The 286,628-nt window shown below is 40.0% G+C and overlaps 19 protein-coding genes and 1 long non-coding RNA gene across 42 annotated transcripts in view; 14 read left to right on the forward strand and 6 right to left on the reverse strand.

Annotated features, from left to right (window-relative positions):
• Window positions 1-2,992: 2,992 nt before the first annotated feature.
• slc23a2 (solute carrier family 23 member 2) lies at window positions 2,993-43,501 on the forward strand. Of its 7 annotated transcripts, none has more exons than XM_034237668.1 (16): window positions 2,993-3,314; window positions 20,958-21,006; window positions 22,920-23,128; window positions 24,840-24,938; window positions 25,968-26,084; window positions 28,936-29,093; window positions 30,908-30,999; window positions 31,440-31,507; window positions 32,690-32,871; window positions 33,704-33,824; window positions 34,871-35,027; window positions 35,350-35,497; window positions 35,597-35,702; window positions 37,322-37,589; window positions 38,509-38,604; window positions 38,989-43,501. In XM_034237668.1, exons 2-16 carry the CDS (start codon window positions 20,958-20,960, stop codon window positions 39,255-39,257), a joined length of 2,139 nt encoding a protein of 712 aa, XP_034093559.1. In that variant the 5' UTR covers window positions 2,993-3,314; the 3' UTR covers window positions 39,258-43,501. The 7 variants fall into 7 exon arrangements, with proteins under 7 accessions (XP_034093559.1, XP_034093566.1, XP_034093551.1 ...); XM_034237675.1 differs by having other exon boundaries at window positions 22,923-23,128; window positions 38,989-39,257; XM_034237660.1 differs by having other exon boundaries at window positions 2,993-3,310; window positions 38,989-39,257.
• Window positions 43,502-45,684: 2,183 nt separating this feature from the next.
• On the forward strand, window positions 45,685-59,253 carry rassf2b (Ras association domain family member 2b). Of its 2 annotated transcripts, none has more exons than XM_034238612.1 (11): window positions 45,685-45,888; window positions 49,959-50,004; window positions 51,311-51,384; window positions 51,904-51,979; window positions 52,432-52,583; window positions 53,340-53,458; window positions 55,669-55,811; window positions 55,969-56,122; window positions 56,259-56,380; window positions 56,509-56,606; window positions 58,307-59,253. In XM_034238612.1, the coding sequence occupies exons 3-11, from the start codon at window positions 51,332-51,334 to the stop codon at window positions 58,374-58,376; spliced, it is 987 nt and encodes a 328-aa protein (XP_034094503.1). In that variant the 5' UTR covers window positions 45,685-45,888; window positions 49,959-50,004; window positions 51,311-51,331; the 3' UTR covers window positions 58,377-59,253. The 2 variants fall into 2 exon arrangements, with proteins under 2 accessions (XP_034094503.1, XP_034094512.1); XM_034238621.1 differs by lacking the exon at window positions 45,685-45,888 and adding an exon at window positions 47,631-47,773.
• Window positions 59,254-73,827: 14,574 nt separating this feature from the next.
• Window positions 73,828-76,095, forward strand: LOC117561032. The gene is made up of 2 exons (XR_004571277.1): window positions 73,828-74,343; window positions 74,695-76,095. It is a non-coding gene; the product is annotated as an uncharacterized LOC117561032 (long non-coding RNA).
• Window positions 76,096-76,100: 5 nt separating this feature from the next.
• Window positions 76,101-81,340, reverse strand: LOC117561028. The gene is made up of 2 exons (XM_034238220.1): window positions 81,153-81,340; window positions 76,101-80,115 (listed from the first exon to the last, which is right to left on the reverse strand). The coding sequence occupies exons 1-2, from the start codon at window positions 81,272-81,274 to the stop codon at window positions 78,954-78,956; spliced, it is 1,284 nt and encodes a 427-aa protein (XP_034094111.1). The 5' UTR covers window positions 81,275-81,340; the 3' UTR covers window positions 76,101-78,953.
• Window positions 81,341-83,180: 1,840 nt separating this feature from the next.
• Window positions 83,181-88,054, reverse strand: LOC117560745. Its single transcript, XM_034237740.1, is given in 3 exon segments — window positions 83,181-84,395; window positions 84,397-85,587; window positions 87,945-88,054. Coding segments are annotated over 2 exon segments (1,224 nt in total). The 5' UTR covers window positions 85,581-85,587; window positions 87,945-88,054; the 3' UTR covers window positions 83,181-84,355.
• A 1,150-nt stretch (window positions 88,055-89,204) lies between these two features.
• Window positions 89,205-95,211, reverse strand: LOC117560740. Its single transcript, XM_034237727.1, has 2 exons — window positions 95,126-95,211; window positions 89,205-91,768 (listed from the first exon to the last, which is right to left on the reverse strand). The coding sequence occupies exon 2, from the start codon at window positions 91,759-91,761 to the stop codon at window positions 90,379-90,381; it is 1,383 nt and encodes a 460-aa protein (XP_034093618.1). The 5' UTR covers window positions 91,762-91,768; window positions 95,126-95,211; the 3' UTR covers window positions 89,205-90,378.
• Window positions 95,212-97,045: 1,834 nt separating this feature from the next.
• On the reverse strand, window positions 97,046-115,432 carry letm2 (leucine zipper-EF-hand containing transmembrane protein 2). Of its 2 annotated transcripts, none has more exons than XM_034237762.1 (11): window positions 115,164-115,432; window positions 114,391-114,459; window positions 111,657-112,173; window positions 105,244-105,387; window positions 102,112-102,255; window positions 101,770-101,973; window positions 101,549-101,668; window positions 101,257-101,376; window positions 100,549-100,647; window positions 100,003-100,071; window positions 97,046-99,512 (listed from the first exon to the last, which is right to left on the reverse strand). In XM_034237762.1, the coding sequence occupies exons 2-11, from the start codon at window positions 114,435-114,437 to the stop codon at window positions 99,456-99,458; spliced, it is 1,521 nt and encodes a 506-aa protein (XP_034093653.1). In that variant the 5' UTR covers window positions 114,438-114,459; window positions 115,164-115,432; the 3' UTR covers window positions 97,046-99,455. The 2 variants fall into 2 exon arrangements, with proteins under 2 accessions (XP_034093653.1, XP_034093644.1); XM_034237753.1 differs by having other exon boundaries at window positions 114,970-115,427.
• Window positions 107,157-108,064, forward strand: LOC117560774. The gene is made up of 2 exons (XM_034237791.1): window positions 107,157-107,726; window positions 107,875-108,064. The coding sequence occupies exons 1-2, from the start codon at window positions 107,296-107,298 to the stop codon at window positions 108,047-108,049; spliced, it is 606 nt and encodes a 201-aa protein (XP_034093682.1). The 5' UTR covers window positions 107,157-107,295; the 3' UTR covers window positions 108,050-108,064.
• On the forward strand, window positions 108,056-110,073 carry LOC117560765. Of its 2 annotated transcripts, XM_034237771.1 has the most exons (3): window positions 108,056-108,573; window positions 108,651-109,047; window positions 109,273-110,073. In XM_034237771.1, exons 2-3 carry the CDS (start codon window positions 108,771-108,773, stop codon window positions 110,055-110,057), a joined length of 1,062 nt encoding a protein of 353 aa, XP_034093662.1. In that variant the 5' UTR covers window positions 108,056-108,573; window positions 108,651-108,770; the 3' UTR covers window positions 110,058-110,073. The 2 variants fall into 2 exon arrangements, with proteins under 2 accessions (XP_034093662.1, XP_034093670.1); XM_034237779.1 differs by having other exon boundaries at window positions 108,056-109,047.
• A 2,328-nt stretch (window positions 115,433-117,760) lies between the features above and the next one.
• nsd3 (nuclear receptor binding SET domain protein 3) lies at window positions 117,761-142,294 on the forward strand. 3 transcript variants are annotated; one of them, XM_034237804.1, is made up of 25 exons: window positions 117,761-118,163; window positions 120,574-121,442; window positions 122,207-122,461; window positions 122,584-122,746; window positions 122,832-122,986; window positions 123,717-124,415; window positions 124,497-124,662; window positions 124,754-124,854; window positions 125,232-125,277; window positions 125,380-125,510; window positions 126,479-126,604; window positions 126,684-126,810; window positions 126,891-127,091; window positions 128,439-128,618; window positions 129,721-129,867; window positions 131,962-132,118; window positions 133,009-133,211; window positions 133,322-133,434; window positions 133,523-133,669; window positions 133,772-133,894; window positions 135,481-135,597; window positions 135,692-135,833; window positions 136,535-136,641; window positions 136,726-136,930; window positions 137,694-142,294. In XM_034237804.1, the coding sequence occupies exons 2-25, from the start codon at window positions 120,618-120,620 to the stop codon at window positions 137,957-137,959; spliced, it is 4,902 nt and encodes a 1,633-aa protein (XP_034093695.1). In that variant the 5' UTR covers window positions 117,761-118,163; window positions 120,574-120,617; the 3' UTR covers window positions 137,960-142,294. The 3 variants fall into 3 exon arrangements, with proteins under 3 accessions (XP_034093695.1, XP_034093703.1, XP_034093713.1); XM_034237812.1 differs by having other exon boundaries at window positions 129,844-129,867; XM_034237822.1 differs by lacking the exon at window positions 129,721-129,867.
• Window positions 142,295-143,147: 853 nt separating this feature from the next.
• On the forward strand, window positions 143,148-152,008 carry plpp5 (phospholipid phosphatase 5). 4 transcript variants are annotated; one of them, XM_034238284.1, is made up of 10 exons: window positions 143,148-143,312; window positions 144,308-144,442; window positions 144,560-144,668; window positions 145,252-145,342; window positions 145,443-145,506; window positions 145,589-145,713; window positions 146,188-146,358; window positions 147,851-148,016; window positions 150,633-150,675; window positions 151,031-152,008. In XM_034238284.1, exons 2-9 carry the CDS (start codon window positions 144,372-144,374, stop codon window positions 150,670-150,672), a joined length of 837 nt encoding a protein of 278 aa, XP_034094175.1. In that variant the 5' UTR covers window positions 143,148-143,312; window positions 144,308-144,371; the 3' UTR covers window positions 150,673-150,675; window positions 151,031-152,008. The 4 variants fall into 4 exon arrangements, with proteins under 4 accessions (XP_034094175.1, XP_034094184.1, XP_034094166.1 ...); XM_034238293.1 differs by lacking the exon at window positions 150,633-150,675 and having other exon boundaries at window positions 147,851-148,063; XM_034238275.1 differs by having other exon boundaries at window positions 150,633-152,008.
• A 1,002-nt stretch (window positions 152,009-153,010) lies between these two features.
• cdc45 (CDC45 cell division cycle 45 homolog (S. cerevisiae)) lies at window positions 153,011-161,200 on the forward strand. Its single transcript, XM_034236505.1, has 18 exons — window positions 153,011-153,190; window positions 153,341-153,400; window positions 156,253-156,345; window positions 156,467-156,604; window positions 156,844-156,993; window positions 157,075-157,133; window positions 157,217-157,265; window positions 157,445-157,506; window positions 157,611-157,661; window positions 157,784-157,903; window positions 158,007-158,138; window positions 158,258-158,356; window positions 158,438-158,599; window positions 159,172-159,310; window positions 159,650-159,733; window positions 159,862-159,980; window positions 160,503-160,579; window positions 160,879-161,200. The coding sequence occupies exons 1-18, from the start codon at window positions 153,140-153,142 to the stop codon at window positions 160,941-160,943; spliced, it is 1,710 nt and encodes a 569-aa protein (XP_034092396.1). The 5' UTR covers window positions 153,011-153,139; the 3' UTR covers window positions 160,944-161,200.
• Window positions 161,201-170,081: 8,881 nt separating this feature from the next.
• On the reverse strand, window positions 170,082-171,848 carry cldn5a (claudin 5a). The gene has a single exon (XM_034238307.1). The coding sequence runs from the start codon at window positions 171,602-171,604 to the stop codon at window positions 170,951-170,953; it is 654 nt and encodes a 217-aa protein (XP_034094198.1). The 5' UTR covers window positions 171,605-171,848; the 3' UTR covers window positions 170,082-170,950.
• Window positions 171,849-172,980: 1,132 nt separating this feature from the next.
• zgc:63587 (uncharacterized protein LOC393431 homolog) lies at window positions 172,981-194,724 on the forward strand. Of its 2 annotated transcripts, none has more exons than XM_034237864.1 (12): window positions 172,981-173,087; window positions 178,293-178,345; window positions 178,797-178,896; window positions 178,984-179,070; window positions 179,481-179,604; window positions 180,165-180,299; window positions 180,766-180,883; window positions 189,676-189,777; window positions 189,967-190,112; window positions 190,300-190,383; window positions 190,471-190,528; window positions 193,387-194,724. In XM_034237864.1, exons 2-12 carry the CDS (start codon window positions 178,319-178,321, stop codon window positions 193,450-193,452), a joined length of 1,047 nt encoding a protein of 348 aa, XP_034093755.1. In that variant the 5' UTR covers window positions 172,981-173,087; window positions 178,293-178,318; the 3' UTR covers window positions 193,453-194,724. The 2 variants fall into 2 exon arrangements, with proteins under 2 accessions (XP_034093755.1, XP_034093765.1); XM_034237874.1 differs by having other exon boundaries at window positions 172,991-173,087; window positions 178,290-178,345.
• Window positions 194,725-195,776: 1,052 nt separating this feature from the next.
• On the forward strand, window positions 195,777-214,024 carry sept5a (septin 5a). Of its 3 annotated transcripts, XM_034237847.1 has the most exons (12): window positions 195,777-195,919; window positions 196,064-196,077; window positions 208,607-208,697; window positions 208,796-208,882; window positions 209,942-210,065; window positions 210,445-210,579; window positions 210,764-210,881; window positions 210,974-211,075; window positions 211,885-211,981; window positions 212,065-212,200; window positions 212,338-212,440; window positions 212,809-214,024. In XM_034237847.1, exons 1-12 carry the CDS (start codon window positions 195,871-195,873, stop codon window positions 212,869-212,871), a joined length of 1,119 nt encoding a protein of 372 aa, XP_034093738.1. In that variant the 5' UTR covers window positions 195,777-195,870; the 3' UTR covers window positions 212,872-214,024. The 3 variants fall into 3 exon arrangements, with proteins under 3 accessions (XP_034093738.1, XP_034093744.1, XP_034093729.1); XM_034237853.1 differs by lacking the exons at window positions 195,777-195,919; window positions 196,064-196,077 and adding an exon at window positions 203,234-203,384; XM_034237838.1 differs by lacking the exons at window positions 195,777-195,919; window positions 196,064-196,077 and adding an exon at window positions 206,878-207,233.
• A 770-nt stretch (window positions 214,025-214,794) lies between these two features.
• Window positions 214,795-222,504, forward strand: gp1bb (glycoprotein Ib platelet subunit beta). Of its 2 annotated transcripts, none has more exons than XM_034237917.1 (2): window positions 214,795-214,897; window positions 220,887-222,504. In XM_034237917.1, the coding sequence occupies exon 2, from the start codon at window positions 220,898-220,900 to the stop codon at window positions 221,519-221,521; it is 624 nt and encodes a 207-aa protein (XP_034093808.1). In that variant the 5' UTR covers window positions 214,795-214,897; window positions 220,887-220,897; the 3' UTR covers window positions 221,522-222,504. The 2 variants fall into 2 exon arrangements, with proteins under 2 accessions (XP_034093808.1, XP_034093816.1); XM_034237925.1 differs by lacking the exon at window positions 214,795-214,897 and adding an exon at window positions 216,713-216,803.
• Window positions 222,505-222,927: 423 nt separating this feature from the next.
• cep78 (centrosomal protein 78) lies at window positions 222,928-240,720 on the forward strand. Of its 2 annotated transcripts, none has more exons than XM_034237886.1 (16): window positions 222,928-223,122; window positions 224,291-224,559; window positions 224,715-224,890; window positions 225,186-225,258; window positions 225,361-225,464; window positions 225,620-225,794; window positions 225,908-226,021; window positions 226,394-226,458; window positions 226,968-227,070; window positions 227,576-227,693; window positions 227,887-227,929; window positions 228,053-228,208; window positions 228,343-228,420; window positions 228,989-229,170; window positions 238,169-238,301; window positions 238,780-240,720. In XM_034237886.1, the coding sequence occupies exons 2-16, from the start codon at window positions 224,298-224,300 to the stop codon at window positions 239,227-239,229; spliced, it is 2,232 nt and encodes a 743-aa protein (XP_034093777.1). In that variant the 5' UTR covers window positions 222,928-223,122; window positions 224,291-224,297; the 3' UTR covers window positions 239,230-240,720. The 2 variants fall into 2 exon arrangements, with proteins under 2 accessions (XP_034093777.1, XP_034093785.1); XM_034237894.1 differs by having other exon boundaries at window positions 222,950-223,109.
• Window positions 240,721-242,960: 2,240 nt separating this feature from the next.
• Window positions 242,961-251,384, reverse strand: cdo1 (cysteine dioxygenase, type I). Its single transcript, XM_034237904.1, has 7 exons — window positions 251,341-251,384; window positions 249,352-249,413; window positions 248,061-248,234; window positions 246,813-246,890; window positions 246,143-246,300; window positions 244,938-245,107; window positions 242,961-243,926 (listed from the first exon to the last, which is right to left on the reverse strand). Exons 2-7 carry the CDS (start codon window positions 249,366-249,368, stop codon window positions 243,897-243,899), a joined length of 627 nt encoding a protein of 208 aa, XP_034093795.1. The 5' UTR covers window positions 249,369-249,413; window positions 251,341-251,384; the 3' UTR covers window positions 242,961-243,896.
• Window positions 251,385-254,051: 2,667 nt separating this feature from the next.
• On the forward strand, window positions 254,052-263,317 carry ap3s1 (adaptor related protein complex 3 subunit sigma 1). 3 transcript variants are annotated; one of them, XM_034238458.1, is made up of 7 exons: window positions 254,052-254,364; window positions 257,591-257,682; window positions 258,415-258,526; window positions 258,637-258,708; window positions 258,943-259,050; window positions 260,380-260,421; window positions 262,480-263,317. In XM_034238458.1, exons 1-6 carry the CDS (start codon window positions 254,296-254,298, stop codon window positions 260,413-260,415), a joined length of 489 nt encoding a protein of 162 aa, XP_034094349.1. In that variant the 5' UTR covers window positions 254,052-254,295; the 3' UTR covers window positions 260,416-260,421; window positions 262,480-263,317. The 3 variants fall into 3 exon arrangements, with proteins under 3 accessions (XP_034094349.1, XP_034094334.1, XP_034094343.1); XM_034238443.1 differs by lacking the exon at window positions 260,380-260,421 and having other exon boundaries at window positions 254,055-254,364; XM_034238452.1 differs by lacking the exons at window positions 254,052-254,364; window positions 260,380-260,421 and adding an exon at window positions 254,788-254,911.
• Window positions 263,318-264,484: 1,167 nt separating this feature from the next.
• The window catches only part of commd10 (COMM domain containing 10), a 57,205-nt gene continuing 35,061 nt past the window's right edge, over window positions 264,485-286,628 (forward strand). Inside the window, exons 1-6 of one of the 2 annotated variants that reach the window (XM_034236494.1) lie at window positions 264,485-264,655; window positions 265,874-265,964; window positions 266,600-266,710; window positions 267,489-267,644; window positions 270,216-270,326; window positions 270,461-270,697. In XM_034236494.1, the coding sequence (XP_034092385.1) occupies window positions 264,627-264,655; window positions 265,874-265,964; window positions 266,600-266,710; window positions 267,489-267,644; window positions 270,216-270,326; window positions 270,461-270,499 (537 nt within the window). In that variant the 5' untranslated portion in view covers window positions 264,485-264,626 and the 3' untranslated portion in view covers window positions 270,500-270,697. Of the gene's footprint in view, window positions 264,656-265,873; window positions 265,965-266,599; window positions 266,711-267,488; window positions 267,645-270,215; window positions 270,327-270,460; window positions 270,698-286,628 lie in introns of those variants that run through there. The other variant, XM_034236489.1, reaches the window with a different exon arrangement.

The following is a 286,628-nucleotide window of genomic DNA, read 5'->3' on the forward strand; positions in this document are numbered from 1 at the left end:
ATATATACATCGCAAAATACATTTGTGAATCCTTCTGTGAGCATTTATTAATATTGAGACTGATCTGACTCCATACAGATGTTAAGTTCACCTAGGAATGGTATAATTGACTTGTTCAAATAAATGTTGCTCTTCTGTCTATATTGGTCATATGATGCCCCTTGACTGAAATGCTTCCTGTTCAATATCCCCACTGATTTCCTTAAAATTCTGGGATGAGAGTCCACATCACAATTTACTCTAAACTGTCATTTCCCTTTCATCACTCACCTCAGCAATGGACCTCTCTCCACTGTCCCTGTGTTCTGCCTCTGACTCACTCTCAAGCGCCTAGATGTCAAGAGAGGTGGTGAAGTGATCATTATTTATTGAGCAGTATACTCTTTCACATTGAATCATAACAAGTCATACTGAATGTAAATACAACTGACTCTAAAGTAAGTCCCAGTCTGTGACATTGGACATTTTGAAGACTCAAAGTCCCAAGCAGTAGGTAGAATATTAGCTAGTCTATGTAATGTGCACAGAAAATAAATAGTTAACTGAATACTGGGATGGAAATTGCCTATAAGCATTCAGTAAAACATAAACACACACAAAAAGCTTCTGAATGATAAGAAGTATAATTAAAACATAATGCACATTACCATTTTGAGAGAGAGTATCCTAAATTAAAGAACTCAGAAAATAATCTCTTATCGAACTGAGGCTCCAGTAAAACACACTGACTGCGTCTCTATGGACATCATGGTGTTTACATGAGCACAGAGAGATCGGGTTATTCATGTTCCCTGTTTACATGATAAATACTAGTAACCTGGCATTTCGATGCCTTTTCTCATCTAAACTATTCATTATTTGTATCTCTCTATCATGACATAAAGACGAAACTCCTCTCCAGAAGTGAGACGCCGCCGCCGCCATCACTGTTAACTGATTAACTGCTACCAGCTGAAGACTTACTTTCCTCTTCTTTGAATTTTTTTTTCTTATGTCCATGTTGTCTGGGGGAGAAAACATATCAAACCAAGAGATCGTCAGCTTTGATTTTCGCTGTATTAACCATTTCTTGAACATTTGGTGTGTGTGCCTTACCTCCGCTACCGGCATCGCTTCATACAACAGATCTGAGCTGTCCAACTATGACAACACTCCTTGAACATGAGAATCTGCCTTGGTACAAAGTAGCAGTGAAAACATGGTACAGAGTTTCATTGATTTGGGCATTCTCTCAATAAGCAAGTGGAATGGATTTGATAGTGAAGCACTGGCACAGCTCTCTACAATGTGCGGTGAGTGGACAGACCGATTCACGGACTTTCCACGTGGTAAAAGTGGGGGGGGGGTCTAAACTAATCATTTAAAAAAGTGGGGGGGACTTGTACAACCCTGATATAATGGATGCGACGCCCATGCTTGGTTATGATGAGTTCAGTAATCCCAACCCCTCACGTGTGTTTATTCCTCATGGCACATTTCTAATACCAAATGCCATGTTCTTAAAAAATGTCAACTCCTGTAACACTCAAATAATGGATAACCTTCACTTTTGAACCACTAAAAGATAATAGATGAGAGATACTTTTGTGTTATCATCCCTTTATATACAGTGCAGAGGAAAAACATGTTTCCCACGATTCTCAATAAAAGAATGAACATCAGGTGAAAACAACACAATACTAAAACAATTACAGAACAATATACAAGACAAGGTAAGCAAAAAAAGCGTTATGTTCCCCGAGGAAATTCGAACGAACATAGTACTACAACCTCACCCCGCCGAAAATGTGTTTCTTGTTGGTTTAATAACCGCTGTTATCCAACGTTGTGGCAAATGTATTATATCAGGGTTATGTGGGAGCCAATGGGAGCTAAGCTCCCATAAGGAGGGGTGGGTCTGAGCTCCCATGAAAGCAGTGAAATCATACATCTGTGGGGGTCGCATTACATACAAACATTATTTTAATCACAAATAATGCATGTGTCAATGTAATGAGTAGGCTATTATTTACGTTAACGATAATGGATCAGGATCTTATCGGCTTCGCTTTCCTTTTAACTGTACCAAAGGTCCGTACTGAACTTGGGAAAAGGGCGTTCAGTTACGCTGCCCCTCAAGCTTGGAACCTGCTTCAAACTGAGCTGAAACTCAGAGAGCTGGTCTCATTAAACACACTCAAAGCAACTTTAACTGACCTTGAAGCAGGCCGCTGTCTGTAAATGCTTTGGCTAAACTTGGTGTATGACTGTGTTGTGATTGTGTGTTTTTTAATTGTCTGTAACTGTAAAACTGTCTGAAACTGTGCTGTTCTTGGGCCAGGACTCTCTTGAGAAAGAGATTTTTAATCTCAATGAGACCTATCCTGGTTAAATAAAGGTAAAATAAAAAAATAAAAATAAAACGAGGTAAATAGGCTAAAAGAAAAACATGTTTTCCAAAAGAACTACGCATCGTATTCTCTCTTGAATGACAATATGCCTGCACTTCACCTCCTGTGAGCGTGCTGCGCGAGCCGAGATTATGTGTTATGTGCGTATTGAACCTTTCATATTTAAATTTGTAGCAAGTCTCTACTTGCTGCTGCTGCTGCTGCTGCTGCTGCTGTGTCTGTGTGTATGTGTGTGCTTGCACGCGTGCGCTCGAACCTTGTATATATGTATATCATACAAATATGCTGTGGAAATGCAAATGACATTACACACAACCATCAGGTGGCGGTGTGGTGGAATACATCAGCATATAGGCAGCACAGAGGATGGCACAAGCAGAAAGAGCCCATTTCAATGTTTAAGGAGGTGGGTGAACGTGCTGGTTAAGTAACTGCACAGAAAAAAAAGAAGCTTATGCAAGAAAGGTTAACAACATTACAAAAGCCGAGGAAGGCGCTGTCACTGACCATCCTCACAATGAAGGAGGGGGCGGTTGCGTCACCGCTGTGCCGCCTCTGATTGGCTGAGCCTAAATTCCAAGGCGGGGCGAGAGGAAGGCGCTTTACGTCACAAGTGGATGTGGGCATGCGTGAGGACGAACGTCAACCCCGTGTCTTTATGAAAGGCAAAATCCCTCTGTGAGCAGCAGCTATCTAAGGAACCGGTTGGTGTAGGATAAGAAGAAGCTCGTCTCGGAAGAACCGGGCTAGAAGACGGTCTGATCTGTTCACCGCAGTCCGCCCAGCGTTGGTTATCCTTCGGCTACAAGCTAGCTGCAGCCTCCGCCTCCTCACCGTGCAACAACACACACCACGGGGACGAGCCGACGGACGTAACGTTAGCCGAGAAGGGAAGTGGGCTCCGGCTTCTCTTTCATCAGGCAGGTGAGGGCAAAACGTGCCATATTTAATCCCATTAGACACTGATATCATACATGTGGAGGTGTTGGGAAGCCGCACATGTAGAAGCCCCGGCTCTATGCTAACCGGCGGGAGATAACGAGTAACGAGATGAGATGTTCGTTACCGGAGCGACGGGCTGTGTGACCGTGTGTCGGTCTGTCTGCTGACGTCGGAGTGTGACCGTGAAACACAAGGCCTCATTACTCCTCAGTCGTCACCTTTACCCTATCTAAAACGACAAAATGTGGAAAAGAAAATAGTAGTTTCAAAATACCTAAACAAAACATTGCTTATCTTTTTGTAGTGCGTAGCCCAACCGTCTCAGGGTTTACAACTCGACATGAGGGCTTTATTGTGACTGTATATATGTATTATGACCTAATATAGGAAGAATAATCGTGCATCACTTCAAATTCAAAGGTTTTATTGTCATATGCACAGTAGCTACAGTGTAGTTATGGCAATGAACATCTAACCAGATTCAATGCAGCATTAATATATAAGACATAGCCATTACAATAGTGACCAATGTGCAGGTAAATGCTTAAGCAGTAACCTGTATACATGTAAAATAAGATGAGCTAACAACAGAATGTAAATTGAATACTGTACACCTGAATAAAGAGTAAAATAACTCGCACCAAAAGAAGCCGAACCACCAGAACTACTACACATATCTGTCACTGTGTATAGTATGTATTATTCGAGAAAATGAAAATGTCAGGTGGGTGAAGAAGTGACAATGATTACTATGGACAATTGAAGATAAATATATGAACTAATGCAGATTGTACATAAGGCAACCATAGCCAGCAGAAGAAGAAAACTGGGACGCCAGTGCTTATTTGGCCATTAGTATTTATTGGCTCCTGATAATGGGGTCGTCCTGGAAACGTGTGTCTGTGCGTGTGTCTGTGTCATAGGCAAACACATTATTATTGGAAGGGTAAGTTGAAATGCAAAGTATAGAAGTAATTATGTCATGATGATGGATATAGACGGCGACGCTGTTTTCCAGTCCAGCTTCAATCAACTCATCGGAAGTCCAAGTAATTAAGAACACTGCTGCCAGGGGCTTGAAGAAAACTTGAAAATGTCGAGTCACTCCGAAATTCATTTCATAATCTTCTACTTGATCTTGCTCTATAAATCTCTCTCCTCTGACCTATTTTGTCATACTGGGCTGGCTTACTGGCTGCCCCAGGCGTTAGAACCAAAGCGGTTAACAGAGAATGTTGTAATCCTGCAACACAGACCTGTAACCAGCCCTGACTCCTTTTCCTATAAAGTAAAATCTAAAGAAGTTATGTTTTACAATAACTTCTCTATAACGGCTAAGAGCTTTTGTTTTTTAGCTTGGCTTTTAAATAACCTTTGTCTTATCTGGATGGTGAGGTTTTCTCCTTAACTTTTGTATATCTTGTCAGTACTTTTGTAACATTTCCAAGGTTTCTTGGAGAACAATAAACATATTGAAATGGACAATAAACTACTAAAACATATTCTATAACGACATACTTAAGTGTGACACCAATGCTTATTTTTATCCCAGTCATTAAAAACTACAGGCCTGAATAAGGCCATTATAATATTATTTCTTAAACTATTAATCTAGCTTTAGAGACCACAATTACCTTTTTTTTCTAACTTAATGGAGCCATTACAATGTTGTTTTTTTACACTAACATTTATCTTGAGTTTTGGTCTCAGAGTTGAGCAATTCTCCCACTGGCAGCTATAAAATGGGACATACTTTGATACTGGTGTGATGACCATCATTGCACAAACGGTTATCTTTCACTCTATCAGTTAAACTAATTAATTAACAGCCTTCTAATCTTGTAAGTGAGTTTTTAATTCATAAATCAAAATAAATGTTATCTTTACTGGGACAATAAAAGCAATGTGAAAATGTGAAAATATCTTCAGTGTATGAAAAAGGCCTGGAGTTGATGACTGCTTGAAGTGGTTGTAGTGGTTTGGCCTACAGGGCTCGACGGTTGCCAGGTTGCCATTGGCAACCATTCAGAAAAAATGTCAACCACTTCTTGGCCTTTGGTTTCCATCAGTGGCAACCAGCTTTTAACATAAAGAAATAAGGGCAGCAAACAGCTAAATGTGCACCCCAAAATAGATACATGTTAATTATGTGTTGTATTAAGAGTGATATTTAATTATTGTTGTGACCAGTCGGAACCTGATACTTAAATTGCACGTGCATTGTTGTGATTACGGAGCCAGAAAGCAATGCACGTTTACTCGCGTGCGCGGTGCGCTGTGTGTTTGTTTTACAAAAAATGGCGAAGCAAAGTTGTTTGACTGTGGGGTAAAAAGTTTGGCCAACCCGTCAACATCTCAAACGAATGTTCAAAGTGATTCAACTGATAAAGCGCAAGATGAACCCGAACGAAAAGCAAAGAGGAAATGTGTAAAGTCTTGGGAGGCGAAATATTATTTGTATGTTCTGCTTCGTTGTGCGTTCACTTCCGGTAAAAGTTCCTTCAAAATAAGAGTCCCGATCTTATTACTACCAAAATAAAAGTGCTAAACGAGACTTTACCATAGGAAAATATTGGCATACAAATATAATCACTTCTATAAAAAGGTAACACATTTTAAATATAGTTAGACATATTAAAGGTAATGCAGCATTAATATCTAATTCTTAACTGTGAATGGTTTTCATTTATTTAACATTAGAAATGTATTAGCCAATGACATAACCACAATCCAAGACTTCAATGCTGAAGGGCCAATGGATCTGTGGTGGGGGTGATGCCTGGTTGCCAGCCTGGCAACCACTTTTAAAAGTTAGCGTTGAGCCCTGACCCTATCAACAGATGGTCGCCTCGTATTGATTAATTTTCAAATTGTACCTTTGATCAAGATTTAGTAGGTTTCTTTTTCAATGCAGTTGAAAGGTTTTGATTGTTATTTGTGGCAAAACATCTATTTTCTTGCAGGGGTGTAACGGTTCACAGAATTCACGGTTCGGTACGTACCTTGGTTTGGGGGTAACGGTTCGGTACGGGTTCGGTACAACAAGAAAAAGCAAAAAAAAAGTGCAAATGCATAACTCATTTTTTAATTTTGAACAGTAGTGCAAGTTTCAGTTTAAAAATAAGGAACTCTAACATTTTGAATAATTAACTGTATTACACTGTTAAAAACAAACCACAAACAGTACCACACACTCGGATGCCCATTATTATTATCTATAATGGCTGATGTCAAACAAAAAGGTTCAATAAGCTGTAAAACTAAAAAGAATGTCTTGAAAATATTACAAAATAAATAATAAAGTGTTTCAAGGGCGCATAGCCGTTCAAATATATATGCCAATAGCTTCCGTTATTTATTTTGGTCTCTCGGCTTTCATGTTTATTGGCTTCTTAAAAACAGCATGGATAAGCTGTTGAACTGCTGTTGTCTTTTGCCGGGCTCCGGTGATTGGCAAATTTGGGTGATGCTGATATGATTTAGCATGTCCGATCCACCACTCGCACTCCATCGTTGTTGTAGCCCACAGGGAACCCGAAATGTTCCCACACAGCTGATTTAAAAGAAGCAAGTGGGTCTTCTAGCTCCTGTGTGTTATCTGAAATCGCCATACTGAGTTTTCTTCCTTTTGTATTTTGTTCGTTTTGTTGTGTTTTCTTCTTGTTCTTCATTTGTTGTTTAAGGGCGGCTGGCAAACAGCTTTTAGGCGCAGTACCGCCCCCTGGATTATATATAGTGTAATGGATACTGCCCTGAGTGACAGACTTTTTTCCCACTCATAAAAAAAAAAGGCATATTCGTCGTGTGACTGCATGTGCCAAACCTTGACATCCGAACCGTGACGGTTACCATTGCACCCCTAATGCAGATAGTTTCTGTTGCACCTGTGCCAGCTGTTTACAATGGACTCATGACTGGTAATCTTTATTGTGAAGCAAGACCAAAGTGTCTGCCAATCCCTATCCGCTTTATTTTAAATACACTGTCAGCTTGAATAAATGTTATTTCTGGATGTAAACCAAGTCAACCAGCAATATGTAATACCAGTATTCTGCACAACATTAAGCCTTAAATCTAAACAACTGTGAAAGAGCATTTCATTCGAACTCAATATTAAGACAAAATAATATAACTTCACTTTTCCTGACTCAAAGAGTTGCTTAGCAGTTTCAGTACAAAGTACTTTTTATTATCCCGCTGAATAACAGTTGGACCTAATCAAAGAACAATAATACGTTTTATTAGTTGAGTGTGCAGACAAGGACTTTTAAGTAGCTAACAATACAGTACAATTCCAAAACAAGCATTCAAATAAATGATGCCTGGTAATTGACTCGTCACTGTGTCCGATGTAGTATGATAAATATAGGATTTTGACCGGGCGGACCTCAGAGGTGCAGTTGTCATGTAGAACAATACATATGATCATATGAAAAGCCTTGTAGTCACAGCTGATAACTCTAGGTGGTGCCAGACTGATCAGCTGATGGTTGTAAGGGTTTGAACACAAGTTGACATTACAGCCAAATGTGGATATAAGCCATGTGTGACCACTAGTTATTTTACCAGCTATTAGGTACATTCAGACCTGTAGTGATTGTTTTATGTAAGCCAGTGTGATGGTTGAACATCCAAAACAGAAAGCAACGTCACCAGCTGTTTGGAGCAGGTGCTTTGATACTCTTTTATTGTTTGAAAGTGCTAGCGTGCATTAGGGCTGCACGGTATTGAAAAAAACTAACATCGCGATTTTCCCCCCCCCCCCCCCCCACACCCCTGCGGTATATATTGCGGTTTTTTTAACCTGTTAAACCCCAAAGTCCCGGCGGGTACTTTACTTTTTTTTTTCACGACAGTGTCTCAGGGGATCGTAATATTTAAGAACCTATTAATGTGTTATACCAGATTAACGGAAATAATCTCAGCTAACTGACGATACAAACCATTTTTACCAAAACAAAACACAAGTCTCATAAGAAGCATCTAAATTACCCCTGAGCGAAAAATGCTAACGCACTTTGGCACAGAACTCAAGATAAAAGTACCCTTATTATTACTTATCGTAGCTGCACTTACAAGATATCCGATTAAAGCTGAGGTTCCACAGATTATTTAGGTATATAGTATCATCACTGAGTGATCTGAACTCGGACAGGGGAAGCAAACACAGACATCACAACACGTACCTTTACGTAGCTTCTAGGGGAGATGTCTCACCGTAGCTGTCAATCTGATCAAAAGACGTGTTCAATGGCATTAAAACGAGAAAGAAAAAACGCGGCTGAATCGGTTGATCCATAGGTTTTTAACGTCTCTGTATAAAAAAAATGATTTAATTTATAATCCATAATTCCATTTGTATGTAAATATCGCAGAGCAAAAGTTAGCTGCTAATGGTAGCCACCATTTGATGAGCTGCAGCTGCTGCTTCCGGTCTTGGCTATGCGGCAGTCTAACACACACATTACCAAATAAGGAGTGAGAGTGACGCGTAGCCAAAACCGGAAGCTGTATACACTCTGGTGGCTACCATTAGCAGCTAACTGTTGTGCTCCGATTTTTACATAAAAATGGAATTATGGATTATAAACAATTGCTTCAAAGCCACAGATACATTATCAACCTATGGATCAACCGATTCAGCCGCATTTTTTCTTTCTCGTTTTAATGCCATTGAACACGTCTTTTGATCAGATTGACAGCTACGGTGAGACGATCTCCGGCGCAAACTGAAAACTCATCTCTTTCGACTCCACTTCGAGCGATAGAACTATTAACGAAGCACTTTTATACTAATAAAGGACTGGCTTATCTAAAGCCAGTTGAGTAGCACTTGAAATGTTTGGCTCTATGAAACCTGATGTACTTATATGATTCTGTTTTCTTCAAGGTTGTATTTTGTTGGTCGAACGCACTTATTGTAAGTCGCTTTGGATAAAAGCGTCAGCTAAATGCAATGTAATGTAATGTAATCTCCCGTAAAAGGTCCGTAAAAGGTACGTGTTGTGATGTCTGTGTTTGCTTCCCCTGTTGCGAGATCGGATCGCTTAGATACTATACTTAAATAATCTGTGGAGTCTCAGTTTTAATCGGATATATTGTATGTGCAGTTTCGATAAGTAATAAGGGTATCTTTATTTTGAATTCTGTGCTAAAGTGCGTTAGCATTTAAAAAAAATATGAATAAAACCGCACGTCCCTGCGGTGTGAATACCGCGCATGCGCATACCGCGGTTATCGCCATGACACGGTATATCGTTCAGCCCTAGCGTGCATCTTCTTTAGGAGTCCTAACTACAGGTTCAGTAGCGTGTGGGTTGGATGAGTCGGTTGGAGTCCTAAGGTTGCTCAAGAGGAAGAAGAAAATGGCTTGAAATTATATGGTTTGTTGGTTCCCCAAACCAAAAGACGGATATTAGACGGAAATAACTAACAGATGAAGACTATGTATTAAGAGATGGTAGTGTACCAGTACATTTGTTGAAAATCATATTTGTATCTGGCAGTGTTTAGGGTTGCACCTCACTATTTTCCACTGGTAATCCGATATTTATTGATAATTGATGAAAATGGCATTATAACTACATAGACCCAGTGGCAGTGTCTTTTACAAAAATAAATCTGTTTTATGATGTTGCAGCAAATCGCAACAGTTGGAAAGCTATAACCTATGAAGGTTGATCATTCTTGCCTGAAAAAACAATGAAGCAATTGTCAGATTTTTGATAGAAGTGACATATCATTTTTAAAGAAGCTACAACAAAACACTACATTTTCAAAGATGTATTTCACCAATACATTTAACTTAATTTTATATTTTGTATTGTTCTTGTTATTGAAATAGTTAAATTAAATACTGTTTGCATTGGGGTTTAAGGTGTGCCACTCATCTTTCCCTTGTCCTAATTTCCTTGTAAGTAATGGTTCTGCAGCCTTTTATTTTCTATATCAGCAAACACATAATGTACAGGGTGCATGGGTTCATCAGTGCCACTTTCTTAACTGGGCATCATGAAGGTAAAGCTACTGAGCTGTGGGTCTTGAGTCGCTGCCTTTACTGTAAATCAATCTGTAAACAGGCTGATGAATGCGTAATTCTACTTTTACTGGAAAGGTGCACTATCACAAAGGAAGAAGTTAATCAGCAGTTGAGTTTAGCTTGTACAGCAAAGCCAATTTAAGGGTTCTTGTTGAAATGACGTGTACAAAAAATGTGCTAGCAAGTGTGTCAATATATTTAAAAACAAGCTTTGCAGCCGTTCAGAGTAGCTCTCTCTGACTCTCAGTAGGCTAAATGGATACAGAGGATCACCTCACAGGATGTCGGCCAAGGAACAGGCACAGTGAGGTGAACTGGATCACCGTACTGGATTCTTGGCTCTTTCTGCTGCTGCCAGCATGTGACTAAGATTACACTGTAGTACGTGGTCATGCTGGTTCTTCCCACTGTTTCGGGTAAAGGTGTGTTTGGTTATTGGTTATTTTTTGACATGGTCTGCCCTGAAATAATATTTCCTTTTTTTCCTTTGCACATCGGTATATTATCTTTGCAGATATTGGTATAGGAATTTTGCTGCAGAATAAAGAGACTTCCACTGTTGGCGTCTACACACTGAGCCTTTTGTAATTGTCAATTTGTGCTGTGATGGAAGACATTAACTTAAAAGGACATTAAATGGCCAAAGCACACTATGGCCCAATCCCAAATCACCCCCTACACACTAGGGCTGCACGATTTTGGGAAAAAATCTAATTGCGATTTTACTGATAAATATTGCGATTTCGAATTGCGATATTTGTTTTTAAGCGACCCAACGAAAGTTTATTGTAAAATGCGGCTAGGAAGGTCGCATCAACGTGCTTCCGTCTCTAGCACCCGCGCGGCCCGAGCTACGAGTGAAAGAACTAAACTTACATGAAACTTCCGTTGGGTTGCTTTAAAGTCAAGCTTCAGTTTAAGATTCACCCTGTAATAGAAACATGTGATGGAGCATTACTGACCTGACTCGGATGGTTTGTTTCACCAAACCATCTAGGAAAGCTCCATTGGAAGCCATTTGGAAAGGGCAGGCACTTTCAAAAATACTTGGCAGGTGATTGGATCAATCTGTCTATCACCTATCATGGGCTACTTCTGATTGGTTAACAATGGCTGGTACATGTGGAGCACATCACTTCTGATTGGTGTGGATGGCTGACACACAAGAAAAAAAAAGGATAAAGAAATGTAAAAAAAGAATGTTGAAAAAAATTGCAGGCTTTGCGATTTGATAATCGCTTCATTTGATAATCGCATCATTTAAAATCGCGATTTCGATTTAAAATCGATTAATCGTTCAGCCCTACTACACACTCCCCCTCCGTTCGCGCGGAGGGTCCGCCATATTAAGTGCTGTTCCAAACCAACGAGGGTGGAGCGGTGTGGTGGGGGAGTGGGCTATCAAGCCCTCAAACAGCGAGTCTGCAGCGGTGCTGACTTGAGACCGGTCTCTACCTGACCGGAGTCAATGCTGTGTGTGTCCGTCAGGAAACACGCTGTTTACAAGTAGTTCCAGCAAACATCCACTGATAAGTTGCGATGTTAACAACCTCATGATCACCTCATATGTTTTTAACTTAGGATCGTACATGTGTTTAGTCTAGAAAAAGGTAAATGTGTGCATTTTATAAAGTTGTGTATATTTACAGACTGTTGCAAAAACTAAGAAGCTTATAAACATCAGGTTTAAAACCTAAAAGAGTTTTACAAAAAAGTAACACAATGAAAGATGTTTGGAGTTTTATTTGAGTTATTAATTTACATTTTTTGTCAAAGAGATGCTGATTTGAAACCGTTGTTACATACAGTTACGGCATTTCCTGTTTCTGCTGGAGAGAGGGGAGTTTGTCCCAAAGCTTGCCGCTGCATTTATACCCTTAACCCTTAATGGAGGGAACTTCATTCAGCTGCGAGTGTGGCTACAGACGGAGTTCACTCCGTCACGTCGAGGGGGTGATTGTGCCTATGTTTCCCCACCTTGAGTAACATCAACAGTAGAATCCCCATTAAATGTTCTCTCACTTTCTCCCGCTCATGCACACACCCTAAGTAATATTTACCACATTAGTTTTAACATTGGAAGCATTAAACATAATCTGCATTAATAAACAGTTGGGTTACATCAATCACTTAAACATAATAATGCAGAGGACAATATGTTTCTCCTCGGTGGCAGAGATGTTTGCTAGCTGTTACTTTAGGTCATGTTTTCAGGGATATCCGTTCTCTGTTGAGGATGTGACCCATGACAGATTCACAATAGCCCTTAGTCTGCCCCCAAACACAGGAATGTCCGTTTTGTCAGTGTAGCTGCTGCTATAGTTGCATTAAATAACTGTCTATGTGCAGTGCACTGTTTAAAAAAAACAAAAACATGGGTGCCTAGTTTTGCTGGGCCACATCTGCCCTTGTTTAATGAGTTAGTAAATACATGCACATTCAATAGATCTTTCTTTGTATTTTAAAGATTTACTGAATGTGAGGGAGGGCGTTTTGTAGAAAGAGACCAGTGGGGTCACTTATTGATTTATTGGAGATCACTAGTAATCAATATTTGGTGCAGATGCTAGTATTTGAGTTGTCCTGAAATATGCTCATCTTTTTGCTTTTAATACAAACAAAACAGAGCAGCTCAATAAAGGGAAATCGATTTGGTAAAATCCAAATAAAATAAATATACTGCTAGAAAGATGAAATAGATCAATGTAATGAATTTCAAGCAGTTGAATTAAGATGAAGATAATAATGTTCAACGGTCATATAAACATATTTACGTTGTTTGTGAATAGTGTTTAATGAGGGATCTGGCCTCTCGACCTTTTTTGGCTTATTATCAGTGTAGTTGAATAAATGCCAGGATCTAGAAATGACGTCCATCTTTCTCTATTTAAAACAAATCTAAACAGCCACATTGCCACAACCCAGATTTTGTGACTCACTTTTAGTCAGTTAAATGATTTAAGTATTTCCTTTCAGGGAATCAGTTTGGATTTGAAAGTACTGCAGCTGAGCAATGACCCACATTGTTTGTGTAATAATAAACATTTAATCAGCTGCATGACAGATGATGGATTGACATGTAGAAACAGACTAAAGAGCATTTATCATGGATTGATTTACCAACTGGTTCATTTCTACATCAACACAAAGTAGTTGTTTTGTTAGTCTAAAAAATGTAAGTAAATTGTGGCAAATGCCAATGACTACTTCCCCATTTTGTCTAATCATTATCTACAACCCAAAGACAAAACATTTAAATATTTATAAAACAGAGAAAGTGTTACTTGCTACTTCTGTCTGCTCATTAATCTGCCTGAGTGTTTTCAGCTGTGCGTGTAATATGTAAATAAGCTGCGCAGTAGCCCTGACGTCATTGGCTGCCCATCCTCTGGTCCGCCTCTGAAGATGGTGATTGGATTGACGTCATCCAATCGCAGCGCACAGCCGGCGCACACCTGCTGGGGAGGAGTACAAAGGCTGCAGACTATCACCACTCTGGAGGCTCTGTTGAGTGAACAGACGCCTCGCTATTTGCTCTTCGTTCTGGGGGTTAACTTGTGTGGACCGTGTTATTGTGATTAGCAGTATTGTTGTGATTAGATTAGTTTGATTAGATGTGCTTAGATTAGTTTAGTATTGTTTGACGGTTGTCCTAGCTGTGTTTTCTTACAGCCTTCCAGTTGTACCACTTTTACAGTGAGGTTTTGTTTCCTTCTTTATTTAGTGTGTGAGTATTTAGTTTCCCTGCATGCGTTTAGACTCACTTTTTAGAGTCCTCCCTTAGTTTGGTTGCCCATTTAAACTTGCGCCCTTGTGGCCTCTATTGTTTGTTATTTAAACCGGTGTTTGTGGCAATTTGTTTGTTTCAGGCTGCTTGCCTGCCATTTTGTTCACCTGTTGTGCATTAAAATAACTTTTACCAATCCCATTCTGGTTTTGTTGCTTCCCTTTGATTCCCCTTGCTCAGAAGGGAACGTAATAGAAAGGCAGAACATTTTCACATTTAGCTCACATGAATTGTTTGTCCTTGTACACTCAGCAAATGAATGAACTGCAGGGCATTCGTCTGTGTGATGGTCACAACAGTTAAGAGTGTAAACATTATAATAGCCTGCATTTAGTCCTTGCTGGTCACCTTCAGTGTATTCTGACTGTACATGTGGATCAATGTGAACTTTGAGTGCGACCAAGTCTGGTTCTGGGCCTTTACCATTGACTTCTGGTATCAGGTCTGCATGTGAGGAGCCTCTCCCAGGGTTGCACATATCTCCTTATCTCTCTCAGCCTTATGGGTTTGTTTGTTATATTATCTGTTATGCCACTACTCGTCACAAGAACCTTATCATATTCATCAAAATAATGAGTAATGAAAATAATTGTTAATTGCAACCCCTGCAGTGTCTTGTATGAGAAAATCAGCATGATCTGAATTGGCAGATCTCTACTACACACGTGAAGTATCTTAAGCCGCATTTACACTACAGGGTTTTAGCGCGGCTCGGCTTGCTCTTTTTCGCTTTTCCACTAGGGATAGTACCGGCTGACTGGTACTTTTTTAGAACCACTTCAGTCGAGGTTCCAAGCGAGCTGAAAATATGCTTAGCTAGTGACGTACAACACTGCCGACCGCTGATTTGTCAGAGAATCGTCACAATTATTGCGCGAGACAGTCCCCAAGCGTCGCATAAGCACCATTTTTTTTTTTTTTAAAACAGACGAGCTACCGTCAGCAAGTATTTCTATTTTCAACAAAGTATTTTTAATTTCAACAAATCCATAAAGAAATGGCAGCAAAGAAAGCACGCCGTGGTCATTGGACGAGGTACAGACGTTCCTCCATCTCGTTGCAGATGAAAAATACAGCGGGAGCTCGACGGTGAAACGAGAACGTTTATCAGGAGGTCTCTACACTGTTGGCCGCACACGTCTTCACAAGGACTTTCCAGCAGTGTAGAGAAAAACTACAAAAACTGAAGAGTGATTATAGAGCCGTCAAGGACCACAACAGCCGGAGTGGTTCCAGTAGGAAACCATGGAAGTGGTTTGACACTGTGTCGTTACTATAGTTACTACCCTCGTTACTAACTGTAATGGAAACACAGCTTAAAGTGAGCCGAACCGAGGAAAGGTGAACCGAGCCATGGCGAGCCGCGCTAAAGCCTGTAAAAAATGCAGCTTTACATCTGTAGTACCACAGTCTGTTAAACATATCTGAACTGCTAAACCACAAGAGTGTTTTTTAAACTGCTCTTAGCTAACCTCACACTTAGTAAATCCTCCACATCATTATGCAATTGTGGTGCTGAAGGAAGGTCATCCGTCTCCACAGTTACTGTATGAGCCCATGAAACTGGTTTCCCACTGGGAGCAACATCAGGAGTCTGGGTTGGCTCAGGTAGGCTTAAAAGATTTCATCAACTTAAAGCAGTAATGGATGCCTTTTTACTCTTAAATATCCCCGCTGGAGTTGATGGAAAAAGGCCTGAGGCTGGGTGGTGGATATAAGAAACCTTACATTACATGCATTTAAAGGTCCATCTTATCTTATTTGTTTCTGTCTAAGAAAAAAGGAAACTTTAGTGTTTTAATCTAACCTTTAACCGCTATTCACACGCTACTGACAGCATGCTGTGTGGGTGTTTTTGAGGGGGATGGAAATGCATTTAAAGGCTGAATCTCTATTCCACTGATCTAGATGTAACTGTCTTCCCCGTAGCTTTGGTTTCTTAAACTAAAGAATGTGTTTGTACCTCACAGCATGTAGTCCACCTGCTGTTAAACTGCTAAGAACCAGGGAAAGCAGGAATACTGGGGCTTTACATTGTCCCAAATTTTTAAAAAAAAGGCAGCAGCATAGGTCGAGTTTAATTGTACGTGTGATCTAGAGAAGACGACTCATTTTCATGTACTATAATAAAAACTCATTAGTCAGAATAACATCTCTAGTGGCGCTTTCTGTACAGTTTTCAAAGTACAGCCCCCTGCCACTGTATTTGCCAGCGTTCCTTCTGTTACTGCCTCATCAGACTTTTTGTCAAACATCCACCTTTGTCTTACAGGCAGACATGACAGATGGAATCATTTTAAATCAGTACATTTAAATAACAGGTTTTGACAACAATGGTCTCCTTTCAATATAACAATACTGAAGATCCCCACTACCCACTTTCAGCTGTTACTTTGCAAGTTTGTGTTTTTAATCCTTTTAAACCATTATATTTCCAAGATTTCTTCTCAAGTGGGACTAAAAAAATACTGAATTCATGACAAAAATGTATGAAGAACTTGAATACATACTTCAGATGTAACTGCTTACTAGAAGTTGGACTTACATGAATCATACACATCTCTGTCAATGAGGTTTGGATGCAGATAATGTCCAACTGTTGAAAAGCATATTAAAGTATTTTAAAGATGTTGTTGATGCTAGTTTGTTCTTCCAGTTTAAGCCTTACTGCAAGGCCAAGTGAAGAGAAAGAATATGTGAGAATTGAAGGTGTATGTAACCAAAGACTGAAGCAGTCAGTGTACCTGCCTCGCCCTAACTAGGACATGTTTCAGATTACTTACTCGAGTTACAAAAAACCAGGCTACTTTTTGCATGACTTGGGAAGTAAATTATAAACTATGCCGTCATTCCGGTAAGTTGTGAAAAAAGTGCTTGCTTTGGTCGTTCATTATTTTCACTGACACTTTTATTGTATAATAATATTCTTAAATTAAGCTTAACCCTCGTCTTACTAGTTTATGCTTTTCATCATACCATCAAAGGGGTTTTATTCTGTCATTTAAATGTACATTCCTCATTCAATATGGGCCTATTGACTCCATGAAACTTCTGTTTCAGACACAAGCACACATTTCTTTATGTGTGCTTTGTCTATTTTAGTTTTACACAATCTGCAAAATGACTGAGTTTCTTTGTGAACTTCCTTCCTTTTTTTTTCTGATGACAAAACATATTTATTCTCAAAGCAGTGTAAGTTTACAATTTGCTCTACTGTTGTTTTGTGACGGTGGTTTATTTCCATTTAGTAATCCTTATGTAATGAGGCTTATGTGTTTGATATAGAAATACAACACAATAAATCACATCCAAAGGGTTGGGAACACAAAGACGAGTGAAATACATGAAAAGAATGCATGAAAATTCAACTACTTAAACAAACAAGGCTTTAACCAAAACTGACCTTGAAAGCAAGGCCTCCGGTGTGTGGGAACATTTAGGGCAAAGCATTCAACTTCTGAACGGATGGGGTTAATCATTAAAAATGTAAAAAAGAGTTTATCGCCAGAAAATTATTTAAACATTATTTTAAATAGATTTTCAAGACACTTCTCAACTTCAAATGTTGTTTCTTGTTGTTGAGACTTGTATTAACAATAAATACAGAATGAAGACTTCCTCTTGGGTTCATGGAATTGTAAAGGGTATTTTAAGATGTGATAATAAAGATAAGATGTATTTATTGTAAAAAATACTGCGCTGGTAGAACATGGCTTCACACCCCTCGATTGAAACATGTATTTTGTTGGCCTGCTGCCTCTAACTGTTTAAGAGACACACTCTTATCTCCATTCACCTCCACTGCACTGACGGTATGTTGACTAATGTAAACATGCCCTTGCTTGCTTTTTACAATCCACCCTTTACCCCCTTCCTACACACACACACACGCGCACACACATGCGCACACACACACACACACACACACACACACACACACACACACACACACACACACACACACACACACACTGTACACACATCCTGATTTTAGCCAAGGTAAAGGTACTAAAATATGATATGTTCAAATTGTTTCGCAACAGTTGTCAAACAATTTGTGATTTATAGGATTTGTTAATCTGCTTACTAAACTTAACCGGAGGGAAACTGGCGCAGCTTTCCTCTGTTGGAATCTTTCAGCAGACACCACACGGCTGTATTGTTCGCCGTGAAACATTCCAGCGTATTACCCACAGCTTACAATGATAAGCGTTCTTCTGTTATTTCCTGTAGTAGCTTTCCATCACACCTGGTCCTATTCAGTCGGCTTTGATGGTAGTCGCACTTAAGGGATGATTTTGTCAGTTGTTAATGTGATGACTCAGAAGTTTACAATTGTTCTTCTTTGCTTGTTCAGTCAGTGGCAGTGGCTAAACATCTTTTAGCTGTAGCTTGAATTGAATTGGCCATTATTCTAATAATGGAAACATGTATCCTCTTTGCTGTTCAAGTGTGATGATTTTGGGCTACTTGTATTTTACGTCATTGTAAACGTAACATCTTTGATCCGCCAAAGTCAGCAACATGAAGACATCATAATAAATGTATCGTGGCCATGTTATCGGCATTTTTTTCACTGTCAGAACTTAGTCCTTTTCTATGTGCTGACTTTTTTTGTGAGATTGTAGAAATTCCACAAATTCTGACAACCCTCACATTACTCCAAACCAGGGGGGTCAGACTTAAATACACAGTGGGTCAAAATAAAAAAATGGGTACTAGTCGAGGGCCGGACTGGTTCAATGTTTATTGCAAAACGTATTGAAATGAACTTATTGCACATATTAAACCTGGAACTAACAAAGCTTAAATTATTGCCTATAAAAACAACATGAATCATTAAATAATCAGTTGCATTCATTTCTTATGGCTCTATCTGCAGCTTTTCCGGAGTCATTTCTTATGATTACATTTTTCCACAGGCCAACAACAGCTTCAACAAAATCAATTCCCCTCAAAGAAAAAAACAAACATGCTCTGTCGCAAGAAAGAAAGTGCAAAAGGGAACATCCATGTAAACTCAGTGTGCTGCTCGGTGATGCACACTAAGCCAGATACTTGGCATCTCGTCTCGGGTGCAAGTTCATCAACGTTTGGGCTCAGGCTCTGAGCTGAGGAAACCCTCAGGATGGAGTGAAGGTGTGCGTGCAATATACCGGCGGGACAGATCTAATAGTAATTAGAAATGTTCCTGCGGGCCGAAATTAAATCTTAAAGCACTTATGTAAGCACGCTCACACACACATTATTTATTAGAGATGAACCCGCCAACACTTGCGAGGTACAAGCCTGCACATGAGCCACAGATCAGGTTATCATAGTTATAGATCCGGCCTGCTTTTTCTGGGATGACTTCAAACTACCGTTGCCTTTGTTTCACCTCGCTCTAGTTTGTCTTCTGCGCTCTTCCTCTAAAACTCTTTTAAACACACACTTCTTGCTTTTTTCCTTTTAAATGTTGTCTTTAACATATTGTGAAAAGTTATTTATTGTTTATGAAACTGCAGAATTCCCCTCTGTTACATTGGTTCGCTTTCAGTTCTCTCTTCTCTCATAACAGTTTCTTGTTTTCTCCCTCGTGTGAATGTGTGTGTTTAGTCTCTTGGACAACTAGCAGAAAAGGGCTTTTGAGACAATGTCATGCTCATGGATGTATAAAGGGAACGGTCATGCTAAAGTAGCATGTCTCGCTGGTGTTAGCATATGCCTCATCTGAGTTTTTATCACACAGAGGTTGCTGGGATACTTTGTCACACTCCACATCTCACAACTAACTCAGTACTGACGCGAGGCAGCACTCGGTGTGTGAGTTCAATGCTGTGCAGTATGCAGAATGATCTGATAGGCTAACTTTGGGTTGATTTTCTAACCATGACATTGACCAAGGATTATTCTCCTTTGTTTAAGATTGGGCCATAATTTCTATCAAATACAACATTATGCTAGGGCTGCACTATATGTGGACAAAAGGTTGAATATAGCGAGAATTATAGTTATTGTGATAAAATATAAATGTGTACTCAGTTCTGCCTTTCTGCTGTGCAGTTTGCAGTATACCTGTAAATGTTATCATTTTGATTTGGAGACAGGACTTTAAGCTCTTTAAAATGTTTTAAATAGTGAATTAGATGGTCAACCTCAGATCTTTTTCATCACGGTTTAAAATCTTAAAAGATCATGTGATTTTTTTTCTTGCCTAGGGTATGTCTTAATTTAATTATTTTCTTTAAGTGTGCCAAATTCACAAGAAACAAAAGTCACATTCTTAAAAAGCTAAATGATCTTTTATGAATGAGCCCCTTTGCACATTCCTTTTTGTCTGTTTTTATAATATGAAAACACAGGAATATGTATACATTACTCTAAGTAAGTATTTGATCAACAGTTCTTCTTTAAATTAAACAGAACCTCTTAAATGGCATGTCTTTTTAAGTGTGAAGTTAAATTAAAGACCTATATTAGCGAGTCCATCATGACTTGGCAGTTTGCCTAGGCTTGCCTGGCTTCATGGTTTTCTTTCTGTCCTTTCTAAAAGTACAGGCGACCTTTATACTGTATGTGGAAGACCTAATTGGAACTCTTACCGTCTCCCTAAAGCCATATTTCACCTAAGAATCTGAGATTTAATGAACACATCAGTCATACGATACACACTAACTTTTGTTTGTGATTAAATGCTGTCTGTCAAATTAACTTATGTCTCGCCTCCTCCTCCTTCCTTTGCCTCCTCCCCCTTCTCTTCTTCTCTTTCCTTTCTTCTACCTCCTCCTTCCCCCTATCTCTTGCCCCTTCTACACAGATGCTCCCAGCCGCCCAGCTTGACAGGAGTGATGGGATGTGTCAGCTAGGTATTACACCTATCCCAACATTTTACAATTAAAACAAATTAAATTACTTTTGGAAAAAATAAATATAAGGCTAGGTATCATTGCCTTTTACATTATTTTGTGTCAAGTCTTTACGGGCCTTTTCTTTTACCATGAACAATCAATAATTAATTAACGGAGTCAACGGTCTCGGACTAAATGTTTTCTTGAAATGTTTACATCTTGTCAGATAGTAAATAATTAAGTTAAAGTAACAGTTACTCTTGCTGTTTGATTTTTGTTTTTTTTATCAAATGGTAAGACGTTTTTTTAATTTACAGTAGATTTGGTAATGTGGGTCTTATTTTGGCCAATATACCTAAAAGACGTAATTGGTTGTAGACACAAGCACTCTGCAAACACTTTTAAAAGTATGTTAAGCACAAATGATCAGAGTATGAAAAGCAATGGATGTCATACTCCTCTCCTACCATCTAAGCAGGCGTATAATGGTAAATGAGAAAATGATGATCTAACAAACAAGCACATGGTTACTTAGTTTGTGTTTTGTGAAGCGTTTGCTTAATTTCTTAGTATGATAGATATATTACCTTTCATGTAATAAACTCGCTTTGCTTTGGTGCCCAGGGGTATGAAGGAAACCGGATCCATAGGTCGCCTGTCAAAGAATATTTACGTAAAGGCCAAGGTCAACATCTGAAGGCCTCAGTGATCCTTTAGAACTTTATTTTCAGTTTCAGCACCTCTTCTCAATAGAACCCTGATGTTCTTGTGTCTTTGTGTCACTTTATATCAGCAATGCTCACTTAATCCAGTGTGTGGCAAAATATGTATTCCAACTTTCTCATATTTCTGGTTCTAATACGTTTGGTAACTGACAGTTAGTGATAGATTGAACAAGAGGCACTGACTGTTACAAAGAGATTGCCAGCGTCAGCCAAAGGTCAGGTGTCGGATAATGCTACATAACTTACGGTTTGTCTTACACAAAACACACACCATGAGGAACTAGACTATAGTGCTCCATCCCTTCTAGGACAAACGTACTCCTCTCCACCAAACAGCCGTCCATGGTTCACTCTTTTCCAACTCCTTGCATTATTTCATCTCTCTGTGAATTAGCTTTCTCCTCCGTTCTCAAACCTGTTGGGGACATTGATTAAAACATAAACCTTGACACTTTTATTTGAAAGAGAACAAATGATTTAGCAATCATCTTTTTTATTATTATTTAAGGATTGTTGTAGAGCGGCAACTAACAATTACTTTTAGGATGAATTATTCTGCAGATTCATTATTTGATCATTCTGCAAATAAAAGTCTGTAAAATGTCAGTTAATACAAACACTAAGACCATTATTAATATTTGTATGACATTAAAGCAAATCCATTAATCTTCACAATTGAGAAGCTAGAACTAAAACAACTTTTGGCAATTTTGGTTAAACATACATGATTAATCAATTCTCAAACTATTTGATAACATGTTTAAGTTCTACATTGATTCATTAACCACAGTAGTTAAGTTATGAGAGCTTAAACTTTTTTATAATCTACCCACCGACAAACAACCACCAAACCGACCAGGAAGTAGAAAATACCTCTCTACCACTTCTAAGACAAACTGACATCATCTTTCTTGCCTTTCAATCATCTTCATCTATAATCACTCTGTTCATCCTTTCCATCAAACATGTGTTCATCACTATTTGATGCGGCATATTGAGTTCTCTCTTTCCTTCATATATGGTCAATTGTTACCGTTAACATACTTTTGTCAATCAAAATAGACGTGACAAAAACAACGAGAGCTGACATAAGTTTCTAATCGGCAAGAAGTGCGGCCTGGCAGCCTCTCAGGATTAGAATATTAGAGCCCATAAAGAAATACATCGAGATATTAATCTCTGTTTGTATGTCTTTCCATTTCCAAGCAGATGAGGCAGTCCTCTGCGATGTAATCGGACTGAAGGATTCATCTACTGCATTCACACCGGAGCGAGACAAAAGAGGGACAGAGGAGGAGAAGGACACGAGGATGGGTGTGGGACAGAACACCACTTCTAAGTCCATGGACAGCAGCAGTGAGGGAGGAAAACTTGAAGAGGAGAGCAAGCATGGCACAGATTTCTACCCTATTCCGGTAATCAAACGTGTTATTTGGATGTTTATAATATTATAAAACACTAAGACAAAACCATGAACGGGTCTAGTGGCTGGACACATGCCGCGTTTTTGTGCTTAAATCCTTTGTTTCCAATGAAGATGTAGAGAAGGGCCAATGTCGCGCTGAGTTAACGCAGCAGAACACACCGCTTGTCGTGACGAGGAACAACCAATCGCAACTGCCGGATACATTTCCTTTCTTTAGTGAACGTGGAGATAAGGTTATTATATTAGTTCAGGGTGACTCAAGAGTTTCGGATAAATAAATGTTGGCACAATCCAGCGTGGGAATCCAACGTTTTGAACAGGTGTTAAAAGACAGGGAAAGGCAAGCTCTAATTAAACACGTTTTTAAGACGGGTGTTGGTACCTTTTTGTTTTGTGAAAATGATAAAACAAAACCAATCAAATAAATCCAGTGAATAGAAAAACCAAAGTATATATTTTTTACTTTTTTCTGGTCTTTAATGAAAAGGCAACTTTCTCCAGAAAGACTATTAATATTGATACATTAAGTTAATTGGCTAATATTCATTTTTTTATTCCTTAAAGCTTAAATATTTTTTTCCTATTAACAATGCCTAAAAACCAGTGTGACGCCCCCTCCCTTAGTTATATGTAGGCTCTTTGTGTCATTTAGCCGATTGATTACTTTTTCCCACTTTACCGTAACCCTAACCCACAAATATGACACCTGCAAAGAGGTCATGTCCTTTTGTATTGCAGGTTTGAGCAAAGACACACTGAGCACTGCTTGGACACTGAGGGCTGTCTAAATCACTCTAACAACGCAGTGAAGACAGGGTGCTGGCAGTTGATTTATTAGCGACTTTGCATTAGGGCTGTACCCGAATATTCGGTCGTTGGCCTACTATCCGGTTTTCAATTTCGTTATTCGGATAATCGTATTTGTTCTTTTTTTTAGGCATATATACAACTGCAACGAAAATAACAAACACAATGCAATATATATATATATCTTTTTTTAATCGTTTATTTGGCAGGGACCATGCACAGTAATGAACACTTAAAACATTCAAATGTATCAAGCGTAACAGTGCCAGATTTAGCTTTGAACTCATTTCCATCCGCAGTCCCTCAAAAAAATATCCCATTCAATTTCAAAGAACACAAATTGGGTTATTTACATTAACAAATAACTATAAAACAACAATACTGTAGAACAACAAAATTAATGCCTTGAATAAACCGAAATACATGCGTTGAAGCGCGCGCGCCGAATATTCGCTGCTGATTACTACCGAATATCCGGAGCCCGAAAAATGGTATTCGGGACAGCCCTACTTTCCATACCTGCATGTCTTCGCATCTTGTCTCTCAGGCATGAAGATATTCAAACCCATATAATGGTTATATATTCTCCGGAACGCTTTGAGTAATTCTTAGCTAATAATGACACATTCACACAAATGTCTGATATGATAAAATAATCATCTGATGATGTTTTTGACATACAAGGATTTAATCTCCAACTCTGACTGTTTTTTCTAGTTTCTTTGTTCATTAGACTTTAGAGTCGACAGCTTAGCACACAGTCGGACCCTGACACTCTTTATTTTGAATCTTTTGTTGTGGTTCTGCAGGTCTTGCAGCATTTTGTCTATACTGCCAGTATCTGCAGTCTTTCTTAATGCATTGTAATTATGCATGTCTGTTTATGTGTTAAGGTGGTGGTTAACGGCGTGGGCGGGGCCAGTGGAGACCAGGATACTGAGAACACAGAGCTGATGGCCATCTACACTAAAGATAATCAAGGAGCAGAGAAGGTAACTGGAGTTAGAAAATGAAGAAGTGAAACACACGATCCTCACATGTTTTTATTCATCCAAAGTGCTGTTTTACCCCAAAATAACCCTCTACAGATAGTCACATGGTTCCAAAGCTTACTTGCAATCGCACTTTCAATGGCTTTCCATTTCCTTCCTGATCTTTCCCCAACATTTTAAAGATGTAATCCCTCAGATTTCAGTCCTAGTGAGTTTATAACTTGTGGTTACTGTAGTAACATCAAGTGTGTTTTTCAGCCCACACAAACTTGAGCAGCTTTTCTTTAGAAAATGCAACAGAAAATCAGCTGGCGTGTCCGTTTACATTGCAACTAAACAAACGCACACTGTTATTAAGGGAGTCAGAGTAGCATCCCACCCAACAGCAGAGCACAACTCTCCAACAGCTCACTGTGGCTTCTCCTCCTTTATTCATGTTTTTGACGAATTATTGAAAGTGGTTAGTTTGTATAATAATATGTAATATCTCGGATGGTATATTTCACTATTTACCTCATTCTTAGTATTCAAAGCAGGGAAAGTGGAGGCTGTGGCTCAGTGGAAAGTGTGCTGGACTTCGAATCAGGTGATGGCATGTTCGAATCCCACTGCAGTCAGCATGTCGTTGTGTCCCTGGGCAAGACACTTCACCCCAAATTGCTCCTGTGGGGATTGTCCACAGAATGTATGTTAGTCGCTTTGGATAAAAGCGTCTAACAAATGACATGTAATGGAAACACAAACATCTGCAGGCACAGATTCTCAAACAGTCTCCGTGTGACGTTCCCTCTTTTCCCCTGTCACTGTGACTGTGCATTTTTCTTTTCTAATGGATTCATGTGTTGCATTTTCTTATTTTTTTCTGTCACTTTCCTGTTTAGTTTTACATTCATAAAAAAATCAGCTAAGATGTGCTTTTTTTCTCATAAACACTTGACATGAACAGTCTGAAGTGTTACAGGAAAAATTAAACATGTTAAAAACGTTTTGAATTGACATGACATCGATCTTATTTCTTTGTGTGTGTAGAGTTCAATGTCTGAGACGTTGGAAAGCACAGACAGTGTTGACGCACGGAGGATGGATATGATCTATACCATTGAAGACACCCCACCCTGGTACCTGTGTGTGTTCTTAGGCTTACAGGTAGATCTACTGTTTTAATTTATTTTTGTGTCATGGCTCATTTGCAGTGTCTAATGTCAGTCATCTACTGTAAAGGCGAAGGTGTCTCACGATATGAGAGCGAAAACATGCACTCACTCGTCCTGTACAGTAAAATCAGGCTTTGTCAAATCCTTCACTGTGGTCGTACTTGTCACCTCAATGCAGTATTTTTCATCTGACTGTCAACAATACTTATTACACAACCGGACGTCAGACACAAAAATAGTCATATGAACACAGTAATCGTCATGCTGGACGTTCAGTGTGGTAATGTTTTCACTGTGTGATCACAATGTCTAAGGGAAAGATTCACCAAGGCTAAGCCATCCTCCAAATTAGACAGTCGTACAAAACACTTAATACTGCTTTACCTGAAGACAGTTATCACATACATTAGAAGTGTACATCTGGACACAAATCCACTCATTGTAGAATATTTTGGCTTGATACTGCTCTGAATGTTCTGGCTCAAAATGCCAAAGAACATATATTTTCCTGTCTGTTGAGACAGATTAGCAAAGGGTGATGGGTATATATATCGCTGGTGGCGAAGTCGTTAGGGACTTGGCAACTGGAAAACCAGTTCAAGTCCCGGCAAGACCAAGTACTACCGAGGTGTCCCTGAGCAAGGCACCGTTCCCTAACTGCTCCCCGGGCGCCGTTCAGAATGGCAGCACACTGCTCCTAACACTAGGATGGGTCAAATGCAGAGAAACAATTTCCCCACGGGGATTAATAAAGTATATCAATATCAATACCAGTTCATTTAACACTGTTACTCACCTTCATTTTTCACAACTATATTAATTGGATATAAATGTAGATACAAATGTAGATATATCTTAATTTAAACACATTGCCCAAATATACTAATGATTCAGTGTTTTTTCAACTATGGAATATGTAACTTATACAGCCGATAACAAACAATAAATGCAAAATTGTTAAGGAGAGAAGCATACATGTGAATCTGCCTGCTTCTTTGTTCAGTTTTTTCTTAGTTGAGCAAGATTTCTTTAGATTCAGGGGTTTCACCTACACAAGGCAGTCAGGGTGGGTAAGGTGGATGAAGATTAGACCGGGAGCAGTATTATGGAGACATAGTAACAGTCATGCTGATGGCAATGAAAGAATGGTGATCAGAGGGCTATGTATTACAGGGAATTGTAAAAACAATGTAAGTGAGTCAGCCTGTTAATGCTGGTTTTCTCATAGTTAGGTTTTTTCAGGTGATTTCATCAAAAGGTGAAACTCCTTCATATTTCTCCTGATATACCAAATGAGCTGTTAAAGAACAAAATGGATGGACCTTTTCAGGACAAACCCCCTAAAAGATTCAAATCAAGCCAGAGGGTCACCATTGGTTCTATTAAAGTAATATGCAGGGGTGCACATAACTTTTTTGCCCTGGTTCTCAAAGGAGCACCTGGAGATGTTGCTTGGTACTCATCCTTAAAATGAAATAAATAAACCGGTCTTTATTTGTCAGACACACAGCACAGAACATGCAGAGGTGAACACAGAACACACATGCAGAGGCGAACACAAGACAACATTAGCACGACCAGTAATCCTACAAGCTGTCATCACTACCCTCCTGACTGTTCTCCTCACTGTCTTCCTCTCTGTCAGACATGGTAGCTGATGATGTAGGCCTACTACTTTCTCTCTGGTTGAGTCTGCGATTAGCTGCTTGCATCCACAAGTCAACAGCTGGGTTTGGGTCAAAAGTCCAGTTTTAAAGGATATTTGTGGTTGCTGTCCTATAGTATACATTGGAATGATTTCAAACCTGTTTATCCCAATAATTATAAAGGAGTGCCTTGGAAATATGTGTTTACATAAATTGTGACCAAACCGTTTGAACTTAGACTAAAGTGAACTATCTAAACACTCAGAGTACCTCACTGAGCTGTAGTTATCAGCCTCTCAGTCTGACTGGAGAGGACTCTCCCTCCACATTATTGTAGAAACATCTTCTTCTTCTTCCGTTAGAGCAGCTAGCACCAGATTCTAATAACAACAGCGCCGGTACCGGTGCACCCTCCCTCTCTCCCACGCTCACTCGCATTTTGGCTGTGAGCTGCGGGCGCCAGATAAGCCAACATCCCCCATTTTCATCACTTAACAGCGCCCATCGTACAGGGCAAATGAAACGTGTAACCGGGGTGAAAAGGGTGTTACATTTACTTAATTATGAATGTTGTTACATCAAGGCCGAAAATTAGGATGAGCCCCAACGGTCAAAAATGTTTTTTTCCCTCCCAGAACTACCAGCCACAGATCTGGCGCCCTAGGCGAAAATCAACGCCAGTGCGACGGGCCGGCCCTGAGTTCATATGCAACTCGCAAATATCTTTCTCTCTCTCCTCTCTTCTCTCTTTTCTCTTCTCCCTTCTCTCTCCCTCTCTCTCAATGTTGGTACGCAAATGCGCCTTTTTTCAAATGACCCGGTGCTCTTTTTTTGGCCGAGGTGCGCATGCGCACCAGTTATGTGCAGCCCTGGTAATAAGGCAACATGTGAAGTGGTTTAAACATAGCTACACTGTTCAAAAAACAAATCACTTGCTATTCTCCTGGCACAATATGTGTGGCATTAATATGTTTTTAACTAAAAGGGAATCATAAGGCTATTTACAAACGGGTAGGAGTTTTCTACATTTACCTATAAGATAAGGATCTTAAAGAAAAAAGGTTTATACTCATGATTGATGTATTTTTGGAACATGCTCTATATTAAACTATGGTGTTTTTGTGCTGAGGATACAATCAGTGTCCGTAAGTACTGACTGTCACACCCCCCCGCTGACTGTGGCTTCTTGTCTTGCAGCACTACCTGACATGTTTCAGTGGAACCATCGCCGTGCCGTTTCTCCTGGCTGATGCGATGTGCGTGGGCTTCGATCAGTGGGCCATCAGCCAGCTCATTGGGACCATCTTCTTCTGCGTGGGGATCACCACCCTGCTTCAGACTACACTGGGCTGCAGGTATACTCACATCACTGTCTCTAAATACTTAGGGAAAGGCTGTCCTAAATAACAAACACCCCCAGGCATACAGTTTGTATGTACAGGTTTTCTACAATTCGTACATTGTATTCTGTCTTTCACTTCCTCACCTCCACCCTTTCTATTCTCTCCCCTTTCATCTCCCTCTCATCTCTAAGAACCACTTAAAGATGAGGGTCATTGTCGACATGAAGTACCTCTTTCTCCATCCTCCCTCTACATGTCACTTTGGAGTGGGCTTAAGTGTGTTTGTGTGCACATATTTTAGTATATGCATACACGTCCTTTTATTAGTCAGATTGAATACATATTTGTATTGTAAATATCTCACATAAATAAAGCAGTGACAGTTCTCCTGTATGCATTAAATGACAATTGTAGTTCCTTGTTTTGTTCATATGACTGCAGTTGTAAAAGAGTAGAAAGTATATCTCCCAAGAAGTAGCTTTTTGTTTCATAATTGAGACAACAGAGAAAACTTGTAGGTCCTCCCTCTGGTCTGCGGTCAAATTCATTTTGACCGCAGACCAGAGGGAGGACCTACAAGTTCAATGATTGCGTGACTGGACAAGCTATAATCAATTAAACACACAGTCACATGTCTTTTTTGTTGCACCATATTAACCAAGAAGGAAGTAGCCTGCTTGAAGCCATACCAGGAACTCTTCATTTTACTCAGTTCTTCCAAGATTAATTACAATCGGTTGAATAAGCACCTGCCTGAAAATATTTCCCATAATATTCACCCCTCACATGTTCCTCCTCCCTTCTTCTGTCATGGTTCCCTCTCAGTACTTTTCCTACCTTTGATGTTTTTTGAGTCATTTTCACCCTACACAAACCCAAACAGACAGATACTCGCTGTTCTTTTTGACACCAACTCCATGTCCTCGACTGGTGCCTCCATAAATGATAAATGGTCTGCAAGCATTGTCTTATCTTGTTTTTGTGAAGTCGATGTGCAGCATGCTGTCATAGCAACAAACGGGACATTGTATGATCTCTGGCGGTCTTTCTCTTGGTCTTTTCCTTGCTTTCTGACACGAGTCAGACTCATTGGGAACAAGCAGCTTTACAAAAGGGTTATAATTACACGCACACAACAATAGGTCCATCCCAATGTGATTTTTATCATGTTTTATTTGAAAATACATAACATTTGGAAATCAGTTTGTAGTCGGCGGACAGGTTAAACTTCAAATAAGCAGGTGTACTAAATACTATATCTTCACTTCCTCTTTCTTAAGAACGTAAATGTTCTTGATCCCTTTTTTTCAACTTATTCACAGCCTTTATAGATGTTCATTGCATTTGAACTTCTATGACCTCATAGGAGTTTTTGTATTATTCTCTGTCGTTTGATCTTTTTTGATATCCCTATACTGCCACCACCGCTTATTACAGTTCATTAGAGGTCAGCCTTACTATAGAATGTTGCGGACTAGTTTCTGGATCTTTAAGACGGTTACAGCAAATATATCATGTACTTTAGTGTGTGGTGGGTGTGGGATGGTTTGAGTGAAAAGAGGAAGATAAAAAGGGAAGGAGAACATTCATTTTGTGATATCAATCATTATTCTTCCTACCGGATCATGTGATCTCACATGATCCAGACAAAAGGTCAGGGTTATTCTTACTTCACATAAGTTCATCAACTGTGTATCCCACAATGATGACTCACCTGAAATGATGTCGCCCAGTGACCCTGCTTTCTACACTTGATTTAAACACTCCTTTGTTATAAGTTTAAGTGAATATACATGTTTTTTTTAACAGTGCTTTCCTTTGTTTAGGTTGCCTTTGTTTCAGGCCAGTGCTTTTGCCTTCCTTGCACCAGCCAGAGCAATCCTGTCACTGGACAAATGGAAGTGTAATAACACAGGAGGTAACTAAAGAGTTTTGTCAATACAAATAACATTAAACGGATTGAAATTATTTTTAGATCTGTTTGTTGCTGGCAAAACGGATTATCGAGCTATCATTTAAAAATGTAAATAGACCAAATGGTTAGAAGAATTGTCTGCATGTATTTCCTTTTTTTTTTTTTAAAGTATGTTGTCCCTTTTGGTATACTGGGTCTGTTGATTACATTTTGAGAATAATGATGATAGGAACCGATGTATTTCATGTCTACCTCGGTCTGCTTTGTGAGGGTAGATATGATAAAAACATATTATACATGTTATTTGATCTTTGTTTACATTGATCCCAAATGTTGTCAGCATCAAAGCTTGCAGGGACTGTAGGGAATACATACGTATATAGTGAGCTAATGAAGTTCTCCCCTTTTCTAATTATTCATCTCCCTGTCTTTTCCATCATCAGAGGTTCCACTATTCAACAGCACAGAGCTTCTGAACACAGAGCACATCTGGCACCCCAGGATACGAGAGGTGAGCGAAAGACAAATTAAAGAATTTAAAATATGTTGTTGTTCATGAGTAAAGGAAACTGAAGTCAAGAAAATATGAGAGAAAGATGTCAGTCAGCTTAATAACTCCTTATGGACATTTTGACACAACTATGGGTAAACTAGGAGAGGGCACTCTGTACAGTTCAGGATGGACTGTGTGTACTGTGTGTATGCATGACAGTGGAAAGATAAGAGACAATATGCAGGTTACATTAACATCAACAGTAACTATAATAGGAGCCTGAGAAGATGTGTTCTGTTGTAGTCAGCGCTTGGTTAACTTCGTCATTTGCTAGTGATACATACGCAGATACAAATCTTCACTCATTCATAATAATCTACTACTTGTTTTTTTTTTACAAATAATGGTTTGGTCTATAAATTAGTGTAAAAAAACATCCCAGTTTCTCCAAGTCTTGAGATGTTTTGAAAAATCAAATACATTTGATTTAAAATGATATAAAACGCAGAAAAGCAGGTCCTCTGTGTTTTAAAGGTTGAAACAGTACTTTCTGCTACTTAAGCATGAATAATGACCAATTATTTTGTTATCATCAAAATAGACAACAATGGATGTTTTAAACAGGATATTTAAAAAAAATTCTCTTATAACTTATATATTGTTATGTATCTCATATGGCAGAGTTTAAATGTTTGTTTGTCTGTGAAGTCAAATCTCTACGTGAGCGGATGATAAAGCGGTCTATTCTAAATATCAGATCCCATTCTGTATGGCTTCAGGGTGTAGTTTCCGTGAAAGAAGCTGTTAATTTGTATTAACCTTTTTCCGTTAGCGTAAGCCATTTGAGCAATTGATTTTTATGTGACGCATGAATGAGACTTAACTCAATCCGGCCAAATACAATTGTTCAATGGTCTGAGGGCAGGATGTGATAAAAAGTGAGCGGAGTGAACACAAAGAAGGATTAAGACAGGACTAACAGGATTTTGATTCTGTAACCTCATCTCCTCCAACCAAGAAAACAATGGCTCCTTAAATGTGATTTCCCAGGATTTCTTTAAGGATTTCTTTTTTTGGGTTACACTTTAATAACAAATCCAACATGCTCATTCTGATTTATTTGCTGCTTTTTGTTTTTATTAATACATTTTGTTCATAATGATGTATACATCTGTCTCTATAATTTCAATGTTCTGCCAGATCCAAGGGGCTATCATCGTGTCATCTTTGATCGAGGTGTGTATCGGAGCGCTGGGTCTGCCTGGGCTCCTGCTGAGATTCATCGGACCTCTGACCATCACCCCGACCGTGACGCTCATCGGCCTGTCTGGGTTCCAGGCTGCGGGGGAGAGGGCCGGAAAACACTGGGGCATCGCTATGCTGTAGGTTCAGACTTTACACAAAGAAATGCACATTCAGGTGTCAAAAGACGTCCTAATAGTGACCCTCATCTGGGAATATTAGTGATCCCTTTATGTGTTCAGTACATACTGAGGATACAGATGGTAGTTAGTGGAAATATTCAGGAACACACTAAATATACCGACGATCTGCTATAGTAGACAATGCTGTAGGAATGCTAAGTGTCTATTAATACATGTTGTCACCATTGGAAACTCGGCACTCCTACATCCATTTTCCCAATTTCAGAACTTAACTGACAGCTTTTTACATCAAAATACTTTATGCTACATATTTTGAGTGTTGTCTTAAGCATTTGTACAAATATGAGTATTATATCTGCATGGTAGGCTGTAGCTCAGTGACTGATTTACAGTCAAATAAACTTTCGAGTGCTCTGCCTTTACAAAGAATATGTACAGTTAGAAATAGAGCTGATCAGGAGACATAAAGAAAGCGTTTGTTTTTCCTTAAGGATAGAACATACTGTATGATGTAAAGAAACAGAGGATTGATTCATGGGGGAAGATCCACTTCAAAGCTGTGATATTCACGTGTTGTGACATCAGTTCTTGCTGTTTTGCACTGTAGCCGGGGGCCTCCTCGTTTGGCTCCACAGGGAGAGGGGATATGTGCCTGTAATTGCCACTGATTTGCTTTTTCACCGGCAGTTAGGATAATGGATTGGCTTTGAAGCCTCTGGGGTCTGTGTTGGACGTAGATGTCTGGAACATGTTAGCACAGGATAAGCTTCCTCACAGGAGAATATTGTGTTGACTAGACAAAATAACAAGTTCATGTTTCTGTCTGCAGGACTATCTTCTTGGTGCTGCTCTTCTCTCAATATGCCAGAAATGTTCACTTCCCTCTGCCAGTCTACAAGCACAAGAAAGGCTGGACTTTCTACAGGCTGCAGGTCTTCAAAATGTTCCCTGTAAGTACATAACCCCTCCTACAGTTACATCAGGGCCGCCCCTGGCCAACTTGTGGCCCCACGCAAAATTGTGTGATGAGGCCCTCTGTGTCGCGAGCGTCGATGGGGGGGGGGTGCTAGTGGAGCACGTGCGTGAGCGCCGGAGCCTCTGAACTGTTGCGCTTCTGATGAGGCTCCCTCCGCAAGATGAGGCCCACGCCACGAGGTGAGGCCCCACGCAGTCTGTGTGATCTGCGTGTAGGGAGGGGTGGGCCTGAGTTACATGCATACTTTAGCTTGTTGCCTAATGCCTCTTGACTGGTAAATGTTCACGTTAGATGAGTTTATTTATTAGCATCTTCCCCCCTTGCCCTCACTAATAACTGAGTTCCCCTCTTAGTCAAGAATATTCAACAGAGCTAATTTAATTCTCCCTTGGAGCAGGTGCAAGTATTTCTGTCTGCATGCGTATGTGCAGTATATGAACCACCAGTCCTCTCCTGCCATCTGGTGACACATTTAAATATAAACTCTCTTAAATTCAGTTATCTATTAGTCTGATGTATGCACACAAACATACACATTTAATTTACCATAGTTGAAATGTGCTGGAAAAGCTTAAAAAGTGCTTAGTTTTTTTACTTTGGAAAAGCTGTAAATCTGCAAACAACTTAAATAAAAATGTTCTCGCTGTTATGAGTTAAATCAATTAAATTATTAAAGTTTTAAGTCATGGTAAAGTTAAAGATAGAGCATCTTTATTTTCAGTATTTTTAAACGTTATATTAGTCTTATATAGTTTGACATTAAACCAAACACTGTTCTAGATTGGAATACCATATTTTACCAATAGGTGTCGCACTTTTTTTACCCAGCAGCTGTTTTTACAGGAAGCGAAAAGTGCTTTTTTTAAATGTGTTCCTCAAAAATATGAATTGAGATATATATATATATATTGGTGTTGCATGTACACAAATTGGTGCAGGACTCAAATGAATAAATAGTTTTTATTTATTTAACTTTATCTGCAATATGAATATCTAATAAGCGTTGTTTCTTTGACCCAGATCATAATGGCCATCCTCGTGTCATGGCTGCTGTGTTTCATTTTCACTGTGACGGACGTTTTCCCGCCGGAAGTAGACAAATACGGTTACCAAGCCCGCACAGACGCGCGTCAAGGAATCGTCCAAGCCGCCCCGTGGTTTAAGATACCGTACCCATGTAAGTGTTTGTGAGGAGGAACAGATTGTTGGTGTTGTGCTGTGTTCGACAATTTTGAGAAGAAAATGGATTGAAAAAGAAATCTGGTAATCGATTTTCCAAGTCTTATCGAAATACTTTTCTCTCCTTAAGAACATGTGAAAATGCTTTAACTATGATATATATAAACAAGTATATATCACAGGACTCTACTGACAGAAACCAATAAATAGAACCAAATGTAAAATAGTTGGAGGGAAGGCCGATCATAGTGTTGTAAATCATACCATAATGAATGCAGCTGTTTCTCCTCTCTGACCCACTCTGTGTTTTACCTCCACAGTCCAGTGGGGCTTCCCGACAGTAACGGCTGCAGGTGTGATCGGCATGATGAGTGCTGTGGTGGCCAGCATCATCGAATCCATCGGAGATTACTACGCCTGCGCACGTCTCTCCTGTGCTCCTCCACCCCCCATCCACGCCATCAATAGGTGACCCTTCAATTCAAATAGTCTCTGTTCATCATTGTAACAATTGAGTTTGTTTGGAAATCAAGTGAAATTAAAATACTTTCATTGTTTTCTATGTAGGGGGATATTTGTGGAGGGGATCTCCTGTGTGCTGGATGGTGTTTTCGGGACAGGAAATGGCTCCACCTCCTCCAGTCCGAATATAGGTGTTCTTGGAATCACAAAGGTAACAGTGTTTGCTCACTGCAATTAATAATGTTATTTATTTACTGTGATGGTGTATTTGTGTAAAATAAATAAAAAGGAGCTGAGAGGGTAAGTGAAAAATATAAAGAAAGACAAATAATGTTCAACTGTTTTAACCCTAACCCTTTTCAACGGAAAAAATACCTGATTTGCTGATTCTCTTAAATGTGAAGATATTTTCCTTTTCCACTGTTAAAATGAAATATGATCGGGTTTTGGGTGTTGGTTTGACAAAATGTTTGCTCGGGCTCTAGGAAGTTGTCATGGGCATTTTTCACAATTCTCTCATTTATAGATTACATTTTAGTCACATGAATTCATAATGAGAACAGTCGTTATCGTTTCAGCCCTACATTGCAATAAAAAATCTCAAAGTTCCTCACACTGATCCTTACCCATTAGCCCTTCTTACAAAGTGTGATTCTGTTAAAGTAGAGGTACAAATACACTGATGCTTCAAAATCATGCCCTGGAAACATCCGTCACTTAAGGCCCTGTCACACTGTCCCGAAATTGACACCCGATGGACACACGAATATGGAATTGTGAATTTCGCACGAAGATGGCCCCGAACCACACACGAAGGCAACATTTACATTACATTTAAGACATACAACTGCAATGAAAGTGCCAAAAACAATTATGTTACAGTACTATGATACTGTAGTGATATCTTCAGACTTTGTTCTTTACTTTATCCGTCGTTATATGTAGAAAATATTACGTTTTCTCCGTAATGTTGTTTCCATAACAACAACTTCCTGTCAACTGTCCTTCAAAATAATATATTATATCCTTTTTAGTTTCACAGAACACAAATTGGGTTATTTACATAATATATTTACATGATTTTGTTGTGCAATAAAACAACCCGATGGACACACGATAAAGGAAATGTTCAAATTCGGCTGTGATCGTAGCAACATCGGGCCATTCGTGAGGGCATCTTAAACCATCGTATGACCGCCGGTGGAGTTTCTCAGGCTCCGGCAGCAACTTCGTGAGCGGTGGCAAAATCTTTGGCATGCCAAAAAATTGCCGAAGGACCTTGCGAAGGTTCATTTTCGTGTTGAATTCGTGTGTCAATTGTGCCCTTCGTAAGGCCATCGTGAGGGCATCTTGTTATCATCGGTGCCATCGGGCATTCGCCCCGATCAGAGTGAGGGTGAATGCACCGATGATAACACGAAGATGACACGATTTGACAAGATGCCCTCACGAGTGCCTTACGAAGTTGCCGCTCACGAAGTTGCTGCCGGAGCCTGAGAAACTCCACCGGCGGTCATACGATGGCTTAGATGCCCTCACGAATGGCCCGATGTTGCTACGATCACAGCCGAATTTGAACATTTCCTTTTATCGTGTGTCAATTTCGGGACAGTGTGACAGGGCCTTAATACTATACATACTGTAAGGATATTGAATATTTTCATTCAGCTATTTTATAATGTTCTATAAATAACATAATGTGTAGCATCACATTACCATGTGCCTATGAACTGGATGGTGGGAGCATTATTTGTTGAATTGATATTGTAGCCCGCCCTGGCTGACCTGTCTTTGCTCCCTCTGACCTCTGATTTCTGATTGGTCTCCCAGGTGGGCAGCAGACGTGTGATTCAGTATGGAGCTGCCATGATGGTGCTGCTGGGGCTCGTGGGTAAATTCAGCGCCCTGTTTGCCTCCCTGCCCGACCCCGTCCTGGGAGCTCTGTTCTGCACCCTGTTTGGGATGATCACAGCCGTGGGACTCTCCAACCTGCAGTTTGTTGACCTCAACTCCTCCAGGAACCTCTTTGTTCTCGGCTTCTCCATCTTCTTCGGCCTGACGCTTCCCAGCTACCTCAAAGAGAACCCATTGGTCACCGGTAAGTCGGGGGCAGATACACAAGAAACACAATGGCCGTGTACTTAGAATTATCATGAGGGATAATTGTGACTCACATTTAGCTCAGTACCGATTTAATGGAGCATTTCAAATATTGCTCTGCACAAGATTCTCTACCCTGGACCTCTTTTGAATTATTTGTGATTAACAGGAGTAACATACTGAGTTATGACTACTGAATTATGACTGAGTAACTTTGGTTTAACACATACAGTCAGTGATAAGTGGTCAGTGAGAGAGAAAGGAAATTAACACATGCCCAAAAGGAAATGATACCGTTTCCAAACCTAACTTTGCCATACAAATCATTGAAATGTCTGGGAGTTCCCCTCGTCAGAGATGTGTAAAGGCCGACGGGTAATACTTGATTTTGAAGGGAATGTTACGATCCTGTCCGTCAAAATCCGACAGCAGCGAAAAAATCTAGCGCAACCTCTGCTTTTGTGTCTGACATTTTCAGCCATGTTTTTTTGTTACTTCTCAGCCACACTCGCATTATTGATCAGTTTCTGCTGTAAGCATTTACATTTATCACATCGTTTTTTCCCAAGTCTTGCACATCTGGACCTCCAACTGCATTCTCTTAAACATTTTGAGACATTTTCTGTCACGGTTACATTCAAACTGCTAACACTTTGTAGACTGATCCATGAATGACTTGTGAATAAACAAACCCAATAGATGCAAATACACCCAGTGAGTAGTTTCTCTGGATAAATCACTGACTGTCTTAGGAGGGAATTTACTGAACTATAACTGGTATAGTTTAAGTTAAGTTTGAGTTTGTGAGGATATTCCAAAATGTGTGTTTCTGGAACTGAAATATGACTGAAACTGAGAGACATTTAATTGTTTTTTTGAAGAGTAACTAAGCCCCTGTCTTTTTTCATAATTTGCAGGAATAGTTGGCGTAGATCAAGTGTTGAACGTGCTCCTCACCACTGCCATGTTTGTCGGAGGCTCTGTAGCCTTCGTTTTGGACAATACCATACCTGGTAAGGGGTTTCGTACTCTCTTTTTCGTACATCTGTCCAACTCAGTATTTTTAAAAGAAATGCAGCCTGAAATGATCTTTGGGCTATAAATGCAATGGCTTGATCAACTTGACAATGTGTTCATTTGACAGTTTTTTTTGTATGTAGTGCAATTCTGTGTCAAATGTCCTTTTTCATTTATATCATAAAAAGTGAACCTTTTTTATACAGTTTTTATTTTTACACGTTGAGTGAAAAGCTGGGCGTTAAAGTATGGGCTGGCTGTTTCGTGTGAACGATGGAAAAAATGTCCAGTGATTAAAATGTTTAGTCATAGCTTTATTTCAGAGCAGTTATATCTCCACAGTAAAAACTATGATTAATCTGTCTTTCTTCTCTGCTCAGGCACCGCTGAAGAGCGAGGCATCAAGAAGTTGAAGCGTGGCACTGGTGTCAGCACAGCAGAGCTGGAAGGGATGAGATCGTATGATCTGCCAGTTGGGATGGACTTTCTCCGCAGACACCCGGTCTTCAAGTACTTCCCCATCAGCCCCACCTTCCAAGGCTACCAGTGGGGGAAGCTACAGGGAGCCTGCAGGCGCAGAAAGGGACATGGGGATGCAGTGAAGGGGGGAGGGGAGGGAGGCGCAGCTCCAGGGGAGAGTGGGGTATAGCCAACAGGCTGGGGCCACAACATCCAAAATGTGGCTGAAGTTGGGGAGCAAGGGATGGTACAATAAGGTAAATGGATGGGAGAGTACAGGACTGAACGATGCAGGATTCGGGACTGTGTGTGATGCACAATCCCCCCCCCCACCCCCAGTATGTGTTTTCTTTAGCTCGTGCCAGTCTTTTCCCACTTACCACTATGCTATTTAAAGCATGCTATAGCAAGTCACAGCATGCTATAAAATATGTCACCAATGCAGAGGTTAGTTGGTGTGTGTGCATGTGTGTTTGCATTAAGAGAAAAACTTCTTTGTGCATTATTTTAATTGCACTATAATCCAGGAGGAGACAGGTGGACATCAAACATTCATGCTGAATGTTTGGATCATTACTTGCTAATTTAACAACATTATAAAACATATTTTACCGAAAACTCAGTAGATTATGTCAATCGAGGATTATGCAAAATTCCTGGTATGGATCATCCGCCTCTTAACTTGTTATGCTGCCTCATTAGAGACACATACACACACATGTGCTCACACACCTTCAGCCTCAACAAAACTAGCTTGAGCGCTACAATGCACGTTGGGTCATACAGATTGATGGGAGTTGTTTGTCAGGTGCCCTTAGCCATGCAAAGTGATTGTGAGTTTTTTATTTTTGCACTATCTGCCTCCTGAGTTCAAAAGCAGAATGTCTCTCCGCAGCTCATGCCCCCGTTTCTTCAGCTAAACCGAAGAACCGGTTCTGAACCTAAAAAGCTCTAGCACGGAGCTTGAACCAGAGTTGCGTTGGTGTGAATGAGGTATCAGAGACCTGTTCAGCACACAAAACATCCACTCATCTCGCGGTAAAGAAACTCGCATCCCCCATTTCTCTGAAGCAGTAGACGCTTCAGTTTTATCTTCACAAAACCAGTTTACATCTCTTGACAATGTGTCAATATTATGCATCAGTAACTAAAATGACTTTTCACACTTACAAAACAAATCCTTTTTGTATTACAAAACTACAAAACAAGCTCTACCCTTAAATAGTACCCCACCGACACTTTCCAAACCCACTTTACATACAGTAAGCCTGTACATGATTGTACTAGGAAGTAAAGGTGGTGGTTTTGTCTGGATATGGAGTATTTTCAAATAACAGAGGGGTTTGGGAGAGTTTAATGTTATTGCAGTTTGATGATTATTAATTTCCCTACATTCCTCCTCTTCCTATCTGCGCTCCCTCGCATGCCTCCCACTTTTATCCCTCTTTAATTAACTGCTGATGTTTGTCTCTGTCTGTTGTAGTTCAGGTTGTGGCGGTACATTTAGCTGAGTAAAGTTTAATGAGTAAAGTTTCAGAGCATCAGCAGCCTGTTACTTATTAGGCCTGAAGAGCTTGTCTCTAATTCGACACTTTGTGCCTTTTGTGTTTTTAATTGGAAAAACAGCGATTTTAAAAATGCCATTAAATATTTTGCAGAGATATAATCTTGGTAAATGATGAAACAAGTATTTGAATGAGAAAAACGACAGCTAATACACTAAATATTTAGTTTTCTACTAAACCTAAAAGCTCTTTATTTTTTATTTCATCTGATTGCGTGTTTCCCACATAGCAACACTTCTTTTACAAGTATTGGCTTTTTATTGCTATTTAGAAACTTAAAAACATCTCTTCCCAAATGTCCTCACTTTTTTTATCTACGACGTTAAAGCTATTTATTTATTTATGAGCAGAAAGTGGATGTTTAGAGATTACCTGAAGCAGTTTTCTGTTACAAAATGTTGAAAGTATATTTATTAATCTACTTGTTCATGCCCCCTAAAGATCGGTGTGATGGCGATGGACCACCCTCAGCTACAGGCGTGTGTTTAGAAACTCACAGCTGGCGTCAGCATTTCTTTCTAAAAATGGTTCCTAATATAAGCTGCTTCTATTTCATTCCATTTATATCATGATGTTTTAAAAAATAGAAAAACACTTAAATGTTACAACTGGATAGCTTAGTCAAGCTTCATTATCAATGCCTTTTTGCTACAAGTACTGTTTGCACATGTAATGGTGCCAACAAGATCAGGGTGTCAGAGTGAGAAACGCTAAAATGTCAAAAGTATAAGTATGAACGTTGTTTTGTTTAATGACCTGAAATCAAGGGGCTGATTGTGATTGAACAGTTTTAGACCTTTGTCTAGAACAGCATGGTTAGCTGTGGCCCCAGTTATGACTTCGACACCTACAACAATACTATTCTTGTGATTCGATCGCAAAAAGAATCAAAACATTAAATTGGGTCTTTAAAGATATTTAGTGATCTTGTAAATGTCTTGTGCCGCTGGGTATAATTAAAATGTTTGCTCAGGACCAAGTTAAAATCTTATATTTCCACAGGCTGTGATGCTCCTCCTTGCTCTACTACTTTGCTAGATAACATTGAACTAGCCTGTAGAACTATGAAATCGAGGCTGTCAAAATGTGTTTGACTTTTAATCACATACATTGTTTTCAAATTTAAATATACTTTATAAAGAAATCTTGCAAATCTAGTGTACATTCAGGCCGTACCAACGTACACAAATTCAACATACTATGCAGTTGGAACGCCCTACATAGTCATTTTATGTAATACTTAGTGTGAATATATTAGAATATATATTTGTATGCATTTTGAACACAGCCTAAAGTCCAGACACTACAGGGGCACCATTTTTCAGGTGTATGTAGTTTAAGTTAGAAAATGGTGGTAATAATTGCTGAAATTCAGGTCACAAACTGATGGCTTGCAGTCTGTGGAAATGTTTGATTTAAATGTTGATCTCATGGCGGAGAAAGAAAAGACTCGTCAGGTCACAAAGTAGGCTTGACAACCCGCTACTGATGTGTGCAGAAACTGAAAATCTAAAACCTCACGGTCATCATCTTAATATGTGCTGTGGAGATGATGTTCACGTGAGAGGTCAGAGAGGAGACCCCTCATCCTAATGCTTCTTCTTTTACAGAGGAGAGCAATTGAGGTGATTTGACTTTTTCAGCACACCTTGCAGTGATTCTGTAGATCATGGCATGCACAGATAAAAATCACATGCACAATGTGTCACTTTGTTTTCTGGGTCAAATGTTCCTCTCCACACTCACATACAAACTCTGTTTAACTCCTCAGTCCTGCAGTGTACTGGTGTCCTCTTATGTTTACTGTACCTGGTTTTCTCCCAGGAACTCTTACTGTTAATGTTACTGGGTGCAGGACACCGGCTGGCCACCTTATTAAGACTCTGTTGGTTGTTGTGAGTGAACCTGCCTTATCACCTAACAGCAAAATGTATTTTTGCCCACAGGCAGCTTCCTCTTGTTTTTAGCTTTTACCCTCCAGTTTGTATTGTACTTTCTTATTGATCACATAGTTGTTACAGTTAGAGTGAAAACTCTTTGGATTTCACAAGCACATACTCTCTTGTCCTTGAATCACACACGAGTTAGAATAACCAGCAGCTCTTAGGATGGTGGCCATAAGGTGAAAAACACAAAGAAATCTATCCCTTTCAGTTATTTTGAAGGGGGTGCTACCTTAAGAATATACTTGTGTAAAAGTGTTTTGTCTTTTTCAATGTTTTTTTTTTTTTTTTTTAATGTCAAATATTTGTAAGAAACAAATCATACTTTTTTAATCTTAAATCATGCTGGAAAACGCACCATTATGTTGTACTTTTTATTTGAAAAGTAAATACATGTCGATCCTATTTTGAATCTGTGGTTTGGTGGAATCCTTTCTTGTGTTTTTGTTTGGACCTTTTCATAACGCATTTTTTACTCTTAACATTGCTTTCTGTTCATGTTAACACATTACCAGTGTATATATATATATATATATAAAATAACAAGATGAGACTTTAAATAGATGTAAAAACATGTATATTTAATGCAGTAAAGTTTGCTAAACCTTCTGGAAGAGAAATTGTGTAAACTAATTGTAACAACAAAATGTTTTATTCGTTGTTCCTAAATCTATTTAATAAGATGTTGCTGAATGAATGCAGTCTTTTGTCTTTTTTGCAATTAAACTCAAATATGTCAGTTCTGTGACGGTTAGAAATGCATTTTAAATACCAGTACAGCATTTCTATAGAATACAGTGTAACCCTGTTAAAGGACATGATTCAGGTAGCAAAGCCTTTTTTTATTTAGATACAAATATAGAAGAATGTACCCTTAAATAATACAAGTAATATTGTACAGTTGGAGATAAAAAATTATTGCAATTGGTGTGGTAATTTATTGTGATTTTTGTTTGGGAATATACACTTATAATTATGTACATTCAAGGTGGGGTAGGTAATTTTGGAGAAACCAGCTCGAGTGCGCTAAAATTTGAAAATACACAACCGGAACAAATCTGCCACTTCCTTACAGAGCCCCTCATCCAACACGCACGAACGCGCACATGACCAATGAGGGCACGAGATAAGTTTGTGCACAGATGCAAGGCTGACAGGCAGGTAGGCCATCCAGTTATTTTAGCCGGGCCGGCTAAAATGATTGGTGGTGCTTTCACTGATGACATTTTTTAATGGATTTTTTGTCAAAGCACTTAAGATATTCATTGCTATCGGGATGTTAAGAGCATTCCATGGAATATAACAAAAAGTGTATCTCGAGCCGGTTTCTCAAATGTACCTACCCCACCTTTAAAGGGAATTTTTCTTTAACAAATCTTGAGCTCCTCTCTTGTTAACGGCAGGCCCGGACTGGCCATCGGGAGGACCGGGAGGTTTCCCGATGGCCTGGCCTGTTAAGTGGCCTGCTGGCCTGAGGATTCTTTTTGTAATGTAGCCTATGTATAGTGAACGCAACGCTGCGCAAATGGGGGTCTTGCCTCACAGAGGGTGACTGGTTGTCTACATGATGTGGCCCGCCGACATGGCCACTTTCATACAGATCATACACTAAAGCCCTCGATTGGTCTCTGTGTGTCATTCAAGCTCGGGAGCGAGCGAGAGAGCGCGCGCACCGGTTACTGTATTGTTGCTGTTAGCATCTGGTGCTAGCTAGCTGCGCTAACCGATATAAGGAGCTGTTTCAACAACAAGGTGGAGGAGAGTCCTCTCCAGTCAGACTGAGAGACTGATAACTACAGCTCAGGTGAGGTAAAGGACTCTTGAGTGTTTAGATGGTTAACTTTGTCTAAGTTATCTCTGTGGGTCTCAAACGGTTTGGTCTCCATTTATGTAAACACATATTTCCATTTGAGGGGGGAGTGAGATTAGTTAAATAATATGCATGAATAATAAAAAAAAAAACGTTAACTAGGTGAAAAAAGGCAAGATAAACTTTTAAAACTTGTTGAGAGCTAAAACTAGTCTTTGCTGCTGCCTCAAAGAGGAGCAGGGGGAGAGGGGGGAGAGGGGGGAGACAGGAGAGGCTGATTCAGGAGCACAGACACACACAACTATAAATGACCAAAAACAAATAAATAAACAAGTTCAAATGTTTTTAAATATTGGATATGGTATGTTATTGGTTATGGCCATATTCTTATGATTATTTAAATGTATACAGTTCTGTTTCATATGGGTGTTTCCATATATCTAGTCTCTTTATTTCCCCCTCAAAATGCACCAGATTGATGCATTTAACTCCAACATTTAACACAAAAATCTTACCGGGGGAGCATGCCCCCGGATCCCCCTAGAGGATTTGAGGTCCACCCCCACTTAAAATATGTGCACATGGATAGGTTCCTAAATAGATTTGCACTTTTTTTTTAAATAGTGACCCATGTCCATATGTTTATTTTTGGGTAGTAGATTTAAACTATAGGGCTATCACTATGGGCAGCAACGCTGTAAATATTGACAAATAAATCCAGCAAAATGGCACAAAAACAATGGTTGGGTGTGGCTGGGTGTATAACTCCCGGCCTGATTTATTGTCCCAGTCCGGCCCTGGTTAACGGGGTGTTAAAACTAGTCCTTGGTCTGCAACTAAAGATTATTTATTGATGACTAAAGTCTATGAAACATGAAGCTGTGAAAATCACCCATCACAATTCCCCAGAAGCAAATTGAAGATAAAATGTTTTTTTTAACCATCACCATCATTGCTAATGGTCCAAGATCAAATATATTTGTATTTTATCAAAATGTTTGTCATTATTGTAGAAAACATGTATGGAATGTTAGCAATTACCAAAATATCGTCAGATGTTTAAAAAAACTCAAGCAAAAATGATGACTATCAAATTATGTTGAAACAAAATGTTGACTTACCTCAAAACTGAACATTTGTTTATTATTTTGAATAGGTCGCTTGAGTTTATCACGGGACATTTAAAATCAAATGTAAATGTCTCTACACTGCGCATGCTCGGTACTGCCATTGTTTTCATGTTCATTGATCTCCGCACGCTGCGCGAACAAAGGGGCGTCAGGGGCGCGATCTGATTGGCTCGTGGCCGGGCCCCACTAAGCTGCTGTGCGCGAGCTCCGCCACGGCAGATGGACCTCTCGCGCTCTCCTCCTGGATGCACGCGCCCCTGTGATTGTTTCCGACGACAGGAAAAGCGAACGAGTTAACCGAGGATTTCACCGCTAAAAGACAGGCCAGCCGTACCGAGTAGGAGAACCGGAGAACCTGCGTTTACGGAGTTAGGTAAGCCGAGATATGAGCTCTTAAAGTCGACAGGAATCACGCTGGAGCCTCGTTGTAGCGTGATGCAGTCTCTGCGTTGGTGTGTTTTTACAAGAAGAAGACTTTAAAATGTTTTCACGACATTAAATGAAAATTAGATAAATGTATTTATTGTATAAAATCACACTCGATAAATGTATGGAGTAAACAATCTCTAGTATGAGCTGTGTGGTGAATTGAAATCACATGCAGTAATGACAGGCATGCTCGGTAGCACTGATGTCTAAAATTAGGGCATAAAATGACAAAAAAACTCGGTTTTTGTTACATTTGGTTTCTAGCAGGGAGTGTGCATACAGCTGTGCGTTAGTAAAAACAGGTTACATAACAAGCAATAAGACTCCTCTCAGCACACATAAGGCTGGATAGACAGAAAGTGAATAATGTTCTGGCTTTATACAGCTTGTGAAACTATAACAGCCTTTCCATAAACAAAACCTCCATGAAGCTTGTAAGGCTCAGTGTTTGTTCAGACTGTTTCAGAGAGGTCTGCATTCAATCATACAGACAAGCTCCAGAATGACTGTTCAGTTGAATTAACAACCCTAAGTATTAAACAAGACTATAATTAGGATTCTTTGAAGCAGTGTGATACTAGACTGCATTAGTTTTAGGTAGGTGTTTGAAAAGGTAGTAACTGAGTGTTCTCTTAATCTTTAATGAAGTATCCAGTCAACAACGACTGCAATGGATAGCAAAAAGAGTCCATGGTGACATCTTACAGTGTCTTTTGTGTCCGACCAAACAGTACAAAACCTGAAGATATTTGATTTAGCATCATATAAGAATACAACACTATTACATTTTCACTAAAAGTTTGAACTATTCCTCATTAAAATGTCTAAAACCGTTAAATATATACTGTTAAGTTGCGTATTTACCAACCGTAATGTCCAATATCCCAAATGTTTCCAACAAATATCTAATTTTAAGCAAAATAACGTAGCATTTCATCTGTAATTGCCTGTAATGTCGACTTTTACCCTTTGTATACTTTACCTAACCAGGACAAGCTGACTGCAGTTGCAAACTCCCATGATCCCATGCTTCTTCAGAATGCCCCAAAACTGTCTTTCTTTATTGTTTGATCAAGAGACCCCTAGTTGCAGATAATTAAAGACTGAGTGTTAGAAATCTAGAACCAGTGAATATTTATCCATTTATGGCTTTGAAAAACACTGTAATAATGATTGATCAATCACCAAAACAGCTGCAGAAACACATCTTCTTCCAAATCGTTGCAGCTCTACAGTCAGCAAGGGGGCACAAATACTTTCTGCTTTATCGAGAAAATCTGGAAGCCATATTTAGATTCTTGCAGCGCTTTCTGACAACCTCAGTATTCCTAACGAGGAGCAGGAGACACACACACACACACACACACACTATTTTTGGCTCGATGCTGTGGACTAGTTTCTGGAGCTCAGATGTTTTTCGTGTTGCTATGACAATGCTGACAATAGTGAGGCAGAGCAATAGTAATGTGGAGGCTGGAGGCAGGGGAGGTGGTGGGTTTGAAAGCGGACAGGAGGAGGTTTAGAGCCATTCATTGTGCATTTCAGCCAGAGACTTTGACAGAGGAGGTTCAGAGGCAACAGGGCAAGAGGGCAGAAAACAAGCCTGCATGTGTGTCAATGAAAGAGAGAGGGAGAGAGTGGAGGGGGGGGGGCGGGGAAGTCAGGAAGTTGTGGTCATGAGTTTTAATAGCATGGTGGATGGCTTCTAGTCTTTCACAAGGAAATCACAAAGGACACGGAGCAGAGAACTGAATGGGAAAAACAGTCCAGACGACGGGAGAGGTCATCTTTCACAAATCTGGAAAAAATGGATAAATCAAGTGAGTGAGGTAAGGAACAACTGGACAGATGAAGGCAACAAGAGACGTAAAGATACGGAGAGAGGAGGAGATGGAGGCTGAGGATTGGCTGATGTTTTAATGAGGCACAGGGGGATTCAGGAAGTCAATGAGATCCACATTTGGAGAAGAAACAGGACTGGTTCAGCTGTCTGCGTCTGGCTGCATTTATTTAGCTGCTGTTGGTTTCTATCGAAAGGCAGAGATAGCGGTGGCTTTCTGCAGCCATTAAATGTCACACAGATCATCTCCACAGAGACCAGGTCCTCTGGTTATAACTTGAGAACAGCTATTACTGGTCTGAAACTGTTTTTTGTTATGCATCTAGGTAACCATACAAGTATTCAAAACAATTACATCTTCAGAAGACTCTAAACTTGAAGTAAAAATGTCAAGGCAGAACTTGCTTTTGCTGTTGCTTTATGAAAGCTGCATGCATTTTAAAATGTTTTTCTCTATTCAAGGGAATACATGGTATACATGTCTGCTATAGATGATATGACTTTTATTCTGCATCCTAACACCAACAGCAGATACTTAACATTATTTACGACAGGGAATGACACTCATCAGCTTTAAAGGTTAAATGTCTGATTTGATCTTTATATCCTGAGGTAACATCAGAGAGGGATCGCTGCTATCAGATGTCAGATAGTTCACTCTAAGTTCACGTTGGTCTTGTGACACAATTAAAACATTGTGTTGGTTTGACAGCCGGCCGCCCTTCTGTCTGACCGCTGGTTCAGACGCTACGAGCACAGCGCCCTTAACCACGGCGGCAGTATTAAAGACTAATGATTCCTTTGTGTCGCTGAACGGCGGAGCTTCTGAGCGCTTGACAGGGCTAATATAGGTGCTGAAATATTGATAGGCCTTGGCAGGGGGCTGGGCTGATTGGTGTTTAATAATTAATGAATCCACAATAACTGAACACATTTATTTCAGAGATTGACAGGCTCTTGATATCAGCACTGTGTGTTGAAAGCTGCTACATTACTCCACATGTCAGGTTTTAAATATCTTTGTTTACAATGTTTAGGCATGTGTGTGACCTAGATGAGGATATTGGCAGTTATGTCAATCAATCGATCGATTAATCAATCAATCAATGTTTATTTATATAGCCCAATATCACAAATGTTACATTTGTCTCAGTGGACTTTACAGTTTGTACAGAATATCAGTATGACAATACGACACCCTCTGTCCTTAGACCCTCACATCGTACAAGGAAAAACTTCCGGAGAAAACCCACAGTTTAAAGGGAAAAATGGGAGAAACCTCAAGGAGAGCAACAGAGGAGGGATCCCTCTCCCAGGACGGACAGACGTGCAATAGATGCCGTGTGTAAATTGAAAAGATAATACATTTGCAACATAGGTAGTCCAAATGTTTGGAAATGCATGTGTGTATAATAGGAAGATGAATCCACGAGGATGTCAACAATCCTCAGGAAGGACCGCAGAGACAGGTTCAGCCACGACTCGAAGTCCAGAACTCAGATCCAGGACTCAGGATCCAGGACTCAGAATGCAGGACTCAGGACCACAGCAACAGGATCAGCCACGACTCAGGATCCCGACATAGATATCAAAAATAAATGTGGGGGAAGCTGGGTTATTCGGAACATGAGAGTACACAGGTACAGACAGACAGAAGGAAGAAGCAAGATGTCCCCCGACAGTCTAAGCCTATAGCAGCAAAACTAGGGGCTGGATCTAATCAGCCCTAACTATAAGCTTTATCAAAAAGGAAGGTCTTAAGCGCACTCTTAAAAACGGATAGGGTGTCTTCCGCCCGAACACAAACAAGAAGCTCATTCCACAAATGTGGAGCTTGATAAGAACATAAAATGCTTATGTGTGTGTATTATACATTTTTCTACCTGTACTCCTGTGTGTGATAACTATTTGTTTGGCTGTGCATGATAAATCATCCGAGCTGCTTGAATTGAGGAAGTTTTGGGCCATGTCAGGGCGAGTGTCAGTTTCCTGTGTGACTGACTGAGCAAAGGAGGAAGCGATTTAACGGAAGGGGAGCACTTCCTTTAAACGCCCCCACTTCTTCCTCGTCTGATCACTGTCACAAGAAAAGACGTTTGAAGACAACACTAATCTGCTAATACCTGAGGATACGTAAAGAGACCACCTACCTAAACATTTCTCTCTCTCTCCAGCTCCCTCTCTCTGGTGAATCAACAACATCACACCGTCTTCACTACGGTAAGATCACTGTAGTCTTGTTACTGATATTTACACCACGTTTATTTGGCAGCATGTCTGGATATTTGATATGTTATAGAGGCACTCACTGTGTTCTGCACTTTAACTGTAACAACGATAATATTAAAACCAATGAGAACTTGATGTTCACTGCAATGGATTACACAGCATACACAAATGTCTCAAGACCCCTCATTTATTTGAATCCTATACCAGCATGAATGGAAACCATTGGTACCTTTGTACCAAAAGAACACAAATAATGCTGAATCAGGTCATGGTGATGTGGAAACAACATGGACGCTACAAAGCAGATGTGAAGCATTTCATTGCTCAGTGAGTCTAAACAACATCTTTTAGTCAATTATTTGCCAACACATTCTCCCTCTCATATTTCCTTATCTAGGAATATCTTGAATTTGAATAAACTCACTCAATGTTACTAATACTTTCAACACATTTAGTGTTTTATCTACATAAGCACTCATGTAAAGCCACTTTATAAAATATCTTAATATTAGATGTGATGATAAAGGCTTTGGGAGTGAGTCAAATGTTGCTTCAGGTACATTGTAAGTGCTTGAAGTGCTTTAAAAGACAGAGAGAAAACAATATTCGTTCCAGGAAAAAAGTCTAGACTCATTTTTTTGGGAGTTGGAGATGACTCCTCTTGGATGAGTCATGAAACAGCTTTTTTCATTCCTCCATTACTTTATGTCACAGATATACTGCACTTACTGTGTGCATGGAAACACATGTGATCGATAAATGCATATGATGGTTTGCTCTGGGATAAACGTTAAAGCAGCTGAAAGGATTTGGCGGCAGAGTGGCACAGCTGTCCTCCACCTGTTCCTCTCCTTCCGGTCCTGCCTCCTCAAAGACGGAAACACACTAAGACCAAGCAGAGAGGGAAGGGAAACTCTACAGGGCGATGGCTGAGTGCCATTTAAAACAGCTGCAAGTGTGCACAAGGAGAGAATCTCTTTCCTTTAGAACTGAAAGGAAAGAGAATATATATTGTAGGAAAGAGGAGGAAGAGAGCAGCTGTCTCCCTCCATCACACACCAAGTGTTTGGATTGTCTGCTGTTAACTATGAGTTGATCTGTCTCCTGAAGGAAATACGTTGACAGGAAACTAGATATGATCTGCTGTTATTGTTAATGTAAGGAGCTCCTCCTCCTCCTCCTCTGTGGGCTTCTTGTCTCTGTGTCTGTTGCTGGCTGCTGGTCATGAGGAGTCATGAGACTATCAGACGGATGAAAAAGTTTGAACTCATCTCTGTGTTGCTTCTTTGTCCCTCAGCTCCTCTCATGCTGGCTGACGATGGATAATACAGAGTGTGGGGTTCAGATCGGAGAGAACAAGTTCATCAGGAAGTAAGGATTAAATACCTTGTTGTTTCTGACCCTTGTATACAAACGCCTGCTTATAACAGTTTATTTTCCCCATTGTAAACCTATGTTAAAACATCCAATGTATGGTGTTGAATCCCATTGTGTGAAATAATGGTTTTACAGCCTGTTCATAATTTCATGTTAAAGCTAACTTGTGCATACTTTACTTTACACTTCTGACAATTTTTCGAACATGCATACATTTATTGGTTGATTTAAGGATGCAGTAAATACGTATTTGACCAGTAAGTACCAGCCCATATACTTTAGAATTACGAGACACCAACAAATATAATATTTTCAAGAAGATCAAAAAATAAAAACGTCTATGCGCATGTAAATCTATGTCTGTTTTTGTGAAGCACTTATATATTTACAGTTTGCTTGACATTTTAATTCAAATATACTTGACTTGTCAGTTAGAGTAAGTTTGCTTAAAAGACGCAGCATACTCCTTTAAACAGTATTTCCTCCTCAGTGATTCAACATCTCTGTCTCCAGGGCAACCGTCCTCTCACATCTGAAGACGTACAACCTCTACTATGAAGGACAAAATCTGCAGCTCAGACACAGAGAGGTGTGTGTGTGTGTGTGTGTGTGTGTGTGTGTGTGTGTGTGTGTGTGTGTGTGTGTGTGTGTGTGTGTGTGTGTGTGTGTGTGTGTGTGTGTGTGTGTGTGTGTGTGTGTGTGTGTGTGTGTGTGTGTGTGTGTGTGTGTGTGTGTGTGTGTGTGTGTGTGTGTGTGTGTGTGTGTGTGTGTGTGTGTGTGTGTGTGTGTGTGTGTGTGTGTGTGTGTGTGTGTGTTTTCATTCATTCTTATTTGAAGGTTTCATCATCTGCCTTTTCAACAGAGGCTCTCCTCACCGTCTGTCTCCCTCCTTCCTGTCTCCCTTTTTACTTGCTCTCTCTCATTCAGTGCAATTTAATATACCCTACCCATTATAGGCTGCATCCCAAAGGGGTAATAAACGTCCATTGTGTGTGTTTATTTATGTGTTTGCATTGACCACGGCTCCTCTCTCTTGAGCAGGAAGAGGGGGAGCTGATCGTCGAGGGCTTGCTGAATATCTTCTGGGGCCTGCGGCGACCAATCAGGCTTCAGATGCAGGATGACCACGAGCGGATCCGGCCCCCCCCCTCCTCCACGTCCTGGCACTCGGGTTGCAACCTGGACAGTCAGGGGTAAGAGGTCCAGACGGATCCCGTTACACCTCTCTGACCGGAAATGGTGATACACAGGGGGTCAGTGGGGCGGCAGATATAGATTATGTATCTGGTTTGTCTGATGGAAAATAAGGTTCAATAAGATGTATTGATTTCCTCAGTTTGCTAAATCCTCTTGGCAATGCTACAGAGACAAAGGTGAACCTTTTAACCCACGTCTCTGGCTCAGTTTTGGATTTTACCCTGAGCTTCCACAGATCAAGTTGTGTCATTAGACTTCAAGCCCCATTACTGCTCTGTAATCCCATTCATCTGAAGAAGCTATTCTTGTTGAGCTCACGGGCATGCAGCTGACATTTAAAATAACATCAACCCTTCATATGAAGGGACGTTAACCTTAAAGTAACTAAATCACAGTTAAATCAAAGCTGTTAAGTTGCTGTTTATTAGGGGCATTGATTACTGGCAACTAAAAGGTCCCACCATCAGGTTCAAGAAGAAACATACATACAAGCGCTTAAACAAAAAGTTTCATAGAGGCCAACAAACCCATACTTAATATGCTTGAACATAAATTCAAAAATAAATAAATATTACTTTTAATATCTAAGGAAATACCGTCACAAAATACTGTATCAACAAAGAGGAACAGCTGTCACAAGATGAAACTAAACGACAGGGATGTACCTTAACTGTGTTTAGGTAGTGTGTGTGTTTGTGAAAGACTGTGGAATTGGTGTTGACGTTATTGTCTCTCCCTTCTCCTTGTTGAAGTTCCCCCAACGGCACTGACAGTCAAGAGATGACGCAGCAGAGCCCCCCCACAGTGGAGGTGACAGCCCCCGACAGCCAACCAGAGAACGGCGGGGAGATGGAGGAAGAGGAGGCAGAAGGTGAGGGGCTTCATTTTATATCATTTCTATTTATATAACATTATAAATATGTAAACATATGGTATATCAATCTCATGTCTATGGGATACCGTGAACAAAATGAATCCCAGGCAAACTGTATTAATAAATCATTTTCATTTGTTTTATTTGGCTTGAAAGTCACGACAAAAAAAGACTGCATTACGCCATCAGAATAAATGAACTGAACCTTAACAAAGACACTGGACCAAATCTCTGATTAACCCTCAGCTGCTTTATTTAAACGTTGCTGTGGGGTGGAAACCTCTTGCATCTAAAATGGCATCTTTGCATGTGGAAGGAATTAAAGCCTATTTTCAGTCTGTCTAGTTGGATCAGAGGTTCTCAACACTTAAAGGAGTATACTGTATCATTTCATGGGAGTACAAGGTTTGCGTAAGACAGTGGTTCTCAAAGTGGCAAGAAGAACTGCAACCTTCGGGCTTGCCAGTTTAAGGTGCTCTGCAGTGATTCGGTCAGAGCCGCATGCTTTGTTATCAGCTAGCTGTGCAATTGCTCGATAAACCTCTTTAACTGTGATTCCCACTGTGTCACTTTTCACAACATTACCAACTTTGTAGGGGTCACTTTTAACACAATTAAGTATAGTAGAGTAATGTTGCCTCCACAACTCAGTTATGTTATCGGCTCCAGATACTCCCTCTATGGTACATGGTAACGATGTACTGGCCCTGTTCAGAGCTCTCACCTCCTTCCAGAAGCCAGTCACATCATTATGAAGGAGCTTTTCAGCCATAGAGTCCGCTCTCAATGTTTCTGTGTGTTTGTTGACATAACGAACTGCATATTTATGACAGTAAAAAATGAATAAAGTTTAAAAGGGGAGTGATTTGTAAAATATCCATAAAGAAATAGTAAATCTGTTTCCAGTTCTGTTTAATATGGGTGTTGAGAGAGGTATCCATAGATCTCTTCATTTTTGCAAGTGCACCAGATTGATGCTTTTAACTTCAATATTTAAAAATCTTCCCAGGGGAGCTTGCCCCCGGACCCCCCTATGTGAGGTCCACACACCACCTATAAAAATAGCACTTTACCCCTGCTTACACCTATATGTGGCCGTGAGCTGATTATCGAGCCTTCATTGTAACAGTCGCGGGTACACTGTGTATATGCGTGGGGATTGTTGCAGTAGAAAATTCCACGGTAGCGCCCGGTACATTAATGGGAAACCCTAAATGTTTGAGCACCCTCTATGAAACGTCAAGCTACCCCACAGCACCCCAAAATAAATCTCCGGCGCCGCCACTGAGCCTGACTATTTGTGTTGGGGGGGGCCCGACTTTTTTTTTTCTCCAAAGGGGGGGCCTGACAGAAACCACTGGCGTAAGACAATGGTGATACAAAATGTTACATTTCCCTCCAGTGAAGGTATTGTCCATTTATCATACATATTTTAGCAAGAACAAGTGTCTTCCAAACAGGAAAAGTCAGTGTAATAATGTCCTTATTCCAGTGGTAGACATAGAAGTACATTTACTCAAGTACTGTACCTAAGTGCAATAGTGAGGTACTTTCCTTTAGTTTTTCCATTTTATGCTAGTTTATTTCTAAATTGAATATTGTACTTTTAAATGTTATACATTTCATGCACATTATTAGTAACTAGTCTCTGTGCAGATTTAGATTATTAATTCTAACATAAATTCAAATACAAGCAGAATGAATTAAGTTGAATGAGTACTTTAAGTCAATTCTGATGTCCGTACTTTAGTTCCTTTAAGCAAATATTTCAATGAAGACTTTTTTATGTATTTATTTATAACAGTATGTTTACTTGTACTTATGTGAAATACATAAGTACTTTGCCCACCACTGCTTAATTTAACTGTAATTGAACTGTAATTGAACTGCGAGGGAGTGTGGTCGCCTTTCAATCGGGAGGTTGTGGGTTCGTTCCTAGCCATGTGGTCAACATGTCGATGTATCCTTGGGCACTTAACCCTCAGTTGCTCCCGAAGTGGCACGTTGCTCTGTGTGAAGGGGTGAATGATGACTTGTAGTAAGTAAGGCGCTTTGAGGGGTCGTAAAGACTGGATAAAGTGATTCAAAGGTTTTAATGTCATATGCTCATAAGTTACAGTGTAGAAATCTTGAAGTGCTCTATAAATACAGTCAATTTCCCATGAATTAGCACTGATTGACTGTAATACTGACTGTTGATTGGACAGAGGACAGTGAGAGCTCGGCTCAGCTCCTCAGGACGAAGAGCGACGCCGGCGTCTTGAGACGGGGTCAGCGGCGCTCGCCCAGCGACCAGAGGAAGATCAGACGCCATCGCTTCTCCATCAACGGACACTTCTACAACCATAAGGTGATCGAGCGGATCTCTATAGAGTCTGGGACATGTAGTAAACACTGGACAGATGTTTCAGGAAGTTTAAGCTGAGGCTGGGTTTGGCAAAATCTGTTCACAAATATACACACATGAAGTTATAAAGAAAGCTCAACATGTGTTGTTTTCTTTGCAGACATCGGTGTTCACTCCTTCTTTCGGCTCAGTGACTAATGTCCGGATCAACAGCTGCATGAGGACGCCTCAGGTGCTGCGAGTGCTCCTCAACAAGTTCAAAATTGAAAACAGCCCCGATGATTTTGCGCTCTACCTGGTCCATACAAGTGGAGGTGAGTGTCCATCATTCTGTTTATTTCTTGTTTGTCAAGGGAAAGAATTGTTAATGAGGAAAATACTTCAATGGTATTTGTTATGAGTAGTTGTTGTTGTTCTGTTGACTGATTTCTCTGTGTGTTGGTGTTTCAGAGCGTGCGAAGCTGAAGCGCACGGACCACCCTCTGGTGCTCAGAGTGATGCAGGGTCCCTGTGAGCAGGTCTGCAAGGTGTTCCTCATGGAGGCGGACCTCGGAGAAGAAGTCACATATGATGTAAATCCCAGCATTCATTGTAACAGAGATATGAACATGTCTTCCTCCTTTCCTCTGTGTTCCTGTTACCTCACATTAGTCTTCCTGTTTTTGTGCTTTGTCATTATCTTTCTGCTCCCATCCACCAGGTGGCGCAGTATATCAAATTTGAAATGCCGGTCCTGCAGAGTTTCATCACTAAACTGAAAGAGGAGGAGGACAGAGAAGTGCAGAAACTCAGGAGAAGGTACAAGAAAATATAATTTAGGTTTTTTCCTCTTAATCCAAATTACAACACGTGTATCGGATGTTATGAGCGAACTAAAAATGTAATCTACAGTTTCTCTCGATCACTGAGACACGCTTTAGGAAACTGGGATCCAGAAGACTTCTCTTGCAAATGTGTGAACACTTTTTCTTTGTTGTCACACATTTTCACGGCTTCTCTGTAACAGTAAACACAGATCTCTTAGAAATACCTACAACTCTATTGGTGTGTTGAACAAAAGCACAACAGCATTAAATCTGTTAACGGCTAATGAAGAAAGATTGCAGTACAAAAGCTATACCATAATTAATGTTACAAAGTTCAAATTCACCGGCATTAAAATACCTAAACACAAGAACAAAATGAAAAGAGCATCTAAAAACGGCAACAACAACAAAAAAACTGCATCTTTTGAGAAATAATACAATCATGTTGTAATTTGCTTGCTTGACTTTTTTGTCAAATACTATAACTATTTCTAAGTATCAACAAATGGCATTGACATAAAGCATAGGCGGCGCGTGAGGCTCAGGTTTGGGAAGGCTAAATAACTTTCTTTACCTGACGCTGCCCGCCTCCGCCGTCAATAGAAAATAGATCAACTCAGTGAAAGCACCGCCTGCTGACCAATCAAAGCTCAGTGTGCGGAGTTTAAATCTATCAAGTCATATTACAGGAAAAAGGAAATAAAATTTAAACTGCCGTATGCAGAGAAGACGCCGACGTGTCGCACTTATCATTCATATCACATCATCAATCAGATCATCGATCATATAATATCATCATATATCATATATTTCCTTATCTGAGTCAGCTTCTCGAGCCGTATCTGGCCGTGCAACACTTACATTGTCACATACTGTATGCAGAAGTATTATTTTAAGCAACACATTAGGTTGACGAAACACTCAACTCAAATGTAATAAAGTCAGATCCACTCGTGTTTTAGATGGGGCAGTATCATAAACCTGTTACGCTTTCAAACACTCGGTAGTTATTTTTTAACCAGTTGTTCTGTATTCTCCTTGCAGGTGCAACTCTGTGGCTTGTATCCTGGATTATATGTTTAAGTCATGGATATTTAAAGTTCATATTTGTCTAATATTAGTTTACTTTTCATTAATGAAGTATGATGTTGCGCTGTCAGTACACTTGTCCCTGTTTGTGATTGGTCAAATGTAGCTAACCCCGCCCCTTTCACGTGAACACGCTCTCAGCTGGAGAGAGAAACCCTGGCTTGATTTACCGAGTTGATAACCAGCGTCGTAGGACCGTTTAGCGAGATCGCGTTTGTTAGGGTTAGTTAAGATAACTCAAACATATCCAGGGTATGTTGAACTGGCTTCGTAGTACAGGGCACAGGTGGCTGCATAGCAGCGCTAATGTCAAAGACACAACATTATGCATTATATTTTTATTTTACCAGGATGCGACAAAAATATTTGGGAAGGCTTAGCCTTCCCTAGCCTACAGTACCCTGACATAAAGCATCAATTAAGATTAAACTGGTTCATATTGAAGGCTTTGGATGTCCATTGGGTTGTGGCTGATCTGAATAATATATTAATTTGAACACGTGTTGTTGTTTTTTGAGTCTAAGAACCTTTTGCTAATAATTGTGTCACACATCACCCTTATTTAATTATTCTCTCTCTTAATGTCTCTGCTTTTCCTTGCAGGTATACGTACCTGCGGTGTATTATTGAGAAGCAGCTGGGGTGTCTTCCAGAGGGCTCAACGTGTATGTGATCTCCTCTAACTGTCAGAGGACCACACCCCCCACCGTCTGTGACAACATGACAAGAAGTACGTGTTTCAGTGGTCACCCTGCTCCTCCTGAACTCCTGCCCTGCATGGAGTCCTGTTTTCTCTAAACCCTTCAATCAAATCAACCTACAGACAAAACTTTAACATGCTTTATTCATGTGCATGTTAAGTGGGACCATCTCAGCAATAGTCTTCTTTTATATTTGTCCTCACACACAGAAAGACATTCCTCTACTTCAGTGCTGTATTTTTCAAAATGAGACACCCATCTTCTGTTTACCCTTCAGATTGCAAGCTGATACCCACAATGTAAGCACAAACATCATGTAATTTGGCTCTAATAAGGGGCCTGTAAATGGTATTCTTAAAGCACAAATGTACAAACTAAATTAAACTGAAATAAAGTCCCTGTAGTGGTTTCAGCACAACGTCAGACCGCACAGTGTCTGTTGGTGTGAAACGACCAGCTGCGTGCCTTTCATGTTCCTCGCTCTTTGAGAACGTGGTAATGTTGTGATTGGAGGAATTGAACCGACCCTGAGCTGTGAAGTTCACTGCGGGGATTATTCAAGGTCGAGTCAACACGTAATCTGTTTATGTTGTGACCGTCAGTCTGTTGTTCTGCTGCAGACATTCAAACTGAAAGTTAAGGACATTTTATGATTGAGGTTAAAGAAAAAAAATAATAATTGAGATTGAAGTTTGGCTTTTTGTCAAATACTTTTTTGAATAGAGTTGAATGTTTCTTGTATATTTGTATAAAAACAGCTGGTTAGCTTAGCACACCACAAAGACTGGAAACAGCTTGCTCTGAAGGTAATAAAACCAGCACAGCTTGACAATTAACACCAGTGGGTAAATAATAAAAGTAGAAGAATAATTTGTTGATGCTGAAGCTGGGTAACCATTCTGTGTTGTTTGAGGCAAGGCAAGTTTATTTATATAGCACTTTTCAACACAAGGCAATTCAAAGTGCTTTACAAAAAACGAAAGACATTAAGAAAATGGCATTTAAAATCAGTCATTAAAAAGAAAAGATAATAAAATAAACATTAAAAGAAAAAATACATGGATAAAAGTTACAGTGCAGTTTAAGATGTGAATAGTTCAATTAAAAGCAGCGGCAAAAATAAAAGTCTTTAGTCTGGATTTAAAAGTAGTCAGAGTTGCAGCGGACCTGCAGTTTTCTGGGAGTTTGTTCCGGATATTTGGAGCATAATAACTGAATGCTGCTTTACCATGTTTAGTTCTGACTCTGGGGACAGAAAGCTGACCAGTCCCTGAAGACCTGAGAGATCTGGATGGTTCATAATTTAGCAGTAGGTCAGAAATGTAATTTGGGCCTAAACCATTCAGTGCTTTATAAACCAGCAGCAGTATTTTGAAATCTATTCTTTGACACACAGGAAGCCAGTGTAAAGACTTCAGAACTGGAGTGATGTGATCCACTTTCTTAGTGTTAGTGAGGACTCGAGCAGCAGCGTTCTGAATCAGCTGCAGCTTTCTAATAGATTTTTTAGTGAGACCTGTGAAGACACCATTGCAGTAGTCGAGTCTACTGAAGATAAAAGCATGGACAAGTTTTTCCAAATCCTGCTGTGACATTAGTCTTTTAATCCTAGATATGTTCTTTAGGTGATAGTAGGCTGATTTAGTAACTGTTTTAATGTAACTGTTGAAACTCAGGTCAGAGTCCATGACTACACCTAGATTTCTGGCTTTATCTGTTGTTTTGAACATTGCAGACTGAAGCTCAGCGCTAACTTTTATACGTTCTGCCTTGGCTCCAAAAACCATTACCTCAGTTTTATCTTTGTTTAATTGGAGAAAGTTCTGACACATCCAGTCATTGATTTGTTCAATGCACTTACTCAGTGTTTGAATTGGAGCATAGTCTCCTGGTGAAATTGTTACGTAAATGTGTGTGTCATCCGCATAGCTATGGTAACTTATTTTGTTGTTTTTCATTATCTGAGCCAGTGGTAGCATGTAGATGTTAAAGAGAAGAGGCCCCAAGATGGAGCCTTGAGGTACCCCACATGTCATATTTGTCAACTCAGATGTGTATTTACCTATAGAAACAAAGTTTTTTCTGTCCTTTAAGTAGGATTCAAACCAATTTAGAACTGTTTCCGAAAGTCCCACCCAGTTTTCCAGTCGGTCTAGTAATATGCTGTGGTCAACAGTGTCAAACGCAGCACTGAGATCTAATAATACTAACACTGAAGTTCTGCCACTGTCTGTGTTTAAGTGGATGTCATTAAAGACCTTTACAAGAGCAGTCTCAGTGCTGTGGTTTGGACGAAAGCCTGACTGGAATACATCGAAACAACTATTTAAATGCAAGAAATTACTCAACTGTTGAAAAACAACTTTTTCAATGATTTTACCTAGAAATGGCAGGTTTGATATGGGCCTGTAATTGTTCATTACTGAAGCATTTAGATTATTCTTTTTTAAGAGCGGTTTAATGACTGCAGTTTTCAGGGCCTGTGGAAAAATACCTGAGTGAAGAGATTTGTTTACTATATGAAGTAGATCTGAGGCCATGCAACGAAAAACATTTTTGAAAAATCCTGTTGGAATAATATCAAGGCAGCAGGAGGAGGATTTCTGAAGTTGAATAATGTCCTCTAGGTTTTTTTCATTAATCTAAGGGAATTGTGTCATGGTGTTTGAATTGATATTAGGTGGACATAGGGACAACACATTTGCTGTTCCTGATGCAGAGGCACTGACTGCTTGTCTGATTTTCTGAATTTTGTCAGTGAAAAAGGAGGCAAAATCATTGCACGCCCTGGTGGATAGAAATTCAGAGGCTACTGACACTGGGGGGTTAGTTAGTCTGTCAACGGTAGCAAACAAGGCACGTGTATTGTTTTTGTTTTTGGTAATGATGTCAGAGAAGAACGACTGTCGTGCGTTTTTCAATTCCAAATTATAAAGGCCAAGTCTCTCTTTATAGATTTCAAAGTGAACCTGGAGATTTGTTTTTCGCCACCTACGTTCAGCTTTTCGACACTCTCTTTTTTCTGCTCTCACGGTCATGGCCTTTCTCCATGGAGATATTTTCTTGCCAGACACTTCCTTTACCTTAGTTGGAGCAATGGCATCTATAACATTTTTAATTTTTGAATTAAAATGATCTACTAGCTCATTTACTGAGATGTTAGCAGGGGCAAGTGTGGAAGAAAAATTCTGAGTAAACATTTCCCTAGTATTTTCAGTTAAATATCGCTTTGTGGTTACCTCTTTTTGAACATTTTTGTGAACAGAAATAGAGCTCTCAAAGAACACACAGGAATGGTCAGAGAGTGCAACATCAGTCACCACAATCTTAGAGATATTCAGACCCTTTGAGATAATTAAGTCCAGAGTGTGCCCCTTATTGTGCGTGGGCTCCGTCACATGCTGAGTCAGTCCATAGCTATCAAGAACACAAAACAGTTCTTTTGCCCCTCTGTCCTGGGGGTTGTCAACATGGATGTTAAAATCACCAACAATGACTAGACGGTCAAAGTCAATACACACTATAGACAGCAGTTCAGTAAAGTCATCAAAAAAGCTTGCACAGTATTTGGGTGGTCTATAGATATTTACCAGTTTGAGAACCCACATTTAAAACAAAGGAGGATAATATTAATTATTTAGGGCTAGAAAAAACAATAAATCCTCTCGATCACTGAAGAGATATCGTGTGGTGAAAGTATGATCTCCTGTCAGCTCTGGGCCTTTCCGAGATAGAAATCCAGGCCACTATTCTGTAACACTCCTGGAGTATTCATACTGCTGTTTCCCCTCTAGATGCCACTAAAACTCACACACTGCCCCTTTAAAAGAAAAGTGGGGCCCCTGTTTGATTTCTGGACTGCAGTTCTCACTTGCAATCCTGCCTTATGAAAGATGACGAGAAGATGTCATGATGAGGTTTCAAAAAGCACAGGAACACACGTTTCAGCATCGCCTTCACACAATGACTCCTGGACAGGGTTGGACGGTCTGCACAAAATAATATTCATGGAGGTCATTTTCTTTCTTTTTTTTTGCATCCAACACAATGAAATCCCACAAGACTGTGAACTAGCCAATGATCATCTTTGTTGGAAGAATGTTTTTGCCTCCACATGTACAGCGCTTTGCTTCTGTCTGCCTGGTATCAGCATTGTTGAAAATCTTGCCGTACAATGCATTAAGTGTCATCAAGAGAGTGTGAGTGTCAGTGTGTGTGCGATTCTGAGAGCGTGCATGTTATATTTTTAGTGACTCTGAAGACTTGCCTGCTTTTGTATTGTCTTTTTACAAAACAATGATCTGTAAAATGAGAAGAACTCATGCCACTACTTGGAAAATGTAGTTTTGTTTCGTACAATGATTATTATTTAACAAATAAAGAGGTTTCCTTGAGAAAGCGTTTGTTGTGTGTATCAGTAATCTCTCCTCGTTCAGGTCTGTGGGTCTCCATATTAGGTTGAATAATTCAAACGAAAATTAATATAATCAAATATATTCTTGTATTATCCCACAATGAAAATGCATTATATTTCATGTTGTTCTATAATCACAGTATATTCAAAACACAATTGGTTTGTTAAATTGAGTTTAGAGAAGCCGATTATAGTTTCACTATATGGGTGTCACTGTTTAAAGAGGGGAGACGGTTGTCTTCACTCACAGTTGGATGTGCACAGGGGGGGGGGCCTGACGAGAGCTGCTTTCACACCAAGTACTTTGCCGTACTTAGTTCCCAGCACTTAGACCCCATTTACACGGGAACGTTTGCGTTTACGCACCGTATGCGTTATCAAAAAAGTCCGTTCACACGAGACTGCTGGAAACGCTGTAGTAAATATGCCGGGCCTGTAATTGGCGCTGCTGCCGCCACAAAATACAGCAGCGAAGAAGACCCTTGGGACCCGTTATCGTTTGCGGGGTCCGTTTCTATCGTTTTGTTACGGCCTCGTGTAAACGAAAGGGCTATACGCAAGAGAAACTATGCGGATACAACCCATCATCATTCCTAGCATTAGCATTTAGGTCCCCACCACATTATATCATATATTTTGTATTTAAAAGGTCTAATGCTTATTTTTTAAAAAGCTTGGTTTTAAATGTTTATACCCTCTACCATAAAACAACAATGTTATTTTGCCAGGATATTAAAAATTCTAAATAATTACTCTGATTTTTAGCACAAGTAGGCCAAATTGCTGTGTCCCCAATCATGTTTGCTCAACTTCTGTAACAGATACAAAAAGAAATCAAAGACATACAAACAAATTCTACATTTTTGTCAGTGTTGTATGACCCTTTTGCTAATATTCCTCACCAAATTGAAATTGTTGTTATTAATTCATTTGTATTGAAAATAAAGTATGTGTGTCCTGTTTGAATGTCCCCCCTGTTACTCTGATTTAAATCCCTCTGGACACGCCCCTTTACTATTCTACTATTTGTATGACTCAAGAAGAAGAAGGATACATTTTGAGTGGGAAATCATCTTCAAGAAGCAGAGTGAATGCGTTCTTCCTTCAACGTTTTTCTAATGTTTTAAAGAACTTAACTGTTGCGGTAAAGCATAAAATGTCCACCCTGTTATGCTCATTTTTTGTGGAACTGATCATTTGTTTTACATTTAGAAAATATGGTGAATATATCTATCAAATATATGTTTCTGTTGTCACCAAGTGCTAGCTAGCTTGATTATCATCACACATGTAGCAATAGCCACGTTTAGCATAAAATGTCCACCCTGTTACCGTCCACCCTGTTACTATTTTTCACAGTAACAGGGTGCACACACAGTAACTGGGGATGGTAAAGAAAATGTAAGCATAATATCCTGAGCTTGACCAAAATATTTTTCTTATACTTTAACAAGCCATCATTCAGATTAAATAAAAAAACAAACATGGGAAATTATGTTTTTTATTTTTAAATACCCTTGCTGAAATGGCACCAAATGCTAGGAATGACCTCCGTATCTTCCTCGTGTACACGGGGTCTAAGTTCCCCCATGGAACTAAAGAGCAGATCGCGTTCACACCGGAATAAGTCCCTGAGGAAAGATTACGCAAATGAAGCCGCTGACGTCACTTCTTCTTCTGCTTTGGGTTTACTGGCAGGCCGCAAACCACTTCACGGCGTATACTGCCACCCGAAGTCCCCGGCAGGAAGTCCCGGAGTTGGGGACTGGCTTCAGTAGAAGCTGAAGCCTTCCGAGTAAATCGCCAGAACGCCGACACCTCCTCATCTCCACCACTCCCATGTTTTTTTTTGTGTTGCCATAAGTTAGTCTCTCTCCGTTGGTGCACAGGGCTAATGCTAATGCGAGCAAATACAATGGCGGCTTCACAAAACTTTTCCGAGTTTTACGGGGCGTGGTTTGCAATTTGCCCAGCCAATCAGAAATTGGAACTTTTTTTCTCCCCAGGAAAGTACCTGCTCTCAAGCAGGGACTGAAAAGGGGGGACAAGTTCTCATGAACTAAATTCTCTTTTTGGTGTGAACGCAAAATCCCAGGAACTATCGGAACTAAAAGGGTAAAGTACTCCGGTGTGAAAGCGCCTGGAAAAGTACTGAAGCCCCAAAATGTGTTTAGGCCATAGAATATGTCTGGACATGTCCAGTCCTGCACACCAGAGGCCATGACCTTTTCCCACATATATGGGTATGAAGGAGGTGTCTTTGGTTTGCTGTCCCTGTGTGGATCATAAAAGCACTAGATGAGGGAGAAAAGCTCCAGAGCGGGGTTTTTCCCCTGGTAAGTTCTCTCACCTTGGTAAGTTCTCTCAAATTGACTTTGGTTTTGAGTGAATTGTTGAATGAAAGTTTGAATGTGTTAGATACCACTGACCATTTATGAGGAGATCCCTCTAAATGTTATCGGACTCGAGGCTTGAATGTGTTTTTAGCACCGGCGATTTATGAGGAGATTCCTCTGGATTCTGTCGAATTAGAATGTAAAGTTTGAATGAGTTTGATAGCACCGACCATTTATGAGGAGAGTCCTCTAAATTCTGTCGGAAGACTTTTTTACAACTGAAGTGGGCCAGTTGAAGTTAGAATTGAAATGTTACAACTGAAGTGGGCCAGTTGGAGTTAGAATTGAAATGTCACAACTGAAGTGGGCCAGTTGAAGTTAGACTTTAAATGTTACAACTGAAGTGGCCAGTTGAAGTTTAATGTCACAACTGAAGTGGGCCAGTTGAAGTTAGAATGTAAATGTCACAACTGATGTGAGCCAGTTGAAGTTAGAATTTAAATGTTACAACTGAAGTGGGCCAGTTGAAGTTAGAATTTAAATGTTACAACTGAAGTAGGCCAGTTGAAGTTAGAATGTAAACGTTACAACTGAAGTGGGCCAGTTGAAGTTAGAATTTAAATGTCACAACTGAAGTGGGCCAGTTGAAGTTAGAATGTAAACGTTACAACTGAAGTGGGCCAGTTGAAGTTAGAATTTAAATGTCACAACTGAAGTGGGCCAGTTGAAGTTAGAATTTAAATGTCACAACTGAAGTGGGCCAGTTGAAGTTAGAATTTAAATGTCACAACTGAAGTGGGACAGTTGAAGTTAGACTTTAAATGTCACAACTGAAGTGGGCCAGTTGAAGTTAGACTTGAAATGTTACAACTGAAGTGGCCAGTTGAAGTTTAATGTCACAACTGAAGTGGGCCAGTTGAAGTTAGAATTTAAATGTTACAACTGAAGTGGCCAGTTGAAGTTAGAATTGAAATGTCACAACTAAAGTGGGCCAGTTGAAGTTAGAATTGAAATGTCACAACTGAAGTGGGCCAGTTGAAGTTAGAATTGAAATGTTACAACTGAAGTAGGCCAGTTGAAGTTAGAATTTAAACGTTACAACTGAAGTGGGCCAGTTGAAGTTAGAATTTAAATGTCACAACTGAAGTGGGCCAGTTGAAGTTAGAATGTAAACGTTAGAACTGAAGTGGGCCAGTTGAAGTTAGAATTTAAATGTCACAACTGAAGTGGGCCAGTTGAAGTTAGAATTTAAATGTCACAACTGAAGTGGGACAGTTGAAGTTAAACTTTAAATGTCACAACTGAGGTGGGCCAGTTGAAGTTAGAATTGAAATGTCACAACTGAAGTGGGCCAGTTGAAGTTAGAATTTAAATGTCACAACTGAAGTGGGCCAGTTGAAGTTAGAATTTAAATGTCACAACTGTAGAGGGACAGTTGAAGAGATTCTAATGTATTTGATTTCACACCCGGTAATCCATGAGGATTTTCCTCTGAATACCACCGGAAGAGGTTTTTAATACAACAGAAGAGGGACAGTTGAAGAGAGAGTGACAAAATAAAATAAGAAATGTAAAACTGTGAATTGAGGTTTCATATTAGTAATTGACCACAGCATGATATGTTTTGTATGATTGTCATATTGTAACGAATGAAGATCAAAACCCTGTAAAAGTGTGGACCATTTTCTTCAAATAAAATCATCCTACCTTTTTGGATTGGGATAATTTAAAGAAATCTGTGCTCTCCTCTCCTGCTTAAAAGGTAAGATTGCACAACTGCCACACTCACACTTAGGTAGGGCCACACCTCATTACTGATACCAAAATCCTTCGGGATTGCTTAAACAGATTTAGCGTGTTGCCTGAATTGAAACAGCAGTTAATTCAACCTGGTTCTTCAGGAGTTAATAGAGGTGAGATCTTGCTGACCTTGGTGGATCTGAGCCGAGCTAGACTCAATAGCTTCTGTTAGGTCAATTAATAGGTCTGAGTAATTGCCAGAATAAATGACCAGGTCTCCCGACTCCAACAGAGGGAAAAGCCCAGCACGTTATATAGTGTCTAAATCTGGTATCATTTAAAATGGACAGACAAGTTGGTCGAAGCTTCGGGAGAGTTTGTTAAGTGGTCTGGTTAAATCATTGTGACGAAAATAAACACTCGAATGTACGCATGCACGCACACACAGGTATTTATGTGTGCTGTCAGTGGCTCAGCAGCCAATCAGCAGGTGATCCTCTGCACCTGATGGAGCTTGTAGTCTGGAGGATCCCACATCGACCCTGAGACACTGTCAGAAGCTTCGAAACACTTAGAAGAGTCTTCATTTCTGACACAAAGAAACGTTCGACAGGTGAGATGTTTATTCTTGTTGTTTTTTATGTAATGTGTTTATCAGGTTTGAACAATGTTTTCTGCTCATTTTAGTTAATTTACTGGACTATTGAACATTTGATCGTACTTGAGTCTTTCCATTTCATGCTTCTTTATACTTCTACTACATAACAGAGGGAAACAATGATCTTTTTACTCAACATCATTATATGTACTATACTACCAATCTAGCCAGTTGTATACCATGTATCAATAATTGGAACAACATTGTTTTTGTAAATATGTTTATTCTTTTAAATTTGTTTAAAGAACTTTAGATGCAACAACTACATAAAAAGGCCTAATGAGTATTTTACTTTCAAAACTTTGATTTCATTTAGCTATCAACAGGTTTGTGAGATGTTAAATTCAGCACTTTGACTTGAAGGGTTATTTTAAGGACATTTAAGGCATTTCTTCCAGGTTATTTTAAATTATTTGTATGACGTTCTCTTGTTATTTAATGTGTCCTATGTTGTGCATTTTAGGGTCGGTCTCTGGAAAGCAATAACACTTAGCTGGTGACCTCATCAGAGCTTCAGATTCATGATGAAATGTTTCATCCTCCTTGTCTATGAGTCAGAGTGGCTGTAGAGGGGGGGGGGGGGTCAGTGAATGGATTACTCTCAATCTAAGTGACCCAGTGTAAGAATAGCTCGACTCGAAGAGAACACAGATTAGACTACGTCATGTTTGTTTAACATAAATTACGTCATGCTGCTCACTAGTGGAAAATGTACTCCATACCACTATTATCAATAAAACATACATTACAATGGGTAAAAGTACTTGGGATGCAGAATAGTTTATCTCGGTTCTTTTATTATTATTATCATTATATTATTCGACCATTATTGTTATTAATTAATATATAGGCAGTACTTTTGTTTTGGATTTGGTCAACGTGGGGCCAATTTTAACTTCTTAATGTACAGTTGGTACTTTAATCCACAATAATACATCACATTTTTCAAATTGAACATATATGTTCAAATAATTAGCATATTTTGTATCTAAAAGTAACGAGTATCTACAGCTGTTGAATAAATGTAGTGGAGTCAAAAGGTTTATTTCCAATATTTCCCTCTTAAATGCATTGGACCAGAAGCATAAAGTAGCATAAAATGAAACTCAGGAAAGTACTTCAAAATTATACTAACTGAGTAACTTTCCACCTTTTCCTAGCAATATATTATAACTGAACTATGTGTATGTTAGATATTCTTAAAACTCTTAATTTATTTTATTTAACACTAAAGATTAATATCTTATAATGTATATTGTGTTGTATGTATATGTATTCTTGTACTATCAGCAGTACACACATGGCTGCCTGAGTTGGCTGTTTCTGGATTTCTTCACACATATTTAAGTGTAGTCCTCAGATCTGGAGCCAGACTCTTTCACAGTAGACCCGGATAAAAAGGCTCTTAGGGATTATGAATCTGATCTCGGGTCAGCTGAGTGTTAAACAGTGTGCAGCAGTGACGCTGCTTGTGTAAAATGTGAAGCTGGATTAAGAGCTGTGATCTGTACTGCTCTAAATTAACGTAAAAATAACACCCAGCAGGATGAAAGCTGCAACGAGAACATCTCATCAGTGTGTAAGACAGTCTTAGGAAAGCTATAATTACTCATTACATACTTTAAAATATATGATCAATTTAAAAAAATAAAAGGATTATTATTTAAAGACTCAACAGAGTATACGTTTGGTTAAAAGTATCTCCTCTAAAACAAGCACATTTTAAATGCTGATGGTGATATTGTATATAATAATAATAATAATAATAATAATAATAATAATAATGATACTAATGATAATAATAATTATAATAATATACTCCTGAATTTGTCATTTTGCAGTATGGAACAATTTTGCTTTTTATACTTTACATTTTTTAATTCTAATATTATATTGTTAAGCTTACTTGGCTGTAGTTGTTGGTTTACTTCCTAATATTCAAAACGTATTTTTTTTTAGCATACTTTCTTTGGTTTCATTTCTTAATTTTTCTTTGACAATTCACTTTTTTTGGTATATTTTGAGTATGTATGTATGTGTGTATATATATATATATATATATATATATAGAAATATTTGTTGCGTTCTTAATGAATAATGATATCTACATTATGCACCATTTGAATACTATTTATTTTCTGGGATTGTCTTTTAAATCTCTGGGTAAAGAGATTTGTGCTTCTTGCTTTTAAATACCCTTGTCTTGAAACACATTTCTGATGTACTATAACTACTTTAAAGTAATTATCTAAATAATACTTCCATCGTGTCAATAGCTGAACTGTCAAGAATCAGAGGATAACCTCTAACTAACTGACAAAGTACATTTCCTTTGTCTTATTCTTTACAGATTATAAAATGGCGTCTCTCCTGCCGCGCCCCCCCCTCTCAGCGGCCCTCTGCCTGCTGCTGCTGCTCGCCACCCTGCTGCCCAGCTGTGAGGCCCGGCGGGGGGGTGGAGGTTTTGGAGGTGGGTTCAGCCGAGGTGGAGGCCGGGGCTGGGGCCGTGGGGGGGGCCAGGCCTACAGACCGGTGCAGAGCAGCGGCCCCAGTGCAGGGAAAGTAGCAGGGGCCGCTGCAGCGGGGGCCATCGGGGGGGCCATGATCGGGTCTGCCCTCAGCCGCCCTGGGTATGGAGGAGGCTATGGTGGAGGCTATGGTGGAGGATATGGTGGAGGATATGGTGGAGGATATGGGGGGTATGGTAACCCAAGATACGGTGGGGGCGGCTATGGCCGCCGGCCCGGCTATGACCCAGAGGGCTCTGGAGACATGGAGTACTACGCCGGGGCCTCCAGCGGCCCCATCTACAACAGCATCATCGTTGTGATTGGCTCCCTGATGTCCCTGCTGTTAGGACACTGGGCAGCCGGCATATAGAGACAGAGCTGCGGCCCAAACACACACAGACTGAAACAACAACCCACAGCCGACAGGAAACAGAACTAGTCGGATTTGACCTAATGCAAGCCCTTGAATAATGAGGCCAATTTGTTTTCCCAACACTTCAGTGACCCTCGATAAGGACAGGAGGAGAAATGTAATGAGTTTAACCTCCACAACGTGTCCGTGTGACGCCAGCCTGCAGGTGTGCAGATCAACAAACCTCCCGTAGGAATATGTTCAGATAGTTTTCGATCAGATATTTCCCAAATTCATATTTCTCTTTCTAAGTGTCCAATCTTTTTATACTTTTGATGATTGCATTGATGATCAAAATGTTTTCTCCATAGGGAGTCTGTAAAGATAGCGCAAGTATAAATGACTTGTATAGTTAGGTTAAAACTACCTCAAGAAGTCATGTGAGTAACAGAGTTAAAGAGCAGATACACTTCATATGATAATTCCATTTATCAGTATATTATGTAACAAGTGTGTTTTTAGTTTGTTTTTTTGAATCTGTGAGTCTGTGAAATTCAGGCCCGGTTCTATGGGGGTGCATAAGGGTGCATTGCACCCTCAGTTGAGTCGTTATGCACCCTCATTTGAAAAATTAAAAGTGAAAAAAAAGAAGTGAAAAATAGTAGGCCTACATATATAATAACAATAATAGTAATAAGAATATAGTTTAAATTAAATGTAATTGTGATTAAATAACATTGTCTGCTGCATTTATTTGGTCAATTTAAACGGTAAGTAACATTATTATGTCAGGTGCGCGTGACCTGTGCGCTGCACGTTCGTCATCTGCAAGGTGCTTACACAGCAGTCAATGATGGACAACAGAAAATGGTTAAAACAACCAGCCCTTATTGCCAGCAGTAACACTGCATCAGTAATAACAGTTCAGATCATGGGGACATTACGTTACCCGCGGCCACTGTCGTGAACACTAACGTCCTCCCGCCCGACTCGCCGGCTTTGCCCGCCTCGCCCACGGAGACGGAGCAGCCACGGCCGTCTTTGTTGCCCCAAACACCGCCACCCCTCCAGAGGACCTCGGCAAAACAGAGCCTGCATGTATATTTAAAAAAGTACCCAACTCGCCTGTACAGTGGGGTAAGGCGCTCATTTTGCAGCTCATGGTTTCAAAACAGAGATTGGCTGGAATATTCATGTAAAAAAGATGCCATCTTCTGCTATGCATGTAGACATTTCGGTTCAAGTAAGTCAGATGCCTTCACCACAACTGGCTACAACAACTGGCGCCATGCTCTTGTACGTGATAAGGGACTGGGAAGGCATGAATCAAGCAAAGAGCACATAGATCCATAGATCTCTTCATTTTGCTCTCAAAGTGCACCAGATTGATGCTTTTAACTTCAATATTTCAAAAAAAATCTTCCCGGGGGAGCATGCCCGCGGGCCCCCCTAGAGGAGGTGAGGACCCCAGGGTATTAGGTCCACTCCCCACTTATAAAAATAGCACTTTACCACTGCACCCTCTCTAATCTCAGATGCACCCTGAGTCATTTTGTTCTGGAACCGGGCCTGGTGAAATTCTCTGAATATTGGGAGGGTTACATTTTCAGTACATTGCTTGTATATGTTTATTGTACCTAATTCAAGTTTTTATGTAAAATGTGCTTTCACGTTTATTATTGTTATTTAAATAAAAGAATATTAGAACAAAACTGTGTGTTGTATTTTATTTTTAAAAAGACACCATGACGTCTCTTTATCACAAAGTTAAACAGAATGTCAAGAGCTTCCAGGTCATGTGACCCAGTGACTCAAAATCAATGCAGCATTTTATTTCTACACTAGGCAAGTAAGACACATCTCTTTTTATGAGATTCAAGCACTTCTTCTATTTTAAATAATTATCCTTATGAAAAAATAAATAAGTAGAAGAAGCACTGAAATCCAGTGTGTCTTGTTTGTCCAGTGTACTTATATTATCTGGCACACACACACACACACACACACACACACACACACACACACACACACACACACACACACACACACACACACACACACACACACACACACACACACACACACACATGTATGACCATGACAGTCACACACAAATAATGTCGGCTTAATAACCCCATCTATCCATCTAGGCCTATCTATCTATTTATCTATAACAATAGTCTTCATTTACAATATAGACAATAGGCATCATTTTAAAACCACGTACATCTATTGCAGTTATGATGTCATAATAACATACAATTGTATAAAACACAATTTGCTTACATCTTCGTTCTCTTTTGAGAATCAAACAAAACAGATTTAAATAAAAAAAGAATGCAAACAAACAAGTGAAATGAACTAAACTGCTGAATTGCTTTTAATTCACTGGCAGGAGCGACAAGTGAGGAGGAGCAAAAAGTGAACAACGAGGGAGAGATTGAACAAAGAGAAAGAGTAGAGGACAGAGAGAGTAATGGACAGGAAGAAGACAGAGAGACTAAAGAATATGGAAGAGAGGCTGCAGGTTATGGAAAGGGGAGAGACATGGAAAATGAACGTTGACAATGTGTTGTGATCATTTTAGCCTCTTCTGCATGTCCAGATCATTAATAGTCACAATCAACTGATTCTTATGTATTACACTTTCAAAGATAATTTATGCTGCATCCACTGACATGGTTTGAAATCAATATATTATCCAATTTGTGACACAGGACTTAAAAAGCACCCAACTAGATCATGAAAATCCCAAAAATCTCGGGGGTATACCCCCGAACCCCCCTAGCATGTTTGGACCTCGGTATTTAGGAAATCCTGGATACGGCCCTGATTGCACAATCTATGCCTGTGAGCGTTCTGCGCGATCCGAAATGATGTGTGTGTGCGTAGTTGAACCTTTTCATATTTAAGTTTGTAGCAAGTAGAGGGGTGCTGGCAGGCCCGGACTGGCCATCGGGAGGACCGGGAGGTTTCCCGATGGCCTGGCGATTTTTTTTTTTTTTAATGTAGGCTATTGTGAACGCAACGCTGCGCAAATGTGGGTTTGCCTCACACAGGGTGACTGTCTACATGATGTGGCATCTGTTTCATACGGGTGTTTCCAAAGATAGTCTCTTTATTTTGTCCTCAAAATGCACCAGATTGATGCATTTAACTCCAAATTAAAAAAAATATCTTACCGGAGAGGATTTGATTTCCCACAGTTAAATGCAAATACATTTTGATCTTTCATATAATGTCAATTTCTGGATTTTCTTTTTGATATTCTTACTCTCACTGTTAAAATAAACCTACCATTGAAATGATAGACTCTTCATTTCTTTGTAGGTGCAAACTTACAACATCTGCAAGGGATCAAATACTTATTTCCTCCACTGTATTTTTCATCCCTGTATGATATAGTTTTTTATTTTTGTTGAAACTTTGCTTCTATTTTAAGGAAAATAAGAAGCAAACTGTAGAGTGTGTAGACCATGCACATTCCAGACAAAGAGTTATCTTTCTCTTCCGAAAGTTAGTTATGGAGTCAAATATACATTCTAAAACAGCTCGTAAGTCATAGCAGGTGATGTGTTGTCTGTCATAGTGTGTTTGCCTGAGGACCGTTAGCCTCAAGGATTTAGAAAATGTAACGTTGTCTGTTGCATGGAGATGTGAAGCACTGCACAGCAGAATACAGTGATCAACTAAAAGCAGCAAAGGCTGAAATATTCATGCATATAACATAAGGCTCTGGTTGTCAATGTGATTCTCATTTCAACACCAGGATGCCATGGAGAGCTCACAGTCTAGGCCTGCTGTTGACAGGCTGTTGGACTCCGCCGACCTGAGGAGTGGAGCTGGACTCCAGAGACCTCAGGAATCGGCCAGCCTCACATTCTCCTACCTTCAAGGCACCCACCCAGGGGAGCTTCCACCTATCTCAGGTACAATACATAACAGGGGAATGGGCGAAAGTCAGGGTTTTATAAAGACCCATGTACCTATTATCCTTGGGGCATTTTGACTGGATGTCAGCATTATGTATGAGCACACATTGATACAAGGACACTACCATTGCAATCTGGTCATCTTTGTTGGTTTTGGGCTTTGGCACAACTTCCCCTACAGGTAAAGTGCATGGAGAAGGCAGCCTTGAAGAGGGAAGTTATAGACCTCATCAAGATTGATTGTGTGACATTTCCAATGTAAACTACTTGAGAAGAAATGTTATCATTATAGCTTTTCAAGACACTTTTAAATAATAGGTCTGACACAAGCATCCAAAAACATTGTAGGTACTGCTTCCTGAATGCCATGATGGGGACAATGAAGATGATGACGATGGAGTAGATGAGCCCGATGATGCCAGGCATTCGTTGGGCTTAAGAGGAGGGCCTTGTGGGAATGCAAGTGTTGCAGAGGCCTCAGACGGTACCAGTGAGGATGACAACACTCCCCTTTCAACCTCCCTGGAACCCAAGTATTTCTCCCAGAGCATCCACCAGGACACAGAAGATTCAGATGATGGGTGGAATTATTGCCTAGACAACCTGGAGCAGGAATTTAAACAAGGTTGTCTTTATCAGTGATGTTAAGATCTTTACCGAGTTAATGCTCTGTTCTACAATCTCAATACATATTGAGGCTTGTTTCTTGGTGTAAGTGTATGTATATACGTGTTAACAGCATGGCTCTCCTCTTCAGGTGCACCTGCCACACAGTGTGGTTTACCAGAACGATGAAGGACAGTGGGTGACTGACCTGGCACTCACATAATGAATAAAACACTACATTTATAGCCATGAGGTGGACACACAAGATATGTATTTTAATGCTTGTTGCACCAGCCGTGGTGTCTTGTTAAAATACTATTTATTGTTGTTTATTTCTGCTTGATTGTCTATAGAGTTTTGTCTCTTTTCTGGTTAATTCTAGTAAAGCTATGATGAGGAAGTGTATTGATATCAGCTGTATGCACACACGCAGCACAGTGCCTTCTACAGCAGGAACTGTGTTTATTTTTTTATTTTTACTTGCACTTATTTCAGACATTATCTTAATAAGAAGTTTCTTAACCCCAAAGAAAAAATGTCATTTCTACTTGTAGTATATTTTAAATGACCTCAATTTTACTTAAGTAACATTTTTTATAAATAAAAGTTGTTTACTTAGTATAATACTCACAATTGAAAACAATATTAACCTCTTAGAGCAGGAAAGATGCAGTAAATGTAAAACTAAAGTCCATTAAAGTCCACTGTGTATTAAAGCATTACATTAGGCTTGTTATTTTATCCACATATAAGAGCCCGGAACAGCCGGCAGACTTCAGTCTCAGCTTCCTGCATCTGATCAAATCACACCTGGTGTTTGCTTTCTACTCTGTCCTTTAAAATCTGATGCAACATCCAGCAGTGTTCTCTGGAACTTTCCCATTCAATAATCATGCTTCCTTAAATGTGAAACACAGAAAAGAGTTGACCCAGCCTTCGTGTAGTTCCATAGAGTGAATATATATCAATTGCAGTTCTACATTTGACACTCATACTCTGATCATTAGTTTCCAGTAAACCTGAAAATCTAACTTCAGGTTGAACTGCTGCGTTTTGTCAAATTCTCAGGGTTTACCTATTGTAATCAGATCACCATATATCATCAAATTGATTCTGTTATAAAAAATAAAATATCACTCGTCACCGGCTTGGTCTTCAATATCAGGATACATGTATTTATTATCCTTGCAAGAATGGAAGTAATCATCACACACAGAGCTGCGTGGGAAGAATAATTCCCAGAACAGTGTCCTTCACATGCTTATATACAAGAGAGGATGTTACAGTCACAGGATGGAGGAATACCGGTTCAAAGCAGTATTCAATGTTTAGTTCAGATTAGCTAAGGCCTGCGTAAGAAATAAACATGACAGTCAGATGTTTATCTCCATAGAGGCTGAATCATCATGTTAATCGTTGTCACATAGCTATCATATGCCTAAAACAGTGTCCTGACGCTCTTCTATCATACATTCTGTTACGTACACAGCTACGTAGGGCCTTTGTTATCATGTGCTACTCTGATATTAGTATTTTCCCAACAGATTCCCATAAAAGCATTCAATATAATGCTTATTTTCAACATCACTACAGCCTTTTTCAGTGGAAAAACGATGATCCAAACATGTCCATGAGTAGCTTTATAGGGTTTATTTGACAAGCAAGAGATGTGAGTCGACCCTCAGTATTCAGTAAAGTTTCAGCTGCACATTAAATGTGATCCCTCACAGTAAAATGCATACTTTGCTTAAAATACATTACTGTGCATTTTCACGTACATTCAAAGCCAGACACAATTATAGGGTACATATAAAAACACATTACAAGGTACACCTTGGGGTTTTTCATGATATGGTTCTACAGTCCAAACAAGCTTTGGCTATTAGCTCAGTGATTGTCTCTGAAATGTGAGTTACCTGGTTTGGCGCTGGGATGTAACTAAATACATTCACTCAAATAAAACACTTCAAGGGCTTGTTCCTTACTTGAGCATCTCCATTTTACGCTAGCTTACTTGGTTTGTCCTTACTCTTGTTTTATCCAGAATTCAAAGAAATTCAGTTCACTGTCATAGAGGAAAGAACAAACTAGAAACTATTCACATTTAAGAAGCTTATCAGAGGAATATTTGTCAAAACAGTAAAGAAATGTAATAATGAACAACTTATAGATTCATATTAGCAGCTCTAACTTAGAGACACATCTTTACTTTCCTAAGGTTTTAAATTCAGCGCTTTCACTTAAGGTGGAGTATTTACAGTGTGGTGGTACTACAATACATATTTCATTTAAATGTTTCTTCCACCAATGAACAAAGTAATAAATGGAGAAATCAAGAGTGAAGGCTGAATTAGCAGAGAGGATTGTATACCAACAAGAAGGTGGCAATGTTTTTATTTAGCTCTAACAGCTTATTTTTTTATATGTTATGGACATTTTTAATTCAAACTGTCTGATGCATTTAAAACTCCAGAGAACATTTCGTTTTTTTTTTAATGCAATTCGCTTTTATATATTTGTAAAACAAAAAGTATTGTATAAGTCTAATGCACTTGTACATATCCATATGTGCAGGTTTAGCAACAATAAACTAATAAGTTTAAGGGTTAAACTTCAAGAGCACTTCTGCAATCACATCCTACCCAGGGCACAAGAAGAAAAACACATTGGATCAGAGAGAGGAAGGAGAAGTGTATACAACACACAGTTCAATCTCCGGACCCGACACATGGAAAAGGGTAAAAAACAACATACATAAATATGAAAGAAAAGCAGTTTTGCATTGATTCCAAAGTAAGTAATTTAAGAAGTGTAAGAGAACATCATGCATACTGTGCTTAGAGTCGGTTCATCCGAAGAAAACAAATACAGACAGATATTATAATCAGTGTTTGAGGTGAGTTTCTGTATTTCACTGGAACTTATATGATAAAAGTCCATTCATGTTTTAAGCTACAGTAGTAAGCTCAGTGTAAAACCTCTCTAAAGCACAGAAATGTGTCAAGGTAGAATAATAAATAAGTTAAAGTCCAGTATAAATTGATACTTTCCTTGAATCACACAGTCCTCCAACATCAATATCCCTTCAATTCATATAATAATATCACACTGAAAAAGCACATGTACATATTTCCAATGCAGCATCAGGTACAAACTAACCTACTAACCCTAACCCTCTCTTGTGCTTTTTCCTCCGAGACAAAAGAAAAACATCTACAAGGACTAGGTTTCTGAAAATCACATCACAAACCTGGAAGAATGAGTAACCTTTATACGTAGAGAGCGTTCTCTGCCTCTTATGTTGTCTCATGTTCAGTAGAATATAAATGGATATTAATGGGCCAAACTTCTCTACCATCAAAAGCTTATGGCCAGTAGCGTTAATGGCCACTCACTCAAGTGCAATTAGTTTCTCTCTGGCTTTCATGTCTAACCTTTTCCTCTCCTTTCCTTGAATCATATTTCAAAGATGCAATGCTGTGTGCAACGGATGCTTCAGTCAAGTGCATTCAATATTGAGCTTCTAAAAAGCTGCACAGTGCACACTCCAGGTACACACAGATTTAGTTTTAAACAACTGAGAATTGAATTGCTTTGCAAAGCATTAAGAAAATCAGTCCCTGCATCCGAAGCTATGACTAAGTGTTTTTTATTTTTTATGAAACAACAAATAATTAAAAAACAAATCCTCTGTTATCTGAAAGCTGCACGTTAGAAGCTGTGTGACAGCTGCAGAAAAAAGGAGGGTTGGATCATGCTCACTAGCTCAATACAGTCAAAGAAAGCCTAACTCAGCCCAGATCCCAATCTCTGAGATCAGGCCATCCCAAGCCAGCTGTGTGGTCAAGCACATGCATGAGGATCTAATGCCGGAATATTAAGGAAAGGTAAAAGTAGAAATCCACAAAAGAAAAGGAAGTCCTATAAAAGGAAGCAGGTTTCTTTCTCCCTTATCGTTTCCTGGACTCCACTTAACATTCTCGTCAGTGCTAACTAACGCCTCAGTGCAGCAGCATTAGCATGTTGGTATTCAGAAGCATTAGTGTGGCGCTAGTGAGCGCAGCTAAAAGCCGTCGCGAGCCCACTAGTCCCTGAACACCACTCATCTGTTTCTTTATGTACTTTTCAGAGAAGATCAAGTACAGCTCCAAGCATTTCCTGGCCTGCATCTGCTCCATCAGGGCGGGGTATCCGATCTCAACAATGCTGACTGTATCCTCGTCATCATCATCATCATCATCATCACTGTTGGGACCCTGTGATGCTGAGGGCACAGGATCAGCTTCAGGCTGGTTCAGAGGGCGTGGAGTAGAAGGTGCATGGGTTGAGGAGTTATCCGCTGCCGTGTTGTTCGTCTCCTTTGTGTTACTTCCTGTTCCAGGGGCGGGGGTTGAGGTGGTAGCAGCTGGGTTGTTGTTTGTTTTTGGATTCTCCGCCCGCAGAATGTCTGTTCTCTTCATGCAGGAGTCCATGTAGCTATCATAGGTTTCAGGAGGTTGGATGTATTTGTAGTCTCTGCTGTAGTCGTTGGCATCAGTGGACTTGGAACCGTATTTCCTGTACATATAGTTGTTGTAGTGCTGCTCCTCCTGGGAGTTGTGGAAGTTGTAGGGGGGACGGGGGAACCTCCCTAGCCCGTAGCCCAGAGCCATCCCCATCATAGCCCCTCCAGCTACTCCCATCACTGCACTGCGTCCAAACCCTCTGGACCTATCAGAGGGATACATGCCCATTGACTGAACTGAGTGGGAAAAGGGAGAGCCACCCCGAGCTCCATAGCCCCCGTGTCCAAAACTGCCACCATATTGTGGGCTCAGGACTTTGTTGTTTGGGTTTCTGTTCATGTATCCTCCTCCATAGGAGCCCCCTGCTTGGTTCTGGTAGCCTCCAGCCGGCTGCCGGGGGTAACTACCTGGATACCCCGGTCTGCCTGACTGCGGATGCTGATTGGTTTTCACAGGCTGTCTGGGGTATCCAGCCTGAGAGTTGGAGCCCTGATTATTTTTGTTGGTGTTAGTGTTGCCTCGGTTAGGTGTGGAGCCCTTCTTTTTTGAGCCGAAGCCGAAGCTTTTCCCAAAGCTGCCTCCTCTCTTGGCCATTGATAAATGAAACAAAAGAAGGGACAGACACAGCAGAGGTAATGGATGCAGCTTCATCTTCGCCCTGTAGAGAGGTCAGGGAGAGAAGGGGAAAATGAAGAAATACAATTTTGGAATTTTCTGGTTTTATAATATGATTATGATTGACATTGTTGTTGTCAATATCTCTTGTATCTATCACAATAAATCAATATGATCATATACAATTACAAATATTATGATACAGAATTTAATTCAGGGCTACAACAATTGTATTTTTTTCTTTTTTTATCAAAGAGAAAATAACTTCATCATGACATCATGATGTCTTTAAATTCCTTGTTTTATCTGACAGTTAAGGTCATAGTGTAATCTATTGTCAATCCACTCACTCCTGGATTATAATTGTACTGTTTCAAACAAAAGCTATAAATGCCTTTTGCAGTTTCCATTGGTCAATGTAAGCATAAGGTTATGTTTAAATTCAAATGTAAGGTACATGTGATGAATATTTTCTGTCATGCCACTTTCTCCTCCTAATCCACTACATAATGGCTATTATAGTGTTTTACTTCACTTCATTAATAGGCTTGGTTACTTTCCACATTTGGATTTTTTTCAAGACTAAACATTATATAAACATAATATATTTGGTTATTTTAGTATAGTAATACCCCGTCCTTCAATCTAACCAGTCAGTATGGCTAGGAACAGGTGTGGCAGCAGCAGGACACAATAACAGATGGGGGGAAGGTTGCATAGTGATGCCACAATAAGTAATATGCTGCGGAAACGTCAACAAAAAGACAGCTCTAGACTAAACCAACCAGGCACGGGTCTTATTATTTATAAAACACATTACATAGCCTACTCTAGACCTAGAAAGAGTATACTACTGACCTTGTGTTGACTGAGCAATCATGTTAGTGTGGCCTGCCTACTGCGACTGCATTTATCCCGTTAAAACATGGCGTCGCAAATGTAGAGTTATTAAGATAAACACACTGGGTTGAGCTACGGTTTTATTACAGTCGCATGAGGTAAATACAAGGTGCCTTTCAATCCCAAAAGCAGCGTTAAATGGATAGTGTGCGGTTAGTTTAAATAAAGGACTCGTCTTACCCGGACTGGTGACAGTTTTTCTGTTTTTCTGCGTGTTGTTCAGCCTCAGAGTCCCGCAGGTCGTGCCCAGCAGCGAAGTGTTGATGGACCTGAAACGTCTCTAGGATACTGGATGATTTCATATGACGTAAGATATATTGCTAGGGGCGGGGCTTCATTTGACACATTTCCCAGCATCCTTCAACGCCTTCAACCCATGGATGTATAATAAGCTTCAACCCAGAGGAAAATCCCCATGCCTAAGTAAATACAACGGACATACACGTGGAGGCAAACGCACTGAAGGTGGAACACTACAGGTAAAAACACCGTGTTTTTCATACACTGGTCCATTTGGGAATTTTGCTTCCTTAACATGTCTTCTTTCAAACTAGTGGATGGAAAATATTCAAGAATACATCTGAGGGTGTTTATTTTACTACACTTGGTATATTTGCGTTCTCACATTTCTTCTAAATTCACCAGATGTCAGGAAACTAATTATTTTTGTTTAATTATAAAAAAGAATAATTGTATCCATGATGATTTTTTTTTAAAACTACATTATCCTAATATAAGTAATCAACTGTGTAAGTTTCATGGGGATATCTATTGTTGAGTTGTACTGTTCCCCCTATAATTCACAATACATCTCTTTAATGGACGTTAATCGAAATTAGTTTTTGAGCCAGAAATGGTTATTTCCTTGCATTAAATATTCAAGTTTCCTTTCTTTTTTTTTCTAATGTAAAAAATGCCCAAGAACATAGGGCAGGGTATATGCAGGAATCCTGAAGTCAAATGTAATACCTTTTAAGACCTTTTTTAAGACCCTTTCCATACATTTTAAGACCTCATCGCAACTTCGAGTTCTAACCGGTTACATTGGCGACACACTTTACCTCACATTTACTATATTGATTGTAAGATAGCACAACTAAACAGAGTGCAGACAGACTACTGAAGCCTCCTCTCCACATGAACTTCAACCTCTCTGTGAAGGTCAGGTTTAATGCAGTATGCTGCTTTGTTGCTTCTGTAATCTGTGCTCTTTCATTCCAGTAAAACTCCTCAGAAACCATTAGAAACCAGTATTTGACCAATAAATAAAACAATTGACAAAACTTTGAACTATGAAATATATTAAACTTTGGTGAGCTTCAGCGGGGTAATGCCATATGGGAGCTCCCTCACAAATACCCAGGGGTTAAATTGGGCCGGGGCTAAGCCCGGCACTTAGGACGATGCTCTGACGTCATCACCCTCACACATTTGTCATATGTTTACAAAAAACGATATATATGTTAAGACTTTTCTCGTTCTTAATATAGACTATATTTAGGGTCGATATGTGTTGACCTTACTTTAAAATAGCAGATCTCTGTGACCGGATATAGTTTGGCTTAGACCCCGGCCCCACACAGTAAAACACATACGCAAACGCAAAAAAGTCTTCCGTTCACACGCATTCGATTCATTAACGTGTCCGTTCACACTAGACCGCTGGAAATGCTGGAAACGCTGTAGTACATATGCCAGGCCTGTAAGTGGCGCTGCTGCCGCCACAAAATACACCAAAAGCAGCGAAGAAGACCCCGGAGCATGGTTGCCCTTCTGTTTATTCTCCGCGGTGGACGGCGTGTTCTCCTGCTGTATATCTCTCAGGTAGTCCACCAGCAGATAACCAACCCCCCTCCCACAGAGCAAGGCAACGAAACTTAAAAGAAGAAGCAGCATTTTATGGCACGCTATGCATGGGGCCACCGTGAGGGGGTTTCCCGACATGTTGTTTCAGTAAATTAAAGGGTGTTTCATGTTGTCGTTGCTGTGGACCTTCTTAATACCTTGGAAAATGCCGTTTAATACTTTTTAATAGCCTTAATTTTCGCTAAATTGATTTATCAACTTTTAATACTTTTTAAGACCCCGCGGACACCCTGTAGGGGTTCAAAGATTTCAAATGTTTTACATTAATGCCAAATCCTTTGGATTAAAAAAAAAAAAAGGTTTATGTTTAACTAGATGACACAAATAGCCAGAACAGGGATCTCATTGCATTTCTTCCTTTAATGAATACAGTTGATGACACCACCTGCTGGCCCTTGTAAGTCCTGCAATACAAACTTGAAAACTGTATCACTATATGAACCTGAAATCAAGTTTCTATAAAATAGGAAGCAGTCATGACAGTAAAAAACAAAAACTTTATTTTAGTTGATACATCAGATCAAATACGTCGTAAATAATTAGTTGTATATTCTGATTATTGTGGCTTTCTGAAAGTAATACTACACTTTGTTATGAATATATTGTTTTACTACTCTTGCAACAAATAATGAATGAGAGATCTTGTAGAACTTCTGCAATCAGAAGCTACATAAGCACAATATGTGTGTGTGTCTGTGTAGGGCAGTTTTTTCCCCATTTAATGATGTTGGCATAAAGGGTGTTATGTCATGTACAACCATGTGAACCATTGACCAGATACTCTGTTAAACTTACAATGTAAAATTGAGTTAACTCAATTACTGTTTCCTACTTAAAGCACATCTCCATTCTCTCCAGCTATTTATTCACGCAGATCACCATGACAGAGTACGAGCCCCATGGTGCAAACTAATCCCCTCGGGACACTGACACTGGACAGGTGGCATAAATAAATTAAACGAGTCTGAGTCTACAGCAGCTCATGCTCTGTTAGGCCGTATTTAAGAACAGTGGTGCTTCTAGTTCAATGTCAGCCTGCTAACATGCTCACAATATTTACCATGTTCACCATCTCAGTTTAGGGTGGTACCATGATAAGTATGATTTATTATGACCATCTTTCAAAAACGTAATCCTCCACATATATCAGCACACATGATCATTTCAGTCTGGACAAACAAACAGCCGATTTCATTCAGAAATCTAAGCTGAAGGGATGGTTGAGTTTGAAGTTGGGTTGGACAAAGTACTTATACATAGTCATTATGTTATTTACAGTAGATGACAGTTAGCAGGTAAACATTTGGAGAAACCAATGCAGTCAATGAAACATTTTTTAGTACTCAAAAGGAAAGCTTAACTAAGAAATGAATATATATGAGTATACTCTACTTTTAGAATACTTGCAAATCTTTCCAAATTGGAACTGAAACTGTTACCTATACTCTCTTCCAAGCCAGACTCTACTAGACTCCAGAAAACTGAAGTTTCTACCAATATAACTGCTACTGAAGGCCTTAGTAGAGCAGCATATGCATGTTGCTATTGAGAAGCATCACTGGTGACAACAGCTAAAAGCCCTTGCAAGCCCATCTCCAGTCGCTGCACCCCACCGGCTGTGGTGCTGGGCTTATCCTTTTTCTTCAAGTACTTTTCAGAGTAGGCTATGTACAGCTCTACACACCTCCTGGCCTTCAGCTGCTCAATCAATGCCGGGTAACCGATCTCCACAATGCTGACTGTATCGTCATCATCATTATCATCATTGACATGTTTTCTGAGAACCTGTGCAGCTGTAGGCAGAGGATCGGCTCCTGACTCATTTAGAGGGTGTTGAGTTGAAGGTGCAGTGGTCAAGGGACTTTCTCCTGCAGTGCTGTTAGATTGTGTTGTGTTGCTGTCAATGCCAGAGTCTGGGACCGCAGTAGTTGTGATATTTACAGAAGTAGTCTTGGTAGTTGCAATAGCAGTTGTAGTTGTTGTTGAGGTGGTAGCAGCTGGATTATTGTTTGTTTTTGGATTCCCCGCAGGCAGAATGTCTGTTCTCTTCATGCAGGAGTCCATGTAGCTATCATAGGTTTCAGGAGGTTGGATGTATTTGTAGTCTCTGCTGTAGTCGTTGGCATCAGTGGACTTGGAACCATATTTCCTGTACATATAGTTGTTGTAGTACTGCTCCTCCTGGGAGTTGTGGAAGTTGAAGGGGGGACGGGGGAACCTCCCTAGCCCGTAGCCCAGAGCCATCCCCACCATAGCCCCTCCAGCTGCTGCCACCACTGCACTGCGTCCAAACCCTCTGGACCTATCAGAGGGATACATGCCCATTGACTGAACTGAGTGGGAAAAGGGAGAGCCACCCCCACCACCATAGCCCCCGTGTCCAAAACTGCCACCATATTGTGGGCTCAGGACTTTGTTGTTTGGGTTTCTGTTCATGTATCCTCCTCCATAGGAGCCCCCTGCTTGGTTCTGGTAGCCTCCAGCCGGCTGCCGGGGGTAACTACCTGGATACCCCGGTCTGCCTGACTGCGGATGCTGATTGGTTTTCACAGGCTGTCTGGGGTATCCAGCCTGAGAGTTGGAGCCCTGATTATTTGTGTTGGTGTTAGTGTTGCCTCGTTTAGGTGTGGAGCCCTTCTTTTTTGAGCCGAAGCTTTTCCCAAAGCTGCCTCCTCTCTTGGCCATTGATAAATGAAACAAAAGAAGGGACAGACACAGCAGAGGTAATGGATGCAGCTTCATCTTCGCCCTGTAGAGAGGGTCAGGGAGAGAAGGGAAAATGAAGAAATACAATTTTGGAATTTTCTGGTTTTATAATATGATTATGATTGACATTGTTGTTGTCAATATCTCTTGTATCTATCACAATAAATCAATATGATCATATACAATTACAAATATTATGATACAGAATTTAATTCAGGGCTACAACAATTGTATTTTTTTCTTTTTTTATCAAAGAGAAAATAACTTCATCATGACATCATGATGTCTTTAAATTCCTTGTTTTATCTGACAGTTAAGGTCATAGTGTAATCTATTGTCAATCCACTCACTCCTGGATTATAATTGTACTGTTTCAAACAAAAGCTATAAATGCCTTTTGCAGTTTCCATTGGTCAATGTAAGCATAAGGTTATGTTTAAATTCAAATGTAAGGTACATGTGATGAATATTTTCTGTCATGCCACTTTCTCCTCCTAATCCACTACATAATGGCTATTATAGTGTTTTACTTCACTTCATTAATAGGTTTGGTTACTTTCCACATTTGGATTTTTTTCAAGACTAAACATTATATAAACATAATATATTTGGTTATTTTAGTATAGTAATACCCCGTCCCTCAATCTAACCAGTCAGTATGGCTAGGAACAGGGGGGTATACTACGAAGCAGGATTTTCGCTTAGCGAGCTAAATTCAGGGGAAACTCCGGCTTTCCGGTCCTACTAAGCTGGTTCTCTTTATAGCAGGCTAGATCTCCATGGTAACTTATGCTTAGCGGCTAACCTGGTCGGGACCAGGTTAGGTCGCAGGCTAAGAGCTCAACTCAGTGAAAGCACTGCCTGCTGACCAATCAGAGCTCAATGTGCGGAGTTTAAAGCGATCAAGTCATATTACAGGAGAAAGGAAATACAGAAAAGCTGCCGTCGCAGGAAAGACGGCCGGCAAAAATCACCGACTGTGTGAACGTGAACATTAATAGAATATCACCTCCCATCTTCAGAGCAATCTGACTATTATAACATTAGCGTTAAGAAAGCTTACTTAAATATCTGCCACAACAAAAGTAACCGGATCAAAGTAACATTACGTACAGTCCGGGGCACTGAGTGCAGACGTCGATGTGTCCCATTATCATTCATATCACATCCTATCACATCTGTATCTTATATTTTCTTATCTGAGTCAGCTTCTTGAGCCGTATCTGGCCGTGCAACACTCACAGTGTCACATACTGTATGCAGAAGTATTATTTTAAGCAACACATTAAGTTGACGAAACACTCGAGACAAATGTAATTAAAGTCAGATCGTGTTTTAGACGGGGCAGTGATATCATAAACCTGTTAATGTACGCATTCAAACACTTTTATGTTACCAGCTGTATTCACCTTGCAGGTGCAACTATGTGGCGTTGATCCTGGATCAAGTGTTTAAGTCATGGATGTTTAAAGTTGAACTTCTTCATATGTCTAATATTATAGTTCACTTTTCATTCAGGAAGTATGACGCAGCGCTGTCAGTACGCTTCTCTATGTTTGTGATTGGTCGAATGCTCCAAATACCACCCCTTTCATGTGAACGCGCACCTAACTAGATAGGACATGGCTGGCTTGAGCGATTCACTTGATAACCAGCGTCGTAGTACAGTTTAGCGAGAGCGCGTATGTTTTGGATTAGGCCAACCGGCTAACTCAAACATATCCAGGTTAGGTTGAACCAGCTTCGTCGTATAGGCCCCAGGTGTGGCAGCAGCAGGACACAATAACAGATGGGGGGAAGGTTGCATAGTGATACCACAATAAGTAATATGCTGCGGAAACGTCAACAAAAAGACAGCTCTAGACTAAACCAACCAGGCACGGGTTTTATTATTTATAAAACACATTACATAGCCTACTCTAGACCTAGAAAGAGTATACTACTGATCTTGTGTTGACTGAGCAATCATGTTAGTGTGGCCTGCCTACTGCGACTGCATTTATCCCGTTAAAACATGGCGTCGCAAATGTAGAGTTATCAAGATAAACACACTGGGTTGAGCTACGGTTTTACTACAGTCGCATGAGGTAAATACAAGGTGCCTTTCAATCCCAAAAGCAGCGTTAAATGGATAGTGCGCGGTTACTTTAAATAAAGGACTCGTCTTACCCGGACTGGTGACAGTTTTTCTGTTTTTCTGCGTGTTGTTCAGCCTCAGCCCGTCTACACTACAGGCATAAACAAATCTTGAAGCTGGGCGTGTCTGAAGCTTGGCGATTTTTTGCGAGCAACGCGACCAACAACCAATCACATGAATCTCCCGCCGCCGACATACAAAGCAATAGCAATGTTAAAACAAAGTAAACTGGATATAAAATCCCCAAACAGGCGAAAACCTATCAGTTTCACCCACTGTCTCTGCCACCTCCCTCCGTGCTGGTTCCTCCGGTTTGTATCCGGTAAATAGTTCTGGTCGGAAAGAACTGGGTGATTTGCTACAGTAATTTCTCGTTTGGAATATGAGGAAATGAACTGCGGTCTGGCTCTCCCAGCTTGCACGCGGTTTGATTGGCTAGCGCTTGTACTGACGGGAATTGCAAAAACGGGATTTGATTGGCTGACGCCAGCTTCGAGCAAGCATCGAGCCTCAAAAGTTGAACATTGTCAACAAAGTTGAACATTGTTCAACTTTTGACGCCGATAGACGCTCGCGATGCTTGCAACGCCTTGCCATGCTACCCACAATGCAGTTCGGTGAAGTTTGAAAAATATCCTACGTCACCCCATTCAAATGAATGGGCGAAGCGTTGAAAGCATTTTTTGACGCCTGTAGTGTAGACGGGCCGTGAAGTCCCGCAGGTCGTGCCCAGCAGCGAAGTGTTGATGGACCTGAAACGTCTCTAGGATACTAGATGATTTCATATGACGTAAGACAAGAGGGTCGCTAGGGGCGGGGCTTCATTTGACACATTTCCCAGCATCCTTCAACGCCTTCAACCCATGGATGTATAATAAGCTTCAACCCAGAGGAAAATCCCCATGCCTAAGTAAATACAACGGACATACACGTGGAGGCAAACGCACTGAAGGTGGAACACTACAGGTAAAAACACCGTGTTTTTCATACACTGGTCCATTTGGGAATTTTGCTTCCTTAACATGTCTTCTTTCAAACTAGTGGATGGAAAATATTCAAGAATACATCTGAGGGTGTTTATTTTACTACACTTGGTATATTTGCGTTCTCACATTTCTTCTAAATTCACCAGATGTCAGGAAACTAATTATTTTTGTTTAATTATAAAAAAGAATAATTGTATCCATGATGATTTTTTTTTTAAACTACATTATCCTAATATAAGTAATCAACTGTGTAAGTTTCATGGGGATATCTATTGTTGAGTTGTACTGTTCCCCCTATAATTCACAATACATCTCTTTAATGGACGTTAATCGAAATTAGTTTTTGAGCCAGAAATGGTCATTTCCTTGCATTACATATTCAAGTTTCCTTTCTTTTTTTTTCTAATGTAAAAAATGCCCAAGAACATAGGGGTTCAAAGATTTCAAATGTTTTACATTAATGCCAAATCCTTTGGGTTAAAAAAAAAAAAGGTTTATGTTTAACTAGATGACACAAATAGCCAGAACAGGGAGCTCATTGCATTTCTTCCTTTAATGAATACAGTTGATGACACCACCTGCTGGCCCTTGTAAGTCCTGCAATACAAACTTGAAAACTGTATCACTATATGAACCTGAAATCAAGTTTCTATAAAATAGGAAGCAGTCATGACAGTAAAAAACAAAAACTTTATTTTAGTTGATACATCAGATCAAATACGTCGTAAATAATTAGTTGTATATTCTGATTATTGTGGCTTTCTGAAAGTAATACTACACTTTGTTATGAATATATTGTTTTACTACTCTTGCAATAAATAATGAATGAGAGATCTTGTAGAACTTCTGCAATCAGAAGCTACATAAGCACAATATGTGTGTGTGTCTGTGTAGGGCAGTTTTTTTTCCCATTTAATGATGTTGGCATAAAGGGTGTTATGTCATGTACAACCATGTGAACCATTGACCAGATACTCTGTTAAACTTACAATGTAAAATTGAGTTAACTCAATTACTGTTTCCTATTTAAAGCACATCTCCATTCTCTCCAGCTATTTATTCACGCAGATCACCATGACAGAGTACGAGCCCCATGGTGCAAACTAATCCCCTCGGGACACTGACACTGGACAGGTGGCATAAATAAATTAAACGAGTCTGAGTCTACAGCAGCTCATGCTCTGTTAGGCCGTATTTAAGAACAGTGGTGCTTCTAGTTCAATGTCAGCCTGCTAACATGCTCACAATATTTACCATGTTCACCATCTCAGTTTAGGGTGGTACCATGATAAGTATGATTTATTATGACCATCTTTCAAAAACGTAATCCTCCACATATATCAGCACACATGATCATTTCAGTCTGGACAAACAAACAGCCGATTTCATTCAGAAATCTAAGCTGAAGGGATGGTTGAGTTTGAAGTTGGGTTGGACAAAGTACTTATACATAGTCATTATGTTATTTACAGTAGATGACAGTTAGCAGGTAAACATTTGCAGAAACCAATGCAGTCAGTGAAACATTTTTTAGTACTCAAAAGGAAAGCTTAACTAAGAAATGAATAAATATGAGTATACTCTACTTTTAGAATACTTGCAAATCTTTCCAAATTGGAACTGAAACTGTTACCTATACTCTCTTCCAAGCCAGACTCTACTAGACTCCAGAAAACTGAAGTTTCTACCAATATAACTGTTACTGAAGGCCTTAGTAGAGCAGCATATGCATGTTGCTATTGAGAAGCATCATTGTTGTACTGGTGACAACAGCTAAAAGCCCTTGCAAGCCCATCTCCAGTCGCTGCACCCCACCGGCTGTGGTGCTGGGCTTATCCTTTTTCTTCAAGTACTTTTCAGAGTAGGCTATGTACAGCTCTACACACCTCCTGGCCTTCAGCTGCTCAATCAATGCCGGGTAACCGATCTCCACAATGCTGACTGTATCGTCATCATCATTATCATCATTGACATGTTTTCTGAAAACCTGTGCAGCTGTAGGCAGAGGATCGGCTCCTGACTCATTTAGAGGGTGTTGAGTTGAAGGTGCAGTGGTCAAGGGACTTTCTCCTGCAGTGCTGTTAGATTGTGTTGTGTTGCTGTCAATGCCAGAGTCTGGGACCGCAGTAGTTGTGATATTTACAGAAGTAGTCTTGGTAGTTGCAATAGCAGTTGTAGTTGTTGTTGAGGTGGTAGCAGCTGGATTATTGTTTGTTTTTGGATTCCCCGCAGGCAGAATGTCTGTTCTCTTCATGCAGGAGTCCATGTAGCTATCATAGGTTTCAGGAGGTTGGATGTATTTGTAGTCTCTGCTGTAGTCGTTGGCATCAGTGGACTTGGAACCATATTTCCTGTACATATAGTTGTTGTAGTACTGCTCCTCCTGGGAGTTGTGGAAGTTGAAGGGGGGACGGGGGAACCTCCCTAGCCCGTAGCCCAGAGCCATCCCCACCATAGCCCCTCCAGCTGCTGCCACCACTGCACTGCGTCCAAACCCTCTGGACCTATCAGAGGGATACATGCCCATTGACTGAACTGAGTGGGAAAAGGGAGAGCCACCCCCACCACCATAGCCCCCATATCCAAAACTGCCACCATATTGTGGGCTTAGGACTTTGTTGTTTGGGTTATAGTTCATGTATCCACCTGGAGGACCACCGTAACCGCCATAACCACCACCGTGTGCTGGGTAACCTCCAGCTGGATAGCTCCCAGCTGGGTATCCTGGCTGCTGGGCGAAACTTCCTTGATTAGGGTAACCCCCTGGTCGCTGGGGGTAACCACCTTGATTAGGGTAGCCTCCTTGATTAGGGTAACCACCTTGATTAGGGTAACCACCTGGTCGCCCTGGTTGCTGGGGGTAACCACCTTGATTAGGGTAGCCTCCTTGATTAGGGTAGCCTCCTTGATTAGGGTAGCCTCCTTGATTAGGGTAACGTCCTGGTCTGCTTGGTTGATTAGGTTGTTTCGGCTGGTTATTTGTTTTGGGGGTCTTCTTAAAAAGATTTATCTTACCAAGACTTACGGTTTTCTTGGCCAATGAAAAATGAATATGAACCAAAAAAAGGGACAGACACAACAGAGTCAGCTTCATCGTTGCACTGCAGACAGGTGCCAGGGAAAAAAACATAAATAGAGGAAGAGCAAATTAATTGGCAGTTTTTTTTAACATTTTAAATTATTTCTACTGGACCGCTGAACACACGGCAAACGTTTTATCCAAATCGGAAAGATTACCGCAAAACATTGCAACTTTAAAGTTCAAGCAAAGACAATGTTTGTTTTCTGAGCGAAAGTTTGAAAAGCATTGGAGACCATATATTTACCTATCTAACCTAAGTTTTAATGCCGCCTATCACAGCGCACTGATATTTGTCACAAATTGTAAAGCACTTACACATCACTGTATCCTGTATGCCAAGGCAGGTTTGCCATCACTTACTGTACGGAGTACATTAGTACACGTTTATTTATAAAGCTTTGTTGGGTAAACTCCCGTATTATATCTGCTCTCAGATAACACAGAGAGTTGCAAGCAGCTATTGTCTGAGATCGCATGATGTAGTATTGTTAGATGTGCCAAGAGCAAGGACTGTCTTAGGTAAGACAGCTTTTATGTGCGCAGCTCCACTTGCTTGGAACAATCTTCAGCAAGAATTGAAACTGAGCAATCTCATTCCTCTGCATGTTTTTAAAGCTAGGCTAAATGAAATGCTCGTTGATACTATGGGCACTTGTAAATGTCTATAACTATGTAAATGTATCCTGTAAATATAATGTATGATGTCCTTTATTGTTTTATGTTTCATGTGGAACCAATATGCTGCAGGTCTCCCTTGAAAAAGAGATCTATCTCAATAGCCGCGTTCACACCGGAGTACTTTTCCCCTTTAGTTCCTTATGTTGCGTTCACACCAAAAAGAGTACCTGGTGCCGGGAACTTTTACCCCGATTTTTAGTGCCTGCTAGAGGTGCAGCGCGCGCTGGAGAGGTGGTACTATCCTGGGGGGGAAAAGTGCACCAGTCCTGATTGGCTGGGCGAATTGTAAACCACGCCCCGTAAAACTCTGAAAAGTTTTGTCCATGGATGTATAATAAGAACTGGATACAGCGTGGGAGGCGGGGCCTCATTCATTCCTATGAGAGTTGCTCATTAGCGCCGATTAGCGCATGATGATAAAATGGCCCAACTTTTGAGAGAGTGAAACGTCACAGATTACCCGGCATGCCTGAGAAGTACCCGTATGTGCACTCATAGAGCATGCGCAACTTTAACCAAAATGCTCGTTCACATCAAGCACGTCAATTTGCGTACGAGTAACAGCACCGCGCGTTCATGACAGCATGGTAATGGCTGTTGTTGTCACCATAGATATATATAAATGTATATAATTTAACTTCTGTTAGACAGCTATCATACTGAATACATATTGACTGTGAATGTATGCAAACATGTATGGCATATGGCTGTCTAACAGAAGTCACATGTCATGCTTTTCCGGTTATTACCCGTCCCCTTGTGTGTTATGAAGGTTTTTATGCATGTAAACGGTGTGCAGAGTCAAAACCCTCAAAGTACACCATGTAGCGAGTAAACTCTAATACAGAAAATACCTCCCCAAAACGCCTCGTTGGTGAAACGTCATCATCCATTTGATTCTTCCGGGGACATCTGATGTCATGTCGTACCCGGAACGAAATGGACCAATCCGTGGAGCCGTTACGTTACGTCCGCGGAGCCGTTACGTTAAGCCCCCGCTGATTGGTCCAAATTGACCAATCCACGGACTTCCTCAATCCTCACACACTCAGTGCATGCAGCTCTGCTGATCTCTCCTCCCTGGCTGATAACAGACAGTTGGGATCGCGGCGAAATTCTCTCTGCAGACCCATTCTCACACCGTTTATCAGTCTTTTTCTTACTCGATATCAAGCCACACTTATTGTTTTTACTTCGGCTGTGACTTTGTGTGGGCTCAGGGTGAGTTTGGCTGTGTTTAGCTGTTATCGCTAAACAAAACAAGGAAATCACACCTCCACGGAGCTTAGCGCGATTTACAACGTCCCGACTGGTCCCGACCAGGGGGCAACGAGCTGTTTAGTGGAGAGAATGAATACACGTTTGGAAAATTGCACAGTATAAATCTATTCTAGTAGACCTCAACAATGGAATTATGATCAGTGGAAATGGCCATGACATGTCTCCTTTAACTTCTCACTTATTCTGACAATGTACTTAACCCCAAATAAAAGAACCCAATAAAAAGAGTTGTTAAATAATAGTGAAGTCACGTTGTAATAACAATAACTCATCTATCTCTCGTTTTATTTTTGAGCTTTGCTAAAAGCCACTGTGTCAAGTGTCCATCTTGGGATGCCGTCCGGAGTTGTCCAATATGGCGGACCATCTCGCACATGCGCAGTACCGATCGGGCAGGGGGACGGATCGGGTAGTGACAGTTGTTATCATGGATTTGATATTAACGAGGCGGCAGTTAGCAGCTAGCGGCTAGCTAGTAATTATGCTAATGTGACATCAATCGTTATGTACTTATATTACGCTGTAACAGGATCTAGTGATATCCAAGCAACAGAGCTTCATTTAGCATGAAAGAATGATTGCACTGTATATATATATATATATATACATATACTTATAATAATAAGTAATATTAACATTATTTAATACAACATTTACGGTACAAGATTTAATCATACAGCCCATGTAGTATGATAATGAATTACAGCAAACATGTGCAATATATCCATTATTACAGCTCCGTGGGATGGCAGTAAGACGATATGGGTCCGTTCTTATTGTGCATCCATGGGTAAAGATAAACGCAACTCACATTGGTTTCTCAAACAGCATCTGTATGTAAGTCAACTCTAAGCAACTCTCATAGGAATGAATGAGGCCCCGCCTCCCACGCTGTATCCAGTTCTTATTATACATCCATGCATGTAAGTCAATGGGAAAAAGTGTTTCCGGGCCTGGCAACCAAACGGAAGTGTAGTACCGCCGTTTGGCCAGCACGAATATTTTCATCTGAGTCCGGCGCACTTCCTGGGGGCTTGGTGTGAACGCGATTGGTAGCCTACTTAGTGCCCTTAGTGCCGGGGCACTAAGTACTGCAAAGTATGCGGTGTGAACGCGGCTAATGGGACCAATCTGGTTAAATAAAGGTTTTAAATTAAATTAAATAAATAAACAACAGCCAAGATGTTTTTGCAGCACTCAGCCGTCCCACCTGTTTATGGGTTTACCCCCTTCGTTCAACATGAAGCTATGGGTCCAACATAGCAGCCAGGCTAAAAATAGCACTAACGGTTCAGACCTTTGGTTTACTGCAGGGCAGGCAGACAAATGTTGCTCTTTACACGCCTGTTCCAAATGTCACAATTTGTTTTCACATGACTATCAGAGGAAATACAAAATAAAATATGCCAGTAGTTACCTGATGTATATTAGATAACATTAAAGTGACCTTGTAATGTCAGTCCACCGATGTTTCTCTCTTTAGATCCTGTAGCCCACTTCCCAAATATCACTTTTACCCCCGCCCCCCCCCCCCCCAGCACTATGGAAGCTCATTCACACTCACACCTAATAGTCCGTTTTCTGGTGCGCACCAGACGACAGTTTGTTACATTGTTTCATTTTTCAGAAGGTTCGGTTTGCGTTCACACCATAGGCTGTATATATAAAGGTTCACACGGGCAAAACTCAAACGGATTATACATTTTAAACACAAGTCATGTGCACGGAAATGCTGTTCAACCATTGGTCAGACATTAAGGGGGTAAAAACGCAAATCCCGGCAATTTCTACCGAAGCCTCCGCCATGGAGCATCGGCACTTTCGGCAGGTGGAGATCAACAGACACTAGCGGCCCGCACATATGATTATATAATCAGACAACGTCCGTTAAAAAACATTATAACATAATGAGAGACGTTCTGCAGCAAGGAAGAGGTTTCACAGACGACAGGTGTTCTTACTTTTATGTAGCTGACGGAGAATTTTTACTTTACACAACACTGTTCAACACTTAATTCTGCTTCACTCTTTAACTAAACAACCGTGGATGTCTTGAAAGACTCTTTCGCTGAAGATTTTTGAAGACATCCGCGTTCTTGTGACACGTAAATACTATACGCTTCGTATGTTTTGGTGCGGACTGCGTTCACACCAGCAATGAACCGCTCCAGAGTTCGCAAGCAAGCGTTCCGAGACCACCTATTTTAGCGGACCAGAGTCCGGTTGTTTAGTTCACTTAAGAGGTCTCGGACTGCGTTCACACCGACCCAAATGAACCGCACCAAGCGGCTAAACGCACCAGGGTTCGATTCAACCGGACTATACAAGGCAGGTGTGAACGCACAGAGGCAAGTGAAAAGAAAATCTGGTGATCTATTCTAGGTTAGTCTAAACCTAACCTAAATTATATATTGTATTTATGAATTGATAACAGGTGAAAAAATTGCTAGGAAAATGAATTTTCTGTCAATAATTGTTTTTAAATGTTTGATGCACCACTGCATTAGTTAATCCTTCATTTTTTATGAAAATTCAGCATTATTTTGTTGAAAAGTCTAATTTCTTTAAGTTTCTAATGTCATGACTTTTTCGGATCCCAATTAATCATTATTACTACACTGGAAAAGAAGGACACTTACTTTTAGTGAACTTTAGTCCACCTTCTACAATAAAAATGAAAAATAAATATTATGAATCATTAATTAATCAAATTCCTTTTAATAGCTTCCACTTTATGTGACTCATTTGATCCTAATCTATGACATGCATTATCACCACACTGGTCAAGTAGGCCACACTTCTTTTTGTTGGATTTTAGGACTTATTTTATTGAATTTAAATTCAACAGTTACTTTATTGAAGTCTTAATTTATTTTTCAATAGCTCAAATGTCAACAACCCAAAGCATTACTCCCCTGAATAAATAGGACACACCACTCTTTCATTGTTTCTAGTTTTTTTTCTTCTGTTATATGATATGAATATCGTTTCAAAACATGCTGCAGTTTTTTTATTGACATGATCATTTTCGTTTTATCAGCTTCCATATAATGTGACTTAATTACTCCAAATGTTCGCCGAAATCTTTTGGGGAGTGTGAAATGTATCTTCCTACAGGTCTTTTTAATTTGTAGGTATCAGGATCTTGGAATGTATGCAAATAGCATAAAATAATGCCCAATATAATTTAAACATGCATTTCAGAAAACTTGTGATACAAAAGCATACCGTCTTAATGTAATAAATCAGACATGGTATTATTATAAAATCCAGATACACCTTAATTGGATTTCCCAACCCAAGTACTGTCGACAAAGAAATATATGATACGGCTAGAAAGGGTTCAATTATTTTTATTTCTGTACATTTTGTCTTCCCAGACACTCACTTTCAATGGCAAAGTTGATGCACACATTTAACACAGGGTAAGAACTAACTGGACAGCAGTGCATTTCAAACTGAAAGAAACAATCCTTAAAGACAAGAGGACACATCATGGTAGCATTGATGAACCAAACCATCTGAGATAGCAGGAAGTTGTAAATACCAGACAGGCACACCGAGATGCTGATGAATGAACGATGTGAAACCAGGTAGACAATTAAGGATTCACCTGTGAATATATTGCAGATGCAGAGAAATGCATCCTGAAAATTCACAAAACTTTTTCATTTCAGTTCAAAGGCACAGCAGAATATGAACCCAGTCTAGTCACCCCCATTATTGAATGCTGTGCGATCCTTCTATCATGCAAGAGAAGGTGCCAGTCGCCAACATCAGAAAACCTCCTCGCAGATTAACTAAACACATCTAAGGAGCAGCTTATCAACATGACACAGCGCTCAGGTCAGTGACCGATGTTTTTGAGAGCATCGACCTTTTGTTTCACAACATTAATCAGTTTCATCTACTCAGAATGTCTTGGGATTCTTTTTTTTTTTATATGGCAGCAAAGCCCAAACAAGAGATCAGAAAGCAACTAATCAGATCCCATTTGTACCACAAATGCAGAGCTGATCGCTTTTTCCATTAGTATCAATACTGGGAAAGACTATTTTGGATCCAATGGGGAAGGGAAGAGGAGACATTCCACTTAAGAGAAATGGTGCAACTGGGCGCTTTAAACACAGCGCGATGAAGATCAAACCAAAAACTGTTGTACAATATAGAAAATCTGTTGTGATGAAAGGAGCAAACATAAAAACAATCGCCCTTTAACCTTAGGCACATATGTAAAACCAATAAAATAAATCTTCATTAGCAAACTATTTGCTTAAAAAATATCCTTTGATTTTGACATCCACTTCTCGGATATGCCTATGGATAAAATAGTAATGGGGAAGAATGTTTGGAGACAACACGTTACTCCAACAATGTCAAATGTATAAAGAGGGATGGAAAATCTTCAGCAATGTCAAACACACATTCAACTGTATTCATACAGTACACATGTATGTGGTAAACCTTCCAATTATAGCTTTAGGGTCATATTATGCCGTAGGATATTTGGGTGAATCAAACTGAATGCTTTATATTTATCTCTTTTGGAGCCACCATACCAAAACAAATCTCATTTGTGGCTTCAGAATTTAAGCTTATTCCCCATATTAATAATATGTCTTAATGAATAACATCAAGTATTTTCAGTTTAAAATAAATCTTAGTATCATAATGTTAAAACACAATACATACACTATACAGTGTATGCAAATAAAATCTGCACAATTTGCAGATAGTCTGTTCAGTGGTTTACCAGTGGAGGCAGACTGCAGCTTACCTCAGTCACCTCTGGATTTAAGGAGTGACCTTTCTCTGAATAATATACCATCTTCATGTTCTAATTGCAGCAGAAAGCAGCTACGTTACACCCTGTTCAGATGTAGGGCCAGAACAAATCTGCAGCTGGAGAAATGACACGATGACTTTTTGAACCTTTTTGCTTTTTATTTCATAAGCCGGTTCAGATGTGTCATTTGCTTCAGCACCTCAGAATGATCCAGCTTCCTGGAGATGGTACCACTACTACTAAACTAAAAAGTTCATTAACGTATTTCTGAAATAAATTACTTCTCTTATATCCTGAAGAGGAGCGAATAAGGAATCCAAATAAAAACAAATGAAATACTTGACATTTTTCAAGGGACTGTAGACTTTGCATAGCAAAATATACAAGCTGCTGCTGCTGCGATATAAGACGGACAAAAATATACAGAATATTTACAAATGTACAGGAGAAGGAGGGTGCCTGGACTGTAAGGAGACACCATCAAACAGACGGTTAACCCGGCTCTGCCGTGGGCAGTTTGGGCATCACTTCCAGGACATTAGGTCAAAGTATTCACACCATTAATGTTCTGCCAGTTCTCTGAAACGTCAGGCTGGTTTGTCCAGCTCGAATGGAGAGTGACAGAGAACGGAGTGCACAAATCAGAAGGTTTGAGGGGATAAAGAAGCAGAAGAGGCAGCAGACCTTTCCCTGGGTGTAAACGGAGAGCGAGAGAAAGAGGGAACAGGACTCCCAGGATCAACATACCAAACACAATGCTGAACGGAGCCAGTGATCCCCCAGTCCCTCTGGACTGAAGACAGAACGAGATATTTAAAAAGGAGGAGTTTAAAGGTCTGCCGAAATGCAGACCATCAAATGCCCCTTATCTGACCACTACAACCCTGTGGTCCCTCTCTTCCCCCCCGAGGACACAGAGCTCAGTCCATCCTCTCTTCAGTCCAGAGGCTCCAGCTCCGCTTTATACACCGTTGGCACTCATCTTGCTCTTCTGGGATACCTCTGTCGCTGCTTTAGCCTGCAGAAAAAGAAGAGCTTGGTTAGACTACCACATCATGTTTTTCCCCATTTAAAACCTATTCAAACATACTTTTATTTTTACTATTTATATCATCCTGCCTTTAATTGATAGCTCACAGCCATTAGGTGACATCATGGGATAGATAGTGAGAGAGGGTTAGCCGTCACAAAGGTCATCAGACAGACATGAATCGGGGTCACCAAGGTCATATTAGACTGCTGAGATACCCTGGCCGTGGTCTAATAATTACATCATGTGACTTTTCCTAACCACTTTTCCTTGTCATCAATGGAAAACATCATGTAGTCAAGGAAAGGGCTGAATAGCTGTTTTTCCAGAAAAGTAGCCCAGTCCCATTGTGAGAGATTAACATGCCATGGGACAAAGATCAAAGCCAGGAAGCACTAACAGGATTAAACCTGTGCTGCATAACATCTCAAACTGGTTTCTGTGGATTCCACAGCACCGGGCAACAATGTGATTTCACCTGAAGGACTTCAGCGGGGGTCAGGGGTTTGTCCGAGATCACGGGAGCCTTGTCTCTCAACTCCTCCACCTGCAGCACACAGGTAAACAAGTATAAGATGGAGGTTCCTGCACGACTTAATGGTTCATGTGAACTGCTCCCCAACACGCACGTGTAACAATCATTCTTACATTTATCAAACCAACCGCTGCAGTCATCTATCTACAAAAGGTCTAGGCACTTTTGGGTGGTATCTATCTTCTTGTCCCAGCAAATAGATTAGAATTAAGGCTGGGGTCATATGGCAGCATTACCGACATCACAGCGTTATGCATAAAGTTACTAGAATGACTGCGCTCGGTCAAAGCATGGATTTTCCTGGAGTAAACACTGCAGTCAAACTCCTTTAGTTTATTTTGAGCAGTCATGCCCTGATTCTGTAATGTGTACTAGTGAAAATGTTAGATTTTTGTCTTGATAATGAGCTACATAGTTTAATTAATTCATAATTGTTTTTCTTTCGTAATGTTACACCATTCTGCTGCTGTGTGTTATGAATCCACTGACCAATCTTTCTTTGATGATGAGAGCAGGGTCCGCCAACATGTCGGTGCTAACTGAGGTCACGTTTGCTCCTGCATTCTCCACTGGAGGAGGAGGAGCTTTCTGCAAAAACAACAACAAACATCTGATAAGAAGACATTACATTACATGTTAGACGCTTTTATCCAAAGCGACTTACATACATTCAGTACTGTAGACAATCCCCACAGGAGCAATTTGGGGTGAAGTGTCTTGCCCAGTGACACAACCACATGCTGACTGCAGTGGGGTTTGAACCTGTGCTCCCCTGATCCGGACGCCAACGCACTATTCCACTGCGCCACACGCCTCCCACGAAAGACAGGTCTGTTCCTTTTATTGGCCGGATTTAGATATCAATAAAAGGAAGATAGATCTTGTGCGCAGCAGTTAAAAATGTGAAATTATTAATGAATTTTAAATGTTTTTGCTGCTTTTATATATTTAATTTTAATATTACATTAAAATTCCACTACTTCATCAATGCAAATAACCACTAGTTGTAGCCTAAATAAATAGTTATTTCATAGTACATCAAGGTGCTTTCCGTAAGGAGAGCAAACGGTGAACGGTACCAAACGTCAGTGACCTGAATACCAGAAATTGAACTGTTTGAAACTCAAGCCGCAAAACTTGCCCTCTGATCTGTACACTCAAGGGGAAATGCAGTACAAGTCTAAGTAAAGGACGGACCTCTAGTTTGGCAACAGGCGGGATGACTGGAGGTTTTGGTTTGAGGTCGGTCAGATACATGGCTCTGGAGAGCAGCAGCAGCGATGGAGGAACGTTCTCCTTCAGGTGCAGGTCCAGCCACTAGACGGAGAACAACATTGATTTAGGGAACAATGACAAAATATAAATAGTTTCATTCTTTTATTAAACAAAAAACATTGAACTCCTCAGCCTCTGAGAATGTTGTGCGGAAACATAAATGTAGTGTCTTAGGGACCAATAAAAGCAACAAACTCATCATGTAGCCTCTCACCTGCTGCATCTGCTGATTTAGCTGTTCGGTTGTGAGACCCAGAGACCTCATCCCCCGACTACGACACGCTGCCTGAAGTTCAGACACACTCAACGCTGGCACACCCTCTGCTGCAATCATCTGTGAAGAAACAGAGAGGGGAGTCAAAACGTGTTGCACAAGAAAAGATGATAGCTGCACATCAGAGGGGACAACGATCACATCCTTGACCTCCATCTCACCTCGTCGTCTGACTTGATGGTTCTGAGCTGCATCATCAGCTGGAAACGCAGCAAGTTGTTTGTGCCGATGGGCTGCAGCTCCAACAGTTTACACAGAGCCACCAGCTGGGGTCGCTCCAGGTGCTCCAGCGTCAGCTCGTCCTCAAACAGCTTCGAAAACCGGACGATGTCCTTCGTGGTGGGCTGCTCTCCTGTGCCCCGGACCTGACGAGAAGACAAACTGTCACTAATGCTGCGCACATTTGGTCACAACGTTACTCTTAAAAAATGTTTCCCCTTGAGTTAAGCTAGTTAAATGTGTTTTAAGTCATATAATTGTCAATAATAATAAAAACAATGTACCTTCTGAACATATGTGGAGAAGCGCTGTGTCTCATCCTCAGTCTGAGCTTTTGCTTTATTCCTTTGAGCCATCTCAGCGATGGTCTCTTGCAAAAACTTAGCCAGCTCCAGCTTCGCTGCCAGACCTTTCTTCTGCTTCTCCTCCTGCATGAAGAAGAGTGAGACGCAGGTTAATTAAAACTAAATACTTTTGAAGACAGCTTTAGTTTAATGCATTTAAATACAGTTGTCGAATACAGAACATATTGCTAACATTCCGGTTAATTTTTAAGGTGGCATTAATGGCCGCGTAGTACAAAAACACGACTTCACAAACAATTTAAGACAGTTATGTTTTACATGTTTTGTTTATAATTGTAGGTATCGTGGAGCACGAGAGCATTTCTGTTATCCCTCAACAGAGCTCCACAACATCAGAGATGTCAGGTCAGCTGGACCAAGTACAAAAAGCTGCTGCATTTTATTCACAGCAGATGAGAAGTTAAAATTACCCAAACAATAGTTATATTAAGGATTTTTGGAAAGATAGTTTGAATCTGACAGGTTTGGAGAGCATGTGTACATCAGGCTACCGCTCCTAAAGTAAATAAAGATTAGATAAAGTCTGCTGCCTGGCATATCTGAGCAATTATATAAATCACAATTGACTCTGGTGTAGGGCTGAACGATTAATCGATTTTAAATCGAAATCGCGATTTTAAATGATGCGATTATGAAATCGCAACGCCTGCGATTTTTTTTAACAATTTGTTTTTTTTCTTCTTGTGTGTCAGTCATCATTATTACATGTCACTTGTTACACCAATCAGAAGTGCTGTGCTCCACATGTACCAACCATTGTTAACCAATCAGAAGTAGCCCATGATAGAAGGTGATAGACAGATTGATCCAATCACCTGCCAAGTATTTTTGAAAGTGCCTGCCCTTTCCAAATGGCTTCCAATGGAGCTTTCATAGATGGTTTGGTGAAACGAACCATCTGAGACAGGTTAGTAATGCTCCATCACATGTTTTACATCTATTACAGGGTGAATCTTAAACTGAAGCTTGACTTTAAAGTGGACCTATCATGCTATATTTAAAAAATATATTGTAGGGCCATACCTATATAAAACATTTCTGTGAAGTTTTTTTTTCAAAATACCAAACAGATCACCCATTGTAGCCATACCTCTTACTGCTCAAACCCCTCTTTTGCAGCCCTGTTAGGGAAGCGCAGATTTTGGGTCCTTAGCTTGAAAAAAAAGAAAGAATAGGAGGCGGAGCTAATGCCTGATCAGAATTCTACCAGAGATAAATTCGTTTGTGATAAAACGCCATCATGTTTAAACCACGTCAAGGATTATTTCTGAAATAGTATGGAGCTCAAATGCCTTTTCTCTTGCAGGTTTATTTCCTGCTTTTTAAAAACACATGTGCTCTACAGTACAGGTTAGCTCTGAGTGTTAGCGAGGCTTGCTAATGTAAACAAAGACGAGATTACGTCCAAAACATGTCAGGCATTGTTTCTGATAGCAATTTTCTGTGGGTCCGCTGCCGATTTGACGTCAGATCGGATGGACATGTCACAGCCAGGGGTAGACATTAAGGGTAACATTTTATTATCACTGGCCCCACCATTGTAACCACTGGCCCGGAGCATTCGTTCAAAAGAATCAACTAATCATGAAGAAAATGAACACATTTGTTGCAATAGTAATGTATGCACAAACTACATTACTACTTGTACTACAACATTTGAATCATCAGTTCTTCCTCATTTTCCTCAATTGTTCATATTTGGTTTATTAAAATAATTATATTGTGGTCATTGTTAAAAAATGTCTGCTATTATTATTATTATTATTAGTATAATGCGCTTTCTGCCTTCCTGTCATTATCAGGAGTTAGAAATGTAATGGCTATGTAATAGATTAGAACCTTCATTCTCCTAAACTGCTGGGACATTTCCCTATCGCGAATATACCTTTATATATATGTTCTTGTCAGCATAGGTCGGCATTGATGTACAGAGCCGACTAAAGACCTTGTTTATATTGGCATCATATTGAGAGGTGCAGCCAGTGACGCATCCTAAAACCAGGAAGTAAGCTGCTGGTTCCCTCGACAAAAAGCAATGGGATTTCTCCACAGGGTTTTGGAAAATAGCTGGAAATAAGGTCTGTGGAAAACAAACCTGTTTGATAAATGCACGTTTTGTTCAGCCGGATAATATCCACACCCTACTTTTATAATGTTCGAATCATAAATCTAATCGATAGATTATAAAAGGGTTTTAGGATGCGTCACTGCACCACTAGAAGCCAACTCCATCGATCAAGCTGGCTGAAACTTTCTCTCCCTCCCCGTCACTCTCCTTTAACTCCTCCGGTGACTTTCTTTTATTTGAAGATCGTTTTTGCCCGGCGCTTGGCCGGTTACCGCTGGTATTAAAAAAAATTTGGCGATAGGTGGCGCGAAAGTCTGTAGTGAACGAGCGCGCTCCCGCTCACGGGAGCCTGCTCGCGCTGCGCAGGAAACAGCGGTTTGCTTTTCACCCAACAACGACAACCGCCTCACGAAACGCTATGTTGTAGCGTTAATAAACGAAACAATTTAACAAAATGGCTTGTCAAAATACCTATAACACAGGACCATTTTTTTTTTTTTTAAACCAATATTTTTAGTGGCCCGAGCGGGCAAGTGGAAAGTACGTTATGCTGACCCGGGGGGTCTGAAAAGTGCTTTCGGGTTAGGGTTAGGGTTTGACGTCTAACAAACATATCTATGCATAAAAGACATCACAAAGTGCATTTTGCATGATAGGTCCCCTTTAAAGCAACCCAACGGAAGTTTCATGTAAGTTTAGTTCTTTCACTCGTAGCTCGGGCTGCGGGGGTGCTAGAGACGGGAGCATGTTGATGCGACCTTCCTAGCCAGAGATATGGCCGCATTTTACAATAAACTTCCGTTGGGTCGCTTAAAAACAAATATCGCAAATCGAATCGCAATATTTGTCAGAAAAATTGCAATTAGATGTTTTCCCAAAACCGTGCAGCCCTACTCTGGTGGGCCATTCATGCAACAGTGTGTGTGTGTGTGTGTGTGTGTGTGTGTGTGTGTGTGTGTGTGTGTGTGTGTGTGTACACATGCCTTTTTAGACTCTGTCTCGAAGGTGGAGGGCAACATCTCCGGGAAAAGTTTGAGGAAGACAGGAAGAAGGAACTCCATGAAAGGAACGATGATGAACACCGTGAAGGGCACCAGACGGAAAAGGTCAGCGCAGGTCCTCAATAGCTGTAAACAAAAAGAAAAAACAATGTTAAAGTGGAAAATAAATTAATCCATGCCAGAGCTCAGGTGTGTTTGCATGCTAGATCCATTTTGTGTCCATAGGGCGATCACAATAGAACCATAATATTGCAGGAGGGGATGTTCCTTCACCAAAGAATCCCCACATGTGGCTCTAACAGTCATCTTCTAAAATAAGCCTTAAAATAGTTTACTAGAGCATGTACACAATTTGGGTCAGTGAGAGTCATGGAGACATACAGAGACAGTATGTCCTGTTTCAATGATCTACCAGTGTCTTCTCTCAGTGAAGTGTATCTGAAATCTGCATAAATGAATTCCAGAGGGTATTAACCATTTCTAACATGCTTACGTTTTCTGAACACAAGCTCAGCTGACCACGTCATGTGATCTGCTGTTTCATATTTACTATCACATAAGAGAAAGAAAAGCTCAAAATATGAAACTAACGCCTATACTTTTGTTAAAGAAATTGTCAACAATTAATTTATGATCAAAATGTGTGGCTTTACATCATTGAATAACTTGCTACTAGCTCCAATGTCAACACTTAGTTACAGTCAAATATGAATGACAGTGCACCTAACAGTCCTTAACAAATACAGCAGACTACACAGACCAATACTAGAACTGAATTGCTCTCACAGCAGGACTAGTGATAAAACTGTGGATGATTTTTAACGGCTGTCACTACGGTACTACCCAACTGATCACTTGCTCTTCCTCCCATTTGCTACAACTTCGGGTACACATTCCTTATTGACATGCAAAGGTGTGAACCATTCAAAGTAACCCTTAAGCCATATAATACAGGGCTCGACATTAAGGATGGCCTGGGGCCATCTAGTATTTAGCTCGGGCAATGAAGCCTCACCTGCTGGTTGCCCGATCGGGCAATCTATTATGTCAGTATCATGCAGCTCGCGGATCCAGTAATGACTGACCCGACAGTAAAACTAAAACACATCTACTATAACTAGTTTAGGTAGTTTGAGAGGTCATTAAAATAGCTACGTGTGATATTCTAACCTGAAGTGTGTGTTTTGTCCGCTCACCGCTGCATGTGATTATGCAGAGCTGCATTTCGACTCGTCAGCCTGCTCAGCTGATCTCTCTCTCCCGTCAGATTAGACTTCACTCGCGTTTATGTCCATATCGATCAGATCCAGCTAGTTCTAGCTACTGATAGGACTACCTGCTTATTAAAAGACACCTAAACAATAAGTATCGCTATGCAACCGGGTGAGGCCACAAAGTATAGCGCAGCATTATGCATTTGTTTACATGCCCACCGGAACCCCGAGGCATTACCAACAGATCAACGCACAATCAACCCATACAGGACATCTCTTTCTCCACATTAAGTGTTAGACATTAGAGTTGACAATTCTTGTCTGTCACATAAGTGGCGCAACTGAATACTACCCGGACAATGAATCGAATGCAACCACATTTTCGCGGGAATTTCAGTTTGTTACGGATTCTGATGCTGAATACATAATGATCAAATAATTTAAAGTGAGAGTGTATTACAATGTTTCTTAGTCCACCAAAGCAAGGTGAACAACCTGGAAAGAAGAAGAGAAAGACTGAGCTGCAGCCCCCCCCCCCAAAAAAGAGAATCAAAAGAGAATCCCAGTCAGAAGAAGAGAGAATTCAGAAGGCCAGAGACTATGAGGGGAAGGAGAGGGCAAGGGCATTCATCCCAGCTTGGCTGGACCAGTTTCCATGGCTGAGATTTGACAAAGAGAAGAATGAAATGTTCTGTGAGCCTTGCAGACATTTCCCTTCCATCAGTGATAAGTATGTATGAACTTATTATTATATAATTATGCAATTTTGTATATGTACTTGACTTAGAAAAAATCCTATATTCTGGCCCCAAATTCCACTATGTACAGGGGGAGTTCTGGCCAATTTTTGTCCATGTCTCGACTTAGAAAAAATGTTGCCCCAAACCCCAAAAAATCACATTGCTTATTTAAATGTTTCCCTAATTTCAGGACATGCAGTCTGTACAAGGGCAACAGTACATTCCGCAAAACATTACTGGATTGTCATGATCCAAGCAAGAAGCATGAGCTGTGTGCTGCAGCTTCCCAAGCAAAGATTGATGGTGAGAATTCTGTGGTGGCCCCTATACTGCGTGGCCTCTCTAAGATGCAGGATGAACTTCGTGCTGGCATGAGCAACCTTTTCCATGTGGCCTACTTTGTGGTCAAGAGTGAGAGGCCCTTTACAGATTTTCCTGTCTTGGTGGACCTGAACAGGAGGACCGGTGCCAAGATGCCCCTGTGTTACCACCACGACAAAGCCTGCGCACGGTAAATATTTTCTTCAAAAGTAAATGTCTTTTCTTCACAACAAATTTTTAGAATTACTGGTACCAGTACTTCTTGCATTTATTTCACCTTAAAATGTTACAACTGCCACATGCAAATGTATTAAACTAATTGATATTTTTACTTTTAGATTTTTTGTGGACATCTACCAGTTCATTTATGACCCTATTCTGGCTGAGGTGAAGAGTGCCCGATTCTTCTCAGTCATGATAGATGGGGCAACGGACAAGGCGATCCTGGAACAAGAAATCGTGTACGTACGGTACCTAGACTCCACCAAGAGGCCAAAAAATGTGTTTTTTTAGCATTGAACACGTCAAGCGAGCCAATGCTAAAGGCTTATATGCACTCATTATGGGAGGTAAGATATTCTTTTCTGATGACATGTGATTATCTATTTAAAAAAATAATAATTGTTTGCTGATGACATTTAATAAATGTGCTATTTTAAATTAAAAAAACAGCATTTGCACGGGGTAGAGTGGACGACTGGAAGAAGAGGTTGGTGGGGTTCGGGGCAGATGGGGCTGCTGTTAACTTCGGGAAAGACAATGGTGTCCAGGCCCTCCTCAAACGGGATATCGCATATCTCATTGCCCTTCACTGTGTGGCCCACCGTGCTGAGAGGGGGCTCGTTGACAGCCTCAAGGAGCTTGACAAGCTCAAGGCACTTCATCAGAACCTTAAGTGGCTTTACAAGCACTATAAGTTCAGCCCAAAAGCCTTACATGAGCTGCGTTTGGTAGCGGAGGCCTTGGAGGAGAAAGTGCTGAAGCCAACCAACCTTGCTGGGGCGAGATTTCTCCCTTACATACACAAAGCCAACAAGGTAGGTCTAAACAAATATTTAATAGATAATTAAATCTCATCAGGATAGAAAATATAAAATTGCTATCTTTATTGCAGATTGTGTGCGAAAGCTACGCGGTATTCGTGACCTACTTCCAGGATCTCATAAGCACTGAGAGAAGACCGAAGCCAAGCCCAAAGGTGCGAGGAAGGGCGTACAGGATCCTCACCTTCCTCATGGACTATGACAATGTACTTTTCAGTTATTTCATGCGTGACACTTTTGAAGCCCTCTCTGAGTTGTCACTGAACTTCCAGAAGGACAGCCTGACTGTATGTGATGCTGTGGAAGCCCTGGAGACATGCTCACTGAAGTTAGTGGACCTGCAGTTCCAACCAACTGAGGGGATGCAGGAGGTCATTGATGCAGTCTCAAAAACCGGCCTCTTCCGAGGGACTAAACTCAAGTATGTCAACGAAGGGCAGATTCTCTTTCTCCGGAAGAAAGTCATAGGTATGTGCCCAATAATATTTTCTTCAAAGTAAATATTCAATATTTTTTCTTCAAAAGTAAATATTTTCTTCATAAGTAAATATGGGCATAACATGTTTTAATAGATAATTTTTTTATGGTGGTCCAAAGACAGGAATATAATTTCACATTTGTTATGATATAAATGATTTTTTATGGTGGTCCAGAGACAGGGATTATAATTTGACATTGTGTATGTGTTTGCAGATGTGCTCATCAAGCACCTGGAGAAAAGATTCCAAGATCTCCAGAAAGGGAGTGTCCCTTCAAAATTTTCCATCTTCAACCCCAGTCAGTGGCCCTCTGACAGACAGGAGCTGGCTGCCTATGGCAAACAAGACTTTGCTGATATCTGTGAGCATTATCAGCCCCTGATGGACGAGCACAGTGTTACAACTAAAATGCTGAAGTCTGAGTTCATCCTCTACAAGAGTTATGCAGCAGCCCGCACACTTCGAATGCCACAGATCTTCTCTGGCATCCTGTGTGACACTGAGAGATGCAAACAGTATAAGGGGCTGTCAATACTGTTTGAAATATACCTTGTTCTGGCAGTCAACACTGCAGTGTGTGAGCGGGGGTTCAGCTGCATGAAGAGGGTGAAGAACGACTGGCGTTCCTGTCTGGGTACTGAGCAGCTCAGCCGCCTGATGTTTTCCTCCATTGAGGGCCCCTCAATGGACAACTTTGATGCTGCCGGAGCCGTGGAGAAGTGGTGGACCTCAGGAAATAGGGCTCGTCGCCCTGGCTTCAACCCGTGGCAGAAGGAGCAGGAGCAGGAGATACGGGACGACCTCTATGAAGACCTGGTTCTTATGGATCAGGAAGCCGAGCAGGAGGAGAATGTGCGCCAGGAGGCCATATCTGACGAGCTCGGACTTGAGGCAGAGAATGTGGCTGCTGGCGAGAAGCGCTTGGCTGAAGCTCTTGACGACTCAGATGAGTCAGACATAGACGAGTCAGACATTGACACTTTCTTGAAAGACTATTAGTCGTTGAATCAGCAAACACAAACAAGAAGAAGTGAAATTAAGAATAAAATTGAACAATATAATATTGTGGTGGTTCATCTTATAATTCTAGAGAATGCACCAGACAGCATCTAAGACCTGCAGGTCCCCCAAACCTTTCGTGTGTCATTTCGTCCGTGCGCATTTTTCAGGGCCATCTCTATTGGACTCAGGGCCATCTGTAAATTAGCTTAGATGGCCCACAGGGCCATCTCCCAAAATCCTTAATGTCATGCCCTGTAATATATGCCTCACTAATGTTTTACTGACAACAACTTAGAGAAAGAGTAAAAACTACTTCCAGAGCCGTTAAGTGAAGACAAAAAAAGAGACCAGACTATTGTAAAGAATCCAGACAGACTTGCTGCTGTGACCGGAGGGCAACAGAAGAAGTTCAATGCTAAGACCACGGCAAAAAATAGAACACATTTGAAACCAATATGGCGCTTGTGGAATGTTTGCTGATGAATGAACCTAATTTTAAAAAAGTAAATTCGGAACTACAGCATGCTGAGCCTAAAGATCTCAATGTGCACAGTTTCTTTCACCCAAGTAAGTCAGGGCGACATTAATATATCAAAGTATTTTGGGGTAAATGTACAAAACAGAACTGTAGGGCTGCAACTTTCCATAATTCTTTGGGGATACTTTCATATGTAGATCATTTTTTGACTTGGTTTCAACAGTCCACATTCAGAATATGGTAAATGTTTAGCCATGCTTGTTACTTTCAGGTATAAATCACTCACTAATACACACAGGTAGGTTTAATGTATTCACCGAAATTCATTCATACAAAATATGATGATTTAAGGTTACAGGTTAGGGCTGAACGATTAATCGATTTTAAATCGAAAGCGCAATTTCAAATGATGCTATTATCAAATCGCAAAGCCTGCGATTTTTTTAAGTTTTTTTATTGTGTGTCAGTCATCCACACCAATCAGAAGTGCTGTGCTCCACATGTACCAGCCATTGTTAATCAATCAGAAGTAGCTCATGATAGAAGGTGACAGATTGATCCAATCACCTGCCAAGTGCTTCTGAAAGTGCCTGCCCTTTCCAAATGGCTTCCAATGGAGCTTTCCTAGATGGTTTCTGAGTCAGGTTAGTAATGCTCCATCACGTGTTTCTATTACAGGGTGAATCTTAAACTGAAGCTTGACTTTAAAGCAACCCAACGGAAGTTTCATGTAAGTTTAGTTTTTTCACTCGTAGCTCGGGCTGCGGGGCTGCTAGAGACGGGAGCATGTTGATACGACCTTCCTAGTCGGAGTTCTGGCCGCATTTTACAATAAACTTCCGTTGGGTAGCTTAAAAACAAATATTGCAAATCGCAATATTTGTCAGAAAAATCGCAGCCCTATTACAGGTTTAGCTTTATTTGCTTCTATATTGTTGATTATGCAAGCAGTGTTATTGTTTTACCAATGCAACAGTATTTGTGGTGTCTTGTGAGACTACTACATGCATAAAACAATAACTAACAGACTGTAAATTACCTATAGACCTGTGCCTGGGTTTTCAGTTACTGATTATAAATATTATAACATTTTACAGACTGAATAAAGCTTGTCTTACCCTTCTCCTCTCCCTGCGTGAGAGCAGTTGTCCATGCAACAGCCTCCACACCATCCTGCCTGCAATCTTGATATCGATGCCGAGCAACCGGAAGCCATTGTAGTAATGCTTCAACTCATCAACAATCTTCTGATACAGAGCCTTCTTCACGACTGCCTTCTCCTGCACCGGAGGGACAGCAGATGCGGTGGCGGCTGTGGGAGTCGTAGCGGGAGCAGGTGGAGGTTGAGCCTGAGCCTGGGGGGCAGCGGAGTCCTTTTTAGAAGCATCCTGAGCAGCGGCTGGTGAAGTTTTAGTGTCCTCTTGTTTTATTTCTTGCAGGAGGACACTAAAACTGGAGCTATGTAGAGAGCGGGCGAGTAGGGTGGAGTTGTGGTCACGGTAACAGTGTGGGGAGCCGAATCGGGAGTGCCTGAGGGTGACTGCGGAGGAGACCTGGCGGGGAGGGTCTATGTGGAGATAGGCTTTGGAAGACAGAGTGGAGCAGCTGTTCCTCTTGGATAACAAATATGATCCCCTGCAAACGCAACAAGAAAAACTGGTAAGTTATTTCATAATATTGTATTATTGATATGAACAAATAAAGAAAGTGTAATGCTTGTATTTGATGGCCAGATTATTTCATTAATAAAACACATTATGAATTTGAAAATAATTAATTTGTGAATATATATAACATAAAAAAGTTTGTGTTTCCAGCTTCAGTCGGCTCATATCATCATCGTAACTGAATTTAGGGACATTTCTTAAATCCTGCTTTTTATACCTTTATGTTAATTGGCTTTCAGTATTATTCTCCCCAGCCTTTCCTGGCACATGTATACGTTTTTCTGAGCTTTACTACCCCCTGTAGCTCAATGGAATAAAGTGAAATGTGTCGTTGTGCATCTGCAGAATACAAATAAAGTAAGTCTCAATACCCCAATACAGGTCATAATAAAACTAATCATAAAACTAGACAGACATTTGTGCTAAGGTTTGGTGTAGATAGATATAACTCTTTAACCACCTGTAGAGTTATGTATCAGCAGGGTTAAGACTTTCTTTCTTCCAGTCTTTATTTCGAACAGATTAAAAAATAACAAATGTGAAAAACAGAATACCGTATTGTTATAATACAGTATTTATCCACATTCATGGTAATAGTTGTATATTCAACAAAAAAACAAAAAATGTCTTCATATTAATAATAAATCATATGTGTCCGAAAGAGAGTAGGAGGAAGCAAATGCTTATTAATTCCCACCCCTTACTTGATCAATGATTGTCCTTTAAATCATTATGCAAGTTATTCCTACATACATTTATATTTATACACAATCATTTCTCATCTTCAATCACCTTTCTTCATTCTCATAGTTTTCCCAAAAAGTGTTTCTGTACATCCTTTTAAACTGAATTATGCTTGTGCTTTGTTTTAACTCCTGCTCCAAACCATTCCATAAAATCACACCACAGATTGTTAAACTCATACTTCTCAGAGTTGTTCTGACCTCGAGTTTCAAATGTAGATTTCCTCTCAAATTATCCCCACCCTCTCTGTCTACGAATAATGTTTTTAATTTCCTAGGAAGTAGATTATGTCTGGCTCTGTACATGATTTGTGCCGTTTTAAATTTAACCAGATCAATGAACTTCAATATGTGTGACTTCAAAAATAATGCATTAGTGTGTTCAAGATATCCAACATTATTGATAACTCTTATAGCCCTTTTTTGTAATGTGCATAACGGCTGTAGGTTGGTTTTGTACGTGTTTCCCCAAATCTCCACACAGTAAATCAGATATGGCAATATTAGTGTGTTATATAGAGTATGCAATGAGTTATAGTCCAGAATGTATCTGGCTTTTCCCAATATTGCGATAGTTTTAGCCAGTTTTGCTTTTACATGAGTGATATGAGGTTTCCAGCTGATTTTGTGGTCTAAAACCACACCAAGGAACTTCATTTCATATACTCTTTCTATGTGTATGTTAATATCTAGTATTAATTGTATCTGTGGATTTGTTTTATGTTTTCCAAATAACATAATCTTTGTTTTGCTTATATTTAATGATAATTTGTTTGTGTCAAACCAATGTTTTACTTTAATCATTTCTGCTGTTATCACTTCCATTAGCTCTTTCAAATTGTCACCGGAACGAAAAATATTAGTGTCATCTGCAAATAAAATACATTTCAATATATTTGATACTCTGCCAATGTCGTTGATGTATATTATGAACAGCTTTGGACTTAAAACATATTAACTACTAAAATTACTTGTTGCAAGAATCCTATTACTACAATTGTGATAATGGAATTGTGGCTCAATTAAAATAAATAAAATAAAGGTATAGCTAACATAGAATACATGTCAAAGTCTCTGACAGTTGGTATATTTTTGTCTCGCTGCATAAATTGACAAGTTGCTAACTTTGACATTTAACATTATGCAACAGACTGACTAGGCTCATGAGAAAATGGGATGAAAGTGAGGACAAAGCAGTGTCAGATCTTGCATCATCAGTAGAAACCAATGTAGTCCTGTGTTTACATCGTGTGTGTCATGAGACACATTGAGTAGGCCTCACTGTCTGCAGCATGCACTGTGTAAACAGACACCTTAAGCTCTAGTGACTTGAACACAGCACAGAGGATCCAAGAGTTGTAACTGCTGTCAATCCACTTTGTGAAATTAAACATTTCTGCATTTCATAAAGTTATTTAGTTACAGGATATTCATTTTCTTACCTTGATCTTGTGACTGCAAGAAGCACCTGGTGACTAAATACGGCCATTGCAGGGGCAGATTGCAATATTCTGTTAAAGGCACACATGGAGACAGGGAGAAAGAGAGAGGGCGTGTTGGTTTCATGTTACACCGGCATGGTCCGACAACAGGCTGACTGGAACAATACAACAAGCAGTACAACATGTCCTCTCACATACAGTCTGTTGCTAAAACAGGCTCATTACATAAAGTACGCTGTGCAAATTAGCTGTTAACCATGCAAAACATGATATGATATAAAACATTAGCATTCGCGCAGACGGTCAGCAGTTAAGCTAACATTATGTAACCACTCAACTGCAGCACAGTTCGCTACTAACCTGACAGATATTAACCCGGACAATGTAAGGCTCACCGGCTTAATTCAAAGTTAAAACAAACCAATAATCTAATTCATCTATACACATTTGGATATAACTCCACATACAATTGACATGTTGCCTAGCGTCAGGTTAAATCACACAGCCACTGTTGTGCTAGCTTTATAAATGGTAATGCTAAACTGAGGAGGAAATAATTGTTGATAAATTCCTACTCACGTTAGTTATGTGTCACCAGAAAATTATATATCTCCAATATCTTTGAATATCAAAATATTAGTTCTGTTCTCTTCCAGTACTTTAAGATTAAGATTAGCATCATGCTAGTGAATTCTCCATTGAAGCCTCCGCTAGCCTAGCCTGTTAGCTCCCTGCTGGTGAAATGGCAGTCTGCGGATGACGAGCCCACTAACCTCCAGCGTCAATGACGGAGCTATGGCTGCCGCTGCTGACTGGGCGTAGTAAGGCTTCTCGGTGAGACGGTTAATAAGATAATCCATCCACAACAATCGGTCGAGGTGAACGGGAGCGATGAAAGTAAGGGCTGGTGTGGTGATAAACCCATTTACGGAGGGTTAACACGGTAAAATTCGTCGTGTTTGAGCTCCAGGCCCGTTTACTCTTGTCGTGCAGCCTTCCCCAGGCAGCTGCACTGAAAGGTCACACTGTACACATGCGTGAATGTTGTGCGTACAAACCGAAGATCCTCTATGTGTGGAAATATGACTCACTACGTGGTTTACAAATAATAATTTAATTCATTTGAAATCTTTCCCACTTATTTATGGTCAGAGGTGGAAGAAGTACTCAGATCTTGTACTTACAAGTAAATGTCGTGCATTCAAAAGTGTTACTCAAATAAAAGTGTGGGCATCAAAATATACATAGACTACCAAAAGTAAAAGTACTCATGCAGATTGGTCCATTTCAGAATAATATATTGTATATGTTTTGATAATAATAATATTATAATTGATGCGTTAATATGTTAATCAAAGCGTATAAATGTGTTTAATTACTTTGTTTACTGCAGGTTAGCTTGTGAATGTACTAAACTAAAGTCTGATTTAAGTGTTGATTATATTTCACAAGATTAATTCTAATCTGCAAAATAAATAAAGGTATTTAATTACATTACATTATTACATGTTACTTGTTAGACGCTTTTATCCAAAGCGACTTGCATACTCAATACTGTGGACAATCCCCACAGGAGCAATTTGGGGTGAAGTGTCTTGCCCAGGGACACAACCACATGCTACTGCAGTGGGGTTTGAACCTGTGCTCCCCTGATCCCAACACCAATGCCACACGCCGCCCATTTTAATAAGTGTTGTAGAGTAAAAGTACACAATTTACCTCTGACATGTGGAGTAAGAGTACAGCAACAAATGTAAATACTACAGTAAAGACAAGTCCATCAAAAGTGTACTTAAGTACAGTACTTGAGCACATCTAGCTCCTTGCCACCACTGTTTTTGTTGAACTATTTTATCTATAGTCTGTACCAATATTGAAAATTAATAATTGGAGTTGAGGGTTATTTAAGTACTAAATATTCTCCATTCTCTACTCTGTTCTTATATTTTGTACATCAGTGCTGGAGATATGGAAAATGAATGCTACTTATGTTATACTTTTTACATGTGTAAGCATTTATCGTATATACTGTATATAATATATATATAATATATAATATATATTTTGTGTTTGAAGTTTATATTCTGTATAACATAACTACAAGACAATATATACAGTTTTTTGTTTAGAAAAAGCCATTCAGAATCTTTTTTCATTTTGCATTCATAGTTTCATTCATAGCCTAGTTTTAGTAGTTGTTCAGTATTCTTTTTTCTGCAACACATTAGGTAACAGTTTTTTCCAAGGGATAGCTGGATTTTTGTGTTGAGGTCACTGGCCACTTACACTAGAAATACCAGAAATACAATATGTCACCTGCAGTGTATGTTTTTTACCAGACATCCTCTGGTTTTCTAATCCTTTTTTTACAAGAAAAATTTGCTGAGAATCACTCATTTGATTCGAAGCCAATATGTCTTATACCTTTTGTATTTGTGTTCATCAAGCCAAATATCAGGATCAATTGTCACGTTCTCTATCTAGGTAAGTCCACAGAGCTTGCGATGGGCTTTAATGTGCTTGCATTGGATCAGAAAAGCTAAGATACTGTCTTTATTTGTATGGATATTGCAATTCACTCTTTTGCTGCAGTAGTTGAAAAGTAGTTTGAGCAGACTTTGTTTAAAAATGTTTTATGCATCAGTCCCCCTCTTTAATGAAGTTGTTTGTCTTCTTTGACCATGAACTGTTAAACTAAATAGTTAAAGATTGTGTCGTAGCTGCTCTGTATATAATAAAGTAAATAAACTTTGTCATAAACAAAAGTATAACAAATAAAGATAAACGGTTGTATTTTTGTCAATAATGTTGTCAAAGTGCTTTATTAGCTAATAATAATAGATACGTTTTTAAAGTGGTATATTTTTGTTTTATTAAAAGCCTGAAAGATTGTCCAAAAAGCTATGTGTTGCCCACAAATGAAGACTGTGGATCAACAAATGTGGAACCAGGAATACGAGTCAGAGTGAGACGTCTTTAATGTGGCCCTCCTCTCAGCTACTGATCAGGCGAGGAGGCGTATAACAGCCAATCAGAGACGCTGGTGCAAACGTAACCATAGCATCTGCACCGCGTTGTGTGATCAGGGTGCAATACAATAATCCCAACTATTATTGGTGCACTTCTGTTTGACAGCTTTTATTCTTAAATAATATGACACTATTGAAAATAAAACGTTCAAACAGTTTATTTTTTTATTATGTTTACATTGTTTTCCTCCCGACATGACACATGAAATCCCTGTTTAATATCAGTGTAGGTGTGACAAGTATGAAACATTTAACATATTTTTCCTTTGAAAGTAGCTGCCATCACAAGTGAACTACACATCCCGGAGTGCTCCTCGTAACCCCTCCGGTCCGTGAGATTTTGGCGCTGAGCTGCAGAAGAGACCGACCACCAGGCCTGGACTAAAAAATAAAAGCAGTGTGATTTTGTTAAACCAAAGGAAGAGGGAGCTAGAGATGATAATTAATATCATAACATTTAGAAGAAGAATGCACAGTGGAGGGGGAGATAATTAAACATATCTACGTGAAGCAGTGTCTCTACTAAATGCTCCTACATGAGGAAGAAGAGCCAGGCTTTGGGATTGGGCAGCGACCAGATAGCGTAACAACCCCTCCTCCTCTCTGTAGAGAATTGCGTTAAAACGAAAAGGAAAAGGCCTGCGCTTTATCTAAATTACAGGCTTTTTCCCCTTTTACTCCATATATATTAAACGAGGACCCGTTGCTGGCTGGTGTATGTGTTTAGAATGGGACTCGCTGAAGGTATTGAAATTTCTTTTTAAATTATATTATTCTCCTGCATCCCTCGACTCGGCATCAAAATCTATGCTGCTCATTTGCTCTCCTCTTTAGCGACATGTTTGCCATATTGTGGTTGTCCCCCCCACACTCTCTTGCAATGATTTTGAGGGTCGCAGCTATATTATTTTCAGGCACATTTATCTCCAAACCGACAGTTATGGAGGTATAATCACGCCAGACAATATGATTTAAAGGGGCAAAGGCAGCCATATTGGCAATGGAGCGTTAGCCTAGCCACCATTAGCTTCTCCTTTCATCTTCTTCCATGTGTTTAGAACATTAACGGATAACAAATAACGAATGGGGACGGTTAGTCGTGTGTGCACAATGACAACCGGTCGTGTCCCCCGGTTTCGTGTTTTTCTTCTCTCGGTTAAAATGGTCCACATCTTTTTGTTAACACAATCCCTTAGCTTTTGATGGCAGGTAGCTTCAGGCTAACATCGCAGAAAGCTATAAGATCATTCAGTGAAACATGTTTTGTCTGCGCAGTCGTTTTGAAGCAGGTATGTTTACCACTTCACACATGAACCCTAAAATAATAACACAAGTCGTTATAGACAGTTAGTGACTGTTAGTTGACACCTTTTTATGGGTGTTTACATCACCATTATCTACCTTTGCCACCGCTGGGCTGAGTGGTAACACATTAAAGCACAATCAGTGGATTAATTAATTCAGTCTGCAAGCTCCAACCGTTTTTAACCTGATTACAAAAGCCATAATATGTTAAGAGTGTCCAGTGTAAGATATTGAAGCAGGCACTGGTATTTGTACCATGTATTTGTGTTGATTAAATAAAAACACTCATAAAGGTTAATTAAATAGCTTGGAACAGATTCACTTCACTGGTGATTGGTTATTGGCTATAGAAGAGGAACATGTCTTTATCGTTAATACGAGCTGCTTGGAATTTGTTTTGTATTTTGTTGATGGCCTAAGTTTAACATGATTGATTGTGATTCTCAGATGAGGGATTTGTCCACTTTTTAGAAAGAGATTACATTCACCCTTTATTTAACCAGGTAAAGTGATTGAGTTTAAAAGCTTATTTTAAAGGGCCAAGAAAGCAGTCAAACAGTGTTACAACAATACACACAAACGAGACCAAGAGACAAAACAACTTTCTCACACTACACATGAGTAAGCACATCCAATCCAGTAACAAAAAACTGTTTTAATGCATAAAAGGTATAACTTCTAATGTGAATTCAGTGAAAAATTCAAGAGCAAGCAATGATCAACATTTCTAATTTCTCAATCATTAACATTTTGGCCTTCGTATATTCGGCTCCGATAGTTTCAGTTCTTCTGTACATTTTCCAGGAAGATGTGGCACTGTATACAGGCTTGTTTGCCTAGTTTTGTTCTTACCTTGGAATATATTACGGAGTATTATAAAATATGTGAAAAAAAATAGTTAGAGCTCTGAAATGGTAAAACTTTCAAAATTCCCCAGTCCCCTGGAAGGCAATTATTTACCACACATGCATATTTGGTCGTAAATAAGCACCATGTCATAGTGTTACATTATTTGTCAACTGAATTCTTTGGAAAAGTTTGCCTCCTATCAGATTATGTAACAGTTTAGATTCAGATAGGAAATATTAATAATGTCACACAGCAAAGGTCCTTGGCTTGAAGCAAACCGGAGATGTTGCATGTATTTGTTGTGCACACACATTTTTTAAATGCCTGCAGTTTCATCTTATATCAAGGCCCTGTCTTAGTTTTATATTCTCCCTTTTTTATCTCACCATACTATGCCTAAATGACACATTCTGAAATACATTTATGTTTAATTTAAGTGCCTAAAACACACTGACCCAGAGCAAATCAGGGTCAGCCGGAGGATCCCTGTCCATACAGAGTGCAGAGAGCAGATTTAATGTAGTAATGTCAAGCTGGTGCTTAATGTTATACATTAAGGCTTAGGGAAATCCTTTGAAAGTTTATCAAAATGAAAGGAAAATTAAAACCTTGTAAGTTAATAAAAATAGGGTTCTTGATTTTATAAATATTGTGCAATAATAGAAATGTAAGTTGCTTAGCTCTTCAATTAGTAAAATAGTCTCTCTTGCTATCTCTCACCTTGCACATTATATTGGTTTGATGTGTTACAGAAGGCAAGAGAGCACACAGTCTGCCTCTCTTTTTAATTGTTGCGTGTGCGCTTCTGTTCAGCCTGCTAGTTCTCATTATAAAAACTCAGTGTCACAAACGGTAACCTTGATCAGTGTCTCAAACGATGCCTTGCTGGGTTCTTGAAAGTAATGGTATGGAAACCCTGTAGTAAACGGTAATGATTTAATGATAGTCTACCTTTATCCGTTTTGCTTCACACCTGTGTCTGATTTCTATCTGTCAACAGGTCCAGTCAAAGAAAAAGACAGTTAAGGATGCAGGAGCCCAACAATGGATTTCTCCTTCTCTTTCATGCAAGGGATCATGGGAAATACAATTCAGCAACCCCCTCAGCTCATTGACTCCGCCAACATCAGACAGGAAGGCACCTGCGACACCGGCAGTGATCCAGGCGAGGATGGTGGTCCCTCCTACGATGCTGCCCTGGATGCAGAGTTCTCCTACCCGCCGTCCGCCTCGGAGGACATGTCGCAGGTCTCCAACGGCTACCCCCCTGGTCTGGGCATGTACGAGCCGCAGTCCAAGTTCTCCATGTACTCGCAGTTCCCCAACGGCTCGGCTAACGGCTACGGGGCCATACGGAGCTACGCAGACCACGGTCTCCTGCCGGGGGAGGGGACGGTCCTGAGAGGCCCAGGTCTTCAGGAGCGACCTTTGTCTCCTGTGTCCCCCCCTCTGCCCACACATCACCCACACCTCCATCACCACCACCACCACCATCACCATACCCCTCATCTCCAGCACCACGCGCACCTCTTTCACTCGAACCCGCCTCTTTTACAGAACCACCCCCACCCACAGAGTCCCCCGCCGCCCCCTCTGCCCTCCCAGCACCACATGCCCCATACGCCTCACATCATGACCCACACTCTCCCACCTCCTCCCCCATTAATCCTGCCTTCCTCCAGTCCGCCCCCCTCCCTTGTGGACAGTACCCCTTCTTCTCAGCCCTCCCTCACCCTGTCCAACACTCCTGGGGGCGTGCTGAAGAAGTCCAGCTCTCCAGAGATCAAGCTGAAGATCATTAAGACGTATCAGAATGGGAAAGAGCTGTTTGAGTCTGCGCTGTGTGGAGACCTGCTGCAAGAACTGCAGGTAATGTGTGCACCTCACAGCTCGAATCATCAAAGGTCTCACAACTGACCACGATCAAGATCATGAGCAAAAGCATGACATTTAGAGCATAAACCCTCAAATAAGTAGTACATTAATAAAAACCATTGGAGAGAATAACCTCTGCTATCCTACTGCGGCGCCTATTGAGAATTGTTGCATTTTATGTTTTGTAGTATATATAATAACCCTGTTCATAGATAACTACTTACAAGATACGTTAATTTATCAATCTGAAATTGCAATAACATTCCCAAACCTTGGACAGGTGGAACCAAAAGTTGAATTTACCTACAATTTGTGCTAAAAGTACCTAGTATTTAAATTATTTAACAAATACTTTGTCATCTTCTCAAGTCCGAGGTAAATATTAAAATGGCTCTCTTTGTCAAAATAGTTATTTACTAAAATATATTAATCTTACTCTTGTACAATAAAATGCACACATTTTAGAGGCTGGCACCAGCTTCATAGATTATTTATTTCAGCTCATTCAAACAACAGCAACCACAGAAGAATCATTTCACATAATAAATACAATTATAATCTGGCCCAATGAAATTCAAATGGAATTGTTACAGTGTGTGTTTTTTGGTTTACTTTTAATTCTCTAAAGAACTGGACATCTGAGGTGGTTTTGATTTCAGAAGACAGATGGATCAAGCTTTGAGTTACCGTTTATGTAGAAAAACTAAAATGTACTTGATTTCTTACTACTGTTTTTGTTTCTTCTATCTTCCCTTCAGAATGAGTCTCAGAAGAGCGAGGCCACTCAGATGCAGCGCAGACATGAGAGGAAGAAGGAGAAGAGGAAAAAGAGTGCGCGGCTGCAGCTGCAGGTCCAGGATCAGGAAGAGAACCTGGAACAGAGCCAAGCACAGTCAGGTACCACAGAGCAGACGGAGGACATCCACATGGAGCCCCCGCCCGCAGAAACACCCCCAGCCCAGACACAGAAGCCTCAGAAGACCGTCATCAAAACTGAACCAAAGATGCCCAAGGCAAGAGCATGACTGTTTGCTCTCCACAGCAGTTTGAATGCTTTGAACACCAATTACTGTAGATTGTAGAATATTTTAGACATTTTAAAGCACATCACTGACTTGTTCATGTTTCTCTTTAGGTTCCGAAGGTCCATCATCCATCAGTGATCCAAGAGACGGGCTTCTGTAAGGAGTTTGTGATCGGAGATCTGGTGTGGTCTAAGGTGGGCACATACCCTTGGTGGCCCTGCATGATCTCCTCTGACCCGCAGATGAAGGTCCACACCCGTATCAACACCAGAGGTACAGACCGCTTTTTCTTTCACAAGTGTTTGAATGCGTGAGGACAAAAGCCACAACCTGTTTCCCTCGCTCTGTTTGTGTGCAGGTCACAGAGAGTATCACGTCCAGTTCTTTGGCAGTGTCGCTGAGCGAGCATGGATCCACGAGAAGAGGATAGTCCTGTACCAGGGGAAGAAACAGTATGAAGACCTTCAGGCTGACACTCTGCGAAAAGCCACAAATCCTGTAGAGAAACACAAAGTATGTACAAATGATGTTGGATTAATCCCTTATAAAGACTCCATACTTTTTCAGAGGCTATGTAGGCATTGAAATCATCAAACTATGGTCTTTTAAAAAAAATTGACGTTAAGCGAGTCAAGTATCCTTGGATAAAAGTATATATAACATGTATAACACCATTTATTTTTAATACACAAAAAAATTGTTTTGTATATAATTGTATCATAAAAATAACTAGCAGCTCTTTATCATTTTTGTATTGCAGTCACAGAAAACCCTATTTACTGTATAATTGAATTTAATAATTGACTTTTATTTATATTACACCATCAAAATTATTATAATTAATATATATATAACAGCAATTTTGTTGTACAACAATTTGAAGATCCCTTTTCCGAACCACCATTTCCATTCACTGTGAGGCATTCACTGTGAGGCATTCCTATGAGTCGCTGCCACCATTTGCATATTTTATATCATAAGGTTCATTAAATGAAGCAATTCAATTCATCACATTTAATAAAAAAGTGGCAAGTAAATAGAATTTTAACACATAAATTATTCAAGCATATTTGGTTGAGGAAAATATTGTTAATAATGTCCATCATGTGTAAATTAAAAGAATAAAACGCATCCAGAAATGCAAACACATAATGTAAAATATAGGTTTCTGTACAGCGGTATGAGATGTGAAAAAATAGTAGTTTTTAACAATGTTGTTTCTTCTTGATGTTTCCTTCTCCAGCTTCTGAAGCCCATCCCTCAGCGGGAGCGTTCTCAGTGGGAGGTGGGTGTGGGCCACGCCGAGGACGCCCTCCTGATGTCTCGGCAGGAGCGAACTGACAACTACACCTTCATCTATGTTGACCCAGATCCTCATGAAGGCACGTCCAGCAGGAAACCCACCTACAGAGCTGAGAAACTAAACCGGCGCTCCAGCGGTTCAATCAGTAAGAAGGAAGAGGGAGCGGTAAAGTCACCAGAAAGAGAGCAGCCGACACGACGGCTGCTGCCACGCAGACAGTGTAGTGTTTCAAACACAGAAGACCACACAAAATCCCCGGCCTCAAATGAGGAGAAGAACCAGAGGGACGACCAGCGTAAGAGCAGCTCCCCGAAACAGAACGATGAGCGGCAGGAGTCGCCGCCACCAGTGAGGGCCTGGAAAACAGCCGCTGCCAGGAAGCTGCTGCCTCTCTCCATCACCATGAAGAGGCTGAACGTGGAGATCACAAAGTGCGATTGGCCTCTCCTGCAGAAAAAAGCAGCTCCATCTCCCAAAAAAGAGCAAGTCATCGTCGAAGAAGAAGAAGAGGAAGAGGAGGAAGAAGAAGAAGAAGAAGAAGAGGAGGAAGAGGAAGAAGAAGAAGAAGAAGAAGAAGAGAAGGAGGAGATAGTGGAGGGAGAGGCCCGGCAGCCTGACCTGGGTTACTGCTCACCGGAGGTTGGTGTTTGTCATGCAGATAGGAACATTTCATCCTGAGGTGTCCTGTAAGCAAATTAATCATTTTGATGGATTCAACAGGACAGCAGAGCTAAACCTGAGCCCAGTCCGGAGGAGGAGGAAGAAGGGGACGAAGGGGAGGAGGAGGGGGAAGAGGAGAGGAGAGAATCCCCCGCCAGTCGGAGGAGTGAGGAGGGAGGAACGCAGCAGACCTCCTCTCCTGGATCACACCACAGCAGTCCACATGGTGGGTAAAACACAGACCTGCAGTGTGTGTGTTTTCTTGCAGTTTGTAAAGTCAGTAACAGATACAGCTCAATACCTTCATGTGTTTTCAGGTTCTCAGGAGCGGAAGCTGCAGCGGCGGTCGGTCAGAAGCAGGTCCGAGTCGGAGAGATCCAACGATCCCGTCCCCAAGAAGAAAACCAAAAAAGAGCAGGTAAAGGTTCTCCGCAGATGACCTAGTGTTCAGACTAAAAACAGCTCTTCATTATAAAAACACAAGGGGATGTGGCTAATAGTTATGGTATATTTTTCATAAGCAATATATTTTATTATGTCAATGCTCATTTCTGTTTTGAATAAAATGATCTGAATGTACATTCACAGATATATATTAAACAGATTATATCGAAGATATAGGGTTTTGAGATTGAAACACTATTACATATTTAAAAATAGAAAATCAGAACATGACTCAGAAAAGTCAAACTGATTTATACCTTTTTTTAAACAGTTTAATTTTTATATAAAATAATTTGGTTTTTTACAATACTGTTGAGTCAGCACCACACTAACCTGCACTTCTTGTCTCAGGCTGAGATGGCTCCTGAGACGACACTGAGGACAGGTTCACAGAAAGGTAAGGAATCCTTCCTTCATGCTTCCTGTATAACCCCTGTGGTTGGAACTCTTTTTACTTTATAAAACCTTTTTTTATTGCTCATCTTTATGAATTTCTTAGGAGCCAGTGAGATCTCAGACGCCTGCAAACCTCTGAAAAAGCGAAGCAGAGCGTCGACAGATGTGGAGATGACTTCTTCTCAGTACAGAGACACCTCTGACTCTGACTCCAGAGGCCTCAACGACCCACAGGTAGGCCTAGAAATCAAGAAGACAATACTGTCTTTCTCTTGATAATTTGTGCATTTTCATCAATGTAACTTTTTTATAGTCATCATCACAACTAAGCAGACCCGGCGCCGTGGGAGGGCCAGGCATTTATTTTTTAAATTATAAATAAACTGTGAACTTTAATGCTACGATGTATTTGATGTTAGATAGTAATATAAGAGAATACATGAAAAACAGGTATGAAATACTATATGACAGTAAAACAAGAATACAGTTTAAAAGGGTGATTTGTAAAATATCCATAAAGAAATAATAAATCTGTTTACAGTTCTGTTTCATATGGGTGTTGAGAGATGTATCCATAGATCTCTTTATTTTTCTCTCAAAGTGCACCAGATTGATGCTTTTAACTTCAATATTAAAAAAAAATAAATCTTCACGGGGGAGCTTGCCCCCGGACCCCCCTAGCTTTAAAAAAAATAGCACTTTTCCCCTGCTTACACCTATATGCCGTGAGCTGATTATTGAGCCTTCATTGTAACAGTCGCGGGTACACTGTGTATAGGCGTGGGGATTGTAGCAGTAGAACATTCCACTGCAGCGCCCGCTACATTAATGGGAAACCCTACATGTTTGAGCACCCTCTATGAAACGTCAAGCTACCCCACAGCACCCCCCAAAAGAAAATCTCTGACGCCGCCACTGGCCGCGGCACATGACGGTTTTGTGTGCCCTTCCATGAAAATCCTATGCCCTCTCTGTAGATTTGTTCTGGCGCCGGGTCTGCAACTAAGACCCTTGATCTGTCGTGAATTCTTTTTCAAATGAAAAAATTGCACACAAAAATTGGTGTTCCCTGCTATTAAAATGTGAATATTTTCTGGTTTACTTGTATAATCAAAATATTTTGGGGTTCTGTACTATAGGTAGGAAAAAGGGCTGTTAAAAACATTGGCATGGCCTCTGATTGCTGTTTTCTCGCCTTTCAGGGTTTATTTGGGAAAAGTCTTGACAGTCCAGCAGCAGCAGATGCAGACGCCTCAGACACTCAGTCTGTGGACTCCGGCTTGTCCCGCCAGGACAGCAGCACCGGCAAGAGAGACACCGTCTGCCAGGTCAGCACATCACTCATCTGGTGTTCTCTCTAAAATCCTACAGGTGTTCAGTTATAGAACTTTTTCTGTGTGTGTGTAGATCTGCGAGGTGTACGGAGAGGGTTTGGTGGTGTGTGAAGGGGACTGTGGCCGACAGTTTCACCTGGACTGTCTCGGTCTGACGTCCCTACCTGAAGGCAGGTTCACCTGCTTGGAATGCAGAAATGGTGAGCGAACAGAATAATATTCACTGTGTCAGATCTGCTGTGTTTTGCTCCGTGCTAACATCCTCTCACTCTTTTTCTAGGCAATCATTCTTGTTTTAGCTGTAAAGCGGCGGGCCAGGAGGTGACGCGCTGCTCCGTGTCTGGCTGTGGTTGTTATTACCACGAGGATTGTGTGCGTAAACTCCCGGGCTCCACCATCAGAAGGGAAGGGGGCTTCTGCTGCCCTCAGCACAGCTGCTCTACCTGCTGCTTGGAGAGAGACCTGCAGCGGGCGAGTAAAGGTAAACAATGTCTGATTTCCTGTTTGAGTCTGCAGTGGAGTGTGAAGAAAATGACTAACAAAACAACATTTCCCATTACACGTTAGGCCACTTAGCTGATGTTTTTTAATAAAAGCAATGGGTAAAAAGCAAAAATAATGAGTGCAATGGTCAAGGCTTTACTTCCCTTTATATGTGAGGGAGAAGTGCAAAATAAATAAATTGTGAAAGAGATGATTTTGAGAAAGACGGGAAATAAAAGGGCTACTAAATCCTGCACTGCATATCCTGCAGAATATTTGGTGACAGTCCTGCTACAAACATCCGGTAAACATAAATTGCTCCATTTAGTTTGAGGCGAGAGGCATCTGGAGACTGAAGACAATTTGAGAAAAAAAGTAATTGACGTGTTCCTTGAAATGTCTTTAGATTATTGTGCCTTGTCTTGCTGGTAATGTTTGAAAAAGGGAAGTGATGCACTTGGTTTGCAACAGAGTTCCAGTATATTGTGGCTTAAAACAACCCTAAAATGGGGACATGCCAAAATGTTACTAGAGAAATGTGTCACACATCAACTAAATGCTTTGCCTTTGGCACAAGGCAGCATTGATGTTGTTATACTGACTGAACTATTACTTGGACTAACTACCTACGGATAATATACATGCGTATTTGCATCGTGATAAAGATAAACTAACTTGTAATTCAATCATTCAGAATATATCTAACCAAACTGTTTGGCCTTGTGACCCCTTATAAAATATATATGTTTATGTGTTGCCCCTTGTCCCATTTTAGATGTGAGTTACACCAAAGAGGTTAATGTAAGTGTTTAGGCCTACAAACGTGTCAAATATTTCACACAAAAATACTTGAGGTAAAAGAGTCCAATGATAAATATTTATTTGTGAATCTAGTGTTATCTTCTGTTCGGCCCCATTTGTCATCTCCCACCCCTTATAGATTTATCTTGTGACCTTTAGGACCCCTCGATAGGGAACCATTGTCCAAAACATCACAAGTGTGAATGTTCAATGTTGAACCATGTTATTCATTTTTAATGTAGAATGAAGCAAGGAGATAAAAAAACTATATTTAAACCACTTGAGTGTTGAATGTCTTGGGCAACAAAAAAGTATAACCTTTTCTTCTGGTTTCCTTAGATAACAGCTTGAAAAATGAAGAATCAGTCCTCCATTATTAAAACTCTGCAGTGACGGGATTGAATCTCTTCACAGATCTGTGCATGCTGCACAGTTTCACAGCTATGTGACGCAGTGACGGGTTCAAAATAACTTTCCACTTGTCGTGTGCAGACTCAGTGACAAGAAGCTGAACAAATGTCCCCGTCCTCTGCCTCCTTTCCAGGTCGTCTGATGCGCTGTATCCGCTGTCCGGTGGCCTATCACACGGGAGACGGCTGCGTGGCGGCAGGCAGCGTCGCCCTCACCCATCACATCATGATCTGCAGCAGCCACGGCAGCGCCAAGAAGAACGGCCTCCTCTCATCCCCTATCAACGTGGGCTGGTGCTTCCTGTGTGCCAGAGGTAAGCTCTCACTACCTCACACACTAACAGTGTTCCTCTCCTAGCAGTGGCCCTGAACAGACGAAGCTAACAAATGTTGAAGTTCTGAAATTGATAGTTTTTAGGTGTGGTTTGATGATGTACTTATGCATAGTGAGTGTATTACCTACACCTATGACCAGTTTCTGGAAGCAGACAGAAGTCACGGCACAAAAGGTAATCACCGTTCTGCTTTGAAAGCAAAACATATTTTAGTCATTTATAGAAAGGCGTTCAAATAACTAAAGCCGTTATCTATTCCCTCTTTCAAGCCACCAGACACCGTTTACAAAAACCTTTTTTTTTACCTCACAGAAAAACAAAAATGTAAAATCTACCATTGTGTTAATAGGTTAGTTTGTTTGTGTTACACCAAAGTCACTGATAACACAAACAAACTAACGGATCGAGGTAGAACAGCAACTCCTGTGGCCTTTAAGGTCAAATGACTGTTTATGTCAATGGAGTCTGGTGTCTTCGGAGAGGGAATAACTTGGGGTCAGCGGACTGTCATCTACTGTAGACTGACATAAGTACATCATGAACCCAACTTCAACAACATCTACATGATCCTTTTCACCACTCTCTTCTTGCTTGCACTTCACATTGGAGCAACAACAGGACCTGATCAACCTTAATGTTGTTTTTCAACCTTTTTGAAGGAATATTACCTTCTTTTCTTATAAAATCAGATCTATCTTTTTAATATGACATGTTGGCATAGTTGTTTATGAACAACAGAGTAATGAAATGTAACATTTGTTTTCCATCACAATACTAATACTATGAATGATCCAGGCTTCACACTGCACTCAACTGAAAGCTGTCCCTTTAGTCCTTGATGGTGATGAGGATTTACATTTTTTTTAAATGACTTTCGACCAAAATAGAGGTGATGTTTTGCCTGTCGGACAATCCGTTGAGTGCACTGTTTGGCCTCTTTGTGTCAGGACAGACTTTGTTTTACTTGTTTCTTCTGTGTGTGTGTGACTGTGAGTGTTTGTTCTTTCTCTTTTTGTGAATTTTGGGTAATTTGGAGTTTGACTGCGGCTCACCCCCGTCTCTTCCTGTGTGTCTTGTGTAGGGCTGTTAGTGCAAGACCTTACTGACACCATATTAAGTTCATATGCCTATAAGTCCCACTACCTTCTGACTGAGTCAAATCGTGCTGAGTTGAAATTACCTATGATTCCCTCTCCTTCGTCAGCTACCAAAAAGAATGTTGGGAAAGGTAACTGAACAGTTTTTCTCTTCCTCCTTTTCCCCCTGGTCTGTGTTTGTGTTGTGCCTGCTCCCCTTTGTGTACGCATCATTCATTTCAAAGCCTTGAGATGCCAAGAGAATTAACTGGTAAATATGCAGTTAATTTAATGCAGTGGCGCAAAGTAACCTCAGCCAAGTTCCCTAACACATTAACAGATAACAGTGGGCATCATGCAAGAACACTTTTATATTCCTCCTCAAAACCTCTCATTTCAGGATACACTAAAATAGGAACTGTTAATGTCATTAGTTATTTTTATAATGTTATTAACACCTGAGTCTTATCAACTCACCAAAACCTCTACGTTCCTTTCATTGATTTTGTGAATCATGTGAAAACTCATTAAATGTATGCGATCTTGCAAAGGAAGTTTGTGTATTCTAGGCCTCATGATTTCGCCCCCTTAAAAACCACATTAATAGAGAGATGTGTTTAAAAATACATTATATATATTTAAATAAAATAATATATATATGTATTTTTCTTATTAATTTCCCCAAGAGGGATTATTTCAATTTCCATGAAATTATGGGAAATAGAACAGTATTGGTATGCAGATATATACATTTTCTTTTTTATTACTACTAAATTGAACATAATTGTAATAATATCGTAAAATATAAATAGACCATTTTATTTATTCACCAATAGATATATTTAGTTGATTTCAAAGTCATATTAAAACTCCACGTTCGTTTAGATTAAGAATATGTTATTGTTATCATGATTTTAAAGGTCGGATAAGTCATTATTTCCTCTTGGGGAGAAAGAGCATGACTTTACAACACACTGTGAATTTAGTTTGTACGCTAGAAGGAAACCTGTGAATGCAATAAGTTCTCCAACATGACTTGAACGTGCCGCTGAAGAACAAATCTGTTCCGTATATCTGGTTCTTGCACGAGGCCCATTGTGAGATTTGTTTATGCTTTGCATTAACAATCAATCTGGGTTTATATATCTCTTCAATTAACAAGATAAATCAAAAGTCCTTTTAAGTCTTCAATGAGGACAATGTCTCTGCTGGGAATATATGATTGGCTGTCAAACCTCCAGTACTTAAACTACACGAATGAAGGATGCTGGAAGCTCTGGATTAGCTCAGTTAGCTCTGCCTGCGGTTGGTGAGCTTCTCGCTGTTGGGGGCGCACTGCTTCTCTGCTTCAGCACTCTGGGCTTGTTTTTGATTTGAAAGCCTCACATCTTTCTATGCTGACTGCAATAAGTTTTATTTTTGACTGAAATATTCAGATGAAATGAAATGTTGCTCACCTCATTTCCTTAAGCTTTGACCGGCCTTGGATGGAATATTATCTCAATCGGGACTAGATTTGATTTCAATTATTAAAGATGAGTGCAATAGTTAAATGACCACCTTTTTAAAAGTTGTGAAAATATAATATATTAAAAAAAACATGATTCCATGCAGGCTGGTCTGTGCAGGATGTGATGTGTGTCATGGGGAAAGTTTGCTTTACTGGCAGGACTGCATGCCTGCTTTTTGCCAATAATTCTGTTGTTTGAGTTTAACCCTGATTCATGTTAACTTGCTGGCTGATTTGACTCCTGTGCTGATGCATGTATTTCCCATAGACTGCTCTTGGTACAGTACTCTGAATCTGATTTCCAGACATGCTGTAATTGTTGCAATGAAAGGTGTAACGGACTGAGACTCCTTGCAGGGTTCAGTCTTTAGGAGCACAGCTCTCTTAGGAGCCTCCACTCAAGCAGGCTCCTAAAACCTGGCCTTGTTTTCAGAAAATCACCCAGATGCTAAGATTGTAGCTTTAGGTAAAACACTTTTCCCTACAAGGACACTATTTTAACACTAGATGTTGGAGAACCATTACCTTTTCAGCTTCTATACTTTTAGTAGGCCTGTCTGCAAATTAGATTCAGATGTTGTCCAGGTTTAAAGGTGCATCACCTAATCATACACTCCTCCTCTCTTTGCATACCCATTTCCCACAATGCATGCATATACACACACACATACACTCAAAACACACATTTACACACACACATTCACACACATACACGTTTACATCCATACAAATGTAGGAGGCAAGTTGCTGTGCTGCGACACATGCCCGGCTTCCTTCCACCCGGAGTGTCTGGAGATGGAGACGCCGGAGGGGGCGTGGTCCTGCAGTGATTGCAGGGCGGGGAAGAAGCCTCACTACAAACAGATTGTCTGGGTCAAACTGGGCAACTACAGGTATGCAGGAGCACTGGGGATTGACTGCTGAGGGTGGTGAAACTGTCCGTTTATGGTACAGTGAAATGTAAAGGATAAGTTGGTGAAATGCTATATTTTACTTGTAATCAAATGAAAGTACAAAATAACAATCACAGATTTTTTCTTTAGTAGCAACAAATGTGCTTTGGTGTGAGAACCATGAACAGTATAGGGACAGATTAGCTAGTTACAGCATTTAAAAAATATGTACAACAATATGTAACATCCATTCAGGGTATACACATAACAATTATATATGTTATATAGTATAGAACGTATGGTATTATGAATCATTGCTTTATTTAAAAAATCGTTTTAATATCAGTATTGCCTTCACATTATTTTGGTTTATTTATTTGTTATTGTTTTTTTAAACATTAATTTTCTTTATATTTATTATCAATTACTATCTCTGTGTATAGAATATCTACCCAAATACACTTAATCAAAAATAACGTACTAATTGGTGATTCATGTATTTGATGTTATAGATGAAAGGAAAAAATAAGGAAATACTGTGGTGGTGTTTTCCTGTCGCACACTACATGTTCAGCTCTGCTCAATAGTTTGATTATTCTCTGCTGGCATGGTATTACATTACAATGTGGTAATGGGACACACATTATGCATGTGCCAAAAAAACATATTTTTACCAGCCATGAGTGTAGATCTTATAGGTCAGAGATCTGTGACTTTGCAGGAGCTAGTGAAAGTTTTTTGTTTTTGTAAGTTCTTAATTTTCATTAGGTTTTTTAAAAGTGTAATGCTTACGTCAGGCTATAATAACTTTTAGATGGGCTTGTATGATTAGTTTTTTTTACCACACTGAGACACCAGTCTTACTTTTCACTGCCTCATTTTCCTTGCAGGTGGTGGCCCGCGGAGATTTGCAACCCTCGCCTGGTGCCATCAAACATTCAGAGCCTGCGTCACGATGTTGGAGACTTCCCCGTCTTCTTCTTTGGCTCCCACGACTACTACTGGATCAACCAGGGCCGCGTCTTCCCCTACGTGGAGAATGACAAGAACTTTGTCACGGGTCAGATCAACATCAACAAAACCTTCAAGAAAGGTAATTTCTTCCTCAGTGTTTTTGTTCTTTATGAGAAATCAGTTGTGAGTGCATATTTCTAAAGATGCAGGGAGGATGAGTCTCTTAGATGTTGTCGATGTGTGTTTTAGCTCTGGAAGAAGCTGCCCGGCGGTTCCAGGAGCTAAAGGCCCAGAGGGAGAGCAAGGAGGCTCTAGAGCAGGAACGCAACTCTCGCAAACCTCCCCCCTACAAACTCATCAAGGTATCCCACTTTGAAGAAAAACTAAAAAAGTTATTTTGAATGAATCTTCAGTGTCGTAACTGATTCTACCGTTGATTTCTTGCATCAGTCCAACAAACCAGTGGGGAAAGTGCAGGTGCACGTAGCTGATTTGTCAGAAATCCAACGATGCAACTGCAGACCGACAGACGAGCATCCGTGCAGCCTCCACTCTCAGTGTCTCAACCGCATGCTGCAGTACGAGTGTCATCCACAGGTCTGTGTGCATACTCGTTTTACAGTTTTTGAACAATATAACCAGCCATGACTAATTGCACCTCAACTTCTTACCTTTTCTTCATGTTGTTGTTGTTGCCAGGTGTGTCCTGCAGGTGAGAGCTGTGAGAACCAGTGTTTCTCCAAGCGGCTTTACGCAGAGACGGAGGTGATACAGACGGACGGCCGCGGCTGGGGCCTCAGCACCAACCAGGCTCTCAGGAAGGTCGGTGTTGAGCTCAATAATTTCACCAAAAACAGCATCAACATGTCCTGTAACAGCTTGACTATCAAGCTCTGAGGCCTGTCCTACGAAGCCGGATTTTCGCTTAGCGAGCTAACTTCAGGGAAAACTCTGGGTTTCCGGTCCTACGACGCTGGTTCTCTTCTTACCGAGCTTGATCTCCATGGTAACTTATGCTGAGCGGCTAACCTGCTCCGGAGCAGATTAGGTTCCAGGCTAAGAGCTCAACTCAGTGAAAGCACCGCCTGCTGACCAATCAGAGCTCAGTGTGCGGAGTTTAAAGCGATCAAGTCATATTACAGGAGAAAGGAAATACAGAAAAGCTGCCGTCGCAGGAAAGACGGCCGGCAAAAATCACCGACTGTGTGAACGTGAACATTAATAGAATATCAGCTCCATCTTCAGAGCAATCTGACTATTATAACATTAGCGTTAAGAAAGCTTACTTAAATATCTGCCACAACAAAAGTAACCGGATCAAAGTAACATTACGTACAGTCCGGGGCACTGAGTGCAGACGTCGATGTGTCCCATTATCATTCATATCACATCCTATCACATCTGTATCTTATATTTCCTTATCTGAGTCAGCTTCTTGAGCCGTATCTGGCCGTGCAACACTCACAGTGTCACATACTGTATGCAGAAGTATTATTTTAAGCAACACATTAAGTTGACGAAACACTCGAGTGAAATGTAATTAAAGTCAGATCGTGTCTTAGACGGGGCAGTGATATCATAAACCTGTTAATGTACGCATTCAAACACTTTTTCTTTAACCAGCTGTATTCACCTTGCAGGTGCAACTATGTGGCTTTTATCCTGGATAAAGTGTTTAAGTCATGGATGTTTAAAGTTTAACGTCTTCATATTTGTCTAATATTATAGTTTACTTTTCATTCAGGAAGTATGACGCTGCGCTGTCAGTACACTTGTCCATGTTTGTGATTGGTCAAATGTTGCTAGCCCCGCCCCTTTCATGTGAACGCGCACTCAGCCGTACAGAGAAACCCTGGCTTGAGTTACCGAGTTGATAACCAGCGTCGTAGGAGCGCTTAGCGAGAGCGCGTTTGTTTTGGGTTAGGTAAGCCAGCTAGCTCAAACATATCCAGGGTATGTTGAACTGGATTCGTAGTACAGGCCTCTGGTCTCAACCATTTTCCTATCATGTATTCAGATAAACAAAACAAACATTTAAGTCAAATTGTGTTTTGAAATCGAGTTAGACTATCTGTTCCTTCTCGTGAAGTGAAAGACATTTATTTTGTTTCTTTCCGTTAACTGTCGGGAACAAAGTATTTTTTTGTACGTTTTTGTGTTTCTCTTATTTTCCTACGATACTGTTATGATTGGCTGTGAATAAGAAATATGAAGGACAGACCATCTATTTCTATGTATTCATTTCTTTTGAGAAAGGGGCAGGTAATATAAGATGATTTTCTTCTCCCTGCTCCTTTTCGGGTATGGTGTGTTTATAGAGACATGTTTTGTATACCATGAACGGAACAAATACAATGAAATGAAATAAGGGTATCTGTATAAAATATGACTGTTGTTGTTTCCTCCAGGGTGACTTTGTGACGGAGTATGTAGGAGAGGTGATTGACTCAGAGGAGTGCCAGCAGCGAATCAAACGCGCCCATGAAAATCACGTGGCCGACTTTTACATGCTCACCCTCACCAAGGTAACATCAATGACACTGATCAACATTGTTCAGAGGATAGACCTTCAGAAGCATTTCTAAACCCCCTGTCTTTATGTTCAATCTGTCCTTGTAGGACCGTGTGATCGATGCCGGCCCGAAAGGGAACCCGGCTCGGTTTATGAACCACAGCTGCAGTCCAAACTGTGAGACACAGAAGTGGACGGTAAACGGAGATGTTCGCATAGGACTCTTCACCCTCTGTGACATCGAGGCCCGTAGGTTCCCATAGAAACACACATATATTCTGTTACATTCATACATTTACATTCAAACTTATAGAAAAACATTTTTCAACTTCTTTTTGGTTAAGCTTTAGATTTCAGAGTGTGTTTGCTATGTTTAGTATTTCAGTAGTTTAGTTTGTTTTTGTTAGGGACAGGTATAATGTCTCACAAGTACATGGCTACATATATATTAAGAACATGGCTTCAAGAAGTTTGTAGAAATGGCCTTATAGTTTAAATGGTTTGATTTGGGTAACAACTACCACACTCAGTACAACTCAGTAAACTCCCCTAGTTAATCATGATCACTATCAGACCTCTGTGTTTTATCTGAAATATCTAAATCATGTTTGCACTTTGTGTACCAGGAAAAGCGCTATAAAAAAAAAGATGTATTATTATGTTCTTATAATTTAGTTCTACAAGACAAATTGCTTGTGAAAAACAAAAGGGATTAATTGGGAAGCAATTGAATATCAAGTCAAATTCAAAGTTATAAGGCTTTCTTTTTTTTTTTAAGTCTCCTTGTTTTGGTATACAGCTTAAAAACCTAAACTGAAATTAATTCATGTAAAAAAGTGGTTTCCGGTTAGTTTTTTCTTGAAGAATGGGGTTATTTAGTTTCTACAGTGTGTGTGTATATGATCCTGATGATCCATCTGTTGTGAATCTTGTCTCTGGTGCTCCTGCAGAAACAGAGCTGACGTTCAACTACAACCTGCACTGTGTGGGCAACAGGAGGTCGTCCTGTCACTGCGGCTCAGAAAACTGCTCGGGGTTCCTCGGGGTGCAGCCAACGGTGAGTGCAGTGACCTCTCGTCAGGAATCCAGCTCTTCCTGTGTTTGATATCATTTAATAATGTGTCTATAATGTTTCTTCCAGAGTGCTGTGGTGATGGAGAAAGAGGAGAAGGCCAGGAATGCCAAGCTGAAGCCGAAGAAGCGGAGGCTGCGTCCGGAGAGCAAACACTGCCACGAATACTTCTGCTTCTGCTGCGGAGAGGGAGGCGAGCTGGTGATGTGTGACAGGAAGGAGTGTCCCAAAGCATACCATCTGCACTGTCTCAACCTCAACAAGCCTCCTTACGGTAATGACACAATTACCTTTTGTGTGTGTTGAACATTCAAATGTGTATGCGCACAATGTTAAAGTCTTGCAGATTTTTTTTCTGGTTATTTCTACCGAATTCAGTCAGTTCCCTCCCCCTGTTCTTGCAATGCCTTTTTGTAAGTCACTAGCAAGAATCCTTATATCTAAAGGCCTGAAGAGGTAAATGTAAACTCATTTACTATTAAGAATGTGGTAAAAATCTGTCATTTATTTTTCTCACCACCCCAGAGAGACCTTTTGTAGACAGACCAGGTTGGTAAAGGCGGACTTGTCAGATTAGTTCATCCAAATGACAAAATAACATTTCATCAGCTTTTAGTACCCAATAAAAAAGTTGACGGCGAGCTCTGTCGATTATCCAGAGGAATATTTTTGAAGAAAGAGCTTTTTCTTTTTTAATTGAGTGTAACTTTTTTAACGGTTTGACCACCACAACACAATTCCTTTTACCTTCATTAAAATTATAGAAAAAAGTGAATGAAACCCATGAAGCCCTTTTTTTAGAGAGAGCTGGCACATAATTAAATATAAACTACAAACACAGCATGACCTTGTCCTCAGTTACAATTCTGTTCTCCTTGTTCCTACTTCTACTTCTGTGTCTCAAATCTCTGCATTTTATCAATCCCCCACTCCAAATGCAAAACCAAAGTTGTGCCTTTGCTTCTTGAGCCCTCATTTATTTGGGGGGCATCTACCGACAGGTTTGTCCTCATAATGATCTCCATGTGTGTCTGCAGGACGTTGGGAATGTCCGTGGCACGACTGCAGTGTGTGCGGCGCCCCGGCATCGTCTCTGTGTGACTTCTGCCCTCGCTCGTTCTGCCGGGAGCACGAGGAGGGGGCGCTCACCTCCTCCTCCCTCGAAGGCCGTCCCTGTTGCTCCAGTCACAACCCCGCCAGTCCCCTGGGCTCCAACTCCAGCCTGACCCTGCCCCGCCGCTCCGCCCTGAGCCCCGTCAGCGTCAAGGAGGAGCCGGAGGAGGGCGAGCCGGCTTCAGAGTGACACCTCAGCCCCCTCAATACCTCATCCCCCTGAAAAGTGCGCTCCTGGGCTCTGATCCCCCTCTGTCCCGAAGCAGTGACCAAAGGGATACAGTGATTTTTTTTTACCAGTGCGATGGGTGAGTCGATGAACAGCTCCACGCCGTCAGTGGCAGGCAGAGCGATTGGAGAGGGCCAGACCATCATGATGCGCCCTTTCCCCTCCTCTCTAGCCAGAAAACACCTCTCACACTCTCTACAGCTCGCCTCCGCCCATCAGAGGGCCACCACCTCATTACGTTTCCTTTTTATTGTTACAGCTGTTGAAATAGAAAATGTTATCACATCGTCAAATACGGCACTTTGCAGAACCTCGAAGAGCTCTGTGGAGACGAGGGGTAGGGAGGAGAAGCTGCTCCTTGTTCACCTACTGTAAGCCGTGATCGGCGTCTCACACAAACCTCCCCCTCCCGCACAGCCGATCATCACTCCAGACGTCATCGTATTAATCTCTTCTTCTTCTTCCTGGAGGAAAAAAAAGGGGAAATGACAGATTTTGTGCAATTCTTTTCAAATACACTACATTCCAACCTTCCTTAGACATGGTTTTAATATACTAATGGATATAGATGAATATAATTATATACAGTATCTATGTTTGTTAATGTTTACAGACAGATTCTCTCACTTCATCTCGGTGAGTGGTTGTATTATGTTTGTTTGTTTAGGTGTTAAACATTACGCAGACCTCCTTGTGAAAATAGTCCTATTAAGGTGAAATATAATGGTATATAGTGTAATGGTATGACATTACAGAAGTACTTGTGATTTTCATATTGCCAGTCTCACTCGCCATTGTGTACATAATTGGCTCATAATATTGTAAAGTACATAAAGATCAGGAGGGACGGAGCCTCGCCTCTCTGGTTGTTCCTGGAAGAAGGAAACGCTTTTTTAAAACAACTACACAGATCCTTTTTATTTAGTTTTTTCGATAAAGTTCGGTCCCCTCATTTCCTCCGAGCAGTTACTGTTATTTGTATTGTAGATGGAGGGGCTCAGCTTGTGATCACTGGTGCTGCCTAAGTATTGTTATCAGCCTTAAGCTTGATTCTGGCTGTAGAAAGTCCCAGAGTGCAGTCCATTTCAGTAACGTGGTGTACTGTGTCCGCTTCGATGCTTATTTTTTTGTTTTCGTTTCTGTTTTTTATTTTGCCAAACTTTTCTGAAAAAGCACTTTTACACAGCTTGTCGCTACACAATTTAGCTAGGTCATACATATACAGAAATGTATATCAAAAGAACATAAGACAAGTGTTTCAAAATGGATACCTCTTCTTCTTGTAGTAACGTCGGAATTAAAACTGTGTTGTAACTTTTTTTCCTCGGTCAGAAACGTTGTGAGTTGCTGGAAAGGGTTTTTTGAAGTTTTTGAGCAGAGTGGCCTAAATGATGCTGCTTTCTTTTGGCACAAGTAGAAAAGACTGCCAGCCCGGCTTTGGACAGAAATCGACGGTGTCCGTGAGAGGCACTTTTACAATTCCCACCTGGAAAACATCCTAAAGGCTGGCTGTTATCTAGAGACGTAAGTCCGGTCCAGTACGATGTACAAATACAAACTTCTGTACAGTGTTTCTAAATCTCTCATCTGTCAAATCAAAATGTTTTGTATTTATTGCACCACATTTTATACCAGTTTCATTTTCAATCACCAGTGCAGTACTTTGTCTCGCTCTCGACCACGGTGTAAGTGAAATAGACTATTTAAAAAAAAACATGGGGAGTTTTACATTATATATCTGTGTTTGATCATTGCATATGTTCTCTGTTATTTTACATTTGGTGTAATGATTCCACACTTTTGGTAACAGCCGCTGCTCATCGCCCTGTACTCACTGTAATTAGTGTTAAAAGCAGTGTGAAGCAGTTAAATATAGGAATGTCAAGTTTCAGTTCAGTTTGTGTGTTCTTTAAAGCCTGGACTTAAGGAACGGTAAACTTGATCACAGCCTTTTGCTTGTGATTCTGTTTGTTGTATGTTCTGCCCTTAATACTCTTTATTTTCTCTTAAGCCTCCCGACGAGCCACAGGGAGAAACTGCTAATTGATCTAAAACATTTCAGTTCATTCAGAGTCTTCTCGAGTGCAGGGAGTTTATTCACTCAGTCTCCAGTTTATTTGTCATAGAGGTTAAAATAATAGTCTTACACAACTGTCAATGCAATAAATCTACCTTCATGCACATTATAATGTTCAGTTTGTGTTAAAAGCCAGTTTATAAAGGTGTTGATTAAACTGAATGATCCTTTTGGAAGATATCGTTTGTGCTAATGTTGAATGTTTAGTTTTACTCACTGGTGTTTGTAATAGGTCTTCTACTCTCATTTATACAAACCTAAAGGAAACACAAAAGGAAATGACACTTCTCTGTATAATGCAATACGGTTTAACAGCATCATTCAAAAATGATCCCATTATCTATTCAACATCTCGTAAAAGGTTTTTAACAACAACGGAACATTATAACCTTTATGAAGCTGGGGTTTATTGCATTGACCGTTGTATTCGACTGCATTAGTTTTATCTCTGTGTGCCTAATCGTGTGAGTGCCAATTGTGAGGAAAAAAGACGAAGGAAAGGCTGAATAGGGAGCCATTGAATGCAGAACAATGAGACAATTATAAACATGATCTATGCTAGAAATATGATATTTCAAAAGATTTGTTTTTCTACATATTTAATTCTACACAGTGAAGGTCAAACACTTAAGTACCATTTAGCAAAACACATGTTTGAGTTTAGAAGGACTTTACTATGCTAAATATATGCAAATAATTCATTACACATAGGCACTTATCTTGGGAAAAAAGCACATTAAAAAAAAGCTCAGACTTCCTTCCTGCATCTTCAATGCCTTTAAATGACCATGTGTTACATTTATATTCAAATTCTCTCCCTCTTCTGCATTCAACCGCTGCTTTTCTTTTGTCTTCCTGTTATTATTGACCCTTTTTAGGAAGCCTTTTTTTGTCAATTTCTGAGAAAGAGATTAAACTTGCTTATTACTTGCTGGTCCTAAATGTGAGAGGGATGCATTTTTGTTTAGTTGTCAGTCATAGGAAATGGTCCAAATGTTCAGTATCAGGTTGGTGCGTCATTAGGCTCACTTAATTTAATAACTCAAATCGGTCTGTGTGTCTAAACTTGAATATCCTTTTTATTTATTGATGCATTTTATTTTTCTGTTTTATATTCAGAACGCAGGCATCCTTGACTTTTGTGTTTGTGTCTTCAGAGAAAATGTCTGACTGATAAGTTGTGATTATATAACTGGTCTTAAAGCCCTTTTTATTTTCAAAGTGACAGTTCAGTTGATGGCATGCTTCAAACATCAGACACTGGTTTAATCCACTTCAGTTGGAACATCTTTAAATGCCTGATTTGAATAGCTAACGTTTTGTTTTTCTGTTCCTTTATTTGTTTTGTACCATGTTGCACAGCGCAACAGCCTTTCTTTGTTTGCACCTGCAGATCGCACGATCATAATTACTTTGTGCCAGTTTGTCTCTTCTGCCCTCTGAGCTGACGCAGCAGTGTTACCGTTGCTCCACTAGTGTCCCAGCGCGCATCGTTTCATTCACTTAAAATAATCTCTGAAGTTTTGTTGGTTTATCGTCATAGTAGTGCCCACATTAGTTTTTTTAAAGAGATAGCATGTTTGTCTGATTTAGGTGGACCCTTAATACGCCTGAAAGGATTTTTCTAAGTGTCCAGGATTGATATTATTTTTGTATACACTTACATTTAAGATGCCCCCACTTGTATGTCAAAGGCTATGTTTCAGTTCACTGTGGCGTCTTTTGTTTTTTTGTGCAATGTTGCCGACTTTCTCTTTTAATTGACATGCTGTCGAAGGAGAAAATAGTGTTTGAATAAATAATAAAATCACTTTCATAAGCACTCATCTCTTTTTTACTTGTAGTAAAATTACTTACGGTAACTCTAACTGGGGTCATATCTATCTCTCTTGGTGTTGCTTCAATACAAATGTGGATGAACACAAAATACCATGTTGATTACTGTTCGACCTGTGTTACTGCATACTGCATATTGTTGAAGAACTTGTAAATAGTTTGCATTGAACTTGCATAGAATCATGTTACTGTGGCGTGCTCTTTTTGCCTGTACAATTCTGCTTCTAAATGTGTGTGACTGTTGAGACGACACTCTTTTTGTACATGACTGTCTTTTTATTTGAGAATATTGATTCTGTCCTTTTTCATTCTAAAGTTGAGTTTGAAGAGTTCAGACATGCCTGAAGTTTGACTTTAATAAAGCTGTACTCTGTCTCAGTGAACACTCTCACTTTATGGGATGTATTTCAACTACTTTAAAAAGAAAACAAGATAAATCGAGATAATGTTGCCTTCATGCTTAGTGGAAAAAAAACAATTCAACATCATTATGTGTGTAAATGGTAAGGGATTTGCCTTAATAGAGTACTACCTAAGCTAAAAGTATATAATTCATTAATTTATACTGTGAAGTTAGCCTACAGCACATTCACAAATGCGTGATAATCAGAATAAAGTCACTTCAAACAGCATCACTTTGTGAACCCATAGGAAGGAACGTTTCATTTATTAAAAATGGTATTATTTATGCAGGGCTGAGTGTAACGTGACGTGGCTTTTGCCTCCAAAGGTCAAGTTGGATATTTTCCATAGACTGTATGATATTTTCCCACATGACCATTTCCGGTTTACATAGAACAACAGATGTCATACATGTGCGAGCCACTCTATCTGTCTAGTGTTAAGTCACTCATTTAAGAAGAGTTATGGAAATGGAATCAAAACCGACTTAAACTTAAGTTAATTAATTTACTTCAAAGTAAGTTGTACTGATTGTATTTTAAATAATTTTCATAAAGAAGCCTCTACTTAAAATAAATAGAAACGTATTATCCTAATAGACACAGACGTTTCAATTAATGTAATTAGCTTTGGTTTCTGCTTGTTATAAGATAACTATCCTTTTATAATTGATGTGCTGCATTGCATTTTCTCTGTAATCACACTTCGTCCTATATTGATATAACAAATAGTATGATGTGTACAATATCTCCAAAAGTAATGAGTTTTTCCTGAATGACACGTTTTTACATTGAAATACATAATTTTATTTTTGAAAAGCCCAAACCAGAAGTAGTTCAGATGTATCGGTTAGCTTCACTGTTCTCCTCCGGTGCATCCCTGAATTTCTCCAATGTGCCACTTCCACCAGCCGCAGAAACAGAGGATGCGGAGGCATGATTCACGTTAACGGCACTCGTTGATATGAGGAGGAAGAGATAAAATAACGAGCTGTTAAAGGTTAGTAACGGAGACGATATCCGCTTTTTTGACAATGCGGAAATGGGCCAGATGCTTCTTTGACAGATGTTGCTAGCTAGCTTAGCATACTCTGCTAACATATTTTTTCACATCACAAAGACACTAAATGTTTTTTTTCTTTTCTTGGTATTGACAAAAGCCGTTCATTTAATATTTGTATTGTATTATAAAACTGGTTTTATGTTATATGCAGGTAAATAACAGCTTTAAAATGTGTGTGTATCACCTGGAAGAGGAGGGCACAGGTGCAGCATGATGGCCTGTATATCAGGTTTACACAGAGCAGAGGCTATAACCTGCTGTGAAACAACATCATCTTTACATATATATTACCAGATGTATACTCAAAGTAGAAAGACAAATATATATTTTTAAATGTTTAAGTCTTTGTTATTTATTTTTTTGTAAAGTGTTTAAGGGACAAGGGTCAATAACAACTGCTGATGAAAGAGTGAAAAGCCCCTTCAAAAAATGTATAAATGTCTCTAGGCTGTGGTTTGAAATCTAGTAATGTAAACAAAACAAAAGGAATTGTATGATAAAACATTTGATATAAGGATATAATTCAGTCAACAATGATGAAAATCATCTTACATAGAAATCTGACACAAATAATAGCTATAGGCCTACCATTATTCAACCCTTGAATACAAAAATGGGTAATTTCTCAGGGTTTAGTTTTGCAGACTAGATGAGAGACACAACATCATCCTAGAATAATCACTATGAGTATCACGGAGATATCAGATGAGATAGTCCTTCAATGAACTAAAAGCGGTGGAGGACCGTTTCTTAGAAAAGTTACTGTACTCTATTCCTCAGATGGTTATATGGAGCAGATGTTTGTACTATTAAATGGACGTGTTTACATGTGACAAAGTAAATGGTGTACACACGGTCTCTTCACTAATGAAAAAAAATGCTCACCCCTCATTAAGGCACCAAACTAAAACTCAGCTCTTCTTTTTTTGCAGATAAGAAATATGAAAGTAGAGTGAGGATGTTTGCTGTTGACTGAAGTCCACTCCAAGAAACAAAATGAAGAGGAGGTTGCTTCGTGGTTTCCTGTCGGAAGTCTCCGTCCGGATTGTGCTGCTTCTCGTGTTCCTGTAAGTATATGCAACATTAAATCACTTGCATCATTGCTTTATCTATCTATTATGGAAAAGGCAGGCGTGGTTTTGAATGATGATAAAACAATCACAGCTCTCTTTGTGTTTGTCTAGTGTGACGGAGCAGCTTCCTCCTTTTTACCGTGAGATCCAGCCAGAGGAGATGTGGCTGTATAAATTCCATCGTGTGGAGAGAGACCACGTACCCACCTCTCTTATGTTTGTACGTTTTATGCCTGCATGCCTCTGAGTTAAATGTAACAAAATATAAACGCTTCAGCTCAGTTTTTCCACCTTACCCTCTCCTTCACAACAATCAGAATATCTGATGTCCCTTTCCTGCTCTCACTCGATGATGGAACCATACCAATGTTTATTTGTAGCACTTTGATCACAGTTTTTCTCCAAATGAAATCATGTTTTTAAATGAATTACCTATCTTCAGGGACATGCCTTCAGATGAGGTAATATACCATAGTGAATATCACTTGTTTTATTTGTGATTGTGTCATTGTGGGATAAAGCACAATGCAGTATTTCATGCTCACAGTATTGTCGTAGATTTTACTTTATTCTAAAAAGTAAGTATCTGCAAGTTGCTTTTCTTTCTGTAGTGAAATAAACAGAAACCTACAGCTGCCTGAAAAGTCATTTGTAGTCAAAAACAAGAACGAACACTGAGAAAGTCACTTTTTAAGAGGAAGTGCAAAGCAGCAATCAAAGGAAGAAGTTTGTCGTTATTTTTAATAACCTACACACATACATTCATTTGTATTATCGTTGTTATACTCTCCTCCTTCTCTTAGAGTGTGGCAGTTTTCACCCCACTGATTGTAATCCTGGTTTTCACCTTCCTGAATAAGTCCGAGCGAGGAGATCTGAAGGAGGCCTCGCTGGGTAATTAAGCTGCATACACACATTTCATTTCTCATATTAAATCTAAAATGTCAACTAATGTTTTGGCCTTTTTTATGACTGTGTTTTTCTCATCATCCAGCTGTGACTTTGACTCTGGTGCTCAACGGAGTTTTCACCAACATCATCAAACTTGTAGTTGGCAGGTGAATATTAACACAAACACAGCAGTTGATAATAAATGTCAGTGTCACAGTGAATAAAACCCTCACCTCTCTGTGTTAACAGGCCTCGGCCAGACTTCTTCTATCGCTGTTTCCCAGACGGTCAGATGAACCTGGAGTGGCGCTGCAGCGGTGACCCAGATGTGGTCATGCAGGGCAGGAAGAGCTTTCCCAGCGGCCATTCTTCCTGTAAGGGCCTTTTGTGGTTGATTATGCCTCAGTAGCTTGTTCATATTCAGCAGGCAACAAGAAAAAACAACAATTTCACAGAGTGGGGCAGAAGGGCTTATTGTATATATCTAAAACGAGTATATATGTAAGTGTATTTTAGCCTCTAGGCTCTTATTTGGCTATCTGAGAAAGATGTTACTCTAAGCGACAGCATAGTAACAATACTGTTGAGTTTTTCAAATGTTTTTTTGGCACTTTGAGCACCACAAGCTGAGTGCCATGTGGTTTCCCTTTATTGGAGAGAAAGCAGACATCTCTGGCGACAATATCTCCAACACTCTGCAACTCACACCAACACAATCTAGATTATAAAAAGCACTACAGGTCAGGGATATCAGAAAAAAACTGCTGTTTTCTCTTCAAGTTCTCTCTGTTATTGTAAGACGTCCTCTGGTTCTGATCATCCTTTCTATTTTTTCTCCCCGGCCCCAGTTGCCTTTGCAGGTCTGGGTTTCACCGCGCTGTACGTGGCAGGAAAGCTGCGCTGCTTCACTGCGGCGGGCCAAGGCAGAGCGTGGCGGCTGTGTGCCTTCCTCACACCTCTACTCTTCGCCACGGTGATCGCCCTCTCCAGAACCTGCGACTACAAACACCACTGGCAAGGTCAGAGTCTCAGAATGACACAAGCATCATGTAAAAAACAAAAGCATTTCCATTACATCGGTGGCAGTAGCAGAAGATTTTGGTTTGGAGGGACACAGGAGAGGGGATGCGTGAAAAAGGAAAACCAATTCACTGGTAGGGAAAGCTGGCATATGACAAATTTACAACAACCTGTACAGCGGTTTTAATCTCTCCACTCATCCACGCTTTTGTCTTTACATAATGTATACACATTTGTATATTCAGTTCTGTCCATATAGTATAGACTCTCTTGCAAGCAGAAAAAAGGAAACCAGAGTATTCATCTGTAAAACCTCAACTAAATAGCTCTTATAACAACACATTGTATTATGGCAAGTATTAAAAGGAATGTCAAGGTATATTAGTGGCATTTCCATGTTTACTGTCCGTATTGTGTTCTCATTGTTTTTAGATTTATGGAGCCTCGCTGTCGTTAAGATGTGCGTTTTTTTATAGCCGTTCCAAACACACTAAGATCATGTATGCCCTCGACCTCTCTCTCACAATAGGCAGCCTGTATAAACATTTGCTGCTCATTCAGTCCTCTGCATACAACAACACTGAGCTGTGCGTCCTGTGCTTCTTCTCACAAATGTAACTCCCTCCACCTCCCCAAGTTGGTATCGTTAGCTCTGCTTTCAACAAAACAACCAGATTGCTTTCTCTTTTTTCTTTGGGCCTACGACTCGCTACAAATTTGGTGACTTATTGACACTGTCAGAGGAAACTCAAAAACGATATTCAAATATATTAAACTGCAATTTATCTCCAATACTGCTCGAGTATATCTTTCCAGGGCATCTTCTCCCAGCACCATGGGGTCTCTTCATCTCCTCTTGGGCCATGTGCAGGCAATCTCTCCATCAACAACACAACCACTAAGATTTGCGCAAATGTATTGTCCAGTGATGTTGCCATTATCTAAATGAACTTATAAGCGATGATGGCTACTTTAAGAGCTAGTGCTAGCTTGCTGCATTGGAAAAGAGATGTAAACACTGCAGAGTACTCACGGCTGTCAGCCGTAAATCGAGCCTTCATTTTCCGAGTGATCCTAACTGGTGGCCGACAATATTGTACTAGTATAAGCCAGGCTGATGGAGAACCAGACTAAAGACTGATAATCACATTATTCTATAATATTATATTGTGCAATCAACATTTACTTTATTATTATAGTTTAAGGCAAAATAGTTTTCTATCGCCAATTTAGTGAGCCGCAGATCTAAGATGATCATTACCAATGACCGCTTCTCTGTAAATGTGCATATGACCATAAATGAAAAAGCTTTAAAGCTAACCCTAACCCTTAAGTTTAAAGTTAATAGAGTCGCACAACCTGAAAAGCATCTCTTAAAGTTAGTATTTTTCCAAAAGGTTTGATATAAATTAGATATTAGGTATAGAAAGCCTTAATGTGAAGCTATTATATTATATTAACATGAGTGTGTGTTTTGTCTCCTCTCCACAGACGTGTTGGTGGGCTCCCTGCTGGGCCTCTCCTTCTCCTGGCTGTGCTACAGACAGCACTACCCCCCCCTCCAGGACGCTGACTGCTACAGACCCCTGCGCCACAGAGAGACTGTTCCCACCGCACAGGAGCGCAAGCTGGCCAACTCCACCTACATCCTGCCCCTGTAAACAGCTGTAACTGTTTCTGGTGTCATTCATAACGGGTTACATGGTAATCTTTCTAACTCTGGTTTCCACACCTCGAGGGCTGGGCAGTTTATTCATATTTATCTTTTGGCATTGATCATTGTAACTGTATTGTGGGATTTGTTTTGAATGTTGGGACTTGGTTCTTTTTCTAAACTAAAATGACTAATGACACATTTCTTCTGAATGATTTCTGAAACACTGAATGATTCCTGAACACTTGCTGCACATAACAACTCCAGTTTAGCAACTACAATAACAACTTATTCCCAAACATAAATCAACATCATTAAAGTTATCACGAAGGAGGGCATGGTGGATATCATGATATTGATTGTTTCCCATCAGGCCTAGCCCACACACCCTATGCATTGTGCCTCTAGAAGACTTCACTTTAAAAACTCACAATAGCTGAGCAGGTCCAGGACACAAGCACTGCACGGATCGTTCACTGCCCGTTAACCTCCGAGCCGCTGCGAGGCACTTTCTCCTGATCTAGGGACAGTATTTGGTAATTGTTTTTGTAAACTTGAAACTTTTTCAACAAGCAACATTTAAAAGTCGTATTTTATTTTTTGTTTGTGCAAGGATATTCATTCCTGGCTTTTAGGAATCAATATATAGTGAAGAGAGTTGGCCCTCACCCGACAACACTTTTGATAACCGAATAATCTTTTAAGTATTCATCAACTAATGACGCCAAACACTTGGTGGCTGAATCTCCTTAGCTGTGAGGATTAGCAGCTTTTGTATTATTGCCTATTTAATTCAATACTGTATGACTGTTGGAAAAAACAAGCATTTGAAGCTCTGAAAGATTGTGGTATTTCCTCATTTTGCTCACATTTACCAGACTAAGTCATTAAATACCCAATGAATGTACAAAAAAAGTATAGGTAACATCAAATTAAAATAAATTATAAGCTTTAGCTCAACATAATCCGCTTGATTATTATAAGGGTCTTCGAAGTCTTCTCTGGCCGATGGAGCTGTTTCCCGACCAGAAGCACACTGTTTGCTAAGTCAGTGGAGGGGTGATGAATAGAGAAATAAAGACATCCTCTGAAACGACACACAGGTTACAGTCTTGCCGAAGTTCACAAACACTTGGGCTCGTGTGCCTGAATGATTACATTTTTGGTTATTTAATGCCACTTGAGTCAGTTCCACTCACAAATGAAGGCTGAGCTAATGTTGACAGTTGCACATAATTGAGAAGTGGACCTTGCAATTTAGATTCTGCACAATATAGTCATTTATTTGACCAATAACATCAATCTATCTATAAGTAGAGAAAGTTAAACCGAACTAAATAGTCTTATCATGGCATATGTAATTGCGACTTGTAATTTAATATCTCTAAAAGGCTCAGTAATTTGCCAAAACAGCTGTGCACAAGTTCTTAACAACAAGCATTATAGTGCATTTGTTGGGAACTATTTTCAGCTGAGGATTGATACAGATTTAGTCCAAGTTGGAATACAATCGAGGTCTATGGCACGATAAGTACAAGAACATTTGATGTTTTTTTTTTTTTTGCTTTGTTGACAACTAGAAGGAAAGCAAAACTAAAGTACACTGTATAGTGAAATAGCCATATTTATCTTTTATTAAAAGCACCTTCATATTAAACCAGGTTAATCAAAACCCCTCAGTCAGCTTTATATTGCAACATTGCTTTACTGTTTGTCTTGACTGCTTTAAATCTGTCTGTCTTCCTGCATTATATCGTGATTGTTTAAATTCACAGATTGTTAGATTATTACATGCAAAGGGTTCATATGCCCTCTCCTCAGAATAACACACTGATGTAGCAGCTCTGTTCCCTTCCTCTCAGTTTTTGCAGTGCTTGCTGTACTTGATTATAACATTTTTGCTCTAACTGGACAGCACATCTGCTCATACGGTTAAAGGGATATTTTGGATTGTTTAAAGTGGGGTTGTTCAGTATGTGGTTCTTTTTACAGTCATTGTAATACAGAGGGCAGCACGCGCCCCGAAATAGACAGGAGTACTGGCTTTGGAGCACGGCAATGTACTGCTGTGGACGGGTCAATACGTATGAGTATGTATTTTAGACACTTAAAAGAGAGGCCCACCTAAAAAATATTAATATCATTTTCAGATTGTTTCCTGATTGGGAACTGAAGACGCTAATGCTACCTCGATTGGTTAGTTTGTTTGTGCGGTTACTTTGGTATATGGGAAACAACGCTTTAATTCTTAAGTTACACTATAAAAAACAAACAAGCTGATTTAAACAGATGTAGACAAGAAACTCCTGGGTTCTGCAGAAGTAAAAGGCCTGTTTTTGCAAATAGAGTCTGATGGCGTTGGCAAGAACTCAATTTCAGTTTGTCTGTCAAAAAGCAAAGGCAAAGCATTAAGATTATCCCCCGAAAAAATCACCTAAACTGACACTGATATTAGGTTTTAAGTGGCTAAAATATATGTTGGGGAGTCTACTTTTGTTCATTGCTCTGCTCTCATGCCTTTACTCTTTGTATCCAAATTGCATGCTGATCACCAACTACTGTAGGTAATACACTGACTATGGATAAGTCAACCCCACTTGAAAAAGTCTCTCCCTTTAGAAAGGTCTCTGGCTTTCATCCCTTTCCTCTGCCAGTCTGAAGTGTGAGTGTTCACCAGAGGTGGAGAGAAGTGGTGATGTGGGGTCTGTTGTTGGAGTGGCGGTGAAAGCAGGCATTTCTGATGAGCCTAAATGAGGTCAGACTGTAACCTCTCCAGGTGATGGTGCTATAGCCTCCAGTGCTCCTGCTGGTCAGGCTTTCTATCCTGTTTTTATTGGCACCTAAAGTTTTCTGCTAGTTTTCTTTAACCATGTATGTTATGCTTACTTTTATGTGGTGTTTCTGTTGTATCTATCAATGTATTTGTAAGGTTGGTTTTCAATTGGAAATTCATCAAAATGTAATGTAGATTATGACAACATGAGAAACAACCACACCTCTTTATGTTTCTGTTTTAGTGTGAAAAGCAGCCAAAGGTTTTGCAGGGTCAAAGCCCTTCGTCGCTGTAAATCCAGATTGAAGCATCGGGATCACAGTGGTCTCAGACCAGACTTGGCAGAAAAAAAGTGATGAATTTGTGCCTTTGTTTACTAAATTATTTTGCTACGGGGAATGAAGTATATACTGCATGTATCAGTGTATGCTCTCTGTCATGTTGGGGACACAACTTTGTTTTAAATATGTGTTTGTTATTGTTTAACAGCGTACAGGAGTCAGTTGGGAAGACACTTTATGATGTTTAAATGTGGCATGCTGCCTTTCTTTACCTCAAAAAAACCTTTTAAGTTATTTCCACAAAGTGTTGATGGAATGAAATGTGAAGTATTCTGGTTGGAAAATGTCAAAAATACAAGAGAGTAGCCAAGAGAAAGAAAAACCTCATTTTTTGCAAACATTTTAGATGATAATATCTTTAATTACTTGGTCAATCTAGCAGGTGGTTATGAGATGATGTACAGGACTAAGTCTATTTAATTTTTGGGCATGCAGGAGTTTACTTGAATTTTCAATCTGCACTTAATGTTATTTCATGAGAGTATGAATCATATCTGTGGGCCTATTGCTCTAAGGGATCTTTCAGACAAAATAAATGTTCATTCAACTTTGCTGAATTTTGATGAATTCCTGCATGTTTTACAGTTGAGGAGCAACATTTACCTTCATTACTTACTTCCAGATCGCCACATTTCCATCTGTTTCTACAAATGTACTTACTTTTTGGTTTTTGTTTACTTTATCAGGTTGTTGACTATGTCCTTTAGATCTTCTGTCATGATAAGGGATGATGCTAAAACTTGCTCATCATAATTTGCCTTGGCTTTCAACTCGTACGGCTCGTGCTCATGCTGATACAGTATCCTGATTGTACATGTCGTGATGCTTTTAATGACTCTTTTGGTGACACTAAATAATGTTTTAAATACTCTTGCAACACACCCTGTACTTTGCTTATTTATTTTGACTCAGAAATGTGTGATGATTACAGGAACCTTCATAGTATAGGATTTTGAAAAGTTGGCCGGCATACCGCAACAAAAATAGTTTATTACAAACGTGCTCAGCAAATTATGATGCAGATATGGTACAGCTACAAAATGCAGAATGTTCAATTTTCTGTTGAGTTTTAATGCTGCAACGCTCTGAAGTAACTCTATTTACTGCAATGCATCTTGCTGTTGTTAGTCCTGTTTTGAAGTAAGACTCAATTGTTTTAACATTAATCTGTGGGATAATTTCTGCATAGAGTTGTGTTGCTAATACATATAAAAATGAACAACAAGGTAATGGATGCATTGGTTGGCAATGAACATCTTATTTCTCATTTATAATACAACTATTGCTAGTTCAAAACATGTTTATCAAAGAAAAAAATGATTCTAGTGATAAAATATTTGTCAAAAAATTGCAATAGTGCAAACTAAAATAAGGGATACCATTAATATAAGATAAAGAAAAATTGTATCTGCAAAAAAATTCAATGAAGAGAAAACTTGTGAATGTATAAATGGATATTCATACAGATACATAGGTGTAAATAAAACGTTAGTAGTATGAAGATTGAAGAATAAAGTATCCTAAAATAAAAGTATAATACAGACATCGATATCTGTCACAGATTGATGCCAACAATATTCCTTCAGTGACCCACTGTTTAATGACTTAACCATATAACCTCAGATGGTAAACAAACAAACACATAACACAACTCAAAGTGTTCGGACTTCGGACATCCCAACTTTTGCCAAAAATCAAATACTGTATAAAGAACACAATGGGCAGGCACTATAGTGTGTGTATGTGTGCATGTGTGTGTGTGTGTGTTTATTCTTTGTTTAGGTGGCATTTTTTTCTTCAGTGTGCGTGGCCTCTACGTATGACGTCGGTTCGTTAACTCCCAGTGATTGGCTGGAAGTGACGTGCCGATTTGGCGCCACATTTCCAACAAGGAACAGCACAGAAGAAAGCTCCGTGTCTCTGACAGCGAACCAACAATAACCCGCAGTTCATGTTCATTTAGCGTTATTTTACCCCGTTTTCTTGATCTTAAACCTTCTTAAGTTTTCAAAATGTTCATCACGGACATAAGAAAGGAGTTTTATGAAGTTGTTGCCAATCAGGTAAGTTGTTTAATCGCACTAACTAGCTAAGGTGAACCATGAAGGACTGTTTGCTAACATCAATTAGCGGATAGTTACTTCATTGTCAGTTTAGGCCCCATGTAATTATGTTGTACGACTTAAACATATCGTACATTGCTTTTCTTTCAGAGAGTGGCTCTCCTGGTGGCGTCAGACATCGACGCACTCTGCGCCTGTAAGATAATACAGGTAAGACAATATCATGCTAACTCTTAGCAAACATTAGCTCCTGTTACCTCTGTGCAGACTGGGCACACACTAAAATTATACTCCAATATCGCAATAAAGTTAGGTTTAGGTTGGATTTTGACAGACATTTACTCCTTCATTTACTCAGCAGTATCCTTTTTCTAACGGAGTCTCAGAGCCCTCGCTATAACCAAAGCGTTTCAACATAAATAAATGGCTAAAAACAAAACTACTGTTTTTTTCAATACCATGCGTCCTAACTTGCCTATATTAGTTAACATGTGTTGTCTTAGCTGGCACACCTTTTGGATAACGGAGGACAATAATTGATTTCACATATAATTTGAAGTGAAATATGATTCCAGTTGTATTAACATCCTCCATGGCATGTGACCCAGTAACTCCAAACGCATATCAGATATGATTTCTACACTGAACAAGTAGGACATGCCTCTATTTGTTTTCTATTTTGGCGCTTCTTGTATTTTACAGCAATAGTTTTATATAAATACTGCTGTTTGTTTTGGAAAGGTCTTGATCTGTCCACTAGCTTCCATGTCATGTGACCCATTGACTCCAAATAAGTGCAGATTTCTATTATTACACTGAGCAAGAAGGACACGCCTCTAATATCAAATAGGAGAACATTTTGGTCACATTACATGAAATGTAAACAAATTACATTTTCAATTGAAAACCTGCTGAATTATCTGGAAAAATATTTTTATAAAATACAGGGTGGAATAAAACGTGAGTCCTTTGTGATGTGTCATAACAGGACATCCACAATATTGAGAAAAACTGAAATGTACTAGTAAAAAATGCAGCCACAATTAACCACAGCCTAAAATGTCAGATTTAAAAAAAATGTTGTTTAACCAAAAGTTATAATCTCAATATTATGACAATTGCATTAACTTTATTAAAAGGCAAACTGGTTATCTAAACCAGGGGTTCCCAACCCCCGGTACCGGGCCGCGGAGGTGTTACTGCCGGGCCGCAAAATAGCTGTGAGTTTATCGTAATATTTGCAGAATTATAAATATATAAAAATATTTTATCATAATATTTTTTTCAAAAAGTGTTTAATGTTCGCACCTATACCAGTCATATTATTTCATCCAGTAGCCTAGTTAATCTTTCACCAGATAACCGTTGAAAATGGCTTTTATGATGTTCCGAGGGATTCGGCGGCTCAGCCTGGTCTCAGCCTCTTGTGTGCACGAGAAAGTTACCGGTGCGCCAAGTAGGAAGAGGAGCGCACAGGAGACAACCGTTTCATTGCAGACTGTTATGTTTATGTGGGGAAATGGCAGTGCATACATTATTTGAGATATATTTCAAACTCGGACTTCATTTTAAGGACATGTCGGCCAGGGGTGTAGAGCTATTTGTTTTATTAGCTTTTCTTTTTAATGACTGATTTTAAATGCCATTTTCTTAATGTCTTTCATTTGTTTGTAAAGCACTTTGAATTGCCTTGTGTTGAAAAGTGCTATATAAATAAACTTGCCTTGCCTTTGTTTAAGCACCGGATTGGCAAAACAGGAGAGTAAACCAGTCTGCCTTGATCTATGAATTCATGACTCTCACGGTATCTGCTGCCCGCAGCTGTTTTATAGAAGGAAAACCTCCTTCACTTCATGAAATGGCTGCAGCATCAGGAGGCAGCGGGACGTGTAACTCCGCTTCTGAGAAGTGCAGCACCAGCGCGCCGAGAGCTGTGCCTTTTTACGCACCGCCTTCGCTGTGTTTACCTTCATCAGAACAGCGAGTGACTGCAGGCTGCTATGTGTTAACCACACACACCTCTACACACATCTCTACACACATCGAACTGCCCGATGACTCCCCCTTTTATTAGTTTTATGAAGGAGATGTCTAGTCACCAAGGCGCATGATGTGTGTGTGCAGCTCTGCTCAGCTCAGCTCAGTGTTTGTGTCTGTCCGACACCGGCATTTGTTTTCAAATGACCATGAACAGTAATTTACACACATCTGGCTAACTCCATAGGTAGCCTATATGCGGGTGTTCCCAAAATAAATTAGTTTAATCTTAATCTCGATGTAGTGCTAAATGCTGTCGGACGTGCACCGGAACGAACGTTACTATCATAATATCTTCTGAAAACAAATGCCAGTGACACACACACACACACACACACACACACACACACCCCTCCTTCATAATGCGCCTTCACCTCGTTTTCCCATCACTGGATTATCCGTAAATCATACAAACCAAACCAAAACGTTGATTTACCTGTTTTCCCGTTTTGGTTTAAAAACTGAATAACGTCGTTTTTTTTGTTTTCCGATTTTCCGTTTTTCCGAAAAAACCAAACAACGACACCGGTTCTTTTTTAAACGTTGTTAATATGTTTTGGATGCATATTGTTCTATTATTTGTTCAGGCTGTTACATACAATTAGCCTCTGTTGCTACCTGCTGGTGAGTAAATATTAAAATCAGTTAAAATTGACAACCGGTCCGCGATTTTTTTTTAATGTATCTGCCGGTCCTTGGCACAATAAAGGTTGGGAACCCCTGCTCTAAACTCCATAATGTGAGAAGCTGAATCCTTGTTTATAATCTAGGGTGAGGCTCAAAGCTACTAAACTTGTGTTTATTAGTTTAGAAAACAACACTTAACTCTCCTTTATTGCCTGACACATCATTTAACTAATGTGTAGACATAAACATGTACAAGTGTGTGTGTGTGTGTGTGTGTGTATATATTTTTTTGTAAATATTTGCCACTTCATTTTTTGTCAGTTGTTTCAGCTGTTGTCACAGTCTTTGATACCAGGAAAAGATTAAACTATCATTTCTGAATCTTTTTGTCTCTTCAGGCGCTGTTCCACTGTGACCAGGTTCAGTACACACTTATTCCAGTAACAGCCTGGCAGGACCTTGGCACCGCCTTCCTTGAACACAAAGAGCAGGTATGAACTATTTAGATCTGTTCGTACATGTGAATAAATGACAGAAGGATAAACAAGGAAGAACTGTTGAGGTTTACCAAACTGTCACTCTGAACTAAATGTATTATTTTGTGTGTTGTAGTTCAAGTATTTTGTTCTCATCAACTGTGGGGCAAATGTTGACCTTCTTGAGATGCTTCAGCCCGATGATGACTCCGTCTTCTTCATCTGCGACACTCACCGGCCTGTAGATGTGGTCAATGTCTACAACGACAGCCAGGTGATGGACAATGATCAATTCAGCTTAAAGAAGCAAGCTTGGAAAATATCATTCAATAGTTCATTTTGAATTAGCTGCATCCATTTGTCTTTTATTAGCCTTTGCAGTAGTTAAATACATTCTGCTTAGCTGTGGAAGTTTGTGAGCAATAACACAAACCATCTCAGTGAAAACAGTGCTGCCATGTTTTACACTTCAGTCATTTCCCATTGTATAATCTTCTGTCATCTCATCCACAGATAAAGCTTCTAATCAAACAAGACGACGATCTTGGTGTGCCCTCATATGATGACATCTTTCGAGATGAAGAGGACGAGGAAGGAGCCGACTCTGGAAATGAGAGTGAAGACGGATCAGAGCCGTCTGGGAAACGAAGGAGATTTGACGAGGTACGAATTGGACCAGAATGAGAATCGCTGAAAGACTTTGTTGGTGTGGCTCTAATGATTGTGTTGTTTGTGTTGTTTTAGGGAGCAATTGAGAGGAGAATTGATAGACAGCGAGCGAAGCGGGAGTGGGAAACGAGAAGGTGAAGTGTTTTTAAGGAGGTGTAGGGATGTCATATCTCATCACAATTTCTAAACTGACACTAAGTTTCCACTTATTTCTCAGGAGGGAAATCTTATTTGACTATGAGCAGTATGAATATCACGGGACATCGGTGAGTAGAGGGTTTACAAATGTTCTGTCATTCTTTTCTCTTTTAAACTTTCACAAAACTGTTTTAATCTATACACATCTGAGAGTTCCTTACGCATGGCTGTATGTTGTCTTTCATTTCAGATAACATTGTCCTGTATACAAACGTTTAATCATGCTTTATCATGTGTCTTTTGTCAGGCTGCAGTGATGTTTTTTGAGCTGGCCTGGGTGTTGACTAAAGACACCAAGGACATGCTTTGGTAATTATTGTAATTAAAATGTCACTTTTTTTTATAACTACAAACATTGTGGAAAAGCACAGTGCAGACTTTAAGATGTAATCTGTTTTTGTTTTTCTTGACAGGTGGGCCATCATTGGACTGACTGACCAGTGGGTTCATGATAAAATCACACAGTAAGAATATCTTCAGTAGCACAAATAGATTCCCTTAAATCTTTACTACATTCATTACAGGATCTATTTACTTTAAAGTTTTCCCAATATGAACTATTCTTATTTGCCTGGTTTCTTTTCAGTATGAAGTATGTAACAGACATTGCAACAATGCAGCGACATGTTTCCCGGCATAACCATCGAAACGAAGACGAGGAGAACTCTCTCTCCATCGACTGTATGAGGATCTCCTTTGAATACGAGTATCCTTAACTCATGACAGGTTTACATTGTTGTTGTTTTTCCCCCCGTACATTCAAGTGTCATAGTGGCTGGAGGTTCAGCTTCCTTAACCCTGTTCTTTAGCCTCCGTCTAACCCTCTACCAGCACTGGTCCTTGTATGAGAGCATCTATAATTCCTGTTACACGACGTGCCACTTTAAGCTCTGGACGTTAAACGGTCAAAAGAAGCTCCAGGAGTTCCTCGCTGACATGGGGTGAAGTGCACAGAAATCAATGAGGCTTCTGCCAACATGATGTCATTACATGTTCAATGTTTTACAGAGCTGCCGTACTTGTTTTAACAGCTGATATCTGCCAATGTTTTTTTGAACAGGCTACCTCTGAAGCAAGTGAGGCAGAAATTCAACTCCATGGACATGACGATCAAAGAAAACCTACGGGACGTCATTGAGGAGTCTTCCAATAAATACGGGTATGAATCCAGAAATCACCTGGAGACACTCGGATGCATTTATTTGCAGACTGACTGAAACGATTGATCTCTCCCCATCAGTATGAAGGACATCCGCATCCAGACATTTGGCGTTCACTTCGGCTTTAAGAACCGCTTCCTGGCCGTAGACATGGTGCATGCCACCGCTGCCCTGCTGGAGAGCACCGAGAAGGATGAGAGCAACAGCGACAACTTCATCAAGGCCCTGGACTCTCTTTCAAGGTGTGTGGCAGTGTGGGCCCGTTGATTCAACCAAACGGTTTAGCTGAGAAATGAATGACTTGTGAACTGAAACTTTATTGGATTGTCTCTTGTCACAACATCAGTTTGTCAGGGTTGATAACACATTTTTAATGGCACTATCTTGACTTAAAACAGGAGCTCCCCAGGGCAATTCGTAGCGCTGACTTTACGCATAGTCATGTGTCTTCTCCTTTCCAAACGTCCTCGGATGATACTGCCCTAGATGGTCTACCTAAACACCATCACTGAAGATCATAAACTCAATGGGATGGTCAGAAAGGCAGGCTCAGCGTTACTCCCCGATTGACTTGAGGTCACTATAAAACAGAACAAGGACCAGATTAAAAAATGTGATTTATTTCTTGTTGTGTACTTTGAATGTAATATGTCATTCTGTCTGTGAGTTGATATGGTGACCAATGACGTCATGATGATGTATGAGTAGAGCTTTTTCATTTAAAGAAGAAATGACTTTAGCTGTAAAATGTCTGTAATGATTAGATTAAAAACACCCAAATGAACTTTAGTCCCCTGTTGTCTTTTTCTCTCAGGAGTAACCTTGAGCGTCTACACTCAGGCATTGACCTGGCAAAGAAGAAGCTGATGGCGATCCAGCAGACTGTGGCCAGCTGCATCTGCACCAACCTGATCCTGTCGCAGGGACCCTTCCTCTACTGCTACCTCATGGAGGTACGAGTGTCTGTGACCTACGCGTGGCTGTGTGTGACCTACGTCTGTGTGTGACCTACGCGTGTGTGTGGCTGTGTGTGACCTACGTGTGTGTGTGACCTACGTGTGTGTGTGGCTGTGTGTGACCTACGTGTGGCTGTGTGTGACCTACGTCTGTGTGTGACCTACGCGTGTGTGTGGCTCTGTGTGACCTACGCGTGTGTGTGACCTACGTGTGTGTGTGGCTGTGTGTGACCTACGTGTGTGTGTGGCTGTGTGTGACCTACGTGTGTGTGTGTGGCTGTGTCCCAACAGGAGCTCCTGCTCAGCTCAACACTCCCCGCTCTCTCTTTTGTGCAGGGAACGCCTGATGTGAAGCTCTTCTCTCGGCCCATGGCCTTGACTCTGCTCTGCAAATACCTCCTGAAGGCTTTTGTCAGCTCTGTAAGTATCTAATTGCCATTGAACTGGATTCAGTCTGTGAGAGAAGAAGCTTTTAACGGCCCTGAAAACACGCTGTTGTCATCGGGGTCCCTCTTTCATTGCTGGTGTTTTTTCGTTTTTTTCATTAGACGAGGAATAAGCGCTGTAAACTTCTTCCGCTCATCATGGCTGCTCCCAAGGACTTGGAGAAGGGAACCGTCATTGTTTTGGGGATCCCACCCGAGTCTGAAACATCGGACAAGAAGAAGTAAGCCCTCTTTTTGAACATGTATCATATAACCAAAACATTAGGAGTAGAGCTAAGAATATAAATTGATAGAAAGACAACTTTCACCAATACATCATTTCAAAGTCCAATACTTTTTATAGGGCGACTTTTGATCATTATTTTCCAAGTCATTTGGTCTATAAAATGTTTTTGAAAAATGTGCATTCCAGCAACATTTATTTTTCTCATTTAATCTGCAATAAAGTTGCTATTGTAACTTAAATCACCCTTATTATTCAAAAACGATTCCATGCTTTTTTCTTTTCGATTATTTCCTTTCGAAGTGATGAATGTTTACATTTTTCAATCTACAATGATAACAAAAGTCGGCAGCAGAGAACTGTTGTTTTGTGCCTGAGAAATTAATGAAACAAATAACTGCTTATCAAAATAGTGATTTAAATGTTCTGTCAATCAAATACATTCATATGTGTTGTATGCTGCATACAACACAAATACTGATATCCACATCTCTTATCTTTGTTCTCTGTAATCTAAAAGTTTCTTTGGTCGAGCCTTTGAGAAAGCTGCAGAGAGCACCAGCTCCAGAACTCTACACGACAACTTTGACACTTCAAGTGAGTTTTATCTCTCTTTCTTTTTTTGTGTTTGAGTTCTCATATTTAAATGTATTGGATGGATCTGCCAGTCCCTCCATCCGACACCAGGGGGCAGCTTTGTCTTTATTTCTAGCAGAGCTTCTACGGCATCATTTGGTCATTAGTTCAGTTTCCTATCTGCAATGTAACACCTCCCTCAGTCATGATTGCCTTGCATTTGTAGAATATTTCTGCACCTTCCTGTCCCACACTGCTGTTTATCTACTGACAGATGTTTGGCTTTAAATAACGTGTGTCTGTGTTCTGTTTCTGTGCAGTAATTGAGCTGAAGACGGAGGACCGGAGCAAGTTTCTGGATGCTCTCATCACCCTCCTGTCCTGAGAGGAGACGTGAGCCTGAGTCTGGTTTTGCTGCTGTTCACACTTTTAATTCAGGTGTCATCAGTATAAGAACTTTATTCAAGATTTCAATGTTTTTAATAATTGTGTGTGTATATTGTACAGTCTGTGTAAATGTGTGGAAGTCTTATTTTCGCTGTCTTAATATCAGTCTTTTATTCCTGTTTGTATGCGAGTGGATTATCCCCTTTTTACTTTTTAAACATGTTTTAATAAATAATAGTAAGTTGCTTAACATTCTTCGTTTGTTACAGTTATTGGTTACTAGGGGTTTGTGAAACGAGACCTGTCAACTGATTGACTCTTTAATCTTGTATACGTACGACTTTAGGATACATTTTAAAATTCATATTATAAGCAAGTACTTTTATCTAGCTATAAAAATCCAGGTTTTATTGTTATTTAGTGTTTTTTCGGCTTAGGAAGGACCTGACTCACATTAACACACGGGCCTATCAGGAGAGCTGATGGGCCTTTCGGTGCGTCCCGTTCTTATCAGAGCTGCTACTTTGATATTTCAGCCGGTTAACTCTGTTACAAACTGTTCAAATAATAAAAACTAATGCTAAACCTGTATATTACAAACTAACAGCCGTTTGCTGCCCCCATAAAAGGTGTTGTGGTGCTTAGCAATTAAACCACTTAATAATTTCCTCTCTTTCAACTTGCTTCATTTTCAAATCAGCCTGACAGACTCAAGTAGTCCACAAGGAAAAACAAACTATGGAATAACGTTTATTTTCCATTGTTTTTTTTATGGTCCCACAGACCCCATTTAGGAACTGCCATAGTTTGTCAAGAGTTATACTTTAGCTTTTGTCATAAACCAGAGTTCTGGCAGTCAGCTGTTGGCGGTCACAGCCAGCGTTGGCAGAGAGATCCAAACTGATTAGTCACTTCATCTTGATCCAGTCTTTTGTTTTTCAGACGCACTACTTGGATATTTGTAAGATTTCTAGTGAAAACATTGTCGGTTTAATGAACTTAACTTGTTTTCCTGAGCTGAGTCGGCTCATTTGGGGCAAAGGTCAGGGCTGCGACGCCGGCCCAGTCTGCAGAAAGTAGGCGGGGTCTCCTGGTAGTGATCTGACGCTGCCCCAGAGAGACTGGAGAGGTGGAGCCTGGGCTGCTCCCTGCGGGGTGATTAAGATCACTATCGCTGCTGCACCAGGATGTGATCGTGACCTCCAGAGTGGAGGGTGTTGGGTGGTTTCACAGGAGGGTCCGGACTGAGTGGCAACAGTGGGACTGAGACGTGCTGAGATCTGCATCCAGGGGATGTTAATGCTAAACGGTCAGTGGAGGTTGTGTGCACCATCACCTAACTGTATCTCTTCCTGCTTCCACTGGGTCAACCGTTTGAGAACTATTTAATATGGCGATACAAAGCCCCAAACTGTTTGTGGGAAAGGAAGACACATTTATATCATTAACAGGGCGGAGAGACTGGTTATTTTTAGAGAGACAATTATCTTAAGTTACTGATAGATGTGTATTTGGCAGCCTCTCTGTCTGTCCTTTTTAACTCCTATTTTATCTCTTGTTTCTTGTGGTGTGTTTTCCAAATGAAAAATATATACATTTACAAATCTAATTAAATGACAACAGACTGCAATCATCTTGCCAATGAACGCCTGCAGCAGCTACCACTGTCTCTGAGGTCAAGAATACACTTTAACCTCATGTTTAAGCTGGTTTTTAGTTTAGTTTCCCTCTGAGCCCCCACATATGTTTTTTCAGCTACTCTGGAGGACAGGATCCAGCCTTGTGGAAAACCTGACACTTACCTGGCGGAGGAATAAAGACGGTGTTACTGTTGATATCCAGTGAAGACATCCACCTGTTCAGCCCATCATTTGCCTTTCTCCCCTCCACTCTGCTTTGTTCTCCACCCCCCCTCTTGCACCTCTGGTGCAGTGGGGCCACTGCCCTTTCTGCCGCTCTGCATCTGAGGAATGTGGCGTGCAACACACACACACACACACACACACACACACACACACACAGCCGATGTGAAGATGTGCACCAGCCTTTTTGAAGGCCTCGGCTCACATGCGGGGGGGGGGTGCCGATACAATATGTGCTGACATTATTTCTCATATAAACCACATACACTTTCAAGGCTTTAATTGGATATTGTGCGTACACCCAGAAGCTATATGCTACATGCCATACATATCTAAAAGGCATTATACCTTTTTATTTTGGATTTACCTTTTGTGGTCCCCATTGTGCACCTTCATTACACTTTGATTTCCTAATCTGTTCTGCAACTGCTGAAAACCGATTTTCCTCAAAAATAAATGGTGTTGGATAATAGAAAACCTGTTGCATATAGTTAGGGGGTCAAAAGAGTTAAAGAGCAATTTAATATTCAAACATGATATCTTTTTGTCTCTCTGGTTAAATTGCAACTTATATTTCAATATCATGCTTTGTTACAAACGGCCAGGTGCAAGAAAAGATCATCCTATATTTGTTTCACAAGGGAGACATTTTCATTTTTACAGCAGACAGTGTAATAATAGGGAGTAAAGTTCAAGATATAATAGGTAAACAATATATATATTTAAAGTAGACGGAATAAAAAGTGACATTTAAATAATTTCACCAATGCTGATGTCAGTATCCTGCGTGGGCGGGGACATTATCTCCATCAGGGATGATAGCTGAGCCCTCACCCCCCTGTCTCCCACCGCCTCCTCTGGTTTGAGGGGGGTCCCAGGACAGATCTTCTTCACCGGTCTGTTGAGTCTCCTCCTGTCAGCAGGGGAGATGCTGCTGCTCCAGAAGACCCCTCCTTACAACATGTATTGTCAACAAGATCAGAACAATATCTTTACAGTCTCACAACTGGCAGTCGGAGGCCACACTTAGTCATGTTTCAGCAGCTACAAGCAAATGAGCCCTTTAACACAACAAAACAACTTCATAAGCATTGCATTTACAACCTGCATGCAACTTTTACTTGATAACATTGTTGATAAGGAGATCCTTCTGTAATTGACCCAGTTCAAAATGTTGGTTAGCCGCTACAGTTTGGTGGAGAAAGGCGACTCGACTGATACTGGATGTTTTGAGTTACATCAATCTTGCTAAACAGCAGCTACTACTTTTTTTTAACCTAATTTCATGACATAAACAAACATATTGTGTTCAGACATGTTTTAAAAGAAATACAGATGTGATGATTAATCATTTGTTTCTGCTCATTCAATAATATCAGCCTCTACAGATTTAGCTAGATGTATCAAAGGCTTTTTTTTACCATTTACTCTGAAATCTACATAGATATTTGTTTATTACAGCCCGTAGGAAGTTTATCTTTAATTATACTGGTGACAAAGAAACAATGTCCTCATTTTGAACTCAACAGCATTCTGACGACTCCACAATCAGTTAACAAGTCGAGTAGAACTGCTGACAGAGCATTTTGTAATATTTCCAGTGAAGAATGAATACATGTTGCTCCATTTCCCTTTTTCCGTAAAATGTCTCTTGCAGAGTTACACACACACACACACACACACACACACACGCTCATTACCGATAATCATTACACCAGAAACAAACAAACAAACATTTCGATTAAATCCACTGCATCACAAACAATATACGTCAGACCTGCTGCAGCTTTATGTCAGCCTGTCAGCCCACAGATGCCCCTAATGATCCCTAACCCCGTGACCCTTTGACCCCTCGAGCCCTCTCACAGTCGGGGTGTTATTCCCCAAATCGCTCTCCTCTCTTCCATTGTTTTAAAGTTCTTTCAGGCAAAAGGGATTAGTTGTGCCTGGAAAAAAGTTTATATGCATTTCATACTTACTGATGTTGCTGAATTGGCTTAATTCAGACATAATGCAAATCCACTGAAGCTAGCTGTGGTTGCCATTTATTGCATAATATTTAAGTAATGTATATATTTTTTTTTTCACTGCTCAGACCTCAGGATCACCAAAGACAGAAAAGGTCATAGGACAGTAAAAAAAGAGTGTGCTTTTCCAACCTCATTCAATACAAGCTAAAGTTGGCATGCCATCAAGGACAATTGAAGTAGGCCAGGCTGAAAACACAACAGCTTTTTCCTGTTGGGGGGAGACTCCCTTTATTAGATGGCATACACTACACCTTCATCCCTTAAATACTGAAGGTTCTGTACACAGAGACAAAGGGAAAAAAACAAACGTAAGAGGTTTTTTTTATATTTACCTTTTTTCCACATATCAACTGTTTACTTTTCGAACAGTCTCGAGAATAACAAGCAAGAGTTTTCCTGCAAGATGCAATTAGTGCGGGAACAAAACACCTCGTAATCCTGTTTGTGTGTCTGTTTGTTTACTTGGCCACTGATTGCAGTATCCTATGTTAATATGGGACTCCAGAAGACGTGAAGCTGAAAGCAACACCACCTGTGCCCCTGTGAGTGCAAACATGGTGTTTAAACCCTGCTGGGGTTGTCTGCAGCCCTCAATGTTTTTTTTAATTCTGACCGACATACATTTCACTAACCATGCCAAATCAGAAATGTCTCCTGATCCCACCCAGACATTCCTCACACTGCCAGGCCTCCTCTTCATCTCAGCAGAGGGCTGTCATTCACCTCTTTGTGTGTGTGTGTGTGTGTGTGTGTGTGTGTGGGTGTGGGTGTGTTGGAGTGTGGGTGTTAGCCTTTAGCGATGTGCTGTAGCTATAGCAACACAGAACTGAAATGTGACACGTCCATAGTTATTTTATTTTTCCATTTTTGTTTTACTGGATTATCTTTCCAACCCTTCTTGTAAAGGATACAGATTAAACAGGGGCACATCTTGCCCTATAGGCTGAGTGTGATGATATACTTTATGGAAACATGATCTCACTCTGTGAGGCATGTAAGGAGTTGAGACTCCCTGTTTCTCTCATATTTTGAGATTAAACCTTCACTATGCACTCTATTAATCACTCTTTTGGGATAACATGTAGCTGTCAAACTGTTATTGGCTTGTCTCAAATTGCACATAAATGTGTAAGTTTTGGGAAAGTTGATTTAATATTTGGCAGCACCTTTTTATAAATATTATTGTTATGTTAAGCCGTTCAAGTTTGATCCTACTAAAGTGTTTAATGTGTGGCCTTGGAATAAAGGTGAAATCCCCCTTCTTTATCCTGAAATAACATGAGGCCATTAGGGACAGCCAAAATTAGTTGTGAGCAAAACATTGACTTATTATCACCCTTTAAGTTGATATGACAAACGTGTTGCTTATTTACACATCCAGCCGTTACAGAGCGACACAAACAATGATTTTGAACCCTTTCTTGAATTGTTTATCCACCTGTTCAATTTTAGTGCATCATTCACTATCTTTGTTCTTTTTCACATACAACATCCTGCTGCGTCCAAGAAAAGCGCTATGTTAAAGTTCATCAATGCTTTATTTTTGTTGAGTAAAATGATCATGTCTAGTTGCTATTTTGTCTATGGACACATAGTTTATCATTTCTAATACCTTTCCTGATTCCCAGCTTGAAAGTAAAGATGATTTTATTCCTCATATCCTTACCAAATCTAAATGTCTGAAACTTTGTTTCTTATGAAATGGTTAAACACACATGAGTAATAAGGTGACATGTTTCATGTTGTTGCGGTCCTATTCAAAACCATGAAACTGGCCATGAGCTAAGAAAAAACACTTGTTTTCAGTTTGTGTCAAAATAACTAAACCATTAAAGTATCTCTTAATTTTATATTAAAAATGTAAATCACCAAATTGAAAGTTAGCTATTGGAAGTAATGTACAAACTGTGTGTGTGAGAGTGTGCTTCAACCACCAAACTCTACACACACACTCTACCCCTCCTTCTCTCCCACACCCTCCATGTTCTTTCCTGTTTCCTGTCCTGCTGTCCGTTGCACAGGAAGCCTGGTCCTGCTACTGAGCTGCAACAAAACGTGTGAGTCATCGAGCCGTAAACCTTGCGGACATGCAGGAGAAAAAACGTTGTTTTGTTCTCCACCTCTTGCCTCTAACATTGTTTATAAAACAAACGGCTCTTAGGGTCTTTAACTCTACACAAAGCCATTTGTCGGGCATGTTGGACCGCCTGCTGACTCCTGGCTCTGACTATCAGTGAGTAAGCTCTGTCCAGCCTGACTGTGTGCACCTGCTGGCTCTGATCTCTGACTCAGTCTTTTATCACTTTAATCATGTTTCCCTTAAGTAATGACTCACTATATTATGAGTTGCTTTAAAGGTATAATGTATACTTTTACTGCAATATAATATCTAAAAAACCCTAGACCTATTTCATATATTTGATTTGTGCAATTTCTTTTTTTAATTAATTTAATTATCTGTTGTATTTTGTTCCCTGTAATTGCAGCAAATCCGATTTGCAGATGTGTCAACGTTGTCTGCGAGAAGCTGAAACACATACAGACACATTTTTCGATAAATATTTTGGTTTTGGACATTTTAACTGGATGAGGGGTTTTACCCCTTGGACATCTGGATATTAAGTTATCAGTGAAGCATGCTAAGAAAAGGTTAGCGGCAGCCAAACAGCATCAGAGATACACAGATTTTTAACGTGACACTTCTTTATGGTCTTTTTTTCACTGGTTTGATTCACCAGATCCTTTCTTTTTAAGAGGATACCTCACATCTGATTTTTGGGCTCAGAGTTAAGGGGTTGTGACTGCCTATCAAATGCGACGGATTCTGCTTCCATGAGATCATGCCTGGTAGGTCGAGGGAAGTGACTTCCGACTCGATTGACCTGAGGCCAGATTCAGAGTTCAAAGTTCATGTCATGAGAACAATAATCGTCAGCATAACCCAACCTCCTAAAAAAGAGCACAACGTGCACTGGCTGCAGCACAAATCTGAAACCAGCAAGCAGCCTGACCACTTTCTGACATGACCTTAGCCATGTCGCTGGTCTCAGGGAGGTCAAGTTTAGAGGTCAAAATGTTTCTCTGTTGTGTAATCATGCAGTCATAGTCATCTATTCCTATGAGACGTGTCTGAGATATATATTTAGTCCTCAATTCTTTATATTCACATTTTAATTCTCGTTCGTCAGAGCTAGTGTTTGTTTTCTTCCTTTATAGCGCTTTTAACATTTGCTCCTTAAAAGAAATACAATGAAACAATGTGTTTCTGCTCTCACAGCTCTTTTTGCAGTGACCATTAGAGGCTTTAAGTAAATCCCCCCTTCATCTTCTAGACTGCTGTGCATATTGTGTGTGTGTGTGTGTGTGTCCATGCTTTCAGGAATGTCTGCTGGCCGGCCTTTTATTAGGCTCATCCATACCACCACATTATAGGCTCCCGTAACCAGGCAACTGCAGGTTCTGGTTGGTTACCATAGCGAGCTCCCATTGAGTGACGTCGCTGGCCCTATTTGCCCCTCTGCTCATTGGAATGAGGGCCTTGGGTGCACCCCCAACTCTCTCTCTCTACACACACACACACACACACACACACACACACACACACACACACACACACACACACACACACACACACACACACACACACACACACACACACACACACACACACACACACACACACACACACACACACACACACACACACACACACACACTTAACCCCTTACTCACACACACACACACACACACACACACACACACACACACACACACACATACACACACACACACACACATACACACACACACACACACACACACACACACACACACACACACACCCTGCGCCTTGTCACCCTCTGTGTGGTGGCTAGGGGAGTGGAACTAACAATCCCACAAAAACATCTGAGTGAAGCAGACCAGACTGGAGTGTCTTTGTGTTGAAAAACCCATACAGACCCAAAAATAGGAACACCTACTGTAGCACATCACACACATCATAGTATTTATAAAAACAATCTAACAAGTTGAAAAAAAACATAATCTCTCAGCACTGAAGCCCTGTGCATAAAAAAAACATGTTTTTCTTATAACAAAGGAGACTAATAAATAAGCAATTACTCAAATTTGCAAAGCGGGAAAACCAGCGTTTTTAATATTTGTAAATCAAAATGATTTAAACGGTTATTCAAATATTTGCCAATCATATTTTGTTGATCAACTTGAAGATGGAGTTTTCTCATTTTAGTTTCACAACCATAACAAGCTCGAGTTTGTTTCGTCAAACCATTATATAGAAGAAACATTCATGTTTAGGCCAAAACACAAGGCCTAAAAATGCTGAGGAAAGATTCATAAAAGCTATACTGAGTTTATGTGTCAGCAGATATATTACCACGACAACTGAGCAGACTGACCGCATTTTATGGTTGAAAGGTCTGGAAAATATTTGTTTTCAATTATTATGTTAAATTTGCATAAGGATGTCACTAAGAGTGGAATACAAATGATTAATTGTATTACAAGTTGTATTTCAAGTTTAAAGTATCACAAGTCACCCTCTCCCCTGACAGTGTTCAGACTTTGTGCATGGCCATATTTTCAACTCTTTACAGGACATATGACCTTCTAAGAATCTTAAGTGACCAGCAAAATAAGTATGGATAAGCTTTTGTAATCCAGTCACGTTCTTAAATCAGAGGACTGTTACTCACAGGCTTGTGTTGTTCTGTTATTCAGTCCTGTAGCTTAAGTATTTTGCCTTTATGTGAATAGTGGAAATCATCCCCATATATTAATACATATTGTGTCCAGAAGCAGCTGTGGATAAACTGATTGCTTAAATGTGATGGTGTGTGATCTTTTGTGTTGAAGCTATCCCAGCACCCAGATGGAGGGAGTTGGGGCTGTGCCAATGAATGAATGGAGTGACTTGCGGGAAGACGAATCCAGCAACTTCTCCATGGCTCTAATTTTGAACGCTCTTCATTGACTGCGCACGAGGAGGGGTGGGGGTTGTGCAGTATTGTGAGTTGAACAGCAGAGCCCCACTCTGGCTGAATGGGCATTGTCATCTGGATTTCTATGGCTAACCAAAATACTTTCTCCCGCCGTGGGGGTGTATGGATTCACGGTGGGAACGGCATGCATTACGCACAGCCGTGGAGCTCTCCTGCTCTACTCTGCACGCCATCACAACCCACTTGTCAGAATTTTTGTTTAAGAAAACACTTTAACTAAAGATTTCAGACAATATATTCAGTTTAATCTTAATAAAATGACACAATATTGCATCTTCATATACAATGATCATTACATCAGACGTCAACAAACCAACAGAAAAAACAGTTTATTCCTAGAATTTCTGAAAACAAAATTATTCCTGCAGTGACAAAGATGCAAAAACGTTGCAGGTTTTCAGTGCAGCCAAATAACGGACTGTAACATGTCATGTTTAACTCTACAGATCCCAGGCTGTCTGGAATATAAAGTCCAAAATTAGACTGTAGACTTAGGAACCGTCATAAACTTCTGAACAATACAAAACATCTGAGATGTATTAGGGCTTTACTATGTGTACACCTTTCTTCTTCGAACTTTATTGCTATTAGACATTGTTTTGAGTCCTCAACATGTCGGCGTAATTCAACTAAAGGAAATGGGTCTCTGACTGTGGGAGTGCAATCATTCTCAGTTACTGTACAAGTTTGTGCTGACAATGCACATAAAGGCAAAACAACAGTGTAAATATTCGATGGCAAAAGCTCCTCTAAAAAGAAAAAACTTTGCAGTTACAACGATAAACAACTGAAAACACTAATCATTTCGAAGACTTACAAAAGCAGGTACCTAACAAATATACTCCTTTTTGTCGTGAGCTACCTCTTGTAGTTGATAGTCTTTTTTGATCTTCTGTATAGATACAAAATAGGATTTATGAATATGTGGTCCGAGCGTATTGAAAGGCCAGTGTAAAAACAGCAGGTGTGCTTCCTTTGATTTTCAGAGTTCAGATTTCAAAAAATAAAAACTGCAGGTGAAAAGGTCCGTCAAAAAAAAGTTTTTCACAAGCTGCAGGTCACTTTCACGCACCGCCAGATATGAGTCAACCACTACACGTAATTCCTCTTATCATAGTCCCCCCCGTTCGGCGTGGCTCTCTTCGTGGTCGGTGCGTACTTTACCGAGTATCCGGAGTTGCTGCTGGAGGGGCAGGAGCAGCACAGCAGCGACCCCCCGATCAGCAGCATCGCTGAGGCAGCCCATCCGATGTAGAGCGCCGCGCCGATCTCCCTCTTCTTGGATGATGGCACCTGTGGGTTGTAAAAGTCTGATATGATGCTGTTGGCCATCCAGCAGAGAGGCACGAGCACAAATAGACCACTGACGATGAAGGTGACCCCTCCGGCGTTCACAACCCGGGCTTTCACGTACTCCCCCTGGATACAGTTGGTGCACTGCGCCCCCGCAATCACAACCATGAGCCCCAGCACGCCCATCACCGAGGAGATGACCGTGAGCGCTCTGGCCGCCTGCAGGTCGTGGGTAAGGGCGAGGAGGGAGTCGTGCATCTTGCACTGCATCTGGCCCGTACTCTGCACCACGCAGGTCATCCACAAGCCATCCCAGATTGTCTGAGCCACCACGATGTTGGCTTCGATGAAAGCCGTCACCTTCCACATGGGCAGCCCGCACGTAACCATCACCAGAAACGAGCCAAGTACGCACAGCGCTAGTCCCAGGATCTCCAGTCCAGCCGACACCATTTTTGCTCTTTACGTTTAGTCAATTATATCTGAAACTTTTCAAACTCTCACCTGCTATATCTTCTACAGAGCACAGTGTTTTTTTGCTCTTCTCTTCTCGTCTGGATTTACAAGAGCCTCAAACGTTAGTTGCGCATCACTCACCACATTTACTTGGAGATGTAAGAGACAGCAGCTTCGAGGCTCTTTGTTAGTGAGGGGATGTGAAAACAACTGGAATCACACAGTAGCACCGGACCTCGGATATCTGCGGGGTGGGGGTGCATGGACTTGAAGAGAAACTTTGCTCCAATCAGCTGTCGCCGCATCCCGAAGGGACCAATGAAAACGTAGGGAAGTTGTGAGGCTGAATAAAGAGGTCCAGAGCGCATTGTGCGTTTGAACAGTTATTTACAATGAATACAGGGGCAGTAGAGGGGGTGAGGACGCACGAGGGGTGTTGTAAGAGTATGGTGCAGCTGAAGCAGTGGGTGGGTGAATCATGGCACTTGTTATTGATTTTTCAGACAAGGAGGCTAATGCAGTTGTCTGCGGTATATTGCGACATGCATGATGGTGTTAATTGGCTGTCTTAGAATGCCAGAAAAGAAACAAGAAAAGAAAATCTCATATCTATTCTAAATGTATCAATTTTGATTTAAAGCAGTTTTTGATTATTTAGTTTTCTTGGTCCCTGCAGAAACATGTACACAAGCATTTGTTATAAGGTAAGGTGGAGGACATGCATGCACCACCCACCATAGAATAGTTTGCGAAATGTAGGCTAATGACTTTAATCCATGTAAACGCCTTATTATTCAAGTTTTATTTTATTATCAATTAATATATATTGTTGATATTTACCCTTATTTTAGATTTTGGAACCTTATAACGAACATTTCAAAAGTTCCTCATGCTTCTTTTTTGTATAGGTAGGCTACTGTCTGTAAACTAAAGAGAGACTTTCAAATAAATTAACTTTAAAGGAGATATAGCCTATTATCACCTGAAAGTAGAATAACGTGGCATTCAATGGAAATATTATAATACAAGGATAGCATTTTTTTTTAGCCTATAAATATTTACATTTTTAGGAATGGTACCTGTTTTCCACTATTATATAGCAGGTTATATAGGATGTCCAGTGGTTAATCAAATTGTAAATGGACTGTTTTATATCAAACAGTATAGGCCTACATTTAACATTTCACACGAACGCATGAGTCGACAGGGAAAACAACCCTTCACTGTTCGAATTGCTAAGAAACTGTATCACTCAGGCAGCCATGTTGGATCCACAAAGGGGTGGTGTTTGCTGCTCAGCCGTCCTGCAGGTTGAGCCGTAATGGCGTCAGTGGCGCAGCAGAGAGGCGTTGGAATGAAACGCTTGAGGGAGGAGGGTGGGCTCGCGGGGACGGTTTCCGGGTTTCCCTTCCTGGGCTGGGGCAGCAGCAAGAGGCAAAACGGCTCCTGTCGATTAACAATCATTCAAAGTTACGTTCAGGTAAGGCACTGCTCAGAGGTTTGTTTGTATTTGTGTTTGCTTTGTTGAACCCGTTTTAATGAGTCGGAGCAGGAGGAGAGGAAACACAGTAGTCAGTTGGCAACATGACACCATCGCGGTAACAACTGTTGCTAAAGTTTGACATGTAACGTGAACGAAGTTTCAGTGCTGTGTTACGCTCAAACTCGGTTTATCCAATTCGATTTCACAGAGCACTATTACAGTTTATTGATTTACGGTTTTAATCTGCATACGTACACATTATAATGTCATTGTCCCAGTTGATGTTTAGTGAACTCAGTCAGTGTTTGTTAGGCTGGGTGTGGTGGACATCCCAAACACAGGGCCTCACACACGTTTCGAACTCAGTGACTGAAGCATTGATTCATAAACTCCTCAATTATTTGACAAAATGTGCAAGTAAGTATTTCCTCCCGCTTCAATATTTCATAACAATGACGGTAGCAAAATAATTTTTTAAAAAACACTTCGTGCTTTTGACGTAGTTTATTTCCCCATTGAACTCCAGAGAAACCCTCTGCAAATCAATCGGCCTAAATGCTTTAAATCAACAGCACATTCAATCTACATTCACGTGCCCTTTGAAGCATTGACTTCCACACATTTCCTGTACATCTCTTCTTGTGTGACATTCCTGAACTCTAAAATCTCTTTCTAACATCTGATGAATCAGTGACCTTTGATTGTAAAGGGCAATATGTGCAAAACAAATGTTGTGTTTAGACAACTTCACAATAACAGTGGGAAACAATAACACATGTGTCTGTCTAAGAAATGGCGGAGGGCCACTATTGAAGAGTTATCGTCCATCTTTGCTTGTGTTTATGACTCAGTGAAAACATGCATATTTCACATCCTTTTTTGCCGAGTGGTGAATGCTATGGGCTCGATGGCCGACTGTGTTCGCTGTAATCTCAGGCTGGCAGCTATCCTCTTCTCTAGAAACAACTAGCTTTTTATCCAGCTGGACACAGACCAGTTTGCCATCAGAAGGGCAACATCTCTTAGTACTGAAAGATGTCTCAGGCCTCTGATCCAGCACCTTAACTGCTCTCTGACATTTCCCCATCCCACAACCTTATCTCGCTCACACTGGCCTGCACAGGAGTACTAGGGGAGACATGTGTCTGACACTATATACTACAAGGGGATGTTTCCTCCTGTTTCACACTGTGATGTGAATGGACAAACAAAACGTGTTTCACATTGACAGACCCTAGTGGACTTGAACTATTGACTCAGATTGCATTGTTTGAATAATGGTGTTCCACAGCCGGACATTTATGTTCACTTCAAAACACCAGGAGAAGAAACGCATATTCAAAATAACTTTGAGTCCCACAAGTAGCAGATTTATTGTGCTAACATAATATATATTGACATTTGATATACCTTCACCCACTCTGATGTAGTCATGGAAATATGTTGGCTCTCACTAAATAGGCATAATGAAGCCGTGATAATGTCGGTTTAGGGCTACAACTTACTTTTATCGTCATAATTGAATAATTTGTCATTACAAACAATGATGATATTATTGTTTATCTGTGGAAACTAAACTTAGAAATGGTTTATAGATATAATAAGTGTCTAAAGGAATTTCTGCTTCTGTGGAAAACATCAAATGAAACAAATCCAGCTATATTATTATATCAATGCAAAGAATCTGTAAATCCAAAATTACTGCAGTGGTCGGTGGTCCTGATCATTTAGTTCATTCATTTTCAACATTGTCCAATGTGTTGAACAGATATATATCTACTTTAATAAAAACAGTATGGATAAATCTCTTGCTGGAGAGAACTTTATTCTGACTCGCAAAATTATCTTATTGACCAACCTTAATATTCTTCTACAGATTAATCGTTTTGTATTTAAGATTAACGCAGTATTTTTTTTAAGAGGTGTCCATAAAAACACAGCCATGGTTTAAATTCTTTGTTTTATGTGACCAAGAGCCCTGAAACAAAATATATTAAAGATAGTTCTTATCATTAAGAAACTGGAACTAGATAATGTTTTGGCATTTCTGCTTAAAAAAACGACTTACTGTATACATACATATATTTAACTGTTCGGTCATTTGAGAGTTTCTTACTTCAAAATACATATATACAAAAATGCATTTTATATAACATTAAAGGCATTTGTGTTGTAATTCAAAACATGTCGTTCAATTTAGCTTTTATTTTTTCATTTGCAATATTCTCCCATTCAAATGCCTATTTACAAAACATAATTATACCATTCCCCTGCCAGAAACGGGCTTAGAGATTAAAAAAGTATATGACCTGCAGCTTTGCCCACACTACATTGTTAGTTTAACAATGAATTAAGAGTTTACTTTCACCTCAACCTCATCGTTCTGAACGGCAGCCAACAGTGTGAGTAGCTTTGTGTTGGTATAACATTTTGTTTCTGTATGACTCCCACTTGTTTTGAGTTATTTCCTCTCCTGTCCCCATCATCATAAACGCTCCATCCTGTGCTTTATTCTCTGTTTGTGTTATGGTCAGGCCTGCTGGTTTCCTCATGGACAAAAGAGTTTATTGTAGCTTTAACCTCATTGGGCTCATTTTATAAAGTTTTTCTAATATCCCAGCTTAAAAAAGAGTATCATTATTTTTCTTGCTCACAACCATTACCTTTGACCCCATACTTAATTACAGCCAAGCCCCCCTGTTTATGTGTTGCTGTATGTGTCTTCTTTACATGTGTCAACATAACCTTATTATGCTGAGAAGCTCTCAGTTCCCCGTTTCTTTGATCAGGTGCCAGTAAATTAACATTTTTGTTGTTGTGCCACCGAGTCAACTTAATCTCCATGGTATGAAATTATTGTTTCAATGTTCCATGGAAAGTGTGTGTAAGCACCCTTGACACAGCCTGTCAAGAAGGGGAATAGTTCCACCAGCACTGCGTCCCCTTCATGGCTTCACTTAAACCAATAAGTCAACTGTAAATGCATCACGTGCCGAGAACTTTGGCTGTATTAAGGTGGCATTTTTCCCTTTTGGCCCCAAACTGTTTAATCTCCCCCACGTCTGGCCCGTTGATTAGCTGTGTGTATGTGTGTGTAAGCAGCTCAGCTGCCCGGCCGATTAAATGGCCATTATTAAGAGCGTATTATTGAAATGTGCCTCCTGCCTGTCTGTCCTGTAGTGTTGTCTTTGTGATATTACAACTGCGATATTGGAAAGGTTTAATTAATCTGCCTCCCGGAATAATGCTGGTTCCCACAGAGCTTGTAGAGGAATAACACTTGGAGTGTGTATGATACACATGAATTCACCTGTGTGGGCTCGATACATTAAAGTAGAGGTTCCTTAATAATGAAAGCCAATTAATCATCCACACATTGTGTTTTTAGAGCTGAACTAAACGATTAAGCCAAACTATATCTTGTGGCTCTTGGGATGGTCAATTATCACTCTGCTCCAAACTCATCTTGTTATTTAGTGACACTGTGAGATGGACATTTCACTTTTTGGTTGGTTGATTGACATTTATGTTTTCTTAGATAAATGTCTACAACCTTTCAATAGTCTGCCATGACAATTGGTAAACGTGTTGATATTCCCCACAGAATGCATTTTGGTAACCTGGGTGAAAATGGTCGTGAAACATGGTAAACAATGAATCATAAATCTTAAAGAAAATATAACGAAATCTATCGATCATACTTTTTTGGAGACCATGTTTACATATTCCGATGTCTTGTGTGCTTTTACCCCCCCCTTCATTTGTTCAAAGGCCTTATAGCCTGTCTGTCTAACTGGATTCACCTTCAGACCTTTACAGTGCTACCCTGGCAAACCTTAACCCTATGTTATTGGTCTCTCGCCTTGCTGTCCTAACATGTGGTCGGACCTGATTCTGGTCAGGGGTGAGGCACGTGTTCTCCCTCCTCCCCAAGCTGAGCTGCCCTGTATTGGAAAGGCTTCAGGAACCAGAAGGATAAACAGCCATTGTTCTCCCTGGGGCTCGGTGAAACCACCCTGTCAGTATGAGAGATCTCTGCCCAATTTCATGTAGATACAGAGGGCCCCCCGACTACCATCTAATACATTTACCAGTGTGAGATGGTCCCCCAAATGTCCAAAACTGTGTGTTTGTTGCATTCCAATGGAAAAAGGTCAATCCAGATTCCCATGCCACCTCTTTTCCTCATTACAAAACCAGAGTGCATCTCCGTTTGGCAGCGCACGGCAGCCTGCCTCTTTCTAATGCTTATCACACTCCACCTGTCAAGAGCCAGTGTGCTGGTGATAAAATGGAGCCTGTTCTTCCTGCTCACTCATTATGGAGCTAATTTATCATGTTGGCTTGTTGCTCTGTCGTCTGCTCTGGGTCATAGAGTGGGGCATGAGCATAGGGTACATACATACAACAGTTAAATAGCAGTCCGGGAACACACTTGTTGCCCTAAGCTCTTAATCTGTCCTCCTTCCGTGAGATAGTGCTAAAGAACAGTGCAGTCGGCAGCCCCATCGTGGACTCAATGTACAGAGTTGGTACAACATAAATACTGTGACGTGGGGTTTGCTTTCGTGATGGTACTTCAAAAGTTGTAGGACAAACTGTGATTTTCTCGACTTGAAAAAACGTTGAAATATATAAAACGTAATAGCCCATTTAAACAGGTTAAAAGCAAGATTTTTCTCTTGCCGTTAACTACATTCATATTTCTTCCAGAAAAAAAGTTCCCTTTGTGGTCCACTGAAAGGGGAGGGACTTCAGCTCTCTTAATGGATGTCTTGAGGCATTTGTTAGCTTTATTACATCAAAACTTAACATTGCCAAATAAATGTGTCTACCTTGAATTGGAAAACGGTCAATAATATTTGAAAATCAAAAAGAAATGGGTGTAAAATGAACGAAGGAAGAAGAGCTAATCGTACCTTGTGTGTTTTGTAGAGCAGCAATGGCTGGTTTCACAAAAGATTTGCAACCATGTCATGACTTTGAGTGCTTATAGTGTTTTTTTCCTCTAAAGCTCTGATTAATTATACTTTAGATTAAACATCACTTCTTGATCTTGAATGAATTCTTGAGAAAGATTCTAATCAAATGCCAGGTATAAGGATTATTTTTTGTGATTGAGTGGGAAGGTACAAGGAACTGTTTTTAAGTTTATTCATCTGATTTCAATCACTCAACCATATCTCTTTATTTCACCAGCAGGCTTGTTGATCCAGTAAACAGCAGAGATGTCTCAGTCTGGAGAGAAAGGGAAGGTGAGTATCAGCCTGAAAATTCCCCACGGTTTTAAAACTAAACTATGACCAATCTACAGAGTGTTCAAGAGGGGTTTCTAATAAGGCAGAGGTGATTAAGACTCATGGAACTTGTAATCTCATGCACACACACTCACACAGGCATCCAGAGAGGAAATCCTGTATACACGTGTAAGTGTTTCACAGCTCGTCTTTATTGCCCGCAGGAATTTCTTAATGTGTATTTCCATCAATCTTACTCATATACACTCACTTACACCTTTCCTCACTTTAAAATACAATTTATAAAAATATCTGGGAGTGAGAGGAACAAGTAGTAAGACATAGAAATGACTAAACACTAATATTAAATACATATTGTGTAATTTATTCTGAGTTCTTAATATCACCAGTTCAATACTTCTGTATTAACTGCAGTGTTGATGATTTGTTTGTCGTTTCTTCTCCACAGTTCCCCGATGCAACAGGTTATGTTGGGTTTGCTAACCTCCCTAACCAAGTGCACCGGAAATCAGTGAAAAAAGGGTTTGAATTCACCCTAATGGTTGTAGGTGAGTGATCCCTTTTTTCATTTAATGTAGACTATATGACCTCTTTAGAGAATAGAGCTTAATTTTCCATTCTCTTTGTACTTCCAGGAGAGTCTGGCTTGGGGAAATCAACGCTTATAAACAGCCTGTTCCTCACTGATCTGTACCCCGAACGCTGCATCCCTGGTGCCGCAGGTAAACTCCCCACTACATACACATGCATACATATACACCAATATGCACACTGTAATATTAGAGAAATGTCTGCTGCAAAGTCTCCAGCAGCGCATTATTTCAAGAGGAATGTTGGGAATGCCTTAGTCTCAGAATACGACCCTGCCCTTCTTATGACTTGACTTGAGGTTAGGACTTGTTCTGGCTTGAAAACAATTACAGAGGCCCTCCCTGATCTTTTAGACGTCAAAACCTATGATTTCATTATTTAAGGTACTTTCCAGCTTCTTTAAGCCTGAGGTTGTGGCAGCTCAGCGGCTTGTGTTAGCACATAGCTCAGGCAGGCATTTTGGATGTCAATTTACCACTTGGGCACTGAGGTGTTTTCTCTGCTATGCCCCCATCGATTATTCTTTAATTCTACTTCACAGAGAAGATCGAGAGGACGGTGCAGATTGAGGCATCAACCGTGGAGATCGAGGAGAGAGGAGTGAAGCTTCGCCTCACAGTGGTTGACACCCCTGGATACGGCGATGCCATCAACAGCCAGGACTGGTGTGTTTATGTGCCGAGGAGGACTTGGGAGTGATTAAGACTCGTGAAATGTTTCCTGTCCAGCCTGCTCTCTCATCCTTCCCTCCTGTTCTTAACTACTTCCGTTCTCGAGTTTCACTTCAAACTCCCTATGTACTACCTCTCCTCCCTCTGCATTCCCTGTGTGTGTGTGTGTGTGTTTGCCCGTATGCCATTCTCCAGTGCCAGTTGCGTCAATGTAGCCTCTTTCCAAGAACCATTTCCTGTTTATTGTCCTGTACTTTTCTCAAGGCTACCCAAAAGAAAAATAGAAATAACAGAAAAAACATCCCCTTTGCACTCTGTAGTCAGAAAGTAGGAGAAATTCAGGGTTTTACTTTTGTAATTAAGGTCTTATATTACGGCAATCAAAGCAATTTGTGGCACAGATATCTTCCTTGATAGCCTTCAAAATGACGTGTATGATTTCCTTTTCTCTATTGTCATTCTCAGTGTTGATGTTAAAATTGTGTTTACATGGACATTTGGTGCAATTAAGGAGGTTTGCGTCTATTTTTCTACTTGTTTGTCTCTAATTGCAGCTTCAAGACCATCATCCAGTACATTGACAATCAGTTTGAGCGATACCTCCACGATGAGAGCGGGCTGAACCGAAGACACATTGTGGACAACAGGGTGCACTGCTGCTTCTACTTCATATCTCCATTTGGACACGGGTAAACAAACATACTCTCTGAGGGATATTATACCTACCCATCTGTGGTTTAATCGGGTCTATTCTGTACATTCAGAAAGACGAGAACTCTCCTAAAACAACTACAAGGCAAAACATCAGCATGTTGAATGATTGAAAATATAGCACTCTTGCTAACTAGTGTAGTTACACAATAACTATATTGTAGCTAGCAGTGGCTAGCCTAAACTTCCAACATTGAGAAACAATTATAACCGTTTTGTTCCTATCATTTTTACAATAGGCTATTTTCTCTTAACTGCAATTTCTGACCAAATGTACTTATTAAACTTAGCAGTGACTTTGGCTTTGTTTCCCATTCATTTAACACGACATAATTCAGTGTTATCACCTCACCTCAACATAATCTCCTTCTATGTCTGCTGTCCTCTGTTTTCCACGGTGTCCTTATTGTTCTTTGTCTGCATTGTGATATTTTTCTTCTTTAGTCTGAAGCCTCTGGATGTGGAGTTCATGAAGGCTATCCACAGCAAAGTAAACATTGTTCCAGTCATCGCCAAGGCTGACACACTGACACTGAGGGAGAGGGATCGCCTGAAGAGAAGGGTGAGTCTGATATGCACACACACCTGCACACAAACAATTTGGATCCAAATGGCTGTCCACTGTTTTCTAGGTGTAAGCATCTTTGCATTCAGAATTGATTCTTGGCACAAGGCGAAATCTGGAACGCCCAATTACTTGAATGTTTGAGACTTTTGAGGTGCCTTATGTGTTTGTTTTTGTCCCATCTGCAGTTATGTGGTTTAGTCATTAAACAGTGGATCACTGAATGATGCAGATGTACTTGAAATATCAAAATCACTTATTCATCCTTTTTGGCAGTGTGCTATGACACATCTTTGTTCATGTGAACAAACCCACGTCTACTTCCCTGTTTAATTACAGAGATTTATGTCTTCCACTTTGTGATACTGCAAAGTAGAGGGAGGGCTAACATAAGAGAGGAAACATTAGGAGGGACCTACATAGGAAAAGTGAGTTGTCTTTAATAGAGGCAGCACATCTCATCCAGACTCAACCCATCCCAGATACTTCCTGTTGGAAGTGACACAAGTGTCTACACACTCCTCAGCTTCCTAATGTCCAGCAGGGAAAGACACAATAGTGCAAAACAAGACACATGCACCTCACTGCAACCACTACTCTTCTCAACGCACAACTTTGAAAATTAGTTGAACACTAGATATGTGGTCTGGCTGAGTGTCTGCAGGCTGACTAGAGTCCAGCCCTCTGCCCTTTAGCAGGAGTCTTTGTTAGATGCTCCCACTGCCCCATTGTTTGGATCTGCTGATGCAGCATCTTGAGGAGACAGGATCAACCTTTCAGGACACACGTAGTGTTACTGAATTTCCTAAAACAAGATTGATGTGCTTCATTAGTGCAATCAAATACAGGAACTCTATCTATTCTGTTTATGCGCACGTATGCAAGTTGCTCCGACATCAAAGGGTCAATCTCTAAACTGCTTTGGCCTGAAGGGACCTGCCAGTTGAATTGTACTCTGTACAGTTGTTTTGTGATTTGACCTTCCTCAAACCTTCTGAGTGTTCCTCTGGCAAGATGAACAAAACCGTGTTTCCTGCAACCACTGACCTCCAATCTGCAGAAAACCCCCATGCTTGTTAACTCTACCTCAGCTGGCAGCGTGCAGTGGGTCAGCTGTCTTGATTATAGACATACCTTGATTTTGTTTATGTTTTTCAATCAAATCACTGATGCTGTAAAAACGTGGCCAATATCAGTGAATAGTAAACTCTAAAAGTGGGGCAGCTGAAATACTGTAACATTATCTCTCTGATCTGCCTTCTTTACTGTCCATAGCACTATCTGTTTAAAAGAGTTTGTTCACATGCTCCGCTAAGTGTTCCCCTAACAAACATTTCTACTGCACACTTAGGAGCTGCCCAGTTTAACAAAATGATCAAACTCACTTAAATAGGTCCACACACAAACACCCGCACACATCTATTTGTTTTCTATTCTAAGCAGTGAAAAAACATGTTTATTTCCAGATATACTGTAATGCAAAATAGTTTATATTTGTTTTAACTCTGTCTGATGATAGTGAATTCCTGGACAAGCGATTATTGCCAGGAAATGCAGAGGGTTAATTGAGCTATCTGCTTCACATTTAGAAACCACACCATGTGTCCCTTAGGAGGGCATATTATCTCCTGTTGGGGCACATTTTGGGGAATTTCTGACATAGACTTTCATCGGCTAGTTCACAACGTCACTTAAGTCTGGCCTTTGTCATCATTTTGATTGTCAGAGCCTTAGTGGCACAAATTACACACAGTGCTATTCATATTTTAATAATTCGAGTTCCTATAAAAAAACATGGGTTGACATCTGATTATTTAGACAATGTTAACTATTGAAAAATGTGCTCTTAGATTTCCGGCCCTTACTGATTTATCGCAGTAGTCTGATTTCTTGTGTGCATGTAAGAGCAGTCATTGTAAATAGTAAGTGTCATAGTAATGCTCATTAATCTCTTTAAGTGTCTCTCGAAACAACAAATGTATCATGCTCGACTATTTGTTGGTTCGATCAGATTAGTTGAAGTGGCTCTTAGGTATACGTGCCTGAGTCCGCCCATACAGTCCGGTACAGTCGAGCCTTCCTTTGAGGTCAGAGCTGCAGCCGCCAAGAAGCTGCCACTGAGTGCTGGAGGATGATTGATAACCCCCAGCCTTTCTCCCACAGTAGTTATTAGTGTTTTTTTTTTTTTGCACGGTACTTTCTCACCATTTCGAGCCATTTGTCTTAGTAAATTGGACCCCCACCCACCCCCCAGGTCTCTTAAGTATTGTCCAGTCTTTCTACTTTTTATGAGGGGGAAACGGCTTGTACAGAACAATATGAGTTTCCTGCAATGTGTCGAAACTGTTCCACTGACAAGACACAACTTGCTGCCCTGCGCAGCTCCGGCTCACGGACAAAGTTAACAAACCTCCCATCATTAAGCTTTCATCCCCTTTAGTTCTGCTCGCCTCTAGCCCGGTCCTTCCTCTCCTGGCAGTGCCTCACTCACCTCTTTCTTCCTCTGCGTCTTTGTGTCCTCTTTTTTTTTAATTTGCTCTAATGCCAATTTCCTCCGCTGGGGTGATGTGGACTCTAGCTCATAAGTTGCCCTGAGGAGGGTATATTGAGGGACTGATCCTCTCAGTCTGGAACCTTACAGTCATATCCTGTGCAGGGCTTTAGCCTCAAACTGCATCACTGGGTGTTTTCTGTTTGAACCCAGAGGACCAAACACAGCTGGTTTGAACTGGAATCCTGATGAAAGCAAAAAAACGCAAAAATGCCTCCTTTTGTCTGAACAGGAGAGTGCTTTTGTGTCGTGTTTTCCTGCATATGATGTGATTAGTCAATTGAAAATGATTCTGTACTCTCATTTCATTCCTTTTTTGTGTCAAGATTTCTCAGTTTCAGCTTCTCAAATATGAAGATTTGCTGCTATTGTTGACTTTTGTGTTTGTTGAGTGAACAACTTGACACAGTCAGACAGGACAAAACGTTGTACTCTAGGAAATTAGGATGGAATGATAAACGGAGAATATAATAATGCAACTATCAGCAATAATGTACAGAATATATTGTGAAAACCCTTTCTTATTAGATAAGCTGTAGGAAAGTTGTGTTGAACTTCTTTAGTAATGAGGAAAGGTTAGCAGAAGTATTTTAGCCACCAATGTTGACATCAATTTATGTGATATCTCAGAGGTCAGCAGTGTCTGGAGAACCCTGTTGCTCCTCTTCTTCTTGCACCAGGCTGCAGACAATAGATCAGCCTCTTTTCCTCCCTCCACTCCCCTCTCTCTTCCTCCCTTATGTCTGCCCTGGTCACCCTTCTCCTTACCTCTCACAGCCTGTTGTCCCTCCCTGTTTATCTCTGCTCTCATGTGTGCCATGCAGATCCCTCCCTCATGTTTGCCTCGTCAGCTGCTATATTTCATCCCCAGCCAAGGCTCTATCACAGTTTCCCCCTCATTGTCTGACTCTCTGTCTTCTCTCACTGCCCTCCACCATACTCCTGCTGTGTGAACCAGCTCTACGCCCCCGCTGGGACACATTCATCAGTTTAGACTCCTCGTACCGGCCTGTATTGTCACCAGGTTTCCTTAAAAAGCAATAACAGAAAGTGAACATTGAGTTGAGCTAGAGAAAAATAATTATGATGCATTTTAAGTGTGTGGTGTGTGTGTGTGTGGTGGTGTGTAGTGTGTGTGTGTGTGTGTGTGTGTGTGTGTGTGTGTGTGTGTGTGTGTGTGTGTGTGTGTGTGTGTGGTGTGTGTGTGTGTGTGTGTGTGTGTGTGTGTGTGTGTGTGTGTGTGTGTGTGTGTGTGTGTGTGTGTGTGTGTGTGTGTGTGTGTGTGGTGTGTGGTGTGTGTGGTGTGTGTGTGTGTGTGTGTGTGTGTGTGTGTGTGTGTGTGTGTGTGTGTGTGTGTGTGTGTGTGTGTGTGTGTGTGTGTGTGTGTACCCCCCTGTAAATCTGGAATAACTTTGTGAAGGGACCTTTCTAAACATTTACAAAACCCTGCTGTCAATAGAAGCGCGCCCATGCCCTTTTCCTGCCAGTGTTTCAAACACGCGGATATATTTATTTTCCTGCCCCCCAGCAGTCATTGTGCCAGGGCATGCTCCAAGTCTCAGCGGATTTTAAAACAATAAATATGAGTTTTTCCTCAGCTCTATTACACACAATCATCTGTTCTCAAGTGAAGAAAGTACAAGCTGGCCACAGTGGGAAAACAGCAGGTTTCCTTGTTAGCGGGCCAACCTGAAAAGATGGCTTCCGGACTGTGCCGTGCTGCTAATGAGTCACTTTTTGCTCTTGAGTTGGCCATTGAGACCCTTTTGATTACCAGACCGAGTCACTAAAGCCTGATGTGTGGTTGAAATCCTAAACTCACAGTGTCCCCTTGTAAATCTCACTAAGATACAAGATTACATGAATAGCTCAATTGTTCCTCCCCATGCTCCTTGATCAGAGGGAGAGGTGGGTGGTCTTAACTGTACTAATACTTAGCCCAGACAATAGGTATGTGTGTGTGTGTGTTCATGCAAGTGTGTTGTTCACCATAACTCGTATGATGCCTGAGCGTTGCCATGGTTTTGCTTACTTCCTCTGTACTTTCCGTCAGTGCCTCCAGTCTCTGGCTGTTCCAGTCTGGACCCTGAGTCTCAGACTGACTGAATAATATATCTGGATTGTGTTTCTGTGCATGAAGGCAAGAGACTTTAATCCTGCTAACAGGAAAGTATTGTTTTCCCGTATGCTGCTGCGTGTGTGAGTCTTTATTGTATGAGAACTTTTAGAAGGATTTGCCATGTAGATGTTTTGTAGAACATCCTCTATCTGCGGTGATCCACCGGCCTCCTGGAGCTACAAAGCTCCGGACATGTAGCATGTAAACTGTTCTCATACCCCCAACGGCAGATTATACCAGTTCACAAAGTGAGGCAACTGTTATATTTATGTGAAAGTGTGTTTGTGTATGTGTCTGGGAGGCTGGTATGAGGTCTAAATCCCTCGGACCCCCTCTGATCAGGTATTGTTGGGCTCTCTCACCCCCTCAGACTCCCTGCAGGCAGGAGAGAGCCGGTTACTTGAAAGGCGTTTCCTGGCAAGAGAGAAGCATTTGTTCTGGTGTCTTAAAGTTAGCAAGTTTGGAAACTAAAGAATAGACGTAGGAATCAGCTTTTTCTTTTCATGTTGCAAACCTCTTTTACTTGTCTTTTAATCTTGTAATTGGGGTATGTAATATGTTTTGTTAACAATATTAATTACAGTGACACACAGCTCAGATCTCTTCACTCAGGGTAAATATTTATAGTTCTTTATAGATTCTCTTAAAAACCATGTAGAATAGAATTGGGAGGGATGAACCCTCTTTAATGGTCACACATGCAGAGCACACACCATACAGTGACATGTGTTCTCTGCGTTTAACCCATGCTAGTACCAGGAGTCTAGTACTAGGAGCAGTGAAGCTCTGTATGAGAAACCGTCTGAATTGTTTTTTAAAGAGTCTTATTGGAGCAACCTCAATACTTGAAGACTTTCTACCAGTCTAGACTGAGATCTATGACTGGAGATGTTGGTACTTGCCACAGTGTTATCATTCTTTATCAAAAGGTGTTCTTGCCCTTTATGTGAGAAGAGTTTGTATTGCGAACAAGGACAAAATGGACAAAACACTTTTACAGCATAAATGTCTCACTGGAGCGATGTTGAATACTGAGGATGATGACATTTCTTACTTCATTGTTTAACCGTTCAGAGATTTCTGTGTCTATGAAATGGATTTAAAATGTGCAAAGTAATCAGTAAATGTATTAAGTGATAAGTAGACGCATAGTTGGTTCAACAGGAGTCTAATAAGGAATAGAGGCACCCAGCAGAACGGATTTCACGCTCACCATGGCCAGGATTTTCCTTTAATAAACTCTCCAGTCTTGGAAAAAGAGGGCCCCTTCCCTTAAGGGGTTTTGTCTGTATGAAACCAGGTTTAAAAGCGACTGAAAGCTGATCAGATCTACTATTTCTAATGGCAATGATGCCCAGTTTCATTCCCATGGACACTCTGCAGAAGCTGGCAGTCAGCTGTGAGGTTACATAACCGTTACGTCAACGTGCTGCTGCTCTAGTCCTGATCCTTGCTCTTCCCAATCAGGGTTGATTAGTGTGGTGATGCAGTTTCATTGTTTTGTTTTGTGTGTGTCCTGAGAATGCTCTGGTACATGTTTCTACTTCCAAGTATTGTTCCCTGTTTAAGTTTAATGGATACAACACCATGCCAGGCCAGAGGAGGCTCAGCTCTGACGACCTCAACAGTCACACTGCAACTGTATTATTGGGAGTGTGTTTTTGTGCATGTGGTTTGTCAGCGCTGCAGGTCTCACCACAATCCTCTCTTTTGTCTCTTTGCTCTTTTTCTTAAGCATTCATTTGTTTTGTGCCATTGTTGTTTTGTCCAGAATCCATGGGTCATTGCTTAGAAGCTGTTGAGTCATACATATTTTGGTGGGTTTGCTTGTGAGAATGAACTAATCTTGAAGACATTATTTCCACGACAGGTAGATGTGATGAAACGGTTTATCCCATAATGATGGGTTTGCACCCCGTTTCATTATGATTGGTGGTTTTGGTTAAACTTGCTGTGCATTTGATGAAAAACTGCTTAGCCACGTCTCTCACGACTTCACCCTGTGTAATTATATCTATGTATAGACCTGCGGGTACACTATATTTGGGCTACACGTCACCACTGCAGTATATTTAATACTGGTATTCCTAGAATTGAACAAGCTTAACTAACTTCTAATCTATTTTCTAGCTGTACAACATCAGGTTCCACTGCTCTGACGTATCATAACTGCCCCAAATGTCGAAATAATTTCCAAAAACAATTTACATTTAGAAATGTGAGCCAGAAACATGAGGCGATAAATCTTAGGCTTCCTTTTCTAATTAAGACTGAGGCAGAGTCTTGTGTGGCATTGTTTGTCCACCGCCCTACAGCATTGAGGGGGCCTGCACGGCCAACCATAACAGCAGAGGGCGGGGGTGGGGGGGTGTATTATAACTGGACAGGATGGTCATAAAATCTAAATGGCTCCCACTGCCAACATCTCTGTGCCAACAAAATTACACAATTCTGAGGGGTAGGTAGGTGGAACATTAGGGATTACTGCCTACATTGTGCGCAGTAAATCAACAGGAGACAACAGGGATTTGGAACAGGCTGAGATGATGCCTGAGAGGTTTGATTATAGGTGTCAGGCTGTACTAAGCACATGTTAGGAACAGAATAAGTCCAGGTAAACAGCCATTTTAAAGCTTTTGGTTTACCAAAGTCTGGAAACAGATGATGGCAGACAATAGACTCCTGTTTGGGTGATGACCATATTACAGTGTGGTTTGCATTCATTCAATGGTACATGGCCTTTGCTTTTATCCCTCTTTTATTACCTTTTTGAGTTTCTCTCTACCTTATCTACTTGTTTGTTTCATTTTTTCCTGCCATTGTGTCCCGCGTGTTTATTTTCCCACTGAATTCAGAGTTTCCCAAAATTCTTCGTGCTCTGCCCCACCAGAGCGATGTTTATTCAGCCTCCCTGTTCGACAGATCCGTAAATGGTTTGAGTGACTGAGGGAAGAAAGAGACTCTGGTCCTGAGTCACGCTTTCTTATGACTCCTGCAAAGTCTGTTTGTTTTCAGATCTGCCCCACAACAATACCCGAGACCCCCGCACACACACTATCTCGCACACACTGCGCACAGAGCTCACTGAGAAAACAAGCGGCAGCCATAACAAGGGCTCAAACAGGACCTGTAGGAAAACCTGCGCTCACTTCCCAGGCTCCTGGCTCACGGACCACTGTCCTTTTATACATTACAGAACATGAAAGTCCCCAAAAAGTCAGGAAAACACATTTGACATTTTTTGGCTCCATTACATAAGACCACATTGTGGATTTAAAAAACCTGCTCTCGAGAAAACAAAAGAAAAATGCAGCTTTGATGTTTAGAATAATAAATACTGACATCTGTCCCAGAGGTAGCGGGGAAGAAAGCTCCTTTGTCTTAACTTGTTTCTTCACCGGTCAGCCTCTAAATAAAGGAGGGTGAGAACTTAGTTTCTGACCCTTGAACACGCAGACCTGGTATTATTTTTTGCCTGTCTAACCGTTCTGTCTCAAGCCTCTTTTTCTCCATGGGGGGCTTTAATTAAATGCGTTGCTGCAACAACTGCTCCTCACTCATACCCTCCTATTAGTCTATACAGCTCTCTTACTTTCTGTTTGTGGTCTACAGTGGCAGCTGTTATTTAGTCCACATGACTCAGTTTACAGTGAATACACACATTATATATGGATTTAGATGTATTACGGACACCTGTGCCATGCTGGAATTGGCTGTAGCTTTCAGTGACTTTAAGTAGTCTATTAATATGTATGATAAAACTCTTAAGTACATACACTAACAGTACAAGTATAAGAACAGGTATATTATGGATGAGTATCTGAAAAAAGAAATACTATATATATATATTATGAGCATATACTGCATAAGAATCAAGCATGCAAATGAAATTCAATGGTAACAAAAAAGTTTATTGAAAGATATTTTAAACAAGAAAAGTCTAATTTGATTGTTTCTTAAATGGCTCCCTAGATCCTTGGTTTCTGGACTACAAATTGAGAATAGAAGAGTGAAGTTGCCCCTCTTGTAGTGCCTGCAATGACAGGAGCACGTCATCGGGTCACGATGAAGTCACAACATGCCCACTCACCCGATGTTTCTCTTTTTTCTACCGCTCAGATCCTGGATGAGATTGCAGAGCACGGGATCAGAATCTATCAGCTACCTGATGCCGACTCTGACGAGGATGAAGAGTTTAAAGAGCAGACCAGAGTCCTGAAGGTGAGAAAGGGATACACAGCTGTTGGCTGATACACAACCACAGACACTTTTCTCTGCTAATGTATTGATGGATACCATTCTCCTCCTCATAAACCTCACTTCCCTTCACTAACTCTGACACCTTTTATTTTCCATATCTCTTCATCTGATTCTCTCTGGGCGCCTCGAACCGTTATCTTCTCCACCCAGGCGAGCATTCCCTTTGCTGTGATTGGCTCCAACCAGCTGATTGAGGTGAAGGGGAAGAAGATCCGCGGTCGTCTCTACCCCTGGGGAGTTGTTGAAGTGGAGAACCCCGATCACAATGACTTCCTCAAACTGCGCACCATGCTTGTGTGAGTCTCCCTGGCAATAAAACGTGTTAAGTAATAGGATTTTCGGAAGGAAAGTCTTTTTAAAACCTCGACAAAACTTCATCCGCATTAAGCGGTTTGTAAATGGCACTGAAGAAAATCGAACAGGGGAGCTCTACTGCCTCCCAGTGTATGAAGAAATGATTGCATGTTTGTGTGTTTGTTGCAGCACCCACATGCAAGACCTGCAGGAGGTCACTCAGGATCTGCATTATGAGAACTTCCGCTCAGAGAGGCTGAAGACATCGGGAAAGTGAGTAGCTGATTCATTTCATGTAAACTGCACATGAGCTGCTCTATTAGTTCAGAGTTTTAGCTAACATGTTTGGTTTCTCTGCAGGGCTGCGGATGAGGATGAGGTGGACAAAGACCAGATCCTGCTACAGAAAGAGGCCGAGGTAAGAACACACACAGCTTCTCAGGTCACTTTGTGCTTAACAATTGCTTTGCTTGATCTAAAAACAAGTGGATGGCTGTCCGTTCACATATTGCAAACTCCTAAAACTGATCACAGGACACATTTTTCTAAGGATTATAATACATAATCACATGAATGTATGTATGTTAAATAGGGAGCTGTTAGTTAGTATTAAGTTGTGTTTGTCACCTGAACTAACCCTTTTTGAAAACTTGGTAATATTGCTGCATTCACTGCTAAATGACTGTTACTAATGGAAGGTGATCCTAGCACCAGTATTTATTTGGCTTCAACTTGCAAATCCACCATAAAATATCCTTGTTAATTAACCGTATGCCGCTGTCAGTGTACATAGGAGTTTAGTATGAAGAATCATCCTTTAAAAACACAGGACCTGGTTACCTGGTGCCGTATGTAGTGAAGTGTAAATATAGACTCACTCCGACTGTAGGAAATCTGCCTTGTCATCTTTTCCATTTCGTCATTATACGTTTATGTCCAGGGGTGCATATAACTGGTGTGCAGGTACGCATGCGCGACAACAATCTGAAATGCGTACCGTCACGTACTTGTGAAGCTTTTCCAGAAGGCGGTTAGATCACCGGACAACAGAGTTGGTCTCCGTGTGCACAGACAGGGCTGCTGTTAACGTCGGTCTGTACAACGGAATTGTGCCAAAACTACGCCAACCGGCTGCGGAGGGAGACTCCCCCCCCCCTTCACTGGAGAACTGCGCTAAAACAGCTGATCACAACGTTCACACTCTGTGGTCACGAAGTACTCCACTAGCCCCCCCCCCGGTCGACTTTCCTGAAGTAGCCTACTCCACTAGTTGCGTTGGTGTGAATGAGGTAACAGAGGGCTTCATCAAATCACTTTGAGTGGAGCCAGAAGTTGGAGTACCAAACACTGACTCCAGGTACTCATCTGAGTACCTCACTGAGAAAGTTATATGCACCCATGTTTACGTCCCTAGTTTTACTGGCTTTAATTTATTTTGCAACTCGTATGTTCGAAAGAGAAAAAAGTCCTACTTACTTCCACTTCACTATCTCCCATATGTTTTGTTTACATTGTTGTGCCATGGAGCCTGCATGCCACCAGACAATAACCTGTTCCCTGATTGTTCCTGATTGGCCTGTTTGTGTTGCTGCTGCTGCTGCTGCTGCTCCATAGTGAGCGGGTGGGGTCCAATCAGATCTGTTTGTAAACAATGTGCCCAGGCAGGATATGCCATCACTTCCTGTCGGGATGTCCTGGCCTGTTTAAATGGTGGGAATGACCTCAGTTATGTGAAGAGTCGGAAACACGCATCTACAGAGACAGTGGTCCATTTGTTGATGTGTTTTCAGGGTTTGAAGGGAGGAGAGATTACATTAACTGATGTTACTGTGCTTCTATATAAAGGATGGAGCTATTTAATTTGGATTTATTATATAAAAAGAAGTAGTAGACAAGTGTTACGCTTTCATTTAATTAATTGAAATAAATGGTGTGTGGTATTGCATTACATTACATGTCATTTGTTAGACGCTTTTATCCAAAGCGACTTACATACATTCAGTACTGTAGACAATCCCCACAGGAGCCATTTGGGGTGAAGTGTCTTGCCCAGAGACTTGCCTGTGCATGTAAGCTGTCAAATGTGTCTCCCTGTGTACATTTGAATTGGAATCATATCAAAAAAAATGCTACGAGTGAAGTTTATTATGAAAAATACCAAGTTTCCCAGTTTTTAATATTTTAGTAGTTTTGTTAAAAATAGAAAGAAAACCCACTAATTATTAAGAAATTAAAAGAGCCTTTAATTAAGCTTGACCCTTGATTACTTTGAATACCTATTACATGAGTAATCTTATATTATTTACATTAAAGCTGTAGTTTTTACAAGTAAAATAAATAAACCTCTGAAGATGATTAGGCGGTTCTGTTCTCTACCACAAGATGGCGCTATACATCAGTGAGTGTTTTTATTTAACCCCATGCATCATGATCGTTTTAAAAGCTTTACATCAGTTACAGTGTTCTATTTAGAACAATCACTTATTTATGAGCCAATTGCTTTTATTTATTTGCTTTTACTCTGTAACTCGGGATTGGACATTTGTTTTCCAACGATTATTTATTTATTGTTTGACATTGATTTTATGCTTCATTCATTTTTAAACACGTATTAATTACCTATCACGTCCACTTTCTGATATAAATATAGATTTGCCTCTTGATTTAATTTAGATTTCAGGTTACTCTGTATTTTGAAAATCTCAACTATAACACTTTGTCCATGTGATATTAATTTTCCTTTTGTCTTTAATTGCCAAGTGTTGTTGTTTTTGCACCAGTCAGCAAGCATATGTTTCTATGTTTGTCTTTGTATAGATTGCACTTCCTTTGTTTGTTTGTTCAGTTATTGTGGTTTGCCTTCAGACGTGGCTGGACGACATGTACTAAAACTCAGAATCATACTGGTCCTTTAAAAACACAGACATCTGACTGGTTAAATCTTGAAGAGCAAATTCATATTCACCCTAACTGTTGAAATTGTAAAGCACTTTAATGAACTATTCTACTACTTGGTCTTGAGGAGTTGACATTTTCTTTTTCAGTTTTACTTTAAAGACACACACAAGGTCTGAAATGATCATCAACTCGTAGTTCTAAAGTAAAACTGCAAGATTTAATCGGCAGACTTCTGTGTTTTAGCTTTCTTTGTTTAAATATGTTTTGAGAGAATCAATACATGAAGTAAAGGAACAACATTTAAATCTATTGATGTGAAAATGATAATGGGTTCCTGAAAATAAAAACAAAATGTTTGTGTTTCTTGTCTTTCTGTAGCTGAGACGCATGCAGCAGATGATCGCTCAGATGCAGGCACAGATGAAGATGAAATCAGACGAGTGAAAGAGTTGCAGCAGAAGGGAAACACACTGATCCCAACCCTCCCACACACACACAATTATATACGTATATACACACACCTCTCTAAATCCATCCCTGCCTGCTGTCGCGCTGCAGATCCACAGAGAGCAAATATCTAGGATCATCATTTTTGTAAGCACACCTCTTTCCCTTCTCTTGCTCTTCTTCTTGTTCCCTCCAAACGTCCGTCATTATAATGAATATATCTACTATTTAGTCTTTGATTCTATGAATAACTCCACCAAGCCGCGAGTGACAATGGTACTAAGAGTTTTTGCCAACACACTATCATGTTTACAAAAGTATGTATGAATTATGCATTTCGCTCAAGTCCAAGCTTCAGATGGCATAATATTCCATTTTGTTATCAGGGTAAGACTGTTTTGAACGTATTTAACTGACCATTTAGTAAAGCTGTTTGCAACTCATATTCATTTTAGAGTGATCATGAGTGAATCAGTAGCCTCTCGATAGGTTCAGTGCCTTGATTGCGTCTGATAATGCAATAACTATAAATATTACTACATTTTCAGATAAGTGTGTTTATAAATGAGGTTTACTGTCTATGCAGAGAATGAGAAATGCTTTCTTCTTAATTGTTTTCAACTTTTGTAGCCAACGTTACACACCTACTTCTAAAGTTTACTTTGCTTTAGGCTGGAAATCTACTATATGCAAGTAACCAAACTAATTGAGTTAGAATAAGAAACACCACGGCTTTAGGATCATGTTATAGCTGAAGTAAAATGCCATGTTGTTAATATTTTTGTATTTATTATCAAGAGATGCAGGATCTTTAAAGTCAGTGCCAAACTACAGACTGTTCTTACACTATTCACTCCGGTAACTTAATGTGTGCATATTTGCTTCAGTGATGTCATTTAATGTGTGAACATATTATTTGTACGCTACATGTGCAGCCTTCCATCACTCTGTATTTTGGCTGTCCAATTTTAAATCAAGTACTTAATATCAACTTACTTAAAATGTACCTCTTATGTGTGTAAACACCTTTTGTTTAGCAGTGCCGTCTAACTGTGCTTTGATTGATCTGATGTTGGCATTATTGTTTTTTCCAGTCTATTGCTCTTATATACAAATCTGTCTATTGAATATTATTTTAAACACACATACCTGCTATATCTTAACTATATCTCAGTATAGACTTGTTTTTAAGACGTAAACATGTTTTTGTATTTCTCTCTTGAATACATTTGTTAAGAGAATAAAAAGTTGACACTTGTGAAATCTGGAGTAACTTGTGAATTATGTTTTTATTTAAAGGTTTGGTATTTTATTGTTAATAGTGGGTTTGTTAAAAGTAAAAATGGACTTGATCAGTGATTCGAATTGACTCATGGGCACAGTGACTTCTGCTCATGAGTTTATTTCTGGTGTTTTTGACTTGAGATTTCACGAGGTGGAAAAATAAGTATTTAGCATTAATTTGTTGGCATGTTTTCATTGATTTTCTTAAAGTCTGGGAGTTACCAAAATATGTTATAACATAAGTTATGTAACATAAGTCTACATTAAAAGGCTACGTAGTGATTGTGTTGAGGCAAAAGCCTTCGCCACTCGCCAGGGTGTATTAACGTAAATAGTAATGCTTCATTAGACTTTAACTAACCACTGCTTTTATTATTGATTGTGTTGATTATATTCCCTATGACTTGTTGGGTTTATACATTTTAGAAAATAGCGAAGTCCAAAGTGTCCAAGGTAAGTCTGTAATGTCTTGTACTGTGAGTCCAAACATATTCAGCTTAATAAGCATGACAAAGCATAAAACAGCATGAAAAACGAATTGTATTAAATAATTTGAAAATAGTTTGACTTATCCTTGCAGCACTTCCCTTCAATATAAACAATTGCTAAGGGAAGTTAAGTGTTGAATCTGTAGGTTTATCTGACAGGATTATTTAATTGTGTATCCAATGATAGTGGAAACACCTTTTGGCCAATGATTTGTCAGAATTTTCACTTACAATTTCTTGGAAAACATGTCATTGATAATCATTCACATTTTTGGACGGATTGTTGAATTTGTTTATATGATAATTGAACACTGTACAAAACCTGTCTTGGACACCGGAAAGAAGTTATGGATGGCTGTCAGCGAGGTTGGTTTGGACACATCTATGGATGAACATGTGTTTAGAGAACCCTCAGCCCCTCGTGGCATCCTTTAGGACCCCTGCTTGTAGTACCAATTGTATAAATATCCATGAAGTAGGACCCCTGCCTGCAGTGTGATTGGCTGTATGTGTGGAGGAGGAGGGGCTTGCATCTGTCAGCTAGCCCCGCCCTCCTGCTGTCTGTCCGGGCTTTGGAGGCGAGGCGAGGGGCAGCGTTCTGTCAGCCGTTGCTTCGGTAAAATCGAGGAGGAGAGCGGGCAACATGTCGAGCAACATCAGGTACAAGAGCCGGATCCCGGTGAAAACAGGAGGTGAGCATGTTTTTCTGGGTTATATATACAGCCATGTGTTTATGAGAGTCTGTGCACTGACTGCTTCATGTTTCTGTCTCCCTGGGCGTCGCTCTGCATCCCTGCACCTGCCTCCCTCCTCATCCATCCCGTTATGTCCAACAGAGGAAACCGCCGAGGTAAGAGACATCTTTTATATGATTATATTTAGATTTGAGATTTGCTGTTTAATATCGTGCGTTGTGAGCATTCAGCGTCTCCCGGGACGTCCTCGGTTGCATTAGCATCAGCAATATTTACGTTTCAGGTCGCATGCACTACTCGGTGTTTTTCGCTCCCCGATGTGTAGGTTTGCCTGTCAGTTGTGTAAGCGCAGATGCTCTGAGGGTAGCCATGCCATCACAGGCTGCTCTGTGATGATGTGTGATCACCATGTGTGGCTCTGGGGGGGGGGGTTCATTTTTAGAAGCATATGTGGAGCAGGCCGGAAGCCAACATGTTAACCAAATGGCAGCATCCTTCCTCTCCATCTTTCTCGTTATTTGCGATCATATAGGACATTAAGTCGACTGATGGACTGACCTGATTATGACGTGGTATCAGCTCGGCTCCTGCCTACAGAGTGAACCTTGCTCACCATTGTTCTGCTCAGAAACACAGCTGTCACACGACGAGCCTGTAGGGGAGGTTGCATTGATGACCCGGGGCCTTCCTCCTCCTCCCCCTCTTCCCTTTGCATATAGTGTCTGATGACAGTATAAGGCCATGTGCACGTGCTGAGTCAGTGTGCTTGGATGATTCAGCTAACCTGATAGTTAACAGATTTAAAAACACGTCCTTCAACAACCTGGTTCAGATTCAGAATACTTTATTGTCCATTACATTTACATATAATGGTAATTTGTCTTTTGCACTGGAAAATAGGATAAAATAACACTCAACATACACCGTACTTAACATACAATTCTGACACACAAAATTAGAGAAATTGCAACTTAAATTGACTAAATGGCAGTAAAAGTGCAGAGTGGTTTGTTCTTCCACTGGAATGGGTCCATTAAAGTATCAGCTGTATTCATTGTAAATAATTGACTATAACATTACAATTAGGTGATGGGATTGGTGGTAGAATGTCCTAAGAATGATCCTTGAAGTTTGAAAAGGGGGCTCAAGTTGAGTCAAGGTATATATATTGTGTCTGGATTTCTCATGGTCCTTTTATCTGGCCATAGGGACCTTCAGTCTGAGGCCTGATGGTGGCAGCGTGAATGCTGGGTTGAGGGGATGGGTGGGGTCGTTGTGTATCTCGATTGCCTTCTTGGTTGTGAATTGATAAACAGATCGTGCAATTCTTTTTCAAATGAGCATGAAGCACCACAAAGCTAAAAAGCATCAGGGGTTGTAATAACAAATGTGATATATTCTATATGATGGTATTTAACACGTTAGTTAAGGATCAACTGTAAAGTCTACATTAAGTAACAAAATAGCAAAAAGCAGCCTTTTGCTTTAGTGAATTGGTTGGTCACTTAAACAATAATGTTCAGTTATCAATAATTGTCCAAGGGATGCACATAGAATCTTGATCCTTAACTTCCTAAAACATATATATTTTACCCACAAATGATTCCCATCTTCATATTTGTCTAACACACACACAACCTGGATTAATATGATTGTTTCAGAGACCTACCTAAAATTATAATCAATCGGTATAAATGTCTTAACACTCCTAAATGTGTAATGATTAATTTATGCCCAGTATTTTCATTACTACAGTTTTTACACCTTGTGAGTTTTTCTTCTTGGCTTTCAGCCGCTCTTCACTCCCACATACTGCATCTGATACTTGTGTATCATCCAGGCTGCGGAGGAGGACAACAAAATACTAGTGCTCAGTGAAAGATGAGATCATAACTGTTAAAATAATCATCACTGATAATCAATCCTAAATCAATATTTCCTTTCTCCTTTTCCTCTCTCTCTGCATCTCACTCCTTCATATCCCTAAACGTTCATGTCACTTCCTTTGCTGTGATATTACGTTGCCAGGCAACAGTCTTTTTTTGTCCGTTTCCAGCACTTCTCTGATACAAAGTGAGTGGATGACACCATCTGACCTACCCACAATCCCGTGCTGTGATTATTCTGCGAGTGGGTGGGTGTATTCACTCGATAGTTGTTGTTTTTTTTATCAGAGTAACTGAAAGAGGAAATACAAATAGATTTGTATTGTCATTATTCCATGTGTCATCACGATATGGTGAAAGATGACAGGAATGTGAATCACATCCAGAATAATCACAGCTGTAAAAATATCCTGACAAAATGTTAAAGTCTGGATAAATGTTTTTATTTACAGAATTAAGAAATAATATAGCAGTATTTGGTTTGTAAGAATGATACAATAAAGAATAAAAGTGATTGATCATAGAAGAGTTTTTTTTATAGATAGTGTTCTCCATAACTAGAGCCTCAGTAGACCATAAAACATCACAGCCAGAAATACACTTACTATTAACTTTATATAATATTTGTTATACTTTATTTACTTAGGAAGTCAACGTTACTTCTGCTGAATAACAGTCATTGTAGCCACATGTGACAATTACAGGATAATGTTTGAAAAGTTGAATAGAAAAGAGCCACAATAAGCTACTGGTCATACAAGAAAGAGTAACTCTTGAAATCAGTTTTACAATTTATTAATTCAACTTTTTGTTTGTATAAGAATAATTGTCTGACTTTTAAAACCTTTACTTGTGTATCTGTCCTTACAACTGCAGACGTGTATGAGGAAATGTCTCTGCGTTATCACATCTGTTGTCACCTCGGTTTGAGAAGACATCAAAGTTCAGCGGCCACATCACACACGCTGGTGTGTCGCTGTGCGATACACAGATGTTGTGTCACAAGCTTTTGCAACCGTGCACGTGTGACTCCCCTTCAGATGCACTCAGTATCCACTCCACCCTCCCCTAACTCTCTGTCTTTAAACACTGTCGCTGCCACAGATGGGACCCTCACCAGCTCCCGGTGTGGACCAGCTGCAGAGCAGGAACCGGCATAATCGGGGGATTGGGTGGGGTATTAAATCTGGGATTTGAACCCCCTGTGGCTCCGGCTTTTCAGCAAAAAATATATGCTTTTAGAGGACAAGGAGAGAGTGGCTGGTCAAATGACCTTGCACTTCTATGTCACACATATTTTTATATTTTATATACATTGTTTTTATATTCGGGATTGTGGGAAACAGTATTTCGATCTCTCTGTCCCTACACACAAACTGGAAGATTGACAATAAAGTTGACTTTGACTTTGATTACCATTAGATTAATTAATTTCCAGATTTTGTATTTTGTTCTTCCTTTAAATCGCAAAGAAAATCTTAGGAGTGAAATATTGAAACTCGACATGGAGTCTCTTTATGGCTTCCTCATATTTTAGATGTCTTGTGCTTCACACAGTTTCCCAAAATGTAGACTGAGTTTTTATATTGTTCGAATATTTATAACACTTTAAGAAAAGTAAAATAAAGTCCTGTCGGATTGAGGCTGTGGCTCAGTGGAATAGCGCGCTGATCTTCAGGAGAGAGCAAGTTCGAGTCCCACTGCAGTCAGCATGTCGTTGTGTCATTGGGCAAGACACAATACCCCAAATTGCTCTTGTGGGGATTGCCCACAGTACTGAATGTATGTAAGTCGCGTCTAACAAGTGACATGTAATATAATGTAACAATGTTTGAGAGCACAGCATCAGCCTGAAATGACGATATACTGTAGTTACAGTGAGGGCACAGACTCAACACACAGTAAAGATTGCTTGAATACCAACAGTCTGTAATGAACACAGCCATGGAGGATAAAGCAGCTTCTGTCACCTTTGTGTGAGTTTCTGCCTCTACAGGTTCTCTTTGGAGGGGCTTTCCTCCGTGACAGTCAAAGCTCCAGTTGTTGTTCAGGTGTTGGAGGAGTTTCTGCCCTGCGGTGTTCACATGCACATTCTTTCATTTTGTCATGCTGCAAACACTCATGTTATGATTCAGTAGAGCGTAGGTGCTGCTTAGTGTTTCGTCTTGTACCTGAAGCAGCTCAGCTCCTTTCCTTCTCTGAGTTGTATACGCAACACTGCAACACTCGTCATGTCTCAAGAAGCTTTTAGAAAGCAACTGAGGCTGACCCAGATAAAAAGATTATTTGAAATCTTTTAAAGTATTTTGTCTGCCTTGATATGTTTTGTAAGATCAGTTCTTTGGAAATAGGGAGTCTGATGTAATCCATTAAATAAATATAGAGATTATTTTATAACATCAAACTGCAAAATAAATCTGAAATGTTGCTTTAAATTCCCATCTAGGCATCATTTTGTTTCCCCCATCATATCCTTGAGCTTGGCAGTTTATTTCTGACCTGGGAAACAACAGTCGACAACAATCTCAACTCAACTTGACCTTCTCCAGAGATTTTAAACTGAATCACTAGGTCTTCATTAGCTTATTAAGTTTGCTTCAAATGTTGATCTGGAAACGTTTTATTCTTTTTAAATATCAGTTGAAAAGTGAGTTTAAAATGTAAGCCAGCAATCTTTAGTTTAATGTCATTTTAACTATTTGTTTCTTATAGTCAACACATTCCAAGACAAATACAATGTGTTTATAAGGATCTAATCATAGTTTGACCTATACTGTGAGTATTAGAAGTTGTTGCCACCATTTTTATTTTACAAAACTGTCTTTCCTGACGACATCTGATTGAATCCTCCTGCTGAATGTTCTGGGATGTTTTGAATACATTTCAGGGTTACAGCCATGCTCCCACAAGCGTCCATTGTCAGTAAATGGCCGGATGCTAAAACTGGGCTACGATGGCCAAGTGTCCTTCAGTCAAGCTATTTGTTGTTGCCTGAGCAATAACATGCTGTCAGATTAGCATGTTAAAGAGCTGAGTGCTGCATCTCCAAGGAGAGAAAGCAGGAGGGGGCCGGGGGGCTTAGGGGTTCATTGATGGTGTTTTTGTACCCCTCTCCCTCATCCATCCTATCTCCTCTTATCTCTCCCTCCACCCTCTGTTGCCTCACACGCTTGTGGGCAAGCTACATATTTAAGAGACCAATCAGGGTTAATGGTGTGAAAATGTCAGCTGCACGGCTGGGGGAAGCACAGAAGGCATCAGTAAAGGTCGGCTGGATCACAGGCTGCAAATTCAAGATCGTGGTGAGCCTGCAGTTTTCAAAGCAGGGGTTAAAAAACCCTCATTACTGAAGTACTTTTTTGACTACCAGTAATTCCTCTTTTACGTAGCTTACCATTTTGCTTTAAATGATCACTAGGTTGTTAAAATAAATCTTTAATGTATATATGATTTACAAATTAATGTAATATAGCAGCATACACCCCTATGCTTTGGAACGCTGAAGTTGAGTGATGTCTACCTGAGCAGAACATTCTGAAGTCACACTTCCTCTGCGCGAGTTTTAATGCTAATTTTCTCAGTACTTTATCACATAGCCTGCTGATTGTGCATGTGAGTCCTTGTGTGGCTTGCCCCTGAGACTAGCTAATAACCCCTGCTTGGCATTGCGCTAATATGGAGTATACCGCTGAGATTGCCGCCCTGACTTTCTGTGTATCCATTTAGGCTAACAATGTTAGCTCCTTCGTGTTGAGGCAAATCCACTTCCCTGGATTTGTAATAAATGATCTTTAAAGTGTGAAAGTATAAAACACAACACATTTTCCTCACAAAGACAAAACGTTGAATTGAAAAGCAATGTAACGTATCTTTCCCTCATTCAATATACAGAGGGATTCAATGCTATCAGCAGACTTTCTCTAGTATTGGAGAGCGTCACTATATTAGGGCTGGTAGATGTCATCTTGTTAAAATGTTAAGGATAGTAAATAAGTAACTTAGTAACCTTTAAATCAAACTAACTCTTCTAAGAGCTGCTTTTGTACCTATCCTTTTTGAAGTCTTTGATGGAACATATTCCTGTCTTCCTTTGCACAACGATCTGCACAAAATCGGACACATGGTGCTATGGTGGTGTTTGTCATCAACTGTAATCTGAAAAAGGGAGTTGTTAAATGTGTGATGAGCCTCTTCATGGTCAGTGGACATTTATGAAAGTCTTCTCCAGCCTAACTATGTGTCTGTGTTGGGATGCATCATCACTGCAGCCTCTTGTTTGGCAGCAGATGATGGGTACGCTTTTGGACTGAAGTCATTTTTGTGTGTGTGTGTGTGTGTGTGTGTGTGTGTGTGTGTGTGTGTGTGTGTGTGTGTGTGTGTGTGTGTGTGTGTGTGTGTGTGTGTGTGTGTGTGTGTGTGTGTGTGTGTGTGTGTGTGTGTGTGTGTGTGTGTGTGTGTGTGTGTGTGTGTGTGTGTGTGTCAGAGTCCTGCACGGGTCTGATTTTCAAGACCCGCTCCCGTCCCGCACCCGCGACGTGCAATACCGAACCCGCCCCGCTACCCGCACATATTGCCAATTAGTTCCGCAACCCGACCCGACCCGTCGGCACAAGATCCGCAACCCGACCCGAACCCGCATAGCCTATGAGCAGTGAAAACGTGCAATTATTAACACACGCAGTTGCATATTTGTCTCAAAAAGCGTGGGATGTTGGTTCTTTCCTCATCTACTGTAGGAACCAGAAGCCTCCAGACGCTGGATTTCGCTCTTGAGGAAGTGTTATTGAAAATGCTGTATCCTCCGCTAGAGAGCTTCACCTCAGCCATTTTGAATGTGGCGCGCACAGCAGCAGATTGATGCGCTGCAGAGGTTATGATTATGTGCGGTCCCGCGGGGGAGAGGTCTGAGGATTTAAACATTAAACTAAATTATTATTATTTTAATATATTTATTATGCAATACCCGCGACCCGACCCGCATCATCTTTGTTTTACCCAGAACCGAACCCGGAAAAAAGCGTTTGAAAAAATACCACCCGCGAATCACCTTTTTTGCGGGTCACCCGTCGGGTACCCGACCCGATGCAGGACTCGTGTGTGTGTGTGTGTGTGTGTGTGTGTGTGTGTGTGTGTGTGTGTGTGTGTGTGTGTGTGTGTGTGTGTGTGTGTGTGTGTGTGTGTGTGTGTGTGTGTGGTGTGTGTGTGTGTGTGTGTGTGTGTGTGTGTGTGTGTGTGTGTGTGTGTGTGTGTGTGTGTGTGTGTGTGTGTGTGTGTGGTGTGTTGTGTGTGTGTGTGTGTGTGTGTGTGTGTGTGTGTGTGTGTGTGTGTGTGTGTGTGTGTGTGTGTGTGTGTGTGTGTGTGTGTGTGTGTGTGTGTGTGTGTCCGTCCTGCCAATAGAGTTGACTCCTGGGGCCTTTTGAAAGCCGTTTCCGTTAAGACCACGACTTTCTATGACTGAGAGGAAGAAGCTGAGCGCTGCCTGCTGATCTCTGTCTCTGCAGGACTGTCCAGCATCTTTACTCACTGACACCAACAGTCATGGTCTGACAGCGAGGAAGTCTTTATTTTGAATTGTGGTAAGAGCAGAAAACCACAGAAGAAGCACAAAGTCAGAGACCATATATTGTCAACATGAGGATCCTGCACATCTTTCAGTTCTCTTTAAACACAATGATGTCCAAATGACAGTTGGTAGATTAAAATTAAAGAAATAAGTAGGCTAATCTTTATTTGAAAAGGTCATTTTAAAGCATTGCAAATTAATTTGGTTGATTTAAAATGAAATTCACTGACAGAAAGTTGATCTGCAAAATCCTTCTGTTGCCAAAAATTACCTAGTTAATGCTTCTGTGAAGGTTTAACATTAAACTTTTTCCAGGGATTGGACAGTCAGTTCGTAGACTTAAAAAATGAACATTTGAAAAACATTACCAGCAGTTATTTGCGAGGGAGAAAAGAAGAACAGAAAATAACAAGATGATGTCTACAAACATTCACATGAAGTTAATAAACCACAACCTATATACAGTTCTACCATCATGTAAAAGCCAAACACCACAAGATGTTTTTTTAACTTGCCTGCTGACTGCTTACACATCTTCCGGCGCAGACTGAAAACTCATCTCTTTCGACTCCACTTCGAGCAATAAAATGAAATAAAAAAGCACTCGTATACTAACAAAGCACTTATATACTAACAAACGACTGGCTTATCTAAAGCCAGTAGAGTAGCACTTGAAATGTTTTGGCTCTATGAAACCTAATGTACTTATATGATTCTGTTTTCTTCAAGTTTGTATCTTGTTGGTGGAATGCACTTATTGTAAGTCGCTTTGGATAAAAGCGTCAGCTAAATGTAATGTAATGATTAGCTGGAGGATGCCAAAGACAACTTAGTACCTCTATAACAGCAAAAGCCAGAGTGCCCTTTTCTTACGATATACAGTTTTTCAGCATAACAGAAACCATGACAATGTCTTGCACATTTCCCAACCTTTTCCTCCAGACCTCCAGGCATTGATGGTGGATAATGTCTGAATTAATTGGTGTTTCATGTGTTTTTCACATGTGTTAAAAAGGTCTGTATATTCAAGAGTAATTACGTGTTGATTACATTTTCGGTTTTCCAATTGCGGAACAAGTGGTCCGATTGAATGAATGGTTGCATCTTAAAACTCTGTGTCATCTTATATTATCCAAAACTGTCAAGAATAAATCCGGTTGCATCTCTTTCTTAAGTGCCCTAGAAAACTAAACTGAACTAGAGCGCAGACCTGCATGAAAAATCAGTTTCCATAAATTATAAATAATGCGTATGATCATAAAAATTCAGAAATGTTGAGCCTGTCCCCAGCCTAATGTGTATCAACAGATCATAACCCACCTCTTTGATCTAAATAGTCGCTTTTTCATAATCCAAGCCTATTTTCATGTGTGACCTGAGAGGTGAAAGCAGCAGCAGCAGCAGCAGCAACCTGACATGGTGACAGGAGGGAGGTTGTGAATGAATAATATTAATAGAGACACAACTTTTTGGCTTCTTTAGTAATGACAGATTTTTGATTGATCAAATTTGCACAACAAAAGAGGCGTGACAAACATTAAGCTGGTATCTGTCTGGTCATAGGAGAAAGGGACAGATGGCCTCTGATAAAGACCTAAGGTGGGGGTGTAGCCGGGGGGGGCTATTGTTACACCATTTCAAGGCATCTGTTCTTCTCTTTTATTCAGATTGCCCCACACTCTTTCATGTCTAAAATGATGCAAACTCTTCATCTTGCACCACCATGTTGTTTATTTCCTTCATGAGGCTCAAACTTTTATTTACACCATTGAATGCTTACAACCGGCTTAGACTATGTATATTTGAAAATATAAACTTATTATCAGATTCCTCTGTCGCCCCCCAGTGGTGTGGAGTGTGATTGTTACATCCTGTACGTGGCATCACTGTGGGGTGTGTACTTTTGGGAAAGAAAGGGTGAAAAAAAACTGCTTTTATTTCAAAGAGCATTTAAGCTCTGCGGCCCACATAATGTATGAGCCGGACACACACACACACACACACATACACACACACACACACACACACACACACACACACACACACACACACACACACACACACACACACACACACACACACACAGAAAAACACACACCACCATCACATCTGGAAGCAATCCACTGCAACCTCTGCCATGAAATGTACCTCATTCACCTCTACACACACACACACACACACACACACACACACACACACACACACACACACACACACACACACACACACACACACACACACACACACACACACACACACACACACACACACAACCAACCACCACATCCTTTACATTACTGTCTAGACGAGATCTTCTCAATTTCAGCTAGGACTCATAGGTATCTGCTGTGGGGATCACCAAACAAAACCAATCCATTCATTAATGTAAAACATGTAACATTATTCAAGGTAATGTTTGATATTTTAGTAAATATGCTAATTAGCTTTTTTGCCTAATACAACTCACACTGTACATTTATAAATATAAAATGTATCATTTTATATATTGTTATTGCATACATTTCTCCTTTAACTTATGATTCAAAAGTATACATTGTTATCCCAAATTACTATTACTTTTAAAACATGCCTATAGTTTAGTTAAAATAGACTTAAAAATAAAAAAAGAAGGAAAATACCATTATGATCATATTAGCTATAGCATTGACCCGAGGACCCCTTGTCTCATTGAGTTTGAGCAGTTCCTATATAAAAACTAGAGAAAAGTACAGAAAATGAATATAGATTATATATATGAGTAGCAAAACTCAGCTTGTTCTTCTTTTATCTAACAATAACAATTGTACACCCCCTCTGGTTTATCCATTTGTTTGTTGGAGGCTGACCATAGGTTAGAGACAGATTTAACTTCCTAAATTATAAAGTTATTATGTTACTATATAAAGTTGTTAAAACACTACAACAGTGAAGTGTTTAAATCAGTCAATATCTGTCTCATGGAGCATTTGTTTGCAGGAAAAGTAATTTTACTTTTCTTTCAATACGTGTGCCAGTCGATACTTTGGTTATTTTACTTAAGTAAAGGTTGTAAGATTATGTGAAACATGAACAAAAGGATTCAATAAAAATTTCACCTTTGGCTTAAGGCACTGACTGTAAACCTCTTGTCTAAACAACACACACACCCGTGCTCAGACACAAGTTTATTTACTTGTTAATCTGATAAACTCTCTCCACAAGCCTGTACTTGCAGCGTTTGTTTCTTTATCTGTTGTTTATTCTACAGCTTATTGGACCGTCAAGTTCACACTAGTTATTTTGTTACAAAACGTTACGTCTGTTGCTTCTCCCTGTGCATTTCTCTGTTGAGCATTTCTCTCGGTGTAGAGTAGAGTTTTATTTTTCAACTGTCTGAGCTGGGGGAGGGAATCCATGCTGAATGAATGAGTTTCTTTTAGCCGTTCGCTTCTTCCATCCCTCCCTTGTTTCCTCCCTCAAATTGCCACTTCTCTCTTACTCCCGCTCTCCGTCTCAGAGAGAATTCCTCTGTACCTGTCTGAACAGGGAGAGTCGGAGCGCTGCAGAGGAAAGAAAGAAAAAGAAAAGAATCAAGAGAAGGAGAGTAGGAGGAACATAAGGCGCACATTTAAAGAGCACAAACCGGGTAGAGGTGTGTTTGAGACATTTCCAGAAAGAACACAGGGCGAAGGTTTATCGAGATCTCAAGGCTCCAAGTTGTGCTGTTTTTCTGATCCCTGCTGGACTGTTTTACAACTTTCTGAGACCAGTGGCTATTTTTGGTCTGTGAGTGTTGGAGCGGTTTGGGATGGATGCCATCATGCTGCAAGAAAAATTGGTGGAACGGCTGCTGTGCCCACGAGTGAGAACCGCCAGGCAGAAGGTAAAAACATTGGATTCCTAAGGGATGAATAGACAAAAAGAGTGGAAATCAATCAGGACAATTGAAAAATACAATGAAAAATATAGACAAAGAGTAGAGGATTACTTTATAAAAGCATAAGTGTAGAAGACCTTACTCCCCTGGACTCAATGCCAGCGTCTTTTGATGTAATCTCTGCTTTCTGTAGAGGTGTGTGTGTGATTCCTCGAGGGACAGATTTGCTGTGCTTTTATGATTACTCACTGATTTATCTACAGATTTCCTCATTCTCTGGCTTTCTGACAAGTGTGTCTGCCATGAACTGGTTGCACAGCCTGAGTGTGTGTTTTTGTAAAAGTTATCCTCACCCTGGGGCGCTGTCGGAAATGCCTATGACAAGTTATGACAGTTTATGAGGACTCTGACTGTTTGCTTGGCTTGTGTGTTTGCACAGTGAAAAAGAGCTTTTCAGGTCTGTTGAATGTAGCTTCTGTTTGTGTGTGAATGCTCTCAATGGACCTCGAGTGTGTACTTTTACCCACACATGTCAACGGGCACTGTCGGGTAAAGATGACGTTATGCCAGATCCAGCAGAGAGCCGCAGCACTGAGCCTCTCTGTGTGGAACAGCGAGAGACTGCTATCCTGTCGCTTATTGTGTTTCAGCGAGGCTTTAAGAGGAATAGTGAGGCGCTGGTTTATTCTCAGCTGCTTCAGAGGAATGCTGTGCACATGTTTTTCCATGCAGTTTTCTGTCTGTTGTGGTGATTTTTACAGCATCAGAGGCTGCCAGATACATTTTGTGTTCCCATTAGAAACCCTCTGACGCTCTTACACTTATTGGGTGTTATTTTGAAGCTGTTTGCTGCTTTTGATGTTTTATTGTAGTCCTGAAACAATTAGTCAACTATTCAAGTAGTAAAACAATTCTGTTAAAAGTCCATAGAAAAATTGGTTAGTAAAAGGGCATTAGCTACAAAATATAGTAAAAGTAAAATGATTTATTATGTAGATGGTGCCATTTCTGAAAAATGTATATTTTATTATTGAATTGGAAATGGAATTACACAACCCTACCCTATGAATGCATACAACGTTTGATCTTATCTCAACCTTTATTATTATTACAGTATTATTCATCATTTGTCTGTTAAATATACCTTATTTTTATCTTCTGGATGACCTTAAGTTATCAAAAAGTAAAGTAAAATATACAATATTTATTAACACAGCTGCCAATTATTTTTTCTGTCAACCTACCTTTCCACTAATCAATTTGTTTGAACTCTACAATAAGCCGCACTCGTTCAGTGACTGATACTTTCTTTTACAAATCATGCATTAATACTAATACTCAGGACAACTAACACCTTCTTCTTTGTCTTTCTGTCCCAGGAGAAACAGTATGTGGGTTTTGCCACTCTGCCAAACCAGGTCCACAGGAAGTCTGTGAAGAAAGGCTTCGATTTCACACTGATGGTGGCAGGTCAGTAACTGGAGATGCAATTTAAGATGTAATTTATAAACTGACAAATGAAACTAATACTTAAATAATATCATACCATTAAATATGTCTGTCTGCAGGAGAGTCTGGGATGGGCAAATCCACTCTGGTCAACAGCCTGTTCCTCACCGACCTCTACAAAGACAGGAAGTTACTGAATGCTGAAGGTGAGTTTATATGCTATTCATTATGCCTCTGCATCATAATGAATGCACTGTTCGATCAATACAAGCACTCTGAGCTCTGGTACTTATGTCAATAAACGTAGGTATGTATAAACTAGCCCACAGTGTATCTTACATTTACATATCAGCTGCACTGAAGAAGTTTAAAGCGACACGGTCCTGTGTGAACCCGTCGCTACTTATATCTATGGCCATTCATTTGTGATCAATATATTATTTTGTTTGGTATTTATATGTACAAACAAAATGTAATCATTTCAAAAAATTATAGTGATACAGATATGTCAGATAACACAAAATGACCAACATTAAAGTTCAAAATGTAATGTTAAATGACCCTGGGAAACATAATTCACAACATGTCAGATGTGTTGGACAGCTAACATCGGTTTTACTAGTTACAGTAGTTCAGTTTGCTAGGCAACAGTTACACATGCCTGTTACTGACAGAAAGTAAATATTCATTCATTCTCTACGCAGTAACTAGTTTGTGTGGTGCAACAGGCTACATTTAGTTAAGTGAAAACTGTGATGGAAACTTCTGAAGCAATGGAGACAGGACTCAGAGAGACACGGGGAGAGCAGGAACTTTGATAGCAAACACTGATGGTTCATTTGGAGCTTCGGCCGGAGAATTCACAAGACATGTGCTGTGCCACGAGTGGAAACAGCGGATGCCAAACAAATTCTGAAGATCTCTACCCCAGACCCATGTATTTAGCTAGTTCTGAGAGAATACTCAACATGCTGCATAACAAGATAAAACACATTTTTAATGGGTTACAATTAAATTACAGAACAACTGATGCAGCAGGCTCACAGGCACAACATGATTAAGCCTTGTTTTGTAAATGTTAGTAAAAGTCTGAACGGGCTATGGGATTTGTCCTCTATAAAATATTGAATAAGAATAGCTCTGTTTTTTTTTATATCAAATGAATCAATATGTTGATAAATCATGCCACTGTTGCTAAAGGCAGAACAACAAAGATGCTTTCCTTCATTTGTCTCATTCTCCTTCTCTGTGTGGGTGCTTTGCAGAGCGGATAAACCAGACTGTGGAGATCATCAAACACACTGTGGACATCGAGGAGAAAGGAGTCAAGCTCAAGCTGACCATCGTCGACACGCCGGGGTTCGGAGACGCCGTCAACAACAACGAGTGGTGAGCTGGGAGACCTGCTTCTCTGACACTGCCCTCATTCAGCCTGCAAGCTACAATTCACAGTCTGTGTGTGTGTGTGTGTGTGTGTGTGTGTGTGTGTGTTGTGTGTGTGTGTGTGTGTGTGTGTGTGTGTGTGTGTGTGTGTGTGTGTGTGTGGTGTGTGTGTGTGTGTGTGTGTGTGTGTGTGTGTGTGTGTGTGTGTGTGTGTGTGTGTGTGTGTGTGTGTGTGTGTGTGTGTGTGTGTGTGTGTGTGTGTGTGTGTGTGTGTGTGTGTGTGTGTGTGTGTGTGTGTGTGTGTGTGTGTGTGTGTGTGTGTGTGTGTGTGTGTGTGTGTGTGTGTGTGTGTGTGTGTGTGTGTGTGTGTGTGTGTGTGTCCTAGCTGGAAGCCAATCACTGACTACATAGATCAGCAGTTTGAGCAATACTTCAGGGATGAGAGCGGACTGAACAGAAAGAACATCCAGGACAACAGAGTCCACTGTTGCCTCTACTTCATCCCTCCATTTGGGCACGGGTAATTACACACAGATACACACACACACACACACACACACAGATACACACACACGCCTTTTTCATTATTGGTGCAGGAAACGTCTTTTCTACCTGCGGATTTACTGCACGGCATCGTCGCTTTAAGGTGTCTTGATTAGGGAAATGTACTCTCGCTGTACTTGACGCTGGATTCCTCTCTGCAGACTGCGTCCGGTTGATGTCGAGTTCATGAAGGCTCTACATGAAAAAGTTAACATAATCCCACTCATCGCGAAAGCCGACTGCCTCACGCCCAACGAGATAAAGAAGCTCAAAGACAGAGTGAGTCTCCGAGCTGCAACTCCACAGTGAATTCAGCATGTTAAACTGTATGCAGATCATTCACTGTGACCATTACTCTGATTTATCTTTAGATACGAGAGGAAATAGACAAGTTTGGGATTAAGGTGTACCAGTTCCCTGAATGCGACTCTGATGAGGATGAAGAGTTTAAACAGCTTGACAAAGAGCTGAAGGTGAGTCCAGTTCATGAACGCATTCATTCTTCATGGAATTAGCTGTACCTCTAAACACAGATTAAGGTCATTTACACAGAAACGTTTTAGGACCAGGCATGCTGGGAAAAAAATATTAAAATCTTTGATTTTGGGATGAGTAAATGTCTAGATTCCTCTAATGTTCTCATGCCGGTCCCTCTTCAGTACCCCCCTTCTCTGGAGTTTACAGGATCACTTTTTGTCACTCAGAGCCAAAGCCAGGATTTTACAGATACTGGAGAACACACCCTCTCTTAAAGAATACTGACAACACTGTTTATTTGTTTACTGTATGTTTAATGTGTTTAGCTGTATGGTTAGTTTTTCTGTAAATCATATTTCCCAACATAAATGCCTCTATTGCTGTTTTAAAGTAATCTTTTTCATGGCTGGGAATAAATCCTGGTGTGGACATACTTGATCAAAAACTCCCCAAATATGTTAAACAGGACCTCAGTGTTGTCACTCACTCCTCTTTAGAAGTCTAGTCATCATTAATGTTAGTTTCACTTCTCTATATATCCTCCCTTCTTATCCTGATCTACTTACTGACATTAAAGCCCTGTCAATGACCCTAACATCACATGTCGGAGCATTGAAACGTTTTTGGTTTGTGCCGTGTATCACAGATCAGCTGGGAAAATCTGTGAAAGAAAAGTAAACAACCATCTGTTTTTCCGCATGTGTATAACTCTGTGAGTATGAACTGGGGCCAGCATGCTCAGTCAGCTGTCTCTGGATGGTTCAGGGTTAAAATAACAAATCGGCCCTCATGTCTTTGTGTGCAGGAGTGCACCCCCTTCGCTGTGATCGGCAGTAACACTGTGGTGGAGGCGCGGGGGCAGAGAGTGAGAGGGAGGCTGTACCCATGGGGGATCGTTGAAGGTGCGTTTATCTTCCTGTTATTACACTGAGTTTGAATGTAATAGCTTGGATTATTAAAATATTTTTCCTACTGCTTTTCTCAGTGGAAAACCAGTCGCACTGTGACTTTGTGAAACTGAGGAACATGCTGATTCGCTCACACATGCACGACCTTAAAGACGTGACCTGCGACGTGCACTACGAAAACTACAGAGCGCAGTGCATACAGGAGATGACCAGGTTGGTGTGAACAGGAGAGAGGGAACATGTTTTGTAAACATTTCAGATAACTGCTGATCTTCACAGATTTTAGTATCCTACAGTTTTGCCTGAGTCACCTATTCTCCCCCCTATTATCTTTTTCTCCTCATCCTCAGTAAACTGGCTCAGGACAACCGAATGGAGAGTCCCATCCCCATCCTGCCACTGTCCACACCGGATGTAGAGACTGAGAAACTTATCAAGCTAAAAGATGAGGAGGTATGAAGCCACTTTATTTGTTTCACCAAACAGTTCATGTTTTGATTTCTGATCGAATATGTTTTTTTTCATTAATGTATCCTAGAAGGGTATACATATAAAAAAAGAAAGATTAAACAAATGCAGAAAATAACAATTAGATATAGCATTTACATAAGTACAAAACCCTCTGGAGATTCTGTTATGTTTTTTGAGTGCTATAATGTGGATGTGGGACTAAAATCCAACTTTTCATCATCAATATCGTGAAGGAAAACAGTGATTACTTTCTTAGTCCTAGAGTCTGTAATATTTTGTCTTTTTTCCCATTAAATGAACACTAGCATTACATGCAAGAGGTATTAATGAGCGTTTCCCTCTGTGTGCAGCTGAAGAGGATGCAGGAAATGCTGAATAAGATGCAGCAGCAGATGCACGACAAAGAGCAGTGATGTCTGTGCTGCAGCGCCACCTGCTGTTTCTCCCCCGAACTGCAGGGAGACCTGCAGACTTTGAACATGGAAATCTCGTGTTATTGGCAGCTCCGGCTGTACGTGTATCCTCAGTTTGGTGCTTTGTATAGTTTGTCTGCCTGGACGGTTGTTTGTCAGAGGGCGTTTTTTGTCTCTGAAACTCTCCGTTTGTCCACCTTGAGCCTCTTGCTGTGGTTTAACAGTCTTAACATACAGTATATAATATAATTGCGTAATTTCAATTACTACTCTCTGTATCTAATTTATAAATGCAATGCTAAACTTTTTGGATATTTTGTCAGGGTATGATGTTTTGTAAAGAAATGTAGGTTGTTGGTGATGTTAACATTTGATGAATATTGTTTTTATTATATATGTGTGTGTGTGTGTGTGTGTGTGTGTGTGTGTGTGTGTGTGTGTGTGTGTGTGTGTGTGTGTGTGTGTGTGTGTGTGTGTGTGTGTGTGTGTGTGTGTGTGTGTGTGTGTGTGTGTGTGATACATTTCATGATATTTCCTCCAGTTGTCCGTCCATATAACTCCCTTTTAACCACGTTGGGTCTTATTCTTTTTTTTTTTTTAAATCCAACTTTTTCTCTTGTTATTTTGCTCTCTGATCCCCATAAATGTCTTTCCTGTGACATTTATCACATATGGCAAGTCAACATATCTTTGATTGAAAATGCACTTATTGCCAGTAGCTATCTGTGAATGGAGGATAAAGCCTTTGACATAATGAGAGGGTCGGTGCAGTTCAGGGTGCATGTGCAAGCATGTTGCCATTACTCATATCCGCTAAAGGCTGTGGGCATATTTCTCCTGCTTTATAGCCGATGCTTGTATTAAAATACATAAGTATGCTTTGTTGCCGTTACGGTAAAAAATAGACCAATAATAACATAAAATTATAAAGAGGAGCAGCTGCTGTTTGTGCTTCTGTTTAAAATCTCTCTGATTGAAAGTGAGTTGATGCATTCTGCTAGTGAAGATGTGTATCCTATGTGTGAGTGTTTTTGTGCGAGTGTGTGTGTGTGGGCTGATGCTGAGAAACAGTACATATTTTGCCTGAATGCTGTAAGCTCAGCCTGTGCCCCATTTATAAAAGTGTGACAAATAAACTTTAGTTTCTCGTCAATCTGCATCGTTTGTCTGAGTATTACAGCGTGAGCTCAACATCCTCCGTCACTTCCGCCTGTCAGTCTGAGCTCAGAGCTGCAGCATTATCTGCTGAGTCATGTTTATCTGCTGCAGCCATTCTTCCTCTGCTCTGCACATCATCTGCTGCCTATCAGAGCAGAACAGAAACTGCATTTTCCTTTACAGGGACTTTGACTATATTACAAAGTAAAAATGTACAAGTCAAATTTCTGAATTCAATCTTAACTAAAAATAAAAAAGTAATGTTTGTAATAACATGGATAATATCGTAATGTATCTGTTATGTGTCTTCTTAATCTGAATCTTAAAAGTACCTTGTATTTTTTAATAAATGCAGTTCACTAAAAATTACAATATTTGAATATTATACCCTGAATAGTAGGGTTTAATAAGTATAAGGTGAAAGTGAAAATATCCAAGTATTCTGCTATCACTGGTAATTATGCATTGTTAAGACCAATGTCTTAAATACACAACTTTTTACAGGTAATTAAATTACTGATAATATTAAGCAATCATTATTACAGTTGTTTAGCTTGAAGCTGACCTGCTGACTAAAAACTCTTTAATAATTGTATGAAACTTTAAAGTGCACAATCACTCAGTTTACCAAACATATTTTCCAGTGAACTTCCTAATTCATTAAAAAATAACAACCGCTAAGATAAAGAGTCGTTGGAGATACTTCCCATGTCCTATTAGATGTCTTTGTGAGTGTTCATAATTGTCAGAGGTCTTTATCAGTTGGTGGCAGCTGGCTGTAACACACACATACACACACATACACACACGCACACACAGCCTCTCAGAGGGAAACACAGTCCACTCCTGAAGACACGCGGCACTGAAGGTAAATGACTCTCCTAAGACATTTTAGTTCTGTATCTTTCTTAACATTATTGATGCTAAACAATTGTTTCCTGGCTCAATTTAATGTAACCTTATTTCTGATGCAAAGGACCATATCAGTAGAACAATAATGCAAAAATAAAATATCATGGTAATTAAAAAAAGCTGTCAAGTCCAGTTTGGCAGAACTACTGTTTTAAAGGAGTGGAAAGAGAATGTAAAAGATTAGTTTAAAAATAGTATCCCACCTAAATCTACACACGGTGTCAGTGCTTTATGCCCTATCTGTTTATCATGGGGTCTCACATGGGGTTTCGGCCACAGACTGGAATGTCCTGACCTCAGGGTTGAGATTTCGATTAAGAGAAGACGCAATGAGTTAGATAAAAATACATCTGAAAGCATGCTTTGGGTTGTCAAATGTTCCTTGTGTATGTAATGTATTGAACCAATGACATCAACACAGTACTACGTTTCAGTAAATTGTATAATGTTGGTGTTCTGATCTGAAAGAATATATCAATCAATCAATCAATGTTTATTTATATAGCCCAATATCACAAATGTTACATTTGTCTCAGTGGACTTTACAGTTTGTACAAAATATCAGTATGACAATACGACACCCTCTGTCCTTAGACCCTCACATCGTACAAGGAAAAACTTCCAAAGAAAACCCACAGTTTAAAGGGAAAAATGGGAGAAACCTCAGGGAGAGCAACAGAGGAGGGATCCCTCTCCCAGGACGGACAGATGTGCAATAGATGCCGTGTGTAAATTGAAAAGATAATACATTTGCAACATAGGTAGTCCAAATGTTTGGAAATGCATGTGTGTATAATAGGAAGATGAATCCACGAGGATATCCATCCAGGACCTATGATCCAGGACCACAGCCACGACTCGCGATCCAGGGCTCGCGATCCAGGACAGAGGAGCGCAGGATCATCCATGACTCCGGATCCCGGCATATATAGACACCAAAAAGAAAGACATTTGGAGAAGCTGGGTTAATCGGAACATGAGAGTACACCAGTGGCGAGCCGTCAGGGCCCTCTAGACCCTCTGTGAGGGCCTAAGATATTCTAAAAAATAATATTTGAAAACATTAAAAAAAAAAAAATTATTTTAAATATTATTTTTTATATTTTTTTGTTGTTACATTTTTCATTAGTTTTACCAAAATAACTGGATTTAATTGTATTTAAAATAATATTTCCAAAGAAATAAATCCTTCGAATCCGCCTGTTCAGTTTCTGTTGGAATGTGAAGGGTTAAATGCCGTCTCTGCGAGTGAGACGGGAGAGCTTGTTGGTCCCTCTCTACATTCACAGAGGGCCCAGCTATAGTAACTAAACGAGAGAGTAATGTCAACTGACAGTACAATTGACCAATCATATCTTCCCTCTAAATGGGTGGGCTTTATTTTCGCGGACTTTATGACAAGTCCGCCCGCTGTGAGGTCTATGCAAGTGGTGCAGTGACGCGTCCTAAAACCCGGAAGTAAGCTGCGCTCGGATTCCCTCGACAGAAAGCAACGGGATTTCTCCATAGGATTTTGGAAAATAGCTCGAAATAAGGTCTGTGGAAAACGAACCTGTTAGATAAATGCACGTTGTGTTCAGCCGGATAATATCCACATGTCTATCCTACTTTTATTATTTTTGAAACATAAATCTAATCGATAGATTTATGATCGATAGATTTATGATTAGCATAAGTTCGTTCATGATGGCTCACTTCAGTGATAGTGATGACATCGTTGCGAAATTATTATCCGAGTCATTTTCAAGATTGAGTTACAATGATAAACTGGAGTGACAAAGGATCAGCTGAATGACCCGCAAGTGCTTCATCCAAAAGGGCAGGAGGATGGACTTTGTGTTTAAGTGATTTGATCATCAAAGGTAGGCCTAAGTCATTTTTAATGCGGGCCGCCGTGCCGACTTAATTCATTTGTAATCGCTATTTGGCTGTGGGTGCCCTGTCATGATAGGTGTTTATATAAATGGTGTTGTTCTGTGTGGTAGAGGGTCGCTGTCATTGATGCGTTTTGCACCCCGGGCCGCTGTTTTGATATTCCGCTGAAGTATACGTTGAGACGTCTCTTCTTTTTTTTCGAGGGAATGGGGGGTCAAAGGGCCTAGGTATAAAAGTCACGGCTCGCCACTGGAGTACACAGGTATAGACAGAGAGAAGGAAGAAGTAAGATGTCCCCCGACAAACTAAGCCTATATCAGCAAAACTAGGGGCTGAATCTAATCAGCCCTAACTATAAGCTTTATCAAAAAGGAAGGTCTTAAGCGCACTCTTAAAAACGGATAGGGTGTCTGCCGCCCGAACACAAACTGGAAGCTGATTCCCCAAATGTGGAGCTTGATAAGAAAAGGCTCTGGCTCCCATTGTACTTTTAGAGACTCTAGGAACAACCAACAACCCTGCATTCTTGGAACGCAATGCCCTAGTAGGACGGGTATACTGAGTTCTTTAAGGTAAGATGGCGCCTGCCCATTAAGGGCTTTGTAGGCGAGAAGAAGAATTTTAAATTCTATCCTGTGTTCTATAGGGAGCCAGTGTAAGGCAGCCAGAACAGGAGTAATGTGGTCCCTTTTCCTAACTCTGGTTAGTACACGAGCCGCAGCATTTTGAATCAGCTGAAGCGACTTGACTGACTTCTTGGTACACCCTGATAATAAAGAGTTACAATAATCCAGCCTTGAAGTAACAAATGCATGGACTAGTTTCTCTGCATCGTTTTGAGGCAAGATATGCCTGATTTTTGCAATGTTACGTAGATGGAAGTAGGCGGTCCTTGAAATTGATTTTATGTGGGCTTTAAAGGATAAATCCTGATCAAATATAACACCAAGATTCCTTACAGTCTCACTGGAGGCCAAATTAATGCCATCCATAGTTAGTATATCCTTAGATAATTTGTTTCGTAGATTCTCCGGGCCAAGTACAATAACTTCAGTTTTGGTCGTGTTTAACATCAAAAAGTTTAAGGTCATCCACGTTTTTAAGTCCTTGAGGCAGTCTTGAATTTTATTTAGATGATTAATTTCATCAGGCTTGATTGATAAATATAGTTGAGTATCATCCGCATAACAATGAAAACAGAATGATTCCTTATAATATTGCCTAACGGAAGCATATATAATGTGAACAAAATAGGTCCGAGCACTGAGCCCTGTGGCACTCCATGGCTAACTTTGGTTTGCGTGGAAGATTCATCATTGACACGTACAAACTGAGAGCGTTCAGATAGATAGGACCTAAACCAGTCTAAAGCAGTTCCCTGTATGCCAACTAAGTGCTCTAGTCTTTGCAATAGGATATCATGGTCGATAGTATCAAATGCAGCACTGAGATCGAGCAAAACAAGAATAGAGACACGTCCCTTGTCAGAAGCTATTAGAATGTCATTTGTGACTTTAACCAGAGCTGTCTCTGTGCTATGATGTGTTCTAAAGCCAGACTGAAAAGCTTCAAATAAATCATTGTTTTTTAAGTAATCACACAACTGTTTTGCGACAGCTTTCTCAAGAATTTTTGAGAGGAACGGAAGATTGGAAATAGGTCTATAATTGGCTAAAACCTCTGGATCGAGGTTGTGCCTTTTAAGAAGCGGTTTTATCACTGCTACTTTGAATGATTGTGGAACATAGCCTGATAATAAAGACATATTCATAATGTTTAATAAATAAGTGCTAATTAATGGAAAAACTTCCTTCAACAGCTTAGTTGGAATTGGGTCTAACATATACGTTGATGGTTTAGAAGAGAGAATCATTGAATTGAATTGTTCAAGGTTTATGGCTGAAAAGCATTCTAGTTTACTATCTAGTGTAATATTAGAACTTACGTTCCCGGGAGCTGTTGATAACACTATACTGGTCAAAGGCAAGAGGTCATTAATTTTGTTTCTAAGAGTAACAATTTTATCGTTAAAAAAGCACATAAAATCATTACTACTGAGTGCTATGGGAATAGAAGGCTCAATCGAGCTGTGGCTTTCTGTCAGCCTGGCTACAGTGCTGAAAATAAATCTTGCATTATTCTTATTCTCATCTATTAATGAAGAGTAGTAGGCTGCTCTCGCTTTACGCAGTGCTTTCTTATATTCATTGAGAGTAATATGCCAAATTAAACGAGATTCTTCAAGTTTAGTGGAACGCCATATCCTTTCAAGTTGTCTCGACTTTTGCTTTATTTTGCGGGTTTCGGCATTATGCCATGGAGCTAATCTATGTTGTTTTATTTTCTTCTTTTGCAAAGGAGCAACAGAGTCTAATTTTATTCGCAGCGCATCTGTAGCACTATCAACAACATGATCAATTTGGGGTGGTGTACATTTTGTATAAGTTTCCTCCCTTACATGCAGACATGCTATCGAGTTAAGTATTGGTGGAATCTCTTCCTTAAATTTGGCTATAGCACTAACAGATAGGTTTCTGCTGCAGGAGCTTTTGACTAATGCTTTGTAGTCTAGTAACAGTACTTCAAAAGTTACTAAGAAATGGTCGGATAAAGCAGGATTATGCGGTTCGACTAATAGTTGCTCAATTTCAATACCATAAGTCAGAACAAGGTCGAGAGTGTGATTATAGCAGTGGGTTGGTTTATTTACACTCTGACAAAAACCAATAGAATCTAATATAGAGTTAAATGCAACAGTAAGGCTATTTTTATCATCGTCAACATGAATATTAAAGTCACCTACGATAATTACTTTATCTGTTTTAAGAACCAAAGTTGATAAAAACTCAGAGAATTCAGATAAGAATTCTGAATAAGGACCTGGTGCACGGTACACTGTAACAAATAAGATTGGCTGCAAAGTTTTCCAGGTCGGATGCGTAAGACTAAAAACGAGGCTTTCAAAGGAGGTATAATTTAATTTTGGTTTAGTATTGATAAGTAAACTTGAGTCAAAGATTGCTGCAACTCCACCTCCTCCTATATGGCAGAAAAACAATTAAAAAACCTTCACCTTCACACAACGCCACAAAGTACATACTCAGAACCATAGAGCTGACATACAATTAAGAGCTTTAAGTTTCATAATGATTGGATCGACTGAAGAACACCTTCATTGTTTTTCTCATCATTTTAGATTCAAACAGCTCTTGAACTACATAATAAACATCAATAAAACATAAATAAAACAGTGTTCAATAACACTACAAAGAAATATTAATAAGTACATGAATGTAATTTATCTGTTTTTAGATAACACTGTTCCAATGTGAAGTCATTACCTTGACAGTACATTTGCCTACTTTTTCCTTAATTGATATGCCAGTCAGCAGTGCGGAATATTAAAGTTGAGTTTTTTGCAAACTTGTTTAATATAGCTAATGGTACTGGTTGATGTGTGGCTAAACCTGCATATTCCCTCCAGTGACAGCTGAATTATCACTTTTTTTTTTCTCAAGATAGATAACATATAGTCAAAAGCAGACCGTGTACCGATTGTAGGAATAGTTTCTGTTTTTAAGTGTTCCTACAGATTAACAAGAGGTACAACAAGTCTTTGCTGCTTCTTTATTTTCCTTTTTGTCGAATGTAAAACATAAAATTAATCCAAGTTACCAGTATTTGAATAATTACCCTTTACTCAAGTAAATGCATCCCACTGTGGTGGAAAACTGTGCATTCAAAGTTTTCAAGTATAAAATGACCCACTCCTTATGCAAAAGGTTCCAAAACTTGGTTTATTATTTAATTACTGTCTAGCTTATAATGTTCTTCCCCTTGGGTCAAAGTATTATCTTGTCCTTACTGATGATAATGATTATTTGTTGATAATATTTTGAGTTACAAATATAACTGCAAAGTAACCGATGTTGTCATATTAACATTATGGAGTCAAAAGTACAGTATTTGCCTGCAAAAAGTAGTCAAAGCAGGAAGTAGCATGGGTCAGAAATACTCAAGTCTCAAATGTTCACTTGGGTACACATGAATCTTTGTTCTCTTCTCTCCAGTGATTGGTACCATGAAAGGGCTTCTGCTCCTGTGTCTGCTCCCCTTGTGTGGAGGTCAAAGGTCATCTGCCTGCCCTCACCTTTGCTCCTGTCATGGTGGTCAGGTGGATTGCAGCAGCAGGTCTCTCACCTCTTCCTCGCTGCCCACCAGTTTCAATGCAGGGACCACCTCCCTCTTCCTCCACAACAACCGGCTGACCCACCTCCCTAACGAGCTCCTGGAGGATTTGACCTCTCTCCGCTCCGTCTCTCTACATGGAAACCCCTGGGAGTGTGACTGTGGCATCCTCTACCTGCGTGCCTGGCTGCTGCGTCAGCCCATCTCCCTCAAGTCACATCTGGGCGTCAACTGCAGCTCCCCCCCTGGCCTGAGGGGGCGGCTGGTGGTGTATTTAACGGAGAAGGAGGTCCTGGAGTCCTGCCACTACTGGTACTGCGACCTGGCTCTGACCTCGCAGGTGTGTCTGTTTGTGTTTGTGGTGGTGCAGGCGGCTCTGCTCGTGGCTCTCATCGTGTTTCTGAGAAGGTTCGAGAGGCTCTTCAAAGAGGCAAGGAGAACCTCGGAGGAGAACTTCACATTTGGGGAGGGTCTGAGGGATAACATCTACGGGTCCTTAAAGGACGGCAGCATCTGACCTGCTGCTGTGGTTTGTTAGATCCAAAGTAATGAAGGATATCGGTTTATTTATTCAAACACTGGAAAGAATATGTATTTATTGTTTTGGTTTTTCAGAATCCAAATTTAATTTGTTTTAATTGGTGGATAAATGAATGGGCCCACAGGGCTCAGACCCAGGGGCCAAAAGTGTCAGGGGCCCCTATTGACTTCATATATAAAATGTAATTTAAAGAGACATGTACAAACCAGGAAGAAACTCAAAATGACCACAAAGAGACATACAATGAATACAAAGAGTACAAAATTACCATAAAGAGATGCAAAACAACCACAGACAGAAGATAGCTTCAAAAAAGAGACACAAAACAACAACAAAAAGAGGGTAAACAACTTTAAAGTCTGGGGGTTTTGCTATTATGTTGGGGAGGTGGTGGAGTTTTCTGCATGTCTGTGCAAAGGGGCAAATTAAAAGAAAACCTGTAGTGAATCATAACAGAATTGCAGATGCTTCCAAACAAGCCGAAGAAAAAGTGGAAGGGTATTTAGCTCTGTAACTGGAGATTCGTGAACACCTGACTACTACACTTTATTTATTTTTTCTTAAATGTGTCAACCATCTGTGTATCCATGGACCATATACCACTGTAGAAATAGTCTATAAAAAGAACGATGTAAATTGATCTGCACTAAAGTTCGACCAATACTGGATTTTTGAGGATGAATGTTGTTATTTGAGTTTGAAATGGGCTTCTGTATTGGATGATATTATTTTTAAACATTTTACGTTTTTTGATTAGAGTCCTGAAATATGGGTATTAAACTGTTGTGACTATTAAATGTACTGAAAAAATAAATTTAAATTGTAAAATAAACTTGCCAGTACTGTTTGGTGGGCATACTGCAAGTTGCAATTCTTTGTAATTTGTCAGTTCACTATTAATGTTGATTAAAGTAATAAAGCAATTGGTTGAACTGTGGTGCACGGTTGTACTCATCAAACAGGCTTACAATGTGTATTTATTGACATTATAAATTGGTAAATGAAGAAAAAATTCAACTGACTGACTGAAAGAAAGGATTATGTTGGAAATTGACTACTCCATTAATTGTTTGTTATGTCTGACATTGTATTATGTTTTTCTAAATGCATATAATTTCATAAAACATATTTGGGTCATCAAGAATTGGAGGACATTTTCATAAATGAAATATAAAATAATCCATGCCCAAAATGCTAAAACATTAACTTGTTTTGCTAGATAAACTAGTAGACATCAAAAATATCAAATACACCAAACAAAATGGCGTTTTTCTCTTGACCCTCCTTGGTGACCAAATTGCATATATTGTCAAGTACGACATTTAAATAAAATGATTATATTCATTGATGCATTTATGTGCTCTCATATACCCACTGTACCTCCGCCCCGGTAGGTGGCAGCACACAGTGAGGAAGAGGCGGCTCGAGCCTTCACCGCATATGAACCGCACAACACAACAGCGCCACTTTTGAGCGCTTGTCCACATCTCTAACAATAACATAAGTTGTCAGACAGTATTCAAGAACAAACGAGGGAGCAGTGCCACAAAGACAGATCATTCAGGTATATGTGGAAGGTATGTCTTAATAAATGTTATTTAATAGTGCATGAAAGTGCAGCTAAAGACTGTTTACGGCTTGTTAGATACCGCCTGACACTTTCCTTCACTACCAACGGTTGCTAGGAGCTTAGCTTGCTAACGCCACTTGCCTCTGGTTGTCTGCACTCTAAATTCCCACTTTGTTTAATTACTACTAATTACAAGTATAAAAGTAGTGGCATATACTTACTACTAGCCAGCCAAACCATCTCTTAGTGTTTACTGTTAGGTCTAACATTGATGTTCAGATGTTACACTGAAGTCTGTCATCTTTAACGGGAGGTCAGCTGTGGACATGGGTGGTAAAAGTACTCAGATTTGTTACTTAAGTAAGTAGCATTACTTCATTTGAAAACTACTCTGTTACAATTCAACGTTTTACAATCCAAATATTACTCAAGTAATAGTATAAAAGTAGTGGCATCAAAATATAGTCAAGTGCTGCCAACATTTGTACTCGTTACTTCTAGTGGCCCATTTCAGAATCATATATTAAATTACAGATTATTATGATGCATTAATGTCTTTATAACAACTCGTAAATGTAGAGCAAATGTAATTGACTTTGTGTACTGCTGCTGGATATCCTAACAGTTAGGGTATCCAGCAGCAATAATAAACAAACATAAAGGTATATTAATAATATAAGTTAGGATCTAACTTATATTAATATATCTATGTTTGTTTATGAGTTGATTTGTATTCACTTATAGTAATAGTAACTAAAGCTTTCAAATACATTTTATGGAGAAAAAAGTACAACATTGGCTTTCAAAATGTAGTATAAATTAGCATAAAATGGGAATCCTCAAGTAGAGTACAAGTTCTTCAGAATTGTACTTAAGCACAATACCTGAGTAAATGTACCTCATTACATCCCACCACTGGCTATTGAGGAAATGTTATTAATATATATTGGTATTGACTCTGAAATACTCCCAATATTTATCCCTACTACTTTAGTTAACACTTATCATATCAGAATATGTACTAATGTGACTTAAAAAAACATTATACTGTAGTCATTTCTAATCAAGTTTTAATAGTAGTAAAAGTAGAAGACACAATCTCATGGCATTATTAACCTTGAATTATTCTGACTTGAAACGCTTTTTAATTTCTTTCAAAAATATATTTATTCCAGGTCCAAGATGGTTCAAGACAGTGCTCACATTCGGGGGCGGGGGGGCCAGGACTTTTTGGCCTTCTATGACTCTGCCTGTGCCAGACAGGAGTCAGTCCCTCTCCCTGCTGTCAAAATGAACCTGGGCAAAGGAATACTGGACTTTAATGGAGACCGGGTCAGCCTCACTGACTGGCCCCCGATTTTAAACTCTATTTGCATCAACAAACACTTACATCACATTGCAATAAGTAGCACATACCAAGCTAGTCTGGCTTCTGGAGATGCAGGTAAGGCAAACATTAAACCTGGCGCACCAAGTGATAGTGGGAATAACTGCTGTTTTGACCTCTTAATTAATCATGTTTTTCAAATATAGTTTATTTCAAAAACTTGAATGTCCAATTTTGTAAATGAACATTAATCATATCACCACCAATTCCAGACAAAAGGTTCTATAAGTCTTGTCTCAGGAAGAGGATCCCAGCCTTTCGCTCTAAGGACATGACATTTAAACTGTGCAAGGCCCTGAGAGAGTGCCTGACTGTCTCTCCTAACCTGAAGACTCTGCAGCTTAGTGGACTTCCGCTGAGAGAAAGGGACCTCATTACATTGACAAAGGTACATATATGATTTGAAGTGCAAAAAGTAAAGTTTCAACCATTTCATTGTTGATGTTTCACTTATACAGAGACAGGCACTAAGCAAATTTGCAATCTTTATTAACTTTTTTTCTTCACTGTCAAATACTGTGTTGAAATATAACCCTGTTTACCGTAATTGGTGGTGACTACTGATACCTAGGATGAGAAAACCTAACATATTGATGTGCATGACAGAAAACCTGAATATTGATAGAAGCTCTGTTTAGGAGTGACATTTGGAAGAATCATGAGACAATTATATTCTCTTCCAGGGTTTTGCAAAAAGTGTTTCCTTGGAAAACCTATCTCTGGCTAACTGTCCAATCTCTGACGAAGGCTTAGAGGGTTTGTATATTCAAAGTATTATTTATTATTCATAATTCCTTCACTAGACCGTGAAGTATGTGAGCATGATGTATTTGTAACTTACATTTTCCTCTGTTTCAGTTATTTGCCAAAGTGTGAAGTATTCTACAAGCATCAGGACGGTAGACTTTACAGGATGTCATCTCACCTGGAGAGGGGCAGAGCATATGGCCAACATCATCAAGGTGCAACATCTCACATTTGAGACGTTACTGGCAAACTATATTGAATGTGTTCTATCTTCTGTAGTGATTATTAAATAATTGTAAACCCAGACCCTTCTAAAAATGTACCTGTATTTAAAAAGAGAATTGTATATGAATGCAATTGTTCCTCTCAGCATCAGGGAATGCAGAGGCATGGTACTGCATGGGCAGAGTCTCTGAGGTATCGTCATCCTCAGTTTGAGGGTATGGGAGGTCTGCGCCGTGTCACACTGAACTGTAACACCTTGATCGGGGACCGGGGCGCTGCTGCTCTTGCTCATGAACTGGCAGAGGACCTCTGGGTTAAAGGTGAGTAGGTGTGTGGGTCTGACAGAATAACAATGAGACAAAGCAAAGCGTGTTTTGTTGCTGTTTTGGCAGGCATTGTGCTCATGTTTGATGTTTTGTGATTGGTTGAACAGCTGTTGACCTACAGAGGTGTGGTCTGTCCAACGAAGGGGCTCGCCGGTTGCTGGAAGCCTTGAAAACAAATTCTGCCCTTTGTGTGCTGGACATCCGTAGCAACCCTTTAATTGGTAAGAAGCTTCCTCAATGCAATCAAACTTATATGATTGTCTAGATGTTTTTCACACGGGAGAAAACTTTGGACAATATAATAAATTATAGGTATATTTTGTTCACACAGTACTTGTAGGTGTAATAAGAGTTTTGGCCTCTAGATGAAGCTAGTGCTCTATTGGATGTTTATTTAGCTGCGTCCCAATGGCACACTTATTCTAACCAAGTATGAAGTATGTAGTGTTTCCATAGCAAAAAATGCAATAGCTTCTCTATAATAATATAATTAGTTAGTACTATAATTGTTATCCAATCTGAAAGCTGAAAACTACAAATCATAAATCTTTGGATAAATCTTTCTCCTTAATGAATGTTTTGTTTTTTCACAGACAAGGTTCTAATTAAAACAGTTCTAGAGAAAGTATTGATGAATGCTGACGGACAGTCTTCAGAGGTGAGTGTCTCAGATCATGTCTTTATTCAGGGTCTTAATGAATGAGTGGTGTTGTTGCATGCTGGCTTGTTTCAAATATTTGTATTGAGAAGAAGCATACAAGTGTAAGCAACAGTACACACTTCTTTGGGGTGGAAATAATGCTTCCCTTTTTCAACGTAGAAAACAAACATAACAGCCAACAAGAAATAATTTAAAAAAAACATAGCATGACAGGAATACCATACTTAATGACATACATAGTCATAGTAGGAAAGAACATACAACATAGTACATATAATAAAAATAAATAAATACACGTGCAGATGAGCCCAGACTACCCCCCCCCCACCCTTCGCTCCCCGAGCAGTGCCACCCAAGCCATTAAAAAAAATGTGTTTGTGCAATGCATCTCAGCCGACCTTCTTTTAGGATATATCAAATGATTTCCAAATGCAGAGTGCATGCTTGCTTCTTCTTTGTTGCAAAGTTGTGGTCATGGCTTGTATTCTTCTCATGTTGTACTACAGTACTGCTGGATCAAGCCTGCAGCCTCAGAGCCACAGAGAGCGTCTGCTCCTAAGAGGAGAGCTGTACCCAGCACAGCCAGGGGGAAAACTACATTTAGGATAGGTAAATGAATACATTGCACAACCTTCAGTGTTGGATCTCTTTTGTTGTGTTTGAGATACCTTTTTTTAATTTCATACTTACCTGTTTTCTTTGTTACCTTTTGGCTTTAAAGTCATCTGGAGACATGGTATGAACTTCTTCCTCTTCTATCTTTGTTCTGCAATTCAAAAAATTGTTGATATGGTTTACATGTCCTTGAAAAAAAAGGTTTAAACAACAAGTCTACCTTTTATATAGATGGGATAATTATGTAGTTCCTTGGTAGAAAGTCAACCATTTTGATTCCCCTTGCCGTGAATACCCTCTAATAAATATCAAAAGCAAAAGATGTATGTATGTGCCATATTTCTGTCTCAATAACTGATAGATATACAACAAATGTTTTCAACTGGACTCATTAGCCTTTCTTCTCTTTTGCTTGTGATGTTTATAACCATCCCTGTGTGGCTTAAAGCTCTCCCTTCATGAATGTCCAGTTGTTAACAGGGCTGTCTTTCTGGTGCAGCCCCTCGTAAAGGACCATCTCCCAGAGGACGGCGTTCAGACGCTGCTCCGACCCAGAAGCCTTATTCCCGCTCCGAGTGTGTACCTTGGCGAGCTGCTGCACGAGCTGAACGCCAGAGGTGAGGAGATGTTGGCAAACCAATCAACACTCTTGCATCATTTTTAAATGATAAAACTGTTTTGGCTTCATTCTCTCAACATGTCCCCTGAACCATCCCGAAAGAAACGTACCTCCTTTATTTCCATGGCATTCGCCTGGTTTCGCTGTGATGGCGCTCTACACTAATATTCTGTTTGATGCCTTTGTTGCAGAGGTTTTCCTCCTGGAGTTTGTGTGATGGATCAAAGCTTTGAGGTGAGTTTTCTTTTATACAGTGTATAACTATAGAAGCTACAAAACAAATTCAAATGTATCTTAATAACCGTGTAAAGCATACAGCAGACAAATAGTTTTTTCAACTTAATGGTTTATCATTAGGGTGCAGCTACCGTGAAGGTTACTATGGAGACGGATTCAGAGGCAGATGACTATGAGGAAGTGGAAGATGAAGAAGTAGTCGTGGAAGTGGAGCAGAGACCATCTTCTCCTCATCTCCAGGACAGGATCACTGAACGGAAGTTGAACCATTTACAGGTTGGTCACATCAGGCTAACAAATGTTTTTTGAGCTTTTAAAAGTTTTGTATGTAAGACAAGTGCTAATCTTTTGGACTTACTATGAAGCACTGGGAACATGCTGTATATCCGTGTGTGTTTTACGCCCTGCAGATGGAGCTAAAAGAGTGTCGTCTGAGGCTGGCAGAGGAGCGCAGAGCCAGACTGAGAGCTGAGTCAAGGCTCATGGAGGTAATGATGAGCTCAAAATAATAACATATGATTTTCTCCCCTATTTATTTTTCTTCAGTTTTCCTCTTTTGCAACTGGAATCTTGTCTGTGCCGAGCTTTCTGCTGTCACATAGCAGGATTTAGACTCCACACTAGCATTATATAGTTTAGGTGTTGGTCAGCCACACTGAAGCTGCCCTTGGATAATTATGGTCGTTTAACTCCAAAGTGTTTATTGTTCAGTCTGAAATGTCCTTAGATCGTAGACAACAGTAAATAAAGATTGAAATCAAATCCTCATTATAGCATCAACTGTGTACACAGCACCGAACACACAGTGAAATTTAGCCTCTGCATTTAACCCATCCTAGTATTAGGGCAGTCAGCAGGTATTACAGTGGAGCAGAGTAGGGGTCCCGTGCTGTGCTCAAGGGCCACTCAAAAGGGGACACTTACTTCTCCCAATTATGTCATGTTTGTCACGGGTCTAAGTTACAGAACTGTGTAAAGTAGTTTTGGAAATGAACCATCAAAAGACTGGCTTCCTTATGCTCCTTTATTCTCTATTTCTTTCTTATTTCTGTGCAGTACGAGTTGGACAATGCCCGTCTCCGTGACAACAACTTCTCCCTCTCGGAGGCGCTGGCTGCCACCGGCTCTGCTTCAGCTCCAGCGGCCGTCAGTGCTCTGGAAGATGAGGCCGTCCTGGAGAGCATCGAGAGCTCATTCACAAAGTTCCATGCCTTCCTGGATCTCCTCAAGGATGCTGGGTCAGAACTCTTTTCCATTGTTCAATTGGACATTGCCAAATAGTTTTTGGGTGTCTGTGGTTTAAAGAATTGTTAAATAACCTTGTGACTTTCAATTACACAAGATATCTGTGGAAATTCCGCTCTGCCATCATATGATGTTGGTTTTTCACACATGCTGACTTGCTGAGTCACAAAGGAGTTTCATTCTTGTTTTTGATTTTTTATTGTCATATGTTTCTTTATCAGATTTAGTTTTCATATCATTTCTTCCGGGACCATTGTTATTATCAATCAATTTATTATATTTTTAGGTAAACGTCTATTAGGTTATCGAAACCAAGGTGATGCCTTACATTTTGTTGGCCAATGGTTTAAAAACTGCCCAAAGGTCATTCATTGACAATATATTTTTTAAATGTTTCAAAACTAGAGCTTAGTAACATAGACTTAGACCTTGTGTGTGGAAAAACCACATCATGTTTTGTAGATGAAGATGATCAGAAATCAAAGTGAAAAAGCCAAGTATTTTGAGAGCTTGTAAATGATGGTTTCATTTATTCGACTCTGTATAAATTGTTATTGTAGCTTAAACGGCTAAATCGCGTTTGAGAGATTTTAAATCTCAGATCTGCTCAGGCGAAACCTGCTTTACAGGTCTCAGTACTCAAGCCTGCATTAATATAGGCAGGGCCAGTCTATTGATAGCGTGAAGTACAACCGCGTGACTCAGTCATTTTGAACCTTAAAAAGCATTTAAATACCGCATTTATAATCTGATGAACTCAGTGTGCATCTGGACCCGGTGACGACATTACCTATTGACGCAGCAACCACTGTAAGTTATATTCTTGTTTAATTAGACTTCTCTGTTTCATTTATTCGACTCTGTATAAATTGTTATTGTAGCTTAAACGGCTAAATCGCGTTTGAGAGATTTTAAATCTCAGATCTGCTCAGGCGAAACCTGCTTTACAGGTCTCAGCACTCAAGCCTGCATTAATATAGGCAGGGCCAGTCTATTGTCGCCCATCAGCTGTAGATAGTTAACTAATTAGAGGGCCATGGCCCTACAGCTGTGAGAACTGAGCAATCAGGCGTCCATTTTGGGTAGCTCTATCCTGGAGCGTCAGCTTCAGCGTCAGACAGCCGAAGACTGACAAAGACATTGGAGTCCTGCGGGAGTAAGACTGACAAAGACATTGGAGTCCTGCGGGAGTCCTGCGGGAGTCACGAAGGAGGCAAATCCTACTCTGATTGAGCTGGTGTCTTATTTATCTTTTCTTTAGTTTTCTAGCCCCTCATGCTATAATCATGTGTATTTTCTCCATTCCTGTTCATGTGTCTTCTCGCAATTATCACTGGCCCCGTGTATCTCCTAATCGATATAACCGGCCTGCTCTCGTCTATCCCACGTGCTCCACTGAGATCCAACATCTAGTTTCTGGTGGCCTGTGGAATTGCCAGTCAGCTGTTCCTAAGGCTGACTTCATCTCTGGCTACGCCTCCCTGCAGTCTCTGGATTTCCTTGCTCTCACTGAGACCTGGATTACTCCATCCAACACATCCACCCCAGCAGCTCTCTCCACTGCATATTGCTTCTCCCATACACCCAGACCCACTGGCAGAGGAGGTGGCACTGGTCTCCTGCTCTCTCCCAAATGGAGCTTTTCCCTCTTCAAGCTACCTAACTTCACTCCTTCCACCTTTGAATTCCATGCAGTAAATAATACAGTAACATACAGTAAATACAGTAACCCATCCTATACAGTTAACCATTGTTGTTCTCTACCGTCCACCAGGCGCCTTGGGGGACTTCTTGGAGGAATTAGATAATCTCCTCTCACTCATCCCTGAAACTGGCCCTCCCGCTGTACTTCTCGGAGACTTCAACCTCCAGACGGGGAAGATAGACGAAGTAACATCTCTGTTAACCGCCTTTGCTTTCTCACTGTCTCCGTCCCCACCGACTCATAAAGCTGGCAATGTCCTTGATCTCATATTCTCAAGGAACTGCGCTACTTCTAACCTCTCTGTAAACCCGCTCCACACATCCGATCACTTCTTCATTTCATTCTCTCTATCCCTTTCCAAACATAACAAACTAATCTCTTCCCATCCTGCACTTGTCCGCCGTAACCTTCGCTCCCTCTCCCCCTCTACCTTTGCCTCGTCGGTGCTCTCAGCCCTCCCTTCCTCTGATTCGTTCCAACTCCTGCCTCCAAACTCTGCTGCAGAAACTCTCCTCTCTACTCTCTCATCCACTCTGGACTCTCTCTGTCCTCTCACATCTCGGCAGGCTCGTCAGTCCCCTCCTGCTCCCTGGCTAAATGATGCACTGCGTGCTAATAGAACCGTCCTTAGGGCAGCAGAGCGGAAATGGTGGAAATCCAAACACCGTGACGACCTCCTAACCTATCAAGCTCTCCTCTCCTCTTTCTCTGCTTCGATCTCTCAGGCAAAAAGCACTTTCTTTCAAGATAAGATCCAATCTTCCTATTCCAATCCTAAAAAACTATTTTCCATCTTCTCCACCCTCTTGGACCCTCCAAAAGCTCCTCCCCCCTCCTCACTTCTGTCAAGCGACTTTGTTACCCACTTTGAAAAAAAGGTTGATGATATTCGCTCTTCTTTTTCTGACTCACCTTTACTCACCGCTGGGTCACCAGACCCTCCTTCCACCAACACACTTACCTCCTTTTCCCTTCTCTCTCCAAGTGAGGTTCTTACCCTCATTACCTCTGCCCGCCCTACCACCTGTCCTCTGGACCCTATCCCTTCAAACCTCCTTCAGACTATCGCTCCTGATATTCTACCGTTTCTCACCCATTTCATCAACACTTCTCTAACTTCTGGTCACTTTCCAAACAGTCTCAAGGAGGCAAGAGTAAACTCTCTCCTAAAGAAATGTTATAAACTACAGGCCTGTCTCTCTCTTCCCGTTCCTGTCTAAATCACTTGAACGCGCTGTCTTTAAACAACTCTCCTGTTATCTCAATCAGAACAACCTTCTGGATCCGCACCAGTCTGGTTTCAAGGCAGGTCACTCCACAGAAACTGCTCTCATTGCTGTCACGGAGGAACTGCACACTGCCAAAACAGCATCCCTCTCCTCTGTCATCATCCTGTTGGACCTGTCTGCTGCATTCGACACGGTGAATCATCAGATCCTCCTTCGCACGCTCCAAAAACTTGGAGTTTCAGGCTCTGCACTTTCCCTCCTCACCTCATACCTGAAAGACCGTACCTACAGGGTGACTTGGAGAGGGTCTGAGTCCGACCCTTGTCAATTAACTACGGGGGTCCCTCAGGGCTCTGTTCTTGGTCCCCTCCTCTTCTCCCTGTACACAAACTCGCTCGGATCAGTCATTAGCCCGCATGGTTTTTCTTACCACTGCTACGCTGACGACACCCAATTAATTCTGTCCTTTCCCCGCTCAGAGACCCAGGTCGTCGCACGCATCTCTGCTTGTCTAGCTGACATCTCTCAGTGGATGTCTGCTCATCACCTCAAGCTCAACCTTGACAAGACTGAGCTGCTCTTCCTTCCGGGAAAAGATTGTCCCACTCTTGACCTAACAATCAACATCGGCACCTCAGTTGTTTCCCCGACTCAGACTGCAAGGAATCTGGGTGTGACCCTAGATAACAACCTGTCCTTCACTGCAAACATCGCTGCTACAACCCGTTGCTGCAGATACACGCTTTACAACATCAGGAAGATACGTCCCCAGCTGACACAGAAAGCGACTCAGGTTCTGGTCCAGGCTCTCGTCATCTCACACCTAGACTACTGCAACTCCCTCCTGGCTGGTCTACCTGCATGTGCCATCCGACCTCTGCAGCTCATCCAGAATGCAGCGGCTCGTCTGGTCTTCAACCTTCCTACATTTTCCAACACCACTCCGCTCCTCCGCTCCCTTCACTGGCTTCCGGTAACTGCTAGAATCCACTTCAAGACACTGGTACTTGCTTACCATGCTGCGAATGGATCTGGCCCTTCCTACATCCAGGACATGGTTAAACCGTACACCCCAGCGCGTGCACTACGCTCTGCATCAGCCAAACGACTCGTTGCGCCCTCGCTGCGAGGGGGACCCAAGTTCCCATCGGCGAAAACACGTGGGTTTGCTGTCCTGGCTCCAAGATGGTGGAATGAGCTCCCCATTGACATCAGGACGGCAGATAGCTTGCACATCTTCCGGCGCAAACTGAAAACTCATCTCTTTCGACTCCACTTCGAGCGATAGAATTACTAACAAAGCACTTTTATACTAATAAAGGACTGGCTTACCTAAAGCCAGTTGAGTAGCACTTGAAATGTTTGGCACTATGAAACCTGATGTACTTATATGATTCTGTTTTCTTCAAGGTTGTGTCTTCCTGGTCGAATGTACTTATTGTAAGTCGCTTTGGATAAAAGCGTCAGCTAAATGCAATGTAATGTAATGATGTTGCACAAGAGTAATGTGATGAAGGGATCCTGCCACATGACTGAGGGGAAGATGTGGCTCTAGTGCACACACCCCGAGTGCCAGGATATTTTTGTAAACCGACTGCTTCCTGTAAATCAGGGGTGCCCAACCCCTGATTTACCCCTCGCGATCGACCGGTTATTTGCTCGGAACCGAGTTTGAACCCTGCCACTGTGCTACACTTCCCGCCCCGCCCCCGTCTACAGTACAGAAAGCGGCGAGATGCATTTCCTGAATCGACAAGCAGAACTGAAACTAACATTTCTAAACGAACAATGGCGGACACGGACAATTTGCGAACGAGTTCTGCCTTTTGTAAACTGAATTTATCTATAATTTGTCAATAAATGAGGGTGAAAAACGTCACTTGTCCACCGGACAAGTCAATTGAAAGTAGGGGTGGGCGATATTGGAATATATAATATCACGATATTTTTCAAGCAGTATCACGATAGACGATATTTATCACGATATTTTTTCATGTCGGTTATTATGGTTATTTGTCAAGTTACTTAACAGTACAACCACCTACAAGGTAACACAAACTAAAATAAAAAGGAGTCACAGACCAAAATACCATCAAGCTGGTTTTGATTCTGCACTGAATCCCTGAATGAACAATTCAACAGGAATGTTGATATGGCTTCCTCAGTGTTCAAGTAGGTAGGCCTACACCCTACAACAGGGGTGCCCAACCAGTCGATCGCGATCGACCGGTCGATCGCGGAGAGATTCCCAGTCGATCGCGAGATGTGTCTAAAAATAGAACAACAATATTCGGTTTTATCGTTAATGTCCTATGACATAATCTTCCTGTGCCAAAATAATGCACTTGAACGCATCAAAGCTTTGTGATTGGCCGGCGGGACCCCATGTGTCGGGGCGTGGCTGGTGGGCAGTGGGCACTATTTCGCTGACGTTGTCCGTGTCAACAGGAGTGACAGTCCGCACACACACAAGACCGCAATTATGGCAGAAGCAAAAGAGCCCAAAATATATAATTTTCACTCCGAGTGGGAGGATGATTATTTTTGTATCTATTCCAATTCAAAGTCCATCTGTCTCATCTGCAATGCGAGCGTGGCTTTATCGAAGAAGAGTAATTTAGGAGCACAAACGCTACGAGACGGAATTCCCTCCTAATTCTGCCCTACGCTCCCAAAAGGGGAGGGGCCTGAAAGGACAGCTAAATGCACAGCAGTCCATTTTCACCAGGCCCAACAACAAGAGCAAGGCTGCTACCATAGCATCTTATCGTGTCACGTTCTTGCGAAACACATGAAGTCTTTCAAAGATGGCGAAGTTGTGAAAGAAGCATTCCTGGAGGCTGCCGACGCGCTTTTTGGGGAGAGTAAAAATAACAGAAGCATTTCAACAGGTTTTTGATATAATAAAAACTAAAGTTAGATACCGTTATTAATCAGCTGTAAGTTTGAACTTATTCATTATAATTATTGTACAAAATGGTATAAGAATGCAAACTTAAATTGATTATAGTCTATTATCAATTCAGGTTAAGAAACTAGAGTTGCTTGCATCCTATTTTAAAGGCATTTCTTTTTATACTCTACTAAAATGCAACAAAAAAAGGGTTTGATTCTATACATTTTTTAGATAATCTTTTTTTATTGCACTTTGGCAGCAGATTCCTGTGTAGCTTCAGATCTGAGTTGTCTTATTAGTAAGCCTAATTTATACTTTTGTAGCAACACTATTTTTATATAATGGCAAAGAAAGGGTTCAGAGTCTTTTTTTTTTCCCTGTGTCATATGTGGCAGCACTGTTCAATGTTTCTTGAAAACATCACCCACTGTAGTATGTGACGTGTGAATAAACTCCAACTCTGTATCAACAACACTGTTGTGTAACTTCAGTTGAATACTTGTATGTGTGTAGATTAGAAAGAGGTAAGATAAAGGATCTGCAGGATTTTATGAAGTATTAATTGTACAAAGGTCAGTTTTATACAAGTAGAAGTGTGTATTTATACCTGGTAGTAGGCTGTCAGTAATGGCTACGCCTCTCTATTTGGACTGGTAGATCTCGGCAGACTGGCAACTTTAAAAGTAGCTCTCGGTTCAAAAAAGGTTGGGCACCCCTGCTGTAAATGAAGAGTTGAATCTCTGTTTGATTCTGGGATGCCCTTTCAAAAGAGTGGTCTATTTGTTCCCTTTTTTCTATAGGAGAGTTTCATTCTGATGCAATGCTTTCACTTTGAGACGTCCACTAGTTTTCATTCATTAATTGAAGCCTTTTATTATTTCCATTCAGTCCTTATCTACCTATGTTTGTAATTTGTTGCTTTGATCGGTTGCATTGTCATTGTCAATGGCCATTAGCAGATTCTGTCTCGTTTTTTTACTTTGGCCATAAAGTGAATATCAGTAAAAAGGTGACAAAGCCTTGCTGTGCAGCCATCTTTGTTACCTGCATTTACTTGCATCAACACTGTACAGCTGCAATTGCTGGGTTTGCTGCATAAATAAAACACAGTCGCTTCCACCGTACTACAACCCAAAGTGTACATTTAGTTGAACACCAGTTAGGGGACTGCAATAGGATCAGATCATTGTTTTTGCAGATGAGATTTAGCAAATTATTAAATGGGTATAGGTATAGTTTATAGATCTTTACAAAAATAAAAATGTATGGTTTACTCCTATCGGCTCTCCCTCATCTCTCATTATAAAACAACAGGACGTTTCTTTTAAAGCAAATGAGCTCAGACAAGCCAAGTCAACCCTACCTGCTCAGCACAAAATGGAATGTATAGATTATAGAAGATACAAAAGTTAAACCTCTAGTTGGATACCCAGATATCTTTGTTCCAGAAATTGGTGGGCTAAACTTTATGTGATACTCAGTGCGCTCGGAGTCTGCTAGTCCACTAAGTTGACGAACATATCAGTAATAAGCTGATAACACTGTCTATTAAGGCTGTTTTTTCAAACATTGCTTTATGACACTTTAAAGGTCACCTATTATGCAAAATCCACTTTTGCATGTATTTTATGCATAAACATGTGTCCCTTCTGTGTAAAGAGATTCTGAAAGTTTCAGGAAAAAGTATTCGCTCACTTTTTGTCCTGATATATTTTAGGGCTGTACTCGAATATTCGGTCGTCGGCCTACTATTCCGTTTTCAATTTGTTATTCGGGTTTGTCAGCCGCGCTGCACTGCGGCTGACAAATTGAATTTATTGAAATCTCCAATATCAACGTTAGAGCTTGTGCCTCTTCGGGGGGTGCTAACGCTTAACCATAAACGTTATCCTTTACTAAATTGGGTTATATATATCAACAAATAACTATAAAACAACAATACTGTAGAATAACAAAATGAATGCCTTGAATACACCGAAATACACGTGTTGAAGCCTGGCTTCGCTGCTGATCACTACGCACCCACCCCCCGCGACGAATATCCGAATATTCGCTGCTGATTACTACCGAATATCCGGAGCCCGAAAAATGGTATTCGGGACAGCCCTAATATATTTATATAAATATTGATACTTTATAAAATGTGCTTATGTATAAAAATACACAAGTTGTTAAGGCTTGGTAATATATTGACATTAATATTGTGATATGAGACTATAATTTGTCTCTTTCTGATATCCTAATATCGCAAAGTGTAATTCGCTACTAGGCCATTAGTTCCACATTACTTGTGATTCTTCAACAAGATTTTTTAGATTGTGTGAATATTTTGTCAATGCACAAATCAATCAGTCAACCTTACAGTATACTTGCAATAAAGGTATAAGATAATACATTTAGTGTTATTTGATTTGCTCTACTTTTCGATCATCTCAAAGTTGGTTGGTTGATGGTCCATCATACTGGACTGCATGATGACCTCAGACGTCAAAGTGAAACAGTCAAGTAGACCCTTTCTGTGTTCATAAAGACTCAAAAGCTTAAAAGCACATCCTATCACTGACTCCGGGGTCAGATGTTTATCTCCATCATCTATTTATCGGATGGGCTACTTTTTGTAAACCGACTGCTTACTGTGGTCACTTTGTTGGATTTCTGTTTCGTTCTGAGATGCCCTTTAAAAACAGAAGTCCACTTGTTCTGATGCTCCATTTAGAAACATGGTGCTGTGCCCAGTTTAAAAGATACTTTCATTTTTACCGGATGAGTTTCACCATGACAGAGCATAGAGCTTTAATTTATATTAGCCTTCAGCCCCCGAATAGCACACATACATATATGGATGTAATATAGAAACTATTTTACTCTCCTGAAGTTTGTTCCTCTTGAGTGGGCTTTTGTGGATGTTTCCTTTTTTGTATTTCTTTTACTGAATGAGAGGGGTTTGAATACGCTTCATTCACCAGTGTATCGTGAAGTTATTAATCGTACGTAACGTCTCACTGCCATTTTATTTAGCAGTTGAGCACAGCAACCTATATGTGAGAAATTGTTTACTTTTTACCAGGTCAGTTTCTAAAATGACTATAGGGTGTGATTGAAATGCATGTGCGCTTTTCCTTAACTCTAATTAATTTAATCTCTTCTTTGTTTTTTTGTAGTCTCGGCCAATTAGCCTCAATGGCTGGAATTGACAAGTCAGACTTCCATCCTCCGGGGAGACCTCAGCTCTCCTCTACTTTAGGACGAGGGGAGTACGGGGACGGTTGGAAGAAGACTGATGCTCCCTCTTTGGTAAGGCATTACAAAGCAATGTATAGGACATGTTTTCCAATTGCAAGGGAAATGTGATTGGGTTATAACTTCAGTATTGGTATTATTACATTTGTAGCTTAGGATTTTAGACCATGAATTCCATATACAGTATAGGGCAAATATGACACTTTGGTTAAAAGGATGAATCAACACCACACACTGTAAACTGAATTTTAATGTTTTCGAACTGCATGACGTGACCTGGATTCATTTGACCTATTACAGTGTATACCAAAATCATGTCAAATTTGATTATTTATATTTTTGAGACCAGTAACTTTTCTTTCAAGGTCCTCCATGAGGCGCTTGTCCTGTATCATATAGTGTTGTTATAGTTCCTAAGTTTGTCTATTTTCTGGAAGTAGCACTTTATTCCTAGCCTGCATCCGATTAATTAAGTGGTTTGTTTAATATACCACAACATCTTTCTCATCAAACATGCAATTTCTGATTTTAGGTAGACGTACGCATCTCGCCCGCTCCTAATGTCAGACTGCCTGACCGCACGATGCCCAGATCGCCACCCTCTGTCAGGGAGTTTTTGCGTGAAGACAGGCTACGAGATGTGCTGACCTCCCATCATGCCTCTGCACCTGCAGGAGACCATTGTGTCGGAGGGGAAGAGGAACCAGATCATTTTTCAAAGCCTGACACCCAGCAGGACTCAGGTTCTGAGCACAGCTTCCGTAGCCAAAAATCCTTCGATAAGGTTTCCTTTGGCAAAACCTTTCAGTCAGGCTATCCTAAGAGCAACAGCAACTCTCCCAGAAGCAGCGGTTCCCATAGATACAGCTATGCACACAGTCACTCTCTCCATAGCAACGGCTCTCATGGTGGACTGTCCGTAAGATCAAGTGTTAGTGACATTATCAGTGAGGGGGGAGGGGAGGCTAGTGTCAGCAGCTGAGTCGGGGTCAGAGGGTAGGGTCCTGGGGGGGGAGTTCAGACAATGACTCTTTCTGACCCACTCATTCTGTTACTTATTTATGATGTAGAAATACTTCACATATTTTTTGTTTTTAATCTTTGGGAGAAGCAAGACCAGAGTTTGTACATCTTCAATCAGTTCTGCAAGTCAATTAAACATCTTGTTGCATTCTAGCCAAAGCACAGGTTGTTGAATATCCCACCAAATTAAAATGTGTTATTAATTGAGACACATATTTAAAAAAAAAAATCCAATGTATGGTTAGTAAACTGATTTGGTGGTATCTACAGTTAAAAAAGTTCATTCAACAAAATGTGCAAGAAAATATTTGGGTTTTCAAAATTAAATCAAGTCACGAGTCGTTTTTGATTATCAAGTACCTCTTAATGTCATTCATGTGGGAACCTATCAAAACTCATAGGAAAATAATCTTAAAATGCCAATTCATGGGAGCTTTCAGTAAATTAGTGTACTATTACTTTTTTATGGCTAATTTAGAACATATTTTTTAGAGATTTTTTGATAGATATTTAATAATAAAAGTCTTCTTATCAATTGTTAGAATATTTTTGCACTTCCCTAAAATTGAAAATGTTGAATAAACATATTTCAAAATGTGTTTTTAAGCTTCTTAATTGAATAACAAACTATTTATGTCACTACAAAGAGGGAAATGTGTGGAATGCACCATCACATTGCATAATGTACCTGATATTGCCCCAAATTACCTGTGAATGTCACATCTTGAAGATTTTTAAATATGCCCTAAAATACCTTGTTTATGCCATAAACATGTTAAAACATTTGAACTAATATTTCTTGATGCAGAACATGCATCAGGCCCACAATCTGTTTTCTACATGTTATTGTTTACTCCCTCTTTTGGTGCTTTGTCCTGAGAGTCGAGGATTGGTGAGCAAAGCAGGACTTTTGAGTAGAACACAGTGTGCTATTGGACAATGTGTTTTCCGTTAACAGTAAATGGTACAGCTCTTTGAAACGGTGACTAGAAGTACTGCAATTGTAAAGACCTCAGTGTCCTAATCTTTTCGTTTTTTTTGCATCTGTTCTTGGTAGTAACTTTCCTCGGACACCTACCTGCTAATTATGTTCTGATATTTTCCAGACTGGTATAGAGGTTTGTAGTAAGAATATAGTTTTGGATGAAAATGTATTTTGTTACCTCAGTTTCTCAGTTTCACAAAATCTATTAATAACAAGAACAAGGAATATTACAGGGTCAGACTGGAAGCGAAGTTAGCTTTATAACAAAAGTAAAAGCATGATGACCAAACAGAACATATGAGCTGCTGGACAGGAGCCAACACTGAGTCACTGAGTGCTGAAACCCCAGGATGTGGTGCTCTTAATGTTCTCTGTATTTTTAGCATCAAGTGAAGTTCCTCCCTTACATTTATTGAACCTTGTGTGAGTAATAAATGACTCTGACACTTGTGGAGTTTAGATCTGTGTGATGAGTGATCTGCTTTGGAAAAACCTTTATTGGGCGTATTTGAAAAATGTATAACAGCTCATGATTTAAATACAGAATGATGTCAATGAATAGCTTAAAGGCTATGAGGGTGCAGAGCAAGGGCTTTAATAGTCTCCTGCAGAAAACAATGGGCAGTCATGCCACACAATGTTGATGGTACTACGTACAATCCGCTGTATGAATGAGTGTCAATGTACTGAAGCCGCTTCGATAAGGGAATCGTGAAAGATCTTCCGATTCTTTCGGTGTCCTGGAAAATGTTTGTGGTTATCATTTCAGGACACAGTCCCCGACTATACTTTGCACTTTTAATCTCAGCACTGCGAGAACAGAGTAAAGGGTTAGAGGAAACAGTGTGAAAACTTCTGTAATGGTTTATGATCTCTGCCATCACTAAAGCTGCTCCTCAGATATGGAAAGAACAATAGCAGGGATAACAGAGAGCAGTGTGTGAGAAGGCAAGCAAAAGGGGACAGAGATGAAAACAAACCCAAGTGGAGAGGATTTGATAAAGCTGTCACAACAAAAACACAGGAGATGTTTGTTCATGGAAATTCAAGTGCAGCAAGGAGCACCCAATCTATATACACCTACAAATATTACAATAGCATCTTTTAAAATAGAGCCAACTGACAACCACACACTTATAAGTAATTAAATACAGAAAAAAAACACACGGTAAGAAATGGTAAAGAATCAAACATATTCAAATATACTTATATGGACAAAATTGTCAAGTCACCAGTGTCCAACCTCAACATCAGTATGTATCTAATCAGAAGTGTGTGCCCTTTGAAATGTAAAGATACAAATATAGTATTGTATTAAGAAGAGCACCATTGATGCAGCTTTAAAGAGAAACCCTACCCTGTATTTTGATTAATGATGTTTCTCATTAGATGTTTAATTCACATTTTAATCTGCAGTCTGTAAACAGAGTTCTTGTTTTCATATAAGACGCTCAATTTTATTTTTATGTTGATGAGTCAGCAACTGGCAATATTCTGTTATGGATTGCTTTGTTTTATTGATAGATGAATCATTAGATAGGAAGCATGACTATCACTCACTTGATCCAAATATCAGAGTGTTTCAGGATAAAGGGTAGGGCAATTCATATTATATAACACACTGCAGGCCATCCCACGATTGACCTGGTACAGAGTTAACCTGAGGAGTTATCTATCAATCTCAACTCCCGGACACACTGTGTGCTCTCAGCAAAGGCAAATAATGACGAAATGTGACTACTGACGCATATTGTTGCTTGCACAAACTGTCCATTTTGGCCTGTTTGAACAAAAGGGTGGATGTAAAAAAAATAAAACATTCTAAGAAAGGAGACCAATAAAGGCAGTGAGGGTTGTAACATTTTCATTTTAAATGTCACAAAAATGCAGCTGGACTGACATGTCCTGGCGTTTTATTTTCTTGTGCTTGAAACAACAAACAATTAGATCTGATAAGCAACCATATGACTTACACTTTACCACTTATTTTGTCTATTCAAGTTAATGTAAAACATTACAAACTGTAGATGAACTTGTTTAGGTAAAATAAAAAGTGCACTGAGTGTTGTACAGTCTAGCTTGATATAAACAATGTATACAAGGGTAACGTTTCAGTATTTATAGTACAGTATAGTTTTACAGAGAACTGGAGCTTTGCATGTACACTCCCGTCTTCAATTGTGCCTTATCTTTCAAATTCATTCATTATACTTACACACCGAGTCAGTTCATACACTTGTTTGCATGTCAAGGAGATACAAATTGGAACAGACATCAGCTGAATAGCTGGTTCTTGAAAATGGTTATCAATGATCCAATAACATTATCTGCTTATTGGTCAAGTTAATCATCAATCAATATTAACCTCGTATCAAAGTACAGAGGGCAGCGCTTGCATTAGTTTGCCGGCTGAAACCAGACAGCTTATCTCTTGACAATTCGCTGCAATTTCCACATGACTCGAATATACTTTCATTGTCTATTAATCAACCATTAGGGGTTGCTAGCAAATATTTACTATATCAGTAAGAGGCACTGAAACAAATAAATGTAAATGTTTACACCCAGCATCTGACAGCAAAAGGCACACATGAATCATCAGCTGTTATTTTGGCTTTTGACAGTTTTCTCCAGGTGTACCAAACAAGCTCTTTGCATACAGACACTTATTACACAAACAGAAAAAAAATGACGACAACACAAAGTGCAGTTCTATGAAAGTGTAATGGTTTTATTGCGCTACAGTTATGGCCAGATTTATCTTTTACTGCATCACAGAAATCATTCATGCATTTGACAGTGCTAGGAGAGGCGCTATGCTGCAAAAATTACACACTATATAAATACAGCTACAAGTAAAATATGCCAAAATCCTGAGAAAAGGTATGAGCTTTATCTGAACATATTGTCTAATAATACAAAAGACTTGTTTAAAACTTAAGGATGAATACATTAAGAAGTAACACGGAAGCTCGCTGATTAAAAAACTCTTCCCCCGCAAATAAATTACAACCATCGCACTTTTAAAAACAACACAACTCTAAAGCTTTACATTTCTTTTTACCAAATGCAAACAAAACAAAAAAATGGGTACAATTTGAGATTTGCAACAGGTGTTAAGACAATTTTGAGTGGTATAAATTGACAGTAAATACAGCTATAAAAGTGCTCCATCGATAACAAAACTGTTGATTGCAGAAAACGTTTTTTTTTCTTCAGATAAAAATTAAACACTATAAAAGCAATATTTCCCCCCTCTTTGAAAAGCTAAAACTATACTCTTAGACTATGGGCCATAACTTTACAAAAGTGTGGTTACACAGGTCATGGATGAACAGGAATGTTGTTATTGGAAAAGGGTCTCCTCAGGCCCAGCAAACAAAAGGCAGATTCAATCCATGTCCAAGCCTATTCATGCATTCGTCCTGTGCTCATCAGTATTTGCCAAGCTCACACTGGGCAGCGATAAAGCCATTCTAATTACTGGGTTGTCCTTTTGAACCAGCCCGCTCCTGATTTTTTTTAAATGGGTTGTTTAGTGATAGTAGGTCCACATTTCGCTTCCCCAGCAGTTTTTCCTTGAAACAATTTCACAACATTGTCATTTTAAATGCGTGTGTCTTCATCATCAGGAGCGACCATTAGTTGTTCTCTTGTGAAACTGTGGTCTCCTGGAAAAAAGGGCAGAAACTAGTTAGACTAGGGTCAGGTCATTAGTCACTGAATAATAGTAATACATAGACTCACAAGTACTAAACTAAGCAAAAACAGAACTATTTCAAGTCAGTTTACACCATTAGACTTAAGATTTCAAAATTAATTCCAGCACAATTGGTCATGAATACGAAAGAAAAAAAAACCTCAGCCCACAACCAGAGTTGAGAGCGAGAGGCGTGTAGCGAGTTAAGTTCGTTGTGTGCTAACACTTACGTACTTCTACTATCTTATCTCCTCTGTTTGGTGTTGCAATCTAACGCAGAAACTTAACAGTGTTATGGTCAAAGTATGCAGGCAGAGGTCTTATTATTTCGGTGCTATTGTTTTACGTCTTTGTGCTGTTTTCATTTGCATGCCATTTTCAATTAATAACACAAGCATAATTTTTGTTGAAACTGCAGCAATTGGAACACATTTAATGTATATGTAATGGAAACTTCCAATTAAAAGCCTGAATCTTCAAGGGGTGCTGCTGTGATTTTCTGCAAACTAAGCCTAATGAGAGTAGCAAGACCGTATAAAAACGTCCCACTTCCTGCTCTTCAGGCAGGGAGGTGAGGAAGTTCAATTAACTGTCTGCACTGATCCTGTTTGTGGTGGCAATATGTGGTAACAAAAAAAACAACTTTATTACCGGCTTAGGGTTGAGACATTGTACATTAATGCAATCATCTATAGCACATGTGCATTAAGTATTTTATTTAGTTTGTATAAATTAATCTTTGTCTCTCTCTGTCCGGCTGTTGCTAACATCTAAAGCTATATATTTAGGCTGTTAGTGTTTGGCATGCAATGCTGTGATTAAAAACGTGTCAACAAGTCACATATTTAACTTGCCACATTAAGAGTCTCATAACTTCCACCTACAGAATTTACTTTGCAAAATGTAGGAATCCAAAGACCAAAACACCAACACACAACTTTTTAGTTACTTTAAATGTAAATAGTGATAAAAAGTTGCTTACAAATGGAGTTCTCTCCCCGTTTTTGCTCCAGAAGGTCATCTTGGCGATGTTCGTGTGCCCCGTCCGCTGGTCGAAGGTCTGGCAGGCCTGGAACGGGGGACAGTACAGGTGCAAACTGGCAGCGCACTCTGTGTGGCTGCCATTTTCCACACGATGCAGACCAATGGAGTCTAAAATATGCACAAACACACACAATTTAAAAACATACATTTAGACCACTGGAATGCTGTGAATTGAGGCTCACACAGAGGCACTTCCTGAGTGCTGCAACCAACAAACATCCCACCAGGGCTCTGCTGAGGGAAGCACTCCGTCAGCAGAGAGGTGGGGAGAGAAATGAATACTATTCATTGTAAAGTAAGAACTGGCTCCTAACTCCTCTGAGACCAGTTTGACATTATGTAACTGCAGAGGCTGGAAACTTTGCTGTAAAAAGTGCCACACAAATAACTCATTTGCACAGACATCTGACAGTGACAGAGATAATATATATTTCATCTGGGAAAGAAAATGAAGAGAGCTTTTGTTGTATTTACAAGGCATATAATGAGGGTTTCCTCATATTAAGCACCAGTTTCACACCTCGCCCTCACACAAACAAAGTATAATTAACATATTTTAAAAATGATGAATTAACAGGGTCTTAAAAAGTATTAAAAGTTGATAAATCAATTTAGCGGAAAAGAAGGCTATTAAAAAGTATTAAACGGCATTTTCCAAGGTATTACATTTTGTATCTTGTTTTCAATAAGTATATAAATTGTCCAAAGAGGTTGTATTCTACAGTGTGCCTGAATGTAATCATTGCGTAGGTGTGTAGTGTGATTCTGTGTAGTTTATTTATGGAATCCCGTTGGATTTGACGTCATCTGAACAGGACATCGCACGCTCACTGCTTGATAGCGCGAAGGTCCGTTTACGCCGGTTGTTAAACAACATCGTTATGGGGAAATGCAAGTTTGCGTCCAAATGGTTGGAAGACAAGGAGGAAAGACAATCAATACTGTATATAGTGAATGTGAGGTGTGTCACCAATGTAACCGGTTAAAACTCAAAGTGGCGATGAGGTCTTAAAATGTATGGAAAGGGTCTTAAAAAAGGTCTTCAGAGGTATTACATCTGACTTCAGGATTCCTGCATATACCCTGATTAACAATCAAGCCTAGTTAAAAGGATAGAAACACTATGTCTGTCTGGTTTCTCACCATTAATGTAAGCAACCGTGTTTTCCTGGAGGATTCTCTGTGACTTCAGGACCATTTCTCCTTTGGATTTATTCTCCGGCCAGTCAAACAGGGTCTCCTTCAGCTGACCCTGCAGCAGCTTCATAAAACAATGCGAGTCCGAGTGATCATGGATGCTACTGCAAATGGAAAAGATAAAAACAAGCATACAGTGTGAGATCCTTGTCATAACCTTTGGACTAAAAGCACCATTTTAAATCTGCCCTTTAAGGAACTTCTCAGATTCATTAGCAGGGTCAGGGCCAGTTCTCAGAATCTCTTCTTCTTGAGATATGAAATTCAAACTCTTCCTCCAGACTGACACATATTACTTTTATGATATAGGCTCAAAAGGAGCAACATGCAATAGATATCACTAAATAACATCTGTTTAGACAGCCTTTCCGTGGTAGAACATTGGACTCTCTTTATCTCTATTACTGTGAGACAATAATTTCCACAGAAAATCACTTGAATACACGATAGATTGTATAGCTCTATGCAACATGTATCATAGCTTTTCATTTGCAGTTATCGCTGAGATCTTGCTAAATAGCTAAACACAATTTGGATGTTATTGTATGATGCAATAAAATAAGCAACAATTGTGTTTGTGATGTCAACCCTCAATTTGCAGGTGGGAGCATCTCACCTGCCATGGCCTTCTCCCCAGCACAGAATCATGAGGTTGAATTTCCCGTTACCCTCGTCCACCAAGTTTCTTGTGTACCTGAAGAAGAGGACAGTGTTAAACAGGGAGATATAAAGTGCATAGAAAATGTCCCAAAGGAGTCCAGAGAAGAGGCGTTGTCAAACGTTTTACATTGAATGCTACTTCTCAATATTTTTTTAAATCATTTTTAGGACAAAGCTAAATCTCAATGTGACCAAGATTGAAACACTGATCTTTATTTGATTTAAATGTCCAATTTGCCAACATTTAACAGTTAACCTGTTGTAGGATTACTTATAATGGACAACTGTTTAATGTCCCCCGCACTAAATTCCTGCTGGACCTCACACTAACCGACAAGGTGATACTTCATGTTTTTTATTTATTTTATTTCCATACAGATAGCCCAATGATGTCATATAGGCCATTTTGCGTCCATGCTTATTCTGTAAACATTACTCTGCACGTTGTTGTGCTCTGTGTGATTCCGGCAGTCTCTACAAATGTTTTTGAGGCAGCTGCAGCTCCCTCGCGGACAACAGACAGTCATTCGGGTGTGTGTGTGTTCTCAGTGTTGATTGGATGGCACCCTCACCCTCCCTCCATTGACCCCTCACTGAAGCTATTCAAAGCGTTTGAGCACCCTATTTTTTTCTCCATTGCAGATTTAAACATTTAGAATTTAAAATAAACTGTTTTGTATAAGGTTGTCAGCCTAATGTAGGAGTAGTGTTCCTAAATAGACTGCATTCATATGAATTTGGCAGAAGTCGGGTTTTTCCTCTCTTTTATTCAAATACGATGTGACGAAATCTGCATTCTGCATGGAAACAATAACTTGTTTTTGTTCAAACATGAGCACGATTATTTTTTAAATATTGAATTGTTGTGAATGTGTTCAATTATTTGCAAACGTTATGAATAACCTTCTAACTTCACTATATTCGTCATGTCAAGGGCAGCTCCTACGTTTGTAGAGAACAGTCATCGTTGATTTGCAACAAAATCAAGATCAGATACAGACACACAATATTAACAAAAGTTTAAAAAAAAAATAATGTTAAAACAACATTTGGACTGGAGTAAAAGCATGAACACACTAGGCCAAGGCGACAGACAAGGCTACGAATCCACAGTGCAAAGTGCATCAGCATAATAAACGTGTTATATCTGATTAGTTAATGGCAGTCAAATATCATGAGCGTTAATAAACAATCACATTTGTACCTGTACTGGTCGAACTTTGCATGCTTCATCCAGTCCTGGGGGTTGCTCTCATATGCCTCCATTATATTTTGGACCTCCTCAACATTGATGTTGTCACTCTCGAAAATTTGATGCAGGATTTTTATCAGATCCTCCAACGATTCTGGCTTCCCCACCTCTGTGTGCTCCATCTCTCTGCAGGAAGTTATATTTTAGATATTTCACTTCAGTCAAAACAACAAGTCTGTCGCACCAACTTTGTGCGCTCGCTACTTTTTATAGGCTGGTGCCGCAATTTGGGGGAGAACTGGTTTTGGACTGTACCATTAGCTGCACAGCTACAGCACGTATTCTCATTTAAATATTTGTTTTCATGAGCACATAATGATATATGGAAAATATATGGATTAATTGTCATGCCAATCACACCGTATATATTATACATTATACATTTTATATTATATAACATATGCATTCATCTCACACATTAAGAACTTGGACTAATCCTTTTTGAGTCCACCACGTTGTCACAAATACAACCTCCCCCTTTCCCTCTCTCTCATTGAGGCATTTCCACAACAATAGATCTCCAGCCTCGTTTTGTGTGCCCTTTCCTCAGAAAACTCAAACAAGTGGGGATTTTGAAGGAAAAAAAAACGTGTTTTTTTTTACGTTTTGGCAAAAACAATATCATGGTTGCTGGCATTTAGCCTGTCTGGGTGGATATGATACATTTTTTTTGGAATGTAATCACCATTGTTTGCATTAGGTGATTATTTAATTATGACATTAATGTTGTAATGCATTAAGAAAAATATGTATTAAGTAGAACTTTAGGTTAAAACAGCCAAAGGAAAGAAGAAGGAAGAAGAAGGACAATGGGGAAGTGAATTATTAACACTGCAGATGCAAAAGGATTTACTTAATTTAAGACTTGTGTCCTTGTCACCCCACTTAAGAATGATTACATATTTAATTAAATGAAAAGGTCAAATAAAAACTACAAGGGGTTTCCCACTTTGAGTAAAACGTAACTGAAAAGTCACAGTTGACATTTAGGAGTAGCTGCTGCATTAAATATGTTTTTTATAACTCCAACAGTCCACCCATTTCATCTGAAGTCTCGGATCAGTAAACAACAAGAGGCAAATTGAGCAAATGCCTAAATGCTTGACTTAAAGGCTTCCTGTGCAAAGTACACATCTGTGTTCATACTTTAAGTGAATATGTGTCTTTGAGATAGACTTATCTACAAAAACAGAAACATATGCCTAAAACAGGGAGAGATGCTTCTGTCCATGTTTTCATATACCTCATCCTACAGTACATCCTCAGCAAGTCCTCGTCACAGTCTGGCAGTCAGTCCAGCTCTCTCTGTTCGAACAAAACCATCAATAATTTTTGTGAAAAATGCATTCATTCATATAAGTCTCACTGTTAAGAAAAACAACATGTCAGATGAAGCTTGTATGTAGTATATGTTATTGTGGATCATATGTGCTGCAGATTAAATGTACAAAGTGTTTGTTTTTGCGTGAAGCAGTGGCTGTACAACATATCAAATATCACTGAGCTCAGTTTCAACTTTGAGTACAACGTCTTGCTTACAGACACTTTGAAATACCTTTTTGAGAATGCAAAGTGACATACTTGAGTAGGAACAACACACTTCCCCCCCCGCCCCCCCCACCCCCATTTTATTTTCCAAGAAACAGATTAGTTAAATAAAAAAAATAAAAAATGGAGAATGTTCCTTCATCAGAAGTTTTTTCTCTGAGCTGCCACATCACCAACACCAAATGTGCTGTTGCTCCTCCTTGTGGCTACAACTCCAACCAACTTTATGGAGTACCATACAGTCTACAATATGTGTGGTACCAGTGAACTGAGATTTTGACTGATGCTCTGTTATGACAGTAATTCATATACATTGTCTTAATGGCAAATTACATATAATCTAGTTATTTGGTTTACATATTATTTCAAACAAGTGTATGCAGATTATTCCATCTCAAACTGCAATGACTACATCAGATAACATGTCTGCAAGATCTGGGAATCCTTATGGCTCAGTCACTGGTACTTTTTCATTTACAAAGCCATGTTGGATAAACTACCATCTTATATCTGCTCCCTGATCTCTCTGCGAATTGAAAGTACTTATTGCCTGAGATCGCATGCTGTGGTTTTATTAAATGTGCCAAGTGCTAGGACTGTCTTAGGGAAGAAAGCTTTTAGATGTGCAGCTCCACTAACATGGAACAGTCTGCAAAAAGAATGGAAAATTACCAAGCTAGTACCACTACATGTTTTTAAAGCTCGGTTGGATGCTACAAAATCAGATGCTGTTGGTACCTGTAGCTACATGTGGTTAAATATGTCAATTGTAATCCCTGTACATTTTGCTGTATGATGTCCTTTTGTTGTTCTGTTGTTTATGTTTTTATGTCTTCTTGTGGAACCTACTGCTGCAGGTCTCCCTTGAAAAAGAGATCATTGATCTCAATGGGATTTTACCTGGATAAATAAAGGTTTTGAATTGAATGGCATTTCTTAATATGAAATAAAACAATATTGCACTTGATTTTTTAATGGCTCCCAACAATTGAACACAGTTTCTATTTTGAGTTACTATTTCTCTTTTCCAAATGCTCTGTTTTGTTTCTATCTGCTAATGGTACTAATAACAGAACATCTATTGACTGGCAAAACCTATAAGCAAGTATCATATCCATAAATAAAGAACATCACTAACTATACTATACTACATTAGCATTCAAATTAATAGATGAAGAATACTCAAGTGTACTCCTAATGACTTAATTTTTCCTTATGATGCACTTTCTTGGTGGAAAAACAAAATTCTTACAGTCAATGCAAGTGTAAAGATCCAAGACAAAGAAGGCATAAAACAGCAAGGCTAAAATATTCAATAAAGACAGAAGTATATGAATAGGCAAATAACAAAAAAATCAGCAATGTAACTTATTTTGTTAACCCTGTAAGGCCCACTGTTGTAATTTTACAACATTACTTTAAGCTATCCTAAAAAAGTCAGTAAATGTTTTTTTTTTTTAAAGAATACATTTACATAGTCAAAAGGTCCTTTTGTTAAGCCTCACAATGCTATTTGTTAAGACCACTGTTAAGATAGCGGAAAAGGTAGGACCCAAATGCAGACTACAAAAAAGGTAAAAGGTCTAGAAACAAAAGCGAGCTTTATTTAAAAGCTGATAAACAAAAACATGGCATGAATCGAAAACATAGATAGCACAAGGTAGCATAAACACACAAAACTGACCGTGACCAACATGGAGGGAGACGGGAGACAAACAATGAACCGACAAGGGAACGCAGGAAAAGACAAGACTAAATACAGAGAGGGGTAATCACGGGACAAGAAACAGCTGGGCAGGGGAGGTAGAAACACAAGGGCAACAGGTGAACATAATTAGACAATCAGACACAGGAGGAAAAACACAGGAAGGAAGACAAGAGACAGGGAGAACAGAATTACAAAATAACACCCAAAACAAGACAGTCTAAACTAAAAACGTGACATAACATTATGATCGTGACACTATTGGGTAGTACATGTGTTTATAGGTCCTGCCCTCTGGCCATACACTCACAAAACTTCAGAATCTTCAAACGAGCAACATCTCTTTGTTTTATTGGACTGGATTTGTCAGATTCAAGGAAGTAAAATGCCTAAAAAAAATGTTGTTGTGATTATTACAATGTATAGAACATGTACATATTTAGTTGTTGTGGAATACATCACATTTGATTTTGAGCAGCTTATGTCTATGTTGTAATATTACAACACAGTGTGCACTTATTGTAAGTCGCTTTGGATAAAAGCATCAGCTAAATGTTGTTCACATATGGAAATAAAACACTAATAGAAATATAATGTCTTTGATAATTCACTATAACTAAGTTCTAAATGTGTCCTCTGTTAAGATTTTGAATTAAGACCAGAATTGAATAAATTAATACATTATTTCTGATAAAAGAATGTGAAATGATATCTGTAGCAATATTGTAAACTCTACTTGTATCTTATCAGTTAATTAATTACAAAAATACATTTAACTCTGGTTCTGGCAGAAACAGTTCTTTCTGAAATGTTTTGGGAAACTTGGATGTATCCCTTTCAGTATGATAATTAGCCTGTTAGCATTAGCCAGACAGCATTGTGTGACTTGTTGAATTGGTTTACCTGCATGTGTGGGTGTAGGTATTCCTTTTATTGTGATACAAGGCTAAGCCAGTTAGTATTGTGTGAGTGACTCAAGTGTACAATGCAAATAGGATTCAGATACTTGTTGCATCGGGACACCTGGAAGGGGGTGGTGCATGCATTCCTTTTAGTATGAAAATAGGCTAAGCCAGACAGAATGAACACTTGTCCCACCACCCTATCTATTCCTTCAGGTAATCTAATACAATATAATAAGCATATGTATTATTGATACATATTTCTTAATTACTTTTTCCATTTCAGAATGGGACCAGCAAAGAGAAGTCCTCAATTCAGTGTGCAGGATGTGATTGCTGCCATCCAAAACGGAGAAAGTGAGTTTGAGTTGTAATCAGAGGACGTGACTTTGATGTGTACCAAGGCAGTGTCAATGGGATACGAGCCAAGTCTGAACTTGGATTGTCAGGTGATGTTGTGATGAAGCTTGCCTCCACGCTTCCAGAAGGTCAGAACTATAGATTTACGCAGACAACTACTTCACCTGTGTCCCATTGGTAGTGAAGCTCCTTGATCGTGGAATTCGTTATGTGGGAACAGCCAGGCAGGTGCGCTTACCCAACTGTAACCTTGAAGAGGAGAAGAGCTTGAAGGAAAAAAGGGAGAGGAAGCTTTGACATCCGAGTGGAGGCCAACCACAACATCTGTGCTGTCAAATGGTATGACAGCAGAGCGGTCACACTTGTGTCATCCTTTGCTGGACCAGAACCATGAAGTCCCGACGCTGGTACGTGTACATCTTCTGGCACACCATCATCCTTGCCGTGATCAAAGCCTGGCTCCTCTGCAACAGGAGACAGTTTCAGGCAGATCTAGCATCCTCTCTCATCCTGGTAAGAATGCATTTCTGCTATTTGTCGTTTGTAGTAGTTTTAAAAAAAAATATTTCACTCAAATATTTTTGACTTGTATCCTAATGTATTTTTAACATGTATCTTGATTGATTCTGTTCTAATGAGGTGAACACAACTCCTCTGAAAACACCAAAGAGAGGACGACCATCTTCAGAAAACGGGAGCCCAGCAGCGACAGTGACATCAAGGAGCCCGTTGAATGCTCAGAAGAGACCATCCTCAGGTGATGGGAGTCCACCAAACGGGGCCCCATCCAAGAGATCACATCCACTGGATGTACGCAAGGACCTAGTGGCACATTTCCCAGGGAAGACCAAGAGAGGAAGCTGTAGACACTGCAGTAAAGGGTACACAAACACCCAATGCACCAAGTGTGATATCCGTCTGTGCTTTTCTGACGACAGAAACTGTTTTTTGGACTACCATATTCATATTCAATAAATAACTATTCATACAAAATATGACTGATGTGTGATTATTATGCATGCTATATACTGATATAGGGCTAAGCAATCAATCCTGCAAATCAACCCTTAGTTGTTCAATATATTTATTCAGACAATGTGAGTAGAAATACAGGAATTCTGCTCCCACCTATGCCCAACGTTGCAATATTACAACATTTCCCTAAAAACGTACCAAAATGTGACATTTTCGTCAAAACAAGATGCTGATCTATTAAAAAAAATTAAAGGAAAAGAAGAAAGCCAAATAAAAACAAAACACTAAATCTTTGTCAAAACACAAGAAATCGAGACACCGTTGAACGAAATATGTTTTTGGTATAACGCCACCCCATGGATGATGCGAGTATGACTCTTTGAAATAAGAAAACAAACTGATTTTCCCTCTTCGGCGAGAAGCGCGTTTCGGCATAGATTTGAGCCTTTCCGGCCGCCGTAGCAGGAGGAGGAGAGCATGACTGGTCCTTTGACGTGGAATATTTCCGTAAAGAGACGATGGAGGAGTAGCAGCGTGTAGCTCAAAAGCTATCCCGTATTAACCTTAAATCGAGACAGGATTTAGCCCTGAATCCCACTCGGACCTGGGTTAACGGCGGGAGTTAACAGACCAGACTTTTCAGTCTTTCCCAGACTGACCCTTTCTGCTCCCCACCTCCCTTAGCTCAGCTTCAATCATGATTAAAGCCATTTTAATATTCAACAACCATGGGAAACCGAGGCTTTCTAAATTCTACGAGCATTATGTGAGTAACATGTGATCTATTGATATATTGTATTGTTTGTAAAAGGTTGTGGTAGGCGGAAGTGAATTGCAAAATTCAAACTGCGGCTTTTAGGATACTTTGTTTAATGTTCTCTTATAATGTAAACCAAGGCAGGTGTAGCTATAGCTTTAAGATGCATTCATGCTAACTGTTTGAATGGCAATGTGTGTAGCCTACTTTACAACCCCGGCCCTCGATAAGCTGTTGTTTCTTACTGACCCTATTGAAAAACATGTATGAATCATGCTGTCCTTCTTAAAATATGAATAATTAAACGTGTGCAAGCCGAAGCGAGGCTATCATGTTCCTGCCGAGCTTGTCTAAACTGGATTGTACCCACTTCTCATGTTAAACCCAGTTGTTGGGGATGAACACATTGCATTGAGTTCGCTCTGTTTGTGTCACATGACTTTAATAACGCCCTTGTGAGTGTCCCGTGCTCACTGCAGCCTGTTCAAATAGCTGTATCCATTCACTCGAGGTGTAATATAAAGTGACCTGCCTGATCTGACCGGAAACCATGCAGGTAGCAACTAACAGCTTATGTAATATGCTTTGTCGGCTAGCTGTTTTGGCTTGTTTTCATAATTGTATTTTTATCTTAAGGTTGGCTACATGCCCCTTCTCTAATATGTGTGCTGCAATAGCAAGGCAACTTAGATCAAGAAACTCAATGAGTAGTTGGCAACTATATTTTTTGATTCACTTTTCAAGCAAAAATGCTAAATATCTGCAGGCACCAGCTTCTACAATGAGAGGATTGGGGTCTCTTTGAGGGAAACAAACTTGCTACATTAAGTGCTGTGCTTAAGTTACATTTAGAAGTACCTCTATCTCCTGTTACCTATTACATCTACTTAACTATTAATAGACTACTCATTTATTACTACATTTATTTGATAATAAAACTCATTGGTTATTTTGCAGATATAGGTAAGGTGAGTAATAAAAAAGTATCCACAAATACATTATGATAGTACATCAGTATAAAGACTATTTCAGATTGCATCAAACCTGTACCAGCTGCAACATTAAAATGAGGAGTTATGCTCAGTTATAGTCCATTATTATCATATATTATTCTGAAATGAGCCACTCTGCTAAAGTATATTTTACGTTTTATATATGTGTTAATGCTAATACTTTTTAATGGAATGTCAATAAAACAGCGGAAATGCCTACCAAATCTTCCCAGAGAATGATGTGACATCTTCCAATTGCTGTTTTTTGTCGGACAATCTGTACAAAACACAACATAAGAGCAAAAAGGCCAGCGGGGGCCAGCAACTGTTTGGCACTGCTGCCTCTCCAATCACTCAAACCACTAATCAATAATTGAGAAATAGTTTCCGATCTAGCCTTTGGACAGCAGGTCGGGGGAAATGAAGACATTCAACTGTCACCTTTGGCTCGAAGAAACATTTCTTTAGATTTTATAGGGAACAAAAGACTCCCACAGTCTTTTGTTCTTGTTGTTGACCCTTGGGATTAAACCCTAGGCATGTCTACAGCTCTAAAAACTATACATTTAAGAGCAATCCTACTCTCTTCACTGGAAAACTCAAAGCAAAAACAGCATTGATTCATTTAGGAAGTCCCTGTATATATTTGTTTGGAAGCAGATGTATGTATTTGTACTTCAGTAGGATACATTGTATTTGATTAAAAGAAGGCCATGTAGACGCCATCTGTTATATTCAACGTTGACGTGTCAGATTACTGGCCAGCAGGGTATACATCACACATGGCTGTGAAAACTGTTAGCAGTCAGTTTAAATACTATGTATGTCATTAGCTCGTAGTGTTGAATGGGCTACAATGGTTAATATAAAGTAATGTATACTGAACGTGACAATATTAGAGCTTCACATCTTTTTGTCAGCCTATGTATTCACAGGCTTTAATCCTACTATTGAGTGTTCATAAACACTACATAACATTACATAGTATCATAGAGGAGATGGTTTAAAATACACTATAATGTAGTTGTCAACATCTAAACCACAGTTTTTATAATATAAAATGCATCTTATTAGTAGTGATTATAGCTTACTTATACTGTACATTCATAAACACATACCAATACCTTACATCAGCTTACAACTACATTATAGTATGTTATACGGTTTTACAATCATTTTTTTCTGGGTGTTTATGGGACAGCTTACAGGAAAGATTATTGGGGTATAACAAGAGGGGTGTATAACGTAGCAACAGTGGGGGATGTTGTGCCTATATATGTATTTTATCAATAAGGCCGTCTGTATTCCCTTAAATTAAATATAAAATCTCTCCCACAATGACATCAGTGAAGTTGGATGTTACTACTATTAAAACCTTGCCATAACTTGGAAAGGAAATGTGTGAGTTCAGTAAAATGATCCAGAGGAAGTTGTGATAGTTCTTTATAACCCTTAACACCCGAAGCATCTCAATGAGAAGTTTAAAAGCTGCTGTATCCTTCAACTGTGAGCACTGTTTCCCTGCTAGTCCCATGCAACAAGTCACATGACCAATACAGCCTTCCAGCCAGCTGCACAGCAGACGGCCTCTCATCTCCTTCTGCTCACTGAACTGTTGCACCCCGAGAGGACATTAGCACCCAAGGGTGAGGCTGACTCAGTGTTAGAGCTTCCCACGACAACATTAACCACCAACTCCCTCTGATTTATTATTTCAATGTTTTATAGTCCCATATGCTCAGTCCCATATGTTTTGCATGTTTATCGCATGGTTTTTTCTGGTCCTCAAGTGTGCATTTTAATTTTATTTGTATCAACTAAAAGAAACCATAAAACTGGATGAAAATGTCATCTGGTTTTTCTTGCATGGGACTTTGGACCCCTATTAAGTCAGTACATCTTCAACTGTTGGTCCTCTCTTTAAACCTTTTGTGGTTGTAAAAATGGCCAAGGATGTTTGCGGTTTTACAGAATCCATTAGCAAACAATAAGATGAGCCTGCATTGGTTCAGTTTGTGCAATGACATCAGTGACTGCATAGCCCTAGGGTATTTTAGATATGACAAGAGGATGGTTAGTATAACAATCATGTTTTTTCACTCAAAACTAATACATTCATTCAAGAAAAAGAGAGGGAACCATTATTTTCAGGCCAACTCTGGCAGCAATTTAGTGCACTAACATCGCATTATTTACAGTCATTTCTTTATTTAACAATCTATGATTTCTCGTTCCTCCTGCAGAATGAAGACACAGAGCAACAGATCATCAGGGAAACTTTCCACTTGGTCTCGAAAAGAGACGAGAACGTCTGTAATTTCCTTGAAGGTGGAATGTAAGTATGCAGCAACAGTAGATACGCATGTGACCGTGTCTGATTGGGAGTGGAAGTAAATACTCAAGTATACCATGTTCTCGAATGCAGCATCACAGGGATTCATTTCACACAATAAAGGAAAGCTCAAAGGGCTTTACGAATGATGATAAGCAAAAGAACAGTGTTTGTTTAAAGTTCATCTATCATTCATGATGGAGGAACCAGCAAGGTGTCGTTTTACTTGGGGAAACGTCACTGCTCACGCTAAATATTGCACACTTACCCTGTCTTTTGCTTGAAATACTACCAGGTTTGTTAACCATTTAGAGAACTACTGAGTATTATCACAAACACTTAAAATCCCTTCACCTTTCCCCTCTGGTTTTTAAACAGGATTAGGGGCGTTACAACATTTTCTGTGGCTTAAACCCTTGTAGTGATTTCTCCCAGTCACTGAGGTCTTATCAAACCCGTGAATAGATTAGCATTAACTTTCATATCTTCTCTCGTTAATATATTATATGTCTTATCTTTATATATGTTGACTCATGACCAAAAACATCCTGTTGTTTCTCTTCCAATGTTCCTGTACCATAACATGTTTACACCACATTATGACACAGACACATATCTTATGTAAATGTTCTCTAGTTCGTGATTGATGTGTCAGTGTATTTTGTGTTTTAGATGTATTTTATGTATTCATTCAGGACAGGTATTGATGTGATGCTTCTGTATCATGTGTTTCAGGTTGATTGGAGGATCAGACTACAAACTGATCTACAGACACTACGCCACTCTCTACTTTGTCTTCTGTGTGGACTCATCAGAGAGTGAACTAGGCATTTTAGACTTAATCCAGGTACAGGCCCAGAAGACAACAGAACAGTGTTGTCATGTATGTCATTTCAGTGTGTTGATTGGTATATTTCTGTGTTACAATCGATGGCATTGTATTCTTTGTATTTCCAGGTATTTGTGGAAACGCTGGACAAATGCTTTGAGAATGTCTGTGAGCTTGACTTAATTTTCCATGTAGACAAGGTAAGAAATGCCTCTTTATGATGTCAACTATATATAATGCTTACATGTTTGATTATCAAAGTAGCTGTAAAATTGAGCCTGAGTTATTATTTTTTCACTGTTGTGAAACTAATCAGATTTTCAGCAACTTCCCTGATTTTATAATTGAGCAATGTGCACATCATCGGTTTGTCAAACCACTTTTCATTGGGTGATGTTGCAAGCATCAAATCACTGACATTTTCCTTTTCTCAGGTCCACAACATTCTGGCGGAGATGGTGATGGGCGGGATGGTCCTGGAGACCAACATGAACGAAATCATCATGCAGGTGGATGCCCAGAACAAGATGGAGAAGTCTGAGGTAAGCCTAGTCATTTCTGTCTGCTGTATGTATGACGTGACCCTCCCTCCTTTACTCCCCGCGCTATTGTATACAGTTTGCAGGCATGTGTGTATGCTGCACCCTGCATGCTTCTCTCCTGTGACCTTGTGGATGCTCCCTAACTATTATTGAGTGTTTCTGCTTTTTCGGCCACTCCTCTCGCTGCTGCACCGCTCTCAGCACAGGTCAAGACTCAACATATCCTCTCCTGTATTCCTCAGTATTACATACAGAATCACATCCATCACTTTTCTCATTATTATGGACACTTAACTCTACGATTATCAATAACATCATTTGACATTTATCCATGGAATATGGAATATGGAATGTTCTTTTATTGTTTCAGAGCATAATGTGGATTTTATTTATTGGAGTAAATGCTTTTCCAATGTTTTGTTACATCTATGTAAGTCAGTGTCCTTGCTCTGATATTTGTTCTTTGCAAGGACATTGCTTTGCTTTCCATTCAGCTTCTGCTAGCGGATAAACATTCGTTTATTTCAGTTTGAATCAGACAGACAGCCAGAGACAATTTCATGAAGTCATTTCTGATTTTGCATAATGTGGATTTAGGCTCTGATGGGCCTTAAAGTGAACTGCACTAATGATTTGGCCTTGTTTTTAAATTCCTTACAATGCACTGAAATTATGTCTAAACATCCAGGCAACATTTTTGTGCCGACACAACCTTGTCAAAGTTTGTATCTTGTTGTTAACACGACAAAGTGAAGGGTGACATTGTACCTTATTTTAACTGACTGACATCAATTGCGTGCGATAACATTTGAATTTAAGTTCACGTGTTCACAAAGAACACTTTTAGATTAATCTGACCTGCATTGTGTGCTTTTAACGTCAGAATCTTCTTTTTGATCGATGTTCTGTAAGCAGAGTCTTTTACTGTTCTACAATCATCAGAGCTGCTCTGCCCCTCCCTCTTGGACCTACCCTAGACCGCAGTGTGTGTGTTTCACACTGAGGCTTTCATTTCAAATGACATTGTCCATTTATAGGGCAGTGTCTGGAGAACAAAGAAGGAGCTGTTCTCCTTCCAGACTGGCAAAGACTGATTACTCGGCATTAGGGTTTTTTCATTAAACTTTTCTCAATTAATATCTTTTTTTCTATCTTTCATTGTGGGAAAAGCTTCAGATCAATATTGTCTTTAAAGATGTGGTCTATGATAGGTCCTATCACTTTTTTCTGTGGAGATAAACTGTAATTACTTTAATCTGCTTTAACATTCCTCATTCCTCTTTTTTCCTGACCCTGTCTAGTTCTTTCCATTCTTCTCTCTCTTTACAGACGTTTATCTTTCAGTCTACAAGGCAGGACAGGTAGACACAGGTACTGCTAAATTTACAACCAAGTACTTTAACCTTAACTGAAGTTTACTTCCCCCTCCCCCGGAGTCTCACCATACGGCCCTCCATGTTACAGCAAACTGACGTCACTAACATACAGTAGGAATCTTTTATGGCAGACCCAAAAATGTTGCCACTGGTGAATGTAATAAGTGGTGGACTACCTCCTGCAAACAAGCTGACAGTATAATGCAATCATATACAACAGATTGCTTTGGAGCACTTTGTACAGTTGCACTGCTCCGGGAAGATAACTTCTGAAGCTTTACAGCATTACATGTTGTAGGGTGTAACTATTATATTGTTCCCCCACTGTAGTTTCAAGGAATGTGAAACTGGCAGCCTAGAGAGGCTATATAACTTTGTGTATTTAGAAGCTTCTTAAACAGCATTGAAAGGCCATTTTCTAAAATGATCTTCTGAATTCTTTAACACAGCTTTTGAACAAGTTAATAACTAGCTGTAACTACATATTGACCTTACAAACACCAGAGGGTATACCGTTTCTGATTATCTTGGCTAAAAAACAAATAAGCGTATTAACAAGATTGATTTACTTTTTCCTATATATTCAACAATAAAACTAGATGTTCCTTTTGTTACACTAGATTTGTTCCCATTTATTTTCCTTTTGCTCCAGTATTCCTCACAGACAAAAGATGGGGTACAGCTCGAGCCTTTAATACGGCTATCTGATGTACATAGAGCGGAGAATCAAGCCATTGTCCTGTGTTTCCCAGCTGGTGTTACTAGTTCTGTACAAATCAGTCACACAGCGTTTGATTAACAACCCACTATCATGGACTTGGAAAGTAAGTCTTTAGGCTACTATGTGAGGAAAAAATAATCTGGAGTCTGACTCCTGAATACTGAACCTACGTGCTGGATCAGCATTCCTCTTGGTTAACGCTACGGTCATCTTTCCTTCGAACACAAGTCTCCTTGATTCTTGGCAGAGGAAGGAATGCCCTATAAGACAAACGGTCCATTGAAATCACCTTGTGAAAATAAGTGAAGTGGATACATCTAAATTCCAGACATGCTTTCCTTTTGGGTCATATCTCTAAGTGATTTATGAGGTGTTCCTAACCGAGGCAGTGAGAGAACATACAGTTCTCTGTGGTTTGAGCCGTTTGGTGATTTTTGGGTCTGTCTGCTAAAGATTCAGATGGGGGATCTCTAACTGCAGTGATTCTCAAATGCCTGCTCACACATGAGACGAAAACATCAAATCTTTCACTCTCCACAGATGTTTTTAATTGTTCTAAAAAGCTTGATGCTTTACTTAAAACTGCTTAATTGCTCAGTTTCACTTTGAGATTCATTGTGTTAGTGTAGTCCCTGAGAATAGATTTCCCATTGTAGTTTATAACCTCCTCATGTCATCGGAATGTAACACTAACATTCTAGCAACTCTATTCACAAAACTGTATTTAGATAGTTAAAGTTATGTGTGGCCAAAAAATATTTCAGCCCACTAGAAGTAGAGCATCACCTGCAGTATTATTATGGTTAATATAATGTTGACACACGTTCTATACATACCTATCTATCCAAACATCATTTCCGTCTTCATATCCAAATCCATTTTTCTGCTTTACCCAATTCTCTCCTTGTCTTTGTACCCTTCTCGGTCCTCAAGAGTCCGGTGGGTTCACTTTCCAAGCTATGCTGCCTTTTGTCCAATTGATGAATGTCCAGCAGTGATCAGCAAATCAAAATTCGGGAATGGTTTAGTACAGTGTGTCCTCACAGTGGATTCATAATTGGCTCTGGTTGTGGTGTAAATCATTGTAGAGCCATATAATGCATGTGCATATGAAGCTATGAAGGCATCTGAATGTACATTTGCACATAATGTCTGTCTTAGTAGCTGTCAGTGCTTTGCATTTTGTCAACAGTTGACTGTTTTTTGTCTAGTACTCTGGTTAGCACAGTGTGTCTGTCCGTGTGTGTATGTTCAATGTGCTATCGTGTGCAGCAAGTGTTAAAATGTACTGATTTCTATCTTTTCAACCCTCCATGTGTTTTGTGTGTATAGGCCGGTATTGCAGGAGCACCTGCTCGTGCTGTATCAGCTGTAAAGAACATGAACCTCCCGGAAATGCCCAGAAACATCAACATTGGTGACATCAGCATAAAAGTGCCAAATTTACCCTCCTTCAAATAGTGGCCGCGTTCCTGAAGCTGCAGATGTCAGCCAAGGTTTACCGTGATGCAATCTGTTTACCAAAACCTCAAATTGCTAACTTTTATCAAAACTTTACATTTTGAAGGTACTGTGTGATTTGACACTCCTTGTTTTGTGTTCTCTTTTTGTTTTTCCTATTAAAGAAAAAATGTTTTATGTGTGTTTTTTTCAGTTGGAAAGAAAAATGAAGTATTTATTTATTTGTGGTACATTCCTTCTGCCTCGCTGGAGGTTGGCACTTAAAGATCAGCTGCTACAGTTCAGATCTGTGTCAGTTTGTAACTGGAATTATTTCACTGACTCAAGTGTTTACTTAGAAGACAAAGTGTGGCAGGTGGTGAGGTTTTGGTACAGTCTCATTGGTTTGGTTATGGCAGACCAGAGAAATCAATCAATACAGGATAGGGCATGAAACTATTTCCAATACAAAATTGGAACAGGTCTGCTACAGTGTTGACAGTCATAAATATACAGCTTGTTTGTAAAATCAGTGCAAAGAATCTTATTATATTACAGTTATGCTGTGTGAAAGAAATATGGATATATATGCTGAAATTTTTTTCTCTTTTCTTATCTGTATGAACAAACCTTTTTAAATGATTTATCATGTCTCTTGATCTTAATTTTAAACTGTGCATGAATTTTTTTTCCCTCTTCTTTTTCAACATAATAAACTGTCGAAACCCAACCTTTGTGTTTGCCTTTTTTATCATTACTATAATCTTACATTGCCAATTGTTCTTTAATACAGTAGCACTGCCATAGGTGCATCATGCCAGTACATTTTCACTCTGTTATTATACACGCACATCTGCCCCTTCCTTCAGACTTCCTTACAGAGCCCCTCCTCCAACACACACGAACGCGCACATGACCAGCAATGAGGACACGAGATGGAAGGCTGTAGGCCATCCAATTATTTTAGCCGGCCCGACTAAAATAATTGGTCGTGCTTTTTACAGCTCCACGGCTTCCACCGATTTATGTATTTATTGTCAAAGCATTTCATATTCATTGCTATCGGGATGTTAAAAGCATTCCATGGAATATAACAAAAAGTGTTTCTGAAGTGAACTACCTACCCCACCTTTAAGGCATAAGCCCTTAATGGTGTAAACAGTGTCAACAGATAATTCTGCTTTCACGTGGAATGATACATGATATCTAAAAAAAGGTGTGCTTGCTTTGCCTATTAGCAAGCAGTGGATACATATGTACATTTACTCAAGAACAGTACTTGAGAACAATTTGAACATGGCATAGGCCTACTGGTATTTCCATTTTATGCCTCTTAATATGTGTGAAAGCGCTACATAGGGGAAGATTGTTCTTCTTATGTCATTTAAAGGTACTTTTTTTTTTTCATGCTCTTTTATGTCACTAATCTTCCCAAATTGCCAAACTACACAATTGTTTTTTCTTTGATGTCTTTGTTAGTGTTAGAAGCAGATTAAAAACATATTCAACAACACTGAAAGAGGCCACTATGTACACTTTTGAATTCGGGACATTACCTTGTATTGGAGAATTATTGAAGATATTTTTAAGATTTAAAGGATGTTGTTCAATACGATTGAAAATCATGGCTGTAAATAATACTGCTTTCGCTTTTTTGTTGCCGGCTCTGTTTGTCCATCGCTAGTTCCGTAGTGACTCTTGGAGCAGACTCTTTTATTCTGCGCAGCTTTAACGCAAACTACGCTCCGGCGAGTTCCATATATTACACGGTCACATATGCTTGAATGTAAAATCTGTGTCGACACCGATGTGTCATCACTCATCAGTGACACCAAAGTAAATGTTTAAAAAAATAAATCTCTTTAGTATATTTATTGTTCAAGATCCTGTACTTCACTGCGCATTATCGCGCAGCTTTGACTGTCACGTGAGTCGTCTCGTGACAACAGGAAGAAGGAATGACAACAGTGTGAGGATGCTGCTGCTGCTTTGACACTTTTTTACTCTTATTTTTCATTTTCTGAACGCAACAGCCAACAATGACTTCTTTTATAAAAGAAACTCAAAGGTGGGCAGTTTCTGTTTGTTTAAATTCAGATAAAATAAAAAATGTCTAGCTAACGTTATGATAGTTAAGTCTTATGACGAGAAAAGAAGGCTTCCTCAAAGTGATCCATAGTGTGACTTGGTGCATAACTTGACATTATCAAACACATTACCCTGTCTCGGTGACTACTTGTGTTACTGCTCTTTTCATTAAGCCGTGACTTTATCCTACTGCTTTGCTCTTTTGGGGGGAGACGTTTACACAGGCTGTCTTATGCCAATGTCTGCTATCACACCCAAACACATTTACAAAAATAAGTATTTTTGGTAGCCAGCATTGAGATGTAGACAATCCCCTTTGCATGGTCTCCTATAAGGAATTTAAGAGGGACATGTAAATTAATAAAAAATATCACAAAAGGCTCCAAATAAAATGTAAAAGTTACTTTGCAGAACAAGGTTTTACACTTATATTTCATTTGCAACATATTGTAGCTATGATGCATTGTTTTAGGTTCAAACTAGGCAGCAGCATTGGGATATCAAACCACATCTAATATTATAAAACAAAGACACTGTGACTCTAATATAGTAATGAAGTGCTGTGCATTTGAGTAAAAATGTCAAGAGGTTGGGGGTTAAAAGTCACAAATGTTCGAAATGGGTGCTTTTATATGCCATAGTAACACATTATTTGTAGTGCTACTATAGTTATTATAAGTCGTTTTTATTTTTTAGATGACGGAAATAAAATATACACTCACTCATGCTCACATACAAATGGCTCAAGAGTAAAGCAGTATCATTATGTAACATGCACAAACTGGGCCTATAGTCACCTATTTTCTCAGAACTGACAGTTTGAAATACATCAGTGTTTGTAGTGCTACTACATGCCTAAAGACAATGTTGACTGCTCCCGTTTGATTGAGTACATGAGCTTTGTAAAATTGCTACCTTAGTTTTGAATGCACATATGTACAGCTATTGAAATAGGTAGGTAAACATACCTACTCTGTACCTGCATGTGACTTTTATGTCTGTGTTTGCGTAATAGTCTTTATACTCAAACTCATGTACACCCAACCTTTAAGCTGCTATTTCATCTATATATAGAGGATGTGTTGAAATGAACTGACAACCAGCTTGAGATATGTCTTATGTACTTGGGCAGTGCACTTTGATTCTGATGCTTTCTGCGCCGCTGATATTAACACTTGCAACTCTTCTTCCCAAACAGCATAAAAGAAGCTGTAACTTTTATCAACGCAATTGATGTGAACAAGTTCTCCAGGCTGATCTCCCGCATCATACAGAAGCTGCATCTGAAGGTACAGCAACCACACAGCGTTATGGACTTGTTAAAGACAAGAGGCTTGTGAGGCAGAGCGCAGAGTGCATAATCACCTGCTGGAGTATTACTGACACTCAGCTTTAATGAATGCACACACGTTGATCATGCTGCTTCTACACAATACTCAGCGGTCAGTCATTTACTGCAAGAACATTGTGTCTGTTTTTTCACTTTTTGATTTGCTAAGAGAAGGTAAACATGTTTGTCTTATAACAATATATCATTAAATGATCATTTGAAATGTCGGAGCATGTAATCCCCAGGAGTAACCAAAAAGATTTGATGTTTTGAAATACTTAGCACTAACATGTCTCCCTGTTGCACTTAACAAGCAAAGAGCTATTCTTAATGTTAATTCATTTAAATAGTGCTTTTCTGCCCTGTCAAGTCAAAATGTCCGCTGTTAAAAAAGTATTCACATCAGTTAACCCTCTCTGATATATTTTGTCTAAATGGCTACACATATGCTGGTCTCTGACGCCCACACTTAAACTATACTAAACCTTTTTCATATGTTTTATGATCAATCATTTATCAATTCTCACTTACATTTTCTTTATTTTTTCTGTGGATATTTTCAAGCAGACACAGTAATGAATGCTTTCTGCACAGGGAGAGCGTACATTCAGTGAAGAGGAGGAAGAAAAGCTCCAGACTGCTCTCTCATTGGATAAACAGGCTCTCCATCTGGTCCTGGAAACTGCTGCCTTTATACTTGAACAGGTGTGGTCGTCCGACATCTGCTACACTATTGAAAGGGTTTTACTTGATTTGAGTTTATAACGTGATTGTGAAAGGTTTTCATTTTGCAATGTTGGAGTTCTTTGATAGATACATCTTGGTTATTTGAAAACATATTTTATATAACATTAGATATTAGCTTTAATAGAGGAGGTCAAATAAAGATGGACATTGGGGGTAAAATGCAGGGCGCAGGGTTAAGTGTTGTTTGGTTTGAGTCGTTTGTAAAAACAAACTAAGTTAACAGAGAGAAACAGAAGGAATATGATGACTAACCATTTATATATGTTGTTTCATTGCACACACACATGCATGTCCACTTTATATTTATCTCCTGGGATTGTTTACATTACACACATGCATTTAACTGAGAAATTAATGTTTCTATGACCATGGAAAGTGATGGAGAGACAGATCAGTGCATCCCTTTACAAACCATGCTTATGAAAAGAGACAACCCACCATTGTTGACCACATCTCTTAGATTGCATATTCTCAGTAAATCAATATGTCGAGACTTGATAAGAGCCTCACAAGATAGAAATTAGCATATTGCTGTTGTTACTGTTAGTGTGGATCACATTGTGCTTCATTTTCTCCAGCTGGGGTCACTGTTGTATCATAGATTGGTGTACTGTATGTGTTTGGGGGAAATAGGAATATGACGATATGAAGGATCTGTTAAACCTGTGAAAATGGTTAATTGCAGTTTTATTTATAGTTAAAATACTTCTCTAATCTGTATTTCCTTTTATTGTAGGCAGTGTATCATAGTGTGAAGCCGGCCTCTCTGCAGCAACAGCTGGAGGTGGTACATCTTGACCCAGACAAGGCTGAGGCGTTCTCTCAAGCATGGGCCACAGCTGCACCTGAGCTGGTGGAGAAACTAAAGCACAGTACCTTCGCCCCAAAGAAGGTACGGCTAATTCGCATGTTTTTCGCCTCTAACTCTGAACTTTACAAGCACCTGATACAGCACCATTTGAACCTGACCTTGTTTCTAAACGCAATTGTAAGATTCATCCTCTCCCAGACACTTTTTGATTGAAAGTATAGCTTACTTATTCGCATGGTTTCATCCCTTTTTAGTGGGACATCATAGTCTCTTGATACTAAATTGTGTATCAACGTCGTGACTATCCATATCAACGCTGACCTGCTTTTGTTTGAATTCATTCCTGCTGTTTGTATCATAAAGAGTTATCACACAGCTCACAGAAGTTGTCACATAAACTGAAAAGAAGGTGTTCCTCTCTACAAGTTGATTACGCGCTGACACTTCAAACGCAATCCTTACAAAGTCAAGGGAATTAAGATCTAACAGAGTAAATAAGAAGCATGTACACATCAGTCACTTTATGCTGGAGCTGTTGCTGCTGTCATTTCCCCTGCCTGGGTCTCTCACGTCAGATTTCTCTCTCGTCTCCCCCATGAATTCGTTGCTGCCATCAGAAGGCGGTGGAAGCCATTTTTCCTTGAGACGACCTCTGCTACCGCTTTGATTTTATAACTGACACCTAAGGTTTTCTTATCCGCTTTTTTCTAGTGAGTAGAAAGCAGGCGTTTTCTGTTTAGCTATTTCTTTGACTTTGACAAAGATGTAATGCTCTTCTTACAGGATTTTAGCTTTTGACATTCACCAAACTAAACTTGTCTCTGCTTTCTCATATTCGCAAAATATGACGTGTCAGGAAATTCTCAACCGCTGTCCCACTAGACTAGAGGTGTTATTATGAAGACTTTTCTTAATCCACGAAAGAAACAAGAATAATTAACATTTGATATGTTTTATATTTGTGGGTTATTTATCTTTATTACAAATGCATTTTTGCTATTCACAATCAAATGCCAACGTGTTAGAGGAAATGCCAGTCTGTACTTTTATATTTCAAAATTGTAACAAGTTAATTTGTCTTATACGGTTGCTTTTTTAATCTTAATTAATTTTTTAGTCTAGACTGGACAAGTCTGCCAGCTGCCTGATTGATTAGCCCAGTTCCTGCTTCAATCAATGCTGCTGTTTACACAGAATTAAGAGATGTGTCTTTGTCTGCGCTGAACAACAGTGAGGATTACTTTAATTACCTGCTCTTCCTTTTAAATGAGTTTACTTGGAACACCTACCAACACATATTAACATGATGGAGCAGGAAATGCATAATATACATTCATATGGTACTGTATATTAGTTTTTTTAATGATTAATCCTTTATTTTATCATTTATATGTATGATAATGCATACTATGATGTAACGTCTTTGCATATACTGAATGTTAAATGAGGAACACATCATAGAGTTGTGATGTTTATTCATGCTAATGTGTGGGCTGTTCGTGTTGTGAATCACGTAGCCCCGCCCTTCCCCACCTCACACCTGTCCTCCCAATAAGTCACACATGGTTATTAATATGGCCTCGCTCTGCATCATAAAACACTTAACTGCCCTGCCTTGACTCAGTGCTGCTCATCTTTCACACTGCTTCAGCACACTGACACTGACACCAATAGTCTGACAAAATGAAGCTGGGAAACTTAAACTTTGATTAATTAATTAATCTCTTTCATAATTACCATATTCATACATTCATAAACACAGTGATCACTCGTGATTATTCGGTCAGTACATGGTCAGCAATAAAGCCATTAATAATTTGTGCACACTCTATTTTCAATTAAAGAAACATGTTTTTAATATTAGTCTCGGTTTGAAGTCCCAGAAAATAAGAAAGAGAAAGTATGAGACAAAACCTTTTAATTAGTTGACAAAAACTCCTAGTACGATTCTGAGATGATATTTGTCTTGATTAATCAATAAGTCCACGGAAACAAAAGGTTTCTGCAAATATCACAAAAGTAAATAATAGCTTAAAATTGTCAAGCCAAAATGACAAACACTCGATTCCAGGTGTTTCAAATGTGAGATATGGTGTTATATTATTATTAAATTGAACATTGTTTGGTTTTCAGACTGTGGAAAACACAACAGTTTGTCATCTACGATAAAATGACAGATATAGCTTAATTGTAAAATAATCTGCAGTTGAATCGATAATGAAAATAGCAGCCTTAGAACAAATACAACATAATGTCTTTTACCTACATAGGAGAGGTACAAAAGTGTGATTTACTTGTACAGTTTGATTATCAATGTATTCTACTTGCTTGTTTGCATTTATGATAATTATTTTATAATAGAGTTAATTAGCAGTTGGACAAATCAACGATTACAAAGCGCGTTCAAAAACATAAAGCAATAATAATCAAAACGGGGAAAAATCTAGGTCAAATAAAATGTATATTTCAAAAATGTAAACAAATGCATATTTTGAATCAGAAACCCTTCACTGTTATTCTATAGTATAAATGTGACTGCCATGTTTTTCACTTAGTCTTGTAAAATGTGTCGGACATTTATAAATTAGATTGTGAGGCTTTATTACAACTACATCAGTATTAAAGAAAGACTGGCTCTTTTGTGCGTTGCAGCTGGAGTATGTGGGCTGGCAGTTGAACCTGCAGATGGCCCAGTCCAGCCAAGCCAGACTGAAGTCTCCCAGCGCCGTCCTCCAACTGGGACTCCGCAATGAGGACTCTGAGGTACAACAACACACAACGTCATTATTTTTCTTCCTCTTCTCTCTTCACTTCTTTTCCTCTGCAATCAGAGATCTGTTCTGTGTTTGTGCCAAATGGGAGGCATCTTCAAGCTGTTCCTCTTTCTCTGCTAATAGATGGTAATCCCACTGGTGTCTGTCTTGACCCAGAGGTAGACGTACATCTGGCTCCAGAGTAACTGTAGTGTAAAGACCAGAGATCAAGGAGCTTGTTATCGGAAACCTCCAGGGGGTCTTTGTGCTCTGAAAGACTTCCTCTGCAGCTACAATTGGACAGTTTGTGCCTTTTTATTGGAGGGTTGTATTGCAACTAGCATTGAACTGTATCCATTTATACTCACAGTATTGAAGCTTGTTTACTATATGTTTGAGATTTATACTTTGATGTTTGCCTTATTAAAGTCACTAGTGATGTTTTCATTTCCTCAGTTTGAATACTCAATGTTTGAATTTACATTAGAGAACATTTAATAAATATATTAAGGATTTTGGTGCAGCATCCCAATTAAGCCTTGCCCTAAATATGTATAAAGGAACATAACAACACACATATGGTTTAGACTTTCCACGTTAGCATTTCCATGTTGCCATTCATTTGTATGCAGTAGAGTGTATTTGGATCCCAATTAGCTCATGCTATGTAGTGATTCTAATAGCCAAGACCTCATGAGCCTGCCTCACTCATTTCTTTGTTTTCCTCTGGGAGCAGGATTGCTCTGTTTCTGTAGAGAAAGGAGTGAGAACTCTGTTTCATTTTCACTGTGAATAATCTTCAGCCTTTAAACCACCTGATTTGATAAAAAAGACGTTATCTAGACTTAACAATGAGATTCTTCGACCAACATCACAAATGCCCACATACTTAGTGAGATAGGATTAATCAAGTGCTTTGACAAATATTTTGAATATATTCTGCATATTTGAAATGCTAAATAGGACTGCTGTTTGTTGGCATGGATACTGGATATTTTAGTTATGACTGGTTTCTTTTAAAGCAGATTTGGTCTCAAAATGGAGGGGCTGATTATCCTCCGAGCCTGGATAGTATTGTTCCAGCTGACTAGTCAAGTGTCTTTCTTTCACACTGCTTTGTATTCAGTCCCTAGAGAACGCCAGCTCAGCCTAAACGGGGAATTAGGCATGACATATTCAAATTGCTGCTGTCTTAAATGTGGGCCTATAGGCGGAAGCTAGAAAAAAGACATGTTCTTTTTTATCTTTGTGAATGCGACAGCAGTTGGATTTTGTTTTGTGTTGGACTATTTTCTGCTGTGCTTTCCCAAGGCTAGCATAAAAGGCATTCATTTATTTAAATCCATTTACACAATTCCCCTTGTGGGAGGAGATAGCTGGGGGGCTAAAACAAGGCTGGTTAAAAGTGTAGAGAGGGATCAACTTCAGTGAAAATGACTGTGGTGCACGTCCTCTGGTGAACTGCAGGGGGCACTGTTGTCTCACAGGTGGGAAAGAGTCCCTCAGCGGCATTGATGGAGCTTAGAGATGGATAGGATACCTCATTTAACTTTGTATCAAAGCAATGTGAGTCTGCACCGTTTCTTCATTTTCAGGTTAGTGTTTCCTGAGAGTGAGTTTGTTTTCTTTCAAAGTCTGAGGCTCGGTAACAACTTCTTGAATGTCAAAACACTGCGATGACTGAGAAGTAAATTAGATGCGAATCAAAGTGAAATTCAATTGCAAGTGTCATACTAATTACAAGGCCGATGTATAACTTCCTCACTGCTAACAGTATAAAGGAAGGGGTGGGCAAAACTGCAAGCAGGAGAAATGAGAGGAGTTGAGGTGCGGGGGTCAGGGGAGGGTAGGTAGCAAGGAAGATGTAAGAGGGAGATGAGGTGAAAACAAATATGAAGGGTACAGGGAGTAAAATAATGAAGACGAAGAGGATGAAGGAAAAAAAAGGAGAGAAGAAGAGGACGGCGAGGGTGGCCGTCTCTATGTTATTGATTGCTTGGAACCCAAGTGGAGAGTCAGAGTCTCTCCCATCTGACCAGCCTCCTGCTTCATTAACACTCTCCCTGAGGAGGAGGGGGGGGGGGGGGGGAGAGCTGCCAGGGAGCTTCACATCTTCTTCCCCAAACAAAACGTGACATACAGTATAACAGTGGAGGATATGTTAGAAGACATATTTGGATAAATAAGACTGCTTTTTAGGATGTCTGGATTCTTTTCAGTTTTCACTGAAATATTTCATCTCAAGGGGAATTTCTTTCATAACATTTCCCCCCTCTGCCTCCAAAACAGCATTTATTGAAATGATAGATCACTGTGTCTGCTCCCAGGCAGAAGTCAGTGTCGCACCTCACCCAGGGGAGCTGCCATTTCCCTAAACTGAATTTGTATCGGCTTCAGTGGAAAGTTGCTGTTCTGAGGAAGCATTGGCAGTACATCTGCACACAGGAACATGACCTCACACAAATTTGAAATTTGACGTGGTGTTTTCAAGGTTGGGAAAGTGCTTGAATTTGGGGAATGGTGCTTGAAATTGAGATAAAGTGCTTGAAAATGTAAATGCTTTACTTTTACAATAAATTACTGTCTGACTGAATAGTTCGCTTTTTAGATTAAAAGAAAAGAATTGCTTCGCTTCTACATAAAACAGCCCCGCTCCGGCCTTCCCGCGCTATGCGCGCGACCTGCAGGTGTTTTTGTTTGTGTGACCTGGGCATTCTAATGAGAGTGATATAGAGATGACAGTATGCCAGGAGTTTGCTGTTTTAACGAGCGTTGACTATCCGAAGAAAAATACAAGCCATGGCTAAAACCATGCAAAGGTTGCAAAAAAGAAATCAGTTGTTCTCGATGGGAGAGTTTGCGCTGACGAGCCACATGAAAGGCAAGCCGCATTTTGGCTTAGGCTAACGTTGCATGTTACGTTTGTTTAAGCTAGTAACGTTAGCGAACTCAATGTGGGATGATTGCTTATGCAGGTGACAATAATTTCAGAGGAGCGTGTACCTATGTCAGTCGCCATCCTGTGGTGTTTCATGTCACACAGAATGATTTTAAAAGCAATGTATTTCTACTGGTAGTTCGTGCCTAAACTTGCTCCATCGAAATCAGTCGCATTGACCCGAAGACACATTTTGAGTTATATACACTGTTGGAAAGAGGATATTCCTAGCTTTCTAACGGAGGAAACATATTTTCGTTTGTACTGGTCTGGGGGAAGCTCGCGAGTGTGTGTTTGTGTATTTTTGCGTTTGTGTGTATTGTGTTTATTTCCCGGGGAAAACACTCACGACAAACACCAGCTGTTGTTATGCCTGCTGTGACGTTAAGTTACTCCGTTCTCCGCTTGTAATTATGCCTTTACAAGCTTCAAAGCTGTATTTATCATCTGAATTTGCCGAAACAAGTTTAATATTCTGAAAGCTAAGACTTTGTTTATTTGAAATCAGATGAAAACAAACTGTAACGGACCCTGCCGTGTTATCTGATTACTATACGCCATATATTCATAATTTCAGCCGGAGGGAGGGGGAGCAGCGCTACGGAACAGCAGAGTGGCGAACTTTAGTGGAGTAGAAGTGTAGTACACAGTTGCATAAAATGAAAGTACAAGTATTTTAAAATTGTATTTAACTCTCTATCTATGGCATAGTGTTGCCCTCAGGCAACAAACCACTTTTTTCGATCTCACACTGGCCCTCTACATATATATATATATATATATATATATATATATATATATATATTTAAATATACACATACACAATGTCACCTGAAATGCTGGTGTCCAATACAATTAGGGAATTATATGGGTGTGGCATTTTGTCTGGGGGTGGAGCAGTCCTTTCTGCAAGCAAAACTGCAGGGGACTCAGGGCCACCACTTGGTAAGATACATTTCACTTTTTAACATATTAGAAATGTACACAACTTAAAATAAATGCATACATACTGTACACACACACACACACACACACACACACACACACACACACACACACACACACACACACACACACACACACACACACACACACACACACACACACACACACACACACACACACACACACACAAAGACATACATACACATACACAAAGACATACATACACAGACACACATACACAAAGACATACACACACACACACACACACACACACACATAGACAGACAGACATAGACAAGTGCCGCTGTAAGCTGCTTGAAAAGCTTGAAAATGCACCTTGAAAATGCTTGAAAAGTGCTTGAATTTGACTTTGGAAAAGGTGTAAGAACCCTGGGCACGTCTCCTCAAATTATGCGGTTAGATTTGTAGTAATTATTGGTTTGCAGAGCTTTCGATCATCAACACACTTAAAAGCATCAGGAATCTGTACTTGTACCTTTTTTCTTCTTCTAAGCATTTCATCCAGGCTCTAGATGTAGTTATTTTCCAACTGCACAGGCCTTGAGATAGAAATGAACAGTTTACCCATTTTAATTCTGAGTTGTGCCTGCAGTGAGTTGTGCCTGGGATAAAGCTGGGCGAAAAGAGAATAGAGTACAAACGCCTTTCTGGCTGCTACCTCGTGTTCAGACATGTCTAAAACAAAACTTGAAGTTGTTCCGTAGTCAATCCCTCACTTAATATCTGTTCAGAGTATACTCTCTAGCTAAGAGAGACGTCAGGAAACTGCTCAATGACTACCCAGAAGATAAACGCTGACATACAATCATTTATTTCAAAAGAGTAAAATCACAAAGAAAAACAAACCTGAATGGTGAAAGCCTACATGAGTATACAGCTATTCTTTTTTTGTTTTTGTTTTGTTGTATTTCTGATTAAGCACTACCACATGAATTCTGACAACCCTTCATCAGAGGTTACATAGTTCCCTTTAACCCTTGAGCACTTTAAGCAACTAGAGTGATTAGTTGCTATAAAGTATTTAAAGAAAAACACAAAGGTCTCCAAGAAAGGGGGACATTTATCTTTTAACCTGTTGATCTCCCTTTACATGCCCTATTTAAGTCTACTATACTCCTGTATGTGGAAGACAGTGATGAGCTCGGGGCACCCTGACTGAGCGCTGCCTCACTCTTTTTGTGTCCCTCTACCACCATTGTTTTAGATCTCTCTATTCCACAGCATTCACATTATTTGTTATTAATAATATGCAAGTTGACACACTGAATGTTGCATTGATGAGTCTAAGAGTTGCAGTCCCTTGCCAGTCATGGTGTCTCTCTCTCTTTCTGTGTCTCAGTCCCGTGGCGTTGGAACGAGCCACTGCTCCGCCGACCGCCGTAGGGTGACATCTATAATACAGAACATCCATTAAGTTTCAAGGCAGCCATCGCAGATTTCAATATGTATTGTGGGTACGCCAGGCAGACACAGGGTAAGAGCTAGTGAGCAAATGTAGCTTCCACATGCTGGGCCCGACTTCAAAGGATGTTTTACTGGTAGCTTCGGACAGACTTGATGTGAATTGATAAATCAAACTTCTTTTGAGTTTCAATCCACAAAAGGGAAAAATGAACTGAACGCAGCTTCAAGACAAAATCCCCAATAGATCTTTCTTGTGTTTCTCCCATGGCCCTTAAGAATTCAATCGCAATTTGTGAGCAACGACAGCTTTCTCCAAGAGGAAGTCCTGAATGTCCTTGATAGGACAGTGAAGCTGTTGACCATTAACATGAGATTGACTTTGTAGATATGTTGATTATGCTTTTTATGATTTCTAACGGAAGATGTTGTGGTTTAAGGCTGTTAACCGGACAAAAAAAACATTTTTCACATTTTTCGCATTTCCTTAGATTTTGTGAATGTATTGATTAAAAAAAAAACCTCCAACCCTTAACATGAAGGTTTACGGTTATGCTGTCTCTCTAAGCACCTCTCAGCTTGTAGAGATGCAGTGTTTTGCTCCAGGCTATTTCTGGAGACTTGTACCCTTGAGTTTTAGTGATTGTATAAGTATCTTGGAATTATAAGTATCTTGGAATTATAAGTATCTTGGAATTATAATTGACAATTCGCTTTCTTTTAAACCACACATTGTGGAACTCTTGAAAAAATTAAGAATACCATTTTTAAAAAAAAGGTTTTTTCTTTAGAAACAAGTCTTGTTTTTCCTACGAGGCCAAAAAGAGAATAGTGTCTGCAACCTTTCTGTCTGTGCTGGATTATGGAGATGTGGTTTGTTTGAATGCATCTTCTCAGTGTCTTCACTCGCTGGACACCGTCTACCACGGTGCACTGAGATTCGTCAAATCCTTGACGCACCACTGCAATCTATACACTCATGTTGGATGGTCTTCCCTGACCACATGTAGACTGAAACATTGGCACATCCTTATATATAAGGCTATTCTTGGTGCTCTTCCCCCTTATCTAAGGATGTACATAAATAGAAAATGCACAGGATCTTATCGGCTTCGCTCCGAGAACTTTTTCCTTTTAACTGTACCAAAGGTCCGTACTGAACTTGGGAAAAGGGCGCAGTTACGCTGCCCCTCAAGCTTGGAACCTGCTTCAAACTGAGCTGAAACTCAGAGAGCTGGTCTCATTAAACACACTCAAAGCAACTTTAACTGACCTTGAAGCAGGCCGCTGTCTGTAAATGCTTTGGCTAAACTTGGTGTATGACTGTGTTGTGATTGTGTGTTTTTTAATTGTCTGTAACTGTAAAACTGTCTGAAACTGTGCTGTTCTTGGGCCAGGACTCTCTTGAGAAAGAGATGTTTAATCTCAATGAGACCTATCCTGGTTAAATAAAGGTACAATAAAATAAAAATAATAATGTTGGGTCTCCCTATTGTGCCGTCTCTACTTTTTCAATTAAAATAAACGTATAAGTAAGTAAGACTGCATTTTAATTGCAGCCAAATAATTACACTGCACCAGTAGTTTGTCAATTTCTTGTAGCCACTGAAACAAGAAAATCATTTTACTACCCTCACTTTTCATGATGCCAAAGTATTTCAGTAAAATGCGGAATAATTACGAGACAAATAATAGTCCCAGCTGTATCTTGGTTCAGATGTCTCCGAGTATGAGTGTCTGTAAGTATCGTAGAAGCCCTGCTGTTAATTGGGCTCATTCATACACAAGTGCTTCTGAATTGTCAGAAAGATCATATTTCTGCCAGATCAGAGTCTATAGGCGTCTTTGACTCTATCACAGTTGCTTTATTCTTTTTCAACATTACACTGCTTCTTTTTTTTATTCCAAAAATAAATGTTGCAATCCTTCCCTTCTTTCCTTTTTATTTGTGTCTTATTCATGAGCGAATCTTCCATTTGCTGTTTGAAATCTTTGTGTCAAGTTGTCCCCAGCTATCTCCAAATTATAAGCCAACGTACTCTAGTTTGTGAGAACCTGCTTGTTTTCGTTATCAAAGCATCAGACATGAAAGACTTTTCTTCTTGTGATTCTAATTTATTTTCTCTGTTCTGGCTTACAGCACCAGTGCTGCTATCACCGAGGAACGGAAGCTCTTTGTTTGAAAGCACACACACTTGCATGAAAACACACAGACATGAACACTGTCGCACACAAATTAATCCCTCCCAGTGAAGGATGTGACTTTATTTATTAACATGGGGTGATGAGGAATGCAATTAAACATCCCTTTTTGACTTTTGCGAGGAGGTGCTGTGATCAGAGGGTCCCTGAACATCCCTCCCTCCCTCACACGTCTCCTTCCAACCGGCATCTCGAGCAGCAGGCCAAACTTTGAACACGACTCTCAAAGCTCCCCTGACGAGTTACGTAAAGCCCTGTTCCTGCCTCCCACATGCTCTTGTCATGTAAAGCAAACAACACACCCAGAGTTGATCCAACCTTTTCATTGATCATCGGAGGGATTACATGGCCCAATCAATATATTGGAGAGCTCCAATGTAAATGCTGCCAAGTTCAAATCCTTCGCACCAAGCCACCCACCAGTCAGGGGGGGACAAAGGCAGCTTTGTCTCAATCTCTACTTGCCTTGCTCTACATGTCCCAAGATGCTTTGTTGCTTTGTGTGCACATCTTTTTAAAGTCTCTCCCTTTCTCTCTCCATCTCCATCTCCCTCTGTCTCTTTCTCCACCCCTCCCTCGCCCTCCCCCTTTCCCACTGGTGATTTGTTTTTCTCCTGTGGGATTTGGGATCCCATTCATTGAGAGCGCATTGTTCGGCTCTTATCCATTCCAGAGGATGGGCCCCGAGAGGCAGAATGGGTGACTGTGGGTGCCCTCGTCTCTCCCTCTCTCCCCCCCCTACTCCTCGCCACCCCACTCCCTGCTTCTTGCCATACGATGATGTCATGGCTTTTATTTTCTCTGGAGGTACCCATTGATTCTCTCTCTCTATTACACACTCTCTATATCTCCCTTTTGCACCCCCCCCCCCCACATCCCCTAACCTCCACTCCTGTTTTCTTCAGCCAGTCGTGTTCCCAGATTCTTTTGCCTCTCAAAAGGCGCCTGGGGGATTTGGGGATGTTTGGATGTTGTTCAGCACATCCACGGTACATGCTTGACACACAGATAGAGAAGCCATCAACCCTGCAATTCCAACAGCAACTCTCATTTAAATCTCATTGATTTAACATCCCTCTTGTATTCGCACATCTCCCACTCCTGTTGGATATTCAGCCTGCTTTGTTTCACACCCAGTTTGTAAAATAATCATTAATCCCCTGATAATGCGGTGCCATTTTGCCTTAGCCTGGAGCGATGGTGAAAGAGTGCTTAACACTGATATTTTCAGATGTGAATGTGTGTTTTTTCTTTCAGTTTTTCCGAGTTTATTTTAGAGAGGCTGCTCTGCCTCTCGGCTGAACTATGCAGGGGTGAGAAATCTCTTTCCGTTTTAAACAAGACGCACTGATTGCAGAAGCACAGAGCCAAATCACACCCATTCATTCCAGTGAAAGTTGGCTGATATGCATACATGAGGGAAATAGGCAGTTTTTTCAAATATTTGTAGTAATGCAGATGTATTATCACATCATGCCCAGGTCTTATTATTGAAGTGTTCTTTTGTTTTCTGAATTTCATGTGACAACAGTCTGCTTGCCTTCCGCTATCGGAAATAATGGCAATGAAAGGATATGAGCTTTAGACTTCTTCCATTCCTTGATATAATGATTATAATAAGTGGGTTGGAGCCTGGCACTGTTTTTATCCGACATGCATTGATAGGGCACAGAGCGCTTCCTCCGCCTGTATCAACAACTTGTCACCAGAGAATTACTGAACAACAAACCTCTTTGATGCTACACTGGTGTTTGACTGTTTTGTTGAAAGGTAAAGTATTGCTTCAGAAAATGATCTAAGGATCGGTCTACCTGCCGCATCGGTTTAAGGCCGGGTTTTGTTAGGTTTTGTTTATAATTATGATTTAAATAGATATTTAAACCAATAGTAAATGGTAAATGGCCCCTTCCCTTTCAGAGTACAATTCACTTATGCTGTTGTGTTAATAAGTTGGAATATGACCACCATATAAAATATAGCAAGCCAGCTAATATTATTAATCTGGTTCCTTTGCCTGAACTTCCTGCTCCAGTCCTATAGTCCTGGCAGCACGGCTTAATTAGCTGACAGCTAACTAGCTTACATCAGCGGCTAGCGTTAATTTAGCAACGAGTAAAGCTTTTTTGTATGTGTGTCAAGGCAGAGCAGCTGTAGGACATCGTAAAGAAAAATAACATTTTCATATTGCCATACCTTATTCTCTTATCCCGGGAGATTGTACAACCTTTTTTTTTTAGGTAAAATAGTTACATAATGTTGTTTTCAAGTAAATGAGACAACTCCATCTTAGTTTTCAACCGAGAATTGACTTTGTGTTCTGGCATGAACTGAAAAGACCTGCAAAGAAATGAAAACATCATTGTTTTCTATCATGACCACACTGTGTTTGTTGATGACACCGTATTTATGTCTGGCTTTGTGTTCTCGGTTTGTGATGAAATGTTTTTTCCTTATTGGAGCTGCTGCTGAGGTTGTCTCCTGCAAGATGTACTGTAAACTCTCCCAACTATCCCTGGGCTTTTCCTTTTACATTCTCTCACACACTCACTTCTGTCCCCCCCCTTCCTCTCCTTGTGCATGAGAGCGACAGTGTCTACATACCATGGGGGCACAGGCCGGCTGCCTTGGCAATCGTCAAGCCTTACAGTTGTGAATAGCAGCCGTTACTCGTCTCTCTCTCTCTCATTTACACACACACACACACACATACACACACACACACACACACACATACACACACACACACACACACACACACACACACATACACACACACACACACACACACACACACACACACACACACACACACACACACACACACACACACACACACACACACACACACACACACACACTCCCACACAGCTCGGTTGCCCATGACCCCCTACTGCAACCCTGTGCCAACCTAATACATTAAAATGCATACTGTTTCAAAATTGAGCCCTTGGCTGAAGGGGTTGAGTGCCACTTATCCTAGACCCTGGCACGGCGATGGTTAGTTAAGGCTCACACTCCTCGATGTTGGCTAGCTTCAGTTCTTAGTAAAGCCACCCCACACACATTTAGAAGATTAAGGTTTGACACAGCTTTTTCAGATGCTTTCTCAGAATCACATTGCAGTAAGCAGATTCAGAGGTGAACGTGAAGTTTGGAAGTAGCTTTGATTTGTAAAACTTGATAACTAAGATTGGAATGCAAAACAGATATCAGCTCCTCAGCTAGCCCATCATTTCCCATTGCTCTGTTGGATAATAGACAGTTTATGGGCTTGGCAGTGGAGGCTGGTACCTGACATGGCCCCTTCCTCTTTGTGTTTATCATGCGACGGTAACTGGCTGCCATGGATATAATCATCTTGTTATGGCTCACAGCCTGCCGTGCTCCTTAGGTTGTTTATATTGGCGCTGGAGATGTTAGGTGTCCCCATTCCCTGGCTTTGCTGCATCAAGCGTTATGATTTAGACGCTCTTAAACACAACGATTTATTTTGGGTTTGAAACCCAGGCAGGAATTTAAGGAAATGTTTGATCAGGGCTTTGGTGTAAGTTTACATTATTGACTCCCTTTTTCTTATTGGTTGACACAAGTTGATGAAGTGATGGTACCAAACACCCACCAGCATCTTACATTTTCTTCGTCTCTCCAGGTTGGATCAATTGAATAAGAGATGCCCCATTTTGCCGTTGGGAATGGGAAAACACACATATTTTAATAGGTTTGTCAACCCCTTTCTGTGATCATCAAGTCAATAAGGAGCCGAAAGTACCGGCGTTTAAGGCAGGCGAACGTTTTGAAGATATTTCTTCGTATTGTTCTGATTTCTCAATGAGGACAGCAAGCTGTTAGAAAATGACTGTGTTGGCCAGTATGCCAGGAACCTGCTTTACATGTTTAGTGGATTTTCAGATGTATTCTCATTGGTGTGGGCATGGCCTAAATTCACGAGTTGAAAAGCTGGAGGGTTGAGCTGAAAGTCTTGTAAACAGTAAGCTTTGGATAAATAGTCCGCAGAGGCAGAGCTCCGTCTGCCCACGGAAAAACTGCCAGCTTTAGTCGTTCCAATTCAGGGTTCGGCAATTTTTAGGTGCTTAATGTGATTTGTCTCAATGTTTGCACCCTCCATCTAGGAAGTGTGGGAGGTGTGAACAAACAATGTGAAAGCACCGGGCTATTTGCAGATATTTATTTTACCTTAGTCATGGTCCATTTAGCAAGAATACACTGTGCACCATGATTTTAAACCTAATCAGAATCAGAATTCCTTTATTCGTCCCACAAAGGGACATTCACGTTGCTACAGCAAAGTAAACACTATTATAAAAAGGCATGCACATTGTATTCAAAATAAACATTTTTATAATTTACAGAAGAACACATTCAAATAGATTTTACTCTGCTTATCCAAGTATATAGTTTGATATTTATCTTGTTCTTCCTGTGTTTCTATATTATTTTCTGGGCAGATAATTTTCTCGATTGGACAGCGCCTCTCTGTATACCTTCCCTCTTGACCAATGTCACTGATTTCCTTGTAGCAGCTTGATTATTGTTGAACGTCAGTACATCCCTGTAGTTTGGCATCCTTGCGGAACAATTGTTTTCTTGATATATAAGCGCAACAACAACAACAACAACAACAACAACGGTATGACTCTTGCAAGGGACCTTTGTCACAGCATCTGTATGACAAACAACCTTCTTACAAGTCGAGCCAAGTGGATGATTCATTGTTAACCGTCTTACATTACAGATACAGTACAATGCAGTTATAGCTCATGTAAGCTCTCAGGCCTCTTATGCTAACATGAAGCCATCGGGATGTTTTTCGATTCCAAACCATGTATTAAAGTTAATCCTGTTTCTTTGGAACACATTTACATGTTATTTCTTGTGCACTATGAAACTCCCAACTTCCAACACTCTCCTACCTTATGCTGCACATCCTCTGATTGTTGCTCAGTGTTTGAGTTTAAACGAATGAACGAGAACATACTGTGTGTGCAGTTGGTGAGAAAGCTATTTTTGGCTGCTCTAAAGGATGAGTCATAGGGTCCATATGAATGGATAAGAAATTACCCATCCATTAGTCATAAAAGGCCCCTTTTCCCCCTCTATCATTGCCATGTCTATACAATTTCTTAGTGTCATTATATTTTTTCAACACACCTCTCTTCACTGTATGTCTCCACTCTTTTTTTCCTTTACATCTTTATGAAATCAACCCCCCACCTCATACGCCTGGCTCATCTTTCTCTGTGATAATTAGAGAAAGCATCACATTGATAGCTAAAGCCCATGACAATTTGTGTTCAGAGCACCAGTCACCTGCTTCTAACAATATGTAACGTTTTAATTACAGCACATGTCCCGCCAATAATGGAGGTATTGAAACTGAAAGGCCCTGTGGAGCCGTCAAAACATCTCAATACACTGAATAAATAGAAGTAATTGTATGTCCTATTGAGTTATCAAGTGTATAATACGTGATGGCCTATGAAATGCTACTGAAACTGAAATATGATGTCAACATTAAGAACAGCAGCTTCATTATTTATTCATTATTATAGCTGCATTATTTTAAAAGTGTTTCAAAGGACTTATTTTCTGGTTAACACATACCCAAAACATTCAGTATCTTTATAAAGATTTTGGCAAAGCAACTGAGATTATTGTTATAATTATCTGTATTTAAAATGAATTAATAACTTAATATTTAGTCAGTAAATAATCAATAAATAGTCCAAATGCCTTCACACTTTCCCAGAACTAAAGTTGAGTTATCTAAAAACTGATCTCTGCTTTTTAAAGATACGGTCCAAAAGCACCCATAGATACTACACAATAGAATCAGGTTTTTGATTGACAAATGACTCGCACTTATCTTCAGAGTTCCAGTTGAAAGCTGAAATCTAAAGTAATAAATACACCCTTTGCTCTTATTCAAGCAGTACACCCAGGGCCTCGCTGATGCAGCTTTATTTTGTCTGGTGTAACCATGAACCAATTGTGGCTTATGCTAGCCAACCTTAGGCAGATACTGTATTACTGTATTGTGTTACTGATGTTGATAAGGCAGTTTGCTGACTCCATGATATTTATCATCATCTTAGCATGTCACAGATACAAAATAATCAATAAAAATACATGTTTGTTGGCTTAATACCAGGTTTTTTAATCACCAAATGTTTGTGTCTCTAAATCAACTGACTCAAAAATTATGATGGGAAATAAAGAAAATAGTATCTAAATAATGATAGCATAGACTGTATATATAAAGAATGATAATAATAGGTATTTCTTTTTAATGTTGATCCACATGTTTTATTACACAGTCATCTCTGTCAAAGCATCAATTCCACTAAAATGAAAGTATTTTTGACAATCACCCCACTTTATTTATGAAAGAAAAATGCTATCTTTAGTTGAGATGAGCATTTGACTAATTTGTCAAGCTTACGCACAAGTAGAAGACTAGACGCTTTAAATCTTACATCTTTCTCTCGGAAATGATTGGAGTTTGTACATCTTGCATTATTGTCCTCGTGGTGAGTGTGGGATGATTACAGGTGTCTATCACTACAAAAGAACATGTGAGAGTGTTGAAAAAGCTTTTGTTAAAGTGTAGACAGCACAGTGAGTCATATTCCGACCTGTTTACATGTCTGCCTGTCTGTTTCCTGATAATGTAGGTCAGAGAAAATCCATCAGGGTGGAGAGAGAAAAAAGACGGAGATGAAAATAATATTCCTTATTTCACATGTATCCGTCAGACTGTGTGCTTTTACCAACTATCACAGTCTGTAATACCTCCCATTAGCTCCAGGTCCTAGCTTCTCTGCTGCATTTTGTTTTCAGCTTTAGCAACAGTGCTGTTCCCCTGCAGCTCGTCTGATGGGAGCCGAACACTCTGGTCTTTGTTTAGAGCCTGCGCTATGAATTATAGATACAGGAAGCCACTCTGATATGTCACTTTCTTAGGCTTGGCAGAACACACACGCTAGAGATTGCTAGACACAATGCACACACACGCACGCACACGCACACGCACACGCACACAGTCAGGTAGCATCCTGGAAACAGTTCTTTTTGGTTTCAGAGGCTTTTCAGTACACCCCTGGTAATTTACTTTCAATTCAGTAAAAGAACACAGAGATGCATGTGGAGGCAGTGATTGACTCTCATCCAAGAACAAGAATAGGCACACTTTCAGTAAAATAATCCTAATACAGCATCAGCCTATACGGATAAGCATGTTATCTTTGGTCTTATCCTGTTTCTGGGGTGTTTTTCTATGTGCACAAGAGAGAAATCTCGCACCCATTCTCAGCGGTAGCTTTTCACACATATTCTGGGATTGGACCCAGGGTATCCGCTGAGATGTTAATTGGTTACTGCTCATTCTGTTTCTCCTCTGCTGTACTACTTTTCTTCTTTTGTGTGTGGGTTTCCAGCTTCATGTTTGTGTGTGTGTGTGTTTTGCAGTACATTGCATTTTTGTCCTTAAAAAGCAATTCCAGGTTTATATAACTTGGGTGTTGTTTTGTAGTTTTCTCTTATTGATAAGGTCTGGGAAGGCGGCCACATGGCTAAAAATAAGTCAGGCGGAGCAAAAAGAAAAAAAGTCATTACATGATCTTACCTTAAGGGGTAGCCAACTGTATTTGAATGAGAAAAGAAAAGCATACTGTATAACTTATTCTTCAATGATTATTTATTTATTTATATTGATTAATTAATTAATTAATTGATTAGTCCATGAATTATAGTTTCTCTGAGGCCAAAATGACGTCTTGCTTTTTCACATTTTCTGTGTGATCTCCAAAACCTTTAAAGAAAAGTAATTATTCACAATTGATGATCTGGCACCAGAGATAGTTTGGCATTGTTGGTTGAAAGGGTTAAGAGGTTCTAAGGCTAGGGATGCATATGATTTTGACACCAACTTTATAAAGACACATATCGACGGTCTAATAAAACCAATGACTATGCTAGTGAATCAATCTATCAGCACAAAGGAAGTTCCATCATCCTGGAAGGTGGCCACGGTGACACCGATCTTTAAATCTGGGAATAAGGCAATGATGTCCAATTATAGACCTATCAGCATCCTCCCCTGTGTCTCTAAGATAGCTGAGAAATGGGTGTCAAAACTAATCGCCAAACATTTAGACAAAGGTTTCGCTCCACTCCACCCAATGCAGTTTGGTTTTCGTGCTCACCACTCCACTGAGACAGCTAACTGTGTCTTTGTGGAAAAGGTTAAATGTATGTTGGACACGAGCCCATACTGTATGTAGGTGCTATCTTCTTTGATCTCAGGAAGGCATTTGACACAGTTGACCACCAAGTGCTCCTTACAAAGCTGACTCATTTAACATTTTCGGCAGTTTCGATACATTGGTTTAAGTCTTACTTATCGAACAGAAAACAGTGTGTTTTGGTCAACTGTGCCAAATCCCCCTACTTTGTTAACCACATCCATTCTTGGACCGTTACTTTTTTCCAACAAGTCCTCCAACTCATACAACCAAATAGGTCGATTGTTCAAGCGCTTATTACGACCTATAATCACGTTTTAAAGTTTTCGACCTCTAGTGCTCCTGTTGACTGCAAATACTCCGGAGTGTCGTATATTCACAAATAACCCTCTCTGGAAAATCCTAAATTATAGGATAGTTTGGCCATTAAAATGCTTTTTGATTAGATTTCTAGCGAGAAGTGTATATTGTACTTTTAGAATCCACGTCCAGTGGATGTGTAGGATCTATAGTTTGATTGATATTACGAAGATTATTTGAGGTC

The sequence above is a fragment of the Gymnodraco acuticeps genome, unplaced genomic scaffold (genome assembly GCF_902827175.1).
Source record: "Gymnodraco acuticeps unplaced genomic scaffold, fGymAcu1.1, whole genome shotgun sequence".
Classification (NCBI taxonomy): domain Eukaryota; kingdom Metazoa; phylum Chordata; class Actinopteri; order Perciformes; family Bathydraconidae; genus Gymnodraco; species Gymnodraco acuticeps.

Excerpts from the sequence above, each read along its gene's own strand:
- ap3s1 (XM_034238443.1), top strand. The coding sequence starts at position 254,296 with ATGATTAAAGCCATTTTAATATTCAACAACCATGGGAAACCGAGGCTT. Across the intron at positions 258,709-258,942 it reads TAATTTTCCATGTAGACAAG|GTCCACAACATTCTGGCGGA; the intron begins GTAAGAAATGCC and ends TCCTTTTCTCAG. Across the intron at positions 259,051-262,479 it reads ACAAGATGGAGAAGTCTGAG|GCCGGTATTGCAGGAGCACC; the intron begins GTAAGCCTAGTC and ends TTGTGTGTATAG.
- LOC117560765 (XM_034237779.1), top strand. The coding sequence starts at position 108,771 with ATGGACTATGACAATGTACTTTTCAGTTATTTCATGCGTGACACTTTT. Across the intron at positions 109,048-109,272 it reads TCTCCGGAAGAAAGTCATAG|ATGTGCTCATCAAGCACCTG; the intron begins GTATGTGCCCAA and ends ATGTGTTTGCAG.
- nsd3 (XM_034237804.1), top strand. The coding sequence starts at position 120,618 with ATGGATTTCTCCTTCTCTTTCATGCAAGGGATCATGGGAAATACAATT. Across the intron at positions 121,443-122,206 it reads ACCTGCTGCAAGAACTGCAG|AATGAGTCTCAGAAGAGCGA; the intron begins GTAATGTGTGCA and ends TCTTCCCTTCAG. Across the intron at positions 135,598-135,691 it reads ACATGCTCACCCTCACCAAG|GACCGTGTGATCGATGCCGG; the intron begins GTAACATCAATG and ends CTGTCCTTGTAG.
- cep78 (XM_034237886.1), top strand. The coding sequence starts at position 224,298 with ATGGTTCAAGACAGTGCTCACATTCGGGGGCGGGGGGGCCAGGACTTT. Across the intron at positions 225,795-225,907 it reads AGAGGACCTCTGGGTTAAAG|CTGTTGACCTACAGAGGTGT; the intron begins GTGAGTAGGTGT and ends TTGGTTGAACAG. Across the intron at positions 227,071-227,575 it reads GAAAACTACATTTAGGATAG|CCCCTCGTAAAGGACCATCT; the intron begins GTAAATGAATAC and ends TTTCTGGTGCAG.
- slc23a2 (XM_034237668.1), top strand. The coding sequence starts at position 20,958 with ATGCTCCCAGCCGCCCAGCTTGACAGGAGTGATGGGATGTGTCAGCTA. Across the intron at positions 21,007-22,919 it reads TGATGGGATGTGTCAGCTAG|CAGATGAGGCAGTCCTCTGC; the intron begins GTATTACACCTA and ends TCCATTTCCAAG. Across the intron at positions 31,000-31,439 it reads GAAGTGTAATAACACAGGAG|AGGTTCCACTATTCAACAGC; the intron begins GTAACTAAAGAG and ends TTCCATCATCAG.
- cdo1 (XM_034237904.1), bottom strand. Across the intron at positions 246,891-248,060 it reads GCAAAGTTCGACCAGTACAG|GTACACAAGAAACTTGGTGG; the intron begins GTACAAATGTGA and ends CCTCTTCTTCAG. Across the intron at positions 246,301-246,812 it reads TGGGGAGAAGGCCATGGCAG|TAGCATCCATGATCACTCGG; the intron begins GTGAGATGCTCC and ends TTCCATTTGCAG.
- cdc45 (XM_034236505.1), top strand. The coding sequence starts at position 153,140 with ATGTTCATCACGGACATAAGAAAGGAGTTTTATGAAGTTGTTGCCAAT. Across the intron at positions 157,134-157,216 it reads CGGGAGTGGGAAACGAGAAG|GAGGGAAATCTTATTTGACT; the intron begins GTGAAGTGTTTT and ends CTTATTTCTCAG. Across the intron at positions 157,662-157,783 it reads GTTCATGATAAAATCACACA|TATGAAGTATGTAACAGACA; the intron begins GTAAGAATATCT and ends GTTTCTTTTCAG.
- zgc:63587 (XM_034237864.1), top strand. The coding sequence starts at position 178,319 with ATGTCTCAGTCTGGAGAGAAAGGGAAG. Across the intron at positions 179,605-180,164 it reads GCCATCAACAGCCAGGACTG|CTTCAAGACCATCATCCAGT; the intron begins GTGTGTTTATGT and ends CTCTAATTGCAG. Across the intron at positions 190,529-193,386 it reads TGCTACAGAAAGAGGCCGAG|CTGAGACGCATGCAGCAGAT; the intron begins GTAAGAACACAC and ends GTCTTTCTGTAG.
- plpp5 (XM_034238265.1), top strand. The coding sequence starts at position 144,372 with ATGAAGAGGAGGTTGCTTCGTGGTTTCCTGTCGGAAGTCTCCGTCCGG. Across the intron at positions 144,443-144,559 it reads GTGCTGCTTCTCGTGTTCCT|TGTGACGGAGCAGCTTCCTC; the intron begins GTAAGTATATGC and ends GTGTTTGTCTAG. Across the intron at positions 145,507-145,588 it reads ATCAAACTTGTAGTTGGCAG|GCCTCGGCCAGACTTCTTCT; the intron begins GTGAATATTAAC and ends CTGTGTTAACAG.
- rassf2b (XM_034238612.1), top strand. The coding sequence starts at position 51,332 with ATGGATAATACAGAGTGTGGGGTTCAGATCGGAGAGAACAAGTTCATC. Across the intron at positions 51,980-52,431 it reads TGCAGCTCAGACACAGAGAG|GAAGAGGGGGAGCTGATCGT; the intron begins GTGTGTGTGTGT and ends TCTCTTGAGCAG. Across the intron at positions 56,607-58,306 it reads GTGCAGAAACTCAGGAGAAG|GTATACGTACCTGCGGTGTA; the intron begins GTACAAGAAAAT and ends TTTTCCTTGCAG.
- LOC117560774 (XM_034237791.1), top strand. The coding sequence starts at position 107,296 with ATGTACAGGGGGAGTTCTGGCCAATTTTTGTCCATGTCTCGACTTAGA. Across the intron at positions 107,727-107,874 it reads CACGACAAAGCCTGCGCACG|ATTTTTTGTGGACATCTACC; the intron begins GTAAATATTTTC and ends TTTTACTTTTAG.
- cldn5a (XM_034238307.1), bottom strand. The coding sequence starts at position 171,604 with ATGGTGTCGGCTGGACTGGAGATCCTGGGACTAGCGCTGTGCGTACTT.
- letm2 (XM_034237762.1), bottom strand. The coding sequence starts at position 114,437 with ATGGCCGTATTTAGTCACCAGGTGCTTCTTGCAGTCACAAGATCAAG. Across the intron at positions 102,256-105,243 it reads TCGAGACAGAGTCTAAAAAG|GAGGAGAAGCAGAAGAAAGG; the intron begins GCATGTGTACAC and ends TTCTTCATGCAG. Across the intron at positions 101,974-102,111 it reads TCTCCACATATGTTCAGAAG|GTCCGGGGCACAGGAGAGCA; the intron begins GTACATTGTTTT and ends TCTTCTCGTCAG.
- sept5a (XM_034237838.1), top strand. The coding sequence starts at position 207,159 with ATGGATGCCATCATGCTGCAAGAAAAATTGGTGGAACGGCTGCTGTGC. Across the intron at positions 207,234-208,606 it reads TGAGAACCGCCAGGCAGAAG|GAGAAACAGTATGTGGGTTT; the intron begins GTAAAAACATTG and ends TTTCTGTCCCAG. Across the intron at positions 210,066-210,444 it reads GCCGTCAACAACAACGAGTG|CTGGAAGCCAATCACTGACT; the intron begins GTGAGCTGGGAG and ends TGTGTGTCCTAG.
- LOC117561028 (XM_034238220.1), bottom strand. The coding sequence starts at position 81,274 with ATGAAATCATCCAGTATCCTAGAGACGTTTCAGGTCCATCAACACTTC. Across the intron at positions 80,116-81,152 it reads AAAAACTGTCACCAGTCCGG|GGCGAAGATGAAGCTGCATC; the intron begins GTAAGACGAGTC and ends ACCTCTCTACAG.
- gp1bb (XM_034237917.1), top strand. The coding sequence starts at position 220,898 with ATGAAAGGGCTTCTGCTCCTGTGTCTGCTCCCCTTGTGTGGAGGTCAA.
- LOC117560740 (XM_034237727.1), bottom strand. The coding sequence starts at position 91,761 with ATGAAGCTGACTCTGTTGTGTCTGTCCCTTTTTTTGGTTCATATTCAT.